This window comes from Adelges cooleyi, unplaced genomic scaffold (assembly GCF_023614345.1).
Source record: "Adelges cooleyi isolate 19-005CV unplaced genomic scaffold, UGA_ACOO_1.1 ACOO_flye_CR_arks_rails_tigmint_CR_PRNA_9, whole genome shotgun sequence".
Classification (NCBI taxonomy): domain Eukaryota; kingdom Metazoa; phylum Arthropoda; class Insecta; order Hemiptera; family Adelgidae; genus Adelges; species Adelges cooleyi.
The window spans coordinates 6993290-7281647 of record NW_026096579.1 but is presented as its reverse complement, the minus strand read 5'-3'; the positions used below and the strand labels follow the sequence as shown (position 1 = coordinate 7281647).

The 288358-nt window shown below is 29.8% G+C and overlaps 20 protein-coding genes, 1 long non-coding RNA gene and 1 other non-coding gene across 56 annotated transcripts in view; 14 read left to right on the top strand and 8 right to left on the bottom strand.

Annotated features, from left to right (window-relative positions):
• Positions 1-2617, top strand: part of LOC126846200 (uncharacterized) — a 4988-nt gene extending 2371 nt beyond the window's left edge. Inside the window, exon 5 of the mRNA XM_050585444.1 lies at positions 2385-2617. Coding sequence (XP_050441401.1) covers positions 2385-2617 — 233 coding nt within the window. The remainder of the gene's footprint in view (positions 1-2384) is intronic.
• A 6580-nt stretch (positions 2618-9197) lies between these two features.
• On the top strand, positions 9198-73599 carry LOC126846747 (uncharacterized). The gene is made up of 7 exons (XM_050586533.1): positions 9198-9372; positions 29100-29417; positions 37836-38196; positions 41394-41593; positions 44454-44704; positions 57171-57324; positions 73455-73599. The coding sequence occupies exons 2-7, from the start codon at positions 29127-29129 to the stop codon at positions 73596-73598; spliced, it is 1401 nt and encodes a 466-aa protein (XP_050442490.1). The 5' UTR covers positions 9198-9372; positions 29100-29126; the 3' UTR covers position 73599.
• Trnaf-gaa (transfer RNA phenylalanine (anticodon GAA)) lies at positions 15768-15840 on the bottom strand. Its single transcript has one exon. It is a non-coding gene; the product is annotated as a tRNA-Phe (tRNA).
• Positions 73600-104588: 30989 nt separating the features above from the next.
• LOC126846469 (rho guanine nucleotide exchange factor 18) lies at positions 104589-117683 on the bottom strand. Its single transcript, XM_050585884.1, has 28 exons — positions 117542-117683; positions 115193-115421; positions 115001-115080; positions 114760-114934; positions 114540-114684; positions 114290-114470; positions 114053-114210; positions 113131-113289; positions 112811-112989; positions 112666-112739; positions 112025-112113; positions 110893-110943; positions 109733-109779; positions 109493-109584; positions 109319-109423; positions 108923-109240; positions 108655-108813; positions 108257-108411; positions 107894-108050; positions 107517-107802; positions 107214-107398; positions 106885-107047; positions 106699-106808; positions 106398-106594; positions 106038-106284; positions 105621-105926; positions 105270-105557; positions 104589-105064 (listed from the first exon to the last, which is right to left on the bottom strand). The coding sequence occupies exons 2-28, from the start codon at positions 115392-115394 to the stop codon at positions 104882-104884; spliced, it is 4491 nt and encodes a 1496-aa protein (XP_050441841.1). The 5' UTR covers positions 115395-115421; positions 117542-117683; the 3' UTR covers positions 104589-104881.
• Positions 117684-117802: 119 nt separating this feature from the next.
• On the top strand, positions 117803-118984 carry LOC126846470 (bolA-like protein 3). The gene is made up of 4 exons (XM_050585886.1): positions 117803-118034; positions 118104-118233; positions 118604-118692; positions 118748-118984. Exons 1-4 carry the CDS (start codon positions 117987-117989, stop codon positions 118811-118813), a joined length of 333 nt encoding a protein of 110 aa, XP_050441843.1. The 5' UTR covers positions 117803-117986; the 3' UTR covers positions 118814-118984.
• Positions 118985-123308: 4324 nt separating this feature from the next.
• Positions 123309-140937, top strand: LOC126846917 (uncharacterized). Of its 2 annotated transcripts, XM_050586784.1 has the most exons (10): positions 123312-123593; positions 123693-123895; positions 124114-124308; positions 124403-124620; positions 124706-124902; positions 124967-125050; positions 126142-126234; positions 126997-127216; positions 127317-127536; positions 140617-140937. In XM_050586784.1, the coding sequence occupies exons 1-10, from the start codon at positions 123527-123529 to the stop codon at positions 140626-140628; spliced, it is 1509 nt and encodes a 502-aa protein (XP_050442741.1). In that variant the 5' UTR covers positions 123312-123526; the 3' UTR covers positions 140629-140937. The 2 variants fall into 2 exon arrangements, with proteins under 2 accessions (XP_050442740.1, XP_050442741.1); XM_050586783.1 differs by lacking the exon at positions 140617-140937 and having other exon boundaries at positions 123309-123593; positions 127317-127551.
• LOC126846916 (uncharacterized) lies at positions 129549-162354 on the bottom strand. Its single transcript, XM_050586782.1, has 9 exons — positions 162184-162354; positions 140625-140815; positions 137690-137899; positions 133877-133987; positions 133444-133577; positions 132700-132853; positions 132253-132623; positions 131866-132102; positions 129549-131791 (listed from the first exon to the last, which is right to left on the bottom strand). The coding sequence occupies exons 2-9, from the start codon at positions 140728-140730 to the stop codon at positions 130322-130324; spliced, it is 2793 nt and encodes a 930-aa protein (XP_050442739.1). The 5' UTR covers positions 140731-140815; positions 162184-162354; the 3' UTR covers positions 129549-130321.
• A 5888-nt stretch (positions 162355-168242) lies between these two features.
• On the top strand, positions 168243-168885 carry LOC126846923 (uncharacterized). Its single transcript, XR_007686945.1, has 2 exons — positions 168243-168382; positions 168467-168885. It is a non-coding gene; the product is annotated as an uncharacterized LOC126846923 (long non-coding RNA).
• Positions 168886-178303: 9418 nt separating this feature from the next.
• LOC126846918 (uncharacterized) lies at positions 178304-184957 on the top strand. The gene is made up of 12 exons (XM_050586785.1): positions 178304-178416; positions 179563-179629; positions 179694-179723; positions 179801-179824; positions 180145-180195; positions 180544-180573; positions 180662-180691; positions 180855-181007; positions 181196-181222; positions 181730-181774; positions 181948-182043; positions 184584-184957. Exons 2-12 carry the CDS (start codon positions 179569-179571, stop codon positions 184757-184759), a joined length of 723 nt encoding a protein of 240 aa, XP_050442742.1. The 5' UTR covers positions 178304-178416; positions 179563-179568; the 3' UTR covers positions 184760-184957.
• A 1564-nt stretch (positions 184958-186521) lies between these two features.
• On the top strand, positions 186522-200118 carry LOC126846919 (uncharacterized). Of its 8 annotated transcripts, none has more exons than XM_050586790.1 (12): positions 186522-186688; positions 187218-187235; positions 196104-196170; positions 196235-196264; positions 196347-196370; positions 196689-196739; positions 197092-197121; positions 197206-197235; positions 197390-197449; positions 198171-198209; positions 198382-198477; positions 199707-200118. In XM_050586790.1, the coding sequence occupies exons 3-12, from the start codon at positions 196110-196112 to the stop codon at positions 199892-199894; spliced, it is 609 nt and encodes a 202-aa protein (XP_050442747.1). In that variant the 5' UTR covers positions 186522-186688; positions 187218-187235; positions 196104-196109; the 3' UTR covers positions 199895-200118. The 8 variants fall into 8 exon arrangements, with proteins under 8 accessions (XP_050442747.1, XP_050442749.1, XP_050442746.1 ...); XM_050586787.1 differs by lacking the exons at positions 196104-196170; positions 196235-196264; positions 196347-196370; ... (4 more) ...; positions 198171-198209; positions 198382-198477 and adding exons at positions 187961-188027; positions 188092-188121; positions 188204-188227; ... (4 more) ...; positions 190032-190070; positions 190236-190331 and having other exon boundaries at positions 186540-186688; positions 199707-200117; XM_050586792.1 differs by lacking the exon at positions 187218-187235 and having other exon boundaries at positions 196104-196161.
• Positions 187242-231722, top strand: LOC126846921 (uncharacterized). 22 transcript variants are annotated; one of them, XM_050586805.1, is made up of 11 exons: positions 187242-187820; positions 208020-208086; positions 220295-220324; positions 227937-227960; positions 228277-228327; positions 229157-229186; positions 229271-229300; positions 229455-229514; positions 230100-230138; positions 230303-230398; positions 231357-231722. In XM_050586805.1, exons 2-11 carry the CDS (start codon positions 208026-208028, stop codon positions 231542-231544), a joined length of 609 nt encoding a protein of 202 aa, XP_050442762.1. In that variant the 5' UTR covers positions 187242-187820; positions 208020-208025; the 3' UTR covers positions 231545-231722. The 22 variants fall into 22 exon arrangements, with proteins under 22 accessions (XP_050442762.1, XP_050442769.1, XP_050442753.1 ...); XM_050586812.1 differs by lacking the exons at positions 187242-187820; positions 208020-208086; positions 220295-220324 and adding exons at positions 202722-202830; positions 227694-227751; positions 227825-227854; XM_050586796.1 differs by lacking the exons at positions 187242-187820; positions 208020-208086; positions 220295-220324 and adding exons at positions 202722-202830; positions 227694-227760; positions 227825-227854.
• Positions 231723-233857: 2135 nt separating this feature from the next.
• On the top strand, positions 233858-236672 carry LOC126846113 (ubiquitin carboxyl-terminal hydrolase 14). Its single transcript, XM_050585279.1, has 11 exons — positions 233858-234074; positions 234149-234435; positions 234508-234625; positions 234693-234865; positions 234931-235028; positions 235102-235258; positions 235322-235387; positions 235462-235644; positions 235766-235871; positions 235940-236128; positions 236252-236672. The coding sequence occupies exons 1-11, from the start codon at positions 234059-234061 to the stop codon at positions 236323-236325; spliced, it is 1467 nt and encodes a 488-aa protein (XP_050441236.1). The 5' UTR covers positions 233858-234058; the 3' UTR covers positions 236326-236672.
• On the bottom strand, positions 236636-240432 carry LOC126846114 (bifunctional arginine demethylase and lysyl-hydroxylase PSR). Its single transcript, XM_050585280.1, has 7 exons — positions 239963-240432; positions 238701-238906; positions 238469-238621; positions 237920-238116; positions 237702-237849; positions 237243-237607; positions 236636-236776 (listed from the first exon to the last, which is right to left on the bottom strand). The coding sequence occupies exons 1-7, from the start codon at positions 240036-240038 to the stop codon at positions 236752-236754; spliced, it is 1170 nt and encodes a 389-aa protein (XP_050441237.1). The 5' UTR covers positions 240039-240432; the 3' UTR covers positions 236636-236751.
• A 115-nt stretch (positions 240433-240547) lies between these two features.
• On the top strand, positions 240548-242924 carry LOC126846116 (ankyrin repeat domain-containing protein 49-like). Of its 2 annotated transcripts, XM_050585283.1 has the most exons (5): positions 240548-240803; positions 241928-242088; positions 242181-242325; positions 242404-242602; positions 242675-242924. In XM_050585283.1, the coding sequence occupies exons 1-4, from the start codon at positions 240671-240673 to the stop codon at positions 242598-242600; spliced, it is 636 nt and encodes a 211-aa protein (XP_050441240.1). In that variant the 5' UTR covers positions 240548-240670; the 3' UTR covers positions 242601-242602; positions 242675-242924. The 2 variants fall into 2 exon arrangements, with proteins under 2 accessions (XP_050441240.1, XP_050441239.1); XM_050585282.1 differs by having other exon boundaries at positions 242404-242924.
• On the bottom strand, positions 241592-245103 carry LOC126846115 (WD repeat domain-containing protein 83-like). Its single transcript, XM_050585281.1, has 6 exons — positions 244943-245103; positions 244417-244552; positions 244145-244346; positions 243919-244051; positions 242930-243038; positions 241592-242862 (listed from the first exon to the last, which is right to left on the bottom strand). The coding sequence occupies exons 1-6, from the start codon at positions 245007-245009 to the stop codon at positions 242616-242618; spliced, it is 894 nt and encodes a 297-aa protein (XP_050441238.1). The 5' UTR covers positions 245010-245103; the 3' UTR covers positions 241592-242615.
• A 6108-nt stretch (positions 245104-251211) lies between these two features.
• Positions 251212-253643, top strand: LOC126846781 (cilia- and flagella-associated protein 300-like). The gene is made up of 6 exons (XM_050586574.1): positions 251212-251747; positions 252117-252198; positions 252286-252346; positions 252812-253002; positions 253088-253260; positions 253328-253643. The coding sequence occupies exons 1-6, from the start codon at positions 251659-251661 to the stop codon at positions 253530-253532; spliced, it is 801 nt and encodes a 266-aa protein (XP_050442531.1). The 5' UTR covers positions 251212-251658; the 3' UTR covers positions 253533-253643.
• A 1563-nt stretch (positions 253644-255206) lies between these two features.
• Positions 255207-258877, top strand: LOC126847156 (uncharacterized). Its single transcript, XM_050587251.1, has 4 exons — positions 255207-255439; positions 256450-256616; positions 256724-257039; positions 258060-258877. Exons 1-4 carry the CDS (start codon positions 255353-255355, stop codon positions 258576-258578), a joined length of 1089 nt encoding a protein of 362 aa, XP_050443208.1. The 5' UTR covers positions 255207-255352; the 3' UTR covers positions 258579-258877.
• Positions 258661-261373, bottom strand: LOC126847157 (polyglutamine-binding protein 1). The gene is made up of 6 exons (XM_050587252.1): positions 261136-261373; positions 260441-260577; positions 260207-260382; positions 259906-260059; positions 259652-259842; positions 258661-258907 (listed from the first exon to the last, which is right to left on the bottom strand). The coding sequence occupies exons 1-6, from the start codon at positions 261197-261199 to the stop codon at positions 258766-258768; spliced, it is 864 nt and encodes a 287-aa protein (XP_050443209.1). The 5' UTR covers positions 261200-261373; the 3' UTR covers positions 258661-258765.
• Positions 261374-261751: 378 nt separating this feature from the next.
• On the top strand, positions 261752-264660 carry LOC126847155 (heat shock 70 kDa protein 4). Its single transcript, XM_050587250.1, has one exon. It carries the CDS (start codon positions 262009-262011, stop codon positions 264379-264381), a length of 2373 nt encoding a protein of 790 aa, XP_050443207.1. The 5' UTR covers positions 261752-262008; the 3' UTR covers positions 264382-264660.
• Positions 264661-265281: 621 nt separating this feature from the next.
• Positions 265282-268563, bottom strand: LOC126847158 (eukaryotic translation initiation factor 5A). Its single transcript, XM_050587254.1, has 5 exons — positions 268418-268563; positions 268106-268228; positions 266919-267086; positions 266652-266786; positions 265282-266584 (listed from the first exon to the last, which is right to left on the bottom strand). The coding sequence occupies exons 2-5, from the start codon at positions 268211-268213 to the stop codon at positions 266513-266515; spliced, it is 483 nt and encodes a 160-aa protein (XP_050443211.1). The 5' UTR covers positions 268214-268228; positions 268418-268563; the 3' UTR covers positions 265282-266512.
• A 1356-nt stretch (positions 268564-269919) lies between these two features.
• Positions 269920-275953, bottom strand: LOC126846406 (protein angel-like). 5 transcript variants are annotated; one of them, XM_050585771.1, is made up of 10 exons: positions 275761-275953; positions 275542-275663; positions 275414-275473; positions 274085-274248; positions 273579-273645; positions 272406-272712; positions 271667-271958; positions 271173-271231; positions 270993-271103; positions 269920-270301 (listed from the first exon to the last, which is right to left on the bottom strand). In XM_050585771.1, the coding sequence occupies exons 2-10, from the start codon at positions 275654-275656 to the stop codon at positions 270169-270171; spliced, it is 1308 nt and encodes a 435-aa protein (XP_050441728.1). In that variant the 5' UTR covers positions 275657-275663; positions 275761-275953; the 3' UTR covers positions 269920-270168. The 5 variants fall into 5 exon arrangements, with proteins under 5 accessions (XP_050441728.1, XP_050441727.1, XP_050441730.1 ...); XM_050585770.1 differs by having other exon boundaries at positions 275765-275953; XM_050585769.1 differs by having other exon boundaries at positions 269921-270301; positions 275542-275953.
• Positions 275954-277853: 1900 nt separating this feature from the next.
• On the top strand, positions 277854-286032 carry LOC126846405 (segment polarity protein dishevelled homolog DVL-3). Its single transcript, XM_050585768.1, has 12 exons — positions 277854-278460; positions 279072-279141; positions 281051-281142; positions 281258-281568; positions 281635-281884; positions 281996-282124; positions 282272-282399; positions 282468-282554; positions 282618-282773; positions 282839-283009; positions 283078-283251; positions 283764-286032. The coding sequence occupies exons 1-12, from the start codon at positions 278300-278302 to the stop codon at positions 284009-284011; spliced, it is 1977 nt and encodes a 658-aa protein (XP_050441725.1). The 5' UTR covers positions 277854-278299; the 3' UTR covers positions 284012-286032.
• Positions 286033-288358: the final 2326 nt, after the last annotated feature.

Sequence of the window (288358 nt, the reverse complement as noted above, 5' to 3'; positions counted from 1 at the left end):
TTTGTATGGGGTAATAATTTTCATTGCACGTTATGGAATTGTTTCCGCGCAATTGTTTGATATTCATTATGCACACAAGATTTTTGTTTTAATTTCAGGATTCACGAGACATTCCGAATTAGACAGTAACAACATTTGTATATTTAATATTTACTATGCTAAACGCATATTCATTCTTTAAAATAATTGGAGAATAATCATATTACGTACTTATAGACAAATACAAATACGACATATTGGTTTCAACCTTACAAAATATGTGGGTAGATTATAATATATATATATTTATTTTTATTTTTAGGATGCACTTTTTGCCAAGCTAATATGCAAAAAGAAATAGAAAATATTTTAGGTAAATACAAAATTAAAAAAACTGATAATTTGTAGTTTTATAGAAGATATAAAAAAAAAATCGATTAATAGCATTAAAAAAAAAATGTATGTTTATGCTTAAACTTTTGATAATCATTCGAAGTATAATGAAAAAAGTTTATTCAAATGTTCCAATTAGAAATAATTTACAATTTATACAATAATATTTTGCATTAATTAATTGGTCTAATTTATTTTGGTATTAGACTGACTGTTATGTATAAAATATAAAATGTTTAAACCGGGTTTTATTAACTGCTTATTCATTTATGTTTGATATAATTGTTACAGAAACTAATATTCCTGTATCTGAAGGACACCCCGGTAATTTAGAATTTTTCGGTAGTCTTGATTAGCCTTTAAACCTTGTTGTAGAGTGGAAATTTGAAGTTTACTACATTGTTAATGTATAATAAGTTCTTTGGGATTTCATGTGTAGAAATTATACAACCGTTGGGTTTTAACACTAATGACTAGTCGTACAAAAATTAGTTATATCATATTTCTTTGAAATTGTATGCAATATTTATGTATCAAGAGCAACTAAGATATGTTTTATTTTTATTATTTCTCGGCAAAGCACAGTCATTTAATCATTTTCACAGATTTTGGGAGCTTAGATTTGACAAATCTTGCAGATGAAAGAAGAAGTCTTGTTAAAACAGCTTTAGAAAATATATTGAAACGTAAAATAGGTAAATATTATTATGAAGTTGTATGGGTTTTGAACCATTAATATATTTGTATAGGTAATTCATAGTGAGTAATTCACCACAATTTAAGAAGGAAACAAATAATTTTAACTTTTAACCAAATAATCAGAAAATTAAATTAGAGTAACTTGTGGTTTTACTAAATATATATATAGGAAGAACCCTAACCACAATAAAATATACTTATAAACGTATCTTCAGCGTTACTTGTAGACTATAGTTTAGCTATACATTACGGACAACATGCATATTCTATTATTTTTTCATGACTAAAAAAAGTAGTAACTAGTAGGCTCTTATTGACTAATACTAATATGACATCGGTTACATCCATAAGTATATGTAGCTACATTAAATCAAATTTGTTTTATATTTTAGGATCAATGTATTGCAAGTTATTGATGAAACTAGAAAGAAAAGATATTTTAGGTAGATATAAAAATTAAAAAAATATAGTTCAAAAGAAAAAAGAAAAAAAAAATGTATTAGAAGCCTATAATGATACAGCTGTATATTATTAGTAGGTACACACTCTGACCTTTCAGCAAAGCCTCCTGGTGGCAGAGAAGTGAAATAATTTTGGCTTCAACTGATAATTGTTATCACTAAACTTAATATAACTTAATCTAACTGATAAGAGATAAGAGATAACATTATTGCCAACATAACATAACATACATAATTGTTCTAAGAGATATTAGTGTTGCTGAGCGGACCTTATTGTGTCGATTCAATAATAATAATTATATTCTTATTTTGATTGTTTTTTTTATTATGTATCTTCTTATTATTTCAATAAATACTATATATTGCATATATAATGAAATAATTACAGAGTCGAACTTACCTGCCCGTGTTGTATCGTGCCGTTGGCGTATCGTGTGTTGTGTGTGGGTGGTTATCACGAGCAGTTAAAATATTTTTTATGATTTCTTTTCAACACAGTCATTTAATAAATATTTTAGGTTTCAATTTGGCATCCCTTATAGAAGAGAGAAGAGTTACTGGAAGATCTCCAAAAAATATAATCGAACGACGTGTATTCGGTAAATATTAGATTTATGGAGTTGTATGGTTTTTAGAGTGACTGTTATATTATATAAAAATATATAAACCGGGTTTTTTAACTGCATAATGATTTGATGTATTTGTTAGTAGTTGATACGACCTCATAAAATACGAATTTTTCGATATATTTAATGCTTGTTTTAAAGTCGAAATTTGCTTCATTTTAAGTTACAGAGTAGTAACTAATAAGCTAATTTTAGTAAATAAAAAAAAAAATGTTAAATTTTTTAGATGGACCTGTATATAGTGTCTCTTTATTCGAAATGTGTCGTTTGATTGGAATATACATGAGTACAAAATTTCCAACATCATACATACAAACGATGGAAATTGACCTTGATGATAAGAATTGTATTATGAATGATGGAACTACTGAAATAAGATTCAAAGAAATTAATGGCGAATGGTGGCAAATAAGCCCAGATAACGATACAGTACGCCAACTAGAGGCGCACTTAAGATAATTTAGACCAGGCGTCCTCATTTTAATTCTGGTTTACAATTATATAATACTTTTTATATTTTATAGTAACAAGTTTTTCATATTGCACTATTATCCTATTTGATTTTGCACTACTATATGTCATTTAATTTTATGTATTTAATAATAAACAGTTTTACTCACGATTAATATTATATTTGTCGTTTTCAACATAACCCATTATTTTTTTTTTTTATGTCAATACAATGTTTAAATTAATTAATTTTTTAGTAGAATAGCACGTAATGTGATTTTTTTGTTCTTAAGTATAGTGGGAGAGGAATTCACAAGTTTTTGCTATACTCTAAAATGTTCATACATGGACTACTACCCTTCTTCTCCTGTGCCCTTCATGTATGTTTTGAAATATTTGTATACATTTTACACATGGTAGGTATTACAAATTCATTTTAAAAAGGATTTCACGTCTATTGGGCTGAAAACATATAGTGTTGTTTGTTTGTCTATTATAATTTGTTACATATAATGAAAGCATTTTCAAATTCAGTTTGTTGATTCGTTCACACATAACAACTTAGAATTTGATTAATTTTTTTTGTTTTGCCTTTTCGAGAAAATTGTATACATTGTAACCCAACGCTATATTCTAGTCTAATTTTTGAAAATATAAATATTTTGATTTTTTTTTTTGACGTTTAGCCCAGATTTTACTTTATTTTTCAATACTTTGAACATTGAATAATATATCATATAATTATTCGTTAATGGCCTTTGCTAAAACAGTTGTATAATACATATTTTCAGAAAACTAGCTACAATTTATAGTAAACTTGCTGAGACTAATTCAAATTCTAATTTTATACGTTTATTGAATGTAACCAATCCGATAAGCCGTCAGATCAACCAATTCCTGATTGTTTAATAATTCTAAGGTCTGGCCATTGTTTTAGATTAAATATAGTAAGCATTAGCCATACTTTGTAATCCATTACTGTATTTTCTGAAAATGATTACAATAGTCACTTTTAATTGATTATTATAACTCTATATCATATTGTAATGTACGTTATTCAAATTTTAGTATTTCGATACCGTTAATGTTGTTTCAAATTATATTATAACCGTATACGAAACATAGTCTAAATTCCGCGTCGAAATAATGTATAACGTATGAGGTATGTACATCTTAAACCATAATTAAAAAAAAAAAAAAATGGGACAACTGTGCAAATAAATGAACACAGCGGCAATGCAAAAACCTATTAAAATCCTGATTTTTCAAGCGAAATATATTTAGCCCCTCTATAATTTACAAGAAGAATATTTAGGTTCAAAAGCTCATCAACACGTTTATTTTCTAAGAAATTTGATCAGTTCAACAATATTAGTAAGTATTTTTTACCAAACTACTAAAATTATACTGACGGTAAACTTAAAAACGCATGATAATAATTAACCAAAAGTTACAGTGTTAAAAAAAAACCGTGACAAGTATTTTATATTGTTTGTTATTTTGTTATCGGGTTTTAACAGCGTCCATTGACAAACGTTTTTGAGGTGAGCAAATATTGCATTTTACAAAATCCACATTTTGGAGAGAATTCTATACTTATGATCTAGATTTTTCATCATAACTCAAAAAGTTTCAATACAACAAATAAACACAAAAAATACAACTTTTTAGGGTATTAAATATTGCATAATGTACGTGTACAACTTTATGTTTAGCATTTTTTATTCGTAATTGCAAAATTAAATTTTAAATATTAAAAACAAGTTTTATGATACATTTTTTTTTTCAAATTTGATTATGATGTAAAATGTAATAATCTACAGTAAAGAAAAAGTAATTTTTCTATGCTATAGATTTTAAAAAGAAATTGAGATAAGAGTTAAAAGTTAAGAGATGGTCCAGCTGGTTACAGGAGTTGAGGTAAGAGATTAGAGATAAGATATTAGATAAAAAACATTCGATATTAGAAAGTACAAAAAAGTACCAGGGTCTTATTGTACTTGTATAATAAGACATATCCATGTTTCTATGTACTTGCGTGCCCACTTTTTTTATCTTGGGGCGGAGAATGTGTATATATATAATGTATATATATATTTATCATATACAAATAGTGTCGTAAAACCAAAACCTTCTCATCTCGGTACCGGAGACAACTGTTACTAACTGAAATTGTTTATTATTATTTACAGATAAAAATGAAACTTTACTGTTTTTTATTAACATTTGTTCTTGTAAATGGTACGGAAAGAGATGAAGGTAATTCAATTACCTTCAAGTTAATTTCAATTATTTTAGTTTCCCAATTATCAACTTAAGTTATAAATTTAAAAAAAAAATTCAATATTTCACTTTTTATACAGCGAGCTATAAGGAGGCAGTTTTCTTTACAAGTAAGTAATATTTTAGTTTTATAAAAAATAGGTTTTTAAGTTTTTTAAATTGTTTTTATACGAATTTTTTAAATTATGTATTACAGATGCAGCCATCAAGCTTGCTTATAATAAGAATGATTTAACTGTCAAAGATAGATCTGGAGCAAGTAAGTCATATTTAAAATTAATATGCCAATATACAAGTGTTTTTTTAAAATGTACCGAATTGTCAAGTTGTTTGTAAATTAAAATGTACAGTTTCTATAAATAGTTTTAAAAAAGAGCACCATTTATGTAGAATCATATAATGTACAGAACGTTAAATTTAAAGTAGCTATTTCTAATAACTTAGTCAATGGAGTGGCGGTTAGTTAAATGGCTACTGCTAAGCATGGTTTATTATTATTATTAAGATTTATATGGTACCTACCTAGTTTTATTTTATTGCAATTTTATAGTATAGCCAAAATCGTTATCTGTTTATTTTAGATGGATTGGAGCATGTAATTGAAAAAATTGTAAATGATGAAGATTACAATTGTTTTGGTAGTCATAATTATAATAATAAAAAAGTAGAAAACTATATAAAAATTGCAACACAAATTTATCTTTAAGTAATTGATAAGTGATACAATTATTATATTTTTTTCCATGAAATCTAAATGGAATCTTTATGAAAAAAATACTGATGCTAGCTCTGTCTTTCAATCTGTTTCCATGCAGCCATGTTATTTTTATAAAAATTTCCTAGTCTATTTAATATAGTTTTTTACTACTTTGACCTTCGTCTTCCAATCTATAATTATATAATAAAACAATAATATATAATAGCTAATCAAATCTAATACCATTACTTTATATAATGTCAATTTCAGCCAAAATTAATATTATGATCGCTGTGCCAGGTAATAAAGTTTTCGTTATATTTTATGAGCCTTGTCTTCCTGTAATAATATTGGAAAATTAAATGCAATATAATTGCTGTATGTCATGTTAATTTCAGACCAAACGGATATCGTCAGCATTATACCAGGTAATAATTTTCATTGTACATTATGGAAATATTGTTTGATATTTTTTATGCACACAGAATTTTGTTTAAATTTCAGGATTAGAATACTTTCACCCAGCGAAAAGTAACTACATTTGTATATTACATATTTAATATACTTAACGCATATTCATTATTTATAAATACTTTGAGAACAATCATATGTACCTATTGACAAATACTAATAGGACATATTGGTTTCAGCCATAAAAAATATGTAGGCAGATTAAAAACATCTTTTGTTATTAATTTTAGAACGCAGGCAATACCAGATTTTTATGCAAACCGAAATAGCAAATACATTAAGTAAATATAAAATTTAAAAAATTGATAATTATATATACTTGTAGTTTTATAGAAAAAATATAAAAAATCTATTGATAGCATTCAAAAAATAATGTATGTTTTATGCTTACGCTTTTGATGATCATTCAAATTATAGTGAAAAAAGTTTATTCAAAGGTTCCAATTGGAAATAAATTACAATTTATACAATAATACTTAATTGGTCAAATTTATATCGGTATTAGACTGACTGTTGTGTATAAAATATAAAATGTATAAACCGGGTTTTATTAACTGCTTAATGATTGGATGTATTTGTTACAGAAATTGATATTCCTAAAGCTGAAGAACACCAAGGTAATTTCGAATTTTTCGGTAGTCGTGATTAGCCTTTAAAATTTAAACCTTGTTGTAGAAATAAAATTTTAAGTTTACTACATTGTTAATGTGTAATAAGTTCTTTGGAATTTCATGTGTAGAAATTATACAACCGTTGGGTTTTAACACTAATGACTAGTTGTACAAAAATTTAATGCAGTATTTATGTATCAAGAGCAACTAAGATATGTTTTATTTTTATTATTTCTCGGCAAAGCACAGTCATTTAATCATTTTCACAGATTTTGGAAGATTAGATTTGACAGACCTTGCAGATGAAAGAAGAATTCTTGTTAAAAAAGCTTTAAAAAATATATTCAAACGTATAATAGGTAAATATTATTATGAAGTTGTATGGGTTTTGAACCATTAATATATTTGTATAGGTACTTCATAGCGAGTAATTCACCACAATATAAGAAGAATACAAATAATTTTGATTTAAACAATTATCCAAATAATTTCCAGCCATATTGGTTGCATCGATAAAAAATATGTAGCTACATTAAAATATAATTTGTTTTAAATTTTAGGAACAATATATTACCAGTTATTGATGAAACTAGAAAGAAGAGTTACATTAGGTAAATACAAAATTTTAAAAATATATAAGATTAAATATTTATAGTTGTAAAGAAAAACTATTAAAAATCTATGTAAATCCCTAAATCATAGCTATATAGGTATTATTAGTAGTTTCACACCATGACCTTTCATAAAAGCCTCTTAATGGCAGAAAAAGCAACTAATTTTGGCTTCAAATGATAACTGTTACCACTAAACCTAATCTCACTTAATCTATATGATAAGAGATTAGAGATACAGTACTGCTGAGCTTATCGTGTCTTTTCAATAATATAATAGTTATATTCTTATGTTGATTGGTTATTTATTATGTATCTTATTATTATTTCAATAAATACTGTGTATAACGCGAATAATAAAATAAGTACAAAGCCGACCGCACCTAAACGGGTGAAATTATTTATTAAGAGCAACTAAAATATTTTTTATGATTTCTTCTCAACACAGTCATTTAATAATTGTTTTAGGTTTCAATTTGACATCCCTAGTAGAAGCGAGAAGAGTTACTGGAACATCTCCAAGAAATATAATCGAATGGCGCGTATTCGGTAAATACTAGATCTATGGAGTTGTATGGTTTTTAGAGTGGCTGTTATATTATACAAAAATATATAAACCGGGTTTTTTAATTGCATTATAATTTGATGTATTTGTTAGTAGTTTATACGACCTCATAAAATACGAATTTCTCGATAGTCATAAATGGTATTTAATGCTTGTTTTCAAGTTGAAATTTGCTTTATTTTATGTTACAGAATAGTTAAATAATAGGCTAATTTTAGCAAATTAAAAAAAAAAATGTTTTTTTATTTTTTTAGATGGACCTGTAAGAGATGTCTCTTTATTCCAAATGTGTCGTTTGATGGGATTATACATGAGTACACAATTTCCAACATCATACATAAAAGAGATTTGGATTGACCCCATAATTAATACTTGTACCCTGGATGATGGAATTACACAAAAAATATTCAAAAAAATTAATGGCGAATGGTGGCAAATAAGCCCAGATGACGATACAGTACGACTACTAGAGGAGCACTTAAGATAATTTAGACCAGGAATCAATTGTATGAATCTGGTCTAAAATTGTATAATACTTTTGCTATTTAATTGTAACAGTATTTTCATATTTCACTAATATCCTATTTCATATTGCACTTATAGGTGTCAATTCATATAATGTATTAAATAATAAACAGTTTTACTCACGATTAATATTACACGTGTAGTTTCAAACGTATATTTAATACTCTTTACCGTAATATACAGAATACAATTCGAAATATTTTTAAGTATAAATATTTGATTTTATTGTTATTCCAAAATTCGATGCCGGGTGTTGAAATGTAAATTTAACAAATATTTCAATTAATATCGACGTCATAAATGAAATCGAAATCATTTAAAAGCAAAAACACTGATTATTATAAAAAAAAAAATAACGATACCTTTTCGGTTCCACGGTAAAGATACAAAAAATGGCGGTAAGGAAAAAACCAAAAATGACACAAGATTAAGACGGTGGATGATAGTGTGTGAGCGCCGCACACCGCAAGTAGGTCGAATCGGCCGCCGTCTCGTTACGCTGTTGCACGAACCACTTGTTTGCTGTGTGCTGCGGTGCGGCAACGGTAGCGGCGGCACACGGTGATGGCGGTGTCCGTCATCGGCGGCGGGTGATCGCGCCCGCGCGATGGTCCGACGGCCGCCGCCGCTCGCCCTGCCCGCCGGCGCGACGGCCACGTTAACACGGCAGAGCAGCGATACCGTTGAACTTTATACGACGGTGCGCCGCGCCGAGCCGCCTCCGAAGCCACTACCACCGCGTCCGACGCCGCCGCCGCCGGCCGTGTGCCATTCTCATCGGACGCGTTGTGTAACGTTCGCGCCGCACTTGGCCGCCGACATTCGAGTGGACAACCGCTTTGCCGCAGCCGCAACCGCCACCTCGACCCACCGAGTTGGTTTAACCCGTCGCCGGCGTGTGTGTGTTTTTTTTTCGAAACGGTCGACAGTGACCCTTTTTTCCGGTTTTTTTATTTTTTTTTTTTTTTTACCACAAAACTATTTCCGGAACCAGACAGTCGGTATGTATTTTTTATGTATATATATATTTTTTTTTAACACTTAATAAACAAATTCTTACTATCATTGTAAAATTAATATCTATTCATCGGCCACGCGTGGAAGGTAATAAAAAAAAAATTGGAAAAATATTCAAACTCGATAAACAATTATTGCATTGTTGTTTTCAACTAAATGTAAAACGGACAAACGAGCGTTAAAAGTTTTCCGTTTTGAATCATAACAAACACATTATAGCACACATATTATTTTGCACGTGTATAACAAAACAAAAATGAAGTAATCAAAAAAATGTTGTTCACATATTTTCTAAAATATTAACCCTTCAATACCCGTTTTTTTAAAACATTTTATAATATACAATTTTTTTATTTATATACATTACATTTTCAGGAATTCTGGTAGATAAATTAATTTCTTCTGACAAAATAAAATTCGCCGCGCTGAAGGGTTAAAATAGTAAAACCTGTAGGTAATAACGGTCGTTTGCCTCGGCGATTATTTTGTATTACACGTTTCCGAAAAAAGGTTTGATTTACAATGCGCTTTGCAAAATCTAATCAAAGAAAGTGCAAACACTCGTTTTATTTGCAAACCTAATTTGTCTTTTTTCGAATGCCGTCAAAGATAAAAAAAAATATTAAGATTAGACTGTATGTTTTACCGTAGTAACAGAGGGGGGCTAGGGGGCTATACATTGCATTGGCAAACATTTCATATTGACCCGAATAGCATTCGTTTACAATGTTTGCCTTTTTTTTTTAACAATTTAGAATGCTCGAAATTAGATATCAGAATATTGTCTCTCTTACCTATTTAAATTCTACAGATTACATTGTTCATTAGGTTTCTAACATTTTAGACATTCCGAAATTCACCAACTTGTTGATACCTCGACAACGAGTATCCTTTGTTTACTTTACAAATATACTTCTACTATTATTTTTCGTTTTTTTATCAAAATATTTCATTTTCTCGGGCATTTAAATTTGTATGATATATGAAAAAATTTCAAGAGGAGTTTGGTATATTTTTTATAGCTCTGTTGCGTAATCCGAGAGCATTCATAATGGTATACAGTTGATAATTGAATGTTAAGTAATTACATTAAACAAACAATAGTTATGTAACAACAACTCTTATTGTTCATGCTTTATAAAATATAGTTATATATTTTTTTGAAAAACAATCAAATGAAAATTATAAAAGACAGGGTTGTTATTATTATTGTAATAATTAAATGTTAAAATTCATTTAAATACAATTATTCGATGGGTTTCCAGTAGAAAATATATACATCAACATCAAACTAGTGTTTTATTAACGTTTATGTGGAATTGAATAACTGGTAAAGTTCATCTAAACCGTGTACTATACAATATTCCATAACAGTTCAGAAATGCGTACAGGAAATAGTCGACTCGAAAGCAATTCATATTATAATTTTAATTATCCTTTTAATTACTCATTTTGTCAATAAAAAATTATCATAGTACTTGAATAAATGTACAAACTATTATTGGATTTTCTCAATTCCAAAACCTGTTACTTATAATAAAATGTATTGCATAATATATATATTTGTTTAATGGATGAGTCAGGGGTACTTTCTGTTTAAATTTGTCAACTCTGACTTCTAGACAATGGCAACAAAAATTAAGATAGTTTAGTTTGTTTATTGCATGTCTCAGGAATAGTATGTGTTTAATGTCAAGTTTAGGCGGTTGTACAGTGTAGGTGTTTTATTACTAAAATACACGTCGTTTAATTTAAAAACTTTGTTCGAGTTGAAACTTTTTTTACAACGTTCTAAGTAGTATGTTTTATTACGTATATCTAGGTATATTGCCACAGTTTAATGTAGTTTTATCGCTTAAACACACATTATCTACTATATGGAACAGAGCAATGTATTGCTCTTTGTTTTGCCTACAAACAAATAAACCAAAATTATGTATTTCTTTTCGCCCGCGTAGCTCAGGAATAGTGTGCACAAATGATTTTGATAAAGATGTTGGATGTTCATTTTGTGTACGGACATTAGTAGACGTCTCTGGGCTAAGATAAATTACAACCATTAGCCACCGTTTCAACGCCGTTGTTTTTTTGAATAATTTCACCTGGTCGTCCAAGAGCACTCGTGTTAATTGGGTTATTTTATTTAAAACGGCCGGCAATGTAATTATTATTAAGAATATCGACGCAGTTCGAGACGCGCAATTAACATTGTAATATAATGTTCAGACGTAATTAAGCTTCCACTCAAAACTTAGACTAAAAAAAAAAAACATCTCTGGGGACCTTTTTTCGACATTGTAAGTAAAACTTATTTTTTTTTTTAGGGGGTAATAGGGGCGTATTGTCTATAGAATGTCAAAAACAGTTTTGGACAGATTCCAAATTGTTTGAGTTGAATACAAAAATCGAATGCATTTTTTCAAAGGTTTTCTCAGATTCCCACCAAGAATTTTTAAGTATAGTCTGAAATGAATGATTGATATTTAATCGATAAACAGGACCGGTAAAAATATTGTATACTATAAATGACATATAAATAACTTGACTTCGGTATTTTTGGATTTACACTAATTGAAAAAAAAAAAAGATTAATTAAGAAAGATCCGTAGAACAGTTTAACAAAGAAAATACAAGTCAATATTCGAGGAACTACTTGTACAATATATTTTATGAAACTATTAATATGTGTGTTTGATTTTACAGAAATTGTAGCCGTTTACACATAGTAAATAACAAAGCCTTGTTGAAATACGGTTGTATGTATTAATATAACATCTTAAAATTTAATTTCTATGTATTTGGATCTGATAAATGGGTTTTCAACCCCACTTAATATATTTTTTTATTTAATGACCATATATACTCTGAAGAATTATTGACATAAATCTCTTACTTGAGTTATGTGTTGTAAGTTTGTACTTATTCTATTTGTTCTAGTAGTTACCGGTTTGTTATGTATGTAATGTAAACTGTGTTCCTAATTTTATCTGTAAACGTTTGTACAATGCTAATAATTTATTATGGCATTATTTACCGAATTAACATGTTCCTAAAATAATTCAGAATCATTTTCCCACACCTACACTTTCTTTTTTAATAGGGAACGACTAAAAATAAAAACCAGTGGGCTGTCATGGTTCATCTATGTAAGCGTTTATCTATGAAAAAAAATATATAATTCAGCGCCGATTTGGTTCCATTGTTGTCGAGTAACGTCATTGGCAGACTTACAATGCATTGTGTTTTGCTATAATAGAAAATCGATTATGGAAAATGCAGGGGAAAAAACTCGTTGTTATTGAAAAAAAAAATGTCGATCATAATCTCAAATAGATTTAGATAAGAATAAGCAAGCGAAAAAAAATAGTAATGCTCACTTGGTGGAAAAATGTGTATGCGCCAATGCACAAAGATAGTGGCTGTGAAGAGGCAAAACCTTACACCATAAGATTTTTCACTTGGTATCAATTGTTCGCGTAAAAGTAAAAAAATGAAACAAAAAATAGCATATTTAGAATTAAAATTGAATATGATACTCGAAATTATTATCAACCCAACCTTATAAGAAAAAACAAAACATTAATTTAACCTTTAAGATTGGTAACTATATTAAAAAAATGTAACTAAATACAATTAATTATCAGAGGTTTTTTGAAAAAATAATATTGAATTTTATTAAGCTGTAATATTTATTGTCAACATAATGGTTAATTAATAAAATGTAGATGAGTACTTTTTCTTTTTTACAAAGAAATAATTGTCATCTATTCTTAAGTTTGGTTAGACACCAAATAAATATATAATAATATATTTTGTATACACATATTTGATAACTACCTACTAAATAGGTTGTTCAAATGTGTACACAGCGAATACACGATAAACATATTATTATCTATAACAAATAATTCCATTTTTTGAAAAAGAAAAAAAGTACAATATTTTTATCGCGTGACAGTTGTGTACCACATTTGCCTATCTGTGGCGCCGTTTTATTTATAGGTAATAATTGCTATTTACAAAATATGTGAAAATAAAGCCAATATTTTTTTTTATAGTATTTTCATGGTATAAGGTACAAAAACAATAGCCAAGGAAATATTTGACATTGTAATAATGTACTTATTTATGTATGTAAATGGTTTGTAAGTACAACTAGGTATATGTGAATGAACCGACAAGATTTTTTTTATAAGCTTTGGTTAAATTATAAACACATTAACTGTGTTTACGTACATACACGTTATGTTTCTGTCGTTATTTCTAACTATGTTCAATTTTAATATTTCAGGTAAAACTTGTGTCGTTTTAGTTAAGATAATCCACGCGGCTTATATATATATATATATATATATATATATGAAACATTCAAGTTTTATGCGACAAAACTTATGGTAACGATATTAGTCTGATAGAAATTAAATTGATATTCTCGGAGTAAAGAAATAATGTTAATCCCAATATTGAAAAACTTTACGTGACCTCCTAAAAAGGAGTTGGCCCCTGCGTGGTAAAAAGTATAACTTGGTAAATCCAAACTTATGAATAGAAATACCCTATAGAGTTTCTCGGTATCTCAAACGAACCCCGTGGCTATTGAAAATCGCAGAAGGTTGGCTTTTCTAAAGTATAACCTTACACAGAGTTATTCATATTTCACGTAACAAATAAAATACAATTGTAATGTTAACATATAGAATTCGAATAGCCCTGTAAATACATGTTATACTGCTTGGTTTTGTGTTAACTTTTTTAAATCAAAGAAAAAGAAATGGTAGAAACATCGAGTAGGTATATTACATAATTATTTTTATTCATTATACATACATATTATCATAAGTTTTTCCACTTTTTGTAACCCAGAAATAAACTAAAGAATCGAATTTCAACAAAAGAAAATATAGTTTCGGAGTAATTTCGTTTACAGCTTATACATTTATTTTCGTAGGCCTTGGGACTGTGTTATGTCATATTGTTTACAAGTCTCGAGCACAGGGTCAACATCCGTATTGTGTTTCATTTGCAATTGCTTTTGAAATCGAAAATAAAAACTTTATCCCCGACGATATAGGATTACGTAGTTTCTTTAAAACGGACCCAAAATTATTCGTTTGGAAAATACTTTTTTTAGGGACATCTGAATTGAGTATATAATATACATACTGTGCGTCATATGCTATGTGCATGACTTATTTTGCATATCCCGTACCTGCGTTTAATATGTATTTTGCTTTTTTGTTCGACTGACTTGATATTACATTGGCATATTAACATTGAAACTATCGAGTAGAAGTAAATTTTGTTTTGCAAAATAATTGTCCTGATAGTCAATAGTAAATTATGATTTAAATAAGTTAAAACAGTTTTTGAATGATTTTTTTTTTTGCAAATTAAAAATCAGTCGTGCAATACCATCTTATTCTTCTTCCCCGCTTATTCCGTTTAAATGTCTCTATTGTAAATAAAGACCTAAGAATGGTTTTACGAACATCCACTGATTTGCTTGTGTGTTTTGTGTATGGGCCAAGTATAAAAGTCATACTGAACTGCTAGGAATTTGCTAGATTTGCTAGGCTATTTTCATATTTGCTAGGGCCCTATATAAAGTTAAACCAGGAACAAACATGCCGGTGTTAACTTGACCACGCACCGGCAAATCGTCCACAAAGCGAATTTCTTATCCCAAAATATTTATGGAGAGGTGCTTTAATTTGTTAGGCTTTTTTGTAGCTCAAAATTTTAAAAAAATCATCAGCACCGGCAATTAAAAATAGAATAGTGATTTATACGCTATATTTTTCTTTTGAATTTGCTAGACAAGTTTAAAAGAAGAAAATTAAACCACAAACTCAAAAAAAAAAAAAAATTTTTAATATTAAGGTGAATATGGTTAGGGTTGGTCGTCTGTCTATAAAAATTTATTGTCTTAGTTACCCTTATTAAATCGTAATTAACCATATAATGAAAATATTAGTGAAAACTAAAAAAAAAAAATGACAATTATTAATCGTACATATCTATATCTTTATCGTATTCTTCATCTCGAGTTCTATCTCCATCTCACACTCTAACTCAAGCATCACCTGTATCTTTGTATTCGTCTTTATCTTTATCTTCATCTCAAGATCCAGCATTATCTGTATCTGTATCTTTATTTTCATCTCAAACTCTACTTCCATCTGCAACTTTAGCTCCAACATCACCTATATCTGTATCTTCATCTTTTTCTGTAGTTTTATCTTTATCTTCATCTTCATCTCCAACATTCTAACTCCAGCATGATCTGTACCTGTATCTTCATCTTCATAATTACAATTTGTATAAAAAAAATAATAAAATATTACAACTAAAAATGTTGAAAAAAAAAGTAAAAAACTTATGCCGAAACCAGGGATCGAACCAGGGACCTTTAGATCTTCAGTCTAACGCTCTCCCAACTGAGCTATTTCGGCTAGATGAAGGTCGCTTGAATTTTTACCATATTTAGTCAAAAATGAGTTTCCAACAAGGCCAAAGCGGTTTAAAAATGCATAAACGTAGGGCGGGGGATTAACAACCCCCCCCCCCTTTCACAACATTTTCTTAGATTACATACAGCTACCAACAACGAATGTATACTAATTCTAAGTATATAATACTATTGTACGTCATTTGTGTTTTATAAACTAAAAATAAATTTAAGTTAGGGCGCATACACTTCCCGGAAGTCTATCTAAAGCACGTGAACATGGTGCAGTGCGGTTTACTGGCCGGGAAATCAGAGTGGAAATTCCCAAAAGCCGAACGTGTAAAAAGTCTCTCCCATCCAGGAATGTATAACCGCCATTAGGTTAGAAACTTTTGCCAATATCCCGATCATCCGTCCAACCAACGGCAATAGTGATTAATGAAGTCGGTGGTGTAGGTAAGTACGGTGTAAACTTGGAATATTCCTAAACTATACAGTGTGGTCGTCGCTCGTTTTGTTTTATGTACCGTCCATATATTTTTAGTTTTCACGTTTCTCACTGTGACCGGCTCACATAAATAATATTATATACTTCACTATGTAAAACGAACACAAATTATATACTATTTCCGGTAATTTCCGCAGTGCATCTGCTGATTCCCAAGCCACTTTTACTTTTCCCTCCCATTAATAACACCCTCCTGGGTACTACAACGGCCTACATTTTTTTATTCAGATGCATTCTGTTTTTTTTTTTTTTTTTAACAGGATTTCCACTGATACCATCGCTTTGGGCACATAATATTATTGTGACATATCCCGTAACTCTTCTCCGGTGCACGACAAAATAAATGATTTCCCTTACTTTCCACTTTGCCGAACGGCTCATCCCGCCCTATAAACTCCACCACCGTCTTCGTATTAGCGGCATCGCTTCCGTTTCCGGTTCGAGCCCGGGTCTCGTAGTCGCCTTCTTCCTGTTGGTTTTTTTTTTAAATTTATCTCGCTCTCAAATTAGCAATACTTTGTGACCTCTGCACGACATAATTAGGTACTACACTAGACTCCACTAGTTTATTTTGCTCGACCAATAATCCGATTCTATCAACGTGCCATTCCCGTAAATGCCATGCAAAGTCGTTTGTCTGTTGATTTTCCTTGTTTATATTGTTTTTACAATATAGAATTTCGACGAAAACAATGTACTATCATTTTTGTCCGGCTGAGTCCAAGTGGTTTTAAATGTTAATCGAGCAGAGGACTCTCAAGGGTACAAAAACACTGAACAGATAACACTTAATAGTGCACATTATCGTAAAAAATGAATGCTTACGCCATGCCATTATAGTTTTTGAACAAAAAAGTGATATATATATATTTTTTTTTTAAGGCACTCCACCCAAATGCTGTCATATTTCCAAAAATAACAGATTTGAACCTTTAACAAGATACATTTTTCGTTTTTATTCCGCAATAGAAACGCATCTAAGATTATGTTATATAGTGTTCTCTAAAAGTATGACAAAATGTGAAATATGAAAAAAAAATACATATTAATGCGACAGTGTCGTTAACTGTATTATTATTATTTAACATGCTAATATTGGATTTGCGTTAAATGCAAATTCAGCGAAAGCTTTTTGAATAACATATAACATTATATTATTATGTTGGCGAAGCTATCGGATTATATTTTATTCATAATTAAATACTAATAATAACATGTTTATAACAATTTTTTTTTTTTTTTTAAACCGCTATTTATCAACATTAAAAAAATATCACGCTGACATTTTACGCCTTTATAATATTATTAAGTTAGTTGCTGTTTAATTTGTGCGGAATTAACGATTATAAACAACTCGAGTTTATTTTATTTTTCTACTAACCAGAGCGCAATATTATAGTATTGTTTTTTTTTGTTTGTTATGTATCGTTAAAAACTACACGTGCGAATAATTCACCAAAGGTCTTGTAAGTATTAGTATAAATATTTATATATATTTGATTACAACATTTCACAAAGGCACAACAACTGTAATTGTTAAAACAACTTCTTTTGAAATCTAATTTCGTCGATGGCGATTAAAATGATATACTTGGTCGTTGAAGTGGTCGTTATAGAAGTATAAAGGCACAAACGTATCATTATGATTTTGAAAGTAAAAAAAAAAAAAATTTCTATACCATAGTGAAAAGAAAAAAGTGAGGATTAATTATGGGCGTGCAGTTTTAAAGGAATTTGGATACATTTTTAATATTTAAAGATAAGTTAAGTCTTTTGGGTAATTTGTCAAATTTCTTCATAACTACAACTATTATAAAATTTAAAAAAGTCTTTCTTTCTTGTGACTCTCGTCTGCCCAAATCAAACAAATTGCTTTCATCTCTTCTACGATAGGCGTCACGCCTAAACTTTTTCAGATATATTATTCAACCTAGAACCTAGCTAACTAGTATAGTTACCTATTCTTCGCAGAAACTGGCGATCAATGTTATGAACGGTATTGAAGAAAATCCTTTAAAGGAGCCGCCGGTCCTACTTGTTAAATATGTAATGGCTTTTCAGAGTACTCTATCTCTTAACTTCCATATGATTCTTTTATCGCCAAAAATCCACGTACCAAATAAAAACCGAAAGCCAAAAGTAATAAATTATTATCGAGATCAAATACTCGATTGAACACCCTAAAAGTCAATTATCAAGGAATATACAAGTGCAAAGTCGGCAATTAGATATTATACGAACGATATATTTTGTGTGAAAACGTTTCAATACAATGTTAAGCAACAGCAATTGAAATTAATCGGTTGTATTGCAAGTGTCCACATCAGACATTATACATAGTATATTGGTGTGCACTTTAATCCATTATCCGTCGGCGGTTTCCACGGTTTGCAACTGCCAGTGTTTATTTCTTGACGCGAATCTCGCCCACAAGACAAAGTGGTGTGCACCGTGAATTTATAATCATCTGTTGCCAAAACTCTAATCCGGGTCCACACGATGATAGTTTTGTCGTTTGTTGCTATTGTGAAGGAGCTGCGATCACGAAAGTGTTTATACTGTCGACTTAGTTCATCATGACACAAAGACGGCCGTTGACGACGGCATGACAGTGGTATATATTAAACATTGCACACTTGAACGTGGTGGTATACTTAACAAAAGTAACAGCTCTGGTGACAATAATTGTTATACGACGCTCAGCGGTGGCAGTCGAACGAATATGCATACTTGAATTGTGCAAAAAATATAGGATGTATAAGGACAAAAAAAAAAAAAATAGTTGATAATTCTAAATTAATTCTAAATTTTTTAAAAACGGTCATTGTATTCTAACGTCAGTTTTGAAGCTCTCGAATGCAATGGTACCGACCAAAAGGGTGATGGCCATTAGTTTTATCAGGTATATGGTCGTAATGTATGACCAATTTAAAAACAAACCCGAATAGATGAATTTTGATTGAGATAATATTTTATAGGACTAAAAACTTGTATTTGACCACCCATTTCGATAGCGAATAAGATGTTTGGGCAGATAGCTGTATAGAAAGACTGCATCTTCTTCCTCATCATCCTCCTCTTAGGCGACTAAACTATATAAAAAAAAACAGGCCTTAAAACCTACTCCCAGACAACATTAGCCGTATGCAAAAATAATAACTTGAACATTCACCTAAACGCCAAATGTCTTGCATTACTTTTATTCAATGTAATTTAATTGCCGAGTGTACGATAGACTATTGAAGGCAACTTAGACCGTGTGGAAATAGATGGATAGTGTCAAAGAGCGAGTAATAGAAATAAATCAGACTCGAGAGGTACATCGGAGCGCATGTTTTATAATAGAGAAAAATGGAGGGACTTAGTTTTGGCAACTAAAAGCCTAAACGATTTGTAAAGTTTTTAAGGAAAATTGACTTGTTTCAGTCGATATGCGAAAAAAAAAAGTATTGCCGTTTATAGTCCTGCACAGAATTTACCCAAAAGACGTTTGCTCAAAAACGTTGACGCATTCTGTTTTACAGACAAATATTTTTGGCAACGGCAAAATGTGTACTCGTGCGTTGGGAATTATTTATTATCCCTAACCACTAAGACGTTTTTGGGTGGATATAATATTATGTATAAGCATTGTGTGTTTACGGTATAGACGACTTGGCTCGAGACCTTTTCGCCCCATACAACAACAATATTCATATTACAATATATCCTCTTCCCCCAATGAATATTGTATGTGTACCATAGCCTAGGTATATGTGTAATATAACAAAACAAATCATTGGAAAAATATACTATTATGGATGAAAACATAAATACAGTGTGGGGATGACAACTTTAACTTCAGAGCAATTTTTTTCGAACATTTGACTATTAAAAAAAAAAAATAATAATAACATATTTTTTACCGTGAAAAATTAGTTAAATATATTAACAAGAATATAAAAATTACATATTTAGTTGAACAGTTTTGTAGATTTCCGTTGTTTGCCTTTGATGTAAATAGAACGGCTTGGTTAAATAAAATACAGTCAAAGTTTTGACAACACACTTGAACGATTTCTTATATGGTATATACTTATCTAGGTGCTAGGAACTGTCAATATATCCATTATGTTAATTGGGCGCAAAGGAATAAACAATCATATATTGAAATTTAAAACTACATTGCGTTATACATACATTATTTATCGCGCTTTTCCAATATAGTGTGATAGTAGTAATGTGTATGTTTGTAGTGTAGCCTGTCAAGTTTTTTTTTTATTACACTTACCAAGAAAAACACCTTTTACCGTTTGCCACCAACAATTAATTTAATGTTTCCATAGTAAATAACTTCAAAATATAATGTAACCCGGACACGCACAGTAGATAACAAAATTATGACACTGGAAAAATACTTGCCTGCCATTAGTCAGTTGTTTACTCGAGTGTAAGGTGTATTACTATTCGATTTGTATAAATAAGGTGATATATAGATTGCAACTTTACAAGAAGGTGTCATTTTATACAGTTTGACCTGAGAGAAGCCAATGTATACATGTACATGATTTTCATAGGCACTTATACTGTGGCATAGGTTCTTTCATTGTGAGGATTTCAATTGTTGATAAAATAAGAAATAATTATTTGTATTTTTGCTTATTGCCTATGATAAACAACATTAATGTGCACACGTACATAAACCTATATATTAGTATTAATAATTAACTAAACTTTGATGGACAAAATAATATATGCATTGCAGAGATTAGGTGTACAATAAAAATATATTAAAAACTATTCTAAAAATAACTTACTAAGTAACTTTCTGTAAAATAAATCTTTAAACAACAAACTTCTCAAGAAAGTTTCCAAATCGAAAAATAAACACAAACAAATTATAAAATTTAAAAAAAATTACTCAAACAATTTTCTAGTTAATTAAAATTCCACGTATTCGTAAAACTTAATTAAATATTATTAATTACAAACTTTGAGTATTATGTATAAGCAAATAGGTAATTAAAAAATGAATTAAATACAGTAATAGTTTTTAGTTTAACATTTTTGTATTCAGTTTATTTGTATCTCTAGGAATATCCGAAATAGCAACAGCTTTGATTATTATCATTTATTACTGAATGTGAAAGTTTACAAACTCAGTGGGTTCGTGAAGCAACTAGTGTATAGGAGTGGTAATATTTACAAATGACTTTATGGGAAACGCTTCGTTGTAAAACGTTATGGGCAGCTGGTTTAACTTCACACTGATTTAGAGAGCCTTAAAGAAAGCAATAAATTAAACATTTTCCAAAAATCCGTCAACATTTGTTGGAACTTGGAAATAAGTATGTTGAAAACCACAATTAAGTATACAACCGAACAGGCAAAAATCCTGTTTTAAAGAGCAAACGAGTAAATATTAGTTAAGCAAATATAATGTTTGTTTTTTTGGTTTTTTTCTACACATTAAAAAATGTATACGAACCAATAAAATTAAGTGTATCTTATTTTATTAATATTTATTTAGGTTATTTAAACTTCAAAACTAGTATTAATTGGAAATCATTAATGCTTATGTGCTATGTACAAAGGAAATAACTTTTATAGTTAATTGTTATAAAAGTGCACTAGCCAGGAAATGTGTTTTTTCCAATTACATTGACAGGAAGTTAAAAGTTTTGGTTGAAAAAGTACAAGAGCAATAAATGGGCAATACTACAAATGAGAGTTCATTACAACTTAAGGTTAACACTTAACCTCGACGCTTTGAAACCTTTGTGTTTGGATAAAAGTGAAATTGGAGTTCCCAGGCATGACCTATAAGTGATTGTACAAAAGTATTATTATTTTTACAGTTTTTGATAAAGCTAGTTTTAACTTTAAACCCATTTGTTGTTCTCTGTTTAAACATTACTATATCAATATAAAACGGTATAAAATCATATGAAATAATGCATTAGCAGCGGTACGCTGATAAAAAAATCTGTGCAGAAAAAATAAGGGTCTTAGGATAAATGGTGACTTGAAGTAGTGGAAAAAAAAAAGAGTCAAGTAGTTGTTGTATTATAAATGACTAGCTAATTATAGTCAAACGGAAAGGATAAAAAAACCTAAAATAAGAGGAATGTTGCAAATTGTAATGTTAGAGTATGTTATAATTGTTTCAAACAGTAGATGAGATTTTCAGTAGGTTTTTTTACATATTTTTTTTTTTTGCCATTAAAACGATGGTCGAGAAAGCATTGCGAACGGTTAAGAGAATAATATCAACAAAACAAAACTTAAGTACATGCGGTATATTTTTTAGAACCAGTATTTTTTTTTTTTTTTTATATAAATATAAAGTGTTGTTATTCGATTGTTATACTTTGTTATAATTAATTACATTTTGCCCGACTCTTACTCTTCAAGTATACTTGAAATTCTATATAAACATATTGTAAAGTATAAATCTCATATTCAGTTTGTCTTAATTTTTAATATGGCTGTATAATATGATTTCATATGCACATAAGATTGTTGGAGGGTTTATAACCTGACATGTTTGCATTTTGTTTGTCTTGGGGTTTTCCCCAATATTGATACTTCCAGATGGGATTTATAAAATTGTATTAGCTCATTGGTTAGTGTTTGCCAATTTTGTTATTATATAAACGATGAGTTAAGTCTATCACTAGTGTTTGCTCTTTTTAACTAAAAAAATAAAATCTGAAAACGACCCCAAGACAGATACTTGTGGAGTTGTTTCATGACATTATATGTACGTTGTGATTCAGTTGCTTTATGAAAACATATTTTCCTCCTATGATGAAAATTGTTCTTTTTTCGGTCAATTCAATTTCGAACATCGAAACTAAAAGATGAAATACAATGGCGAAAATGCGGTTCATTCTTTTCTTTTGCCCGTTGTGAATTTCGTACAAAGGACCGTATTACCGCATTTCCTGGAAGCCCACCTCATAGTGTATTATATTATATTATTATAGTGTATTGTTATCGTTTATTATCCATTAAGGCCAGGTTTTTTTTTATGAATCGGTGACCTTTGCGTAGGCATCAGGTGCTGTAAAAAAAAAAAAAAAAAGTAACATCGACTTTCGCCTGTTGAACGCAAACGAAGAAAGGTAATGTTATTTTATTTTTTTTTTTTTAATCGTGGCCGTTAAACCGGAAACAATAAAAGGATCGTCGCAACCATTTATCGAAACAATCGTTTTCATTTGGGAGCTTTATCGCCAATAAAACAATCCGACACTTTGCACTGTCAGCAATAATTCAAACGACAAATGTATTTATGTAACGTCAACTGATGTCAAAATCCGCACACGCTTGTGTTGTGTCAACAGCTATCCGCAAGGCGTACGCCATGTCGTTTTGTCCTGCCCTTAATTATTACTATCGACGGCCCTACTATGCACCAGTCTCGCGTTTGAGTATATTATCACTATATATATTGTTTTAACTGTTAAAATTTCCCCCAAAAATAGAGTGAAACAACAAAAATCCTTCAGCGGTTCAAATGCCAAAAAGTCATAGTCGGGCATAAAAAACATAGAAAACACTTTCTCGTAATTCGTGTAGCTGAAAACAATTAAAAATTAAATAAATTGTATACTAATGCCGAACGTTGCACGAACGTCCCATAAATCAATAAACATTTAGCGAATTATTAAACATCGTTCACATGTCTCAGATTGGTCCAATACATTTTTATCAACTGTGCGCTATCATTGGTAAAAATACACTTCAAGGTAAACATATTGATTATTATTTTAAAAGATATAATTTAAACGTTAAATAACAATTAGTTACATATTTGTTTTACCTGATAACTAAAACTACTGCGTTATATTCGTTATTTACTTAAATTAAATATTTATCGACGCAAGTATGTGCCTAGAATGCATTGCATTCAATCTCAATTACGTTACGGTGAAGCTTATAAGTTTAGCTATCTTTTTGAAATTGAATTGTTTTCACAGCATATTGGTCTTTGACGCACGTGGAATTTTTCTATTAGAGTACACTTATATCGTTTTGTTTTTATATTTTTTACATGTATATATCACCGCAAAGATCAATATAAATCTACCGATTCCAATTGATTTCCTATTTTAATACGCTTGCCAAATGTCGCACTGTGCAATCCGTTATTGCAGTTTACATTATAGTAATATGTCCAAATCAAATGCTGTAAGCGTCTCAAAACAATATGATGTATTATTGTTTTATTTTATTTTTTGAAAGTCACAGATAATTTATCTCTGTCAAGTTTCAACCCTTGTCATAATTTGTTTGAATTCATATTGCGTCTTTCGGTTGCAACCAAAAAAAAAAAAATTTAATTACTTTTTTTTTTTATATCGTCACAAAAGTATGTGGATTATAATATATACATTTTGTATAAACTGTCGTTTGTGTATATTGTTTTGAAAATAAGAATTAAAAAAAAAACGGTGTCTTAACTAATCATGAAACATCAACGGCGTACAAATATAATAAATTATAAAAAAATATTTAATATGTATTAAAAATGACCATCCATCAACTCTAAAAGTTTATGTTATTCTGTCGGTTTTATTAGTATTACAAAAAAACTCTGAATGTGGAACGCGTTTTATTTTGCCTTATTGTTTCTTTGATGACAGTTTTTCAATTTATATGTAACACAACTTACAACGATATTTATTTAATATAAAAGAAAAACGTTTATTATTACGAAGAAAATAAAATAATAAAAGCCTGTCTAGAGAAAATGTTTTTTTTACATACTTATGTGTGATACCTTTCTTTCTTCTTCTGATGGTGTATGTGTTATTTCTATTGTACGACTAAAGGTTAAGCTATATTGCGATTATATATAATATTATATTGTATTTATTACAAAGAGAATTAGTTTTTTTTCCCACTTTCTGTACACAAAGTGTACACTACCTATATGGATCCGTGCGTTTTCCGACTCAGTTTTCTCTCTCATTCTTTTTACTGTTGATTTTATTTCTTCAATACTTACATCATATTGTTAGAACGGGCCTTAGGAAACAGCGACTGAGCGTTTATATAGGCTTTTCCCTAGTCTATGTGTTTTATTTCAAAAACAATGTATCACGAGAACGTTATAGAAACCCTTTGATTATTTAGAAAGTAGATACAAACCCCCGTGTTGTTGTTAACTTTAGTATAAAAAGGATAGGCTTGGACAATCATGTATAGTATTCTTATTTGTGAACAATGTTTCGTTTAGCATAATACTGTGTAATTCATCTAAGATAAATAATATTTTCAAATACCCGTTGACTGTAATTATAGGTTAAAAAATATGTACATTTGCTTAGTGTTTCTCAACTTTATTGGGAGAGTGGTGCACTTTAAATTTTTGCCCTAATAAAGTATCTTTTAAGTACGGTCTCTGATCTATATGTTCAGGCTGATCCATGTTCAGCGCCTTAGAAGATATCGTGGGTCCAGACCAACGCAAACAAAAACCAACTTTTTCTGTATACTTATGAACAACCGTACAATTAAACTAAATGCGTTTACTTTACATTTTTTCCATACAAAATATGCTGACTTCAGCTGTAATGTAGATTTTTCTAGAACACTCCTAATTTGTAAAATTTGATTCCAGACATTCAGTAAATACTTGTTGTTTACTTGGCATTTTATAAAATAAACACTGTGTCTACTCAAATGTAACTTGCAAGTTAACGAAACGTATCCTATTGCAACACGGTTCAAGACAGCTCGACGAATTTATATACAATTGTTTTCTTCTACTTATTCAATTCCTCCCAAACAGGTACTCGAATTTCTCTACTTTATTTACCGCATTGTCTTAAAACCGGAACAGGTGCTCTAGCTTCTTCTAAAACTACCTCATTACTACACTTGAACCCAAAGTATTTTGCCTAAAACCCGCTTTACTCTCAAACCGTCTGTCTCCCCAATACCTTGTTCCGTTGTTTTAATTTTATGTTTGTTCAACAGAATACGTTAATTTACACTTGGGACATATTGTGTGATTCTTATACTTACATTTTTACATTTGTTACATAAACCCATGGACTCCATTCCCCTGGCTACGTGTCTGATTTTAAAGCCTAAGTGAAGAGCCGTTTGTTTTTTTTCCCAAACAACCACTTTAAGTTATTTAGTGTTCACCGCACGACACTTTAGGGTTACAACTGGCCTTTATCCGTTATCTTGAGCCATATTACTTATTTTTTATAGTCAGTCGCACACACAAAAACGTTTTTTTATTATTATTAATTTCTTTTTGAAAAACAGTATCACAAGCTGCTGCTGTGACAAAGACGCATTTGGAAAAATTCAACAACTGAAATCGCTAATCCAGCTACTCCTTTGCATTGTAACTTTTATTAAGGTTTTAGAACATTGTATTTGGACTTGATAAATGATGACTTTTATTTTTTAAACTCCGTTACACGGTTAATTGTCAAAAAAGTATAAAACTAAACGTTTTTCATCAATCATTATAATGTGCATGAATTAAAAAACAATAGTTTTCACAATGAGAACAGAATTAAGTATGGAATCATTTTATTTATATACATTTACAGCTAATAATCCCGACAAAATATAAAAACACATTTATAATATCATTTATACTTAAAAATTATTATGAGAGACTCAACTGCTAAAAATTCTTATTTTTTTTCTTCGATTATTGCTGAGGAGAAATGGAAGATATTAAAAAAATGTAAACCTCTTTTAGTTTGATTTAATGGTAGTAAAGGCGTGAACAGCCCCGAAAAAAACACTGTAATCTTCTTAGACTTTTGAGTGTTACAAAAGATATTTTGCACATGGTAGTGTTATTAGCTTACCAAGGTTTTAGCCAGATGTTCGAAATTCCAGGTTTTCTAATAAAAGGGGGGGGGGATTTAAATTTAGCGTTTCCCTGTATTATGATTTGATGTACACACATGGGTGAAATATTTTTGCATCTTTTGTAAAAATACTATATATATTATTTTAGCGTTTTTAAGTCCTCTTACAGCCAACTTAAGAGATTTAACAAGTTTTATATCGCATGTTGTTGGTTCCTAGGAACCAAATAAATAAATCAACAAAAGTAATGCTCAGTTTATTCAAACAAAATAACAGAGGATGGGACTGTGCGGCTAACGGTAGCGGTGTTGTGACCTATCAATTATGTAATGAACAACCCACTCCAATCTACTCTCATTCAATTCCATGGATTTGGAAACTGAAAGTTAAATCGTTTGCACTTGAGAAATATTATATTTTTCGGTAAATTTATTTGTGTAGACTCTATAACTACAAAAACCACATACACTCTCATATTTAGTAGTGACAATTTAAGTCTACACAACCTCAAAAACATTTAAAAAAAATTCTTTAAAACATGAATAAATATTAACGCCAAAAGGGCATTTATTTTTCTGCAATAACATTTGCATAACGAACGAGGAAAAGGGCGCGTTTGCACGGGACAAAAGGGTTGTGATGGGGTTAGGACCTTCCCTCCTTATTGTCTGTTCTGATGGGTTTCTTCTCCTAACAACGCAATTACATATCGCATAACCGTCAGTCGTTATAAAAGTCTATACCTTTTTCATATTTAAATACAATAATATATACCCTTTAAAACACTGTCAACATCAACTGTTACAGTTTTGGCTTACAATATGTGACGATACCAGCGATTGCCTTTAGCTACTGCCGTTGATCTATATAAATAATAATGATTTGTACATTTTACTTAGGTACAGTTTTGAGACGTCTAGTTTCAAAACCAGCAACATTTTTTAAATTTAGATTTAACTGGACTAAATATTTATCTGTTAATTTTTTTTTAAACCCCTATATAAGGTAATTACTTACATGTGTAGGTGTTTTATTTTATTGAAAATTCCCGAAAACCATTACAGGGGTGTAGTACAAGAAATGTCTATTAAATGTCAGTTTAACTAAAGCTTCAGACACGGACCTTATTTCTCGTAGAGTTTTCATAATAAATAAACTCTGCATCGTACCGCATTCGGTCTACCGGTCAATTCATGTAATATCGTTATTTATTATGGTCATTTAAACTTGTGTCCTTCGGGTTCGTTTGGGTATTAAAGTCTGCTAGTTATTTATCAGTTCGTGTGCTCTATATAGTATGCACTATATAATATATGTATTGTACTTATTTATCTCTAATTGAGCTTTTCTTTTTGACAGGGATTAAAACGTTTCTGAACCGAAATTTACATTTGTTACCACTACAATATAATATATCTTAAAGGATTATAACCATAATATTTTAGTAGTCATTGATGTTGATATTAAAAAAAGTAAATTTAAACATTTTTAGCGAGGATAGTCGAGCAGGTTGGCTAATTACTAAAACACTACTGCTGTGATTCATTTACACACACACAACTAATAATAATAATGTTTCAATAACAAAAAAAAACATATCAAATATTTTGACATGGTTATTATGAAACAACTTGATACTTTATATTGATGTTATTAAACGTTCGGTAATAGATTTACATATTTTATTTCCATCGTAAAAAACAGAAATACAATACAACACACAACTGCAATCGAGTGAACGAATAAATAAATTGAGTTAATATATTACTAATATTAGTATAGTCACAATAATAACTAGGTTACATTTCCGTAGTAGACTTTGTGATGTGAAAATGTCCAAGCAAACCTCAGATCGGCCACCGGGATACACGTGTCAATAAACCCAAAAATAACTAATTTTCATTTTATTAATTTTTTTGCAGGTTGAGTAATGCGATCATCGGTCGACCATGGCGTTGTTGTACAGATTAGTTAAGCTACCGGACCGCGTACAGACCCACGTTTTCACGTTTGTGGTCACCAAATCAGTGACGAGGGACCCGGATCGGGACGTTACATCCAAGGAGTTTGCCTGCGGTCACCAGAAATGGTCAATTACGTTCTCCCGGACCGAGAAAATGTTGGGGGCGTACCTCGTGTGGAAAACCGCGTCAGAATCGGTTCGCGTTTACGTGGACTTTACGTTTACCATACTCAATCGCGAACACTTCAGCGTCAACGAGTCGTTCGCCGGCAAACAAGTAAGTCGTTTTCCACGGTACCTGTTGATACTAATATGTTAATGTAGTTGAGGTGTTCAGAATGCTTCTCTACAAGAGACTGGTGTCTGAGCTCGTGTCGACCGCTTTATATAGTCTCGCGCCAATGCAGGCACGCCGTTGATTGGCGGGGGCGTGGCCACGTCGAATACTCCCATTGGTCGGGCGACGATGACGCCGCCCTCCCTCATTGGTCAGAACTAATGCGTTGTGATATTTTCGTTTAACCCGGTTTTTTTCGTTCTATTTCTTACATTTATCATTTTATATTTACACGATTAATATATTAATAAAGTCAAATTTAAAAGCGTAAACCGTACCATCGGTCTTAGAATAATATACTGATTAGCGGTGCTATACACAAAAACGGCGACCGGTTCTATGTGGGATTTCCGCTGGCAACAGAGGACTAACGGACAGCCGTCGATAGTACCGCGTTGATAACCCTTGACAAGACTTAACCGCTAGGTGCGTTACAGTCAGGGGCCAGTTTTCGCGAAAGCAACTATAGCAACATTAAATTAATCGTGAAAATTGATCAATTTTCCGGTAAGACAATTAAATCTAAAATTCTAACTTTTTGGAACGTTCTAATCAAACACCTAAGACTTTAGGTCTTAGGTCGATTATGTCTAGATCTGACTAAAAAAGTCTACCTCGCAAGCGATTTTGTAAAAAAATACTTATACATTTTTATTTAAATACAAATACTTTCGTACAAAAAGTGTTTAAGAAATCGAGGAATTTATTAAAAGAATGTAATTTAATTGGTTTTCAAATACATTAAAAAGTAACATAATAAGCAACGAACACAAATACTTGACATGTAGTTTTTTTGTAATGTCCATTTTAAAATTCCCTACAGTTTTAGCATACTCCAAGTACCAGGAACAATATTTTTGTAGTCGATATTTTACACATTCTATTTATAAACGCAACACTCGATCGCTTAATACTGATAAGATTTATTTTAATGAATTCACACTACGACTAGTTATTTTCATAATTAATGACGAAAAATATTTGAAATACTAACCAACACATAAGACAAGATATAAGACACTGTTTTACCGCTATCACTGCTGTTATGGACATATTAAATTTTGACTTGAATAAATATCAGGTCAAATTTATAGTCATCAAATGAAAAAACATAATAAAAAATCGATAAAAACTATAACGGCAACACTTAACATAATAATCGCATTCAATTGGCTCATGGTGATTTTTGTTTGTTACATTTTGACTTAATTGTTAAATGTCCAATCTTATAACTTCAGGTATATTTCGAAATTAATTTTCAGGACTATAATCTGAAAACTATCAAAAAATTCCACACTTACCTACCTACTACTATAAATACCCTTTGTTATTCGATTGAAGTTTATCTAAAAACCAATTTAAACTTTTTCATATTGAACATTGGCCGTAAAATTATAGCGAGTCAAAGTTGAAACTTGGTAAGTCTAAAAATGTGGAAGTTTTTTTTTTTGAATTTTGACGGAAACGATTAACTTTTTCAACTTTCGAGTTTAACATAACCTGTTTATGTCATTTAATATTGGGTGAAAAATCTTATATTTATTAAAAAAAAAAACCCGTCAAACAAATCAAAAACTAACCTAGTTTTAAGACTAAAAAAACTTCGAACAATAAGAACATTTCACTCTTTAACGCGCATAGCTTTATCTCGAAATAACGAGTTTTTCTGTTTATATTTGTTGGTTGGTTTACTTAGATGTTACATAAACTTCATAACAAATCAGTTTAATATACAATTAACGTACCAAAATTATAAAGCTTTTCGGAAAGTTTTGAAGAAATCAAACAAATCGTAAGTGGCTTTTGGCGTTTTGCGAAATTGTACTTTAAATTCAGATGGTTACGAAATGTAAGTATCAGCGCTGTAATATTATATGGTAAAACTTTTGGCGTGTGCGCCCCTGACATTGCCCTGTTGGCCATACATTACATAACACACTAAAGTACACAAAGGAAAATCAAATATTAAGTCCACAATGTCATCATAAAAACATTACGCACCGCCGAAAACTTTATGAATTATTTTGTATATTCTTTGAAACTTTCATTTGATTTTTTTTATAATACAATTATACGACGGTGTATCTAATATTTTATTGCGGTATAAAGTTCAGCATAGAAAAGTCTTATACTAATTTATCATAAACTTGAATTTTGCCAATTGTTTCAGCGTTGTACAATAATTAGCTGTATTTAGTACATTTGAAAAAGAACACACTGTGTCGAGCCTGTTTAACCTTTTACATTTGTACTTCTATTAATTAATAAACTTCAAACGGCCGTACAAACTTGAATAGTTGTAAGCTTATACTCAGACTGTATATAATTACTGTTTCGTTGGCGCATTGAAAATCCTATACCGATGTTGGTGGCCGTCATTCGGTTAATGCAAAGACAGATCGAAGAATAAAATAATATTAATCAGCTTTTATGCGAGTGTGAACTTGCCCCATTTGTAATGCACAGAAGGTAAATGTACAAGGCGTTGTTTAATGTGTAATTGGAATCCTACCTGAATGAAACGGCCATTAATTAAACTATTGCAATCAAGATTGACGGCGTTGAGTGATTGGGTGTTATTTTTTAATACTCGGAGGATATTTGTTTTTTTTTTTAATTTATTTCCGTACTGTCCAAACTATATTCCAGAGTTTAATTAAAGTCAATATGTATATTGTAATACACTCGACGCGTAACGCAATTAAAGTAACGCGCGTTCATGTTATTACCTGTGCGAGATTTTCTCATTGTGTAATAAAAATAAAATAATGTAATCCAATTCTGTAACCAACAGCGTTTTGTACGAGCAAGTATATAGTAGGATTACGATAAAAACGAGAAAATGCCTTTATGCTTAAGTCTCGCGTGCAACGTTATTACAACACGAGTTTTAAATTAACCATTTGCGGTTGAATTTTTGTTTGGGGTATTATAAAAAAAAAAAAAAAAAGGTGAACTCGGCGATTGCTTAACAGATGATTTTCGTGAAGGGATGACTTAAAATACAGTTATTAAAATATCTCAAAGTGCTACTGTCAAACATTTCGGCTGATTTTTCAATGGGTTTTCCACTGGCTTAGAGGCGACGGAGTTGAATTTTTAGCACGGATTTGTTATCGAGTTGGATGCAAGAAATTTCATGTCGCCATTTTAAAATATTTAAAGTATTTTAAAAAGTTAATAGATTAGAGATAAGCGAAAATTGATAAGAGATTAGAGATAAGATATGAGTGATAATATATAAGTGATAACATATCCATGATTCAATGTTTTTCAGTGGAGCGGAGAAAATAACTAGGTTTTATTTTCAACTACTGATCGGTTAAGATGCTACTCTGGTAAATCGGTTAACTGGATACAAGTTATCTTGTTCTCGGACAAACCACATCGTTATAAAAAAAAAAACAATCCGTATCGAAGCTAAGAAAATTGAACAATTCATTAACTTAAATAACTCTGGGCGGCGATAGAGGGTTACGATATTGACGTTACAAGGCGTTTTAATGACGAATAATTTATGTATATTTTTTATTTAAACCAGTCGACAAATTTAGTCATAAACAGGCGGCCGCGCTTAACATAAAACTCGGGTTCCAGCTTAATATTCAGTGTCTACCCTCCTACCGATTAACCTTTATACAAGCCTATAATAATAAATTATAATATGTGCAACTTTCGGCATAGGTACCATCTGCTACCCCTGACCCCATTATTGTGTGCGCCATTGGTCATATTATTATATCCTGATCGTAGTTGATTTTATGGCATGGTCCTCTTAAATTATCAACACCGAGTATTAATACTTATACCCAAAGTGACTCTTGGGGTTGAATTAGAAAATATGAAAGTAATAAAAAGCAAGAGTATAGTAAATCCAAATTTAGCGCCTTTGACAAGATAACCTATCTATAATATTATAATGTAGGCGACTGTATGTTAAATCACCACGACAGTTTTCTCAGTGACAGTTGCTTTATAATTATTTTTTATAGGTCACTATAGCTCAACGGCAAAAAGCTTTTTAATATTGCTTTTTGATTATATGCAGAAAAAACGAATTTCTAATCATTTAACGTTTATCGAAAATTCAATACACGTGTATACTAATGAACTGTTAGATAATATTATAATTTATGTACATCGACATATATCATTGAGTGAACATACTCTAGTGCCAAAACCGATAGATTCGTTGTGGCTATCATTATATAAACCACTGTTCGACAATCGGTCTTGAAGTGTTGGTGTTTATTACAATGAAAACATTAAACGAATGAACAGAGGGCGATCCTTTTAACGCACGATTCTCATTTGCTAGGGAAATAATAACAATTTTATACATGTTTTTTTTTTTTTTAATTATTAACTCCATCCTTTCAATTTCAATCTCGCGTTAAACGGATCACTCCGAATAAAGAAAGGATAGGATAGGATGGCATACTTTATCTACTAAATATATATACATTTATATATATATATATATATATCCAGTGTTTGCCCTACTTGAATAATTCTGTCGGTAAAGCACATTAAATGTATTATTTAAACCGGAAGTAAGCCTCGATTTGCGGTCCACCACCATCACCATTGCAAGGTTCCATCCGCTATACGCCAATCGACCCAAAAACGAATTTCCCCAACGCCTCGTGTTTTCCGGTGGCAACAACATCAGTCCCGGGGGAATATCCCGGTAGGAATTATTCGATGCATGTAGTTATCCGGTCGACAGGTCACTTTGACCATTAACCACAAAACCGTGTGCATCCATCATTAGAATAATATAGGACATGCCAAAGGGGGTCGTAAACAAACAAATAATAATAATATAATGTTATCTAGAGAAATACAGTAGATGAGCACGTTTTACCTTATATATATATATATATATACAGTACAAACCTTTTTCACTCCCCGGCTGTGCAATCAACCTTGGCATCGGATCCAGGATCAAGGGATCAAAGGATAAGGTCTGACAAGAGGTCACAGTACGTTCGGTTTACATTGTGATAATAGGATACAACTATATACAAGTCATCGAGTATTCGGCGAGTAGGAATAAAACTAGAAAATATTATATCAGACAAATGATAAAAGTCGATTTCTTTTGAGCAGAAAAATATATTAATCACAAATTATCAGCAGTTTAACCGAACATAATTTACAAGCCAGTTATAGACATCATTGTAAATGATTAAATAGAAAATATAATATGATTGTGAAGAGTGGTTACTGACGGCAAAACTATTATTATACCAGTATACTAATATGTTTTCAGGATAAAATGGGTGTGTGAAATTACTTAGTTTTTACTCGAAATTGGAAAACTACTAGACCGAAAAAACTGAACGAACAAAGTCGAATGGTGTGGCAAAAAGCTGTCGGCCGTGTAAAGTAACCTATAACGCCTCGCACGTGCCATAACGAGAACAGTAGCAAACTTTTTATGCCAACAATATTGTTAAATCGAGTTCAACCGACAAGTTCTGGCTTCATACATATTTTTAGTATAAGTAAAAAAATAATAAACACTGATACAAATCGTGAAACGAGAGGCAAGTGGTGCGTTAAAATAGTGTCAATAGAGCTTACTTTATAACTTGTGTAATAACAACACTGCACAACATCATTTGACCTATTCTTTAAGTAAAATACATCTAGTTTCAGTAACAGTATATCAATCAAATCTTTTTCTTTTTTTTTCGGTAACATATTATACTCTTTGTATCTTGTAAGTGATTTTTTTTGTAAAGCAATGATTGAATGATTGGCCATTAAAATGAAAAACAATTTCAATCTAAAAAAGGCCAGAAGTTATGTGAATTTGTGAATTTCATCACTCAATTATTGAAATTTAATTATACACTTAACTGTCAGTGCGGCTAAAATTAAAACTCTGAATTAAATTTAATTTGCAAAAAATTAATTAACGTTACAAATCGACTTGTGTGTTTGTATTTTTGCATCGAAATTCAAAATTTCAAGTTAACATATTTTGGCAAAATGGCGTGGTTTATCGAATGATTTGATTTTTTTTTTTAACAGCTTACCCACCGCGATGTTAAATAATTGTATTTACATATTATTAAATTATTTATGTAAGGACCATTTTTTTTTGCTGAATTGTTGATATTTTACGTGACATACAAAATATATTGCTCACAGTGTACATATTTTACACGTGCCTGTTTAGTGTTTTTTCATTCGACGAAAATAACAAAATTCAAATTTTTGTCAGCAATAAAAATAAAAATAATTAAAATCTTCCCACTCGTTTGCTGCGACAGTTTTCCATTAAAACTCAAATGGGATCAAACGAATTAATTAGAAAAAATGTTTTTGTGGTATTTATTTTGAAAAAAAATTGTAATTTGTTTCACATAGAACTCGGTTAGTGGGGCCAATATTATGTGGAGCACACGCTTTGGGCTTAACCCCGGGAGTCCGGATCACACGGGCTTGTATTTTTGACAACAAGTCACTGTCATATTTAATTAACTTCTTATACGTCTCCCGTGTCTCGGTAGGTCGTTTTAAAGTGATATAGAATATTATGCACTCGAACATAATAATAATTGTGTTGTACGCCAATATTTTGACGACACTCTTCTCGTTGACAGCTTTTAATAAACAAATTCCAACGTAAGCATAAAATTTTAAAAAGTCAATTATAGAACATATTTAAGTTTATTATTAGTAGTATACTATTATTTAAGTAGATAAGTACACTATTTTTATCGACCCTACGCGTAACACGGTTTATTTGTCAACTTTATATCATTTATTCATATAATAATTGTAGGTGTATTCTATTTATAAACTATGAATGTAAATTTGTTTTATTCCATAGTGAGGTTGTGTTAACGCAAGGCGTTAAAATTAGATATTTCAGAAGGACGCCAGAAATATTATATTCATTTTGATATCATTATAAAGCACTTACAAATGGGATACTAAGCTTTTTATTCTACTATACCGGGTGTCCCATTTTCAAATACTTATAGATTTTCCTGGAAAAACATTAATCCAATCAAAAGTTGTTCATTAGTGACTTTTAGTAGAGTTCAAAGATTTATTACATATTTTTCATAACATTTTTTTCACTCCCCCTTTGAACTCTAAACGTCTCGGATGAATACATTTCTGATGACATTAACACACACTGTTAGTTGACACGTTGGACTTGCGTTATACTATGTTAAACATTAAATTTTACAAATAAATTGTATTCCAACTAAACGATAAAATATATTCAAAGAAAAGATTGCATTCAATTTGAAAGCTTGTGAAAAGTAAACAATTATTTATGGAACGGATAATCTTGGAGGACTAAAGGTTTCGGGATAGAAGATAACGGAAATGTTTACAAGAGGTGCAGGGCAATGAACCCGGATATTGATAAAATGTCATTTTGAGATACCGGAAAATGATAAAAGATTCACGTAGATTAAAAAACCTGTAAATGAAAATATGAGGATCCGATAAGTTGACAACTGGAGTGGATGAAAGTCAGATTAACGGATTTTTACTGAAAAGAAAACAAAGAGTAGACCTAACGGCCAAGTATTTCATAGGATTTCCGACGTGACCTGAACCGAAGAGAAACAAACTTTATACAGCGTTTGTGGATAGAGTAAAATAATTATGTGACATATTTTTAAAACGAATGGAGAACTTTTGAATAAAAACGGGAGAATTTAATAAGGATACCAGGAATACTCGAGAGACGCCATAACGACAGTGGCAGTGAATCGTTTTAAAATGATTGAAAAAAATATTACATTTAATGTATTTTTCATTTTAAATCTACAAAACGTACTAACCACCATAATTGATGGTCACATCATTTTTATGTAAAATAAAAATTTGTATTTAAAGAGTTTTTTATTGTATAGTGAGCTATAATTATCAGATAATATAAAAAATGTGTACTCATACATATTTAAAAGGGTTTTCTTGGTATTCGCAAGAGGTAAACTTTTTTTAATTTTTGACCTTATAAAGTATGTTTTGTTATGATTTCTAATCTAAAGACTTGCTCAATGAAAAAACTGTCCACTGGTAAAATATTCACCATAGACCCAGCCACAAAAATGGAGGGAAAATAAAAACACATCATTGGAAACTAATACATTCTAAGCCCGGCATTAAACCCCTATTTTTAAGTGCAAATGTAAAATGATAATGAGTTTTATTCGATTAATTTTCCACGTTTTACACTTTTCGATTCAGTTCATAATTTTTTTTTTGCACACCCCTAAGGTTTTCCAAAAGCTATGCCCCTAGATTGCTGTACCTGGGCTGTACCTATCTCAAACAAGTAAAGAGACTCAAGTGTGCTTCCGTTTTGCGTGTTCCCAGGTGAAGTTCACGACAGACTGCCCGGCGCAAGGCAACAGGAACTACATACCGGTCAGTGACCTGTACGGCAGGAACTTCACCGATGCGAACGGCGAGTTCCAGCTAGAGCTGTCCATAGGCAACGTGCGCACGCTGTACGACACGGAGTTCCGGGTGCCGGCCTCGCTGACTTCGCGGCTGCTGCACCACCACCATCAGATCCAGAACCACCACAACTCGGCGGCCAGTAACGCGCTCCAGCACCAGTACGGTACCGCGTCGCCAAGAGGGGCCAAATGCAAACTGGAGACTACTTACTTCACGTTTGGCGGGTTCGACTGGAACCTGGCGCTGTACCCGCACGGCGTCAAAGACGCTTCGTGTAAGTATAACGAACCGTGAAAAAACGGTCAAAATAGTTCTTATCTAAAAAAATATCATAGATAATAAAAACACATGGATAGGACGTGTTTCCATTTGAGGCCACTATATTTTTGCGGTCCTGAACTGATAAGAAACCGAGGCCGTTTTTTTACCTCAATTCTGTAACGTTTGATGATCGCTGATAACACGTGGTGTCCTAACCGTGTTTTTATTACCTATGAAAAATATTTTAAAAAAATAAGATACTGCTAGCGCTCCTCGTGGGCAAATCATGAAACTTGTTATTATTTCACCGATGTTCCTTGTTACATGTTCAGTCGCGTTTATGATAACAGCCGGGTTATCAGTGCTGATAATCAGACTGTTATCATAAACGCGAAGAAGGCTCTCACTTTCAGTGTAAACCATTGATAATATAAATATGGGTAGGACATTCCCAATTGAGGCCACTATATTTTTGCGGTCCTGAACTGATACGAATTAAGGCAGTTTGTTTACAATACTGCATATTATCTTATTTAAATTCAATCTTATTTAAAATTCACATTGTTAAGCGATTGGTACTCTGTATGATGAAAAACATTTTTACCCCTTATCTTAAAAAATTTTTGTTTTTTTCAAGATACTATTACCTACGATTAATGATACCGTTTTCACTCATTCGAATAATTGTTTTTCCCAAGTAATTTTATTCGTGAAAATTTTTTATTGTTATCAAATACATAGTGTTTTAGAAAATTCCATGACATAAACAAATTGATCTAACATTATTTTTTCAATCCTAATATTTATTAAATGATTATCCAATCTTGTCTATCCATAACTACTTGCTTTATTAGGTAGTTTATTTGTTGGAATTTCCCCTCATACTTGATATGGTCTGTTTTTTAGAATTTTCTTGGTCTTACATGCTTCCTCGTCCGCCTATTCAGTTATTTTTTTTATCATAGTAATTTTTATACTACCGTTACCAATATACAGTCCCTCTGCCTAACCTAATCTATGTATAAAAGATTGTCTACTATTCCTAGCTTGAAAATGTCTATGTTCATTTTGGCAATGAGTATTGAACTTTGAACGCAGTATATGATATATCAGTAAACGTTTATCATTTCATAGTAGTATCTTTTATTATTTTTAATTTATTTTCCTCAGTAAATTTACATTACAATAGTATTTTATAGTGGGCAATCAACTTCTTCGTCGCCAGTTTTTGCATTATAAATTAAATACTTTATTTAATTGCTAAAAATCCTTTTTTTTATTTTACAAGTTTAATAAGATTTTCAAGTAGAACCGATGAAGATGTTTATATTTTGCAGTATTTATTCAAAAGATAATATCCGTTTAAATCAAGTATTAAAAATATTAATATAGCAATTGAATGCCAAGTAGAAGATTTTACTGGTTATAGCTTATAGGATTATTAAAAAAATATTTTAAAAAGCAGGCTGAAAATTACTATTCATAAATGAAAATCAGTATTATAAAATATGTTTTAATACACTTTCTTGGAAATGAGTCTTTCGATAACACTCAAGTAACATTATAATATACTTTTTCTAAACGTTTTTATCTAATGGTTTAGCTTTTTTTCATTCTTTAGCAAACATCCATTACTTTACAACACTTAATTTACATTCAACATAGAATTTTAAAATATTATTTTTATTGTATTGTTAAGTAAGTTTAACGTTTTAGCCGTATAATGTGTCTTATGCAATATAAATATAATATGGGAGGAAAAAACGAGCATTTAGAGTTTTTTGGACCTAAAAAAAAAAATTCTGACTTTTATGAGAAAATAACGTGAAGAATATCCCAAAGAAAATTGGAGCCATTTCAGCTATTTTTAGAAAGTAATAGTGTTTAGAAATTGAAATTTGAATAACGTGTCAAACTTGAGAGTTTTTTTTTTAAACTTTAAAAGAAATAGAATGACATTTTTCAATTCTCGGCCTAAAAAATTCCTTTTGAGAACAATTTCCGATGTAATATATCAACGTAGGTCTTGAAAAAGAAATATAATTGTAAAACGATTCAGTTCAATCTCAAATAACATTTTATTGAAATAAAACATCACAAACAACTCTGCACTGTAAATCACACACATTATATTAAAATGACGACACTGAACACGAGCATACTCTTAAAGTTTATTATGTTCAAAGTACACATTTATTTATTGCAGAACTGTAATAATTTTCTGGCACGCTTGTTGCTACAATACTTGTGAACAGTGAAGGGTCTAATCCAATGGGACTATATCAAAAAGGGCGGAGAATTTTTCTGATTTCGAATACAATTATAAATATGTACATATAAATTTATATATGAATTTTGTTAATGGAAATAAGAAAAACCAAAAATTTTTGCGTTGTCGTTTTCCCGACAGTGATAAGAAAGAGCTGTTTACGGATGTTGATAGGCAGCCATTTTGTGTACCAATTTCATGGAAAGTAAATGTGCTACGTTACTTTTTCATGATACATATATTAAAATGTTAGGTTAGCTAATGATATAACACCTTGATATATTTGATAAACCACAGAAGGTTAGGTCATATATATATATTATTATAAACTATATAGCCAAGTAGGTATACATGCCGTCAATAGAGATAATTGAAGTTACCATTTTCCGCCATCTTTGTGAGAATAAGAGCCTTATCACGTGTTTATAACAGTTACAATTTAAGTTGATAGCACAGAATCACAGATGTATTATTTTATACACACATAAATCCCACAAAAATGGCCGACGTCGCCTTCGATTCTTATCAATAGTTAGCAACTTAGTTTTTATAATCCATATATAAATATATGTGTGTGTGTTTGTCGCTGATTTCTTATCAGGACCAATTATCATCTGTCTCTTATCACTAATCCTTTATCAGCATCTCTAATCAGCTGTTTTTTACCACTGTTTTGAGAATACAGTTTCAGGAAAACGGTGAAACATAAATACATAAATACACGTTAACAGATAATTTTATATTCGACAAATTTTCTAATTAGATTATTTGAATAAGCAATGTGTTTGTATAATATTATATACTTGTGTACTTTTTGTTTTTAAATGTTTTTTTGTCATGATGTAATTTTATCATATTCTGTCATATAAGTAATTATTATTATTTTTTTTAATATGCTTGTCTCACGCTGGTTTTTTTTTTTGTTCCCCTTATCCCCTTAGGTACTTCCACCGAAGGACGTGTGTCGGTTTACTTGAACAGGTGCACCGGGTTTGACCATCAGTGCCGTGTCCGGTACATGTTAGTACTTGGCGATGGAGCAAAACGACTTGACTCCGGTGTGCTGGACGACGTATCCGACTCGGACGGCAAGAGCTACGGTTGGCACCCGAGATACAAGTTTTCCGAACTTGTCGTCAAAGTAAGTAACAAACAAAACAAGTATCGAACACTACCAATGGTGTGACTATTAGTTCAAGCACGTGGCAATTTTTATTAATTTAAACGTTATGGAGAGATTTTCTGCCCCCACCACACACACATACTAGCGTTGTTGATAGGATTTCTTGAAAAAAAAAAAAAATAATCAGTTACAGCTAAATTCTAAAAGATAATAAAACAATGGATTACCTAGACCAAAACACTATATAAAAACGGGGTCAGCGGTCCGGAATGGCCATGGGTGAAACACAGTTATTTTTCCATGGAATTATGTCTCTGTCTCTTTCTGGCAAAGGTGAAGGGTCTGCAGCATGCTGTAAGCCCGGAGACCGGAAAATATTTTATGTTGGTTTTAGTAAAAAATCTTGAGCCTATCTATTATTTTACTACCTATGCTAAATTCAAATTTCTCGTGTGACAACATTTTTTCAAGGTTTTGAAAATAACCCTGTATCATTTTTAGACGTATAGTACTTAGGAAATGTTATTTAACTATTTATGTTGTCACGATATTTGATATAATGTCAAAATATGATTGAAATAACATTAGGAAATTATAGAAAAATATTTTACAATTCATTATACATATAATCGCTGTGTGGAAATAATGATAAAAAACTTTTTTTCCAAAGCTATAGACATAATTTTTTACTTAAGATAGGCTAGTGATGAAAAATTCGAAAGTGTAAAACGAATTCTTAAAATAAAATAAAAATTACCTGTTAAAATAATATACCTACTTATTCATAGCTTGGATCACTGTATTAATTTCCACTAAAAGAATCTGAAAAACGCTATTTCTATACAAACACATATGTTTGCTTTTACAATCTACGTTTCTCTTCAAATAGTTGTTAGTGTTTTATTATTATAAAGTAGGTCAAATTTTTAATTGGTTAGGTTAGGTTAAAAATTGTACGGGAAAAAATCAAAAGTCATTTAATAATAAAAGAAATAACTTTTTACAATGATAATTTTTTTATAATAGATATGGAGTAGATTTTTTAAAAATATTTTCCATAGATTTGCATTGAAGTGTTTATTATTTTTTTTAATTATAAAATCAAATCGACTTTTACAAGCTCAAAGCATTACTGTGTTTGCATTTTTTACATGTAATTTAATTTTTAAGAAGTTTTGACATATATATTTTTTTTGTACATTTCCAGTTTACCATTAACTGATGTTAATCAGTTAATGAGTAAAAAAATAAGATTCTTAATACGAAAGATAGTTTTTAATTAAATAAGTTATAAGACATAATATATTTTTCTTTCTTTTTTTTTTTTTGTAACAATTTATATTCACCCGCCCACCGAATAGAACGCACATCCCTAACTTTTGTTTTCGTTATTATTATTATTTCATTTGGAATTCATTATATTATATGAAAAATGTATGAAGTGTTTATATTAAGTCCCGGAATGAACATGGTGGACATAAAAAAATATGACTCTTTTTGATTTCTTTTGTGTGAATTGAATTGTGACACGAAATGATTACTATTTATAATTCAAAACAATTTTGTTTCCAACATGTATTTGTTAATAAAATGTATTTCCCTCCCAATACAATATTGTTGACATTTTCACATCACAAATTAAGGCTTTTATCTTTTCCATAAAACTAATCTCGTACGTTGCATTAAATATAATATATAACAATATGTGTTCTTCTTCGACAAAATAGTGTTATATTTTTTCTTTGCTTCTTGGTCTAGTTTCATCATAGTGGTGTAACTTTTTTTATTGATTTTACTACTTGTTGTCTAGTCGTTAGGGACCCCGCAGGGATAAAAATTTATACAACGGACTCCTTCATCCTAATATGTACAAAAAACCTTCATAACTTTAATGGGTCATAACCGAAAAGAACGTGGATATTGTTACGGTTGAAAATGTGTTGTATAAATAATTATTTTATTATATTCTATTTTAATATTAATTAACAAATACAAATTGTTTTTCGTTCGGTATAAAAGGTTTTTTTTTGTATTATTCTAATGAAATTGTTTAAATACTAAATCTTATTCTATTATTTAAACTTTAAAATGCAATTTTCGGGATAGAAGTATAATTTAATTACTAGTAATTTTTTTCGAGTTAAACTATTCGGTATTTATTTTAAAAAAAGTGTCTTCCCTTGACTCTCAAAAAAAAAAAAACCATTTATGAAAAGTAAATTTTAAAATTTTAATTGATCGAAAAAAATTATTTAATTTGAAGATTACAAAACTAAAAGTAACTGCTTTGAACTTAACTGGAAATAGATATGTCAATTAGCTAATTGCACTAAAGAGTTGTAAAACATTTGATTAACTAATTATAAGCAAATAAAATAACGTAATAATTGAAATAATTAGATAATGTTTTTGCTTGAATAAGTTACAAGTAACGTTATTTCAATGAGAAATTATTTGACTAATTAAAATACAAAAAAATTTGTATTTTAATAACAACAACGTAATGATTAAACTTTGAACGGTGTAATTTTTAAAGTAGCAATTATATTATTCGAATCAATTACACGCGAAATTATAATAAAATAAACTCAACACACAATTGTATGAATTAATTTGCTTACATGAAACATACTGTACTAAATACACAATTACAAAATACCACAATATACATAAGTGATGAAATAACAATATTACCTATTAGATGAGCAAAGTTATGCTAATCTAAACTTATGTTAAGTTCAGCTGGAGAATAGTCAATAGTCGCAGAATCAAACACCAGATGGTGTATCTTAACATTATCATTAATTAGTAACAATATTAGTGGCTTATTATTCGACACATACATTACTTGCTCAAATTGACTTGCCTTTTCGTTTAGGGCACAATCAGAGTGCACCTGGAAATGGTATTGGCCAACACGCTGAGTGAAGTAATATCGAGCATCGTCGTATCAGGTGGCCATGGGATGTCATCTTCGTCTACTGGCAGTGTAGTGGCTTCTCCTACAAAGACCCAATGTTATGACAGAGATAAGCATGCTTGGTCCATCAGAAGCGACTGTCAATCGGAAACAGTCCGTTTGCACATGGTGTACAAAGACATACAAAACGTGCCAAGGAACCATCTCAGGTAATGCTCTTGCACTTGATATTATTGAGTTTAACAGGGTGTGCCACGAAGATCCAACAGGTCATCGTGACACACCACCCCGTGTAACATAATTAAACTTTATGCCATTACACTTGTGTTACCCCATATTATATATTACATAACGTTAAGTCAAAACAGCAGGGAGTTAAGTCGAACACGACGACATTTTGAAGCAATTGATACTCGGTGATTTATTATTGACCGCCTTTATTTTAAAACACATCCAACGATAAACAATATTCATTTGCACGATTAAGAGGACGTTATACCCTTTAAAAATAATTGTAAAAAAGGGGTTTACGGTAGAGCGTGTAGGTGAAAGCGAATTCGTCATAGAATAAAAATATTGGTACCGTTAAAAAGAAAAAAACTTTAACTAGGTTCTCTCGACAGTTTTTATGAAAAACTTAAATTTTACCATAAATACGAGCACTTAAACACTTTTTAAAAATTTCAGAATTAAAATATAAATTGTGAATGTTGGGTAAATAATATCAAAAAAGCCGACGAGAGAACCTAGATAAAGTTCTTATTATTTTAAATACGTAAAAAAAAAATTGTCTAAGATTGTTATTTAGTAGATAAAAGAGAATATGCGTAGCCAGTTTAGATGAAATTTTTTTTTTAAAATCGCTGTCAAGGATGCTGTGACATTTCGCACAAATAAATAAACTACCAAAAAAGAGTCAAGATTACTTAACTAATAATAAAACATCACAGTTTAGCCTTAAAATTACGATTTTACAAAAAATTGCCTATACTTAACTCCTTAATAGATAGGGGGTATAACGGCATCCTAACACACCTAACAGCTGTAAAACTTGGGTTAGGTTTTGGGTACTTGTTGACCAAGTTGAGTACAAAACTGATAAAATCGCTTAAGTCAAGCATAAACTTTGTCCACATTTGAAAAAAAATTGATTATTTCATTTCTTTTAAAAATATGGTTCTTTTTAATGTTTAGCAAAATTTACAAAATATTTACAATACCAATAGACATCAAAATTTGTATTGTGCTCAGTTTTTGCATCATCGAAGGTGCACAATTTTTTTATTTTTTGGTACTACAGATTTTAAACTCGTTGGCTTTTTAACTCGTTTGCTCGAAACGCTTTTTTTGTCATTATATTATATATTAGACAATAAAATAGTATAGACATACAAAAAAAAAACGATTTGGAGTCTTGTTTTTTTTTTAATACAACAAAAATACAAGAAGTTTCGTCGTAAAAAAATTATTAATATTATATTGATGCGATAACTTCTTATCGTTACTGGTAAATTTACCACGAACAATGGTTTTAAAGTAGCTAAAGAATATACAGTTATTTCATATTTTTTAGCTTTAACAACAATAAACTATTTTTTGTTTGATTTATTATTTGATTTATATATATATATATATATATATTATATTTTTTTTTTGGATCTAGAAATAAAGTTTTAACGATTGAAACGATATGAAGCGATTGCAAGTACATTATAATTCATTTTTGAATAAAGTTATTCCAAGGGTAATACTGTAGGAAGTGTATGAGATTAGAGCTTGTATGCAATAGTGAAGTAAACGAAAGGACTAAAACCAGTATGACCACATAAGAGAAATGAAAAGTATTCATTATGTTGATCGGTTGGTAGTCCACATGGTAAAATAAGTTTTTATCCATAATCTTAAAGTATTACTGGTACAAGATACTGTTACCCTTGATATATTAAACGGTATTTTCTTTTCTTCCAACATGGTAGACTGTGACTTTAGTCCTTTTGTTTGCGTCACAAAGCCACCACCCGGTTGCAGGTATTCAATAACCTATTGTGCGGCGATGCGGGGGACATGATGAATATTTAAACGAGCTGTACCTACATCTTAACTTTGGGTTAAAAGAGGTAAACAAGAAAAAGGCATTTATGGAGGTTCGAAATTAATGAATCATACGGTGAAGTGTTGTGGTGAAACAGGTAGATACAGGTAGGTGTTGACACTGGCGTTGTGGAAAATCAATACGACTTTGTGTCAGAAAGGTCAATAACGAAACCATAGCGGGATTAGCTTTTGCAAAGAAGATGTATGGAGCTGAACAAAGCGTAAAAAGATGTGTAAGAAAAGTAAAATAGACCAGAGTTAAGAATAGAGCAAAAAATAAACGAGGGGATTTTATTTGGCCACGCTGAAAAGTGAATAGCGAAAAGAGGAAATAAGTACAAACAGGAAATTATTAATGGAGACGTGTAAATAATATTTTTGGTGTATATTTTTAGTAGCATTTATTTTACTAAAGAAACGTACCGGTACATCTTAAAATAGTGCCACGAGTATTCCAAGTCAAATGATTAATTGAGTGTTCTTAAAAGAAAAGAACATTTTAATCTTTATCTCGAAACAAAAAAAATTGTATTATAATAGTTAAAACCATCCGTTGGTGTAATGTATAACGAATATAATACTAAACAATTAACGATTTTGCGAGGAAAACCAACACAGTTGGGACAGAACACAGTGTTTTTAACTATTATAAGAACTGAAAAAGACATAAAACCTTTTAACAAACCGATTATATTTTATAAGTATATTAACTTATCGGTTATAAAGAATAAGATTCATGCATCAATGAACAGCATAATATTTAGTACTATTTTTAAATTTACAAACGATAAACCATAACGAAGGTAGTGAATAAAAAAGTATTTACCATGCATTTTGTAATCTTGTAAGTAAACATAAAACATGTTTGTGAATAAATCTTAAAGATATGATTAATGCAAAACACTCTGGGGATCGCCTAAACGGAGAAAATATATTCAACAGAGAAAACCCATAATATAATAATATTCTCCTTATTTATTTTTACTCGGTCGGAAAACCGAGTTCTAATACTAAAACATGGATACAATAATTTAATTCTGGTTTCTAAACGGTTTTACAACAGCGTTCTCTGAAATAAAATATATAATAAATGTAAAAAACAAATAGTTTTTACTCGAGCAAAGGATATTTGACAATTTTCACTGAAAATGAATTCTATATTTTTTATCAAACAAATAAATGTAATGAATATTATTTTTTTGAATTAGTTTTACTTATATTTTGTTGTCGAGTAGAAAATTATATTGGAAATAACCAAACGGTTTTGTAGACTTAAGTGCTGTTTTTAATCTCACTTAAATTATCGTACTTTGTCTGCAGTCTGTCAGTCGACTTGCCAAAACGTTTTGATAGTGCCATTCCGTGTTTTTATGGGTATTATATGCAAAAGTACTAGCGATAGCAAATCAGGAATTTGTTTACCGACTAGTTCCCACGGGATTTTGCCGGCAGCGAGCCACTGAATCTGTTTTGACATTTTCCACCAGTGCTACAATAGCACCTAGGGTGACAAAGGAAAACAAGTATAATTTTACTTGATTTATTAAACGAAGCGGTAATTTTGATTCCGGTTATAAGCAACGTAATAAGTTTAATATTATTGTCGGTTATCGATGTCCACTAACTATCCGTCCGGCCATTCGAGATATCCATAAAAAACAAACCTGTTCCAATAATATTATTTCAAAATAAAAAATACCTAATAACCATAGTCTTAACTTGTCTTATATTTCGTACGAAGGTCAAGTGAAATGGTCATAATAATCCAGAGATTTCCTTTTTTAATCGGTAAATAAAATTATGTTGCAAAAAAAGACTATTCGTTTTGTTAATAAATATGTATTTAAAATAACTTATTATTTGTTGTTTAATTGAAAATTATCCCGAGATGAACGGTGGTGACTACGATTTATAAAACTAAGTACATGTATCAGTGATATTTTTATTGATTTTGATATGTTAGTTAATTAAATGCAAAAATGTCTAAAAAAGACAAAATCTAATAAATTTTAAAAAAAAAAACAATACTGTCAAAATTTAAGAATTTCTATAATAATATTACCAGAATGCTGTTTGATAATTATTTTTAGGCGGTATTTATTTTAAACATTTCTGAGCGCAGAATTTTAAAAATATTAATAAAGTTGGGTTTTATAGGTAGATTTATAAATCACAAAATACATGCTTTTAAGAGATAAAAAATAATTTTGTGAGTTTTTAGCCGCGTTTCTGCCGCAACAAGCTGATTAAATATTGTTTACGCTTTAGCTTTGTTGTAAAATATATTTAGGTTGGTTTTTTATATACTGTGTTTTTCTAAAGTTTATTAATTACTCGGGGACCTATGAAAAAATAATCGTGCTCTGTGCATTAATGTTGTTACTTTAATAATTTAGAGCTTGAATTATTTTACAATATACCTTTCAGCTGTCAGCAAACTGAAATTGAATTAAATTTAATCACAGCGATATTATATGACTAATGAGTGTGATTTAGAACCGTTGTTAATATTATTATTGTCATGGTGGATCTATCTTTTATAGTTGTTATGTACAGTGGCTTTGATCCGTTGGTAATATTATTATAATGCAACGCTTGAAACCATAGAGAAAGCCACATGTTTTAAAGGTAGCATAATTTTGTCATTTCCACTATATTGGATAATGTGGATTTGCATATTATTATGCTAGATACAATATTGTCATTGTTATTATATAATGATAACCGTTGTCACCGTGATAATATATATATATATATATATATATATATACTATTAAGCATACACAAATGACGCGTCGATTATAATATTTAAATAACACAAAAACTTAATTAAATCTCATATAAACAGCGTAGATCATTATAACGATAGATTTAAAAGATTTAAAAAAATTATCTAGCTAAAATTTTTAATATCACTTGTGTACGAGTAATATGAATATTATTAAATCCGTGTACAAGCAATTGAAAAAAAAAGCACACTCTTAACCAATTAATTAGACTTATTTGTAATCTTTTAAAACTAAAAACAAACAAACTGAAAAATAATTGAACTGAACTTCATTGGAAATTGCAAGGAGTACATTATATAAAAGATATTTAAACAAAAACACAAATATATAGTAATAGTTTAAACAAATCAAAGAAATTAGTATTAGATGCATGTATATGAACTATTTTCGATTAACAAAATTTTCACATTTTGTATTTAATTATTAAATAAAAAACTATTGTTTTTCTGCTATACAAATTATTTTTATTAGGTAAATAAAGTGATTTATCTTAGATAACGTGATGGATAATTAATATATTATCTAGAGAAATGTATCTGTATCAGTCTCACATCTACAGCTCAAGAGTTAGGTATGTGCCATCATGCTGTAACTGTAAGCTGTTTTTAGTACGGATACAAATTATTAACAATAACTGAAATAGTCTATAATTTACTTTGCTTGTACGACCAGTTCATCAAAACGTTATTCGTGTTTAATTAGTGCGATCATTTACAATTCACAGCACAAAATAACTATTAAAAAATGTTTAAATATCGAATTCATTTGTATCACAAACAGTGCAACGTTTTTAATTAAAAATTATCAAAAATGTTCAATATCGAATCGGTTTCTTCAAATCTCAACACACAGCCTGACAAAAGAACAACAATATCAATTTTAACAACTTATATACCATTTTTGCCTACTCGATTATATTATTGATATATTAAGCGTTCATTTTTTCTGATCACATATTTATTAATTTTTTGTATTATCATTTCTATTCACCTAATCGTACCTAATTTTAAACTTTAACCAAAGTGTATAATTATAAATGATATTTAATAATATTATTATAAACGTATATTATTGTAATTTATTACTTGTTGCACAAAAGTGAAACCGAAAACGTCGAAATACTAAAATATTTATTAACGTCGAGTAAAACATAATGAAATATTTGAAAGTATATAATGATTTATTTTTTTTTTTCCAAACTATTTAGCTACTTTTATAGCTGATTTCCCGTGCGATTACGGTGGAAATGTGCGGGTGAGTAAAAAAAAAAATTACCCGCTCTTTGCAATAAAAAAGTTCAACGTGTGCCGTTGATTTAATGGTTAGTCATAAATATTTAAAGACTGTTGCAGCTTGCTAATAAACTAATAGCCTATAATGTGATCTAATTGCTAGTAGTATTAGTTTAAAATTACGTTGAAGACTATACTTGGGCTACAAGTGAAACTTTGAGATAAACTTTATAATATTTGCAACAACGTATTGTGTAATTATATATTAAAAACGAATGTAAGTTTTCAACGAAAACGCGATAAACAATATGGAAAGAAAAGTACACATTTGTGGAGATAAAATTTAAAGTGAAAATAAAATTATTGTACCTTGTTACGACGGCCGTAGTAAGTTCAGGAATGATGTATGGAACTGCCGAGTGTTGTGAATTGAACGTGTGAGAGATAGAAAGGAAAATGAAAGTAACCGAAATGAGAATGTTAAGATAAATGTGTTGGCTGTGAAATGATTAGATTGGATAAATTCAGCGACGAATGTGCAGAGTGTCCCTGGGGGATTTACTTAACGCAATATCTCGAGTGAAGTTTTTAAAATTTACTTGTTCAATACACAACGGGTTATAATTTAAGTGTATAACAGCTGTACTGTATGGTTCTTGAACACAATTTAAACTGTATTTTTTTATTGGTTAATATTTAAAATTTAAAAAAATAATCTCATCATTTTTTATGTTCATGATTTCCCTCGCCTAAATATTTACGGGCTTGTACTCAAGTCTCGAAAAGTATTGGTTCAAAACTTCCAGAAAATGTATATTCTTTAAAAATATGCTATTTCGAAGTATGTAAAATATAAATATTGTGTGCTTGTTTTAAATCACTCATAAAAACAATGAAAAATATTAAAAACTGTGACCACGTTGTGCGTGAAAAATGTTTAACATGAATGGAAACATTTAAACATTGTGTTTACCTAAAAAGTAAAAGATAATGCAATGAGTAAATTTTCGTGAGACATTATCTCGTAAAAAAGGTCGGGATTAAAAATAAATGCAACTTTTCTAATGTGTGTAAAGTTGTTTGTAAAGTTGGGTTTTTGAGATCAAAAATCTAAAAAATAATTATTATATTTTATGGCACTGAAAATAAGCGTTTGGGTTTTAAAAAATACTCTTTTGACTTATAACAATCTAAGCCTTCGCATGATTATTTGTTAAGACCACTAATTGATTTTCCATTATTTTCCGAAAACGGTTTTTTCTTTATTATGAACTCGAGAAATTTATAGTTTTATTATTTTTCTGAAAAGAACATCGATGCAATTATTATTACATGGCAACAAATCTGGAAATTAATTTTAATTAATCGAAATACAAGCTTAAACAATTGTTGTACAAAAACTAAAAAAATACATTTTTATATGAAAAAAGATACAAAAGTGCAAGAAAATATTTTAAAATTTAAAAGTTGTTCAATCTGGTAAAAAAAAATGTATTTGTGTACAATAATTGTTTTTCAAGCAGCTCATTATTTGCAAATGATTATTTTTGTCTGCCCAGGTTTGCTTGAGAATTTCACACTTACTTTACCTACAATGTAATACCATTTTTAAACATTGCATCAATTTCTGTTTTTTTTGGCGAATTCTCTGTTATTTTTAAATCATAACTCTGTCGCTTTTCTGAGGGAACATCTCGACGCTTGTGGACATATTTTATTTATATTTTTGAGTCTGTCAAAGATTCAGATCGTCGACTTTTCTCTGAAACTACCATATCAATACTTAAACAATGCCGTGAACGTTGAATTTTTTTTTATAATAATATTATTCGGTTTGAATTTATGCTGAAAATGTCAACAAAGCTGGTGTCTTGCTGCACTGCTCATTTCAATTCCACATTATAAATACTCAACTTAAATACAAAAAGCTAAATTCATTGCCTTAAACAACACCTGTTTGTGCATACACAATACGGTATTCTTTGGCTTTGTATTAAATATTATAAATATTATGTGTAACGCGAGAAATGAGAAATGACATCGCCGTCTTGGCAATGCTGTGAAATGTCTTTGTTTGTCTCAGCCAAACCGGGTTTTGTATAAACTTTTGACTTGGCCTGTTTGGATTATACCTAAATTAGCTCTATAGAAAGGTAATTTTTAATATTAGAATAATTAACATAATCTTATCCGCCAACTTATTCAAATGCGATTCAACCGTTTTCCGCGCTGGCTGGACAGACTTCTTCCAATATAAGGCCTCAATACATTTAAAATGAATATAATATTTTTATGTGGAATTCTTAAGCATGGAACTCAACGTGTACTAATAGTTGTTTCTGTAGACACCTGAAAAATGTACCATGGCCATAATAAATCTATTTTAGAGAACTGAATAAAAAAAAAACTGCCACTTGGTATAAACCTTGCGATTAACGCAGGCGTCCGGTATTTTACTTCTTACATATTTTCTTAAATAACTGATTAGAGGTGCTTTTTCAGGAGGAGGTAATCAAAATAATGTCCCTCGTTTCAAGCCTATATTCCGGGCATTTCGGTTCATCCTCAACACCGACCGGTTATGGTGAAAAATTAACATTAAACCTGACAGGGTAAACATACGGTAGAGCAGGTGGTATAGCGGTAGAGCATGAAAAATAACGACTTAAACAAAAATATATACTTATATAAATTATTTTTTTTTTTAATCCGAGCTGAAAAACGGAATTAATTTTCTCTAGTGTGTTTTGTTCTGTCGAGTGTGCTCGGAACCGTTTCTTTTAATCTACAGTGAAGCGATTTGGGCCCTCGTTAAAACTAAGCTCTTGGGCGCTTTGGCAAAATCCATTTCAAAACTGAAAATACACAAATGACAATAATAATTTACAAATGTAAATGTAAATCTTACAACGAGCCGTTTTCTTCGAGTTTAATGTCTGTCGTTTTGTTTTCCACGTGGGCTGCATCGTTAACGTTATCCAAACACATACCCAATTTGGGCGACGATTAGCAGTCGCCATTTGCAGTAAAATAAAAAACATGTACAATCTCAGTAATAGGCTTTTTTTTAAAAATATTATTATGCCCTCCTTTGCCAGCGTTGAGAATAATACCACAACGTTACTATCATTTTTTATCTAGATAATAAAGTATAAAATAATCTTTATCTTAATCAGATTATTAATTTGTTTTTATCAAAAACCTTCCTTCTTTAATACAACTTTTGAAAAAAATAATAAAGCCTGAAAACCGAATATAATTGAACTCGTGTACAACAATTAAAAAATTGTTAATGTTCATAAGACAAGCGTGCGCAGCTATAACTACTTAATTCTGGAGAGAGGCTCACGTTGAGTGGCTTGCAAATAGTATACAACGCTTATTTTGTACAATAGAACACGAAACGAGGAAAAATTAATTATTTACAATGTGTTGAATTCATTTCTATCTCGATAAAAAAGAAAATAATAAAATCACAAGTGTATTATAGTTTACTTGCTCAAATATTATGTAAATATAATATGATTTTCAACTATAAATAAATTATTATCGAATTGAATTATTCTTATCTTCTTATTATTCATATAAAATTACAATAGCCCTTTAATATCAAACTCATACTTATTCAAAAACCTATACAAGTGGGATCGGTGGTCATCCATACTTCAAGTTTCCAGAGTTTTCCAATCCATCACTATGTATACACCACAAGTCTCTGATGTTTTATTTGGAAACGCTGCTCATTTTATTATTTTGCCGTACCTAACCTAACCTTTAAATCTTAACGCTTTAAAATCTTAAAACCCAACACCCAGCTGGACCGTCTCTAATCCATTATATCTATTTTGATCTCTAATCTAGTATCTCTAATTTATTATCTCTATTTTTATCTCTAATATCTTATCACTAAATAATTATCTCTAATCTTATATACATACTTGGAAACGATTACCAGTCCAATAACATATCCATGTTAATATTGAGCTTTCTCTCAAGCCACAGATGACAAATCTATAAACCAAAAATGACTTGTATTCTCCAAAAGTATATTAAAGTATACTATGTGGGTTGTAACATGTTTCTGATAAATTAAACTTACTTACATTGCGAATAAAAAAAAACCACCAAGACTATCATAAAATCTTATTTGATATTTATGAATACTAAAATAGTTTACAAACTGCATAGAAGGGCTTTTCTTATTAGCCGCTACCGCCATAAAGAGTAACAACAAAAAAGTTTATCGACCCTCTTGGGCTGATGTTCAAGAACGGAAACACTTTTTATTTAAGATTTTCTTTTACTAAATTAAATCAAGGTACGTCTTGAACAAGCCTTTATAATTTACCGGATTTTACAAATACCCAAACAACATTTTATACTTTTACCACCAGAAATTGTCTTTTCAAAAAAAAAGTTAAATATCGTTTGTTAATTAATTTAAAAACTTCTGAAAAAGTCACACTACCTATTATTTAAGTATATATTTAGTAAATTGTTATTTTTACCTATTATGTTCGAAAAACCTAATCATACCATCTAATGATATATTTTATCATTATTTAAAATGTTTTGTTTGGTAAGATTTAAGTTTTCATAAAAAGTCAGAAACTTTACATCTGATATGTTTTAACATGTTTTATGTAAACATAATATTGTCACTAAATTTATTAGTAGTGAATATGACCTATGTTTTGCCAATTTGATATAATTTTTGTTCATTAACTATATTTATAAATTTAATTAAACAAATTCGCGAATTATTAAAAAATGTAGCAATACCATTCCATAAAACAAAATGATTTAAATATGTAGGTATGTGTTCATTAATAAATAATAAATTCACGTATCATTTATATTTTGTACAATAATGATTAACACAAATAGTTATTGCATTTTTTTTATTTTTTATGCTTTAAAAATGTCGTTTGAATATATTACAAAACCATATTATTATTTGAATTAATTACAATTGATTTTTAATTAATAAATTGTTTATTCGAATCATTTAATTTTTCCAATCATAAAGCGCTCAACTCTGTCCGGAACTCTTCTTGGGAAAGTGCATTTTCTTAGAAACCGAATCGATAATTTCTGCAAATTTGTACAATTATTTTAATCTAAATTAAATTCTTTTAATACAACACAAGTTATTCCGACTACAGCTGTTATTTATTGAATGGGACTTGAAGCATTGTGTGTAGACAGCAAGGTGTTGATAAAACATTACTGTTGGCGTATAATAGTGGAAAAGTTTTATATAAAGGAAACGCCGGAGTGTTAATGGTATATATTATTTATCTACCGACATTCTCGACGCCAATAAGTTAGCAGCACAAAACGCATCAGGTGGTATCAATTTTGCACTGTCAAGTGTTTTATTATTTACACAAAACATACGCGTATGGTACCGCGTTCAATTGTACAGCACGAGGAAAATGTTAGTTAATTTCATTCAACGCTAGTGTAATAAAATAAATAAACGGAATAAAGTATTGTACGATATAAACGTTTGAAGACCGTACGGTATGATTTATCGAATCAAAATGATTAAATCCATGAGAAATAGTAGTTTGCGTCAAGTCCGACTTGAACGTAAAATGTTAGGTACTATTCTTCGAAAAAAATATCCCAGCAAGTGTCTTACTTTACACAATAAATAAATAATTTGGAGTAAGTGAATAAAAACCAGAAAACACCAGGCAAAACCGACATGAAAATCACATGTTTTTAACCGTTATCTCTGTTTATAACAATTAAAAGTTAAGCTGATAGCACAGATATATATATCTATTTATAATTCTAAATAATTGTATATAATTTATTATATATATAATTTTATACACACATAAATCCCACAAAAATGGCCGACGTCGACTTCGATTCTTATCACTAGTTAGCAATCTAGTTTATATAATCTATACACATATATGTGTGTATGTCGCTGATTTCTTATCAGGACCAATTATCATCTGTCTCTTATCACTAATCCTTTATCAGCATCTCTAATCAGCTGTTTTTTACCACTGTTTTGAGAATACAGTTTCAAGGAAACGGTAAAACATAAATAGGTACACGTTAACAGATAATTTTATATTTGACAAATTTTCTAATTAGATTATTCGAATGAGCAATGTGTTTGTATAATATTAAATATTTGTGTACTTTTTGTTTTTAAATGTTTTTTTGTCATGATAAAATTACTTTTATTTCTGTTGCAGTTTTGTCGAATTATTATTCGACGTAGCGAGGATATGAATAAAAACGTTTTTTTATTATTTATTTGTATTGTTAATCAAATAACACTACAATATTATTATTATTTTTTTTTAAATAAAGTAATAAAAACATATTTTGTTTTCGAATTAATCACAAATAAAATCGAATAAACCAACAACGAAAAATCTGTGTATTTAAAAATGTACTAAAATAATATTGTTAAGCAATGCAACATTAAATATATTGCTATTTAATGGTTATTAAAATATTATATTATACATTCAACTGAACACCGAACTTTGTGTTATGTAGTTGACTGAAATTTGTATTTTATTCTTTAGATATGTCTGTTGGACTGCGTACCTGTTGCGCTATCACGGCAAAACAGGACACGTGGAACCGGTACCTTTGCCAGGAGCACCTTTTAGCCACTACTATGCGACAGACGCCACCGACGAGGGGATCATCATGGAGACCGACATAAACGTGAAAGAGGTGAGGCTAGAGTAAAAATTAAAAAACCCCAAGTATTACATTTTGAAAACGACCGTTAACACCGTGTAGGCGATTTATCATTTTCCGCTCATTACCGCCGTACAATACACACAATGACGGTGGTGCCGCATTAAGTCGGGGTCTTAAAACAAACGGGTTGGTCAACTATTATTATGTCCGACGGTTGACAGTGCACACGTTTTGGAAACGAGTTTAAGTGTTAGTTTTTAGGACGCACTGCTGAACTGCTCTTCTAGAAATAACGCGAGAGGAGAGAGGTTAATTTGACATAAGTTTTACTGCTTGCAAATGCTCGGATAAACATATTTTGTCAGTCGTTTACATTTGGAAAACAAACATTTTATCTTTATATTTTAATATTGAAATACTTTGTCGGTTTCGAAATAAAATAAGTTTGTAAATAGGTGTAGGTACTACTATTTTTTTTGTATTAATTACAAATAATAAAAATTCAATTGAATAATACAAATTCTAATATTCTGTAAAACGATTACAAGCATACATACGATTGTAAATATATATCTCTTTCAATAAATAGTTAACTATTTGTTTTTTTCTCTTGATGATATATTTATCAAAATTAATCGTGCAAACAACCGTTGTCACTTTATTATTCTATTATCGACGGTCATCGGTGACATTAATAGCTAAACTTGAATTATATATATAATTTACTTGCATCAGTCAATAACCATAACAATAATATATTGAAACAAATGTAGATTTTATTAGTTATTAAACATTCTTATCGTTTATTGTTTATTAAACGGACTAAAGTATAACAGCTGTGATTTGGTGTAAGGTATGCTTTGATGTAAGTTTTTTGTTTTCTGGTGTGTGTAATTTTGTATAAAAATATTTTTTAAACGTTCAACTATTGACTACCGTAAAGCCATTTAGGATTTTTTACATGTACAATAATATATAGTGACCATTCAGTGCTGTGAATGTACCTGTTGCGCTACCTCTTTTTTTATTGTCCTTTTCCTTATATATATTTATATATATATATTTTTTTTTTTTTACATTCTTTCCGCTTCTTTCTCGTCCCTTTTTTTCTACTATGTATAATTTGTACCTTACCTATACACGCTCTTTCTGCTATCCGTCTTTTGCTATTTTTTTTCCCAACTACCCTACTGACATGTTTTCCCGTGTCCATTTATCACAAGAAATTCGGTGAATATCGATTATGTATATATAACACGGTTGTATGATGGTGATTTATATGAAAACCGTTTAACTCTTAAACCGATCCCTTGAAATCATGATCTTTTTCGAAACAAATTTGTCTACTCAGTTTTTTTTTTAAATATAACGATTTAATATTAAAATGTACATCTCAAACTAAATAGTATGAAAATATAGATGAGACATACCAATTTGAATTATATTTGTTTGGCCGTAAACAGTTTAACTGAAAACATTGAACAGCTGAAAAAGTACTGCATTTAAAAAATATGATTTTTGGGGTTTGTGTTGTATAACATACAGAATGTGTACTTAAGACACATGTTATTGTTGTAGTAGGTAATGTTGTTTACCCAATAATACTAAATAAATTGAATAAAATAATGTAAATTAAAATTGGTTAAATTTTATTCATTTGTTTTCAAGAAAACAATAGAAAATAAAAACATTATCATTTCACATTAGAGTTCTAATAGTTTGCACAATTTTTTTTTGTTGTACACTACCAATTAGAGTTTAATGCAAAATAGTAAAAAAGAAACGGTTCAAAAACAATAATTGCATATTTACCATATTTTGGTGAACGATAATTCAAAAAATTGGTGCAAAAGACACAAGAAAGTGGTTAACGTTATTTTTATTTGTTTTTAATACAATAGAACTTATACACCAGTAAATGGACTTTTAGATCAGCCACGCTTTGTTTGTAAGGGTATTTATTGGCGTACGCGGTTTTGGGTTGGTATTTCGACTCTAAATTGCATTTATATTCTGATCAGTATTGTATACAATACACATTTCTATATTATTATAATAAATTAAAGGTGTCCAAATGCGTTAAATATGATAATAAAATAATCAATCCAACAAAATTTATTAAATTTGTACACATATAACATATTATTATACTACTATTATTGGGTACTGTAGAATTTGCATATTATGATAATGTAATATGTTAATTTTCCCATTGACAATTACTGGACTGTCGTGTTTGTTTTGTACCATAAAATCGAACCGTCGGTTAAATTAGTTGTTTTTTAGAGGGGGAGGGGTGTTTTGTAAAACTACTTTAGCCGATGTTAAAGGTTAATACATTTAATTGGCGGTGTAGAAAATCGATAACATCAACAATACGGTCCTAATGAATCAAACGAGTTCAAAACATGTGCGAATTTATAGGAAGTGTGTTCGAATCAAAAAAAAAAAAAACTATCACGCAACGTTATTAGCGATACCAAATGGAAACACATTGAATATAATTAACAAAAAAAAAAAAACAACATTTGAAGTTAAAATTAGGGCGTGGCACGATTCGTCGATTACGTTTAAGTACCTATATATTATATATATTTTCACAACAAGGTGGACTTGAATTAACACAATCACAACCATATTTAGATTATATTTTCGTTAGTAAAATTAACAACATACTTAAACGGAGCTAATCCACAGTGGTAAATGTAGTCACCGAAACCATGTCATTTAGATAAGTTTTGCAAATGACATCTATAATATTTTGTCTAGCTACAATGAAATTATGTAGTTTTATAACTATTCAAATCTGGACGAATAACGTTCATAACGTCAAGTGCTTAAACAATTACATTTGAACATTTTAAATTTAGATATAGACTTATTTATTGTACAGGTACACTTTTTTGTATATTATCAGTGCACAAAATTTACCATTCACATAACATTATTATAATTTGTAATCGGAGACATTGCTAAAAAGGAGAATTAGGAGAATATATCTTAATCCTTTGTTTTTTAATATCCTTAATGAATTATTCTATTTGTTGTCAACCAGTTGAATTAGTTGACCGAAAATTAAGTCCGTTTTTATGAGTGAATAATTGAAGCGGAAACTTTATAAATTATAAAAATACATTTGCTAGAAGTTGTTGTATCACATAATTTAAAAAAATAATGCCATACGATAGAAATACTTGTTGTACTTGCATATTGGAACAGATTGAATATAATTAATGGTAACAAAATATAAATTAACTAATGAAAAAGAAAAATAAGCAAAATGTGAATTTAATATTTTCAACCGATTGTGTGAATATATGTGTTATCTTCAAATAGTCTAAATTACTGAAATAGCATAATGAAAAAAAATTTGCAATAATTTATAGACTATTTATTGTACTTGTTAAACACATCCACTGTCTGGGTGTATACTTTATATATATATATATATTATACAGATGCCATAGAAACTGCATGTTAATCCGCGGTTCGGTGTCAGGGTGTATAATTTACAGTTCTGCGAGCGTCGTCAAGATGTAAATCTGTTGCACATTAAGTCCGGAGGATTTTCGGTTAGGCCACAACGACCGCATGTGCATGCGCAGTAACAAATCATGAATAAATTATAACCGAACCGAATGGATTTTTTCCCACATGTACGTCATACATAGGTACATACATATTTTAAGTTTTTCACTTAGACACCGCAAAAGGTGTCATTCGCAGCTGTCGCACCGCAACGATTGAAAATCTATAATAGTTTTAAACACATGCCCCTCCCCTCTTTTTCCTCGTTTAAAATAGTTTTTTTTTTTTTTTTACAGCAAACACATTTTCTTTTGTGCAAAACGTTTATCAATTCATCTAGATAATACAATAATTGTTCGAACAAAAGCTGTTACTGGAATAATTTAAAATTTAATTGTTTACGAATAAGAACTGTGGACAACAGTATGCCAACAGGTTTGGGGAAACAATAATATTTTTCAAATTATTCATATCTTCAGAGAAAACGAGTGTCCTACAACAGTTTGATCAATTAGCTTACCAATCAACTTGAGTGCATGTATAGTGTCCCAGACAGGACCGCCTGCGAAAAAACCTCACCTAGGTTTTTTTCTAACCCACTCCGGCCAACCGTAAAGCCACTGCTGCGCTATCGACCGACACCGGTGGCCCTTCGGTAAGTTTATCGTGCCTACAGTGTGGACACCGAAGCAGCAGGTAAGTCTGCGTCCTGTGGGAGCGCTCGTTCGGCCGTTGTGCACATCAAACCGCGTTAACCCGTCGTGTTTAATCATTTGCCGTTTTCTATATTTTAACGAGAATCACCGTCAAAACCCTGGGGACGGCCCCCCCCCCCGCATTTTCGTCTCACACAACAAATCGTGTACCATTTACACAACGAACCTAGGGTGTACTTACAATCTATATACATACGTACATACGCATAAATTCCAATCCGTAAAGCAACACCACCGCGATAACTTTTGCAGTCCGTTTGGTTGGCTTTCGAATAACCCATCTAGGTTGCGAGAGTGGGGAGGGGGGCGTTTATATCAACTTACAGCTGTCAACCGAAATTGAAATTCGATTCCTGTCCTACGCCATAGCAGTGTTATATATTACTGTATACAGTAATATTGGCGTTTCACTCTTAGGCGGATACCCGGCAAATCCCTTTGTTGCGTGTAGGATCTTTATTCGGTTCGATGTGCGCTCTAGAAGGTATTGTTTTTATTCATTTCTGTGCCTGCACCCTCATTGACAGTCTTACCGATTTCCTGTATAGGTTTAAGAGGAATAAACACCCCACAAAAATTGGCACAATTTTCACATTTTCGCGCTACATTTTTTCAAAAATAGTCCAATTATTAGTTCCAAACTGGCTTGGGATATTCTTAGACAACGACGACGACGATGATATAACTCTCAATAAAAATTGAAAGATATATCCTAAATTATTAGAATGGGGTCGAAACATTTTCTTCGTTAAGGTTTTTAGAAGTAGTTTTTATATGTGATTTTTATGTCTCATTAGACGGAATTTTGGTAATCTGACTTTGTATAACAATAAAATAGTTAAGACTACTCTAAAAGTATAATTTGTCAAAATAAAATAGTACTCTACAAAAATGAACCCTACCATTAATACAACATTTCTAAACAATAACCTGAGCTGAACTATTATTTAGTATTTACCAATAATAAAGTGCTACAGATGGGATTGTTTTGTTGCAGAATAAAAAAAGGGTTCTCCGTAGTATTCGAATGAATCACAACATCAGACTTTAATATAATAAAAGATAATTTTATTCCAAACATAGTGGTAAAACTTTTAGTCATCAAAATAACTAGTTTAGGAAATATATCTATGTTTTTTTTATATACATAATCATGTACAGATAACATTCTATTTGCTTATTTTCACTTAAGCTCTGAAACTTTCACCGTCAGACGCCTATTATTATTATTAATACTCGTATTTGTATAATAATATATAATTACACATTAAGCTTAATAATCGAGTGGTTCACGCTTGTCGGGCCCTCGTCGCCATTATAAATAATATATTATTATAACCACAAAAGCTTATTTGCCCTTTTCATAACTTACACATATATAATAACGGGTAACACCAAATAGAACCGCTTTATGAAATAATAAATTACCATGTCCGTTTGATAAGCGTGTGTCGTTTGCTGAAATTATTTGAAATATTCATGAATACTAAATTTATATACTTTTTTTAACGATACTCACACCTTTACCTGCTCAGAAGTATAATGTTATTTTTCTATTAATTTTTATTAGTAAAATTATTATGTAGGTACCATTGTAAAAGGCGCCACGCAGGACTTACAGTGTAATATTTTACGGTCAACACGAACGTGTAACTTATATATTTTTTTCGGCTATGCCGTTCGCAATGTAAAGTGCATTTTTTTTCTTTAAATAGTTCATTTATGTAAATTTAAATGTAATTTACTAAACAAATATATTATTATTGTGGTGCCATTTAGAGTCATACATAGTTAGCAAATATACCAGTACTTAGATTGTACACCGGTAGAGTTATAAAATTGCAGGAAAAAATTAATAGAACTCTTAAAAAACACTCGAATAGTTTTTATTGAATAACACGACTGGCTTGGTGAGCTGTACACTTTGAACTTTAATGTGAACGAAAAAATGTTTAAAATTCGAAAATTGAAGTTTTTTAAGTTTCGTCAACGTACACATTCTTTCGGTATTGTTTTAAAATATATTTTTGTTTTCAGAAATCGGTTTTTTTGATTTTTAACCTGACAATAGTATAAAATCATTTTTTTTTTTTTTGTACATCCGGATTTTAAAAGTCCCAGTCTACTTAAAATGCATGACAAGGGATCCAAGAGTTCCTTGTAAAAATTGTGACTTTCAACGGCCCCACTAAACGTTCATTGAAAATATTATGGTTGATAACATAACCTTGGTTATGGCGTGCTGATTATACGTTGTTTTCAAAAAAACAACTGATAACGACATCATATTTCTCAAAAATAGATTTTATGAAGATACGAATATGCCATTAAACGTTTTATATCCAAGTAATTCGTACCTTTCTAATTAAACTTTAACTGGACGCCAGTGCCCGGCGGTTTAAGAAACCGATAAATTAATTAAAGTCAATTTCATCAAATCGGTCGTTTCTTTTACATACCATAGGTGTAGTAACCGCTCGAGTAATAAAGATTGAGTACGGTCAAATCGAACAGGTAATATAGTATACAATTCGACGGTTTCCACCTGAATTGATAAACAAACAAAAATCGTTACAGCTTTATCAGGCTTTTTTTATTTCGGTTTAAATCACCGAATACAATTGAAATGTCTTCTTTCCCATTTTCTTTTTTCATCTCTTCCGTCCGTCATTTCCTAATCCTATTCCAACGCAAAAATGAACTTTATATCTAAATTGTTTTAATGAAAAGTCCGTATCTACGTTTCCTTCGCCCTTCTCCAGATCCATTATCGTTTATCATTAACGTTTGAAATTACCATTTGGAAAATGAGTTTAACCCTCCAACCGAACAATCCGAAACAAAGCGATTCGTCATTCCGTCCGCATGATAACCTGAGACGAAATGATTTTCCTATCTTTTTTTACAAAAACAATGTGTGTGTGTGTTTCTTTGTTTATAATAAAATAAGCTTTCAAAATTGGACGGTATCTCTCGTGGGCCTATTAATTTTTTTTATTTGTTTTGCACCCTTAACCTTTGGTTGAGTTAAAATTTGATTTTAAGGGCTTAAGTAAATTATGCATTTCGAGAATACGGTTTCCGTTATTTAGGTGTGTATAAATAAAGCCGTTTCGTTTTCTGGAAATATTACCTGTTGTGTGTATGTATATATTTACTTCTCTAAAAATAAATTATATTCCGTAGGTACAAGAATGAAAAATCAACCGGAAACCTTTTATTCTAGATTGAAAAATAAAAACAAATTTGTTTTCACCCGTGTAAATATTTAAACAGATTTATCAAACTCAATTTAGACTACATATTTAGATTGAAAAATAATTAACACCAACCCTGTTTTCAACCCTTAAATTTCCATATTATGATTTAAAAGTAAAATTACAATGTGTTCTTTGATAGGAAAATTATACACTCTGTATTGAGTTCATTATAGATTTTAATAAGTTTATTATTAGGTTAATTTTAATTTAGAGATAACTCCCCTCACAACACAGTGATTTCGGGGAATTTTATAGAGAACAACTGTTATTATCCCAATGGGAATACCTGGATAGGATTTTGTAAAGAATTCTTTAGTTAATCCCAGCCGAAATTCCTCAATCGAAGCAAACAATGACTTAGACATTGTTTTTATGTAGATGACATGAAATTAATTTTTTTAATCTTACATCTTAGAAGTTAAAATATTGTAGAATTCAATATATTTAATTTTGTACATTGTTATTAATTTTTAGCATTTATATATGTATCTGTGGACTAGTTTATATTACTGAATTAAATTATATACTCACATCGTATTACTTGATTGGTAATTACCAATTCTCAGGAATTACATAAGGCTTTCCCAAGTTAATCTTTTTGATTAGGAGTCTACTTAGAGAAGACATTCGGACACAATTAGCAGTTGAATGAAAACTCTTTAGAGGACATTTTAGGAGCATTTTAACTTAATTTAAACTTGTATCACCGTGTCAACGTCACGCCTTTGACTGACTGAATTGTCTCAATTACCTATACTACATAATAATATTATGGCTTGGTAAACAAATTGCTAGTTTAAAACGTAAACGATAGTACTCGAGAACGGCTAAGTGCGCTGGTAAAAAAACTTTAAAGAATATTGAAGTTACTTTATTTTCCTATGAGACGAATAATGAAGCCATAGGACGGACAAAAAAATATATAAACTTCTCTTGAATTATAAACAGTTCTACTATAATAGTATTCTCATAAAAATTTAAACTTTTTCGAGGACCTTTTCCATTTCACTTATTGAAGTACGAAAAACTTTTTTTGCTGAAACAAATTTACATTCCATCCAACATTTTCTGAAAATATTTGTGTAGGTAAAAACTTATTCAACCTCTTAGCTATAAAAGATTCTTTAAAAAATGCAATACTGTAATGTAAAAAAATGTTGGTCGAAATTATAATATTATTAAGCATAATCTAAAAAAGCGCAATAATGTTACTAACAATAATATGCTTCAAAACGTATCCTTAACATTATAAAACAATTTAAATATTTTAGAATTATCATTTAAAATATTGATTGTATTAATACATTTGCACGCCCCGCATTTGTGCAATATTAAAGTATTTTTAGTTACTTTAAACTGAAACAATTATTTAAGAACAGCTTTTTAAATGTTTTTAAAAAAACATTTTTACTAAAAGATTATAATATAAACCATTATATAAGGTATAGTTTTGACTTAATATCTATTATTTTACGCCGTTATTTTTTCTAAATCCGATCTTATGTTGCTCTGCTAGGTTTTCGGTAATCCTGGAATTACATACAATTATAATTATTATTTGTTGTGTAATATATTATCAGTTAGTGTAGTCGGTACATAAATACGTACTCTAATTAATTAAACAAATCGCCAATAGTATCAAGAAACGTTCGGTTTAATTGAACTTCCATTGACATTTTTTGCGATCCTATTCTCCACAAATTTCCACCAGATCACAAATCATATTATTTATCAATTAACATGATTGCAAATGCGGGGATAAGTAATTAATTCAGTACTCTTTGATTTGTTTGGTATGCATGAAAATAGGTTAACACTGACGCAGAAAGAATTTTGGGGGAAAAAAATAATAAATTAAAACCTTTACTCCTTGTTGAAACTCGAGACTAAAACGGATAAGCAGGTAGTCATAAAAAAAAAAATGCTATAATAAAAACACAACAACAGCATATTTAGTAAAATAACATACCAAAAGGATTATTTGTCCACTCACGCGATGAACTTTGTTGGTCTTTTCAGACCATTAAAAACACATAATGTTTACCGCTTTTGCGCTAAACATAAAAAACCTCTATTTTATTTCTTAATCATTTTATCGGTTGTTATATACAAAATTTTCTTTTTCTAATTAATGTACGACAAAATGTTGAATTTGGAACCGAAATTCATCCATTTTACATCCATCTAGTTATTTATGTGTAAATTCTGATTTACACGCCTTCGTTAAAATGCTAAAAACTAAAGAAATAATAATATTTTCAATTTTTTTAATTTTAAAATACAACATTTCATAACAGAAAAACGGAGTTCTTATTAAACAAAATTTGGTTGTTATTTACTTTTGACTTGTAAATATTTGTAGTCGAAAATATTCGCTTTATTGTCAGGTTATTTTTACTAGTAATTTGGAGATTTTCTTAGAAATTTTTAGAAGTCGGAAAAGGATCATTCGATGCTTTAAAAAAATAAAAAAAATTAAGAAAATTGGGCTTGGTTTATTTTTTACCAAAATACCTTTATTTATAAGATATGATGTATAATATAAGATAAGTCATATTTACGAGACGTATGTTGATGTTTTTTCCCAATTCTCTCATTTCAGTGTTCATAATATATATGTAACAAACGCAGGTAACTTAAAAAATAAATAAATAATATAATATAATTCAGCTATACATATAAACTGAGTTTCGTGACATCTCATATTTTTTAAATACTTGCTTAATTTATTTCTAAGAAAAAAAAGAAAACTCGTCGAAAAAATGTAAAACGTCAACGGATTTTCTTTGGAGTTTTAAGGAAATAATAATTGTATTTCGTTATTATGATCATATCATAAAATAAAAAATATTAATAAGTTTATCGTTGTGTAATAATATAAACATAATAATATTAGTATCTTTATATTATTATTATTATTATTATACATTTTTCTGAATTCTGAAGATAAAAATACGAATCGACGGTACGGTTTATCTGTTGTACTTAACGAGAGAATAAATAAAGCCCTTATTTTTTTGAACGGTAAAGGATTATAAAATGAAAAAAAAATACTGCCAATAGTTAATGTTGTTATATAATTTCCATTATTTAATTTTTTTTATTACATAAATTAACAAAAAAAAAGTAGCTTTTCATTTCCGAGTAGAAGTATAATTTAAATTATAATATCGTTGATACGATTAACGGTTAAACAATAATACCGGTACAAATAATAATATTATACATAATAATTTCTCATATAGTAACATCATGCAAATGAAAGTCATAAATAATTATGTTTCAACAGTGTAATTGAATTTACCTAAGTATTAATTTCTGTCCGACCCTTAACGGTTACAGCAAGTCGAATGCTCGTTATTACAAATTATATAAAATATTCATTATGATAGTTGTACACACTATAAGTTTACCCCAGTAATGGTTTCAATTTTCAAACTGAAGGCAAGTTTATACTACTATAGTTCAATTGTTCATAAGTGACTGCGCGTTCATGCAAAAGTTAATCAATATTTACTTACATACATACATATTATATTATTATATAATAGAGCTGTATATAATGATACCCAAGTGTTGTTTTGCAATAGCTGTTTGCCATGCCAATCTTGTTTCTAACATAATGAACCGAAAAACAACGTTATATTCAATAAAAAATTACACTAATTTAATAAATACATTGTACCTACATCAATAATAAATGTATCAAAACATTTTTGTTTGGTTATCAATTTATATTAAAGTAATAATTTCGTTTATCGTATTGACAGAATTTTTTTCATATCAATGAAAGTTTTTATTTAGTGTTGAAAATTAATAATGTTCGTTCAAATTGATTACTATTTTTCGTTGAGTGTACAACGAAACGATTACACACAAACAATACAAGAAAACCTAATAGCGACCGACTAATGACAATTAGTACCATAATTGTTACCCGAACAGCAAAAACATTCATAATGAATCCAGCAAACAAAACTATTGCAATTTAATCTAATAATAAGCTCTTATGTAAGGTTTTCTAACTAGCATAGGGCAAAAAACAATTCAAAAAAACCATACAAAAACACATCATAATTAAACCACAGACTATATGAAATATGACCACAGATTCGGGTATAAAATTTCGTGTAGGTAATGCGTTTCATTATAAATTATAATATAGCAGTTATCATTTAAATCGTATGGTTGATAAGAAGTTTGTACAATAATATTGTAAAATAACTGCACAATAATGTATATTAGTTCACGCGGCTATACTGATACCTTCGCGCAGTTCTTATCAGTATTTTTAAAAATTGCCTTTGTTCCAGATCGGAGTGAGCCCTCTGTTTTCATATCGTCTGTGATTAAACCAATACCACAGAATAAGCAGAAGGAGGGAATCTTATAGTTTATTAAAATACGGTCTGACATATTGAGATTTAACAAATGATGCTAAAACTCAGATATTTTTTTAAAATTTTGTTGTAATTCGTGGCTACACTGTTCGTTTATTTATCAAGTGAACAGTTTAGTCGGAATGAACGAAAAATCATAATTTCCCTACACATGCCAGCACTGTCCATTTCTTGATAATTTTCAAGATGTCCGACGTGATTTTATCTCATCCCATAAGAGCCCATTGTATAGTTTCTTTCCTGTTTATTCTGTGCCGCCAATACTTCCTCTGCTAAAACTACAATGTTTGGCAAATGTCGAAACAACAATTTAAAATATTTAAAAAATATTATACATACTATTTATGAAACTAACATTTGTTGCAAACTCGGACGTGTGACTCGGAAGAATTTTTCAATTTAATTTATATTTTACAATAGTATTTATTTAAATCGTTTACTGATTAAAAATGTCTACACCGTATTGAAATAGGAATAGAGTATTAGTAATAAATAATACAAATTTTAATGATCGCAAAAACGGGTTTCAACAAAATATGTTCTGCGAAGTTGTAAGCTATTCTGTTCAATAAATATCAGGACAATAAAATTCCCAGCACGTTGTATTGTGCAAAATACCAAAAGTAATATCATCGAAAATACAATGTAAAACTATAAAGCATAAATACAAGTCAAAAGTGGATGAAAACCAAATGGATAATATTGTAATGTTCGAGCAAATAACAGGCATTCCTCGTTATTATAAAACACTTAAAATATGGAAACGCCAACACCTGGGCATTATCATCAAAGCGAAAACACAAGATTATATTTTATTTTATGGGTTTGCCGTCGATTAAGTTTATATTGAATTTGCATTTTTGAATTCATTGGCTGTCGGAATTTCGTTTTACAAACTTTAGTAAAATTGGTTTAAGCTGTTGCCAGAAATCATATAGCGTTTTTAGTTTTATTACATGTAAAAATAGAGATAACTAATTAGAGTTTAGATATGGTCAGCTAGATACTGGTGGTGAGGAGGGGAAGATGAGAAATGGTCCAGCTAGATGTTGAGATGGTCGAGATGGATGCTGGAGGTGAGGTAAGACATTAGAGATAAAACATTTGATATTAGAAAGTACCAGGGTCCTATACTTGTATATTAAGACATGTCCATGTTCCTATGTACTTCCGTGCAGCTGAGGTCTTGCCCACTTTTTTTTTACCGAAAAACAGATGTCATTATGGCGACTTAGTAAACATATCATTAAATTGGTCAGTCTTTTAAAACTGATACAATTTAGTATAATGTCGAGAGACGGGGAGGAATTTAAATTATTTAAATTTTAGTCGTTTTAAGTAGAGAAGAGGATGTTCAAAAAATGTAAAAAAGGGTTGGCCGTCTGAAAGGCTTTGACCTTTGGATATTATTATACATATTAGCTGTAGCTGATGTGATGTGCGGAGCTTGATAGTTTTTTGTTTGAGATGGTAACCAACTTTGATGCTCTTCTGTTACAGAACCCTCGGTTAATTAAATTTCTCGACATTTTTGCGTTGTTAATAATTATTTATAACATTACGTTAATATATAGGTAAATAGATGTTTTACATTCAGTAAAAAATGTTCACGTTAAATGAATTCGAAATACAAGAATAATAAACCCAATGAACAGAAATTAAATGATAATTTGTCTTTTCGTTAAATAATATTTACAATCATAATAATAACGATTTTTATTGCACAGTTATTTTCACATGGTTGTTATTATGATTTGAACATCAGTCATTAAACGTTTTCCTATTTAAGCATAAACACTGTATTTTTATGTAAGATTGACTACATACAATTTTACTTGATGCAAATGAGTTAAAAGTAATTTTTTTTTTTTTCATGTGAAGAACTAAAATCAATATTTTATGACCTAAGTTATTTGTAGTTGAAATAGAATCCTTAGGACACAAATCTAACTTATTTTTTAACGCCGCGTCAAATTTTATTATTCCTTGGATTTTTGCTAAATAGTTGTTATTATTTTTATCTATAGCGACAAGCACTTAAAAAATGTCTTATATTTTACAAGACTGAGTTTATTTGAATAAAACAATTATCAGTTATAAGATTACAAGAATAATCCTACGTTAACTGTTTGATTTTTCTTAGTTTTACAGCCTAACGACAACTTAGTTACTTATTTAATGCCTGAATAACATTAATATTTCAATTTCGGTATAGCAAAATATTGTAATTTTAATTTGTCCATACTGTATTCTGTAAAATAAGAAAAACGTGTGTTTATGTTTCAAAACTAATTTTGTGTTGATTGTTAATGTGATTTAAAAAAAAATATATTTATATTTAAGATTTTGTTTTTATTGAATCCTAATTTGTCTCCGCCACATGTTTTCTTTTTTAAATCACCAAAATACACAACACGCTAAAAGTATAAAAAAACAAGTTGTTTACAACTTTGAAAGCAGTAAAAAAAAAAAATCCAAACGTGCTCGAGGAAAACGATTTTTAAATCTGAACTAAGCGCATTAAAATCTACTTAAATCCGGTTGAAAGTGAAAACAACAAAAAATATTCGCAGAACTGTGATGATGGGTAAGAAATAAGAATTTATTTTTTATTAGAAGTGTTTAAATAAAAGTAGAGATTTAAAATAGCTGGGAATAAATAATTTTAACACTATTTAAATGTTCAATTGAAAAAGTATTTTAAATACTAGATAAATATTGAAACACATTTTTGTGTACATTATATTATATCAGCGATAATTAGTTTGACCACTAAACGTTCAAATTAGAAAAACAATTAGTTTTTAAAAAGTTACAAAAAGTGTAACACGAGCAACAAAAGCATGTAAACAAAAACCATGACGTCACACGACTCGAAATGAAATCAGTGTGACCATTCAAGCATACAATTTCATAATAATATCACAGATAAGATAAAAAGAGATTATCTAATCTGTTATCGTTTAAATCGTACGACGACTGATGAGAAGTTTGTACGATAATATATTGTAAAATATCTGCACAATAATTTCTACAAACTCATGCGGCTACTCTGGTATCTTCTAATCAGTGTTTTTACAAATTTCCCTTGTTTTCGACCCAGTGAGCTATCCGTTTTCATATTATAGTCTGTGCTAGAATTATTATTATTATTTTGCGCCAGGGAAACAATATTGTTAATTGGTATGCGACTGTGCGGTCAGGAAGAATACACGGAAAATGATCAACCTCCGAATTGAAAAATACACGTTACGGTGCAAATGCGTTGGGATAATTCGAAAACGTGATGTGAGTGACAATAAAAGCCTTTTTCTGAAAAGGTATTTCCTAGTCAACCACCGACGAGATGACTTGGTGTCTGTGTTGGACGTGAGACCCTGTCGGTAGAAGTTAAAACGGTTGTCGATAATTCCACTGCATCCGGTGCACATGTCGATAAGGTCCGTCTTCGCCCGATGTGAATAAATGGCATTGCAATTTTTTTATTTTATTTTGAACGGGCCGGTTAAAATGTCATTTGAAATTTGTCACTGTTCAGAGACGGACATCGCTTGTTCGAATGCAAATTTAATTAAATAATATGTTTTTGAACAAGCGGTTATTGAATTTTAATTTTGACATAAACATGTCTTATGATCGGAGAAGATGGGATATGGAGAGGGGAGGTAGTAGGTAGAGGACGAGATAGTGATATTTCCTAAATAACACATTAGAGATACACGGCTGATAAAATAATCAGCTGATAAGATATGATTGATAAGACAATCGGAGGTTAAGGAATTAATAATAAGAGCAGAAAATCGTTATCAAATCCAAAAGACATTTTTATGGTCCCAATGTCTTTCCTCCAAAGAAAATATTGCATTTGAAGTTTTATTTTTGGGTGAAAATAAGTTACTCTATCATTAAAACAATCACACTATAGTATTTTATTAAAATGTTTACAATATTTTAGCTTCAATGCTATTTTGATACTGTAAAAATATTTTTAAATCTTATTTCGCCAGAAAATAAAATTCAAGTGACACAAGTATTCCATTAATAATTATTAATTGTTTAAATTGTGTAATTATGTTAATATGAAAATATATTTAAAACAATCCAACAGCTCATTGTTTCCCTGCAAATATAATTATTATGCTTGTTTTATTTTTAACCATTTTCTCTAGTAAGACTATGTTCTGTTTGTCTATAAATTATACAAATTGCGCGTTCTTATGGCTTATAAATAATATTTTGATTTAATTTTTGTTTAGCTTCGCGAATCTGGTTGCCCGTTTCTGACGGACAAAGGACAGCTACGGGTCCAAGTCGAATGGGAAGAAAGTTATTTACTTTTTCAAGCAACTTATCACAAATATGACGACGTCAGTCGAACACATAACTACCAAATGAGGTAATAAGTTTTCCTTTTTTTTTAAAGTTTAATTAACGTTTAATGAGTGTACTGAACCATTACAAATATATTAACAGCAAACAGTATTACAAAATAAATAAGTATATTCTGATACATAACAAAAAAACATTGTACTTATTAACAATAATGTGCTTGAAAATTTATTTTTAGTGTTAGGGTGGATAAGATTAGGATTGAAATAGTTTTTCGCGATTTAATATAACAATTTAAAAAAATATATATATTTTCCACACTAGATCAAAGTGGCAAGTAAAATTTAAAAACTATAAAGATTTGTATTATTTAAAAATGTTTATAGTATATTTTAAAAACGTTTTTTATTTTAAAACGTTTTACATAATATTATTATTATGGTTTTGATTAACGTTACAAAAATCATACAAAAATAAAATAAAATACTTCAATTACATATTAAAACATTTTTTTACATTTCTTAACACATTTTGCAGACAATCATGTTAAGATAATCATGAAAAAAAAACCTTTCACATAAAATCAAGACTGTAAAGATCGTAGCAACTCAAAGGTATAAGCCCCACATAAAGCAAGCAAAGCGTTGGAATAAAATAAAAATCTTAATTATGCTGCTCCTATATATATATGTATACATTTAGCCCACTAATTAAACTTCAACTTCAGTGTGTTTGTGTGTGTACTTACCTACAGTGTACACTGCCGGTCTCAGGACGTAAAAACTTTTATTATCATCGCAGTACGACCTGACTCACAGATTTCCTACAAAGTCAGTAACAAATATAATTATTGTCTCTTATTTATTTCGCTTAAACTAACCACAATCATTTGCAAAGGGGGACAAGTACACTTTACAGAGTATAACCTAAAATCAACAGTGCTTGTACCAAAAGGAAGTCGAGTCATGTATTATAAGTGTAATTATTTGAAACCGTACTAGTGGCAAGAACAAACTCAAAACCAGTAGAATACACACGAAATAATGTGTACACAACAGTATTGCCACAATAAAACAAAATACTTCCCAAAGGCTCTAAAGCGTCACTTACAAGGCAACTGTGAGAACTTCTTGTTAGAAACGTCGTCAAAGAAAAACTTTGATCATTATTTTATCTGTTTTTCCTCCTTTTTATAATAAATTGGTGGTGCGTTACGAAATTTCACTAAATCAGCGAAACCATTAATTGCGTTATTGTTGTTGTTCATAATTCCTCGGTCTCGTTGTTTAAGTATCTTTCTGGGTACTTAGATAGTGAGGATCAATACCTTTTTTCCCCCTTCAAAGCAATCGTGTAAATATAAACAAATTTCCAGTATCGAACAATACGTACAACTAAGTAAAGTATTTTGTCCGAGGCAATTAAAATCGTTCAGGTTCAACGACTTTAATAATTTATGGATTGTCTTTCTGTTGGTTACACTCTATACAGTAAAAAAAAAAGTTATATAAACAAATCTTATTAGATATATCTATATAAAATAATAAATTAAATATTTAAACTAAAGTGAATAATTGATTGGCATTATGGAAATTCTTATCACTCTTCCTATCTCTTATCACTTTCTTATCTTTTATCAGCGAATATCCAAAATCCTGAATTCTAATAGGATTAGGTATATTTATAAAGGCTATAAAAAAAAAATTACAAGGATTATATTATTAGTCTTTTACGGTTAAACCGACCGACAATAAAAAGTTTTGTGGAAACTAATTTATTTAATACCTAAACTTATCTACAAAAACGAAATGGCCTGTTGTACAATGTTACTGGTATTTTTGTTTTTAGAATAATAATAACATTGAACGTCTGTAACTATGGCATGACATATAATAATAAATACGGCGCGATGACCTTTTGGTCGCTGAAATTTGTGGAATTTATTATCCGAATGTGCTAATAATTAAAAAAAAATTTAATTAATGCAAAAAACATTCACTAAAAACTCTATTTTCAAATCTGCTAATTATAATCAAGTTAATTATGTGCATTTTCTAAACAAAATATTACCTAATTATTAGATATATATATATTACATGTGGAAATATTTTTAAGCTCATGTAATTATTCAAAAAATTAACTCTAGTTAAAAATCAGCATCGCATTCACTAAAAGAGAAGCTGAGAAGGTATTTTTGTTTTTTTATTCATTAATAGCTTATTCATTTTGAATATTTTTTAAAGTCATAAAAAATGGTTTTAAATTTTAAATTAACTAATTTAGATTCAGTTTTATTATTGAATTCAATAGCTTTTATATAGATTCCATACAAAGTGTAAAAAACATCCAACAACAATACAATAGGATTTGCATCAACATAGTTTTAGTGTTGACCCCTCAATATATAAATACTTATGGGTTATTTGAACACTATTATTTTAGTTTAACGTCTAAACATTAAATAATTATTAACAATTTTTGTAAGACTGTATGAGAATTTCTCAAACAAAATTGAGGTATTTTAACTTAATTTGTTTTGTATAGAATGATTCACAGTACAGCTTTGCCAATTTGTTCAAGTAAAAAAAAAAAGAGACTAATAATATACCTACCCAAACAATGGTAATATATAGAAAAAAAATAATAAAAGCTAATGTTTTAATTTTCGGTATTTTCGAAAAGTTTATACAATGGCAATGTTTTCCAACACAATAACGCAGGTAAAGGTGATTTATGAACGTCTTCTTTGTTGTTGATATTTTTTCTTTTACTTCATTTGGTACCAAACGTTTTTAATTATTAAAATGGAAACTTTTAAACGTTGACTTTCTGTTATTTTTTTGAAAGAACAACTCAAGTGATAATGATCGGATAATTAAAATATTTTTAAGTTATTAAAAAAAACCACATGTTCGACAAGTGGAACTCAGCGTGTACGATGTTACTTGTATACTTAAATAACACTTGAGAACTTCAACAGTGTCCATATTAGAATTTAATGAAAACAATACAAATATCAAATAAACAACATTTTTTATAAGAAAAATCAAGTTGTGAAATGTGAAAACAAATTTGTATTTATACTTCAAAAAAAAAAACCCCTGAGAGTCTGAAATCGTTTTTGATTAAAATAATTTAGCATAATACCCATTCAAAATGTATATTGTCTTCTCATAACCATTGACCGTTGTTATAATGCTCACCTTAATCTTTCTTTAATACTGCAAAATTTAATGACGGGAATAATTCATTACTAAAGTGCTAAGTCGAGCGACTTGAGTTCATTTTGAATGCGGCAGCCGCTAAAAAAACACAAAAGATCATTTATATTGTCAATTAGCATTTCAGGCAGTCGGCGAGATAATTAAATTTTACAACGGTAGTATTTACATTAATTATGAAATTATCATTTTAGACTGTGTGCAATTTATTACCAACGCAGTATAGCAGAAAATTAATGTTTTTAATATATTTTAAGTCCTTCGATTTTTGGGATAACCATGCAGAGAAACATCTTATTTAACTAATTGGTAAGCTGAATTTGAAGTTGTGACGCTATAAAGTCATAATGCTCTTTCCCAATCGGTTGAAAATTATTTGGAGAGTACTATCAGAGTCTTTGCAGTTAATTTAAAATTAAAATTCAAGGTTTCTAAAATAACTTTTAATCCAAAAATTCCGTTATTGGATTAAATATATTATAATAAAAATGCGTTTTTTTCATTTTATGCATTACATTTTATTGTACTATACGAGTCAGCCATTTATCTTGAGTACTGTTGGGCCAAAGTTTGCTGTTGAAAATCCATGTTTTCATCTTTGAACTTTGGAGCATTTCTTCTTTGTGTGTTTCAAAATGAAAGGAGAAAGATTAAATGCGAAAATCCAGCGATATTTTTTCGGTAGATCGTTTAATTTTTTAGGATTGAAAATAAAAAACAAATGGATGCTACTATATGTATAATTGATGAGAGTAACTCTTGAATTTCCATCTACTCAAACCCAAAACATCATATAAATTCTGTGTGTGGGGGAGGGGTTTTTTTTTTTTTTTACAAAAGGTTAATATCAGTTCATGAATAATGATACAACTTTTTTGTACTATAAAAAAAAAAACAAAGTTCGAACAGCTGTTAATCATTCGTCCGTCGGAGTGGTTTTTTTTTTTTTGAAAAAAATAAAATAAAAAAACCGTTTGAATGAAACGGCCTTTTTTTTAGTAGCGACGTCTTTATAAACGACATTGGCAACATTTTATCAAAACTTTTGCTTTAAAAGGGTTAAAAATTGTTACGCTATACCTCTACCTACCTAAGTTGATGGCTATGTTTTATTTTTTTTTTTTTTGCCATCATCGTCATCTACCTAGCTAGCTAAACTGCTGCCTATATCGCGAAACGACGACCCTTTTGCCTGTGTTTTTTTTTTTTTTTTAAACTAATTCATTTCAATCGAAACAACTCGACCGCGGTAATTTCGGTCGAGCGGATAACGCTGAAAGTAAAAATATAATGTGGAGAGCGGCTGCCAAAAAAAAAAAGGGTGACTAATCTCTGTTGCTTACCACCACCAGACACACGGATTCTTTGGGCCGCGTGTAATTAATCAAATTCGGTAACCCGGCGCGGGTTTTTGTTAAAAAACAAAAAAAAAAAAATGGGTATGCTAAAAAGTTTATTAACTCTCTTTGATCGACTACGGTTTTTGAGAATTGTATTTGCAGGAAAGTGAAAAGCAAAAAAAAAACCGTCTGTCCGGCCAGACGGAAGTTCTCGTATGGTTTCCCCCTACCCCCTCCCAACGTTCACCTCTTTAACCCGACCGACCCTTTTTGTAGTTTTCAAAAAAACCTTTGGACAGTGCGAAATTGACCAGAGTACAGCAGTTGGTTGTTGTTTTGGACCTCGTTGCTTCTAATTTGTTTTCAGTCACGCCAACGCCACTGCTCAATTAAAATATAAACGTTACACGCGAGCAGGTCGCATAAGTCATATGATGCCGAGAAAAACCTACCCACGACACAAGGTGGTGGTGGTTGTTTGACAAATATGATTAATTTAAAACCAACCCCCTCGGTTTCCATTTATTTATTTATACTTAGCAGGTATGTACGTCTGGTTCGTGTTTTTAAAACACACTTTTGGTAAATCCACCCTGCGAACCCTGTGATATCACTTAACGGTATCGATACAAAAATATAACTATTCAACCTGTACAAATGTATTTATTTTGTGTTTTTTTCCAACAACGTCATAATGGATGTTTGTATATAAAAAAAAAAAATAATAATAATAATTATACCTCTGAAAGCCGGTAAAACGATTCGCAGTAACAATGTGTAATAACAGGGTTTCCAGTTTAATTTCGTGGTGTCACATACTCACTTTCTGCTTGACCCGAAAATTGTTATAAATCAATATTTATTTAAATAAAAAATTAAAAAAAAAAAATAATTAAAAAATATACAAATGTGTTTTAATGAAAACTCAATTATTAAGTACAATTTTGTACTCAGTTGGGTTAAGATCCAGATAAGAACTTTAATTCCTTTATTATTGGAACTAATTTATAAATAGCTAACAAAAAATATAAGCAATCAATTGTTTTTTATAATACCATTTTTTTTTTTGGGGGGAGGGAAGCAACCATAACATATCCGGTGTAATAAAAAAATAAGTCTTTTGTTACAAATTATTTATATATCATATTTGTATAAATCAAAGCAAATATTTGAAACTATTAAATGCTACGGTAAACTAAAATTGTGTTTAAATAACAGAAACTATTTGAAGTAGTATATACAATATTTGGTTTAAAACAATCCAATGTTTACAAAGTAAGTATTGTTTTTAAATAAAAATTTACCGAATCAGCTTTTAGCCAACAACACACTAGGCACTAAAAATAAAAATAAATCACACTATTCCTACGGTCATGAAACTTTCTGAGGTTTACCCTGGCCGGTGGACTTAATATCGTTCGGGTTTCCTTTGACAGGCTTATAATCCTCTCTTGTATTCAAGTAGTTCCCAAAAAAAGAATTGGAAAAATACAGTGTAGTTATCAAGAGATTTTTTGAAATAAATTAAACTACAAACAAAAATGTAATCAAGATCAGGATAGGCAAAATATACAACTATGGCAATAAATAATATGCTCTCGAAAAGAATGGCGACAATCGTTCTTGAAGGTGTAAGGACAGTTAGGTGTAGAGAATATTATACTACATTGCTTAGGCTTTAATAATAAAAAATAAACTCCTGGTTACACGGCGTGTCATGTAGACAATATAGATACATAAACGCTATACGGTGTTGCGAGTCAAGTAAAAAAAAAAAATAAAAAACATTACTTAAATGTGTTGTGTGTCTCGTTTATTACCAGTCGCTCTTTACTAAAAAAAAATACAACACTTTTTATAAACCGCTTAACCGAGTAGGACTTGTTATCAGATTTATGTCAGACAAATCGCGGTGTTGATCTTTTTGTAGAAAACATGTCCACAATGTATACTGTTAAGTTGACTTTGAGATACACAAAGATTGAGTTTTAAACAACTCAGTTTTGTCGTTCTTGTAACGGGATTGCGTTGGCAGTCAAAAATTTTAAAAAACTAAGCTCAAAAATATGAAACTGACAAGGAAAAAAAAAGGTGTACTTTTGCGGTGGTAGTTTCAAAAATGATACTTTAGTCAAACTATCTCCAACAGAGTACGGTCGAGGTCGCTTCGACTTATAAAATGTGTATCTGCTCGATTTGTTCAGTAAAATTCCTTAAATTAAATTTGAAATTAATTCAACCGTTCTCGCCGTTAAAATTTATTATTAGAATGTCCATATGATTTATCGTTTTCTATCTAAAAAAAAAAAAATGTTTAGGTAATGATTTTTATTAAAATATGTAAAAAATATTGTACGTTTTTGTATTAAAATCAAAATATGCAACACTATAAAACTTGTTGTAAAAAAAAAAATGTAATTCTTCATTTTTTTGTGTTTGAAAACAATATAACCCTATTATAATATTTTAAAAGCATTATAACACAACCGATTCAACAGTATTATTATTAATATTATGGAATCTTGTTTCATAAATAATTTGGTATACCATACAATATACATAATAAGCTAATGAAATGTTATAAATCTATTTTAAGTTGTATTTAAATTTAGTTATGGTAAAAAACACATTAAAAAATGTGCTCTATGAAGTAATTATTAGTCAAACTATACTTGATAATAGTTATTTAAGATTAGATACCATATGTTTTAAAATAACTATAAAGCAGTTAATTAACTATAAACTTGCGGTTAATATCAATCAGAAACATTCAATTTTTAAACGACCTTTCTCATCTGCTTATAGTTGTAAATTAAATTATTGTTAAATGTTAAACCGAACAAATGAGCGAACGGTCATAAATAAAATAGCAATACAAAATCGTGTACACGGCCAAATGTATTTGTGTCTGTGCGAAAAGAAAAAGTAATTTAAAGAAATTCTGTAAAACTTACCTTAGAACGCAACAACTGTGTAAATTAACAAAATCAATATGTAAGTGTTTCGAGCGACTTTTTACATACTTAAAATAATCGACTTTGATTTTCAGAAAAAATTTGTCATTTTAAATCACCAAAAGAGCTTTACCGCCCCCCAATCTTTCTCGGATAATGGTCGGTGGTCAACTTTAAAATGTTTCAAATTCAAATCTAGCTGAATTATTGGATCGCTTGTTAATTTCAAAAGGGATTTTGTATACACACGTTTACGTTCTATATCTTATTCGCTGGACTGTGATGAGCTCAATTAACCAGCGGTTAAATGATCCAGAGCTCAATTATCCCTGGGGCGAATCGTTAGTAATCCAAAAGTAGAATAAAAAATGACTACCAATTTCGTACGATTAATGGCCGCATACCTAATTGTCTCAGTGTTGTGCTGGTGTGAAGCCATGACGAGAAAGCCACACTGTTGACGACGTGAAATCAGTCACCGGTTTTTTGCACACAGCAAACCAGACGGCTATTGTTGTGTGTGTGTAGTGTAAACAATTTTTTTTTCTTTTATTTTGTCACGGCCAAAACGGAAATTAGTTTTAGCATTTACCACAATAGGAAGATATCCGCCGAATCGGTTAAATCGAATAATCTGTTTTCTATACTTATTAACAGATACTAAAAAAATTCTAGTCCTGTGTTGTGTTCCATGAACTCAAATCTATATAATTCACACATTTCCCAATACTATTCCAGAAAAATGGGAATACGTTTTTTTTCAACACCACAACCTGTCATTATACAAAAGTTTATGTTCGGCTTACACGAATTTTGTTAATAGTATTTTTTTTTTTTTTTGTTATTTCCTTGACTTTCGCAAAAGAATACTCGAGACCCTTTTACCTTTTTTAATTATAATTCACAATATTATGACCGCCCTCGATCACGCCTTAATAACCAACGACGCAATGAGTACTATGATTAGTTTGAAAAAAAAAACGTATACATTGTTATAAAAAAAACAAAATAACGTCTTTTGTTCTTTTATGAAAGAATAAAAAATATCCGGTATTTTTCGCACGTCACAAATATTATTGTTGCTTCTATTAATATCACATAATAAACCACCTTATGAGTTTTATTTTCGGCCAATATAACAAAAAGAAACTTTTAAAAATATATACCAAGTAAAAATAGCTATTTAATAAATTTATCACTATTATTCTATTGATTTTAATTCAATCAATTTACATAAGCATATTAAAACAAAACATTTTCTCAATGTACTCATACAGATCACCATCAATTACACATTAGTTATGACTAATGTTAATCGTTTGCAGCCATAAATCGTGTTACGGACACTCTCCGGAGTGGTGTATTAATGTGGTTTCTGTAAATAAATTATATTTTGTTCCTCGGTCAGATATCTAATGAATCATCAAAGCGGTTTACATTGAGTGGTAAACATTTTCTTAGAATTTAATGTGTACATAGTCGAGGCCCTTAACCAATAAATAAGAAGTATTCCGGCTTTATGTATTGTTTTTGCCATCTTCAATACAATTAACAGCCATAACAATAAAATGTAACGTTATTGCATTTTGGCGAAATACATAAATTAATATCTACTACAACATGGCGTATACTAGCTACCCCAGTATAAGTATTACTTTTGTGTAATTCCATAAAATAGTTGTACAAAGTCTACATTAGATCTCGCTACCATTAATTCAACCTAATCCGTGCTACTCATTTAGGCAAAGAGTTTGAATGTAAAGACTTTCTTCTAGCCAGTTAACTTCCATTCGGAAGCCATAATATGATAAATAATAGGTCGTCGATGATATAAAAAGAGTTTTGCCATTATGTTATCTCTCAAACGGATCAGTGTTCTGGATCCTCTTGCCATTTTGCTTCACGTACAAATGGTAGTTCTCAGCTGTAAATATTGTCTGACTCACGATTTTTCAATGCGTGGTTCGCCTGTGAGGTCCGAATGAACAGCTTAAATATTGAACGAAACGACCTGCCCTGGGGTAATGTTGCTGCTGGGCAGTGTAATTGGAAGTTAATGTCAAGCATATCGTATGGTGTCTGCGTGTGTTGGGTAATTTATATTTATTTTCGTTCAGCTGGCGGGAGAAAAGTTACAAAAAACACTACTCGTACACACCTAAGTCTTGGCACGTTCGTTGAAACGAATTCCGTTCACGGATACAGTACATTCAATATTGCAGAGAATAAGAAATTTAAGTAATATCATCAAACAGCAGAAAACATTACGGCGATAAGGCGACATACTATTTCTTCGGCTCTATTGCAAAACCGCATGCTGTATCAAATGTCTTTTGGAAAAATATAATTCATCAATAGATTAAACGGCGTGCTGCTGCGGTCTATCCAAACCGACAAAGCATAATATTAGTTTACAATACACAGAGATGAACGATAAAGGGTGCGGTTCTGATTCGGAAAAACGATAGTGCTTTGTGTACGATGTTACATTGTCACAAAGGAAAAATATTTAGTTTTTCTTTGCAGTAGCGCATTTGTGTATTAGTACATACAACCTATATATTTATATACAACCAAAAAAATATCATATAAACCTTTTCCTCGAAAAGGGATAGACGTTTTTTCTTTATTTCAAGCAAAGTCTTAGGGATTTAGGTGTGAAAATTAGACCAAAATCTGTGGTCAAACTTTTTTTTTTTATCAAGGAGAACCCCTAAAAAAATCGAAATGTTACACTTTGACCGTAGTCAATTTCCAGGCTGCTATCTTTGAGTGAATCAACAGTCACAGGTAATGAAAATATTTTCATTATATTGTTAGCTATGGTAATACATTTTTATGGACAGACGATCAACCCTAATCTCTAAACTCTAACACTAAAAATTAATTTTTAAGCACGTATAATTGTCATTAAGTAAAATGCTTTTATCCATATTTTTATTGTTATCTGTGGACACTGGACCTCTCTTACTTACTTACTTACTTACTACTACTAACCACTTTTGTACAATACTTTCTTATTGTTCTGGTTTTATACTGTACTTGGTTTGAACTACTATCTACAGATTTTTTAACGTTAATTTCATTTGTACAGCCAAAATATAAAAATATACTAAGTGAACACACTAATATATATCAAACAAACAAAATACACGTTATGTATGCTAATTTAATTATTTTGTTTGTAATCAAAACCGAATTTTCTCAAGTGAAATACGACAGCGCATAATAATAATATAATAATGTTTATTATGATATTATCAAATAATTAAGTTATTACATCTCCGTGCATTGTGTGTAACCATAGCGACATATACATAACAAAACTCATTTCCTTGAGCATTCCTTTTCGCATGTATAATACTCAAAAAAATCATGCTTGGAGTAAATAATTGGCAATCCGTAACGAGTCGACCTTGATTTGCAAGAACCGTTTAAAAGTCATTCCACGAAACAGTTACATCCAATTATTGTATCGGCAATGACATTTGGAGATGGGCCAACCACAATCGAAAAACATGCACATGTCTTTATAACCAACTCCAAACTTAATTCCATTATTCCTTACCAGTGGCAACAATATACATAAATTATTACAACAAAAACTTTCAAATTACATTTATTGACATCCGTTATCGGGTATAGTTAATGGCTCAAGTGTGATTCTATTCGAGCCAAAGAACAGACTAAACGATACTGAATAATAAATACTGGTATCAACTCTACAAAAAGTTTTTGTTTTATTTATAATAAACATTTTTATGAGCACAAGTATAAATACATAAACACGATATTAAAGGGTATTTATTTTAACTCGTCCAGTTCATCTGGACACAGATGTCACAGACACACACACAGACTCAGTGCTACCAGTATTAGGGAAATATGAAACCACGCGGTCCACTGTTTAGCGATACGGACTAACATTAGTCATTGTGACGAGCTAATCAAATATCAAAAATACTTTCTTTTTTTTATATATAAAAACTGTATTACTCAATAGTTAATACAGCCTCTACGAGAAATATGTTGACAGCACCTCTTCATTTATACTACTTTGCTGACCACTACAACTTTTTGAACCAGCGTTACCAAAAAACCTAACGAAAATTTATCCTTATATCCCTATATATCCTTCTGTATCTTTATACATCCTTATATATATCCTTATATATAATTAAAAAACATAATGTCTCCCGTAGTTGCGGACTCGTGCGCAAGCAATTATCTCAAGCTCCATCTCCAACTCTATCTTAATCTCCAACTCCATCTCACCTCACCTCCGAAGCTCCAGCTTCAACTCTAGCTTCAGCTCAAACTCCAGCTCTTTCTTCGAATGGCGTACATTGTAACAAAACAGATTTCAAAACAAAGTTGGTATCTAAATAATGAGCAGTTAATGCTTTATCACTAATCCAGTATCTCTAATACCTTGCCTCTAATCCATTATCTCTATTTTTATCTTTAATCTAGTAACTCTATTTAACTTATCTTTATTCCATTACCTCTATTGCCGCTATTGTCTGCCGCCGCCGACGCCGCCCGACAAGTCACGAGGCCTACCGAAGGTCGTCACGCCGTCCCGCGGTCGTCCGATTTCAAACCCGTTTACGCGCCATTAGATGTTTCACATCGAAAAACGGACAGCCGTTTTTAGATGAAGGAGGGAGGGTGATACAAGCACGAGGGGTAGAATTGCAGCGATTCGTCCACATTCGATCGGCTACTGACTTGCGCATGCGCTGCGACCAATCAAAAGTGGACAACTACGACCCCCCGCAACACACCACCACCGCTCCGTCCCTACATTCCTGTGTCTATGCATTGGGCGTTTTTCACTTGAAATAATGAATTTTGTTTTAAAACCCATGTGTGGTGGTTGTCTGTCGACAGGCGCGAGATCACTGCACTGCAAGCGGAAAACTACAGTCTGGAACGACAGCTGTTTGCCTACCAGAAGAGCATGTCGTCGCAGAGCCGCGGGGCCTATTCGGACGAGCTGGACCCTCCGGAGCCGGGCGCCGTGGACGACCGGGCCGCGTTCTACGGCGACGACGACCCCGCGACGCCGGTCGGCCCTATGGTCGGCGGCCACGGACCCGACGAGTACGCTCACCGCCATCACCACCAGCACCATCCATGAGGCCGGCTGTCGCTCCACGAGACCTCGGGCCACCCTTCGCGCCACTACCGGTACTCGGACGGTGGCGGTGGCCCGGCCACGTGGACGTCGATGGCCAGCAACGCGGTAACCACCGTGTTCAAGAAAGCCCAAAGGCGGTTCAGCGTCATCCTCTACAACAGCAACAACAACGCCACGTTGTAATGTACAAGGAAACGCCATTATTTTTTTTTCTATTTTGCCAAAACTGCATTTCACCGTGACAACAAAAGACTTGTCGAAAAAACGAATCCGATAAAAATCCATTCGGTCCTAGCATATTTTATTGCCCAATAAGAAGTCTGCTTTGTGTCTGAAACTTTAACTCGTAATTAATAACCAGACTGCACGAAAATAAATACAAATCTTCAATATTATATCTAGCTATCAAATTCTTATAAATCTGATGTCGTTATGATAAATATCTTAACGGCGTAAGTTGTGCAAAAAAAGAAAAAAAGCCAAGCTTTATAGTTTATTACTTTTCGTTGTACATTGCATCTATTTCATACCGTCAATACGTTAAGCGCAAAGTGTTACAAAATCGATTCACCGTAATTCGCCCATACTAAGAGCCATTATAAAGTTTCTTTTGTAATACTTACTATAGTTGTACGCATGCGACAACGTGGTAGGCATATTATAATAATAATAATCGAGAAAAAAAGGTTATATTTTTTTTATAAATACTTCATTTTAACAGTAACATGTGCGGGCAATGCTCTATGCTTTTTATCCGGATTTTTAGGATATCGTATAGTACCGTTTACAATCTGTACATATTTAACCGCATACTATATTATATGTAATACTATGAATTAGCTTAACTTTGGATTTCTTTATATTACATGTGTATATATACAAGTAATTCAATACATTTTGCAACTATTAAGTATTTACTTTTAAGGTCGTGGGGTAGTTATATTTTTTCAACGGTTTTTTTAATCAGATATCACTTTATAATATTATGTCGTTGTACACAGACCATATTTTTATCTTAAGCCCAGAAGACAATCTATCGAATACATTTTTGCAATTCTAATATTTTTTCTACGTTTCTATTCCGAAACAAGACAAAGTTTTATGATACATTGTACTATTATATATTTTGTATATATATATATATATATATAGGTAAACTAATGCTAATAACTATTACTTAAACGGTCTTACGGTAATTGTGAATCAACCGATGCTTAGGCTTAAGAGCCGTTAAACGCGTAGATAAACATATTTCGTCAATAATTAAACAACCGTCTGTGCAATGGTTGAAAATCTCTAGGAATTGTCTTATAATATTCATCTCGGTACTTTTTTAACAAACTTGATTTTTAAACCGTTTGCATTTCGCCGGCATTCCATTGAAAGGCACATCTCTGCAGCAATAATTGGAAAGTTATTATTTTCCTTTTTGCATGTATAGTGTTATCGATCCGACTTAATATTTATTATCTCCTTACGTCAAACCCGTACGGCGGCGGCCAATAATATATTCTCATAAAACGCAGCCCCATGTACTATATCCGTTTGAGTTTGATTGCAAAGCAAAAAATAAACAAAACCGAAAATGTATATTTTATCATGCCTTAAACGTCTTGGCTTACCATGCCAAATGTTATATATTTCAGTGCAATAAAACAGCATGGTCCGACGGTTCAATATATGCTGATTCGATTTATCAAACGAGACCAAAAATAATTTATATTCATACATATATATTCATTTGCGGCCTTCCAACGAATATTTGTTTCGCCGGTCTTAATCGTGTCTCGGATATTTCTTAGGGTCTAAAAATTTGCGGATCGTGGTCATATTATGTATTATACCGGAATTGATCTCGAGCCGACGTGTATTACCTTTTCACAATTTTGGAATGTCTTCGCCTTACAATGCGATAATAATCATCGAATTCCCCAGCAAAATCTACAATAATAATAAGTAAAATCATTAAGGAAATATAATACCCACAACTGCGTTACAACAATAATATTCATATATAGTATTATTTTCGTTAAAAAAAAATTATACAGTTTATACTTGAAAAAATTCGAAAATTTCATAAATTAATTTTTAAAAATAAAAACTCTTACCGTAAAAAAAAAAAACTGGACATTTACCTTTTCTTGTTACTGAGCTAAGTGTGTGTTGGCTTAAGAATGTGTAATAACGTTGTTGTTAGGACTGAAATTCAACTACCTATGAAAAAACGTTCTTGAAGTGACTCTTATTCTGTACTTAGACGGACTTCACGTTGAGTTTTATACATTTTCAAGTTATAGCTGATATTCGTCGGTTGTTGGAGGAATTTTTTTTTTTTGGCCAAACTCTGCAACCAATACATATTATGTAACATTATAACGTTGAACAAAAGACATTTTCTCCGAAATATAAAGTAATCAATTAATTCATTAACTAATTAATTTCTTCGGACCAATTTCCAAGTATGACGTCGTTCCAACTCGAGTATTTTCATTGTAATATGTTGTTAATTCACAAATAACTTTCATAATCCAGATGAAGTCGTTCTCAGCTAACTTCTCCGAATACATTTGTCCATTATGTTGGACCTTAGCAAGGTCTCGAACATCTTAATATGGTATTATCTCTTTTCTATTGTGTATTACCTACTTTAACTTCAAAAACAATATTGTTTAACATCTCCTTTCATCTCCTAGATCGTTTGTTTAGCTTATGTACCTCGGTAGAAGTAAATCAATATAATATATTGTTGATGGGCATTTGAACTATCATAATATTATGACCCAATTACTTGTATATTGTGTTTAAGATATGCCAACATATTTGCCTTCACTCGACGTACAGATAAATCAAAGTTGGAAAAATGTAAACACTCTTTGCACAACACATTAGTTTATATTGTTGCAACTACTAAAACTATAACTAATTGATGTTTTCCTGTTCTCATTTGTCGCCAATAGGTGCTGTAAGCCCACTCTAATCAAAGGTAAGCGAAAATATTCTAAAATAAAAAGCCCTTTAACACACCGCCTAGGTTTACAAAGAATTGTGAGGGGGTGGGGGGGGGGGTAAATGTAAGGGTGGGAGGACATGATGAACCCTTGCGAACTCTGAACACGTTCAACAGCCACCCCAAAACGACGGTACTTATGTAGTTTAACGAGGTTTTTTTATTTTTTATTTTATCTTACTTATTTTTTTTTCCTACTAAGACATCGCTATTTTCATTAGTAGTGACGTAGCTAGTGTGAAATTGCCTTGTTCTTATTTTCTCTCTCTTTTTTTTTTTTTTTTTTTTGTCCATCTCTGCCTCTCAGCTTAACGACGTCGCCAAATCACCGTACACAAGTCGGTTAGGTAAAATATTATTAACCAGCTAATCTAACCCAGAACCTGTGTTCACCGGAAAAATAATAATATCTTTAAATAATGCCATCCGTTTAGATTGCTCTCGAAGTCTATGTAGCAAGGCCCATTGAGTGGAATAAATATATTTTATTTAACGCGACAAACGACATGGTAATTATAAGACTAACGGTTAAAAGGATGTCTTCTAAGAAGTTCTCTTTACACAGGACTTGGGACGTCGCCGCCGCCAAAGCTTCTTAATAATTATCACCGTCTGAATAGCTCTGAAAACTACTACACTAACGGCAGAAGACAATATTAGACGAGCGACGCCTCCCACTCGGCAAATCGCATTCACGCGGATGAATGAATAATAATAATAATATTACAAGTTTAATTTAAATGAACACCACACGGAATAACAGTCTGTTTTTTATCATTTTCAGTTGGGCGTTATTCGATTATTGAAATATCCCATTTATTTGAATATAAACTACAGCTAATAATATTATCCGAATAAATTCGGACGTTTAATAGATCTAATTGAAACGAACTAACAAATTTAGTGAAGATTACTTGTTGATTGCAACAACTTTATCATCTCAATGGCCAAACACAACCAACAAAGTTGTCCGTTGTCGGTCGGATATTCAAAAACTTCTTGTTAATACTTTTCGGCATTAATATATGTATTATATTATACATTTAAATATTAGACTCTGTTGCTTCTTACAATACTACCTTGGAGTTTCGGTCGGTTTACCCAAGAAAGTTTTCCCCGTTTCCGGTTCAGCGAGGTGATGCCGCACGCATATTGCACACCTTATTAAGTCTTGAGACCGAATTCTCTTTGCTTTAAAATATTCAACGATACCTTTTACAACATATTTTCTTACACCGCGTGAATTTATATATTAAACATATTTCTCATTATAGATACTTATTTTTTTATAATATTATAAAATACATAAATATTGTATTTACTCTACTGATTGTATTTTCTAACGCGTAGGCATAGTCATATTATCAATATAATAAGTGTACAAATACTAAATGTGTGCATATACAAGCTACACTCTAGACTTTATTTACATATTATTATAATCATCATCTATGACCACTATTTAACGATCGTCTGTCAATTAACATATTTTAACATATTATTATTAATATAACGAATGTTATGATTCTTACTTTAAGTACCTATTGTGATATATACCTATATAAAGATGTTTCCATTAAGTTATTATCGTAGAAATTAACGCGTGCACTTAGAATTATTATCGTTGTTACGATTATAATATTATACATCTTAGTTCTAAGAACAAAAAACACTACTTGGTGTCATCGTACTATGATCCTGTATTATCGTTTCGAATTGTAAAAAAGTATAACATAAATATATATATATATATATATACAATATTTATAGAAATTAATCTACTCGGAACGGTAAAGAGACTTTCCTAGAATAATAAAAAAAGGCTAACCCTTTCAATATACTATTTGACTCTTTAAGATCTTTTTACACAGCGTTACCGAAACGCATAACGTTACTACTTAAATAATAATAGGTATAATGTGTACGATTTTTTTTTTTTTTTGCTGTTTTACTTTAATTGATAATTATTATACTTTCACATTTTTTCATGGCTATTTGACTTACTTAATTAGACAATAATTTTTTTGGATTCGCCATATTGTTATTTTAACGCAAACACTATATTTATGTGTGTATATATATATAAATATCTCTGTTGGCTTAATTTAGAGCAATATTTCTTTAAAATATAAATATATATATGTAGCTTATCAGTATTATTGTATATATTTGACTTATTGTTTTGTAATAATTAATAATTACTCGATAAGTATATTGTCTCTTTTTTTTATTTATTTATTAAATCATAAATGTTTCTTTGATAAAATTATTATCAAAATCACAAATCTGTACAATTATGTGTTATTGTCTAAAATAAATCTTCAATAGTCTGGTGATGTGTTTTTGACATGTGTCATTCGTGTTTTTCCAAATCGTTTCCAATTGATTTAAATTCCAGCTATGATTTATAGCAGACAGTGGTGTTGGTAGAATAAGGAATGAGTAAAGATAAGATTAAGCTCAGGAGTAGAGCCAACAACAGTAGTAAATAAATACAAGATGCGACGTACAGTCAAAAGACAGTATGGAAAGAATAAAGAACAGCACAGAGCGCCGCTTACAATATTAACTTAAAGGAATACTTTACAATAAGTTTGCTACACATATTTTTTTTTCACAATGTCAGGTTAGATGGACTAGACGTGATGAGTTGAGCGTGTTAGTGGTAGTGAAACAGGACAATATGAGATAATATATAAGGGTGGACGACTCACTTAGCATACGTAGTAAGGGGAGAATAACGACACCATATAAACGTTAAGTGAGATGACAACAAACATTTCTAAGCCCTCAAAACCCTTACAAACAGACTATTTTCTGAGGTTAAATCTTTTGGCTATTGAACATTTCTGCGTGCCACAACTCTAAACAGTACTCAGACTTCAACTAATTGCGAATCAATTTTGTATGGACCTTATATTGTACACCGGACATTTTTAATTGGATGATAATAATCATTTTTGAAAGAAAAAAATTGACACCTCGACCTAAGGGTTAGCTTCGATGCAGAGATGAGAGATGCTATTGGTTTTACTATGATGTGGGCTTTTTTTTGTGAAAAAAATATATCAAATTGGGTGAACTAAATACCATAAAATTATAAAAATATAGTTTAAAAAAACTAAAAAACACGCTTAAATAGTAAAATAAACTAAAAAGTAGAAAATAATTTTCAATATAGAAATCAATTAATAAAAAATAAATAGTATTATTGTGAAAAAAGTGTGGGGCGCTTTTCAAGAACTGATATATGTAGCACCCCACGCTTTTTTCACAATAATACTATTTATTTTTTATTAATTGATTTCTACATTGAAAATTATTTTCTACTTTTTAGTTTATTTCACTATTTAAGCGTGTTTTTTAGTTTTTTTAAACTATATTTATTTTCCACTTTTTAGTTCGATGTGCTTTAAAATCGTGTTTTTTAATTCTAGTACATACGTGTCTCTATTACTTGAAAACTTCAGGTAAACAACAATAAATACACGCATGTACGTTCGGTTGCCTATCTCTTTTAGTTACATAGTTACATACAAACAAACAAACAAACATACATACAAGTGAAGCTAATATAAGCGTGTTAAAAATAAAGAGTAATAAGTCTTTTTCATTCTGTACAGCCGAAATCGCATTGTACTAGAAACTATACCGTTTTGTTTTTGTCAAACGCGTACGAATAACAACAGCTTTTCAAACAAGACATTGAACAAAGAAAGCCTTAGCTCGCGTTGCACACATCAGCTATAAGAATACCTTTATTACAGAAACGCGTGACATAGAGTTTGAAAAATTATATTATATGTATTTTCTTTTTGGCCGCCGGAATATGTGTTACTATTAGTTTTACACAATATCTTGCAATTCGGCAAAACGTTTTAATATTCTTTTCTGGCTAGAAATCTTATATCTAATGAATAAGTAATATTTCATTAAAAGATAATACAATAAAGAAAAAATTAAAGTCTTATAAAAAAAATATTAAATACCTACACAGATAGAGTGTTTAATTTGACCTGTTATAGTCAAATTAATTATATAGTTATTTTACTTGTCATTGGCTTACATGAAAATAATGTGAAAAGTGTGTAACTAAGACGCCCCCAAATCCCAATACCCTTTGATATATTAAGGCATACATAGATTCGGCTTTCTATCGATATTATAGATTGGGGAAAATTGAAAATTAAGCGTTTATAAGATGTATCAAACAGAATTTTTGAAAAAAAATCATCATCGCGTAGCTCGTACGGTGAAAAATACAAAAAAGAAATTGTTTTCTTTATTTTTGGAAGGACGGGCAAGGGTAAAGTACACGAAACGAACATCAAACATTGCGCCTAACGTTATTTGTTCAAGTTTTTCTAAAAAATCTAACCCACCCGCTACCGACATTATTACCGTTGGAAACAAATTTATTGCAACTGTAAAAAGTGTTTTGGATTGCCACGCAAGGTGTTATAACGACGATTCGCGCAGTCTATACTCGGTAGTGAGCAGTTGTAATTTTGTGAAAAACATTTATTCGAAAAATAACAAGTATAAGTTTTGAAAAATATGTTTTTGTTCGAAATCTGTGTTATTGCGCTGTGCAGTCTTCACCGTTGTCAAACGGCGATCACGCTTGAAACCGTTAGAAATTTGCAACAAACCGAGAAGGAATTTATGGAGTTGGAGTTTTCAAACGCTACGTGCTATACTCTTGAGCCTCGAATCAGATGTGTAAGTACCCCGACCGTTGGTATAGATTATCGAAAATACGGTGTGACACCACCTTTTACGGTCCACGAACGGCTGTGCCGAAATGTTTTCTTCGCTGGAAATTCGCTGGCGACCAGTTTACAAGGTACAGACAGTTTTATGGCCTTTATACGGAACAACTATAGCTGTACTCGTACCGCAAACCGAACATTGAACGAAGTGATAGAGGACTGTGTAACAAGTGCAGATTACGTCGAGGCGGTTATTCGGCTTATGAACGTGATCGAAAGCGAAGGAATTTCGATGTTGAATAGACTATGTAACGTGACAAATAAAATAATTGAGAAGATGTCGATGAAGATGATTGGCGTTCACTTGGCAATGTTGCAGTCTACAGTAGAGCTCATTTCCAACAAGTTTGAAACTTTGTTGATATCCACTGTGCCGGTGATTCAAATAGTAGACGCCATCAATGTATTGAGAGCAACCGAATCGAGTTCACTGACTGAACGAAGACAATTCTTCAACGATACGTGCACGGAGTTTAGTCAACGATATGCTAAAATGATGGGCTTGGTGTATACTGGCCTGTATGCAGACATCAGTGCTTCAACGACTCCTTAGAAGCCAAAAGTGCATACGAAACTATCGACAGACGTGTAAAAGTGTACTTCAAAAATCGAACGGGCGCTGGACCAAGTATCGGCGGTGTTGAAAAGCACATTGTACTGATGAACTAATCCAAAAAGAGTTTTCACGGAATACAGACAATAATTAGAAAATATTTTTCAGGGTAGCATCGGCTTAGGCCAAAATCAACCCACACATTTTTCAACTAATCACATGGAAAATTTATCGAAATTCAAGCTTGCTTTATATGTCTCAAAATGTTTGCCAAAAATTCGTTATGTGTTATCTAATAACAAAAATCTACGTTATAAAATATGTATGTGCAATTTAAAAAAATTAAATAATTTCCGTATAATATTTGTATAATTATTATTATTATTATTATTATTATTATATTATAATTATTCGCTCAAAATGGTTTTCATCAGTTAACAATTTTAAATAGTACGGTTGGTTTCGCTGTTTCCGCTGCTTGCAATATTACCCGGCCAGCCTCTTCAGTTAGGTGTCGGTAATAATTATTCGATAAAACTATCTAGGAACATTATAATTTACACGTTTCACTAATTATTATTTTTCATATTGTTATTATACAATGTGATCTCAATTTTTCACATATTTTATTTTTTTATTTTTACACCCTCCCAACTTTTTTGATAGCAACTTTTGAAACTTGCATTTTTTTGTTAAATCAAAAATAGGTATAACTCAACTTAACCAATCAGTAAACCATATAATATTATGACGTGACGATAATAAACGAACTAAAGTATAACAAACAAAATATTTAAACGATAAAAAACCAAAATTGTCGTTAGTAATTAATAATTATTATTATTACCGTATGACATCAACGACTGGAGAAGGGAAGATGGTTTAAAAAATGATATGACGTTATAATTATGGTAGCACACATGTAATAAAAAATTTAACGTTTCATGGTATACCGTTTAAACAATAATAATTTTTAATCAAGAAAACTAAATTAGGAAAGGGAAAAAATAAAAATAAAAATTGTGGAAAATTGAGATCATATTGTACAAAAACTATATAAAAAAAAAAATTAATTTCTTATTGAACCCTAAAAAACTGGATAGTTATTTTAAATCATCCATAAAACAGTTATTAAAATAAACACTAAAAGCTCGATTTTAAATAATGATTATTTATAACAAATGAAAAAAGTTAGAATTAATATTATACAATATATCCTAAATTTTTTTTTTTAGTACCTACTTTTGTGATTAATATTATTGAAAAAAAATAGATTTTGGAAAAAAATGCTACAAATTTGCGAAACTTCTAAACTTAATTGTAATGTTATTTAACCAAAATTAAGAAACGTTTGTCATGACGTTCTTTTTATGGTCGCCAGTCGCCAGCATTACAAAATTTCCATAAAATATTTATGTTAACATTTTGCGAAAAAAATCGTCATACAACAACGCTTTAAGTATGACACATTACAGCGGGTCGATCCCAACCTGTTTCTGATCGAATACCCTATTTTAACTCTAAAAAGCGGTCAATTTAGGGGAAGGTCCTGATAGCATCATTACACCCAAAACAAATAAGTAAACATTATATTATACTCACAAAAAAAAAAAAATGAACTGTCAGCTGTGGAAAAAGGTTGCACATGATGGCTAAACCGTTGTTAAAAAAAAAAATAATCACACTATAGGCAATTGAAAATATTAGCAATTTATTCAAAATTTAACTGCTGACATCCGTGGTTCATAGCAAAAAGCCTAGTCCTAGTTTTTAGCTCCTAATGAAATAATTTAGTAAGACATTATAACAAGATTCATTGATACACTTTTTTGAAAAACATGGTTTTGCCAAATTCTGAATTTTACAGGGTGCGTATAAATCCCGTCCATAAGCAAATGTGTAACTTAAGCACCTTCTTTAATGAGTAGATGACAGAAAAAAAAAACAGGAAAAACAATTACTTTACAGTAGAACGAGGGAAATGGATAACTCTTATTTTAACATATTTTATCACTTCAGATTTGTATAAATATATATTGTTTACTATTACTTTTTATTTGACAAAACAAAACAAATTATGATTTTCAAAAAAAAAACAATGTCTATAATAAACAGTGCTATAGTAAAAATGCACATGTTATCAAAAACATAATTAAACGATAAACAAAAACGTACCTCATTATGTTTGTCAGTTATCACAAACAAAAATATAACAATACCGTTTTTAATATCTATTTTTTTACAAGCAGCGCCTTGATAGCCAAAATCGTCATCTAAAAAAGATGGTCACTCCACAAGTGTGTACAATATGCACTCTCAATAACCGGAACTGAATTATAAAAATGTCTGTATGTTAATTAATCGAATCAAACTACTCTATCATACTATTTAAAGGCGAGTACGTGAACTGTAATTTCACCGTTTTTCCCCTTTTAATCCGTTGACGTTTATTGCGAAGAAAACACTTTTATTTTTATTTTATCGAATATTGTATAAACATATTTTGCAATATGAAATCTATAACTGTTTTTTAGCTAACTGTGTTCTGCACTGTTCTCGACGACGTATTAATTTTGTCTGTAAAAAAACACTGGAAAATGCTTAAATTTACAAAACTATTATTACTACCGACTTTCACTTGTCCTCTTCTATCGAAGCGATATTATAATTGCTTCATTATACAGTCAAATTTGGATATAATTGCATTGGATTCATTATCCCGAGGAGAATATATTAATCATCAGGAACATTGAATTAAGGTAGGTCCCTGTTAAGTATCGAGTACCCTTCACACAAATGCCTTCAGCCTTCTGGAGGTAAAAGCTAATAGCTTACTAGTTTATCGCAAGCACCAGGCCAACCTACGATTTCTGAACGATGAATTTATATTGTACCCTCAGTTTTCGACCCTTTATAAAGTTTAAATAAATAAATAACGCAATTAAAAAAAAACGAGAGAACCCGCATTGAATTTATTTGTCGATTACGGAAAAGCCAAAGTCTATAGTTGTTCATCGACCGTATAACATAGTAAACAAGATTAAATTACTGGGGTTTAGATATTTAAATTTTGTTTCATTACGAGTTACAGTTATTAGTGGTTTTTTCTCTAAAGGTATACGGCCATTAATTTGTTACTTCCTCGACTTCTAAAATTTTCTCCTGTGCGTTATTTTCAATTTCACTCCTTATCCGAGCTAGATATTAAATTCTTACCTGGTTTAAGTCGTATGAGTACTTCATACTTTTCCAATGCGACATTGCACAGTAACGGTGACAGTATGCCGGTCAGGTTGATTGATCGTTCCTACACAATTACCACGGTACAGACATAAAACAAATAACAATTGTACATTTTAATTATTTCCTTTTATTCATCATATTATTAACAATGTCATATGTTAATATTCTCCAATGCTAAATTTATCTAAAGGTGTCACTGGACCACATAATAAACGTGACGTGGGTACGTTAAGTCTGAAATTCAAAATATTTCCACCCCGAAAACATATCGACATATTTCAATGAAAGTTTGATTTTTTTTTTTTCTCGTGAATAATCTTTCACAAAAACGTAATTACCAAAATTCTACGGAAAACTCTTATATGTATTTATCCCGACGGCAATTCCCGGACAGAATTCTGTAAGGAACTCCTTTCTAAAATTAAATGAAAGTCCAGAACTTAATCTTATACATCCTTCTTTATCACAAGGCCCAGTAAATTGGAAAGAATTCTCTGAAATTATGCAAAACACTACTAATCTAAATATCTCCCTTAAATCAAAAATTGATATAGAAAACGCTGCCCAAGACCTCGTAACTTCTGTACAATCTGCCGTCCACAATGCGTCATATCCAACCAGTAAACATCAATCAAATAATCATACTTTGCCTTTATATATTAAAACGTTGATTTCCGATAAAAGACGTGCACGCTCCAGATGGCAGAAATATCGATATCCTTCCGACAAACAAATATTTAATCACTTAACGAACACTATTAAAAAATTAATAATAAAACACAAAACTGAGTACTTCGAAAAAAAATACCAGTCCTTAAACTCAAAAGATGGCTCACTTTGGAAAACTACCAAAAGCTTACTTAACATAAAACAACAACTTCCACCTATAACTGGCCCAAATGGATCCTTGGCCATCTCTGACAAAGAAAAAGCCAACCTTTTCGGAGAGCATTTTTCCAACATTTTCAAACCACATACTGACGTATTTCCCAACCACGAACACTTAGAAAAGGTTAATATTTTTGTCAATAGTCCTCTTCCAATGTCATTACCTGCAAAACATACCTCACCAAGTGAAATCAAATTTTTAATAAATAAATTAAAAGAAGGGAAATCACCAGGACATGACCTCATAACTAACAAAATCCTCAAAAATTTGCCAAAAAAAACAATTGTTCTAATAACTTATATTTTTAATTCCATGCTGCGAATTTCTTATTTTCCATTAATATGGAAAATATCCACAATAATTGTTATCCCCAAACCCAACAAATCAAAAAATGAGATTACTTCCTATAGACCTATCAGCTTACTCCCAACTCTCGCCAAATTGTTTGAGAAAATTATACTCATAAGGATAAGACCAATATTACATGCCCACAACATAATTCCTAATTCCCAATTTGGCTTTAGATCCAATCACTCGACTGTTCACCAAATTCACAGACTAACAGATCAAATTTGTTCTTCTTTTGAAAAAAAACAATATTGTCCAGGGGTATTTTTGGATGTGGCCCAGGCCTTTGACCGTGTATGGCATGAAGGCCTACTCTTCAAACTCAAATTGTTTCTACCTGCCCCATATTACTTAATAATTCGTTCTTATTTAGAAAATAGAAGTTATAGAGTCAGATATGGTAATTCCTTTTCACCATACCACCAAATTAAAGCAGGAGTGCCCTAGGGCAGTGACCTCTCCCCTGATCTATTTAATGTCTTTACGGCTGACATTCCAAAAACACCAAATACTATTATGGCTACTTATGCAGACGACACTGCAATACTCTCCCCAGGAAATGATCCAGAAGTTACTTCCAATTTCCTTCAAACTCACTTAAATCTAATTGATTCCTGGTCATCTAATTGGAGAATTAAAATTAATCCAGATAAATCTGTGTACGTTCCCTTCACACTAAAAAAATCTGTTCCACCCCCTCCCCAATTCCAAGGTATACTTATTCCAATATCCTCGGAAGTCAAATATCTTGGTGTCACACTCGACAAACGATTAACTTGGGGCTCCCACATTAAATCTAAAAGAAAAATTCTCAACAGCAGACTCCATTTACTACGTCCAATCCTCAAATCAAAATTACCTTTCCACACTAAAATTATTATATACAAATCCCTATTAAGGCCTATTTGGGCATATGCAATCCAAATTTGGGGATGTGCAAAACCATCCCAACTTCGTACCTTACAAGCTTTCCAATCTATCACTCTACGTATTATCTCTTCTGCCCCATGGTATGTATCAAACTGCACACTTCAAAATGACTTTAAAATAGAACCAATAAACCACTTAGCCATAAAACACTACAAAAAATTTCATTCCAAATTACACACTCATTCTAACCCTTTAATATCTCAACTTGCTTCTAATTCACTCCCCGGAAATCCACCTCGCCGACTCCGAAGACATTGGTGTCGAGATCTGTTAATACAATAATTCAAATCTAATTAAAAATAATTAGAACAAAAATCACGTTGGGTTCTATTACTGGATAGCCTCCCTCCTCATATCAAATCACCGTTTCTATTTGTTTATTTTTTTTCCCTCTCTCTGTATATATAACAATGTAACTATTTGCTTATTATGCCTTGCAGCATAGATTGTAAATACTCTTTAATAAATAAAAAAAAAAAAAAAAAGGAACTCCTCGTGTATTTAAATACCTTTCCCACTCATTGACAGCAAAACTGCATATTTCAAACATTTATTCGAATATTGAGATGTATTAATAAATTTGATAAAAATAAGCATTATAAAAAAATAAAAACTCTAATCAACAGCTAAAACGTAACATCTATTCTGTGGTAATACAATCAAAACAACAAGTTTTCATAATAGTAGTTAAAAAAAAAAATACAACTTCTGCAGAAAATGTCATCTTAAATTCAATATTAGATATTTTATCAATAGTAAAGTTCAAGTATAAAATAATCAAATTTTGTTTGTCGAACAATATTTTAGATATTATTATGTTTTTCCATTTCTTTGTCTTTATCTACTGTCACCTGTTTCATTTAACCAAAACATAAAAACCTCTTTTGCAATGTAACACTTAATACCATATCCCCCTCCATCATATTGTGTCTATGTTAGTCTTGCAAAATCATCCAGACTTTGTGAGTAGAGTTTTACAAGCCTCATAACCTTCAACAGTTTATACAAATACTGTTGTACTTGAAATTAGAACTGCTAATTATTAATAAATATATAGTTTTTTTTTTAATTTTATAGTATTGTAATTAAATAATTAATTGTCAAAATATAAACATAATAATAGTGTGTTGTGTTTTCTTTAGTATTTTTTAACATATTATATTCAATTTTAGTTGAACAACACAATTAAAAAAAAAATTAAATGAATTTCGACGGCGATATTTAATGAAATAGTGTTAATTAAATTAATGGACTGATATAATTTTGTATCCAAGTAGATTTATGTTTACATTTCATCAGAATAGTAATTATTCTTCTTTCCGTCTCTCGAGTGAAACACTATTTGGTCGTTGACAAAAAATCAAGGAATAAAACTTTATCCCTCTCTCATTTCTTCATCAACATTATCGGATATCATTTGTATCTCTCCACGGCTCTTTTTTTTTTTTATACATTTTCATTTCGCTTAATGACATTTTAAAACGACAATTTGCATTGTCATCGAAGCGTGTAACAAATTATTATGAAAAAAGATCATTTTTCCATTTATAAATACACACTATACTATACATGTAGCAGAGTAGAAAGTTCTGCTGATGTTATTGTAACGATTATAATTAAATTGCTGATGTCAAAGTTGAGCAATCGTCAATTCTATAATCATGCCAAACACTTTTATTTGGCCATTTAAAAGCTGATCCTTAAAAACCGCTCCCAGTTAAGTTTGTATACACTGTTGCTACCACCCTTTTTTGAGAGTAAACTGAAAAAAATAATTTATATCGTGCAAAAAGAAAACCTTACCTTTTCTCGCCATATTTCTTCAGTAGTAATAAAAAGTGGTCTCTCAGCATTCTCATCTATTTACTATATAAGATCACACAACAAGTGACGAGTGGATGTTTTTCCTAGAAAACAATTCAAAGACAACATATTCATTGTAGAGAAATGAATAAAAGTCACAATTTAAAACTTAAACATTTACAATTATTATCAGAGGTTAAGATTATGTGGATAAAATAGTAAAAATTATCTCGTTTTTAGAGCTTCGAATATAAAATTTTGTTCACAAATTATAGCTGTGCTATTTCGGGCAAAAGTCTTATGAATTCTCTTTGCCAAAGACCATCTAAACACGAGTCTAAATCCTTAAAGTATTTTACAAATTCATAATTTGGTAAAACTTTCTATACAACCAAGTTACATAACCATGACACGCGTGACTTTGATGATGACAGTTCTAAAACGCCCAACCTTGTACATTATAATAATATGTAAGTGCCAAGACCAAATATGTTTTTGGTAGCCAAGTTGATATCAGATATTAAACAGGTAATAACAATGCAATACTATGGTAAATCCGCGGAGGTTCCCAAAACCCATCCCCTAAAAATCCACTCTTTTTTACCCAGGTAACATTTTTTAACTTTACACTGTTCAAATTCATTGATATTTTTAAAAAGTCAAATTTTGTTGTATTTATAAATCAAACATAACACTGTGGTCTATAACACTAGATGATTGAAGAGTATCTTTAGTTAAAAGTTCAAACGTTTCAAGGTCACCGCGAAGAGCTTATTCGATTATGAAATATTTATGAGTTAACTATTAAGCCATAAAGCCACATGAAAGTTTTTGCTAAAAAAATTGTCTTTTTTTGGACACCAACAACTCCTAGAATTTTCGACAATTTCAAAAAAGCCATTAGAAATCTTGGCGGTTAAAACAATTGGTCGAGTGGCAACTGGCTCACAGAACCGAGTAACACTTTTTAACACTCTAAAATCATTGTTCAACATTTGTTAATTTATTTTTTCAAGATAATTTTTAGAATGAACTTTCAACTGTAAAAGGTAAGTAATTTTTTTTTTTTTTTAATAACTTAGCATTTATTTGACTGTCATAGTTTGTCCAATAAACGTTGTTTATTTTTTCAAAACCGGTTCTAGTAGGTATCGTTTTGATAGTTGACTGATAATTTATGAGGTTTTGGTTCACATTACACAAATTCAAAATCATTTAGTACTATGTTATATTTATTTATTGCCAGTGAATCTAATGCTCGTTGCCAAATTGTTGAAACAATGCGTTTGAGTGTAATATAAATGTTTTGCTTTACAAGAAAATTGGAAACTATCTATAATAATTATTTCAATGACAAATGACTGGAATTAAAACCATTTCAGAAGAATAGGTATTAGATTGAATGTGCAATAAATGTGGAAATCGCGAAGAATAGGAAACAGTGCAGTTGTAATGTTTTTAGTTAATTTAATTTTAAAAAAATACTTACAATTTGTGTCACTTTGATGTCTCTCTTTTTAGCCACTTTGCATTTACAATATTATGTTTCTTCCAATTCTTTCTAATATTTATTTAAATTAAACAGCTCAAAAAAAAAATATAGGTTTGAAAAATAATAACACTTAGACCACAGTAAAATATTAATATGTATATTTGTATCTTTGACATTATAAACATAGAAATAAAATATATTCTTTAATAAATATTATTATAAATATATAAAGCGAGCCCATTATACAAAAATACAATGTAATAACTTGTGGAAAATAATAATAACTATAAATATATCAATAAAACAAGTTGCTTATATGTTTAAATTTTACAAATTACAATAGAAATATAACAATATGAATGATTCGAAATCTAGTAGTAACAAATAAAAAAAAACATTTGGTCATATAATACTGTGAATAATAATAATTAAGATTAACAATTTATACACAGTTTGGAGAGAAAAAACATGTCAAGGCCTGTGAACATTGTTTTGGCTTTAAACATATTTTATCATATAAAACAAAAAAAATTATTAGACATACAAAAATTATTGTAGTCGAATTATTGTCGATGGCCTAACGTCAAATGTATAAATATTTATAGTGAAAATATTTTAAATAATTATCAATTAAATATAATAACATAACCGTGTACATTTCATTGTTAATTCGATAAGTATTGCATATAATAATAAGATAAATTGTAAGTACAAAAGGGTCATATTGTGTAAAAACACAAATTAATGATTATTGCTGTTCTAAGTGAAGATAATGTTTTCATCAGCAAAAAACGAAAACAAAAAAATTAATATAACCACAATATACATATACGTCGTAATAAAATATATAAAACGGTGCATCACAGCCCAAGTTATGTTAGGCAACATATAGGCGAAGTTTGAAAGTCTCAAAGTTTTCAATTATTGCTAAGGAATCGTCGGACAAAAAGCCGAGAGTTTTACCCGGAATAATAATAGTAGTATATAAATAAGAAATAAAAATACAAAAACAAAATGTATAAAAAAAAAAAAATAATAAATAACATACGTTAAAGCTCCAAGTTTACCACTAGCCTTTAATTTACATCAAGAATTCCAATAGAATAATACCGATGAATTCAAATAAATATAATTTTCAAGAAAATATATTGTGGTAAAAAGGTAAATAGGTAAATAATATTTTAGGATAAAACAAATGCAACAAGAAAGACTTATAACAACCATAAGATGACGACAAAAAAAAAAAATTATATTTATATATAAATGAATATTGTTTTTTTAAAATAATAATAATAATAATAATAAAAAAAAATCACTGGATAATAATTATTTTTCAAAAAAGTATTATCATCACATATCACGAGATTTTTAGAGAAAAATCGTTTTAGGCATAAGATGCATAAAAAAACCTAAAAGACAAGAGTTAATAATTGGAATGGAAAATTAAGGTCCAATTAAAGTTAATAGTAATAGTAGTAGTAGTAGTAGTAGTAGTAGTAATAGTAGTAATAATAATAATAATATTTATAAAATTATAATTATTATTAATTATTGTCTAAGTATGTCCATAGTAGTTTTTCCTATTTGATATAAACAAAGAGATCAACTAATCAGTAATGAAGATGGTTAAGTTTTTTTTTTAAGAAAAAGAATTATGGGTCAGAAGTAAATCACCTCCTCTTCTGCAGTGCCTGTGGTCGAAGTATTATTATTGCCGCTGCCATTGTTTGGAGCCGTCTTCGACTGCTTTGAATCTGGACTGCGGATTCGAAACTTGTCTGGCAGTTTCGGATACGTATTTGTCCGGCCAGCTTTCTGTCCCGATTGTTTTCCTTCTATTATCTAAGTAAAAATATAAAATTACTAATTTAACTTCTAATTAAAACGACCAAGTGGCTAAGGCGGCTGAGCGTTATCTTGGTGAGAAACGACGCTGCCACTCCCTTCTTTGGATTAACAACCCGACACCGAAAGCGAGTGCTTTAGGAACCTACTTAGCAACGGACCACCACTAAGGCTTAAATCAATTTTACATAACAAGCATTACTTGAGCATTTTGCATCATAGCCGGACTAGATCCTGTACGTGAATGACTAGGTCCTTGCGGCGCAGGCGGAGACAATTCGTGAGAATTCGCTTGAACAGGACTTGCAGGATTTTTGGCACTCTCTCGTAACTTTAATGGCAATAATTGTTGTTTGGAATTTGCCGCCTGGGTAGGTGAAGTAACACTCGGTGCACTGGACACTGCCGGTTCGGCCGATGTATGATTACTACTCAACTTGTTTGCCAGTTTAAACGGTAATTTTTGTTTTATCTGAACTTTTGATGCCACCTAAACAATAGTGTTTTGTTTAAAACTATTTCTTAAACAAATAACATTGAAATAATTAATTACCTTTTGTTGATTAGTGGCACTGATGAGGTTAAGAGGTAAAGTAGAAGACGAAGTGGACGAAGGAGGCGGATGCTGCTGTTTCCATTTGACAGAGTCGGACCGTTTACTACGCACGGATTCCGAATGAGCTAACGGATGACTAGCGCCGTCGGCGGTCGATTGGTTTTGTGTTTGCTGATTCGGCGACACTGGTGGCGGTTGCATGTTGGGCGATACAATTATTCCTTGATTCGTCAAAGTCTGTAGTTTGAGGTATAACTGTTCTCGTTGTTGAGTGACGTCGGCTTGTTCGAGCCGTACTTGTTCCTTGAAACATAGTCAATAATATTGTAAATAAATATGCACATTGGGTGACAGAATATTTCCACATTTATATCAGGTTTCAAAAAAATTCAATTCGATCGTTCAAAATCTTACCTGCAATCTTTGAAGCTGCTCTTTCTTTTCTTCGAGGTCTTTCATTTCAAGATCACGTTCTCGCATCCATGTTTCTTTCTCTTGAGTCAACTTATCCTGTAGATTACGAAGTTCTTCTAACTGTTGGTTGTGTCTGTATACGGGCTTCTTATCTTTTAACCAGCTACTCGAGCCAATGGTCGAACCGCTAAGCGTTGGATCTTCGATTAAATTTTGCGATTTATAAACGGCCAATTCCGCTTGAAGACTAAAACAACATTAAATCATACGATTGAATTTTTTCCTTTTTTATATAAAAACAGGTGTTGGGTATCTGTCTACGGCTAATTACAACGATTGCAAAATAACAATTGTATTCACCTGTCGACATTTGTCATTTGTTGCGAAATAATAGAAGACAGGGTGTAAATATAGTGCGATAGCTCCATCGCAGTCGCCTGTTGTTCTTTCCCCAAGGCTAGCAATATAGGAATTTCACCAGACGATTGTATTGTAGTGGCACTATGAGACGAACTAGTACTGCAATTTTCTTTCCACGAAAGATTACTACTATCTCTCTGTACAAAAACAACAAATAATAAGTAATGACGGTAAATATAAAAAAGTAAATGTGTTCAACGTTTTTGCATTGAAGCCAATTTTAAAAAGTTTTAATACTTACAGATTTATTATCTTTACGGGCAGAATTTGGAGTACCCACTGGACTAGAATTACCCGATTCCACGTTGTTTTCATTGCCGTCAACTACTTTTGGTAATTTTCTTAAAACGTCTAAACACACAAGTTTAATTTTATTTAAAACGATCGGTTAACAACAATAATAATAATATCGAATGATTGTGCGTACTTTTAGGAGAGGACACGGAATTATCAAAACCGCCAAATGTTTCAGCTCTTTTGGGTAATGTCGGTGAAACATATGTCACACTCTGGTGTTCCCCTACCGAGCTGGCGCTGCGTGATAAATTTGTGCCAGATGCATACAGGGAACATGCCAACTCATTCACTTTCTATAATTAACAAACCGTACATTTCATTTAGTTATGACGTGCTTAAAATAATGTATGTAAAGAATTTTAATAGTTATTTTTTGTGTATATGAAAAAAATTGTAATTTCTAAAGTCATTTAAATAGTTCTACCGATATTTACAACTGTTATCCGTAATATAAATTACCTGTAACGCATTCATAACTTCTTTACGTATCTTTTCTGAGTCTTGATGTTCCGTGACCAAATGACTGTAAGATGGCGTTTCAAGTGGTAGACTTTCCACTCCGGCAGATGCCAACAATTTTAATTTCAAGCCCATTATTTCTTCGAGTATCAAAGCTTGTTCTAGATCCTTTTGTCTTAAGATTTCTACAAATATATAATTTAAAATATAAATTATAAAACGGCATAACTGAGATTAAACATAAAAACTGTAATTTTCTATAACATAGTAATCGTGTACATAGTAAGTAAAATTGTCGCTTACCGACAATTTCTCTGATATTATTTTTTTTGGTTTCCAACTGTCTTTGACGTTCTTCGAAACTCAAAGTCACATAACCGTCGTCTTCTTCTTCAGGGCATTCTTGCACGGCTAATCGAATGGAATTTATCCAAACTTGTTTGTCTTTGGGCTTGTGTACTTTGAGCTCAAACATTTCCGGTTCGGCAGGATTTGATGATATCAAGTAAATACCTTTAGTATCGGTTCCAGCTTTTTCCCGGACGAGAAGTTTTTGCAGTGACACGACTCCGGCAACTGGCTTCAATACCTGTAACAAAATAATAGTATTAACATTATCGTTAAAAAATGTTATTCTTTTCAATTTAACCTGCTACACGTTTGAACATATCTCTACTTACTTTGGTCTCTTTTTCTTTATTGCTTTCGGGCATAAAAAATGTATACTTGTGATTATTTTCCAGTATAAAAAACAACACGTCAGTCATCACAATTACATTGACCATAACCATTTGCATTTTAGAATGGCGTTGCATAAGCCAAGCTGTGCCTTCAAATCTAAAAAATATACAAATATATTAACATAAATTGCCATAAAGAAGACGCACTATGATATTTTTAAATATAGTTTGACAATTTATCACTAATAGGGTACTATTATATGGGTATTATGTAACATCATATGTGTTATAATTTATAATACATTACAACAAACGATTCGTTGTAAGAACATGTTTAATAATACAATAAAATTCTGTGTTTACCTTAGTCTCCGATTCTCAGATAGTAAATCTGATTTTTTGAACTTGCGCCCTCTAAAGTTGGTGTACGATTTCGCCTCCAATCGGTTGTATATTTCGAGTTTTCTATCTTCTTTTTCTTTTTCGGCTACTTGAGAGTCGACTTCCACCAAGATATCCTAAAAAACCAAATCAATTGAATATCAATCAAATTACTACAACAAAGATGAATCAACAACAATTATTAGCAATCAGAAAAAGTAAACCACTTTGTATAGGATTATTTATTTGACCTTAAAAATATAAGTATAAAAATAAGGGGGAAAATACATTATTGTAAGACCAATAACTTCTCAGATCCGTATCAAAGCTAAAATTTATTTCCAATAATAGTCTAATACACTCAAATTGACAATCATTACCTTAACCAAAGCTAACGCTCGAGCCAGTTTTTCACATTCCACTTTGTTTTCTTTGGAAGTCTTTATGAGTGGCTCAATCAGCAAAGGATACTTGGTCAGTCTCTGGGTTACGAACAAAACACATTCGGGAATACCTTTCTTTTTCAAAAGTGGATTAGCCTGTAAATACAATCGGATGATTATTTGTACCATTTTTATTCAAACACTACTTTTCAAATTATGCAGTTTCTTTTAAAAAATGTGCCGTAAGAAAAACACAACAACTGACCTGACAATGTTTTATAAAATTGAAAAACCCTGGATCTTTTTCCAACGTTTTGTATACATCCAATGCGTCTCTGTGCCTCGAACAGAACTCTCCGTAAGAGCTTTTTAAACGCTGAGCGTTCACGCTCGAAAACTGATCCAATAACAAATCTGCGATGGAGTCTACTACGCCGCCGTTCTCTAGAGCGGCAACTCTTTGTTTTTCTTTAAGACTCTTCAAAAACCCAAGATGTATTTCGGTTAGTTCGGCGAGCCGCGGAAACATACGATAAACTTTTTCGCCGAGTTGGAAATGTTTTTGAAGGCCGTCAACAAACACCTAAGACGTGTTATCAACAATATAAAATAGTACAATTTCGGAAAAGTAACTTATTTTTTTCCCCCCTCAAAAACTCACTTTCTGCATCACTTTTAAAGTAAGGCAGTGGTGTTTTTCGGTCAGCACGAACTCGTAAATATGTTCTTGTCGTTTGATTTCTTTGTCTTTCAACTTTTTTACAACCTGTATAAATTCAGGAATACAAATTGTCGATTAGTAGGCAAGTATCATAGTAAACTAATGTGTCCATACTTCTTTGGCCACAGTAGGAGTCCAAGAATCGGGCTGTTCCTCGTGTAAGCCCAGCGAAGGATCGGCATCTAGATCGTGGGCGGTAATGTGATCTTAAAAAAAAATGAAAAAAATTACAATTACAATTAAATTTCTACACAAGTCGAACACCGCCTAAAATGTGATCAAAATAATCACTATTAATTTGTATATCCAGTGTAATTAATTGTAGTCTAAAAGTTTAACTTAAGTTGAACTTACTTTCATTCAAAAACTCAAATTGCACCAACGACACTTCGTCTGAAAACCTATAAAAACCATTATTGATCATTGTAGTAAATACATTAATTAATTAAAACAGCAACAGCAAGAGTATATTTCTGTTTGCAAAACAGCATTGAATACATATTAAATAAAAGAGTGTTGGCTCCATTTCATTTATCATCAGTGTATTAGTGGCTAAAAATAGACATTATATGAACACTAAATTATCTGTAATGGCCAACTCTGCTCTAAAAGCTTTTAGCATTTGTTATTTATGTTTTTTTTTTTTTATAAACAACCATTTGTTTAATTTTTGTACTAATAATCTTGAGCAAATCTTGAACTATACATAAATTATTTTGCACAAATAGACCTGGGCATCAGTTAAATACATTTAGTTATTAATATACATTTTTTTTTTATACTAATGGCAACAATTATAGAAATTAATGATGCGAATACAATTTTTTTATAATACATCAAATACATTTGTACTTCAAATATGTTATAAATTACTTTAAACAATTAATTATTTTAAAAAAAAAACCGTTTTAATGATATTTAATTTAATTGAAATGGCTAAAATTATTTGATGCAATAAAAAAATGTACTTAAAATATATTATTATTTGTGATTCAAATAAAATTAACCAAGTTCTGTGCACATACAATTACAATGTCATATACTTGTCAAATAGAAATTAGGCCAGCCATCTTATATCTATACATCACCATATTTATTTAAATAAATAATTAATTATTTAAAATACATTTTTAGTTTATGTTTCAAATAATCTGCTATTTGAAATAAAAATGTATTTTACCTAATTGCTTAAACTTTCATTTAAATAACTTTTTTATTTTAATTATTTATTCCATTTTTATTAAAATAAAACATTGTTTAGAATATTCGTTAATAAATAATAAGTGTTAGTATTATTTTTTTAATAATTGAATCATATCAAAAAAAATTAAAATGCTTTATTGTTGGTTTTTACAAGTTATTTTTCTCTATATTCATTTATTATCTAACCATAGGGCCCATACAATAAATGACTTAATCTGTCTGCCTCTGCTTGTTAATAATGTTTATGAACTTTAAATGAAAACGGATTTTCAATAATTTTATAAGCAATAAAAAATCAACTTGTTACTTACGATACACCGTCTTGTGGATGATAATGAGGATCGTCTTTGTCTTCGGTATGGCTGAAACAATAATAGTAAATAAATTATTCAATGTACTTCAAAAAATAATTTTTTCACGACTGATTACAATTCATCGATATTTATATATTGCCATTATCAACTTTTGTTTTTTCTTATAATAAAAAACAACAATTTATTTTTAAAATAAGGCTTTGGCTCAATATATAATAATATAAATAATTAATTAAAACTATTTGATTATACAATCAACATGACATTAAAGTGTTATTCTAAAATATTGTCAAACATGTTTTTTATTTTTTAAATACATTACAATGATGTAATACTACAAAATTATTATTTACAAAATGTTGTATAAACACTTAAAATATTTCCAATGCTTTTGTAAATAACACTTTTGAAATATTAAATTTGGTGCAAAAACATTTAATAGCATATTTAAAAAAATACTAAAAACACAGTATTTGAAAAAAATGTTTTTTAGTGTTTATCGCAGAACTAAATTAAGTCAATTTTTTATACAGCAATAAGGTCTTATAAAATAACATTTAACTGTCGTTTGTGTAGATGAATTATTTAAATAATATAACTAAACGAGAAACTTGATTAGTTTCACTAAATTACGTGATAAAAATTAGAATTTTTTCAGAAAGTTAACATTAAATTGTTCAAAGACAATTAAACTTATTTTTCATGAACATTTTGAAATAATTTGGAATTTAAAAAAAAATTTAAACTACAAACCATCAACATTGAATTCAAAACTAATTACAAGTTAACATAACCGTCGAAATAGAACACAAATTTATGACTTTTATTAGACCTCGTTAAATTGATGTCTTCTTTTATGGATTTAACTTTCTTTAATTTGATTCCTAGTTAATAATTTCTAAACATGTATTTAAATACAAATACCAATATGTAACTGCACCATATATTTTTAGAGAGCAAACAAGTGAAATTAAAAATGTTAACATTTTGACTAATTGTCTATTGAATAAATTGTTTAAAAAAATTGTATTTAAGTACTTTAAGCTATTAAAGCAGATAGTCGTATGTTTGCTATAGTTATATAGAACATAATGATAAAAAGTATATTAGAAATAACTAAATTTTTTACCTGTTTGGAGTAGACGACTGATTTGTACTATTTTGTCTTTTACCATAAAATCTTTGTTGGAACGACGATGACGAAAATCTTAAATTACTCTGCAAAACAAAAAACAAAAAATTATATTAATCAAAAACTGTAATAAAGTAGGCATTTGTTTTTTTATCAAATCGATAATATTATAGGGATATTTTTCAATTTTTCAATTTTAATTTAAAAACACAATAAACAATATCTTGATAAATACTAACACAATTGTCTCATAAAACAATTTAAATTTTGTGTTTTAAAGTATTGTATAAAATACAGGCTTTTTAGTATTCAAAGGAAGAAACTATTATTTATAGTAATATAAAAAAAAACTCACTAATTCTTACTAGTTGGGCATAAAAATTAAATCAAGAGAGTTGGGCATTATTTGAAACAAATTTTTATCTAGATAAAAGCGGTAAATAAACAATTTGTCTTCTATTTAATAATTGGATTATTCATGACAAAATTTGTTATTATTTGTTACAAATGATTGGTTTTTTATTGTTTGTTTAAATTAAATAATTTTAATTCTGTAAGTTAAACAGAACTATAATTATAGGCTATATTATTTACATATTTAAATGTCGATTTGAACTGGCAACAACCAGTGCACTAACCTTGCCGTATTTTTGTTTGACACATTCAGAAACTTGATCTTTACATGAGTTTTGGTGAACAGTAATTAGGCAACCTAAAATAGAATTTGAAATAAAAAACAATAAATAAATATGTTATAATTATGTTTTAAACAAGTCAACATACTTTCACACGACAAAGCCGGCTTGTTTTCCAAAGGTTTTGTACACCAACCACATGTTTGATCAAAATTACTATAAGGCGGTGACGCCCAGGAGTGAAGAACTTTCTTTGATTTATCTTTTTTCTTTCTAAAAAACAAACTCCCTCTCTTTCTCCTCTTTGCATTTTGGTCCTCCGAAGTACTGAAATTGTACACAACAATTTAGTAATCAAACATAGTTTATTTACAGCCTGCAATTTGTATTTTGTGATAGTCATATTTATAGTAGAAGAAGCATAATATTATAAAAATTTACGTGCAAAATAAAAAAAAAGTAACTCACTCGGAAAACAAATTGTAGAAAGGTATATTTGTGCTATTAGTCGAAGGGGTGATATAACAACGTTTCATAGAACTATCTACATCCAAAGTCTCTTCTTCGGTCTCACTGTCTTCTGTGCCACTAGGACGACCTCTATGATGAGTCGAAGGTTTGTATTTACTTTAATAGAAATATTAAAAATAAAATAATAAAATAAACAAAAAAAAAAATTAGGCAAGCAGTTAATCCATACAGAATAATTATAATTGGAGTTATTTAACATTATTTTTTTTTTTTATATATATATAATATAAATAACAATAAATTATTTATTTTCTACTCTATTTATCTAAAATCAGCCTTTGTTCTCTTTCGAAAAAAAAAAATATATTTATATAGGTATAACATGTAATGAAGCATAAATAATATTTCCCTGGAGGCAAGTTTTGATTAAAAATATTGATGCTTCTAACAATAAGAATTTTTATCTTATGTGAAGGGTGTGATAGAACCTTAAAAGGGAGAGGTTTTTAAATACAATTTTCTTGGATTACTTCTGCAATAAAAAGTTTTAAATTTGAAATTAATTAACTTTCAGTGGCTGAAAAAAAATTGAAATATTGTTGTATAGCTTAACAAAAACTGCCTAGTAGAATAGAAGTAGCTAAATTAAAAATATTAGCTCGAAATCTTTTTTTTAAACATTTTAATATTTTTATAAATAATATCGGATAGTTTATTATTTTGTTGAAAATAAGAAAAATGGAACAATGTGAACTATTAAGCCAATTAAATATTGCTACGTTCTGTATTCAATACGTTTCTAAGCGTGTTGTCGTATACGAGTATAATATGCCGCGTGCAATGAAAATTGTATACCCTACTAAGACTATACCACTTTGTATAAAGTTGTTAATTATAACTCAATGAGTTTATATCTTACGTTGTGATACTATTGTCGTTGCTTATAACATTTTGTTTGTTTATTACGTCATGGCTGCTCATTATAGATGGTGTCGAAACAGACTTTTGTAAAGGTAGTCTAGTTTGTAGCAAACACGTTTCGCCCGCTCGTTTCGCAATTATTTTGTTGAACGCATTCTGAAATAAACAAGAGTTAATACATTAAACAAGTTAGCCATTATATGAATTAATAGTTCCATATATTTTATCAATTTACCTGATAGTCGGATTCGTTCAGCGAATGAGAGGACGAATTTCCACTAAATCTACGCTTAATGAAACCGACACTTTTACTGGGTTTCGAATGACAAAACGTCAAGTTGTTAGTAGCTAACAAATTAGCAGTACTGTCTACAAATGGATCTTCAACTTCCGACTCCATACTACTCAAACTTGCACTAAAAATGATAGAAAAGAGTTTTACGTTAATATTGTGCTCAATGTTTTATTTTAGTCATATCGATTACCTTTTTTCTCGTTTGACTATTTGCGAGTTGTGTATGTGACTTTTGGTCAAATCGTCCAACGCGGCCCAACTTCTTCTTCTTATTATTTCGCTTTCTTTATTCTCGACACAGCTTAAAACCATATTATGCCAGTCTAAAGAATTTCCTTGAAACAAAGGAAAAATTATTAATTAATACAGGTACCCAATTAGATTTGTAAACAAGTTCTCAATTCACTTACTGTTTTTAACATATCCCGATTTGTATTTACAATACGAATCAAACACCGAGGATAGATCTGTTTGGGTAGGGGTAGAATTGAGACTGGATGTATCGTTATCAGAATGACACAGAGGTTTACTCAATGAAGGGCACGATGAACTGAGAGTGCCGTTCAAACCGCAAATGTTCATTATCTACAAGACGAAACAACGAAAAATTATATAATTGACAAAAACATAATAATAAAATGCAAATATTACCTGTGTTAATCCCAACGTAGCGGAATCACGCATTTGCTGAATCGCCTCATGTATTTCATGAAGCTGCTGTATATTTTCCTCTATAGAACAAAAACAACACTATTTTAAACATTCTATTAAATACAAATAAAATAATAATAATTACGATATTCTAAAATAACATTTTCAACAAAAAACACAAATGTTTATTACCAAGCACAGGATAATTTCTGCCAGCTGTCGAATGCGGAGTAACACTGATTGCGGGAACTAGGGTACTGCTTGGCATCGTTCTGTTTATGTAATCTGGTGTATCGATACTATTTATATCATTTGTTATGGAGTTTGTCTGGAAGAAATCTGTCACTACATCTTCTTCGCTATCATCCAATTCATCTCTGTTGAAATTTTCCATTACATGTCTTAAAAATGCTTTCTTTCACTAAAAAAAAAAAATTTTAACATAAGACAATAGTTATTACTTATTAGTTGATGAAGTCATCGAACATTTGAATGCCTATAAACTTTTAAAAGAGTATTTTAATGGCTAATACAATTTTCATTGTTACCCAACACTTGTCTGGCAGTATTTGTACTAATAAAATAAAATTCTAATATTATGCTATAAATATTTTTATTAAGTAAACCAAACAAGTACACTTAAGTAAATTTAGATTTATTTTTATTTTTCTGTTACAAATAAATGTTATGTTATAACAATATCTTCCTTTAGATGATCTTTGATTTAACAAAGGTTTTGTGTACAAAATAAAGATTTTACAGGCAATCATTTCAAAACTTTTCCATTACTTTTTTTACAATTTGTAACGGGAATTTAAAATATAATTTTTTAAAGGGTTTTTAAAATTGTTTAACATTGACATTTTAATTTGGATTTAATTGCTCAATATGATTGTTGGTCATGTAATAAAAACAAAAAACATTCAAACTTTTAATTTATTAAAATAATATATTATTTATTTATTTTTTGCCAACATTTCACTTCTATTTTCAATAAAACCATCAGCATCTTATGATTTTTTAAATATTTATATTTGCCTATAAGAGAGCAATACGCTTACTAATTTTGATATAACCAAACAGGTTACACAGATGTTTTTATTTTAATTTTGAATAGTTTTAGAGTTAAATACCTCACCTCTATTATAAACTACAAGATGGCAGAACGTTAAGATAATTAATAAAAAGTACTTTTATTTATGAATGTTGAAAGTATGTCCGTCCTTGTTCCTATGGAGAATGAAAGTAATAATTGTTTGAATCTTCAAAATTGTTTTATTGTCAACCCGAAAAACATCAAATAAATTTGTACGGCAATGAAATTGAATTATAAATAGTAATTAAATAGACAAAGTTTGTTTGTGAAAAAACACTGCACATACCTTACCCTATAAATCATTTTTAGTGCAATATATTTGGAAATTAATTGAATACGAGTTAATTAAAAAATGTCATTAAAAACACTTTTCAAAATCACAAATTTAGAATCGTCAAAAACTTTTAAATACTTAGAAAAGCTGGAAGGTTAAATTCGACCAGTAACGCAATTTTGAATTGGCCTAAATTTTCTAAAAAAATTTTTTACAAAAAGAATATATTAATTTTCAATAGTTTTTTTCAGTTACTATTAGTGACAAGTGTTCAAAATTAAAAACATTTCTCTATTATAAGTCAATAATAAAGTAAAATATAAAAAATTAATACAAATAGGTTAATATTTATTATTAAAAATGCTATCATAATAATTATTATATTTAACTCTGAAGTTGTACTTAAATTACATGAGAATCACTTCAAAGCAATAATATTACACTAGTTAAACATTGTAATAAAATACAGTAATAATAATAAGCACCAAAAAACAATCACAATTTTAAAATAATATCTCATAGTTGGTTAAAATCAATGTAGAAAATAGATTCAATCGCCATACAAAATTGAATAATTATATTGTATGTACATTGTAAAAAAAATATTAACGAGTTTATATCAGTTATAAACCAGTAGGTGCCTATTGACGAAAAAAAAGTGGTGAAATGTTTTCATTAAACACTGTACTGGCATACTTGAAATATATCCAATAATAATACATTCTAGTCGTACGTTTAATTATCATTGAAACATTAAATCTGCTGCTAGTTTCATGGGTAATAATAATTATGATTGGATAATATGTAAGCAATAATAATTGCGAGTGGCAAAAAAAAACACAGAATAATATTATTCTTCTATTATCAACTGTATAATGCTATTTTATGTTATTATGAATAATTTTTAAATGCGGCCAATCAATTTTACTAGTAGACAAAAATTGAATTGCAATTATTATGGTTTTGGACATGGTGTATTTTACTCGATCCGAGAAACAACAATTCCAATTTATTATTCTAGTTGGCAAAAAAGGAATTTAGTTCAAGACCTACATTTACATAATAGGTGTGTTGGTGGATTTTCGGATGGACATAGAATTTAATCGACTAGAAAACGGCATATTATTGGAAATTATGTCTACCCAGACTTGTATTGCAGCAAAATCATTACCTGTTTCCTCGTCGAAGATATTAATCCGCATAGATAGATCGATCCGAGATATAAGCACAACACAAAAATTACGTTTCCTACTTAGTGATCGTGATGACAGACTGCCATTTTGATACTTTATGTTCAATGTACTGAACATAGCGACGAACCGTATCGTCGACAATAATATGATGGCACTACCAGTGGAATGACGTTAGTAACGTATGTTTTTACCATTTAATATCAACGATAACAGTGACTGATAACAGGTATTCATAATATTATTAACAATTATTAATTTTTTAATTCAATATTTCAATAAGATTATAATATAAATTATTAATTTTTATTTTCCCATGTCGGTTATGCATCGATACTGATTTCCGAATAGTCATTTTTATAATTTTTTGTTTTTTGAAAGTTATTCTAGATATAAACGTAAAAAAGAAAAAAAAAATAGTCGAAAATGTTTCAATTTGTAAAATGTAGTGCATTACAACTAACCAGAAACATTGTGAGTGATTGTTTAATTTCGAATCCACTATGTTCTCTAATGTAAAATTATTTTATTACATTTTCATAGAGAATACAGAGTAGAAATTTTGCCGGTAGTGCCAATGTCGAAACGCTCAAAGACGGTGAAAATATTCTGCATCAATCTTTACAAAAAAAGTTCCCTCTTGCTAAAGAAATTAAAATTAAAGACATCTCAGGTAATATAATTTTTAGTAGAAGGTTTGGTTCGAATCTACTTCTTGGTTTTTTTTTGCAAAATATTATGCTATGAACTAATCTAACCGGTTTTTCTTAGAATCATAACACTTCCCAGAATGTTTTTTTAGCACATAATCATTATGCAATAAGTGTGGAAACCTATCAAACCTATTGATAAAAAATTGCTTTCAATATTATAAAAAATATTTAATTAATAATGTATTATTGTGTATTTTATTAAGTTTTTTTTTTAATTTTTTGTTATTTATACTGAAAGTATATTAATCTTTGATTTAATTATTAAAAATTAGTATACAATTCTATGTAGGTAATAATTATATTATTCTACATGTTTCATAATTTGTATAGGAGGGTGTGGTGCCATATTTGAAGTATTTATTTCATCGTCAGAATTTAAAGGAATGAATATTGTAAAGCAGCACCAACTTATAACTGAAGTATGTATTTTAGGTTATTATTATATTTTCTTAAATAAATTAAAATTGGTTTTAGGTTTTAAAAAACGAAATAAAGTCCATGCATGGAATAAGAATACATACAGAAATTCCTAACGAGTGAAAAAAACATTTAAAAATTATTGTACAAATAATTGTTAAATAAAATAAATATCTAGACAATTTTAATTTGAAGATTATATAATGTCTAAAAATGGTTTGTTTTTTACATTTTTCATTTATAGTGTAATATAGTTGTTTTTCGTTTTCCAAAATAAATTGAAGTGCTTATGTATATTTGATTCAAGTGAAGCCGATACAAATTTACATTCATTGAATATCTTTGTACTTTGTGTCACATAATATATTATTGTGTGTATGTTGTATTTGTTCTTATTTTGTCTATTACAACTCATGCTTCTCAAGAATGGTTTTTACTTTTTTCTGTCAATTACTTAAAACAATAAATACGAGTTCAGGAAATAATCCCATATTTATGGTGAAAAAAAATCAGCTCGAACCGTTAACTGATCGGTAAAAGTCTTCTCAATAGTAAAGTGTTGATACTTATTTATTTTAATTTTTATTAAAAATTGGTCTGAAAGTTAAACTAAATATAGGTGTAGGAATATACATATCTACGATACATAAGATCATACTTAACTTAAAATACATACAAACAATTTTAAAATGGAAACAAACTTGGTCATCATTAAAAAAATTACCAGATAATAAATATAATTTAAATCAATTTTAACTATAAGTAGATTTGCATTTAAATAAAAATGGAAATAATAGTCTGAATGAAAAAATGATTTAAATGAATTTAAAAATAAATCTATTTTGGTAGCTGCCTTTGGCTTTGTTTAGTATTTAATTTTTTAAATAGTATAATTGTTATCCTTATCAGTCGATAAGGATTTTCCCTATTAGTGTTTACTCTCACAGTGTAGATTTTAGCGTTTCTATTTATAATACCATTACATAATATTATCATAGGCCATACCTATCATTGTTTCTGTCGTCAAATAATGACGTAATAATACTATGGTATCGAGTAGTTTATAAGAATCCTTTATCCAATAATAATATGTTTTAAGCCTTTATGTCGTTCGTTTGTCTCAGTTAGGTACCAAATAATACTAGTACAGTATTATCACAATTGCATAATTTTCAAACGTATGTACCCAATTCTATGAATATTATTTAGAAATTTACTATTTTTGTGTTTACCTACATGCACTTTACATAATAATATCTATAACTAGTCATTAGTTAAAATGTAAATACAAATTTTTTTTTTTTTTTGGTTTGTGTACAGAACAACAACAAACGGATGCTTGAAACACACAATGCTGACGTTAATTGAATCATAATAATCAAATAAAAATAGTATGATATTTATTAGCATTAGCTGAATTATCAGATTCGTCATTGCCCCTCTTAACTTAACCTACTTGACCACTAAAGTAATTCATAATGACAATCTAAGGTACTACCTAATGTAATTAAATAGTGCGTCCGGTAAATTGGCAAAGAAAATCGAAATACAATATTAGCCAATTGAATTTTTAATGTCTCTCGAAATAAAAGGGAAAATCTGAAATTAAAAAAAACAAAATAATATGTAACTATAATAATAATATCACAGCTTAGTGTAGACATCCGGTTTCGTTCGGTCTATGTTCCAAATAAATTGGACCATACAAACGGCAATGGCGTCACTTGAATTTTTTTTTTTCCTAAATGGGACAAAAAATGTTGAGTGCTGACGAAAATACTAAGAAGCACTACTATATTATGACTATTTATAAAAAAGGGTTAAATATTACACGGCCAATACAATTTGACGTAAACCCGATTTTAATCGAGGCAATTAATTAGTTTAAAATAACATTGTTAAGCGAGCCGCCAATTCATAATAGTATCTTAGCAGAAGGTAAACCACATATTTTTATTAGAAGAAAATAATCAATTGTAATCAGATTTCATAAATGTCAACTGTTTTTCAGGTTAATCTTGATATTGGCTTTAAAATACAGTTTTCCCTGTATTGAATTTTAAATACGTAGCTGTTATGTAACACTTTTAAACTAAAAACAATCAATTAATTTACAAAATAAATAGATTTGTCTTACATAATTTCGACTACTATTAAAATGGCCGATTTCAACGTTAAAAATACCAGTCTGTTGACTTTTATTAACAAGTCATTATTTTTTTTTGGGGGGAAGATTAAAATTAAAATACTAATTCAAATATTTGCAGTCAAACAAAATTATTTAAACGATTTTGTTCAATATTAAAACGTACTTTTTCGGTTTCAATCGCAGCTTAATAACCATAATCGAATTAACATTTAAAACTGGTTATTTATTGACATATTAGTCTTAAAAATAATTAAATAGGAATTGATGAAGTATTACATACGTTAACATTTAAGTGTCAAAGGTCAATAGTGCTCTAAATAATACTAAATACATAAGTAGGTATTTAGAAAATGTTTTATGGAAACTTTTTCTTTATTCCGCTTTTTTAGGTGTAGTTCTTAACATTGTACAGTTTGTATACATAATTTTGTTAGACAACACAAACAAAAATGTTTTAAACGACTAAAACTGCGAATTTGCAATTATTTTCCGATATAACGAGTGAATCACTTTTTAGAGTTGACCACAGTGCCTGTATTTGCGCGTGTTTAAAGTAGGTACCTTAGTTATAAACTATGATTAATTATTAAAATATATATGTATGGCAAAAATAAATCTACAAGTAAAGAAAACCCCAAGTTTGAGTGTGACACTGTTCACTAGATCATTATTATTTTTTAAAGGGATCTAGTACTGAGATACTGTAATAATGAAGTACCGGATTTTCTAGTAGTAGTAGTACCCAATAAAAAAGCGTTTTCGACCAATTGTTTTAAAAATCGAATGTCTATGTACATTTTATTATACCTTAAAGTTCAAAGTTCAAATACTACTTTCAGTAGATTAATATATTACGTAATATATACTACATACAAATATCTTATACCCAAGTCCCACTTTATTTGCGTCTAAGAGTATATGGATTGTTTAAATTTAATGCGGTGTTAACAGAAATCCTTAGAATATATCCTGGACAAGAGGCACTTTTGTCCAATGGGCTGAATTAATATTTTTTAATCATTTCTATACCCGATCGAAAATGAATTATTAAATTATGATAGTGTAAGTTGTAAGGAAACATTGTATGAGAATGAATTTAGTGAACTACAATAACTGTATGCTTATGTGAAGCATACTAAAGGTACTAAAATCTAGCAGTATACTTGAAATACATATGGCTGTATATATTTATACTAATGCTATAGCGACACAATTTAAAACTACAATTATAATTAATAAAAACGATCACTAGATCTCATTACATAATATCTACCTCCACGTGTATGATCGATTACGCTAAAAAGGGAGTCCATAGATCAAGTTTGACGAGGGGAGGTCTGCCGATTAATTTTATTATGAAGAGAGCTTAAGAATCTCTCCTAAATGTCCAACTGTCTGACTACTTGGCATCTAGTTAATTAATGATTTTTGGCGGGACCATTAACGATATTCTAATGTCAGTTTGTTGAACTACATAATCGGTTGCAAATGACCTCTAGAATCGTCTGACCACCTAGTTTTGATAATTTTGTTTCTGAGATTCTTTATTTTTTAGGATTCGAATTTATGTAGATTATCAAAAGCTATTGGGGGAGGGGTGAGAGCGCTATATTCGACACCTCTTTCCATCTTGAATGATAAATAATAAGAATTACAAGTTATAATTGCAAAGTCAGGAATCGAACAACAGTATGAGCATCGATTATTGTAATTTCGAATACCTATTAAAAACAAACATACAATAATTTTTTTTTTTATTTTAAGAGGCTTCAACATCTGAGGTTATTAGCCTTGTGTACATGTTTTGTGTAAGTTACGTTAATAATTAAATATCAAAGGTTACAATATTTTTTTTAAATAAGAGTAATGAAATACAAAAGTGTTGGTTAGAGATTGTTTACAATGTTAATTTTTGTAAGGAAATTTAACATTTTTATGGTGTTGTCTTCATGTAGAGCTTCTTCTAAGTTTTTGGGTATTGATAGAATACTTCGGATGTTTTGTAAGTCTGGGCAGTCTAGGATGATGTGTTGGATGGTTAGGTCTTCTTGGCCTTTATTACATATGGGTGGTGGATCTTTGCTGATTAAGAAAGAATGTGTCAAAAAGGAATGTCCGATTCTCACTCGGGTTAGAGTGACTTCTTGTCGTCTGTTTAAATTGTGAAGATGATGCCACTTTTTAGTGCATCTTTTGATTTTTTTTAATTTGTTGGAAGGCGGAACGGAATCCCAGTAACTTTATACAATAATTATTAATTAGAATTTTTTGCAATCTGAATTTAGTGAAATGCAAATGTTGTTATCAGATAACCGTTATCTATGCTTGTGAATAACAACTGATAACAAATATCAGCAACAAGTGCCGAACGGTTTTTAAATATAAAATCGTACCACTGAGATGATTTATATTGTATTTAAAAAAAAATTAGTTTTGTTTCATTGATCGTTTTTTCGTTTAATCGCAGAGAAATTTAAATGTGTATTATTATAAAATTTTATTTGAACATCGAAGCAAAAATAAAATTATACATTTTTTTTTAAATTCAAACTATTGTTTCAAAAAATGAATTTAAAAAAATTACTTGTATTAGAATAACCTAAGCTGTGTGACAAAGCCATGAGTTTTTCGATGTTTGTTTAATTATTTAATTTAGACATTAGGATACGTTCATTTTTTTATTTACCATGGACTGTGAACTTGAAATACCAGAATCCTACAAGAAAATAAAAACTGTTGCAATAAGAAGCATAGGTATGTGGCTCGCTTTAAAAACAATTACAAATAAACAGTTAAAAAATTTGTTTACTCATAATTTATCACACCTACCTATGTATTAATTTTGTTTTTTAGGAACTAGCAGCGACACAGTGATTTGTACAAACGAGAAAACAATTTTAGCATTTTATAATGGTTGTTTAGTTAAAAGCTGTAATGTAAATATCGAAGCCAACTGTATGGAACCTTTTATTATATATGGTCCGAAAAATGAATATTATTATATTTTATACGGAGAAAACAAAGTTGTTGTTGTTAAAGAAGAATCAAATCTTAAGGTATCAATATGTTATTCAACCGTATTTTGAGTATAATATTTTATAGTCATCAATGCCGAGTTTATAAAATTATCACTAATGAACAACAACTAGTTGATGCAAGAAAATTAATTAAATTTTATGTTGGATGATGGGTTGTAAAAAAAAACTGATATGGTGTTTATAGTCTAAAAGGATGTAATTATTTTACTTTGGTGTGCTTAATATGTACTTTTTAGGTTGTTAAGACTTACGATAATATTTGCCAAATGGTTGTCTGTGATAATATGCAAACCGGCGTACCTCAATTATATTTAAAATCCAATATAGAATTTGAATGTGTAGACTTCAGGGAAAATGATTATGATCTCAACACAGATAATACAAATCAAGAAGTTTCAATCCTGTACACATTTTGTGTAAATAAATTACAGGTAATAAATTACAGGATTATAAATTGATAGAATCAGAGATATTATATGTCTTAAAGTATATGTAATATCTTGTTTACTATTTTCTGGTTTTCAGAAATTACAACTTTACTCCGATAACGAGAGAAAAAAATTAACTCAAAAAATCAATTCATTTAATAAAGTGTTAAGAGAAGTTTCAAACGAAAACAGTTCACTAGAAAATTTAAACGATAAAATCGATTTTTCCTCTACTGTCATTTCAAAGTATCCGTGGACAAAATTAAACAATGAACAATTGATGTGTGGATTTACCTTACAAAATAAATCAAAATTGTATATCAGTAATTTTGCTTGTTTTTAAAATTTGTAGTTTTTTAAAACTTTTTTTTTAACAGTTTTATGTTGTTTGTTTATTTAGGAATTTGCCGATTATTAATTTATTGTTATTAAAAGATAATGAAATAGTTTGGCCAAAATTTTGGTACAAATTTTGGGAAATTAAGTCTACAAAAACCAGTATAGATTTTCACAGCGAATATCAAAATAATTGTCCAATGAATAATATTGTCAAAAGTTGTTTGAATGTAGGCCCAGAACGTTCCGTCATTGTCACTTGTGAGTACGTAAATTATTTATCAATTTTGCAATAATAATTTAATTTTTGTTTTGTGTTTTCTAGGTTCTATCAATAATTGGAGTAACGAACAATTACCTTATCATATTCACGCAAGAGCGTACATTTATAATATTAATAACGAACTTGGTACGTATACATTTGAATGAGTTTGTATTTTATGAGTAAACATTTGGTTTCATTTTGGTTTAGTCCCAGTCATGAGTACAATCAAATAACTTTCAATTGTCAAAGAAAGATAATTTTTTTTTTCAATGTTTTCCAATTGTAATTTTGAATGTTAAGTTTTTTTTAGGCTGACAATAAATAATATTGAGTACCTATACTTCTTGAATTTTAATTGACCTGTAGATGTACTCATATGTAGGTACCGCTTCTAAAAAAATATATATTAGGATGATATTCACTCAAATCAAATTTTTTTACTCTTTAGTTTTAAGGGGTAGCTTTTGAATAATTATAATAGTAATTAACCCTTCAATGCGCCATGTTGCTTATTTGCAACAATCTTTTTTTCCTTTTTCTTTATTTAATTTGTTATTTTTCATCTTACTAGTGCTAACTAGCGGATAAATCGAGAAGTTTTTGATATTAAAAAAAATGTCAGATCAGCTGATAGTTCCGTTATCAGCCGCTGCTGTTATTTAAAAATGAGTAAGACCTAATTAATATTTTTCCCGGTTTCTCTTAATTTAAAAGTTTTATAAGTTTATTAATATTTGCATATTTAATAAAAAAAAAAATTGTTTTGGTTTGTAATAAATAAATTAGACTTGTAATATAAAAGAAACAATAAAGGTTGATTGTTTTATCGAATATAGTGACATTTTTATGCACAATTTGCAATAGGCAATAATCTGAAAATTGTTAATTTTCCAGGAAAATATTGGAGTAAAATTTTTTAAGTATTTTTTTCGTAATCTACGACGCAAAATACACAGGGAACATTTTTTTTTTTTTTAATTGAAAAATTCGCGCATTGAAGGGTTAATACCAACAACATATTGTGTTAATTGTTTATAAAAACGAAAAAAAAAAATTGGACCCAATGAAAATAATGACAATCAGTATACATTTAAATGTAGTAGCTTGGGAAATGTAGAATGTATTATTATGTTTGACTTTTGAATTATCTTGTCTTATTTTTTTTATAATATAATATATATTACATTATGTGACTACTGTTGAGATATAATTACAAGTAGCTATTTTTTTTTCAGAAACTCAGTATATAAATATTGAAAAATTTAATATTACTTCAAAATTATTTTTGAGTAAGGAATTTGATATATTCGTCAACAATAGTATTCTCGGTAAGTGTGTTTATTTTTTTAATACAACATAATTATTATAGACCTAATCAGTATAGTCGTTACCAATAATGTTTGACAATAATTATAATTCTATTCGTCGAGGGACAAAATATAGGGGATATTTGATAGTTAACAACACTGTTTTCGAACAAAACAAATACATTTTTTCTAGCTTGTCAGTTTGTGCAAGTTCAAAATTTTCCAAATAATTCCCTATACCATCTAAATTGTTCAAAACAAGCTAAAAATATCGATTTAAATAACTAGTCGTGCTAGAGAAAATCTGGTGCCAAATTCTATTAGAAAATCCAAGAAAATATATGTATTTTGGGTCTTGTTCCTTAAAATGGTAAAATTTCGTCATACAGTTTGCTATCTTCTAGGTGGAGGCTTAATTTAAAAAATTCATCATAAGCTTTAATACTTTTACTTATTCATTTATAGTTATTTCTAATAAATCTAACTAATTTTCTAACAGCTAAATCAAAAATCGGCGTTTTAGCCCCCATATAGATAAACTAGTGAGTTTTACATGAAAAAAATCGAATGAAATCCGTCCAATAGATACGCCAAAATAGAAAATTACCTCTACAAAAGTTATTTGAAGTTAACTCGATATTAGTCGGCGTATTGATAAGGTTTTGTCAAATATTGCCTATCTTTTGCCCCTTAATAAATAGCCCATTCCGGTGCCAGTATATTCGTCGAATGTCGGGTGTTTAAATTATGGTTGTAATATTTTTTTTTATTATCGTTTCACAGTGGAGGACATAATCTGCATGTATTGTACCAAATCGTCATGTTGCTACGAAATCGCGTGCCTATTGAATGCAAAAGATTTCGCCGGCATACTAATCGACGATTTCAAATTTGTCGAGAACAATAAATGGTTTTACCGAAGTGTTTTACCTTGTTTCAAGTCGTTAGTGTGCAATTTACATTGCGTTTCGCATTCGCAATACGAGTTGAAATTATTTTCCGAGTGAGTTGTTTTTTCTAGACGCGCGCGGTTGGCAACAATGGGAACGGTGTGGTAGAGAATTTTGTTGGTTTTTCCTTTTATTTTTGTTCTTCCACTTTAGATCTTCAGTAAACGCAAGTGTGTTCATTCAACTGTTGTCGCAGAAATTACCCGAACACACGGACATCAGCAAGTCGGACGACCAGGCTTGTTATAGTTTTGACGCTGACAATGTATTGGTAGACCTGAGACAACTGAGAAGCGTACTCAAAGACCATGTAAACGAGGACGGCACGATTATTATTCCTAGGGACAAGTGGAACTGCACGCGGTCCAAACTGGTAAGATTCACTTGAGATTTATTTTATACAAAATAATATTAAATAAAACTAATGTGTGTCTATTTTACCGCCTCGGTCGCCGTGGATGGACAGTACTTAAGAATGGTTTCACTTGTCGGGCACACCTTTGTTTGTTAGAATCGATTTTCTGACATGTTATTCTTACACATTTTTGGTGTGTTGCAATAAATTCAGATTTTCCTTTTGAAAAACATTCGCATTCGAATAATATAAAATAAACCAGTTAACTATAATACTGTTCTGTTAGGTTGTATTAAACGTCTTGTGCCATAAAAAAAGTATATTAAATGTAAAATTATATAAAACAAAAAACGCAGCATTATAATATATTTGTCGGTGTTAAACATAATAATAATATAGAAAAAATGTATAAATCGTATATAGAAATAATACATATAACATAATTAAATACTTAAAAATAAAACAAAAATATACTTAAAATTGGTCTTCTTTTTAAATGTTATTGCTTATTAAACAGTTCTATTGCAATTATCAGTAGGCAATACAAATTGTTTCATGCATTGCATAGGCAATTTAATTGAATTCAAATAGTTACATTAAACGAGTTTCTTAAAAGCCAAAAAAAATTCTACAATTTACATAATATTACTTATAATCAAATAACAACTAAACAAAATAAATTTAACTTTATTTGTGTCAAGGGTTTATTAACACATTTTTTTGGAATTATTAATTAAACAATTATTATAGGTAATAATAATTTTATATTCATATAATTTTAAACCTAGGTTATATTATAAATAGTACCTAATCAGTCATTTTTTTTTTAGTATTTATTTACAAAAATACACAAAATTCAAACAATAAACATTATTTGTTTTTAATCTGAACAAATTAATTAAATATTTTATTAAAACATAAAACTACATTACCTATTAGATCGTTTACACTTATTCGGTTACACTATTGACATAACATTTTAAATAAATCTACTAACCTTTTCAATTTAAAATATATTATCTTATACAGTTTTGTCGGTGATTAATTGAGCGTTAAAACGTATTGAATAACCTGTTTTATAACTATAAAAATTTAACATTTGTAAATTGTTTTACTACCAGTGACTCGTTTTTGTTCTAGACTTTGTACAAATTGCCATCGAATGGTACCTATTGGATAAATATAGAAAATTTACTATTTTAATAAATTCAATTGAGAATGTTTTCTTCACGTTTTGTAAAAAGTGAAACATTTTTTCTAAAACGGATTGTTACCAACTGTGTAAGAAATTAAAAAATTGTTCAAGGAAAATACAAAAAACAGGAGGGTGGCTAATCCCCAAGTGAAAAAAGTGTCCCGAATATAGATTAGTTACACAAAAATATATATTATAGTGAATAATATTATTTTATTCAGAGATTGAAAGCGTTACCAAATTTACATTTGTTACAATCGTTTTGATCCTGTTGATATTTAGTAAGTTTTTCAATCCCCGGTATTATTTATATTTGTACTAATAATCTATGCCCATCTATGTAAGCTAACGATCGTCTAACATTGCACTGAATCCAGCCTAAAATGAAAATCAATTTTCACCATATTTTATTATGTACATTTTAATAATTACATAAAATTTACAAGTTATATTTTTTTTCTAAACTGTCGAGTCTAAGAGAGCCGATACTATAACTTAAATATTTTTTTGACAACCGAACGTTAAAGTTTTAGTTTTTCACAAGAGTGCAACGATAGAGTTTGGTGGCTATTAGTGTAATATTAATAACAAAGAAATTAGTTTAGAAAAAGTGGCCAAAAACCGAGATCGGCTCTTTTAGACTCAAGTCGCGTTTTCATAGTATTGTATTTATTTACCAAAACACAAAGTAAAACTATTATGGTTGTCGTTGTGTGTTTGTTAAGTAGCAATCAGTTTGAAGGTTCTTATACCTTATAGCTGGTATCTAAATTGTCTAATAACATCTTCGAATAATGTAGGTAAACAAATTTTCATCGAAAGAAGTAAATAGAGCTAATGCCAACGATTTTCGTTTTATGTATAAATTATTATAAAACACACTTTGCAATGGTTATTATAATGCTAAACAGTTAAATAAGGCACATTACTTTCTAACGAATACAGAAATTGCTTACAAAATGTTCTGCGTTAAAAGTACTTAGTATTATTGGCTTTATTCAAACTCAAAATAACTGAACTGAATACTGATCATGTTTTTTTAAAATAATAATAATATTATTAATCTAATTTTTGGTATTCTTATTAACTAAACAAAATTCTTTGGGTACTCTGTCTTGATAAATAAGAGAGCGGTCAACTGATATGACAGCTACCATAATATTATAACTCATACAAAAAAATCGGATGTCTTAAGGGCTAAGTGGGTGGATTCGACGGTATATTATATTTTGCATTGCCTATATTGTCGATGATAAAAATACCGTAAAATAAATAACTGTAAAACGGGTTGCCTGTTTTATGTTATCGCAGCTATACAATTATACATAATACGTTAATTATTTTATGTTACTATTACAACTAAATATTAGTTTATACTAGTATATGAAATATTTTTTTAATTTTCTCTATTTGTCGTGTAAAATACCATGTGGAAATAACAAAATATTTCGATTTTCGTTGGCGGTCACACTGTCAAACGTCTACCTTTTGCGCACCAATCTCCAGGCGAAACGACCGCTCTGTGGTCTCAATCCATAGACAAACGCGAGGGGTACAAGTGCAGCGAGTTGGCCGCTTTTGATTGGTTACTGACTTGCGCATACAGTGTTACCAATCGCAGTAATTGCGATCCGAACGCGTTTTGAAGAATTTGAAATCGGTGTCTATGCTCTCGGCGCCAGACTCGTCGGTGTCCAGCCCGGGCGCGAGCACTTTGCCGCCGAACGACTCGCCCGACTCGGTGCTCAGGTAACCGGAATCCTCGTACTTGTGCAAGTCGGTCGGCAGCACACCCTTCGCCGGTCGTTTGTCAGAAGCACCAGCCGCGTGGCCGTCGGTTCGCCTGGTGTTGGGCGGGCGCGCGCAGCATTCCGGCCGCTCGCCGCTGGCCCCGCTGTGCTCGCTAGTGCTTCTGACGTACGCGTTTTTTGAAAGTTTTCGCACGGGCTCGGGCGACGGACACCGTTGCCGCCGGCGGTGTTTGAGGTCGGGCTTCAGGTAACTGGCGTCCGCCGGCTGCCGGACGACCATGTTCCACCTCCTCTGCACGTCGGCAATGGCGTTTTTCGCCTCGTAAATCTCCAGCAGACTGTTGAGTCCGTTTTTGGCAGCATGTTTCGTCGGCTCGCCCTCCAACGAGTCCGTCGAGTAAACGGCCGCCGCCGACGGTTTGGCGCGGTGCGGCTGCTGCTGTGTTTTGTTGCAGTGCCGGTCCAACGTGTCCGGTTCGAAACCGTCCGAATCGTCGACGGCCGGATGGTAGTCCGCGCAGTCCTCCACCTCGATCGTTATGCGGCCCGGGCTGTTCGTCTTGATGTTCTTGTCCAAAGTGTTGCACGGCGACAGGCTCGTGTGGAAACCGTCGTTGACGTACACTTCGCTCACCAGACTGTACCGCTCGGCGGACCTGTTGAGTATGTCCGGCAGAATTTCCTTTTTGGGTTTTTCCCGTACGCAGTCCGGCCCGGATATGTGATCGTAATAGCTTTCTTTTTTCGTCACCGTGTCGTAAGTGTACGTGGTCTTCACCGTGAGCTCCTCTTCCAGCGGCAACGCCGAGTTGCTCAGAACTGGACTCGATTCCCGCCCGGCCGTTCCGTATTCGGACGGCGTGCGGTATCCACAGTTTCGCCTATAACTCATCGACCTTTCCAGACTGTCACATTCGATGTTTGCGTTCGTCTCTTCTTCGACATCGTCGTCGTCTTCTTCGATTTTACCATTATGTTTGTCAATACCAGTAAGAATCAGATGGTTGTTGTCTAAGGTTTCGATGTGGTTGCAGCAATCTTTCGATACTACCGCCACGGGGGGAGCGCGGGGGGCTTTGGTTTTTTTCTGTTTGGTAACTTCTATTGGCGGCACGTCCATCAACCATTTGTGTATCGTCGCCGATTTGACCACAGACTGGTTCTTGCATTTATTGCAACAGCTCGGCGGTTCCGCCGGTTCTTCGTCCGTGTCTTCCGGTATGACGACTAGATTGGGCGCAAACCTTTTCATGCCTATCTTCCGTTTGGCTTCGCGGATCACTTCCCGGATTTTGTCCAAAAACTCCAACGCTGCCGGGGGCGGTGCCTGAAAATCGAACGGCATGTACGCTTTGTTAGCTGTTTGTTCCCCGACCCGGAATTTAAAAATGCTGTGCTTACCATTAACAACTCGAGCTCGAAGTAATCCGGATTGAAGTAGAGTTTTTTCCGCGGATTAGCGCAAACGATGGACCTGATGTTGTCCGGACGTTCCTCCTTGTTTTCCAACGTCTCCACAATGGACACGTCCTCTTCCGGGTGTTTTTCTATAGAATTCGAATCCGAGTAGTACATCGAATGACCCATACACGCCGCATGCGATTGAATAGGGTGTACGATAGCCGTGGTCAGGTTTCGCTGTAAGTAAAAATAACCATTATTTCGAGTACATCTAGTCGAAGAACTGTACAAAAAGTTGTGTTTTTACAGTTATTTAATAACTTATATATAAGTTTCCCCCTATCCGTATCGTCGGCGTTGTTAATATGTATGGTTTTCATGACTCACATTATTGTTACTCCGGTCGATCATATCCAAAGTACTGGATTCGTCTTGAGAACTCCTGTTGAAGTCGTCGTCCGACTCGAAAGCTTCGTTGTCGTTGTAACCGTTGTGTTGCAGTAGAGGGTTGTTTTTCACTATACCTTCTTCGGTCATGCCGTTGGTCATCAATGGATTTTTAAACGCCTCTATATCCCTGTGCCGTCCTTTGGGCCGTTTTTTTCGCATGTGCAAGTACAACATTATGGACGCCACGTACATGAGCCCCAACAGAATGGAACATATGGCCACAGCTATCATTTCGCTTATGGTCAGCCCCGGACTAGGAGTATTTTCTGTCGACCTGGTGTCAGTGGAAAACAACACTTCCTTGACGCCTGTCGATAATTTATAAGATAAAAAAAAAATAACAGATGAGAATAGGAGAAAGGTTTTCAAAAAGAAGGGTTTTACTTGGTGTCCCAGCTATGCGAAACGAAATGCAAGGCGTCACGGTTTGTTGAAAACTGTCATCGTAATCTTGTTGTTGAACCGTTTCTTTGCAAATCATTTCTATCAACACCAAACGGCCTTCGACGTTCGTTCTTAAATGTAAGTCGCCCGACCACTGTAAACAATAATTGTACACGTGCAAGTTTTTAAATCTCTACTTTAAAACATTACCTAGAAGCATAATGTTATATTTACTATTATTGTTGTACAAGATCGTCTCAAGAAGGAAGCTCAATAACTCTAAAAATGGTGTTAACATTGCCCATAGACTAGGGCATTATATTTAAGAAAATTGTATTTTTATTTGAACGAATTCAACTAACAAGTAGAAATGGTACCTGAATGAACCAACAGTTCCCCTCCTTGGTTCTGTTTTAAGTAAAAATTAGAAGCTACCATTAGTTCCAAACTTGTGGGAAGAGATATTCTTTATATGTCTATACACATTTGAATTTTGATTGAAATAAATAATTAATTGAACATTGCCCAAGCTTGTATTGGGTGATTGATTTTTTTTTTGTAAATGAACATTAGTTTTGTTTGTATGAAAAATTGATTTTTCATTTATTTCTTTAACTGTTTGAAAATGATTGTCTTTTCGTGTAAAAACTGTCAAGTGCCAAAATAGTGTGTACCAACAGACTACAATTCGCCTGAATGGCATTCACATGACCACAAGTTACAGCGCTAATTACTAGGTCTTACCACAAGCATTATGTGTCCGTTTTCACGGTGTATTTGAAAAGGAGTTTCAAAATCCGTTTGGTTTTTGAAATTAACCCAACCGCTTCTTGATAAAAATTTCGCTCTTGAAATAGCACAGACGGGATATTGCATACCTATAAATGTATTTAATATAGTCAAACAAAGTACAAGTTCATTTTAGTGTATCAATATGAGTGAATGTTATTTTTAAAAGAATGATAGGCAAATAATACACAATCGTCCATAATACATGAATTATTATGAATTATATTATAATGACAAGTAAGTTACTGTTTAAGAAGCGTTTTCACGTTAAAAAAAAAATAAACGTTTATTGTCAGCTCTAGTAAACAATCTTCTTTAAAATTTAATTTGAGTTTTGTGTTAAGAATTCGAACGGGTAAATGTATTTATTTAAGCAAAATTAACTTACCTGCGACTTTAATTTCTGCACTTGGATACACGATTTGCCCTTGTAGAGGTAAAAATACATATGGTATTTTTTGTACTGTTGTACCAGACACAAAAGACGCTATTGAACATTCTGGAAATAAATAATAAAAAAAAAAAAAAACTATTTTATAAATTTTATTTGATAATAAATAACACTATCATCAGGTCGTTAAAATGTCTCAATTAAATTAATTTAAAATAAATTCTGAGAATTGGATAAAAAAAAATACCTTCTCAGCTCGCATCAAAGCCGTTACGCCAAAATATTACATTAAAATATTTGCATAACTGGAATACATTAAAATAAGAGTATTAGCCTCCGAAAACCATCGATAAGCCCTAATCAGTTATTCGCAACGGCTCCTTTAAACGGGTTGTGTCCAATTTCACATTTCTTTATTTTTTAGGTCACACTTACTAAGACAATTTTCAAAAATTAACTTTTTTATAATTCTAGTTTAAAGTCGTTTTAGGGCTTTAGTTTAATTTTATTTAATTGACCTTTCAGACTGGCTAGACGAACGGCGGAGATAAATTGTCGGACGTTATATTCTAAAATATAAAGTACAAGTATTTAAATTTTCATAAGTCATACATTTTTAAGATATCAGATGAGTTAGCAAATCACCCTGTAATATGTATGTATGACGTGTGACTTATGTTTTAGTTAATTTATTATTTTGTACACTAAGTGGTCAAGAACGTTTTTTTCGCGAAATCTAATACTTTAATATATTAGGTCAAAAACTATTTTGCCCGCTGATTTTAAGTAGAACGTCCATGCGATAATTGAAAAATAATGTATACATTTTAGATCTAATACTTTTGTAATAAAGTTGTATAATCCTAAATGTTTTCATAATATAGTCAACATTTTCTAGACACATTTTTTAGTCTCAAAAATTTGCAAATGTTAGTAAAAATGAGACTTACAAAATCTGGATAAAAAAAAAAACCGATAACTTTTAATTCTAAATCTTTATCTCTTTTATTATATTTAGTTTCTTATTAGTTAGTATAATAATCCGAATTTGTGTGGTTCGAATTTTTAAAGAAAAGTTTTGGCTTTCTTGAGCTGTCTTGAAAAATGGGCGCTGTACTTCATAGGTCGAAAAAATACTTTTCGAAATTGTCAATGTTTTTAAATTTTGTGATCAAAATTATAATTTTAATTAGCATTATTATTAGACTGCATTAAAAAATAAGTACATGCGGTTGTACATTGAATAGGATTTTTTTTTTATAATATCATAGTTACAATAGTTCAATATTTACACCAAATAAACAACCAATGAGTTTTTATTTCGCTGTTAATAAAACAAATGTATTGTTAGATTTTTCGATTAAAAAATAAGTCAGAGCTGTCGGAGCATGTTTATGTGATTTTTAAATTATATGGATTTATTTCTATTACAAAAATCGTTTAATATTTTATCCAGTGATCAGTTTTTTTTTCGGTTAGTCCTCTATCAATAGTCTTTGCACCTGTTTTTTTTTTTAAGTATTTCCCCCCCCAAAAACTATCGGACCATGAAGTAGTTGGGTATAAATCCTCGCATCGTATAGTAAACAAGCTAATAAAATGAATATAAAAGATTTAAACGCATACGTTAATTGATTTTGTTCATAAACGTGAATACATTTTTTTTTTTTACTGTTAAAAAAAATATGTTTTCTTCTGTTGACCGTCTTTCTACAGACTGTCCTACGGTATGGATATAATAATATTATATATAAGTAAAAACACATAAAACGGCGGTATCTTAATATTATGCGCATACAATATTATTGAGATGTCAACCACGCGGTCGTTCGCTCCTGTCCGCCATTGGAGGGTTTTTCCATATACCGATTTATGAATAGGCTTAATAGATGATCTTTAAACGCAAAAACCGACCTTCCGTCATGGCCAAGCGGTGTTATTATTATCATTAATCTAAGCCGCGTGTGCCCGGCGAATACCGGATGAGCAATTACACCAAGTTTGCATTCCGTTCAAATCACACCTGTTGCGACTTGGAAATGATAACGTTTTAGCATAATAATGATGATTCTCTTTTTGAAAAATGCACTCGCGTAGTACAGTCTAACTGCTTATTAGGTCGACTGCAAACAAATAGTAAGCGCAGTCTTACACGCTGTTATATAATTACAATTTCTTTAGAACAATTTGCTAGGAATTCAGTACTTCGATTTGCATTCGAGACTTGAAATTGCCTACGTTAGTCATGAAACGGCATAATCGAAAAATTCTAGCCGCAAGACGTATTATTAAATCATTTGCAGCATGTAGCGTGTTTTATTTTTTAACTAGACTATTCTGTCTAAAGTATATTAAACTTACAAATGTGTTGTAAAATAAACAACGGATAACGGAAAAGTGATTTTAATTTCGATAAAGTCGCCCGCCAATGAAATCTAAAGTGCCGGTGTTGTTGGATTGTTTTTTCAATAAAGATATCCAATATTGTAATCATTGTAGAAGTATTTGAATTTTTGTTGTTTTTGCGGTACTAAGCGGTTAAGTATTACTTAATAATCCATCAGATTTACATGGTCATCACTCATCGTGACACACCTAACATGGCAAAAAAAAAAAGGTTAATTCGCAGTGGGTTTTGCGCAAATGAAGCCGACCATACTCCTGTACACGTTGCTGTTGTGCTTTTTTAATTATTATTTTTTTTTACAGTTTAAGTGTACTCTTCTTATGTCTAACTTTGGCATAAGTCGCCCACATTCACAGCATTCAAGTTTTGGAATGTCTGATTCATCGATACAGTTCCACACCACTGACGGATATTTCAAGTTCCAGAGTTGACCATTAAAGTGTCCTTGTAGGTTGTTCGATACGAATGACTAAGCGATGGTTCTGCTCCAAAGCTTTTTGTCAAGTACTACTTTCAGATATCTTATAGAATCGATGCTCTGGGCAATATCGTTGCCAGTATGAGTGTAATTGCTTAGGAAAATATATCCTATGAAAACGTTTTGTGGAATGCAACGTAATCGCGAAGACCGTGGCAACAATGTAATTGTCGATGATAAAAAATAATAAATTAATTCGTTGCTTAATTAGTCAGAGACAATAGGTAGGTGGTGGTAATTATTGTGCATACGGTTTTTAAAAATCCCCATGAGATGATACACTTTTATCGACGGTGGTTCAATTGGTGCCACTAGGTCACTACGGTTCGTTATTTAACGCCAAGCAGAATTTTAATTTCGCTTGTACACTTTATTGCTTTGTGTTTGGTTTCACCGCGGAATTGATTACATTTTTCACGGTTTGCTCGGATTGCCCGGCCGTTTATATATGTGTTTGTCAGTACAAATTCCATATACCTCTCAACCTACCTACCCAGTGCCCACCGACTATGAAGGAAGTATGTATAATAGTATGCGTAATGCGTTCCCATGTACAGACGCAATCGCAGCCGAAGTGATTGAATATGTATATAATGACAGCAGAAGGCTCGGATTATCGGAACAGTGACCGCGTGCAAAATTCAAGAGCGCTTCCACTGCTTGAACTCGGTCATTAGATGACTGGCCGGGACCAGCAAGACCGATTGTTTTTACAGTCGGGGCCCATTTTTCTGCTATTATATTATGTTTTATTCCAAAGATGAATGTGTGATGTGTGTGCACGGTAACGGGACTAGCAACAAACGGCCGCCATCGACGCACGCACGGCGGTCGCCGTTGGCTGGTAATTTGTTTAAAAATACAAAACCGTTCAGTTCATCTGTTGTAAAAAAAATAAATGCAAATCACAGCAGCAGTCACTCACCTTGTAGGTCGTCGACGCATATGCGCAAGTCGTCCCTGAACACCGGCATGGGCTGTATACACTGGCACCGACACCCTGTAGCCGATGAAGTCTGTCTGCCTCGGCCGGCCGAAACGGGATCGTCCATCACGCCACCGGGTCCGTCCAACTGAAGCAACGAAGCGGTACCGCTGCTCGCTCCCACGCACGTCTCCATCGAGCATTTCAAGTCTGCAACAAGATTTGGATTCGAGCATGCAGGCATAACGACAAACTCGCGAGTTTCGCCCAATGATCGTCGTACAGGTTTCCCGATCCTGAACTCTCCCTGTTTAGAAGAGCTGTTCTTATTCCCTAATAGCCCCGAAGTTCCCACAATCTCCCCGCAACAATTGGAAGCCAACACTACAAACCCACGTACGCCGAAAGTTCTTAGAGCTATGAAGTACCAAACTTCGTGGAGTAGTCTTATAAGCTTCCTATTCGATTCCTGAAGAATAGGTTTCCCAGACTCCCCAATGCTGTTAGGGATTTCGACGCTCCATACGAATGCCAACACATTTTATGTTGCCAGACTCTCAAGTCTGGCTTAACATAGGATTTAAGTTTTGTTTATAACGTGTAAAGCGTCGCTATATTGTAGGGTCAAAGACTCTCTATACTGCCCAATGATTAATCCGAGTACTACAAAATGGTTAAGGAAGGCTGTGAATGGCAATCGATGAACATATAAATAGGTTACCCATATTAGATTAGATGTTTGTGTCAACGGGGAGACCATTTAGGGGTGGAAATTGAAGCCGTCGTAGTATACAATGCTACACTTAAACAATTTATGAAAGCTATAAAGATCTAAAATAATTAACATGAAGAACCGCAGCAAACCGATTAAATGAAACACCTTTAACGATATAGGAGTAATAAAATTGTAATTTGTAGAAACTTTAACATGCGTCATCAAAGTATTATAGTTTCGATTGCTCAAATGATTTAAATACAATTACTCTCAATAATTATTGAGGTTTTCAATTAGTATTGTTCTTCTGAATATAACTATACCTAATTATCATTGGTAATCGTCATTTATTTGTTTAATAAATCATACAAAACGGGCTAAGATAATTAAGAGTTATTAAATAATTAGCAAACGTTGTTACAACGACCAATAGGCCAAAATTACCGAATTATATTATTTTGTATGAGCTTTGTCCTTTTTATAGTTGGCTGTTACGTTTTTATACTATTGCAGGTATTTAATAATTAATTACCCTCATATTATTTGCTTTTGAATTTATGTCGTTAATTGTTTTATTGAGTCGCTTCTTTACCACTCACTTCAGTTTGATTTTATTATTGCAAATAACGTTTCAGCCACAAATAAGATTTATGACGAACACGTTGCTTAATGTTTAATTTATAACTTATTATGATAAAACATTTAAATATTAATATATCAACAATAAAACTGGTAGTGTAGTAAATCTTAAATGTATAATGACACAACTGTAAGCGCTAATAGGATTATTAGTAACAGTAGCTTATTAATGGCGGGCAATGTTTATGTAAAATATTTGTTATTTTTTTTGTGCATAATATCATTATATCTTGTTGAATAAAGAACCATTGAAAAAAAAACAATTTATTTATAATAACATCTATGAAACACAATAACTCGTCACATATACTTTTAAATGATAAATGTATAAATACAAATACTAGTATGTTTAAGGTAGAAAGAAAAAAGTAAAAAAAGATACTTTTAAATTTAATTAAAATAATAATATTTTACAACAAATAGCTAACTGCGAATTACTTTTTACAATTTGTATTAAAAGTTTGTTTATTAAGTATTTCTACTAAACTTTTCCCATTTAAATGAGTTTGATCTAAGATGTTTGCATCGTGTATATGGCTAATAAACTGTTAAAACAAATTTAATTACCTATAGGCTATTTGTTATTAAAAATAAGTAAAGCGATTTGTCAGTATCTGCCCACAGATCATTTTTCGATTACTTGGTCCGGTGTAAGTCAATCATCCAGTTTACTTTTACTACCATAAACGGACGGGTTAATAAAATACCTTTGGAGTTGATTTTTATAAATACATTTTAAGTAGAGACTTTCGTAGGCGTGCTGTTAATATTTTGATTTATATTCAATGTCAGTGTGTACTAATAATTTGTTTAATGTAAAACAACACGTCTACTGGTCCAGGAAGTGTAGGCCCACTGTGGTTAGTCAATCCACAATACAGCTGCTGATTGTCTACTACTTTTACCCAACACTAATAAAGACATATTTTTAGCATTATTATAGCCTGCAGTTAATATGAACTTAATTAAAAAATGTTCTATGTACATTTTTGTCTTGATTTAAAAATAACAGTATGGATGTATAATCTGATTGAGGTATCAGAGAGTTGTGTATTTTGCAAGAACGTGGAAAATAGATTGATATTAAATTAGAAATTCTACATTAATAGACCTGAGACCAGTTCTAAATTTGGGTGAAAACAAAATCAGGTTAACAGTTAAGTTTAATTTTCGTAAAATATGTCATTTTAAAAAACAGTTTTATGCATCTTTTAAAATGAAAGTTCTTTAAAATAAGTGTTTTTTTTTTTTAATGATCTACCTATGTATATAGACAGTTTTTTTGTATGGTAATAAGTGCACTTCCGACAAAAAAAAATGTATAATTCAAGTTTTAACTGCGTTATATATTGTATTCATTGTCACTAAATATTAGCAAAAGGATATTAATTATAAATGACACTTTAAACTGTATAAAACAAATGGAAATTCTTTGAAAAATCTAATCAGGCCCATCTGAAATATCGTTATTTTGGTACTTATAGTTGTTATATTTCTTAATAATTAAGTCATCGATATGATATGTTAAGTTCTTTTACTTAATTGCTATTTATAATAGTTATTATTTTCACAGATGATTACCTGATAATTCGAACATGTCGCCGCGGTGATGACGGGTGATGGACACGGTGGCGCAGACAATGTGGACGGCGGCGAGTACAATCACCGGCAAGGACGCGCTTAGCATCGTCCCAAGTGCGTCAGACGCACCCGACGACTGACTAACCCTCACCACACCAACACTCGGCCATCATCCGAATGACCGTCGTAAGCTAAAAAAAAACAATCAATATAAATTATATTATAATTAAAATAAGAAATTAAAATACCGTTCAAAATATGATAAACGTTTGTACGCATTTTGAAATTCTTGTAGGCGACCATACAGAATTTTACTTAAAATTCTAATTTTATCAGGCGTGTGATACACTGTTATATAAAAAGGGGCTAAAGAGTAAGTTGTGTATTCTCTACTGATCCGTGTACAAAAGAATAAACACAATACAAGTATTTCGACACACCAAATACACAATACAAGTATTTTTGGGCACCAAATACAGAATACAATTGTTTTGAAGCACAAAAATACAGAACGCTCGTGTTGATTACAAGTGGTTTCAGGGTATTTATTTGTAAATTAAAAATATTGTTCAACTTCCAACACGAAGAAGGTATGTGAACTTTTCTTAAGTGCATACGATGACAATAAGACTTATAAACGATTTTATTATACCCTGTGAACATTTGAACCATAATACTGTGAGGTAAAATGAACGGGCAAAGTGTCTCGGTTTACTATTTATTTGAATTCGTCGACTTGATTTTTTTTTTCCAATTCCAGCACCGATGATTTTATCTCTAACAAATCATAAAATACACATTAATAATAAACAAACCCTAATTAGTCGTGGTAGGCAACCTAACCGAGAACGTGGAAACCGCTTTCGATTTGTCTTCCTCTGGTTCGGTTGACAAGTCAACGATTTACAAGTAAGACGTACCTCGGCCTACCCTCGACCGAAAGGGTTAAAAAAAACCTTGTACACGGAATGTCCGACGCCATAAGAGTTAATGGTCGAATAAAAAACCTATCCATTAAAACGGTTTGGATTCGAAACGATTAATGAAATGACCGGTGAAAATAATCTGTGCTGGCCGTGAACAACCAAAACAAATGGCCCGAAACCGAGTTTGTCTTAATTATTATTATAATAAAAAATATACCCTAGAATCTTTATGCGTGATTAACGGAACGCTTTAAAGTGCATACATATGAGTGTGCTCACACTATAAGTACTCTGTAAATGTATATTAATATTTTTATACAACGTGTGTGTACAGTGAGCGAGAGAACTGGTCCGAATAATATTGTTGTCCGGTCCGTGCGAGGTTAATGGATCAGAACGACTGACTGTAGATAATAATAATAATTTATACAGAGTATTTACCTTTATGTATTTATAATTCCAGTACTTACCCCGGCTACCTATAGCAATAATGATAATAATAATACTATAATTATCGTCATACAGTTGACTCTTCGGCGGACACGCGCTTGTGCTATATAATAATACGAATAGTATGTACATCCATTATTTTGTACTACTATTACACTATTTATTAAACCTACTCTGTTCGGTATGGAATACATATTATTTTTTTTGTTCTATAACAATTGATTTGGCGTGCGAAACGCTAATTTTTTAAAGTGTGCCCCGAAGAGTACTGGCTGAGTAATAATTATAATATGATGGTAATTTTATGCACGTTACGACCATAGAAATCATTGCACATCCGGAAAATCAAACGACCCAATAATATATTATTATTATTTTGTACCGGATGGTTTATTTGTTTTTTTCGCGGTCCTAATAAATGTTTTTTTTTTTACATAAAAACAAGCCCTCGTTACCAATACAACATTACCTATTAATGCAATATCAGTATTAGTATACAATATGTAATATATAAAACTCATCTGACTTCCTAACTTGACCGTGGAATTATACTTATCCGACTATGGAACTGGCTCATGAGACAAAATTATCTACTCACACCCCTATTTTATTGTAACTGTTGCACACAATCCCGTTTATGATTTAGTAGTTTTATTTATAAAAGGTTTTAAGTAACTCAATTGTTTATGAATAGGGTCAAATTCGTTCAATTAAAACTCTTGCTATTGGTTAAAAAATAATTTCGAAAAATTTGGTATTCACAAATTTAAATAATTGCATAAGTGCTATAAGAATTAAAAATGTTTTTTGTAATTTTTTTTCAAGTAAAATTGTATTTTCAATTGCTGTTTGGATAATTGTTTATGTTGTTACAACCGATCAGATTGATATGTATAATAATATTTGAGTTTTTACCGGTCAAACCTAACAACGTTAACCCAGTTCGGACCTTTACCCGCAACACAACAATATTGTATCCTGTTTTTGTATAATATACCTATTATTACCTACCTACCTATTATTATTATTATTATTATTATACACACGGGTGTTGCGGTAAATCCGTTCGAAAACCGCAATCGCGTGTCGTTAAACACGGTGAGCTCTATGATAATAATTATCACATTTAATGGGTTCACCGGGCGTGTTATTTATTATATTATTATTAAAAAAAAAAAAACCGTGGAAAGTCGGTGAAAATGTGTGAACACTTTTAACCTGACCCGACCTGTATGTAGGTATGCGCGTGCACGTGCTGTCCAATTGAAAGACACCCTGTACACAATATAATATGTACAGTGTGGGATCATCCGTCGTAACACAACGTTTTCGACATGACTTTTTAAATAATAATAAAAAAAAATTACCTACTCGAGAAGTGTTATTTCATTCTTCGACCGCTTATTAAGTAAGTAAAAAACTAAGATGTAATGGACGAGCAATTACAATAAAATATACAGTTACCTACGCGCTATGATTTATGACGGGTATAACACAATAGCTGTTGTTGTTATCCTATTATTTCAGTCAATGACTGATGTGTGTGTGTGTGTGTGTGTATTATAACTTATTATAGTGATGACTGACTAATATTAAGATAATGATATAATATTCAAGTATTTCAGTTGACTGGGCACACGTAGAACAGGTAAAATAATATCATGTCGTTGTTGTGAACGCCAAACAGTAGCACGTCTTTAAAATTAATATATTATGTTATTTCAATAAGAATGTTTTTTTTTTTTTGTTTTAAAACAATTTTTTTACCGCGCGTGTAATATTGAAATATAATCATGGCGTTAAAAATAATAATATTGAACGTTTATTGCAAAAGGGCGGTACCAGAATTTAATATATATTTTTTTTTACGAGCAGGTTTTATTTTTTATTGACCGTTTTAGTCTTTAGACCACGCGTTTATCCAAGCCACGCCTCCAAAGTGATTTTGTTAAAAACTAAAAAAAATTATACGATCCGCGATTATTTTTTGAAATTTTCTTAGAAAATAACATATCAAGCACATGATACTTTTGTTAAGATACGGTTAAAGTAGGTCTTCCGTTTCTCACTTAAAAATATTATTCCCACAACTCGGCTGAAATAATGGACATTTTTTAACAATAATTTGTGCTTAGTATTTTTGTAAGACATGAATTGCTTGGCTAAACATGATTTAGTATTACATGTGTAATATTTATATGTAAATTCATGGTAATCAGGAACTATTTTTTGAGACACTAATTGTGCCATTATATTTCCTGCCAAAGACATGCTGTAAAAATATTTTAACTATATTATCCGTAAGTGTTGTGACAGCTGTAATAAAATATTATAGTTTTTCGACGAAAAATGACTAATTTGCTTTGAGTTTCAAACCCAACCTAACAGTTTATGAAAACAATCATTTTTAGTGTAATAAAAATATGTATTATTAAAATATTTAGTTGGATATATTTTAATGTTAAGGCTTTTTATTGGAAATATTCACAAACCGTATATGTTGTAGTGTTATGTTTGCATTGTTTAAAAATAAACAAAATATAATATTATTATCGATCCAGTTAATTATAAAATATACAAGTACCTACCTACACATTTATTACATATGGATTTTTTAAAAGTAAAAATATATTTTACTATATTTTGTGAATTCATTTTGAGCCCAGTCCTTCTGACGCGTTTCCATATGGTTGCCGGTTGGTAGAATTTCAGGGATTTCCACACCAATGTTCTCATCTTCATAGTGCATGTGTAAGTAGAATTATATTTGTAAAGCATAAAAAATTGTCAAATTTTGAATTGCAAAATTAATATTAAAAAAATAAAAATGCACTAACTACTAATAGGTAACTAATAACGTAAATGTTTTCATTTTGCGGGAACAACATTAGATGATAAATATTATGTCTAATATTTAATGGTCTAAAAGAATTTTCCAATTGGTTGCCTCTTATCAGCTTATTCTCTTATCATTCATGTCTTAACAGCTGATTTGCTTGTCAATATTATATTATCAGTTATGTACACCATCCACACGCCTTGCCAGTTCTAAACTGGTCATCTTCCTTTTGAATTAAAAATTACTAATATTTTTTTCAAAAAGAAAATAAACTATTATCTAACATCAATATTTCTTTTATTATTTACATTATTGTTTGGAATCTTATTTTTTTATTTGACATTTTCAGATAATTCAAATTATTCTTTTATCTGCTAACATACTTTACATTTATAAATTAGGTTTTTAATGCTCTTATTAAGATGTTATTTAACGTTATTACAAAATAAAAATATAATTACATTTAATAGTTTTATTATATTTTAAATGTGGTAATGTTATGTCAACAAGTTTAATATTGATTCCAAAACTATAATGGTATGTTTAAGTAAAATAATAATTGCTTTATTTCATAAAAAGGACAGGTAGAACGGCTATGGGTAATAAATCATATTGAAAAAAACATATCAGATTGGCCTAAGGTGGGTTTCCTCACCATAACTTAAATTTAGACATCACTAAACTAGTAAGACGACTTATATAAGCTCATAATATTTAATGCGGCAAATTTACATTTCAATTGATAAGGTTTTTAGAACAGCATTTTTTTAACTTCATTTTCAAGCTATACGTTTGCAATAAGTAAAATATAAAAAATGAATACCCGATAGCGAGCATAACCTAACCGGTACATGTAATTTTTAAGTTTCTTTCGAATCATAAACAAAAATATCGCACAAGTAATAATTAAAATTGGAATACAAAATTAATATAAGAAAACTATATTTTGTTTTCTTATGTTTAGAACATTAACATAACTTTTTCGGCATTCAAAATAATTGTAAAAGTAGTATAATTTTCCATTAAAAACGAAATAATAATAATATAACCGGAAATTGTATGATGGTATATTTTAATAATTAGTTGTAATATACTTATAAAACTTTTATTTTTTGCTTGTTGTGAAAATATTGATCCTATAAACACTGTGTGATTTTCTAACTTCTGCGTTTATGTTTTCCAAACTTGTCAATCAAAACAAAACAAGAGTAAATAATTACTGATTAGGAACCCAAGTAATGGCTAATAACCAACTAATTAATGGTTACTGGTTTGAGAGTGTGCTATTGGAAAGCAACAACACGCTCGAAAGTGATAATATTTTCTATTATTTATTACTTTCTATAGATCGCAGAAATCGTTCTAAACAAAAAAAAAAGGCATAGCTACAAATGATTTGAAGGTATTTTAAAAAGAAATTTTAATGTGCATTATGAAATATTTTAATACATATAAGTATAATTCTGAATTTTTTAAACGTCAACCATTGTAGTACACCTCCCTTAAAATGATAACTTCAAAATAACATTAACTTGAGGTATATTTAATCTAAGTCTGTAAATAATCTTTAATTTAAAAAATACAATAATAACTATTTGTTATTGATTATTATTCTACGATAATTTTATTGATACAACTAATATTTAACTTGCTTTAAAATTTCACTGATATCAATTAATGAAAAAAAATGCTAATAGCTTTTTATATTAAATATTACCTCATTTTATTAGTTTTTAATGACTCTTGTATACGTTTTGTTTAGTTATTAAAACTGCAATTGTTTATTACAATGAAATATAATGTATACTTAATATCAAATTTAGTTCTTATACTGAAAATTTTAAATGTTTTTAGGTTTCGAGTAAATAAAATGATATTTTGCGTTAAGACAAGATACAAAAACCGTTACGATGGTAAAAAATGTAATAATAATATAGGATGATTTATAAGCTAAAAATAAAAATTTATAAAACTGGCGATTGATAAGAAGTAATCAGCTGATAACAGCTATGATAAGAAAGTTAAAAAATATTTCATGCATCATTCGCCCCAAATAGCTGCTATTATAGATGTTGTACAATATTTAACCTACGATATAACGTACTCGAAGTTTCGAGAAAAAAACGTGCTCTTATTCCAAGTCGAGACCGTTAATTTACAACATACCTCCTCCAACTTCGGGCCTGGGTAGTTCTCGTTTGAATAACAAATAATTGTTTGTCGTTCATTCATAATTATACAGCGTCTGTGAAGTGCAATTATTATTTTTATTCTATACCCATGCGTTGTGTTGTTATCGTTGTACGTAGTGACTAGTGTGTAATAATAATATGGTAAAACTGCAATAAATTGTAGTATTGCCGGGAAAAACTACAAGTATTTACTAATCGCGCAGGACGTTGACGTTTGAAAGCTAAGCGTGCACACATATCTAAACTACCGGACTGAGTGGAAAAAAAAACCGGTATACACACGCCATAGTATTTAATTGGTACAGTTTTTTTTTTTTTTTTGAAATGCAGTAGCAACTTTAACGACGGTTACTACGGTTTTTGGAATTTGAATCCCTGCCACACAATCCACGCCCATCACACAGGCACACGGAGAGCGGCGCGTGCCTTATGGTCATTACAGCTACATCAGCCGCAAGTATAGACATAAAATATATATATATATATATATATTTTTCATTTTATTTGATATATACCTGCAGTAAGTAGTCGATCGAGCAGCTGTGTAATAGAATAATAATTACTATTACCTAGGTACCGATTAACCGCCTGTTCGTCCTGGTCGCATACCCTCACGTGCCCTTCCCGCCATTCCACCCTTAGTGCTGAACAAGTATTTCTTCGGATCATTATTATTGTTATTATCTATGGTATATACCTACAGGTTACAGGTTCGATGCAAAGCCGAAGACGTAATGATTTTTTTTTTAATTGGTTTAAATATAGTCTAAAAGAAAAATCCGTTTGTGACGTAGCGGTTGTCTTGGCGGATGTCATTAAAACGACGACAACACAAATAATAATAATTATTGTGAGACTGCCAATTCCGACTTTTTATCCGAGTTTCTTCGGTAAGTGGAAATTATTCTCAATGTGACATATTTTGGAAATAGGCTATTGAACCTTTTCAACGAAAAAAAAAAAAAATCATCATTCCCTGTTATAAAATATATAATTTAGACGATCTATATCCAGGAAAACCTATCCTCGCAATTTTGATCCCCAAAAAAATAGGACCTCTAAAACAAAATATATCCCCAGTATAATAATAACCCCCGTTATAAAATTTGTACATTTTTGGGTTGTTTTTTCGGTTTTAAATTGGATGTGTTTTACGTTTAATTGATTGCCTTGAAATTATTATTTCTGATAATATATCATTAAAGGGGTCAATTTTTAAAGGTATCCTTTTTGTTTCCCACGATCCGCCAAAGTTAAGATATTAGCATTCCACATTTTCTTTCATGATTGCACCTCTTAATCCAATCAATTCTACACGCCTCATTTTTTTTTATTCTCATTGCACATATATTAAAAAAAAAAATGTAATTATTATTTTCTATATTTTATTGTTAAGATATTAAATACTTAATGCAACTGGTAAATTGCAAAACCGGCGTGTGAGGTAAACGGATGGATCTAATGCAATTGCTGCCGTCCAGTAAAACATTGGTTGTACTGAACGCCTCGAGGGCTTATTATTTGCATTTTTAATCACAACTGCTAATAATATATGATATACATTTACCATGTAAAGGTAAATGATTGCGGTTTTTAAATATAAACGTGTTTAAACGTCATACGTAATAATATATTCAGTTTTTTTTTAATTTATAGTAAATTATACTTGAATTTAAAAAGTATATATTTTTTTATGAACTCGGTACTTGAAATGAATTGTACAATACATTATTCGACAGTAGTAAATAATTGTACTTTAGTATATGAATTGTACCTGAATTCGAATTTTCAATAAATTTCATACGATTATTTTTTATTAGGTATTTATTAGTAATACAAAAATAATAGGTATGTTGTTCAATACCTGCTGCGCTTTCTACACGTTTTGCCCATAATAGTAATCCTTGTAAAAGATTGTCGACAACGAGATTCCGAGTAATGGTAAAATTCATTTCAACAACCATATAAGTCATTTATATATTAATTATTCATATACTCGGCACGTATACAAGTACTATAGGTAATTCTGATATAATTACAACGAGTGATTAGTGAACGCTGAACAGTGGATTTTCAATAAAACAGTCGGATGTAATGTACATGTTGTAGCTGTTGTACAAGTTCATAAAACATCATGTTATTATCAACTTAATACAATTTTTTTTTCAGTCTGAGCTTGTTCAAAGTTGACTCGTCACGGCAAGAAAATTTCGGAAAAATCCGTTGATAAAAGATATGATAAGAATGGAAAATGATAAGAATTTACTACCTATCTGATAACAAAATGTGTTGTAAGAAAAAAGTGATAAGAATAACGAGAGTATCCTGATAAGATAATAGGCATGGTTAGGTCTGAAAACAGATCACGCTTAAACGTTTAGGATTTAGTTTAAAATAAACAGGAATTTGTTCGTTAATCTTTAATGATTGTGATTGTGACTAGTAACTCACACCGGCGCGAAAACCTTAGGATTTTTTCCAAGGAATTCTAGGGTTTTCTTCAAGACTGAAAATGTCCAATGTATAATTGTTTCTGTACCTATAAATTTGTTCAGTACAATATTGAAGAAAGTGGGCAATAATGAGTTCCTCCTTGTCTCAAACCTTATTTCACTGATATTAAGGTATGAGTTATTTTTGTATTTCCGACTTTAATGTTAACAGATGTTTTAGTATTGCTTATCTCAATACATTTGATCAATTCGTGTAAGAAATATAACTATCAATCGCGGGCATCCACTAAAAGGTACAAATAGTCGATTTCTGCCATTACAAATATTATACTGTTTTATCGTGCCAACTTGAATAATTTAAGTGGAAAATGTATAGGTATATAGGTATTCATGATAAAGCTAAGTAAATCTGACATTAGCTGCGGTGTTAAGATCTAATCTGATTCCATAGGGTGTTTTTATTTTTGTAAAATAACACATCTGAAATAACTGCGCTAAAGTGGCGTTTATAACATAATAGTAATATGTTGTTCATTTAATTGATTAACGTGCGATAGGAGATGAGTGTTGTGAATATATTATTTTAAATGCGTCTGATGGTCTGTATATTTTATAGGTAGCCGATTTATTACAGCAACACCACCTGGACTGCACTAAGAAATGCATTTTTATCGAAACTTTTAGTTTAATGTATTCACAATATCGAGAAAAATATAATACACATAATTATGGCATGACAGTTAGGCCTGTGTGTTTTTTAACAGTTATCCCAAGTCAGCAATAACATTGATGTATATAATATTATACTCTTGATCCCCGAGGCGACAAAAAACACACGTGTCGGTTATTTTTTTATATGTAATACTTTCAAAGTTTCGCCGTCAATCGGTCGTTTCTAAAACCGAACTGGATTTTACAAAATAATTTCTACACAAGAAAATTATCATCACTGACAACGTTAACGGCGCACGATTTGATACTTAGTACGGGATTTTTTTTTTTTTAGAAAATATTGACCATACAATAATAATAACATTATATACTTAAGCGATTAATTGCCGAGTTTATGTGTAAGGTTAAAGCGATAATGATTTACAGTCGACTCGTGATAATATTATGATCTTCGAGTTGACGTCGAGACGTTAAATCACTTGTACACATCCGCCCACTTCTTCTTAGATCCAACACCTGATCGGTTCCACTTTAACAACTTTTACATGTTTTAATGGTGTATTTTACCAAACCATACAAATGCATTCACCCTATCGTTTAATATATCATTTAACAATACTAATTGCAAATTCTATCCAACCTTAAGTTCTAACTCCACACGGCCATCTCGACGTTCTTATTGCACTAACAATGTCAGTGTTCGCTGAAAGATAAATACGCAGTAGTTGAAGTCTTTATCTTGTTGAGTAAGGTCAAGCTGTAAACACTATTATAAGATGTAGTATTATGTTGTCGCGTGCTCTACCCGTGTTTACCTGTTGACAATAATAATCAAGTTTGCGGTTTGATATATTACATTATTATGATATCCACTGGTGTAATATGTCATAATATATATATATATAGGTATATAAATGTATTTTAATTGTTCTATTATTTTTTATCGTTATTATGGTATTTATCAGTATGGCATAATAAAACATCATAAAACGGTAGCTATATAATCGTTAAGAGGACGCCACACCGGCCATTTCTAAGGAGTAAAGTATAGGCAATTTTTCGAAAAATCTTAATTTAGAGTTTGAACTATAATGTATACTTATTAATACAGTATTGAGGATACTTTGTTGATTGCCATTTTTTTTGTCAGACTATCACAGTCATTTCTATAGGATAAAGTACAATTTTTTGCCATCAAAACTACTTTGCGCGGATTCATTTTTCTCAGGCTTCATATATAATTAAAGAAAGAAATTCATACATATTATTTATGACAAAATTATCTGTGTTCCATCATCCGTATTTTTTCGATATACCTAACACAACCAACGCTTTATCATTTTTAAAAAAGTCCTTTCTTAATTAATTAATTATTTATTAACTGATCGAAATATTAAAAAATACTGCGATGGTAGAATACAGACAATGTTGTTGTCTATATTATGTAAAAATTTGGTTTCTTAGTTTTGATTACAGCCTTTGTAAAATGAATCCGCGCAAGGCGGGTTTTTTGAAGAAAATAACAAGTATGTGACGTCCTCTTAACAAGGAATAAAGCCCGTTCGTAACTGGATCGACAATAATTAAATACCTACTAAACGGTACTTTTGTTTTTAGTAAATATGTTTTCCAAGATTCAACGACATTTTCGATAAAATCTTTTTACTGATAACAATTAGGGAACGTAACGAGCAACAGCAATAATTGAGAAAGTAGTAAGAAGAAAGAAGAAAGTAATAACATTGTTTAAATTGGTTTAAATACAAAAATATTTACATTTCAAAAACGTTTCATAGGTACAATATTATATATTATATAGTATTAAAAAATAATCCAATAGTTGGTGCTAAACTGTTTCAAGTTTGGATATCAAATGTTTCATAAGTTTAATACAAAATAATATTGTATGATACTTAATAATATCTTAAATTATAGTATTCATCATAATATTAGCTTTTACATTGAATATTATAAGATATATTGTAAAAACTAACAATAAAAAAAAAATTGTTTAAAAAGTTTTTGAGTGAAATTATTATTTTTTTAATATTTTTAACAACATTTTGTGAATATATACGTTCCTCTGAACAAAAATAGTATTACAAATATTTGACAATTGTTTCAAAAGTCTTTTGAAAACCTTTAAAATATTAAAATATTTTTTGCTTAACTATCTCATAGAGCAAGTCTATAATATATTTAATATATAATATAGTTTTGATCAATGTTTTTTTTTTTAAATTTATATTACCAAATAGTAATTTAAGTATAGTTAACTAAGTATAGTTAAGATTAATAGCGGGGCGATTTATAAGCTTCTTGTAGAGCATTACTCTTGGTTATCATTATCGCTCGAGGCCGTTTGTGTATTATTTATTTGCAAATATTTAGACAGTCATATAGTAGCCATTTGGTAGCAAGTGTAGATTTTGGCTTTGGGCTTTTCGATAAAATTATTTCGAATGATAATTAGAAAAATAACATAATAACCGTAGAAGTATATTATATTATATGGAATTACTTAAGTAGTTAAAAAGAAATATTTGTTTAACGTGGCACCACTAAATTCAGTAGGTAATTATTATTGTTGGAATAATATGGTGCGGGCATCAAGAGAAGACCGGCAGTAATATTATACTTAGCGATATTAATATCTTTTGAGATGATAAAATATATATATGGAGCAGAATATTAAACGGAGGTGCTTGGTAATTCGTTGCAGACACGAGACCATTTCACTCATAACAACGCAGAGCTATAATTATAGTTGATAATAATATCAGGTCAGATATTTCCGTCCAAAAGGAGAAAAAATGACCAAAAATACAAATATTCTACTTTAGGCGTTTCAAGTCAGACAATGTTAGTACACTCCAAATATTATTCAAATTTAAATGCGCCCACAGATTCCTCTCAGTTCTCGCACGATTGAATTTTGATCTATTTTTTTATTATACCATGTTATTACTTATAAATATATACATATATGCAATGCACCATCGATGCAAGTATTAAACGCTGTCGGCTATATTGCCTATCACTAATTATTATGCAGACTGTTATAACATGATAGGTCTTTCTTACAACTCTATATAGCTGATTTAAAAACGTACGACCTAGAAAGGTATTTTTTTAATTTTTTTAAATCGTTTTCAGCCTAACGCGTTCTTGGCAACAATTAAACGACAATAATAATTACCGACACCGATTTCTATAAATTTTACCAGCGGTAGAATGTATTGGCAACACTAAAAATGTTAATGGTTTACATAAAGTACATAATATTTAACCGTGACACGAATAGTGTGCGTGATACTAATACAGTAAGTATGTTTATGGACCAACAAACAAATATATCGATACAAAGACAGCAACGCAATGCAGAGTAAATTATAAAATAAGTACCAATATAATATAAATCGAAGAATAAGAAATAGAAAAGAAAGATACACAAAGAACACAAAATTATAATATTTTTGAAATGCTTTAAAAACGATTAATCCAACCTAACGTTGGATCTAAAAGGGGCAGTTTCACTTTTAGAAAATTTGCTTTTAAATTTTGGTTTTCCGCAAGGCTCTTTTGAAATTGTTATTGACATTTTAAATTTTGGCCGTAGGAGTAGAATTATCTCATAGAAATCTTTAGCGGCCTAACTCATATTTGCCAATAGTTGACCATTACCTCATTTAGACCAAAGATATATTTTATTGTCTAATAAAAAAAAAATATTATTAAAATATTGTCATATAGGTAAAATTATTCCAATAACATTTTGTAACATTGAAACTCTGATCAATAAATACTATTTCATATAATATAAAAACATTTTAGCTACTTTTTGAAAACATTGTTTTGTCGAATGGGATGTATTCCTCAAAGCATTTTTGTAAAATAATATTTTTACTAAAACGTTTAATATGGAATCCTAATTGTAATTAACGCTTTGCATTATTCTTTTTTCAGATTTCTACAACAAACATAAGCAACTTTGAAATCTCATCAGTCTATCGAGTAGTCAATGTAAAAACGATAAGGAACTGGAGTCAAGTTAAATATGGCATTAGAAGCGATTGAGTTTTTTGAAGTGATTTAACACAAGTAGCCAATTTCCGGGCTGTGGCCTCTCACCTTGAAAACTCACTTAGAACGATGAAGTGGAAATATCCGATCAAAAATACAGGACATAAGTCATGGAAATGGAAATAATTGCACCTATGGATTTTTGATTACTGTACTTTGGTCGCCTGGCTGAATTCCTGTGGACCTGAACCAATGTGATTTGTAGACAAGGTATACATTTCTGTGTCTTCTCCTTACCTTTATATGTCATATATAAAATATAATAATACAACATAGACCTACTGGTGGTAGCTATTACGTATCGACAACGTGGCCGCAGACGGGTCGTTTAGCTTATTTAATGCGTTTCTTTTAATGGCGTTTTGCATATATGTAGAACAATTTGAAAGCATTTCAACAAGTCGGGTCCGGCTTAACTTATAATAAGACGTTAAGATCTTATTTTATTTATGTCCGAAACATGTAAAATATTTTATAGGATGACGCATTTTGCTGGTGGAAGATGATAAAAAAATGTTAACTGTTCGCCCTACAGTTATAACTTATTCGGTTTTGAATTTATTTTGTAAACTAGTTGGAAAATTACGAATAAAATGAAAATAATGTATAGATATATATTATTGTATAAAGACATAAAGATAATTCGCCAATGTTTTTTATTTTATTATAACCAAAGAACTGGTTTGACGGTGCAATAAAAGAAAAATATAGTGTACTAAAGAACTAGTTTTTTGTCATTAATATAATAATATATAATGCAACGACATTCTAGGCTCATCTTCGTTGTTTTTTTTTTTTTTTTTAATAGCTTTGAACTCTGAATCAAACCTTCTTGGCGATACATAAAATCTAGAATCCTTAATGTATTATCATTCTGAGATAATAGTCTACCGAGGTGTCGTTACAGTAACCGTTAATCAAATACTACCAAATTGCAAATAAGCTAATCTGGGTCTTTGGGCCAAGGTGTTTTTTTTTTTTGACAGCCGGACTACCATGCCCCAGTGATGTACATTGTAAATTAGACAATAATATTATGATGTTTTTTAACAGTATTGACAACAGACAATCCGAACACTGTCAATGTAGACGGACACTATCGAGTATCAAAACAGTGTCTGCAAACATATTTTAAGCATGGTCAATTTACAATGTAATAGACAATAAAAAATGTTTTTTAATGTATTTGACATTCGTGTAAAAAGGAATAATAATACTCCAATCTTAATTTGATGTCAAGTATATTATGACGTACAATAGTTGTTTCATATTTTTTAGTAGTTAGAACATTTTATTTTTTTCAATATGCTTTCATTTTTACCTTTTTCCAAACCATTCGTTAACTACAACGGTAGCTTAAGTTAGGAGACGTTAGGTTAAGTTAGTAAAGTTAGGATAAACTTGTTTTGGTCTATTAAAATTTAATCAAATTCAAAATATTATTTCGTTTTTAAACATTTGGTTTTTGTTTTATATTTCATTTATTTACCACTTTTTTGCATCCTTCTGTTAAAATAAAATGTTAAAACTATTTTAAACTTTTTTTTTGTTTTCTTTATTAATTAGGTCGAATTAATAAAGTATACATACTGCATTGAAATTTACAGATTTTAATCGAAGATTTACTGATGTACCTAATGTTTGCAAACATATATTAGATGTGTCATGAGGAAGTTATTGTTTGTCCGACATTAACACTTTATAATTATGTTGTTTTAATATTTTTTTGTTGTAAATAATTTAAAAGAAATTATTGTTATGCAACATACTATTATTTATGCAGCTGTTGACGATTAACGAACGAATGCATACTTATATGTTGGTTTTCATCCAATTAGACAGATTATATTCTAGGGAAAGTGAATTAGCTCCAGGCTCTCGTGGTGACAAACCGTTTACATGGGAATTTCTATCAAAATCGATGGAAAGCCGGTAAAGATTTTTTTTTCTCTAAAAACGTGGCTTTCGTTCTGTATAATTTACCAGTCGTTTAGTATCTATGCTTGAAAAAATAAAATTAAGAAGAAATACAAGTGTGCTGTTTATTATGTTTTAATTCAACGGATATATGTTAATCAAATATTATATTATTATTGTGCGAAATTAAATATATTATCAATGTATGTGTAATCTTAATAACATATTATTATATAAATTCAATCTGTTGCAGACTTCTTTTTTTAGTTTATTTGTATGTACACATTATTGTATTTGTATGTGTGAGGAAGAGGTGTTGCACATATTAAAATGATGTCTAAAATTAACGTTTTATACTTTAGTTTTTTACGGTGGGAAGTATTTAAAGTGTTTTTTTAAATAAATTTAAATTATAAAGAAACCCGTAATTTTATGCCTTAACATAATGAAAAACCGTTTTCTAAAAAAAAATTTGGTAAATCTATGGTTCATTAAATTTATAACGGATCAAACATAAGCCACTTATTGATACTTAATGATTTAAAGGAACCACTAAATATTTAATGATTCGTTGAACATTAATCTTGCTGACAATGTAATTGATTACAACAAACAAATTTAATGTTTTTTTTGGTGATAATAATCTCCTGTTTTGTCATGTTGGCACAGCAGCAGCTAATCATCTACTAAGTTTTTATTTTTATTAAAATTAATAATTGTGTTTGGCAGTTCTGTTTTAATTAATTCCTGATGTTTACATTTGATGCTGGTCACTAATTCTCTATCACCCTTGGGTCCTTAGCGTTTTTAGTCTACTTAAAACAAATTTATTGTAAAAAATGTATAATCTGCAACCATAAAAAAAAACAAAATAAAGTAATAATTTAAGTACTTTCATAAGCTAATGGTTTTTTTTTTTACTTCCATTCAAATAAATTCAAAAACGTGGACTATAATATTAGGTATACTTTCGGAAATTATTTTGTTCACCTATTTTTTTTTTCACCTTAATAGTTTTACGGGCGGCGTTGACCAACTATAATGTATAATTAATTTATGTAAGTGAGATTAATGATCGTATACGGTTACCGTACTCTTAGATCATAAATTACAAGATTAATAGGAACCGGTTCAGCAGTTATGTGCTAGACATTGGGCTTGTATGTTTTAGCACGGTCTGCGGGCAAAGCAAATAATATGTTGTCGATTGTCGAACTGCTAACTACTGTGGTAAAAACGTAAGCACTTGAAGGAATGACGATTAAATTAAATTGTCATCGTGTCGGGTATTATAATCCGGACTGAAGTGAGGTATTTGTTATGTTGTTGTCTTACGGATGTAAATGTATGTATGTGATCGTTTCTTCGATGTCCGAGTAGTGTGTGCAGCTGACAGAGGATGAGACAGAGGGAGATAGAGTGCAGCAAAAAAAAAAAAAAAAAACGGGATGTGCGGTAATAAGCTATCCAGTAATGATGAAGTGATAAAAAAAATTATAAAAAAAAATAAATAAACCACACGAATAATAATATGTCTTCGACAAGTACCGATTGGTTGCACTTATTTTTTTTTTTCGCCCGCATTGTGTTCATTATATTATTATTATATTTTGTAGGTAAACGTACATATTTAAATTATCGACGGTGCGGTATTTTCAAATAAATTACAGAGACCGAAATGTTTTCACCGTTACGTATCAGACAATAGCCAACAACGATTACCTTCCGCTATTTTACCCATAGTGCACTTCTTATGGTCTCTCTCATAAGGTATCTTCTTCGGTCGCGTTGTCATTACACATGACAATAAAACAAAAAAAAAACCAGAAAAGAACTTGGGGTTTCCCAGCTTCTTATCTAACTTAAAGTTAAACTAAACGTATAGGTACTATTGTCTGTGGGTTGACGTTGAACTTCAGTCATGTCTCAAGTTAGCGTACAAACGTTTTGATTTCAATGGTAATCATTTTGGAAAAATATAGTTAATTATTATGTCGGTATTCCTGGCTTTGTCGTGCTCCCGCTAAATATCAAAAAGCCCGTCTTCTAAAATCTGAAGTTTACAGCGTTTAAAAGTGTACAAATTTCCAATAATTTTTAGGGATTTCTCAAGATTTCTAAAGATTTGTGCACTGATTTCCAAGAGTGATTTACCCTCTGCAAAAATGGTTTGTCCTAATACGATGCAAAGGCTTTGGCCTCATTACAGAAAATGTGTACAGCGAAACACTGACTCTTAGCCTCCCTCCCTATAAAATATTTGAGTGCTTAGTTCTTTTTTTCTAATATTGACGTACAAATCTTATGCGTCATTGGCTAACCCGTTTGCATGATTATAGTTTTAACAATATAATATTTTCTTATGTACAGTGATGTTTTCTAACAATAAATAAATTGTAATATATTCAAATTCGAAATGCATACTATAACGGAGTATAGAATTATTTTAACCTTTAATAAAATGTTAAGGTATAATAAATTATAATATGTATTAATGTTCAAAATAACTAAATTTTTAGCGGCATTTATAAAAAATGATCAATTTAACAACCTAGAATCTTATAATAAGATCCACATTTTTTTTCTTAATGAAATTCTATTATAAAAATCTTTAATGATATTTCATACACCTATAATAATAATACTGTGTTATTAATTTGTATTGTTAAGTTATTCATTTTATTTCTGTAAAAAATGTATTGTTGGTACTTCTGTAGACATTTTTGTACCAACGTTTTATTAAAATGTAAAGACAATTTTTAGAGTAACCAAATTCAACGCATACTCGAGTTGAAAACACATTAAAAAATCATTGATGGAAAAAAAATGAATTACTATACATTTATTACTACATAGCTTGTTTAAATCAATTTTGGTTTAAATCTATCGTTAAAAACAAATAAGCCTTTTATTCGGCGGTAGGTAATCTAACTTTGTGCTTTTAAAAACACTCAACTTAACTGTATTGTATTACTTAGTTGTATTATATAACTTCATTGTATTTATGCAACGAAAAACCATGTGTGCCAACTTTCCCGTTTGACATAATGTTAACATACTTTATCATAACGTCGTCAAATTCCCACGGCGTTTGTTTGTTTGTTTTTTAAAGTAGATTCGAATAAGATATCGGTTAAATTATATTTTAGTATAAAATAATTAGGACCTCGGATTGTATTATGGTTAAGTGTCGCCCAAAACTAGTATATTATAATAAGTATAAGAGCGGTAGTTTTTTTTCTCGGCAGAAGCGACTTAAACCTCGTACCTAGTACAAGTCAGTATATTATAGAAATAAAATATAAAAACGCGTTTCCTTATAGTTGTTGTTGTTTTTTTCTTCAGTTCTAGATGAAAAACGGTAACAAGATAAACGATCCGGGCAATTTGATCGGGATTTCAGACCGCTCTCCATATACCTACCCGTCACGTACAGTTGTGTAGTCAAGACAAACATATACCGGTATACATTGATAATAGTATGTACCTTACCCACAACGGTTTCCTTGGAATTAAGAAGCACTACTCTACCCGTATTGGTTCCATTAAGTGTTGTCACATAAATATTATTATTATAATAATGATAATAGTATAGTCTGAAGAGAAGTGAGTATCGTTGTTACAGGGTTAGGTACACGTTGAAACCTTAAAATGTTTTAATTAACATAAAAACTGTTTGATTTGATCACTGAGGAAGGATTGTCACAAGGAAGTATCCGTACAATGATGATACTATTAAGTGTGTGTGTGTGTGTGTGTGACTGTGTGTCCACATATTACCTAATGGAATTACATTTTTATCAAAAAAACTCGAGAGACGGTTTTCTTTATACAAAATACAACTCATCCCGATAACGCGGATGTACACATTTGTCATAGTCTCCGAACTCGTCAATGAAATGTAATATTAAAATATTATTACCCATTTGGGCCATGAGGGAATGAGGGTAAATCCTCATTAACAAAATATATCTTATAAGGATATTAGGTGCTTAGAATATCGTTTTACTTCTAATTAGTTAATTGAAAGAATAATTTCGAAAGTTATTGTTAGAAATTATTCGGATAAAATATTATCTTAAATAATTATTTAAACTTAAATGGGGTATTATACATACACTATTTACACAAGGATTTCAATTGTAATACTTTTTTTGATAATTTTCTTCTAGTTGTTATTCTTCATATGACGAACTAACAGCTATTATTTATACAAACATTTTTTATTCGAATCATGTTATTTGTAATTTTTAATTTTTACCGTTTTGAATTGGGTAATATTGACATTAATTTTCACTTTCAGGTTAGTAAGGTTTTCCTCTCGCCCCGCCTAGTTCCAGTTAATTCTAATTTATTATTTATTCGTGGTATTTCTGATTTGCTTACCAATGTACGTTTGCACCAAATGGTTAATTAAGTGCACTTTTCCCAAGTGTCCGAATACACACTAATAAATAAAAGAAAATTGCATAACTCCCATTGTTTGGGAAAATTAAAATATTAATTACTCGTATAGCGTTATAAGTCGCAGTATTTTTTTTTAAATTATAATTATTAGGTCTATGATGGGTAAAAAAAAATCTGACATACAACACCGTATAGTGTAGTAATTGCACCTCGACAATGTGATCTCGTTTACATTATTCACATGCGACCTACAGTGAAAGTGTGCGATAGTTTTAAATAATACTTATTATTATTATTATAATTATAATAACAATAAGTGATCCCTAAACATTTGAATTTGCACATAAATCAATTCTTGCTTCTAAACAACGGTCGATTTTCTTATTGATCACTAATTCAACAATAGCTGCATTTCATAACACTAACATTTCCCTCTTATGGGAACCGTTACACGATTTAGTGTATCGGTGAGAACGTTAAACGAAAATCTTATCTTTATCTGAATAAAAAAAAAAATACTAGAACATCATGTTTTCGTTTTGTCTATTTCAATTATAATCCAGGAAATATAGAAAATTAGGTAAAAACAAAAACAACTAAGTCATTATGCGAATTATTGTAGTGCTTACGGAATTCATCGAAATAAATCCCAAGGTTTATAATAATAATTACATAAATAATATGTTTAAAACATAATTGCACGTTTATTGTTCACTTTAAATGACTTTAAAAAATATTTTATTTAAAATTTTAAAATAAAATGTTATCTAAAAAAAAAAAATCATTATAATAATAATTTTATGTTTGTTTTAATTTCCTAAGTTAATAAGTATTTAAAATTAATATTTTAATTTTTCCCTTGGTGACATACCATAGGTCATTGGGATAAAAATATTTATTATATAGGTACTAGCTATTACATTAGTTGGTAAAATTTTGTACAAAACAATGTATTAGTTTATAAAAAGTAACCTATTATATTATATATATTGATAATATAGAATATTATAGAAAATTTCAATTGAATAAATTGTAATTTTATCGACTACTGTAGTACTACAATTTTATTTACATTTTCTTCGGCTTGTAAATAATGTAATTTTGTATTTTTAATTACTTCTGCGTTAAAATTTAACTCCTTGTCAAGTATACCGTTGTATTGTTATAGTATTAAGGCTTTTTATGTTATCTTATTTGTAAAATATGTGAATATTACCCGTTTAGGCGAAGTAGGTAAACATTTTAATGTATTTTACAATTAAAATAATTAAACAAAAAACTATTTTGGTTTTCACTTAGTTTAATTTCCTTATTATCATTAATTATACTATTAAAATATTATCCGGTCAAATGGGCCAAATGTGAGTGCATTTAAAAAAAAAAATAGTCAAAAAAACTAAAAAAAATTGTATTGACAACATTTGTTCATAAAGTAGTTAAAAAATTAAATAATAAAAAAACTGATATATTGTCTGTTATTTAAGGTCGAAAAAAGTACATTTACATTTGTCCCGTTTATTTACCTTTTCCGCACTTGAGCTTTTTCATTTAAGTTAACTATTTTTCCGTTCTTTCGAATTTAAATTTAAATAACTATATATATGTATATTTTCCACTCACTTGGCTATCCATACGCTGCAATATAGTCCTCATCGATGGTTGGGTGTGTTTTTTTTAACCAAAGAGTATGTGGTATTTTGAAAATTCCCTCTAAGCACGCATACGGAGAAGAACACTAGTCACACAGCACGTTTCGAACTGTCCGTTGGTTCTTCAGAGGAATCTTCGTTTTTGCGGTTGCCACTTCCCGAGGCCTAAGCAGTAGACTAGCGCCACTCTCCTCTGTCTGATCACGCCCCTCGTGTTGTCCAACGTTATATGTATATATACTGTTATTTTTATTTACACAATATATATAATATAATTAATTTAATTTTTTTAAATCTCCAAGATTTTACAAAAAATATCATACTTGAAATATATTTTCATATATACCTAAAAAAAATATAATAAATGTTAAATATATATCTCCAACAAAATAGAAAGGACTATAAAAATGATGAAACTTGAGTAAACTGTCATTCAATTTCAATATAGAGTATAAGCATTGGTGCGATTACAGGAGGTAGACACAGTGTGTTAGACACATTCAAACACATAAAATGTTTATGGTGAAAAGTCAAAAAGCCTTAACTTTTATATTAGATTTTTTTAGAGGGAGATTTATTGATTAGTTTATTACAAACTTGTAGAGTTTTGAGTGTAGCTAGACCCGGAGAGTGTAGCTAAAAAGTCCCTTTTTTCGAAATGGCAATTTTTTTTAAAAAAACTACATTTTAACAATTTTTTTTAAATTTTAAAACTTTTTTTGTGTAAAAATGATCAAATAAAAGTTTTGCAGACTGAGAAATTTTATACAAAAGGAGTTAAATATACATTCGAATATACGAATTTTGACTAAATATTTATTTTTTAAACTACACACTTATTTTGTTTTTAACATAGTTAATCGTATATACCCCCCTAAGCTTTAAATTTGGCAAAATTAAAAAAAATAATTGAACTTAAATGAGTTTAGGTGATAAATTTCCAAATTAAATTATAATAATTATTAAATTGGTACCTAACTGAAAATATTGTTAAAAGTAATTTGAGTTTTGACAAATGTGAACTTTTGTCCTCTGAAATATGTTCCCATAAGTTTTCCTAGCTAATAAGTTTGGTCCCAGAATAGTAGGCCGATACCTCCTTAGTCCAGGTCTGGAATTTTATTCAATTTGTTCACAATTTCCAAGGTACAAAATTAAGTAAACACCATTTACAATTCTGTGTCAACTTTTTAAAAACAATAAACTACACATATGACTAATGGATACAATATAACATTATCAAATAATACAAAAAAATAAACAGAATAGATAAAAACTAAATGCATATGTATCTATTTGAAAATATCCAATGTTCTACCCTTAAAGATATTTTAACCCGTTGAGTCGTAGTGGTGTATTATTAAAACTACCTTTTTAATATTTATTTGTTTGTTCCGTCGTGGTGGTGTTTTATTAAAACCACCATCAGCCGATACCATTGGCCACACCGTAACTGAAAAAAAAAACGTTATGATATTATGATATTTATTTTAATAAAAAAATATAAGTGTTCAAGATTTTTTTTAAAAGTTACTCAAAGGGAGATTAGATTTCTAAATTACTCAAAAATCATTAGCTGTCTAGAAAAGTCAGAATTAAATTATCTAAGTTCAAGAAAGTTCAGCACATCACACTTTTTTCGGAATTCCAAATAGATAAAATATAAGTTTTTGAAAAAGTCAGGTGTTTTTTTAGTAATTCTAAGAAAAAATAACCAAAAATATATATTATTAAATACATTATCACTGTATAATAAAATAAGTGAACGACTAACGAGCGAGGGAAAGTTAATCAATAAATCATCATTTATTTTTATGACTTAATTTTTTTTATTAGATGCGACATTCTTAAGCACATACAGAGTATATTAATTTTAGAAAATATAATAAAATCTGAAAAATGTAGTTTCAGTCGTAGAAAAAGTTAAGTAAAACAATGTTTGGTAATTATCATTAAATATAGCTAAAGAAGCCAATTTAGAAAATATTTCTTCTTTTTAATCGTTCCTCAAATTTGAAATTATAACGATAATTAAAAATTAATTATTACTAGGTAATTGTGGTTAATCCATAAAATATCAGTGTAGAATTTGTGAATTATGTATATGATGTTTCTTTAAGTGTGTAGGTACATGTACTTCTTCAAAGAAAGAGTATGCAAAGAGTGCAAATGACAACAGTGATCTAACCATATAAACAGAAAAAATGATAAATGTACTTTGGTCAACTTGGTCAAAATATGTGTAAAATAATAACATAAAGTAACAAAAATGCAATTTTAAAGATAACTCCCTCGACAAAACATTAATTGAGAATTAGCTAAGAAATTTCAAATAAAAAACTTAAAAATTATAAAAGTATTGCCTATACTATAGCCTAATCATACCGAGAGGTTAAAATTTTAAGTATGTAATGTGTCCTTTTGTTTTGTTGTTATTTACAACTAAACTTTAATAAATATATATTTTTTTTTAATTCAATTTTGAGGAAAATCAAAAGTTTTTTTTTATTTGTGTAAAAAATATTGAAATATTAAAAAGAATGGTAACAAAACCGTGTTGAATCGTAAGGTACGGATTACCTCCTGGCGTTTTATTCTCTGATGGTATTACATCAAGGTGAAATTACTATGCAAAAAATTGTATTCGTTGGTTTTTTTATTAAAAAAAAAAAAAATCATGTTCTTAGGTATTTTTATTTTTCACAACATTTAAGTAGGTTAGCCATTGCGATGACTGCTAGATATGAACCATTGTTTTACCTTGTACAGGAAATCCAAGAGGAATGAAAGTATAAACCACCGTAGGTATAGCCCACTCTGAACTGAGGAAAATTGTGTCTGTGCAATACAATTTTTTTTTCGAAGTCAAGACATATTAATAATAAGTATTATTATCATTACTAGTTACTACTAAGCTGTTTGATGTGCTTTAGTGATAATAAATCATAACGTTATAACTGATATCTAGTACCGATATGTGTTGTAGTTTATACACATTTTGTGTAATCAAATCTATTGGAAAATAGTATTATCATTTTGTTTTTTTTTTTTTTACTGCTTGTCTATTCATCATAATATTGTCCAATATCGCCCACGAATCATATTAATCCCAAATCTAGACAAGCTGTTAAATAATAATGATAATGACGTTATTTACCTATGTTTGTTTATCAAATTAGAGCGTGAAAAAAAATCACAGTTTTTAATTTTCCTGATGTACCTGGTCACTTTACAGATCTTATCTAGCTGTATATCTATAGATCAGATTGGATTTTAATAATAATAATGATAACAATAACAGTAAGAGTGAAGATTAGAATGGATAGGATAATTATTGTGGATTTTCTACGTGGTAAATTGAATTTCACGAGCATCTTGTTTTCGACTTTGGAATTAAGTAGTTAGAAGGTGCTGTGTTTATCAGGTTATGGGAATTTCATTGTTAGCGGTTACTGTTTAAGAAACACGGTTCTCACTTCTCAAACCCAGAATAAAAGACTGTGGCGTCCGGTAATAAGTGACCATAATAACAATAATAATATTATAGTATACTAACATATTGTTGACGGTTATATTATGAAAATATTTACCTTGAGTTATTATATTATTATAATATACAAATTCAATTCAATAATATTATAATAATTTTAGAGGTAATATAGGAATTTTGTTCGTTTTTTAAAACTTAAACAATTTGTTGCATTTTAAATAAAATACTTTACTTCATAACGTTGTAACGAATAATAATTTATTTATAGATTTTTACTGTAAATTATCATACTGTATTATGGTTTCACCTTAATATTATACCAAAAATATGTTTTTTGAAAAGTAATCAACAAATTTTCACATTTTTGGCTCTACAGTGTCCCATTCTTGATGGAGAAAATTAACAAAAATCATTAACTCAGGTGGTCTAATGTAGTGATGGGAATCCGAAAATCCGGATTTTTCAAAAAAACGCTTTTTAAGTCATTTGAAAATCATATAATTGTTAAATACTATTACAATATAAAGATGTGTACCTAAGTAAAATTTGTTGATAAAAATTTTTAAAAAAAACTCTTAACTTTGTCTATAAAATGCTTTTGGATTTCGGATTCCGGATTTTCGGATTTCAACAAATCCGATATTCAAAAGCAGTTTATCTCTTTGGTGTTTTGTTTTATTTTCACATATTTGTCAAAAAAATGTTACTTAGACATAGAGCTTTATATTGTAAAATTATTTAACAATTAAATGATTTTTAAGTAGCTTAAAAAGCGTTTTTTTGTGAAAATCCGGATTTTCCTATTCCCATCACTAGTCTAATGTGTTCTTCGCCCAACACAACCCCCAAAAATGTTTTTATTTTATTCTAGTCAAACTTTATCTTAAACATATTTCGAACAAAATCTATACAAAACTAAAATTCAAACTAAAACTTAATCCAAAAAATATATTATCGGTGTTGTAAGTTGAAATAAATGTATAAAAAAAAACTAGTTTTAATATCAAATTTAAAACTATACATACAAAATATGTAGAAAATACTATACCATATATGTATTAGATAAGATAGATAATGTATTTTCCTTAATATAAGTTATGGCCTGGTTGGGGTAAAAAAAAATTATTAAAAAAGAAAAGAAAATGACATACATATACTGTATTGGCATTTTAAATAAAATTAATTTATGCAATTATTAATCAATTTAATTAGATAGCCGTTTTTAAAAAAAAATATTATATAGTTTACCAATATTTACTGTACCTATAATATATATTAATTATTATGCTAATGCTTAGTGTTTCTTAATTCTTAACAAATTCGTATAAATAGTGTAAATAATAGATTAACTTGTTGTTGAACATATTATATTGCATAAAGTCTATGCAATATTTTTGTACTCTTGGTCCTGTCTATCTCGCAACGAAATCATTTTTTATTAGCCTTACTAATTGGTATTTATTTAGATGAAAACATGTTTACACACACTCTAAATATAATATTGATTAGGTACCTATTTAACAAATTATGTCAATTATTATGAAGTGATTTATGTAAATCATTGGAAAATTTAGGATACTTTAATTAGACTAATAATTAATAAAATACAGAATCTTAAAAGATATTGGACTATTAAAAAATTATTGAATATTCTTTATACATTTTACATCAGAAAAAAAGTATTTAATTAAATATCATAATTAGAAGCTTACTTAAAAATGTGCATTGAAAACTAAACATTTAAATTAAGATTAACACATATCAAAATCATTTTAAAACGAAAAACATTTTAAAATTATGTTATGTCTTTTGGAACGATACATACGTTTCGTTCCAAGAACTTTAAACTTTATTTTACATCTTCCCTAACGACATTACTTGACTTTAAAATGATTTTTATTAACTTTTTATTTTTAGTTAATAATCAGTTAGGTTTTCTGACTATTATACTGTCAACAATTTCAATCAATGTCTGTTGTAGTTATAACAAACAATGGAAATTTTGGCTTCAAAATTAAATTCCTGTAAATAACTAATTAGTTAGACTGAATGTGTGAGTGATTGTGTGAACAGACAATTGAACTTGATAATAAATATTTCATTATTTTTAAACTGATTTTCGAAAATTAGTGAACATTTCCACTTTCTTAGCCTGCACTACTAACTACTATCCTGCATCACTAATAATTATTAACAATAAATATAAATCTAAAAATAGTAAGTCGAAGGTATATTTTTTATAGATACTTAAACAATAATTTACGCGATATAAGCATTAAGCCCGAATTTAATTTGAATCAATTAATGTGAAAGTAAAACTATTAACAATATAATTAATTTATCGATAGCACTATCATAACAAAACAAATCATGCGAAAAGTTTAGTTTGTTATTCTTGATACGAGTAATTAGCACTGTATAATGTGCACGAGGTTAAGTTCTCAAGCAATTAAGTGAAAGGTTATCAAGTTCCTAGTTGAAGGTATTATAGCAACAATATCAGCAATGGGCGCGTTTGTCCATTTTAGTGATCACATACATTTTAGTACATCGTTTGGGTTTCCAAATACACCACATTATATTATAAGCCGTTCAACTTCAAGAAATCAATCGATTTTCAATTACTGTGTGCATTGAGTGTATTGTATAGCTTTTTTGGAAAATGCATATAACCTCTAAGGTATAATATTATAATAATTGTTTGTTTTTGTACATTTAAAACATTTTATTTTTCTTATTGATCGGTGTTGATTTTTTTTTTTAGATTTCTATCTTATGCATAATACTGGCCGTATGTCTTGCTGCACTGCCGACTAGTGCTAGTCCACCGGCTAATCAATCTAGCATAGTGGCTAGTGATTTGCCCGGCGTGACCACAACGTTCACAGACAAAAATGGTTACACTGTCACACATGTAAAGAAAGAATATGTTGATAACCGACCCGGACAAACGTTCAATGTATCCGTGATCGAAATAACCAAACGGTTGCCAGATGGTGGCCCGAAAAGTATAAGATAAGAACTTAGATTCGGCCTACATCCGTTCAAAAACCATTGGAAATCGGTCGTTATTTTTTTTTTTTAATAAACTGCATGTAATCCGTGTAACGATTTGATATTGTTTTTTTGTTAATTTGTTGATAATTTAATAAATACCAAATGTATACTCTCTGTATACTCATAGAGGGTGATCTTACTCCGCCAAAATGACCAACCTAACGACGTATAAGAGGTGAATTTATTGTATAAATCAAAAATGATTGTAGTTGTCACAATCAAATTCAATATTGTTGCCCGTTTATGTTATGTTAGCATTCGCGAATTTTGTTAATATTTCATGTTTTTTCCATGTACACAGGTGACATGCTCTACCGGTTGTATTTTGTTATTCATTTTTATCAAACAGAGCTAGTGCAAACAAACATTAGCCCAAAAACTAAACATTGAATCGAATCGACCTGAATTTACATTAAAGCAAAAAAAAAAAAATTGCCTATTTAAATTTCCACATACTTTTGAAAGGCATAACGAATATTATGTATCCACCAATGTATAATATGCTAACAACGGCTAAGGTAATACAATTTTTTTGGCTTTATGTTTGGACCTTATACACCTATTCAACATCAATTACAACTTTTTTAAAAGATAAACAAAAAACATACTAAGCAAGAAACAGATGTCATTTAATACTAATAAAAAACGCATCATTGTAAGCCCATTATATTTTGTTTTAAATCAAAATCTTTCTTTTGACAAAAATGAATTTGCGCTAATTTCATAAGCCTTTGAGTATGAGCTTAAATGCCTTGAGTATACTTTTTTTGACACTGTATGCGTTTAGTTGCCTTGTACATAATTTTCTGAGATTGTCATAGACTTTATGAAACATAAATTTGCACATGTTTTTCAGTTAAAAAAATATAACACCATCGTACGATATCGAAAACAACTTATGGTTCGATCTGTAAACACTGCTGAATTATTAAATCACAACAAACCGTGTCCTAAATAACGAAGAAAATATCGGTCAACCGAGTTTCGCACATATTTTAGCTATAGTTTTACGAAAAATTATAAATTGTGTTTATATATTGCCTTAATGAGCAAAATTATACGTAGAGTGGTTAGAATAGGATAATATGCAAAGCTTCTTTTGTTTAAATTAGAAATATATTTTAAAATATAGCTAGAAAAATGTTTTTCCACAACTTAAAATAAAATATTATTATAGATTTATGTTGTACAAAATCCGTGACCAGACCGAAAACGCCTGTAAAATGAATGTGCTTTGATTCTTGTTCTAACTACTTGAAGTACTGTGTAATTATTATTTTTCAGCCTCACCGTGACAATATAATATATATGGTTTTTTACTGTACCGCACAAATTAATCCCAGCTCTTTTAGTTCAAAAACAAAACTATAGAAACCGTTAAAAAAAACCAACCACGAACGTTTTTCAGTGATATTGCAAAAAATAATGAGCTATAAAAACAATTATTTTTACAATAATTAAATTATAAGAAAAACTTTTTTGCCGACATAATCCGCGTACTCGTCATCGAAGCTATATATAGGTATAATAATATAAATTGGAATGAAGCATATTAAAAGTCTTGTCTGGGTACTAGCTGTTGATCACTGCCGACACTGTACTGTATGTGTACAATATAATAGTAATAATAATATACAGGGTAATCCATCTGTTGTAAGACACTCATTTTCACGAAAAATATGAATATTTTGTAGGTTATTCTCCCCCCCCTTCTTGTAGGTACATTTTTTACTATATTTTTCAACACACGGAAAATTGTTAACATCATCCCATAATAATATGTGGGTAATATGACTAGCTACTTTTTTTTTATCAAATGCAATCACATATTTTCAAATCGACGCATGGGTAGTAAAAAAAACTAAATTTTGAAATTGTCGTTTGACTTATGACTTTCTAAAAATTTGATCAATATTTGTTCGGTTTTTTAAGACAGTAGTTCAGCGGGTTCGATTAAACAATAACATTGACACTGTCACCGATAACCAGACATAAATATCAATAGTTGGACATTTTTTTTATATATTATATGGATAAGCGATTTTACACCTTCCTGCTTTGAGATAATGATAGACGAGCGGTTCTTATCTACCTATTCAAACACAGTGACGGCTACTAGTCTAAGTAATAACAAAGAATAGATGAAACTTGAAAGGTCACTTTCAATGTACCGAAAAAAAAGTGACGGCGATTTTGTGACAGACTATTTAGTATTATAATAATATGTTTTATCTAAACACAGCAATTAATAATAATAATGTATGGATATAACATTGTAGTGGTGTTGTCTTAAGAATATGGCCGCCGCGTTATTGTGTGAATAATTGTTTAAAAATGTTTGTCTACATATTTGAGAAATATAAAACCATATGTTCCCATTTGAAAAAAACTAAGTCCATACTTCTTTTACGTGTAAGGTGATGAAGATAGCAATTTTCTAAGTATTGGAAAACGCGTGTCTACCTGCATAGGCGCAATTTCGATAACAAAAATTGACGGTGCTTAAGCTCTGCATTTGCCATGAATTTAAATTTGAATTTGAATGAATGAGGTTAATGTTTTTTTGAGCAAGGATGTAGTCTACAAATTGTTTACTCAAGGATGTTGTATAGTAATTTATCATTTAACACTTTAGTTTATTAGCATTTTAATTTTATAACAAAAACTAAAGAAAATATATGCAATATTACATTTTACAGGTATTTTATACAAGAGTTATATGCTTTGCTTTTTCTGCAGATATGTCAATAATTTTGTTTATGTTAATTAAATTTGTCATATACCTTTTTCCATTTATGGTATTGGGCAAATCTGTAAGTCTGTCTTGTCTCATTGAAACCCTAAGCCAAATCTTTATTTTTCTTGTGCTTATTTTTAAATTAGAGTGCTAATACCCCCTAAGCAATCCCACACCTTGCGGCTATGCCTACCTACAAGTATGGGGGAAAAGGTTCACATTTTTCCAGAAAACAAGTGTCTTACGACAGATCACCCTGTATACACACGAGGAATCTTCAGGTCGACCGTCTTTCATGCCGATTGACTCTCAGCCATAATCTATATATGGTTAATTAGCGTGTGTTGGCCTAACGAACATGCAACTATAGGTACCGCTAAGATCCGACTACAACACAGCCGTCATAATTGGTACAATCATTTTCGAACTGGACCGCGGTAGTGGTTAGCGGTTAGCACGCCACGGTCAAACATTTTGTTATTATTATTTCTGATACACATAATTACACTGTGGCAGTTTTTTTTTCTTCCATATAATAATAACTAATCAATAGAAAACCCCGTTATGTAATGCGTTTAATGCGTTAATCTCGACATTTTAACTGCACTGGTTTTATAATGATGTGTGTGTGTTTTTATTTGTTGTGTCTGAAGACGCGATAACGTTTTTGCTCGAGTCGCATACTTTTTATTAATACCCTTAAAAAGGTGAAAAAAGCAAAAAGTTCACCGCTAAAAATCCAGCAAGATACCCATTTTTAAAATTACATTAAAAACAAACGTCTAATCACTTGCAAGCTTTTATGGAATATTATTTGGATAACATTGTACTACCGATGTAAGTATAATTTTTTGTTCAATTTCAGAAAAACGATTCACCATTACTACTTTAAAACAATACAATTTCTAACTCATAATACCAAAACAAACACGACATAAGTGTCTTCAAGATTCAAGATGGATGTTGGCACCGACACATTATGCTTGGACTATAAAAGTCATACAGAACATTTGCTAGATTTTGCTAGAGGCAAAATAAAAGTTGTATTAGAAAAAAAAACATAATTAATATTAATGTCCACCAAAGCACACATGAGGTATTTAAAAAACAATATCGATGAGCCAATTTAAAACGACCCCTTCGAAGAATATAATAGTATGCTTTAAAAACACAATTAAATACATCAAGTACCTGCTATAATATCTACAAAATATGCGTTGTAATTTGTAAACAATGTAATAATTTATAAAAATAACATAACCGGGTGCATGCAATATAATATATTGAATATAGGTGATATATTTTGTGAATGTCAGGGCAGAACTGAAATAAAAATGCTAAAAAAGATAATCAAATTCTTCGCTTATATATATATTTTTATAATACGACTACTCACGCTAGAGAAAAAATGGAAGAACCCCACGTGGTCCTATTGGCGGTCATCGATAAACAGATTGCTGTCTTAAAGTTATTCACAGTTCACACGTGTTCGGTTATTTATTTGTTTATTATAATTTTGTGTCGAGCGGTAACTAAAAAACCGGTTTCCATTGAACTGTTTCGAATTTAAAGACTTCATTAATGTAAAAACGGCGATTTAATTTTATTGCATTATTATGGCGGTGAAAATCGAACGTCATACCAGTGTCGTTTGATATTTACCGTAATACATTTATATACATACATATTTTATGAACTCGTAGTCTGATGGTAAACTTCTCATTATCTGCCAAACTTCCCGGTTTGAAAATTCAAGATAAAAGCACATGATAACACTTTTAGTAGTTAAACAGTATGAACAGCAATAGGAACATATTTTAGCTCAAAACCAAAAAAAACTCTTACCGACAGACAAACCGGGCCCAGACAGTTTTTGTCAATTTAAAATCTAGATCTAGTAGTGCAACGGAAATCATGGAGATCATAAAGGGGTGGGGTGGTGGTGGAGAAGATATCAAACTGTCTTGGCGGTTGTTATTTATCGGTGTGTGTGTGTGTGTGTACATTCTCCGAATGGCGAAAACACAAGTACACGAGTGTGTACTCATCACATGTCTTCAAAGTCCTTTTACAGAGAGTTCAACAAACGCTTTGTCGCTAAAACCACCAATTATGGCGACCATTGCAAATCAAACAATAATATATCGGATCTCGACGACGATGAGACGGTGCGGGAAAAAAAATACATCCACCAGAAACACATATTATACCTATAGCAATAATATAAGAGTACAGGTAGGTATTGTGGTTATCCAACACGCGTTTCGTGTCACGACCCGTTTGCCCGAAGAGAAAAAAAAAATACATGTACTGTTTTTTTACCGTTTTCACCTAATTATAAAATGTCGAAAACCAGAGAAAGAAAAAATGAAGCAAAACACCATTATATGAAAGTCGAAATCTGCGCTTTTTTTCTTTTTTCTTAACGAAGACGACACCGCGCCGAGGTCGTGTCTAAGGATTTTATAAACACGGTAATGCTATGATAATTTAAACGGCGATTTGGCATAAACGATTGTGTGCATTCGAATAGCTGCTCATGACGTGTCTGCATAATAATAATTTTATAGAAAACGTTTACCTACATTCTACCCGTAGCGGCTATATTATTACATTTATTAAATACATTAATATTACTGTATACGAAAAAAAAGTCTTAAAGTTCATAATTAACATAAAACTAGTAGTTACTACAAATTGATTAGATTACATATGAATAATTTAATAAATCATTACATAATATTGTTGAGATGACCGTTTGCAGACTACTTGGTCGGGTGAATAATGTATACACACACATACTAAAAAACACCTTAAAATTTGTAGACCTTATTAAATATATCTAAATAAATATCTATTATTAAGTAAATATTGCCCGCGGGGGTAAAGGGGATTGTACAAATGTAAATAAACGATGGCTAATGAGGGGAAGTCATGTGACCAACAGTTCCCTCTCGTTGGTTCTTTATTTATAAAATTTAAAAAAAAAAGCGTTAAAAGAAAAACATGGTTAAACTTTTGAAGATAATATTATCTATATTATATTATATTATTACTATGGAAATTTCTTGTAGTGTCAATATCAGTCAATCACCCTTAAAATCGGGAAACCCCAAAAAATTTGATAATGATTGGATATATTTTATACATGGGGCATTCTAAGTCATCAGCCCGACCTCCTCAACATTTTTCGACTTTTTTTTTGAACTTATTTTAGTCTAATAAGACCTTTATTTTTTTGAAATTTGTATTACTCATATTTACCGCCAAAAATGTGGTTTTTTAAAGTTATTTTTCACGAAAAATCAATTTCGACTAGTTTTAAAATTCTGAAATTTTTACATAAAATTAGAGTCTAAAATCAAATGTTTTCGTCTAATAACGGACATGGGCCGAGATTTATTTATTTTTTAAGAATGTATTATTTTTACTATTAAACGCTTGTACTGTAAGTTTGTAATGTACTGCCATAATATGGCGGTGGAGATTGTCAGTTACGAATTACTTTACTTTGTTTTTCTATAAATTAACTTTTTAAGATATTCCTACAGTACTTATCTCGACCCTTACGAACATGTGACTGACACCGCTGTGGGTTTAACACACTCATGTAAGTTCAACCCAGAAAGTACACACCAAGCACAGTATGAACCAGCACAGTAAGCAAGTATTAAAGTGAGGTGCAGTGTCCCCAAATTCGCATCGAAACGTTTATTTGAAAGTGATTTTATTACTTTCAGTTCTTGAAACCCTGTGAATCACCGTCGTCCCCACTATGCCCCGGCCACACTGTACTGGTTTTTTTACATTCGAGGTGTGAGTCATTGAAACACATTATTTTTTTCATATTAGCTTATCGCTTTGTTTACAAGGTATATAGGCCATATTTGTTTAAAAAAAATTGTTTACGATTTCCGAACAACTTGTATTTGATTTTGTGTACCTATTCAAATGTTTGAACAGTTTTCTTGAATGGCCGTAGGATCTTGATGTCCCAATAATTATAGTTAATAACTTTATTCAGACTTAAGTCCTGTACTACTCGTAAAAAAGGGAAATAAAGAAATTGATTTTGTTGACTTTGTAATAACAATAATTAGTCTCGGTGGCTAACGAAGTTGGGGTGTGGGACCAAATGAGCTAAGCCCCTCTTATTGACTTTCTTTTTATACACAACTTGTTAAATACTACACTTGGGAATGTGAGTAGATTTAATTAAAGGTACAATTGGCATTCGAATTTCATACAAAATCTTCCTTACCGGCATCCCAAACCACTAAAAATATTTTCACAATAATAACAAATCAAAATTGTATTGTTTTTAACATTATGGCAAAACATTTTTCGATTTTGAACAAAATTAATCTTGGATAGTGGCAATGTTTTTAAACAAATATTTTTGAGATTTTGGTGTGAAATAGTAGTCCTGGCAAGCTGTACTTGTAACCTGACTTAAGTCAGTCTTAGACCAAGTATTGTACGGATGGTTTGCACTTGGCTACAATTATCAACTGATTAGTATCTCCCATCGTCGATTGTCAATACAATAAACAATTGCGAGTCTGTGTATTTTATCAACGCGGTATTATGTTATAATAGTGTCTACATTATCGAGCAAATCCGTTCCACTAAAAAATTACAAGTATAAAACGTATTGTACGAAGAATAAAGTATTAGTTAAAAGTATGAATTATTTGAATACCTGTTCGAAAAGCGAAATCGATCATGTAGAAAAATGCGGTCGAATATATTTTAACGTTTTTTAACATAATATTAAAAAATAGCTTGTTATAAATATCAAGATATTTTTTTACCTTTATTAATTTACACGGGATGAGCTAAATAAAACGAAAACGGCCGCGCGTTGTTATATTAGATATTAGTTATTATATTATATATTAATGGTGTTATATTATTATTATACAGTGCCAAACCAAGTGAGAAAATTGTCGATTGACACCACCTTATTTGTGTTACTTTCATGCGAACACAAAGGTGGAATTGATAGAACGAAATATGCATTTTTTGTTATATTTATATATATATATTATTATTTTGACTCGCAATAAAGATGACTACTGACAATTGATTCGGTTGATTAGACATTTATTACTATGTCTCTAGAAATTTTTCAATTAGTTGCCTATCCTAAGACCACCGCTGTCTCTTACAGAGAAGACATTTTCAGGTGACAAACATTTTTCGTCCTATAAACAAATTTAGCTGAATCGTTTGAGTGGTTTGTTTGTACACACACAAAAACGTCAACTTTATATTATATTTCTATTACAGTCCAATAAACTTGTTTTCAGTCGGTCTATTCAATGCAGCGACCGCAAGTTATAGTTAGGTTGGTGTAAATATTATTATAAAAACATTTCTTTCACTTTTTTTTTATTTATTTGTTATTACATTTAATTAAACGGTTAGAACGTACTTTATATGATTTTCCATTTCGACAACTCCTAATTATTATTTTTATATCCATTAATAAAATAATAATCCAACACAACTGCAAATGAAAGTATCGCGGTCAGTGTCGTTCCCGCCGTATAGGATTTGTACACAATACTTAAGTGTTAATATATATATATATATATATATATATATATTATACACCGTCAGAGGTATAGACTGTAACTAATAGCATCATTGCTAATAGCTATTATGTGTGTACCTAAATGATTTACTCTCTCATCTGTCCCTCATATATCCATTGTATGTGTACAAAAATAAACGTGTTCACGCTTGTAGATTTGATCAGACCTTAATACCTACCGTAACTACTTGAAGTGATCTATTTTGATGGAGATGGAAAACAATTATCCAGCGAGCGGATTAACTATTGTGATACGGCAATATACATTAAACGCGAATTACTAAACACATAATAACAATATGTCGTCCAATAATAATAGGACAACAAAAGATGCACGTTTCTTGAGCCAAAGTGTTTAGCAAAATCCCAAAGTATGCGTTTTTTTTTGTCCTTGTGAAATATCAAGGAGGCGAGCCAGAGGTTGTGTGCATTCTATGTGATCCTGAATGTATTAAAAACCCTGTGTCTGTGAGTTGTTGACTGTTGTCCCTTTTATTATGCACAAGTAGTTCTGGCAGTGCAACAAATAGTTTATTGAGACATTAAAGAATCTACAGCTACTTGAAAACATAAAATGTTTTATAATATTGTGTTAGAAATATACGGTTGCATATGTTTTGCTCCGTGTATATAGTCGGTCAGGCAACACAATAAACACCTACAGTATTTTTTTTAATTGGAGATCTGTTGTGATCATAATTCATATAATATGATAGTATAACTTCTTTCACGCTGCACACTTGTGTTCATAATAGTAGTACCATTTTCTTCGAACGCGGTTATTAAGAAATTACAACCTAAAATGATCTCTCATCATTACTATCTTAGGACATATCCAAAAACATATCCATAATTCAATTGTTTTCCTTGTAACGAAGAAAATTTACATTTTTCATTTTTATTATATCAGAATATGATAAAACCTTTGTGTTTACTAGTAACTACAATTTTAACTCTGAATTATCATTAAAGATATATTATTTGGAATATAAGAGGGAAAAAATCGAATTTTTTTAAAACATATAAAATAGGTTAGCTATTTTATCGTTTAAATGACATACATAATCCATTTATCAAAATGTTGTAATACAAACATTACTACTACGAACGATTGTAAACCCAATATTTGAAAAATACAATGGTTTAAACTATGTTTCACACTTATATAAACAAGTAAACGTCATACAATATATTTGCATTCTGCAAAACTTCGTTAGATTTTATTGTCTTGTTAGTTAACGAATCGCCAGAAAATCACTTTAAACCGGTTGCTGTGACATAGACGTTCATAAGAGTTTTACCATAACTTCAAAAATCGCTAGTGAGTATTAACAAAAACATTTTTATTAAGTTTTTCTAAAATTTAATTTATTTTTTATTTTGGTGCTTGGATTTGCAATACATTTTTACCCGCTGGCTGATTTCATTTAAGAATATATTATAGAAATTGTACACCGTTTTCGCGTAGCATGTCTATAGACCAGAAATCGAATCTAAATTTTGCCTCATTTGGCCCAATATCTAAAAAGTTCACATTCCAAATTAGGAAAAGCAGATATTTTTTATAAATTTAAAAGCCCTTTAAATGTATACATTTTAAATTTTCAATTTTATTACCGCTCTGTAAGTATCATTATTTAAAACAATCAAAAAAATTCCAGATTTCTATGAATTATTCTTTAGTTTGATACAGTGCGCGTTCAATTAAAAACCCTTTATAAACTTCATGTAAAATATCGTTAAGTAAAACCATAGCAGTTGTGATATCAATTATTTAGGGGCTAAGTAATGTCATGCATAATTGTATTTTAGCTTTGACGCGGAGCTGAGATATTGTTTTTCCAATGATGTGTTTTTTTATTTGTGTTTTTGAACATTTGAATTTGCTTGCTTGATAATACCATATTGTTACAAATAAGCATTACAGCGAATGCAAATTTTGTAAAAAAATAACACTTAAACAAATGTTTTTTTCACATACATATTGCGCGTTGTTTTTTACATATTGCTTAGTTAACACATTTTTTGTCATCGTGTTCAAAGTAAAACCATAGCAGTTGTGATATCAATTATTTAGGGGCTAAGTAATATCATGCATAATTGTATTTTAGCTTTGATGCGGAAGTGAGGTCTTGTTTTTACAATGATATTTTTTTTTATTTGTGTTTTTGAACGTTTGAATTCTGCTACCATATTGTTACAAATAGGTATTATAGCGAATACATTTTTGTTAAAAAACAAAAAATAACAAATTTAACTAAAACTAAAAGTATCCAAATGTCTTTTTTTATGTACTTATTGTACCTAATCTAAGTGCAGGCATATTATTATTTTATGTGTAACATTTTATAAAACATAAGACATGATGAATATAGTTGATACCTAGTTTACCGAGTGTATTTATAATTAATTGTCAACTAATAAAATGTCTAAAACAAAAAGCTTTTATGTTTATACTTTTTTGCAGATAAAAATGAATCATTTTTGTTTTTTGATACCACTCGTCTTTGTTAGTGTTTTAGCAGATAATCTAAGTAACTATTATTTCATTTATTTTCACACAAGATAATTAAAATTCAATGACTAACTTTTTTACAGTGACCTATAAGGAGCAGGTTTCCAAAACAAGTCAGTATTTTTTTTATCATACAAATTTAACTATGTTTTTATGTTTGTATATACTTATTTTAAATAATTTATTACAGACAAAATAATCGCGAGTGCAGAACGTAAGAAGTATTTTAAATTAATATACTAACACGTAATACTTATTGTTTTGTCAAGTTTTCCTGAATATCAGATGATTTATAAATTAATAATTATAGCTTCTAAATTCTGTTCAGATGAAGAGTGCACAAAATGTATAGTTTCGGTGTTTTAATCACTTTGTAAATACTTTATGTAGCATTTTCTGTAATTTACTTAAAGCACGCTTAGCTATAGAAATTGATAATATTTAGCTTATCTAGGGTGAAAAATGTTAAATGGTCCACACTTAAAACATGGTGTAACTTGTTTTATGTGTCAATCCATTTTTTATTTGTTTCAGCTGTGATGCATGAAGTACTTAGAAAAATTGCTCGTGAAAATGAATCGATGGGTAGTTATAACTATTATTATATAACTCAAAATTAATAAAGCTTAGAAAACAGTTTTTTGAAAGTGATATACAAACTTCAACATAGATTTACTAGTACGCAAATTTATCAGTGATGCATCGTCGCTTAAGCGGCAACAACGAATGTCTCATTTTTTTAGCCGAATTAAGTTGGTAGAACTGTTCGAAATTTCGTAGGGAATTAGTTTGCGGGCTCAGATAACCATGTAAAGTCAATACATGACGTACTATTCGAGTAATTTACAACATAGTTGTTATGTTATTGAATGATAGTTGAAATTGATTTTTTGCTCTCCTGTAACTAATCAATTTATTTTATGTAAATTTTAGAAAAACTAGTTATGATGTTTGCTGTACCGGGTAATAATAGTTAAAATAATTTTTATTAAAATGTATTTGCACATAGTTGTTTAATATGAAATACATCATGTATTCGTTTTAATTCCAGATAGGGCAGACATTGAAAACGATTTGAAAAGTAATTATTACTCTTATATAGTTACTCTTTTATATTTATAGTGCTTTACATAGCCATATGTGAATAAATTATACAAATCTAGTTTTATTATATACTAATATATTAATTTCTATCTTAAAAAAATATGAACATTAAAATAAATTATTTTTTTTTTTTAATTTAGAACATTTAGAATACGAAGCTGAACTACAAAAAGAAATTACCGCCGCCCTAACACCAACGTCCTATATACCTAGTATATCTATACCTGGTGTAAATTCCTATATACCTGATGTAACGTCATATATACCTAGTATACCTAAAACTAATTTTTTAGGCAAGTATAATAATTTGTAAATAAACATTTTCAAAAATAATAGTTATTTATTTTTAAACAAAAACGATGAAAATTCGATTCGAGTTCAAAGTCTTTAAGTTATATTATAATTTTTTTACTAAAAAATTACTTTTTTTACTTATTACTGTTTTTATTTACTGTTTAATTATTTCATATTTTTGTTACAGATACCATTCCTGTTAAAACAATGGGAGGTAATTAACCATTTATTTGTTGGTCGTAAATAGCCATAATTGTGTAACTTAATAATTATACATTTATAATGTTATGCCATTAAAATAATATTATAAATTTGAAATAATATTTGTGCTAATATTTATAGGTCCTTAATAACTTCTTACAAAAATAAAATAAAGATAAAAGTGCTAAAAATAGATGAATATTTCCCCATGTTTTATTTATTCAAATAATTTTATCAGTAATTTATTCGAATGTTGAATTTTGAAAATTTGTCTTATTTCTTGAAAAATGTGTACAAAGATTTTTGACTTGACGACCGTCTTAGCTTTTTGAGTTTTGACCGTCAATCAAGTCTTACATATATACGCATTATTTAGATAATTTCTTATCTGAATAATTTTTTTTATTCGGTTAATATTGGTATTCGAAGAAATCGTCTTAGATTTAATCGAATAAAAAGATTATTCAAATAAATTAGTTATTATTCATTTTATTTTCGAACTTATTATTTGTTTTTCTAGATACACTTAGTTCTGCATGGAGCCTCGTGGGTTATCCACTAGCAGGTAGTTGTTATATAATCATACAAAACATAAAAAGAAAGCTCATAAAACACAGTATTGAAAGCGATAGAAAAAATGCAGCGTGATATACCTCTATGCAAATTTACCAGCGATATACTGTCGCTTTGTATGTATAATATTTTGTCGCCAACACGGTTATTTATTATTTTTTGCAGATGTTCAACCTGACTCCGAGCTCTCAAAACTTGCAGAGGAGCGAAGATTACTAACTTCAAAAGTTCCGCAGTTTTTAATCGATACTATGTCATCGAGTAAATATTACCAACAAAAACCTAACAGTGAAAAAAGGCTAAGTTCCAGACCCCCTCCCAAAAATGTCAGCCTATCTAAGTAGTAATATCTACTTGTGGCCAAGTCTGCTATTTCTTTAGTTCATAACCTCACTTTACTCCTACTTTTATGAGCAACACAGCTTTGTTATTTGTATTGCTTAACACTTGTTAACAACAGTTTCTGAATGAGGCATAAAACAGCCTAGCCGCAATGTAGATAATAACTACGTAGATATGTATATATATATACAGGGTGTAATGTAAAGTTCTACCGAACTTCAAATGAGACATTCAGGATGCTCTATGGGTGCAATAAATGGTATTCATTTTTTTTTTTTTTTTTTAAATTATTTAAAATAGAACTCGTATATCATTATAAAAATGTCTTACTAAAAAAAAGATTTCAGATTTGAAACCGAGAGAAAAAATCTTGTTGAATTGATTTGTGACATGGTTTTTTGGTATCTGGCCACATTTGCGTCCGTCGAGTGGCCACTGAGTGGCCGGCATGTGACCGAAACCAACATATGGCAAGTGACACATTATTATCAGTTAGCATTTTATTCTCAATTCAGAGGCGTCCTTAGAATTATTTTATATTAAACTATGTGTCGCATGCCAAATGTTGATTTTAGTCACATGCCGGCCACCCTGTGGACGTATGTATGGCCAGATTTTTTCTCCCGATTTTAAATCTAAAATAATTTTTTTCGTAAGACAATTTTTTAATGAGATACGAGTTCTATTTCAAATAATTTTAAAATTAAAAAAAAAATTAACACCATTTATTGTACCCTAAGAGCATCCTGGATGTCTCATTTGAAGCTCGGTAGAACTTTACATTACACCCTGTATATATATACAGGGTGATCCAACTAACGTAAGACACTCATTTTCTCTAAAAATATAAATATTTTGAAAACAATTTTTTCCCTAAACTTTTAGGTACATATTTTACTACATTTTTCAATATTTTGAAAATTTTTATCACCAATCCTTATAAGCCAAAATGGGGGATTTTTGTTTTTTTTTTAATGGCAACATATGTTTTTAATTACATAAGTTTGTAGACAAAAAATTAAAAATTATGTTAGCGTTTGAGTTTTGAATTTTCATTTATTTTTCATTTTTGATGACTTTATAAAGATTTGATTTTTTGACTGTATTTCTTAATATTTTCAATCGTTACTACAAAGACGAGTAGTTTTATTACATTGCGTACAAATAATTTGGCATGTTACCGTACTCTGTACCATAATCAGATATAATAAATAACCTATAATCTAAGTAATCTGTAGATAAGAACCTTTGTCTATTTCAAAATCTTTTATAGTGAATTCCTAGTTGTTAGAATGTTATCGCCAATTGGACAATGCGAACATAAATATGAATTTGATGTGCTACCGGTTTTGGACAAACCGAAGAAATATGATTATTATTAAGAGGAAATGTAGTATCTTAACAAAGTCATAACTAATGAACAGTTTAATAAAAATAAAAAAATTTAATGCTAACACATTTTTAAATTTTTTGTCTACAAATTTATGTAATTAAAAACATATGTTGCCATTTAAAAAAACCAAAAATCCCCTTTTTTGGCTTATAAGGATTGGCGATAAAATGTTTTAAAATATTAAAAAATGTAGTAAAATATGTACCTAAGAGTTTAGGAAAAAAATTGTTTTCAAAATATTTATATTTTCAGGGAAAATGAGTGTCTTACGTTAGTTGGATCACCCTGTATATATATATATATATATATATTTCACTTTGTAGTGAAGCTATACATTTATACAAGTAGCCACTATGAATCTAGTTTAGTATTATAAACGAAACCTAAACGTTTAGGTGTACAATTACACTTTATAATAGACCACGTGACACGCGTAACAGGAACAAAGAATACTGCTACACTGCCATGCACGTGAACACGAATGACGTGGGCATCAACAGCGCCCTGTACCGGCTGTAGCGCGGCAAAGGTCATTAATCCCCACCTAGCGCATTAATTTTGAGAAAATTGCAATTTTCATATTTTTCCCTTTACTTACACTATGAGACCCACCTTTGTGCCAAATTTCACGTTTCTACCTACACGGGAAGTGTCTTATAATTTTGATGATGAGTGAGTCAGTGGGTCAGTAACAAAAATTAAAATTTTGAAATCCTCCCATTTTAAAACACCTAAACATTAAGGTCTCAATATTACACAGTGTCTTAAACTATCTAAGCGAATTTCAAAAGACTATCTTAAGAAGTAGCAGAGATATGAGAGTTAGAAATACCGGGTGAATTGGTTCGTGTAAAGATACACTGGCATTGCTGGAACTTGGCCGGCGCACTGCCGTGCGCTCAGTTATAAAATTGTTGACTGAGAGTAACATAGCTGTACAATACGGACAATCTGTATACTACACTTATGTATGTGCACTAGTTACGTTTTGCACATTAAATAAAATGTAGTAACTAGAAAGTTAATTTTGGAAAAAATTTTAAATGAACCTTTTTTATATTTTAAGATCGAGTGGATAAAGATATCAAGAATAAACCCATGATATGTCGTTTAGTAGCATTGGCTCATACTATGAATCTTTGGCCAGATCCATACATAATAAAATCTACATTGACTGGTAATGTTTGTCAGCTAACTTCTATAGAAGACAGTGTTGTGGCAGTTTCGGCAAATATACGTTAACAGAAAGTAAACATCATTAATAGTAAAAAGTATTCAAAGTTGCTTCTCAGTTATTATATTTTAGACAAGGAATCTCAGAGATAATACATTACAAATTATACAGCACTATTGTTATTCTATTAAAATAATTATTCCAAACCGCACTTTCCTCCTAAAATTTTTAAATGTAATGTGTTTTTTTTTTAATAAACAGTTTTGCTTATGGTTATAATCATATTAGTTGTTTTTTACCTATATTCCTACAGGTTGTATTCGAAGTGATAATGAAAATAGTATTTACAGGCATGATCTGTTTATACTGATTGTCAAAAAATAATATATAGGTATAATAGTATTAGGTTGTGAAAGAAAAAAACACTGGTTTAAAATATAAAGTATCCGGTACTTGTATGATTAAATCTTGTTCGGTAGTATTATTAAAGTTTATTTTAAAGTAATATCATCACTTTCAGTCTAAATAACTCATTTTGCCGTGTGACTTTGCAACACCACACTATACTACATAACAACAACAATACATCACTGTATTTTATATGACATTAAATAATAATTAAACGTCATAATGCACATGAAATAAAAATTATGTACCTATAAAGAAACTCTTTAAAAACTTGGGCGACTACAATATAAAGTATTCCATAATGCAGTACACTACATAATCAGTATGGGGACGCACGGTGGAAATTCCGAGAAATAAAAATTGGCAAAATTTGCTTTCGCGTCTAAAGTTTCAATAAAATATTGATAGAAAATATTATGTACTAATCAGTATTAATGTATTTATGTATTAACAGTTCATTAAATAATAACATTATGGATACATCTCTTGATATTATATTTTTATTGTTAACTCAAAGCACACTACTTTATTCAAAGGCAATGTAATTCGGTTTAATTGTTTAATTTAGTTCTTGTTCTTTAATTTTCTTGAACATAAGGCAAAACTCCGGTTTCCATTGAATATAAGAGGCTTTGTCTTTAATAAATTTAATTTCAATTTACGTTCAGGATATCGTAGGTCTAGATAAAAAAAAATAAAAACACATTGTGAGAACAATAACTCCTCAGCTCCGCATCAAAGCTAAATTAGAGAGAAATAAATTACAGAAACGGACGAACAAATTGGCTCGATTTTCTTAAAAAATCCGAGTAAAAGAATGACTAATTTAAAAAAATTCGACTTTTGCGCAAAAATGCGCTGAAAACCTGATACATAGTCTGATACAGAATTAAAATACCTATCTAATGGTGAAAGAATTGCTCTGGCCTATTGTGGCCATATGTTACTTTTTTGAAAAATTGCCCAAAATTGCTTTCGCGTCTAAAGTTTCAATATAATATTGATAGAAAATATTACGTACTAATCAGTATTAATGTATTTATGTATTAACAGTTCATTAAATAATAACATTATGGATACATCTCTTGCTATTATACTTTTAACTCTATGATTTGGCTTTGTCGAGAAGCCCAGAGGGTGAACACTTTCAAAATTTAACACTGTTGTTGTAAACATTTCTGTAAACCTGTGACCTTCCCGTCCCCACTATGCCCCGACCCCACTTTACTGATTTTTTAAACTTTTATTGTACCAGAAAATGATATAACCTTTGTGCTTACTACAATTTAAACTCTGAATTATCATTAAAGATATTTTATTTGGATTCTAAGAGGAAAAAAATTGAATTCTTTTAAAATATAACTTAGATAACGCTTCGATTGTAAAACCATTGCATTAAAAAGACAACAGTTTAAAATATGTTTCACACTTATATAAACAAGTAAACATCGTACAATATATTTGCATACTGCAAAACGTCGTTAGATTTTACAATTTTGTTAGTTAACAAATCGCAAGAAAATCACTTTTAAACGGTTGCTGTAACATAGGTGTTCACAAGAGTTTTACCATAACTTCAAAAGTTGCTAGTGAGTATTTAATACATTTTTTATTAAGTTTTGGTGCTTGGTTTTGCAATAAATTTTTAACCGCTTAGCTAATATTATTTAAGACTATATTACAGAAACTATTCACCATTCTATTCGTGTAGCATGTCTATAGATCAAAATCGAACCTAAAATGTGCCTCATTTGGCCCAATATCCATAAATATTACATACAAAATCAGGAAAAACAACCAAAAAAATATGCATGTTTTTCAACTTAAATTAACATAACGCAAAATGTTTGTAAAAAAGCAGATATTTATTTAAAAATTAAAAGCCCATCGAATGTATACATTTAAAATTTTCAATTTTATTACCGCTCTGTAAGTATCTTTATTTAAAATAATTAAAATAATTCCAGATTTCTATGAAATATTCTTTAATTAGATACAGTGCGCGTTCAATTAAAAACCCTTTATAAACTTCATGTAAAATATCGTTAAGTAAAACCATAGCAGTTGTGATTTCAATTATTTAGGGGATAAGTAATATCATGCATAATTTTATTTTAGCTTTGACGCAGTGCTGAGGTATTGTTTTTCCAATGATGTGTTTTTTTATTTGTGTTTTTGAACATTTGAATTTGCTTGTTTGATAATACCATATTGTTACAGATAGGCATTACGGCGAATACAAATTTTGTAAAAAAATAACACTAGAACAAATGTTTTTTTTACATATTGCTTAGCTTACACATTTTTTGTCATCGAGTTCAAAGTGTAATAATAAATGTATCGGTAGCTTTTGTGTAAACACAAGATTTAGGTAAACCTGAACGTATCCAAATGTATATTTAAAACATGAAAAGATGAATCATGGCGAATGTACACATTATATTGTGTACTTTTACATACAGTCTGTAGTTAACAGATGTATTACTACTGTCAAAATGAATAATAACTCATTGACAGTGATGATGTGAAACAGTTTATTTGTATAGTAAATGATTTAATTTGATTTTGTTTTATAGAAGAGGGCTAATCTTCGATTTACTAAAATTATAAAAAAAACAACATGTGACACTGTAATCAATTCATCTATATTGTTATGGATATAAGTGTCAAAATAGAATGTTTGTAACGGGTTGGTTCAAGAAAAACTTATCCGATTGACATGTTGAGTTTTCCAACCCATAGAACATATTATAATTTTATAACAAAATCCTTCTTAGTTCCGGATCAGAGCCTATATAATTAATTAACAACTAATATAAATGTCTAAAAAAGAAGTGTTTTTGTTTATAATTTTTTTGCAGATAAAAATGAAACGTGTTTGTGTTTTGCTACCACTGGTCTTTGTTAGTGTTTTAGCAGGTCGCCCAAGTAATTTTTATTCAACTTATTTTCACACGAGGTAATTAAAATTTAATGACTAACTTTCCTACAGTGTCCTATGAGCAAAAGGTCTATAGCACAAGTCAGTAATTTTTTTTTATCATACAAATTTTAACTAAATGTTTTAATATTTATATATACTTATTTTAAATAATTGATTACAGACATAATAATCGCGAGTGCAGAACGTAAGATGTATTTTAAATTAATATACTGCCACGTAATGTTTATTGTTTTGTCAAGTTTTCCTGAATATCAGATGATTTATAAATTAATAATTATAGCTTCTAAATTCTGTTCAGACGAAGAGTGCACAAAATGTATAGTTTCAGTGTTTTAATCACTTTGTAAATACTTAGTGTAGCATTTTCTGTAATTTACTTAAAGCACGCTTAGCTATAGAAATTGATAATATTTAGCTTATCTAGGGTAAAAAATGTTAAATGGTCAACAATTAAAACATGGTGTAACTTGTTTTATGTCTCAATCGATTTAATTTGTTACAGATGTGTTTCCCCAAGTAATTAGAAAAATTGTTCGTGAAAATCAATCGATAGGTATTATCGATAACTATTATTATATAACACAAAATTAATGAAGCTTAGAAAACAGTTTTTTGAAAGTGATATACAAACTTCAACATAGATTTACTTGTGCGCAAATTTATCAGTGATGCATCGTCGCTTAAGCGGCAACAACGAATATCTTTTTTTTACCGAATTAAGTTGGTATCACTGTTCAAAATTTCGTGGGGCATTAGCTTGTGGGCTCAGATTAACATGTAAAGACAATGAATAACGTACTATTCGAGTAATTTCCAACATAGTTGTTATGTTATTGAATGATAGTTGAAATTGATTATTTGCTATCCTGTAACTAATTCATTTATTTTATGTACATTTTAGAAGAACTAGTTATCATGTTTGTTGTACCGGGTAATAATAATATTTCTTAAAATGTAAGCTCGTATTTGCAAATAGTTGTTTAATATTAATTACAAAATGTATTCGTTTTAATTTCAGAAAAGGCAAATATTGAAAACGAACTGCTGAGTAATTATTACTCTTATATAGTTACTCTTCAACATTTATAGTACATTACATAGTCCATATGTGCATAATTTATATAAATATACTAATCAAATAATAATTTCTTTCTTAAAAAATATGTCCATTAAAATGAATGACTTTTTTTAATAAAATTTAGAATACTTAGATAACGAAACTGATCTGCAAAATGATATAACCGCCGCCCTAACACATGTAGGTAAGTATAATAATTTGTAAATAACCAATTTCAAAAATAATAGTTATTTATTTCTAAAAAACGATAAAAGTTTGATTTGAGCTCAATATCTTGAAGTTATATTATTTTTTTATTAAAAGTTTTGATAATTGTTTGAAAAATAATTATTCCAATGCTTAATTATTATTATTTTTAATAATAAGTCTACATAAACTCAGTTGTAGATAAATGTTATACAGTTATATAGTATATAACTTCATACAAAAATAAAATAAAGATAAAAGTACTAAAAATAAATGAATATTTTACTATGTGTTATTTATTCAAATAATATTGCCAGTAATTTATTCGAAAATATTTTGAAAGTTTTTCTTGTTTCTTGAAAAATGTTTGACTAAACAACCGTTCTAGCTTTATGAGTTTTTACCGTTAATCAGGTCTTACATACACCCTCATTATTTAGATTTTTTATCAAACTAATGTTTTTATTCGGATGACATTGTTATTAACCGTTGTTCGAATAAAAAATGCCCACTCTGCATACGTCGTCCAATAGCAGATAGTAAATTATATTAAAAATCGACATTATTTTCTTGCTGTTATCCGTTGGTGTTCTACTTTTTAAGAATGTGTCAACATTTATCATTAAATTATGGCGATCATTTTTTAATATTTATTATTTATGCCGATTTTATTATTCGGAGTTTTTTTTTTTATAGCTGAACTCATGCTATTTGTTTTTTATAGATAATTCTGCAACGAGCTCCGAGGGTAATCCACTAACAGGTAGTTATTATAATCATTAAAAAATATAAAAAGAAAGCTCAGAAAACACAGTATATAAAAAAATTGCAGCATTGATATAACTCTATGCAAATTTACCAGCGATACACCGTCGCTTTATAGGTATAATATTTTGTCGTCTAGACGGTTATTTGTTATTTTTTGCAGTTGATCCACCTAACTCCAATCTCATTACACTTGGACAAACGAGAAGATATCTGACTTCAGACATTCCACAACGTTTATTCGATACTATAGAATCAAGTAAATATTATATCGAATTGACAATTGTAATAGTTTAATCTATAGTAATATTATATATATATCAGTCATATTCTAGAAAAAATGGTTCGGATGAGTTTAAAAGTTCTCAGCACTTTAACTGACATAAAAAAAATAATATCTAAATTTTTTCGCAACGTTTTTACTGTTAACCCAAAGCACACTACTTTATTCACATGCAGGGCCCCAACAATGGGGGGGGGGGGTCAGTGAGTACTAGGGTCCCGGGGCCCGAGGAAAAAACAAAATATATACGTATTATTAATTTAAATTAGAAATATATAATGAGCGTGCCACCCCAGTCACTATATGTTTATATAATATTGGTATATAAATATTTTTATTTTTTACTATAATACATAATACTTTTTATAATACATAATTTTGTTTAACAATCTAATTGTAAATTATTTTTGTTTAATGAGATCGGCCACTTGACGTCGGTAGGACGGTAGGCGGGTAGGGCGTGCAGCGCAAGCATTTCTTGGAAAAAATAAAAGGGGAAAAAATCCGGGACGATAAAAGTAATAAGTCAGCCGCCTGCCTTAGTAGTGCTATATTTGGCGTTAGAAGATGATAATTCTTTTATCGACGACCTAAGTCAAAACAACCCGCGATCATAGCATACATTTTAGTTTTTACCCCAACCGTTAATCTCCCGAGTTGTGGCGGTAATATTGTGGTACTTTCTACAGGTGTATAAAAGCAATATAAGCTGTGTAACAAATATTTTAGGTACCTTATGAAAAATAAAAAATAAAATGTTAGAAATTATATTAAAATTATTATAAATACTAATGTATAATAAGGGCTCGGATTCATATACAGTACCGTACTTGAAAAATTCATGTGGGGGGCCTGTTCACATGCAATGTAATTCGGTTTAATTGTTTAATTTAGTTCTTGTTCTTTAATTTTCTTGAACATTAGGAAAAATTCTGGTTTCCATTGAAAATAAGAGGCTTTGTTTTTAATAAATTTAATTATGAAACAAACCATGGTTCGCTTTTTTTAAGTGTATTTTATACAATTTTGATGAATAGTATTATTGGGTGTACATCCATTTTGTCTGCATTTTAAAAACTTTTTGACTGAGAGTATGTGTGTACTAGTTATGTCTGTAGTTGTGTTTTGCACATTAAATAAATGTAATAATTAGAAACTTAAGTTTGGCAAATTTTTAAATAAACCTTTTTTATATTATTTTAAGATCCAGCGGATGAAGATTACAATAATAAACACATGATGTGTCGTTTAAAAGGATTGGTTAAAAGTCTAATTAGTCCAAATAGATATATAAAAGAATATGCATTGGGAGACACCTTGCCGTCATCGGATCAAGTATATTGTCATCTAACTACTATTCTTAACGATATTGAATGGGCGATAGTATGAAAGATAACTGCATAAGTAGTCGTTAATAGAAATTATAAATCATTAATAGTAAAAAGTATTCAAAATTGCTTCTCAGTTATTATAATTTAGACCAGGAATGTTAGAGATAATTCATTACTAATTATACAGCACTATTGTTATTCTATTAAAATAATTATTCCAAACCGCACTTTCCTCCTAAATTTTTAAATGTAATGTTTTTTTTTTTAATAAACAGTTTTGCTTATGGTTATAATCATATTAGTTGTTTTTTACCTATATATCTACAGGTTGTATTCGAAGTGATCATGAAAATAGCATTTACAGGCATGAGTCTGTTTACACTGATTGTCAAAAAATAATAGGTATAATGTATTAGGTTGTGAAAGAAAAAAAAAACTGGTTTAAAATATAAAGTATCCGGTACTTGTATGATTAAATCTTGTTCGGTAGTATTATTAAAGTTTATTTTTAAGTAATATCATCACTTTCAGTCTTAATTCACTCTAATTAATTTTGACCTATAACCTTGCAACACCCCACTGTACTGAATAACAACAACAATACATCATTGTCTTTTATATGACAATAATTAATTATTAAATGTCGAATTGCTCTTTAAGAACTTGGTCGATTACAATATAAAGTAGGTACTCTATATAATGCAGTACCTAATTATCCTCCTTATTATCTTCTCATTTATCAGTCAGATAATGTTATATCTATAAATTAACCGTGCTGGTTTGAATTGTGTTTGGTTTATACTGTGCTTGGTTTGGACCGTGTTGAGTTTAACTGTACCTTTTTTAATTGTTTTGTTTATTTTTATTTGGTATGTTTATTTGTTTTGTGATTATATAACAAGTCATACACTGAATTTCAAGATGTTAAACCTATATAAAAGTCTTCAAAATTTACGTGTTGACTAGAATGTTTTTTTTTTACACAACTTATAGAACTATGTTAAACCTATCTTCACTCTAATTTTCAGTTCTTAAAACTTACAATAGCACCTAAAAGTAGGTAGGTATAATAGTATTAGGTTGTGAAGTAAAAAAAAACACTGTTTTAAAATATAAAGTATCCGGTACTTGTATGATTAAATCTTGTTCGGTAGTACTATTAATGTTTATTTTAAAGTAATACCATCACTTTCAGTGTAAATAATTCATTTTGACCTGTGACCTTGCAACACCCTACTGTACTACATAACAATAATAATACATCACTGTATTTTTTATGACAATAAATAATAATTAAACGTCATAATGCACATCAAATAAAAATAGTATACTTATTAAGAAACTCTTAAAAAACTTGGGCTACTACAATATAATGTATTCCATAATGCTGTACACTAAATATACAGTGTGGGGGCGCACAGTGGGACAGATGGCCGATCTAGGTTGAACAAATTTGAAACTTATCCTATCTTATCAGAAATTTCACGCTGATCACGAAAATGGCATCGAGGTCGCACAGGACGTAAAATATCTTTTTTCTCAGTTTAGGCTTTAATAATCCAGTCGGAAACCAATATATCAGTACATACATATTGTACAATAATATTGTTTAAAGACATTGTATGTTTAAAGGAATTATTAGTTAGGTAAGGTTATTACATAAGTTATGTTAGACCGTTAATTACCCCATCAGTTTTCACTGGTATTGCCCCTATCAGACTATTTTTAATGTATTTAATTAAAAGCTGTAATATTTAGGTATATTATAAGAAAATAATTGCAATCCTTGCCAGTTTGTGATATATTAGGAACAGTCAATAACGTAAACAATTAGAAATGCCTAATTTGAGATGAGTTTTAATGTGGAAAAATATTACAACAAAAGTGATAAAAAAATTGATTATTATTTTTTGGTATGAAAAAAGTTGTTTATCATTTTGATACATCTGATATAAGGTTTTGGTAACAACAGTTTTTAAATTATGTGCTCATCTAAATTTTAGCTATCATATTTTAAGAGATATGCCATTGACCTGTATTACTACTGACTGATATTCCCCTATAAGTAATCTTAAATTTAAAAGAGTGTACATTTTTGGGTGGTTTTCTCGATTTTGAAGGGGAAGGGTTAAATTTTTAATTTTTCGGTCAAATAAAGTACCTTTCAGGTACGATCTCTGATCTATAGAGTTGCTACACGGAGAATCAGTTAAGAATATCGTGGGTCCAGATAAAAAAAAAATAAAAACACATTGTGAGAACAATTACTCCTCAGCTCCGCATCAAAGCTAAATTAGAGAGAAATCAATTACAGAAACGAACGAACAAATTGGCTCGATTTTCTTAAAAAATTCGAGTAAAAGAATGACTAATTTAAAAAATTCGACTTTTGCGCAAAAATGCGCTGAAAACCTGATAAATAGTCGGATAGATAATTAAAATACATATCTAAAGGTGAAAGAATTGCTCTGGCCTATTGTGGCATATGTTACTTTTTGGCAAAATTGCCCAAAATTACTTTCGCGTCTAAAGTTTCAATATAATATTGATAGAAAATATTATGTACTAATCAGTATTAATGTATTTATGTATTAACAGTTCATTAAATAATAACACTATGGATACATCTCTTGCTATTATACTTTTAACTCTATGATTTGGCTTTGTCGAGAAGCTCAGGGGTGAACACTTTCAAAATTCAACACTGTTGTTGTAAACATTTCTGTAAACCTGTGACCTTCCCGTCCCCACTATGCCCCGACCCCACTAAACTTGTTTTTTATAACGTTTTTATGAACCCACAATCTTGTTAAATTTTTTTTTTACCAGAAAATGATATAACCTTTGTGCTTACTACAATTTAAATTCTGAATTATCATTAAAGATATTTTATTGGATTCTAAGAAGAAAAAAATTGAATTCTTTTAAAATATAACTTAGATAACGCTTCGATTGTAAAACCAATGCATTAAAAAGACAACAGTTTAAAATATGGTTCACACTTATATAAACAAGTAAACATCGTACAATATATTTGCATACTGCAAAACTTCGTTAGATTTTACAATTTTGTTAGTTAACAAATCGCAAGAAAATCACTTTTAAACGGTTGCTGTAACATAGGTGTTCACAAGAGTTTTACCATAACTTCAAAAGTTGCTAGTGAGTATTTAATACATTTTTTATTAAGTTTTGGTGCTTGGTTTTGCAATAAATTTTTAACCGCTTAGCTAATATTATTTAAGACTATATTACAGAAACTATTCACCATTCTATTCGTGTAGCATGTCTATAGATCAAAATCGAACCTAAAATGTGCCTCATTTGGCCCAATATCCATAAATATTACATACAAAATCAGGAAAAACAACCAAAAAAATATGCATGTTTTTCAACTTAAATTAACATAACGCAAAATGTTTGTAAAAAAGCAGATATTTATTTAAAAATTAAAAGCCCATCGAATGTATACATTTAAAATTTTCAATTTTATTACCGCTCTGTAAGTATCTTTATTTAAAATAATTAAAATAATTCCAGATTTCTATGAAATATTCTTTAATTAGATACAGTGCGCGTTCAATTAAAAACCCTTTATAAACTTCATGTAAAATATCGTTAAGTAAAACCATAGCAGTTGTGATTTCAATTATTTAGGGGATAAGTAATATCATGCATAATTGTATTTTAGCTTTGACGCAGTGCTGCGGTATTGTTTTTCCAATGATGTGTTTTTTTATTTATGTTTTTGAACATTTGAATTTGCTTGTTTGATAATACCATATTGTTACAGATAGGCATTACGGCGAATACAAATTTTGTAAAAAAATAACACTAGAACAAATGTTTTTTTTACATATTGCTTAGCTTACACATTTTTTGTCATCGAGTTCAAAGTGTAATAATAAATGTATCGGTAGCTTTTGTGTAAACACAAGATTTAGGTAAACCTGAACGTATCCAAATGTATATTTAAAACATGAAAAGATGAATCATGGCGAATGTACGCATTATATTGTGTACTTTTACATACAGTCTGTAGATAACAGATCTATTACTAGGGCAAAAATAATTAATAACTCATTGACAGTGATGATGTGAAACAGTTTATTTGTATAGTAAATGATTTAATTTGATATTTAAGTCTTCGATTACCAAAATTTAAAAAAAATCAACATTTGACGATGTAATTAATTTATCTATATTGTTATGGATATAAGTGTCAAAATAGAATGTTTGTAACGGGTTGGTTCAAGAAAAACTTATCCGATTGACATGTTGAGTTTTCCAACCCATAGACCATGTTATAATTTTATAACAAAATCCTTCTTAGTTCCGCATCAGAGCCTATATAATTAATTGACAACTAATATAAATGTCTAAAAAAGAAGTGTTTTTGTTTAAAATTTTTTTGCAGATAAAAATGAAACGTGTTTGTGTTTTGCTACCACTGGTCTTTGTTAGTGTTTTAGCAGGTCGCCCAAGTAATTTTTATTGAACTTATTTTCACACGAGGTAATTAAAATTTAATGACTAACTTTCCTACAGTGTCCTATGAGCAAAAGGTCTATAGCACAAGTCAGTAATTTTTTTTTGTCTTACAAATTTTAACTAAATGTTTTAATATTTATATATACTTATTTTCAATAATTGATTACAGACATAATAATCGCGAATGCAGAACGTAAGATGTATTTTAAATTAATATACTGCCACGTAATGTTTATTGTTTTGTCAAGTTTTCCTGAATATCAGATTATTTATAAATTAATAATTATAGCTTCTAAATTCTGTTCAGATGAAGAGTGCACAAAATGTATAGTTTCAGTGTTTTAATCACTTTGTAAATACTTTATGTAGCATTTTCTGTAATTTACTTAAAGCACGCTTAGCTATAGAAATTGATAATATTTAGCTTATCTAGGGTGAAAAATGTTAAATGGTCAACAATTAAAACATGGTGTAACTTGTTTTATGTCTTAATCGATTTAATTTGTTACAGATGTGTTTCCCCAAGTACTTAGAAAAATTGTTCGTGAAAATCAATCGATGGGTATTATCGATAACTATTATTATGTAACACAAAATTAATAAAGCTTAGAAAACAGTTTTTTGAAAGTGATATATAAACTTCAACGAAGGTTTACTTGTACGCAAATTTATCAGTGATGCATCGTCGCTTAAGCGGCAACAACGAATATCTCATTTTCTTTAACCGAATTAAGTTGGTATCACTGTTCAAAATTTCGTGGGGCATTAGCTTGTGGGCTCAGATTAACATGTAAAGACAATAAATGACGTACTATTCGAGTAATTTACATCATAGTTGTTATGTTATTGAATGATAGTTGAAATTGATTTTTTGCTATCCTGTAACTAATTCATTTATTTTATGTACATTTTAGAAGAACTAGTTATCATGTTTGTTGTACCGGGTAATAATATTTCTTAAAATGTATGCACGTATTTGCACAGAGTTCTTTAATATTAAATACAAAATGTATTCGTTTTAATTTCAGAAAAGGCAAATATTGAAAACGAACTGCTGAGTAATTATTACTCTTATATAGTTACTCTTTAACATTTATAGTACTTTACATAGTCCATATGTGCATAATTTATATAAATTTACTGATCAAATAATAATTTCTTTCTTAAAAAATATGTACATTAAAATTAATGACTTTTTTTAATAAAATTTAGGATACTTAGATATCGAAACTGATTTGCAAAATGAAATAACCGCCGCCCTAACACATGTAGGTAAGTATAATAATTTGTAAACAACCAATTTCAAAAATAATAGTTATTTATTTCTAAAAAACGATAAAAGTTTGATTTGAGCTCAATATCTTGAAGTTATATTATTTTTTTATTAAAAGTTTTAATAATTGTTTGAAAAATAATTATTCCAATGCTTAATTATTATTATTTTTAATAATAAGTCTACATAAACTCAGTTGTAGATAAATGTTATATAGGTATATAGTATATAACTTCATACAAAAATAAAATAAAGATAAAAGTACTAAAAATAAATGAATATTTTACTATGTTTTATTTATTCAAATAATATTGCCAGTAATTTATTCGAAAATATTTTGAAAATTTTTCTTGTTTCTTAAAAAATGTTTGACTAAACAACCGTTCTAGCTTTATGAGTTTTTACCGTCAATCAGGTCTTACATACACCCTCATTATTTAGATTTCTTATCAAAATAATGTTTTTATTCGGATGACATTGTTATTAACCGTTATTCGAATAATAAATGCCCACTCTGCATACGTCGTCCAATAGCAGATAGTAAATTATATTAAAAATCGAAATTATTTTCTTTTTGTTATCCGTTGACGTTCTACTTTTTAAAAATGTGTCAACATTTGTCATTAAATTATGGCGATCATTTTTTAATTTTATTTATGCAAATTTTATTATTCGGATTTTTTTTTTTATAGCTGAACTCATGCTATTTGTTTTTTATAGATAATTCTGCAACGAGCTCCGAGGGTAGTACACTAGAAGGTAGTTATTATAACCATTAAAAAACATAAAAAGAAAGCTCAAAAAACACATTATATAAAAATATAAAAAATTGCAGCATTGATATAACTCTATGCAAATTTACCAGCGATACACCGTCGCTTTATAGGTATAATATTTTGTCGTCTAGACGGTTATTTGTTATTTTTTGCAGTTGATCCACCTAACTCTAACCTCATTACACTTGGACAAACGAGAAGAGATCTGACTTCAGACGTTCCACAACGTTTATTCCATACTATAGAATCAAGTAAATATTATATCGAATTGACAATTGTAATAGTTTAATCTATATTAATATTATATATATATATATCAGTCATATTCTAGAAAAAATGGTTCGGATGAGTTTAAAAGTTCTCAGCACTTTAACTGACATAAAAAAAATAATATCTAAATTTTTTCGCAACGTTTTTACTGTTAACTCAAAGCACACTACTTTATCCACATGCAGGGCCCCAACAAGGGAGGGGGGGTCAGTGAGACTAGGGTCCCGGGGCCCGGGGAAAAAACAAAATATATACGTATTATTAATTTAAATTAGAAATATATAATGAGCGTGCCACCCCAGTCACTATATGTTTATATAATATTGGTATATTAATATTTTTATTTTTTACTATAATACATAATACTTTTTATAATACATAATTTTGTTTAACAATCTAATTGTAAATTATTTTTGTTTAATGAGATCGGCCACTTGACGTCGGTAGGACGGTAGGCGGGTAGGGCGTGCAGCGCAAGCATTTCTTGGAAAAAATAAAAGGGGAAAAAATCCGGGACGATAAAAGTAATAAGTCAGCCGCCTGCCTTAGTAGTGCTATATTTGGCGTTAGAAGATGATAATTCTTTTATCGACGACCTAAGTCAAAACAACCCGCGATCATAGCATACATTTTAGTTTTTACCCCAACCGTTAATCTCCCGAGTTGTGGCGGTAATATTGTGGTACTTTCTACAGGTGTATAAAAGCAATATAAGCTGTGTAACAAATATTTTAGGTACCTTATGAAAAATAAAAAATAAAATGTTAGAAATTATATTAAAATTATTATAAATACTAATGTATAATAAGGGCTCGGATTCATATACAGTACCGTACTTGAAAAATTCATGTGGGGGGCCTGTTCACATGCAATGTAATTCGGTTTAATTGTTTAATTTAGTTCTTGTTTTTTAATTTTCTTGAACATTAGGAAAAATTCTGGTTTCCATTGAAAATAAGAGGCTTTGTTTTTAATAAATTTAATTATGAAACAAACCATGGTTCGCTTTTTTTAAGTGTATTTTATACAATTTTGATGAATAGTATTATTGGGTGTACATCCATTTTGTCTGCATTTTAAAAACTTTTTGACTGAGAGTATGTGTGTACTAGTTATGTCTGTAGTTGTGTTTTGCACATTAAATAAATGTAATAATTAGAAACTTAAGTTTGGCAAATTTTTAAATAAACCTTTTTTATATTATTTTAAGATCGAACGCATGATGAAGATTACAAAAATAAACACATGATGTGTCGTTTAAAAGGATTGGTTAAAAGTCTAATTAGTCCAAATAGATATATAAAAGAATATGCATTGGGAGACACCTTGCCGTCATCGGATCAAGTATATTGTCATCTAACTACTATTCTTAACGATATTGAATGGGCGATAGTATGAAAGATAACTGCATAAGTAGTCGTTAATAGAAATTATAAATCATTAATAGTAAAAAGTATTCAAAATTGCTTCTCAGTTATTATAATTTAGACCAGGAATGTTAGAGATAATTCATTACTAATTATACAGCACTATTGTTATTCTATTAAAATAATTATTCCAAACCGCACTTTCCTCCTAAATTTTTAAATGTAATGTTTTTTTTTTTTAATAAACAGTTTTGCTTATGGTTATAATCATATTAGTTGTTTTTTACCTATATATCTACAGGTTGTAATCGAAGTGTTCATGAAAATAGCATTTACAGGCATAGTCTGTTTACACTGATTGTCAAAAAATAATAGGTATTATGTATTAGGTTGTGAAAGAAAAAAAAAACTGTTTTAAAATATAAAGTATCCGGTACTTGTGTGATTAAATCTTGTTCGGTAGTATTATTAACGTTTATTTTTTAGTAATATCATCACTTTCAGTCTTAATTCACTCTAATTAATTTTGACCTATAACCTTGCAACGCCACACTGTACTGAATAACAACAACAATACATCATTGTCTTTTATATGACAATAATTAATTATTAAATGTCGAATTGCTCTTTAAGAACTTGGTCGATTACAATATAAAGTAGGTACTCTATATAATGCAGTACATATTTCCTCCTTATTATCTTCTCATTTATCAGTCAGATAATGTTATATCTATAAATTAACTGTGCTGGTTTGAATTGTGTTTGGTTTATACTGTGCTTGGTTTGGACCGTGTTGAGTTTAACTGTACCTTTTTTAATTGTTTTGTTTATTTTTATTTGGTATGTTTATTTGTTTTGTGATTATATAACAAGTCATACACTGAATTTCAAGATGTTAACCTATATAATAGTCTTCAAAATTTACGTGTTGACTAGAATGTTTTTTTTTTACAAAACTTATAGACATATGTTTAACCTATCTTCACTCTAATTTTCAGTTCTTAAAACTTACAATAGCACCTAAAAGTAGGTAGGTATAATAGTATTAGGTTGTGAAATAAAAAAAAACACTGTTTTAAAATATAAAGTATCCGGTACTTGTATGATTAAATCTTGTTCGGTAGTACTATTAATGTTTATTTTAAAGTAATACCATCACTTTCAGTCTAAATAATTCATTTTGACCTGTGACCTTGCAACACCCTACTGTACTACATAACAATAATAATACATCACTGTATTTTTTATGACAATAAATAATAATTAAACGTCATAATGCACATCAAATAAAAATAGTATACTTATTAAGAAACTCTTAAAAAACTTGGGCTACTACAATATAATGTATTCCATAATGCTGTACACTAAATATACAGTGTGGGGACGCACAGTGGGACAGATGGCCGATCTAGGTTGAACAAATTTGAAACTTATCCTATCTTATCAGAAATTTCACGCTGATCACGAAAATGGCATCGAGGTCGCACAGGACGTAAAATATCTTTTTTCTCAGTTTAGGCTTTAATAATCCAGTCGGAAACCAATATATCAGTACATACATATTGTACAATAATATTGTTTAAAGACATTGTATGTTTAAAGGAATTATTAGTTAGGTAAGGTTATTACATAAGTTATGTTAGACCGTTAATTACCCCATCAGTTTTCACTGGTATTGCCCCTATCAGACTATTTTTTCATAAATGTATTTAATTAAAAGCTGTAATATTTAGGTATATTATAAGAAAATAATTGCAATCCTTGCCAGTTTGTGATATATTAGGAACAGTCAATAACGTAAACAATTAGAAAAGCTTAATTTGAGATGAGTTTTAATGTGGAAAAATATTACAACAAAAGTGATATAAAAATTGATTATTATTTTTTGGTATGAAAAAAGTTGTTTATCATTTTGATACATCTGATATAAGGTTTTGGTAACAACAGTTTTTAAATTATGTGCTCATCTAAATTTTAGCTATCATATTTTAAGAGATATGCCATTGACCTGTATTACCACTGACTGATATTCCCCATAAGTAATTTTAAATTTAAAAGAGTGTACATTTTTGGGTGGTTTTCTCGATTTTGAAGGGGAAGGGTTAAATTTTTAATTTTTCGGTCAAATAAAGTACCTTTCAGGTACGATCACTGATCTATAGAGTTGCTACACGGAGAAATCGGTTGAGAATATCGTGGGTCCAGATAAAAAAAAAAAAACACATTGTGAGAACAATAACTCTTCAGCTCCGCATCAAAGCTAAATTAGAGAGAAATAAATTACAGTAAACGGACGAACAAATTGGCTCGATTTTCTTAAAAAATTCGAGTAAAAGAATGACTAATTAAAAAAATTCTACTTTTGCGCAAAAATGCGCTGAAAACCTGATACATAGTCTGATAGAGAATTAAAATACCTATCTAATGGTGGAAGAATTGCTCTGGCCTATTGTGGCCATATGTTACTTTTTTGAAAAATTGCCCAAAATTGCTTTCGCGTCTAAAGTTTCAATATAATATTGATAGAAAATATTATGTACTAATCAGTATTAATGTATTTATGTATTAACAGTTCATTAAATAATAACATTATGGATACATCTCTTGCTATTATACTTTTATTGTTAACTCAAAGCACACTACTTTATTCACAGGCAATGTAATTCGGTTTAATTGTTTAATTTAGTTCTTGTTCTTTAATTTTCTTGAACATAAGGCAAAACTCCGGTTACCATTGAAAATAAGAGGCTTTGTTTTTAATAAATTTAATTTTAATTTACGTTCAGGATATAAAATATGTTTCACACTTATATAAACAAGTAAACATCGTACAATATATTTGCATACTGCAAAACTTCGTTAGATTTTACAATTTTGTTAGTTAACAAATCGCAAGAAAATCACTTTTAAACGGTTGCTGTAACATAGGTGTTCACAAGAGTTTTACCATAACTTCAAAAGTTACTAGTAAGTATTTAATACATTTTTTACTAAGTTTTGGTGCTTGGTTTTGCAATAAATTTTTAACCGCTTAGCTAATATTATTTAAGACTATATTACAGAAACTATTTACCATTCTATTCGTGTAGCATGTCTATAGATCAAAATCGAACCTAAAATGTGCCTCATTTGGCCCAATATCCATAAATATAACATACAAAATCAGGAAAAACAACCAAAAAAATATGCATATTTTTCAACTTAAATTAACATAACGCAATATGTTAGTAAAAAAGCAGATATTTATTTTAAAACTAAAAGCCCATCAAATGTATACATTTTAAATTTTCAAGTTTATTACCGCTCTGTAAGTATCATTATTTAAAATAATTAAAATAATTCCAGATTTCTATGAAATCTTCTTTGATTAGATACAGTGCGCATTCAATTAAAAACCCTTTATAAACTTCATGTAAAATATCGTTAAGTAAAACCATAGCAGTTGTGATTTCAATTATTTAGGGGCTAAGTAATATCATGCATAATTGTATTTTAGCTTTGACGCAGTGCTGCGGTATTGTTTTTCCAATGATGTGTTTTTTTATTTGTGTTTTTGAACATTTGAATTTGCTTGTTTGATAATACCATATTGTTACAGATATATGTACACATTATATTGTGTACTTTTACATACAGTCTGTAGATAACAGATGTATTACTACTGTCAAAATGAATAAGAACTCATTGACAGTGATGATGTGAAACAGTTTATTTGTATAGTAAATGATTTAATTTGATTTTGTTTTATAGAAGAGGCCTAATCTTCGATTTACTAAAATTATAAAAAAAACAACATGTGACACTGTAATCAATTTATCTATATTGTTATGGATATAAGTGTCAAAATTGTTAACTATTTATGTTAAGTAACGCACAACGAAAAGATTTGAATACTTTTATTTGAACAAAATAATAATTACACGAACATAGAACAGGTCAACCCCAACTGTCTCCGTTGCAGGCCACCAACCGACTAACTAACTCTAACCTATTATACACAATCATTAGATATACATAATATGAGATAACACTCGGCCTTCCTGCTATTTTGTTATGTCCCCATAACAATTACAAAAAAAAACAGATAACTTTTAAGTCTTACAAATTAATAACTAATCCAGAACAATTAATAACAATTACATTTTATACAAGCAAAATTTAAAAAACAATTTTTTTCTCTTTTTTTTTTCTCTTGTGAGTTTTCTTTAGAAAGACACATAATCGGAAAACTTCGCTGGTTTCCTCTTCGTCCTCACTGGCCTCTGTGAACTGATTCCCTTGGGTGTCAAGTCTTCTTCCGTGACCGTTTTAATTTCGTCTGGCATCTCCTGTTCTTCAGCTGGTCTTTGAAAATCGACTTTCTTAGGTGTTGAATCTCCTACCGTGGTTATGTCATTTCCGTCCGACATTTCTTGGTCTTCAGCTATCACCTTCCAAGATTTTAGTTGAGACACATGTGCAGTTGTTATATAGTGCCTGTTCTTTTCTTGGGATAATTGTTCTACACGATAAACATCTCCCGGCAAAACTTCCACAACTACTAATGGGCCTCGGTAACGGTCTTGTAATTTGGTCGATTCTCCTGTAGCAGTAGGGACCCTGGTCATCACAACTATCTCTCCTACCTTGTAGTGTATGTGATTGTGAAGATGAGCATTAAACGCCTTCTTGGTTTTTTCCTGAGACTTTTCAACTGCGGTCTTAGCTTCCTCTCACAATTCAGCAGGACAAGTCCACTCTTCAGACGAAGTCGACAGCTCACGTAGCGGTCCCAAAAAAAATCTAGGACGATAGCCATGAAGCAGTTAGAACGGAGTACGACAACTGACTTTACTCTCACTGTTATTTATCTGTCGTTGTACTTCTCCTAAAAGTTGGGCCCAATCCGCATGCTCCTCTATCTGTGTAATCAACATAGACAACACAACGCTGTTAATCCGCTCTACCTGTCCGTTTGCTTGAGGTCTTCGAGTAGAATTTAACACATGATAAATGCCCATCTTCTCACAATTTCATGAAAAGCATGTGATGTAAAGCAGGTTCCTCTGTCAGTGATGAGCCTTCTCGACAGCCCATACTTCTGTACGAAATCACTCATGTGAATCAACACATCTTCCGTACTAGTGTCCCTGGCAGCATAAAGACAGACATATTTGGTCAGATTATCTACCATTACTAATATGTATCTTTCTCCTCTGGCTGTCCTCACAAATGGCCCGACATGATCCATGTTTACCACTTCAAACGGTCTATGCGCAACTGGAATCGGATGTAATAGCCCTGGGCGTCGCCCCCTTGGCTTTTTGGACATTAGGCACTCCATACACATGTAGATGTGCTGTTTTACATACCTCCGCAACCCCACGAACCAATAGTCTTGCAGTATATTGCTCACTGTTTTGTCCACTGACAGATGTCCATTAAGGTCATGCGAAGCAACTACAACACTCTTCCGCATGCTTCTCGGCATAACAAACAGCAACTTCCCTTGATGATTTCGATAAAGCAGCTGTCCTTGTAGCATAAAGTGTCTTACTTCACCTCTCTCTGCTTTCGAACGTTCATCTTCCGGTTTCTTTAATATGTCAATCAGTTTTTGTATCTCTTCATCTGTCACTTGAACCATAAGTATTCGTTCCTGTTGTTCTAACGATACACAAACATCCAGACGTCCAGATAACACCTCATCCAACGTTTCTTCCTCATGTCCATCAACTGGAGCTCTAGATAAGGCGTCGACATGTGTCATCTTAGTTCCGGCACGATGTTTGATATCAAAGTCATACTCCAGCAACAGATCATGCCAACGTTGAATTTGTGGATGTGTATCTCGGTGGGTCTTCAAGTAAACTAATGCTTGGCAGTCAGTAATAATCATAAACTTCTTACCTATCAAGAAATGTCTCCACTTATTCACTGCCCAGACAAGACACATCAAGTCCAACTTACTGGAATGATACTTGGACTCTGGTTCTGTAAGTCTCTTACTGATGCATTAGACAAGTTGTAGAGGACGGACTCCATCTCCACTCTGTAATAACATAGCCCCTAAACCTAAAGAACTGGCATCCCTTCACCGACTACAAAACCAAGAAATTCAATTTGCTTCGCCCCAAACGAACACTTGGACGGCTCTAATGTTAAATTAGCTTCTCTTAACTTTTCCAGGACTAATTTAAGTTTTCCCAACATATTGGTCCAATCTTCGGCGTCTATGACCCAATCGTCCAGGTAGTGCTTCACTATTTTGTTCCGTAGTTTTCCCAACACCTTGTGCATGAGTCTCGTAAACTCACCCGGCGCACCAGCCAGACCAAACGCAACTCTAGCGAATTGTCCAGTGTCATCCGGAGTGATAAAAGCGGTTTTCTCTTGAGCTGACTCGCTTAATGGAATTTGCAAGTACCCAGTGGCCAAGTCTAATTGCGCAAACATGTTCTCTGACGCCAGTGCCTCTACCTGTTTCATCAAGTCAGGCAACGGAAAATTATTCCTCTTTACTTGTTTATTTAATCGGCGATAGTCTACGCATAGTCTATTTTTGTCTTTTTGTTTGACTAGAACAACTGGACTTGCGTAAGGAGAATCCGTGTCTACTACCAGTCCATGTCGTTTCCATTCACTTATTATCTCGGCGATTGCCTCTCGATCCGCGGTTGTAGTTTTATAAGGCCGGCAAGTTACGGGCTCACTCCCCTCCGTCTCTTGAATGTTCATGGATACCAGCCCCGGACTTTTATCTTCGCTTGATAAATTATCCGACTGATAACCAACCGACGGAGCAGCATGTTCCTTACGGTTTCTTACTAGTTTCGCATTACTAGAACGGAGAGCGTTCATCCTCGCCCACTCCAATAAGTCCGCCAACAGACTATCTTCGTTGTTATGGACTTTACTTAAAGCATACATGGCTAACTCTTTTGTATAAATGCCCTGTAACACATAATCACGTGTCTCTTCGAACTTCAGTCCCAGTTCCCGACACAAACGCACTTTGTCTTGAAAGTATACCATGATGTGTTCATCGCGACCTTGATGTCTGTTTGTCAAAGCATCCCATCTGTCGGACATTCGAACTTCTCTGATAAAGGTGGTTTTGAACTGCGAAACGAAATCGATCCAGTCTTTAAAATCTCTGGCTGTGAACCAACTCTTTGCGGCTCCAGTCACATGTGCGCGTACAAACTGAAATCGGAACTTGAATGGCCACTCATTTAGCTCAGCGGTACCTTCAACTGTCTGTAGCCAGTCCATCGCATCATATGTCGATTCGCATCCATCGAATAACCTTACTGTTTTATCTATACGATATTCGTTTACCGTTTTCGATTCACCATCACTCGACCGCGATACATTTTCGAGTGCGCGTACCTTTTCTTCGGAACTTTAAATAGTTTTCGGATCGTCTGATCGGTTATCGCGTTGTAGAAAAGAACAGAAAGCTGATAACGACGTCGGTCGCTTACCGTACTAATCGTTGTTGATAACCACGGTTACTGAGTGGTCACCAAACGTCGCGCCAAATCGTACTAACTACTAACGCTTTGTTTCAAATCCACGTGACAATGTCCTCGATTCTCGGCAAAACGGTCGTTTAACTTCGGATTTCGTTTTTCAACGGCCGCGACCCGAACTCCAAATACTACAAATCAACAACTAAAGCTGTTGCGATCGTATAAAACAAAAAAAATCTGCAAACTACGCGTCGTACACGCCACGTCGGCTTACCGTACACGCTACGAAGTCGTCAGTCGTTTTCGACGCACAGATTACTTTATCCCACTTCTGAATTTATGTTAAGTAACGCACAACGAAAAGATTTGAATACTTTTATTTGGACAAAATAATAATTACACGAACATAGAACAGGTCAACCCCAACTGTCTCCGTTGCAGGCCACCAACCGACTAACTAACTCTAACCTATTATACACAATCATTAGATATACATGATATGAGATAACAAAATAGAATCTTTGTAACGGGTTGATTCAAGAAAAACTTATCCGATTGACATGTTGAGTTTTCCAATCCACAGAACATGTTATAATTTTGTAACAAAATCCTTCTTAGTTCCGCATCAGAGCCTATATAATTAATTAACAACTAATATAAATGTCTAAAAAAGAAGTGTTTTTGTTTATAATTTTTTTGCAGATAAAAATGAAACGTGTTTGTGTTTTGCTACCACTGGTCTTTGCTAGTGTTTTAGCAGGTCGCCCAAGTAAGTTTTATTCAACTTATTTTCACACGAGGTAATTAAAATTTAATGACTAACTTTCCTACAGTGTCCTATGAGCAAAAGGTCTATAGCACAAGTCAGTAATTTTTTTTTATCATACAAATTTTAACTAAATGTTTTAATATTTATATATACTTATTTTAAATAATTTATTACAGACATAATAATCGCGAGTGCAGGAGGTAAGATGTATTTTAAATTAATATACTGCCACGTAATGTTTATTGTTTTGTCAAGTTTTCCTGAAAATCAGATGATTTATAAATTAATAATTATAGCTTCTAAATTCTGTTCAGACGAAGAGTGCACAAAATGTATAGTCTCAGTGTTTTAATCACTTTGTAAATACTTTATGTGGCATTTTCTGTAATTTACTTAGAGCACGCTTAGCTATAGAAATTGATAATATTTAGCTTATCTAGAGTGAAAAATGTTAAATGGTCAACAATTAAAACATGGTGTACTTTGTTTTATGTCTCAATCAATTTAATTTGTTACAGATGTGTTTCCCCAAGTACTTAGAAAAATTGTTCGTGAAAATCAATCGATGGGTATTGTCGATAACTATTATTATATAACACAAAATTAATGAAGCTTAGAAAACAGTTTTTTGAAAGTGATATACAAACTTCAACATAGATTACTGTTGCATTGTTTTACCATTTTGATAATTTTCATAGGGATGTCAAATGCCCTGAGCGCCTCCCATAGCCTTTCCCTGTCTACGCTATCATAAGCCTGTTTATAGTCCACGAACACCATATGCAGGTCCTTTGCGTATTCAAAGTGCTTTTCCATTAGTTGTCTCACTACAAATATATGGTCTGTGGTTGATCTTCCATTCCTGAATCCACTTTGGTATTCTCCTACGGCCTCTTCAGCATATCTCTCTAATCTTTTTAATATTATTAATGATAGGACCTTGTACCCTGTATTTAATAGAGTTATCCCCCTGTAGTTTTTTACTTTTCCTCGGTCTCCATTTTTGAATATTGGGCAGATAAGTGTTTCATTCCAAATCTCTGGAAGCGTTTCTTCTTCCCATATTTGTAGAATTACAAAATTAATAAAGCTTAGAAAACAGTTTATTAAAAGTGATATACAAACTTCAACATAGATTTACTTGTGCGCAAATTTATCAGTGATGCATCGTCGCTTAAGCGGCAACAACGAATATCTAATTTTTTTTAACCGAATTAAGTTGGTATCACTGTTCATAATTTCGTGGGGCATTAGCTTGTGGGCTCAGATTAACATGTAAAGACAATGAATAACGTACTATTCGAGTAATTTACATCATAGTTGTTATGTTATTGAATGATAGTTGAAATTGATTTTTTGCTATCCTGTAACTAATTCATTTATTTTATGTACATTTTAGAAGAACTAGTTATCATGTTTGTTGTACCGGGTAATAATAATATTTCTTAAAATGTATGCACGTATTTGCACAGAGTTCTTTAATATTAAATACAAAATGTATTCGTTTTAATTTCAGAAAAGGCAAATATTGAAAACGAACTGCTGAGTAATTATTACTCTTATATAGTTACTCTTTAACATTTATAGTACTTTACATAGTCCATATGTGCATAATTTATATAAATTTACTGATCAAATAATAATTTCTTTCTTAAAAAATATGTACATTAAAATTAATGACTTTTTTAATAAAATTTAGGATACTTAGATATCGAAACTGATTTGCAAAATGAAATAACCGCCGCCCTAACACATGTAGGTAAGTATAATAATTTGTAAACAACCAATTTCAAAAATAATAGTTATTTATTTCTAAAAAACGATAAAAGTTTGATTTGAGCTCAATATCTTAAAGTTATATTATTTTTTTATTAAAAGTTTTAATAATTGTTTGAAAAATAATTATTCCAATGCTTAATTATTATTATTTTTAATAATAAGTCTACATAAACTCAGTTGTAGATAAATGTTATATAGGTATATAGTATATAACTTCATACAAAAATAAAATAAAGATAAAAGTACTAAAAATAAATGAATATTTTACTATGTGTTATTTATTCAAATAATATTGCCAGTAATTTATTCGAAAATATTTTGAAAGTTTTTCTTGTTTCTTGAAAAATGTTTGACTAAACAACTGTTCTAGCTTTATGAGTTTTTACCGTCAATCAGGTCTTACATACACCCTCATTATTTAGATTTCTTATCAAAATAGTATTTTTATTAACCGTTATTCGAATAAAAAATGCCCACTCTGCGTATGCCGTCTAATATCAGATAGTAAATTATATTAAAAATCGACATTATTTTCTTGCTGTTATCCGTTGGTGTTCTACTTTTTAAGAATGTGTCAACATTTATCATTAAATTATGGCGATCATTTTTTAATATTATTTATGCTGATTTTATTATTCGGAGTTTTTTTTTTTATAGCTGAACTCATGCTATTTGTATTTTATAGATAATTCTGCAACGAGCTCCGAGAGTAATCCACTAACAGGTAGTTATTATAATCATTAAAAAATATAAAAAGAAAGCTCAGAAAACACAGTATATAAAAAAATTGCAGCATTGATATAACTCTATGCAAATTTACCAGCGATACACCGTCGCTTTATAGGTATAATATTTTGTCGTCTAGACGGTTATTTGTTATTTTTTGCAGTTGTTCCACCTAACTCTAACCTCATTACACTTGGACAAACGAGAAGAGATCTGACTTCAGACGTTCTAGACATTTTATTCGATACTATAGAATCAAGTAAATATTATATCGAATTGACAATTGTAATAGTTTAATCTAATATATATATATCTTATTATATATATATATACATACTTTAACTGACATAAAAAAATAATATCTTAATTTTTTCGCAACATTTTTACTGTTAACTCAAAGCACACTACTTTAAACCGAATTACATTCGGTTTATTTGTTTAATTTAGTTCTTGTTCTTTAATTTTCTTGAACATTATGTTCAAGAAAATCTCAGGTTTCCGTTGAAAATAAGAGGCTTTGTTTTTAATAAATTTAACTATGAAACAAACCAGGGTTCACTTTTTTTAAGTTTATTTTATACAATTTTGATGAATAATATTATTGGGTGTATTTCCATTTTATCTGCATTTTAAAAACTTTTTGACTGAGAGTATGTGTGTACTAATTATGTCTGTAGTTGTGTTTTGCACATTAAATAAATGTAACAACTAGAAAGTTAAGTTTGGCAAATTTTTAAATAAATCTTTTTTATATTATTTTAGATCGAACGCATGAAGATTACAAAAATAAACACATGATGTGTCGTTTAAAAGGATTGAATAAAAGTATAATTTGGCCAGATAGATATGTAATAAAATATGCATTGAGGGAAACCATTGAATCAACGGGTCGTGTAGTTTGTGAGCTAACTACTATACGTAACGATGTTGAGTGGAGTTTAGTATGATAGATGTCTGCATAAGTAGTCGTTAATAAAAAGTTTAAATCATTAATAGAAAAAAATATTCAAAATTGCTTCTCAGTTATTATAGTTTAGACCAGGAATTTTAGAATTAATTCATTACAAATTATACAGCACTATTGTTATTCTATTAAAATAATTATTCCAAACCGCACTTTCCTCCTAAATTTTTAAATGTAATGTGTTTTTTTTTTAATAAACAGTTTTGCTTATGGTTATAATCATATTAGTTGTTTTTTACCTATATATCTACAGGTTGTAATCGAAGTGTTCATGAAAATAGCATTTACAGGCATAGTCTGTTTACACTGATTGTCAAAAAATAATAGGTATTATGTATTAGGTTGTGAAAGAAAAAAAAAACTGTTTTAAAATATAAAGTATCCGGTACTTGTATGATTAAATCTTGTTCGGTAGTATTATTAACGTTTATTTTTTAGTAATATCATCACTTTCAGTCTTAATTCACTCTAATTAATTTTTACCTATAACCTTGCAACACCCCACTGTACTGAATAAATTTACTAATCAAATAATAATTTCTTTCTTAAAAAATATGTCCATTAAAATGAATGACTTTTTTTAATAAAATTTAGAATACTTAGATAACGAAACTGATTTGCAAAATGAAATAACCGCCGCCCTATATCATGTAGGTAAGTATAATAATTTGTAAATAACCAATTTCAAAAATAATAGTTATTTATTTCTAAAAAACTATAAAAGTTTGATTTGAGCTCAAAGTCTTGAAGTTATATTTTTTTTTTATTAAAAGTTTGATAATTGTTTGAAAAATAATTATTCCAATGCTTAATTATTATTATTTTTAATAATAAGTCTACATAAACTCAGTTATAGATAAATGTTATTTAAGTATATAGTATATAACTTCATACAAAAATAAAATAAAGATAAAAGTACTAAAAATAAATGAATATTTTACTATGTTTTATTTATTCAAATAATATTGCCAGTAATTTATTCGAAAATATTTTGAAAATTTTTCTTGTTTCTTGAAAAATGTTTGACTAAACAACCGTTCTAGCTTTATGAGTTTTTACCGTTAATCAGGTCTTACATACACCCTCATTATTTAGATTTTTTATCAAACTAATGTTTTTATTCGGATGACATTGTTATTAACCGTTATTCGAATAAAAAATGCCCACTCTGCATATGCCGTCTAATATGAGATAGTAAATTATACTAAAAATCGACATTATTTTCTTGCTGTTATCCGTTGCTGTTCTACTTTTTAAGAATGTGTCAACATTTATCATTAAATTATGGCGATCATTTTTTAATATTATTTAAGCCGATTTTGTTATTCGGAGTTTTTTTTTTATAGCTGAACTCATGCTATTTGTTTTTTATAGATAATTCTGCAACGAGCTCCGAGGGTAGTCCACTAGAAGGTAGTTATTATAACCATTAAAAAACATAAAAAGAAAGCTCATAAAACACATTATATAAAAATATAAAAAATTGCAGCATTGATATAACTCTATGCAAATTCACCAGCGATACACCGTCGCTTTATAGGTATAATATTTTGTCGTCTAGACGGTTATTTGTTATTTTTTGCAGTTGATCCACCTATCTCTAACCTCATTACACTTGGACAAACGAGAAGATATCTGACTGGAGACGATCTAGAGATTTTATTCGATACTATAAAATCAAGTAAATATTATATCGAATTGACAATTGTAATAGTTTAATCTATATATATATATTAATATATCTTATTATATTATATATATAATACATACTTTAACTGACATAAAAAAATGATATCTTAATTTTTTCGCAACATTTTTACTGTTAACTCAAAGCACACTACTTTATTCACTACTTTACACCGAATTACATTCGGTTTATTTGTTTAATTTAGTTCTTGTTCTTTAATTTTCTTGAACATTATGTTCAAGAAAATCTCAGGTTTCCGTTAAAAATAAGAGGCTTTGTTTTTAATAAATTTAATTATGAAACAAACCAGGGTTCAGTTTTTTTAAGTGTATTTTATACAATTTTGATGAATAATATTATTGGGTGTATTCCCATTTTATCTGCATTTTAAAAACTTTTTGACTGAGAGTATGTGTGTACTAATTATGTCTGTAGTTGTGTTTTGCACATTAAATAAATGTAACAACTAGAAAGTTAAGTTTGGCAAATTTTTAAATAAATCTTTTTTATATTATTTTAGATCAAGCGCATAAAGATTACCAAAATAAACACATGATGTGTCGTTTAAAAGGATTGGTTAAAAGTATAATTTGGCCAGAAGGATATGTAATAAAATATGCATTGGGGGAAACCATGGAATCAACGGGTCGAGTAATTTGTGAGCTAACTACTATACGTAACGATGTTGAGCGGAGTTTAGTATGATAGATGTCTGCATAAGTAGTCGTTAATAAAGAGTTTAAATCATTAATAGAAAAAAATATTCAAAATTGCTTCTCAGTTATTATAGTTTAGACCAGGAATTTTAGAATTAATTCATTACAAATTATACAGCACTATTGTTATTCTATTAAAATAATTATTCCAAACAGCACTTTCCTCCTAAATTTTTAAATGTAATGTGTTTTTTTTTATTAAACAGTTTTGCTTATGGTTATAATCATATTAGTTGTTTTTTACCTATAAATCTACAGGTTGTACTCGAAGTGTTCATGAAAATAGCATTTACAGGCATAGTCTGTTTACACTGATTGTCAACAAATAATAGGTATTATGTATTAGGTTGTGAAAGAAAAAAAACACTGTTTTAAAATATAAAGTATCCGGTACTTGTATGATTAAATCTTGTTCGGTAGTATTATTAACGTTTATTTTTTAGTAATATCATCACTTTCAGTCTTAATTCACTCTAATTAATTTTTACCTATAACCTTGCAACACCCCACTGTACTGAATAACAACAACAATACATCATTGTCTTTTATATGACAATAATTAATTATTAAATGTCGAATTGCTCTTTAAGAACTTGGTCGACTACAATATAAAGTAGGTACTCTGTATAATGCAGTACCTACTTATCCTCCTTATTATCTTCTCATAATCATATTAGTTGTTTTTTACCTATATACCTACAGGTTGTATTCGAAGTGTTCATGAAAATAGCATTTACGGGCATAGTCTGCTTACACTGATTGTCAAAAAATAATAGGTATTATGTATTAGGTTGTGAAAGAAAAAAAAAACTGTTTTCAAATATAAAGTATCCAGTACTTGTATAATTGAATCTTGTTCGGCAGTATTAACTTTAAAGTAATATCATTACTTCTGTCTTAACAATTCGTTTTGACCTGTGACTTGCAACACCCCACTGTACTGCATAACAACAACAATACAGGGTGATCCAACTAACGTAAGACACTCATTTTCTCGGAAAATATGAATATTTTGAAAAAACATTTTTTCCTATCCTTTTAGGTATATGTTTTACTACATTTTTCAATGCATCGAACATTTTTATTTTCATCCCTTATACGATAAAAAGGGTCTAAGTTCACGTTTTCAAATGGCAACATATGTTTTTAATTCCATAAATTTGTAGGCAAAAAATTTAAAAATATGTTATCGTTTGAATTATTAATTTTTATCCATCTAGTCGTTAGCTATGACTTTGTAAAGATATTACATTTTCTCTTAAATATTGTTATATTTCTTTGGTTTTCCAAAGACCGGGAGCCAATAAAATACTTATTTATGATCGCATTGTCCGATAGATGAGTACACAGATAACCAAACACAATAAAATGTTTTGTGATATTTTGTTTGACCAGCGTTTCATATTTATAGATTACCGACTTTTCTAACACACCGTCATGACAGGTAGGTTGACAGACCTATATTGACAGCAGCTAACGAATGGCTATTTAACCACAACAATCAAAAACCGTGGTACAAGTAGGTTGATAACTGCTGCTATGATGATAATACAAAATATTATTATCATTAGTTATCATATTTTTCTACTATCTATGTTCTACATTCAGCAAGTAACAGCACAGTACATTGAATACGTTGTATTAAATTATCTATTAAACTTTAATACACTTACCTATTAAATTAATGGTGTGTCCAAGAATGTAACGTCAAAATAAAGTCGAGAGCAAATATTATCAATTGATATATTTAAAAAATTATAAAATAACGAGTTATGACATAACTACAATAAGCATGCTATCATATTTACTATAAAGTAAAATGTAAATTTACTAACATTTTTTAATTACGTTTGCAATTTCTCATTTCACTAATGGAAAACGTGTGAACTTCGAAGTCGAAATTTGTTAGCGATGAGGTTATGTACAAATAATAAATATAATGCGATTTTGTACAAATAATAAAATATATTATGGGTACTGGTCACTCGATTATTCCGTGGTAACTGATGCATAGTTTAGATACTAGATTGTTATCCGAGATAACCAGCTAATGACTAGCTCCAGCTAGATTAGGTTAAAGTGTAAAGTCCGTTATCCGTAACAGTCTACCTTTCGTCTAATAATGTATGGTTATTTATTATATGTGATTATGATACGGAATGCGTTAACATCAAATTATTATTATATTTGATGTGATGACCGTCGTAATAAAACTACTTGTCTTTGTCGAATCGAATGAAATTATTAAGAAATATAGACAAAATTCAAATCTTTACAAAGTCATAAACAGCGAACAAATGGATGAAAATTAAAAATTCAAACGCTAACATTTTTTTAGATTTTTTGTCTTTATATTTATGGAATTTAAAACATATGTTCCCATTTGAAAAAACGAGGTTCGTACTTATTTAACGTATAAGGGTTGAAGGTAAAATTTTTCTAAATATTGAAAAATGTAGCTAAATATGTACCTAAAATTTTAGGAAAAAAAAATTCGCAAAATATTCATACTTTCAGAGAAAATGAGTGTCTTACGTTAGTTGGATCACCCTGTACATCATTGTCTTTTATATGACAATAATTAATTATTAAATGTCGAATTGCTCTTTAAGAACTTGGTCGATTACAATATAAAGTAGGTACTCTATATAATGCAGTACCTAATTATCCTCCTTATTATCTTCTCATTTATCAGTCAGATAATGTTATATCTATAAATTACCCGTGCTGGTTTGAATTGTGTTTGGTTTAAACTGAGCTTGGTTTGGACCATGTTGAGTTAAACTATACCCTTTTTAATTGTTTTGTTTATTTTTATTTGGTATGTTTATTTGTTTTGTGATTATATAACAAGTCATACACTGAATTTCAAGATGTTAACCTATATAATAGTCTTCAAAATTTACGTGTTGACTAGAATGTTTTTTTTTTACAAAACTTATAGACATATGTTTAACCTATCTTCACTCTAATTTTCAGTTCTTAAAACTTACAATAGCACCTAAAAGTAGGTAGGTATAATAGTATTAGGTTGTGAAGTAAAAAAAACACTGTTTTAAAATATAAAGTATCCGTTAGTTGTATGATTAAATCTTGTTCGGTAGTACTATTAATGTTTATTTTAAAGTAATACCATCACTTTCAGTCTAAATAATTCATTTTGACCTGTGACCTTGCAACACCCTACTGTACTACATAACAATAATAATACATCACTGTATTTTTTATGACAATAAATAATAAATAAACGTCATAATGCACATCAAATAAAAATAGTATACTTATTAAGAAACTCTTAAAAAACTTGGGCTACTACAATATAAAGTATTCCATAATGCTGTACACTAAATAATCAGTATGGGGACGCACAGTGGGACGGATGGCCGATCTAGGTAGAAAAAATGTGATACTTATCCTATCTTATCAGAAATTTCACGCTGATCACGAAAATGGCATCGAGGTCGCACAGGACGTAAAATATCTTTTTTCTCAGTTTAGGCTTTAATAATCCAGTCGGAAACCAATATATCAGTACATACATATTGTACAATAATATTGTTTAAAGACATTGTATGTTTAAAGGAATTATTAGTTAGATAAGGTTATTACATAAGTTATGTTAGACCGTTAATTACCCCATCAGTTTTCACTGGTATTGCCCCTATCAGACTATTTTTAATGTATTTAATTAAAAGCTGTAATATTTAGGTATATTATAAGAAAATAATTGCAATCCTTGCCAGTTTGTGATATATTAGGAACAGTCAATAACGTAAACAATTAGAAATGCTTAATTTGAGATGAGTTTTAATGTGGAAAAATATTACAACAAAAGTGATAAAAAAATTGATTATTATTTTTTGGTATGAAAAAAGTTGTTTATCATTTTGATACATCTGATATAAGGTTTTGGTAACAACAGTTTTTAAATTATGTGCTCATCTAAATTTTAGCTATCATATTTTAAGAGACATGCCATTGACCTGTATTACTACTGACTGATATTCCCCTATAAGTAATCTTAAATTTAAAAGAGTGTACATTTTTGGGTGGTTTTCTCGATTTTGAAGGGGAAGGGTTAAATTTTTAATTTTTCGGTCAAATAAAGTACCTTTCAGGTACGATCTCTGATCTATTGAGTTGCTACACGGAGAATCGGTTAAGAATATCGTGGGTCCAGATAAAAAAAAAATAAAAACACATTGTGAGAACAATTACTCCTCAGCTCCGCATCAGAGCTAAATTAGAGAGAAATAAATTACAGAAACGAACGAACAAATTGGCTCGATTTTCTTAAAAAATTCGAGTAAAAGAATGACTAATTTAAAAAATTCGACTTTTGCGCAAAAATGCGCTGAAAACCTGATAAATAGTCGGATAGATAATTAAAATACATATCTAAAGGTGAAAGAATTGCTCTGACCTATTGTGGCATATGTTACTTTTTGGCAAAATTGCCCAAAATTACTTTCGCGTCTAAAGTTTCAATATAATATTGATAGAAAATATTATGTACCAATCAGTATTAATGTATTTATGTATTAACAGTTCATTAAATAATAACATTATGGATACATCTCTTGCTATTATACTTTTAACTCTATGATTTGGCTTTGTCGAGAAGCTCAGGGGGTGAACACTTTCAAAATTCAACACTGTTGTTGTAAACATTTCTGTAAACCTGTGACCTTCCCGTCCCCACTATGCCCCGACCCCACTAAACTTGTTTTTTATAACGTTTTTATGAACTCACAATCTTGTTAAATTTTTTTTTTACCAGAAAATGATATAACCTTTGTGCTTACTACAATTTAAATTCTGAATTATCATTAAAGATATTTTATTGGATTCTAAGAAGAAAAAAATTGAATTTTTTTAAAATATAACTTAGATAACGCTTCGATTGTAAAACCAATGCATTAAAAAGACAACAGTTTAAAATATGGTTCACACTTATATAAACAAGTAAACATCGTACAATATATTTGCATACTGCAAAACTTCGTTAGATTTTACAATTTTGTTAGTTAACAAATCGCAAGAAAATCACTTTTAAACGGTTGCTGTAACATAGGTGTTCACAAGAGTTTTACCATAACTTCAAAAGTTACTAGTAAGTATTTAATACATTTTTTACTAAGTTTTGGTGCTTGGTTTTGCAATAAATTTTTAACCGCTTAGCTAATATTATTTAAGACTATATTACAGAAACTATTCACCATTCTATTCGTGTAGCATGTCTATAGATCAAAATCGAACCTAAAATGTGCCTCATTTGGCCCAATATCCATAAATATAACATACAAAATCAGGAAAAACAACCAAAAAAATATGCATGTTTTTCAACTTAAATTAACATAACGCAATATGTTAGTAAAAAAGCAGATATTTATTTTAAAACTAAAAGCCCATCAAATGTATACATTTTAAATTTTCAAGTTTATTACCGCTCTGTAAGTATCTTTATTTAAAATAATTAAAATAATTCCAGATTTCTATGAAATATTCTTTAATTAGATACAGTGCGCGTTCAATTAAAAACCCTTTATAAACTTCATGTAAAATATCGTTAGGTATTGTTTTTCCAATGATGTGTTTTTTTATTTGTGTTTTTGAACATTTGAATTTGCTTGTTTGATAATACCATATTGTTACAGATAGGCATTACGGCGAATACAAATTTTGTAAAAAAATAACACTTAAACAAATGTTTTTTTTACATACATATTGTGCGTTGTGTTTTACATATTGCTTAGTTAACACATTTTTTGTCATCGAGTTCAAAGTGTAATAATAATTGTATCGGTAGCTTTTGTGTAAACACAAGATTTAGGTAAACCTGAACGTATCCAAATGTATATTTAAAACATGAAAAGATGAATCATGGCGAATGTACACATTATATTGTGTACTTTTACATACAGTCTGTAGATAACAGATCTATTACTACGGCAAAAATAATTAATAACTTATTGTAATCAATTTATCTATATTGTTATGGATATAAGTGTCAAAATAGAATCTTTGTTACGTGTTGATTCAAGAAAAACTTATCCGATTGACATGTTGAGTTTTCCAACCCATAGACCATGTTATAATTTTATAACAAAATCCTTCTTAGTTCCGCATCAGAGCCTATATAATTAATTGACAACTAATATAAATGTCTAAAAAAGAAGTGTTTTTGTTTATAATTTTTTTGCAGATAAAAATGAAACGTGTTTGTGTTTTGCTACCACTGGTCTTTGTTAGTGTTTTAGCAGGTCGCCAAAGTAATTTTTATTCAACTTATTTTCACACGAGGTAATTAATATTTAATGACTAACTTTCCTACAGTGTCCTATGAGCAAAAGGTCTATACCACAAGTCAGTAATTTTTTTTTATCATACAAATTTTAACTAAATGTTTTAATATTTATATATACTTATTTTAAATAATTTATTACAGACATAATAATCGCGAGAACAGAACGTAAGATGTATTTTAAATTAATATACTAACACGTAATGTTTATTGTTTTGTCAAGTTTTCCTGAATATCAGACGATTTATAAATTAATAATTATAGCTTCTAAATTCTGTTCAGATGAAGAGTGCACAAAATGTATAGTTTCAGTGTTTTGATCACTTTGTAAATACTTTATGTAGCATTTTCTGTAATTTACTTAAAGCACGCTTAGCTATAGAAATTGATAATATTTAGCTTATCTAGGGTGAAAAATGTTAAATGGTCAACAATTAAAACATGGTGTTACTTGTTTTATGTCTTAATCGATTTAATTTGTTACAGATGTGTTTCCCCAAGTACTTAGAAAAATTGTTCGTGAAAATCAATCGATGGGTATTATCGATAACTATTATTATGTAACACAAAATTAATAAAGCTTAGAAAACAGTTTTTTGAAAGTGATATATAAACTTCAACGAAGGTTTACTTGTACGCAAATTTATCAGTGATGCATCGTCGCTTAAGCGGCAACAACGAATATCTCATTTTCTTTAACCGAATTAAGTTGGTATCACTGTTCAAAATTTCGTGGGGCATTAGCTTGTGGGCTCAGATTAACATGTAAAGACAATAAATGACGTACTATTCCAGTAATTAACAACATAGTTGTTATGTTATTGAATGATAGTTGAAATTGATTTTTTGCTATCCTGTAACTAATCCATTTTTTTATGTACATTTTAGAAGAACTAGTTATCATGTTTGTTGTACCGGGTAATAATATTTCTTAAAATGTATGCACGTATTTGCATATAGTTGTTTAATATTAACTACAAAATGTATTCGTTTTAATTTCAGAAAAGGCAAATATTGAAAACGATTTGAAAAGTAATTATTACTCTTATATAGTTACTCTTTTATATTTATAGTGCTTTACATAGTCCATATGTGCATAATTTATATAAATATACTAATCAAATAATAATTTCTTTCTTAAAAAATATGTCCATTAAAATGAATGACTTTTTTAAATAAAATTTAGAATACTTAGATAACGAAACTGATCTGCAAAATGAAATAACCGCCGCCCTATATCATGTAGGTAAGTATAATAATTTGTAAATAACCAATTTCAAAAATAATAGTTATTTATTTCTAAAAAACGATAAAAGTTTGATTTGAGCTCAAAGTCTTGAAGTTATATTTTTTTTTTATTAATAGTTTTGATAATTGTTTGAAAAATAATTATTCCAATGCTTTATTATTATTATTTTTAATAATAAGTCTACATAAACTCAGTTATAGATAAATGTTATATAGGTATATAGTATATAACTTCATACAAAAATAAAATAAAGATAAAAGTACTAAAAATAAATGAATATTTTACTATGTTTTATTTATTCAAATAATATTGCCAGTAATTTATTCGAAAATATTTTGAAAATTTTTCTTGTTTCTTGAAAAATGTTTGACTAAACAACCGTTCTAGCTTTATGAGTTTTTACCGTTAATCAGGTCTTACATACACCCTCATTATTTAGATTTTTTATCAAACTAATGTTTTTATTCGGATGACATTGTTATTAACCGTTATTCGAATAAAAAATGCCCACTCTGCATATGCCGTCTAATATGAGATAGTAAATTATACTAAAAATCGACATTATTTTCTTGCTGTTATCCGTTGCTGTTCTACTTTTTAAGAATGTGTCAACATTTATCATTAAATTATGGCGATCATTTTTTAATATTTATTATTTATGCCGATTTTATTATTCGGAGTTTTTTTTTTTATAGCTGAACTCATGCTATTTGTTTTTTATAGATAATTCTGCAACGAGCTCCGAGGGTAATCCACTACCAGGTAGTTATTATAATCATTAAAAAATATAAAAAGAAAGCTCAGAAAACACAGTATATAAAAAAATTGCAGCATTGATATAACTCTATGCAAATTCACCAGCGATACACCGTCGCTTTATAGGTATAATATTTTGTCGTCTAGACGGTTATTTGTTATTTTTTGCAGTTGATCCACCTATCTCTAACCTCATTACACTTGGACAAACGAGAAGATATCTGACTGGAGACGATCTAGAGATTTTATTCGATACTATAAAATCAAGTAAATATTATATCGAATTGACAATTGTAATAGTTTAATCTATATATATATAAATCTTATTATATATATATATATACACATACTTTAACTGACATAAAAAAATGATATCTTAATTTTTTCGCAACATTTTTACTGTTAACTCAAAGCACACTACTTTATTCACTACTTTACACCGAATTACATTCGGTTTATTTGTTTAATTTAGTTCTTGTTCTTTAATTTTCTTGAACATTATGTTCAAGAAAATCTCAGGTTTCCGTTGAAAATAAGAGGCTTTGTTTTTAATAAATTTAATTATGAAACAAACCAGGGTTCAGTTTTTTTAAGTGTATTTTATACAATTTTGATGAATAATATTATTGGGTGTATTCCCATTTTATCTGCATTTTAAAAACTTTTTGACTGAGAGTATGTGTGTACTAATTATGTCTGTAGTTGTGTTTTGCACATTAAATAAATGTAACAACTAGAAAGTTAAGTTTGGCAAATTTTTAAATAAATCTTTTTTATATTATTTTAGATCAAGCGCATAAAGATTACCAAAATAAACACATGATGTGTCGTTTAAAAGGATTGGTTAAAAGTATAATTTGGCCAGAAGGATATGTAATAAAATATGCATTGGGGGAAACCATGGAATCAACGGGTCGAGTAATTTGTGAGCTAACTACTATACGTAACGATGTTGAGCGGAGTTTAGTATGATAGATGTCTGCATAAGTAGTCGTTAATAAAAAGTTTAAATCATTAATAGAAAAAAATATTCAAAATTGCTTCTCAGTTATTATAGTTTAGACCAGGAATTTTAGAATTAATTCATTACAAATTATACAGCACTATTGTTATTCTATTAAAATAATTATTCCAAACCACACTTTCCTCCTAAATTTTTAAATGTAATGTGTTTTTTTTTTAATAAACAGTTTTGCTTATGGTTATAATCATATTAGTTGTTTTTTACATATATATCTACAGGTTGTAATCGAAGTGTTCATGAAAATAGCATTTACAGGCATAGTCTGTTTACACTGATTGTCAAAAAATAATAGGTATTATGTATTAGGTTGTGAAAGAAAAAAAAAACTGTTTTAAAATATAAAGTATCCGGTACTTGTGTGATTAAATCTTGTTCGGTAGTATTATTAAAGTTTATTTTTTAGTAATATCATCACTTTCAGTCTTAATTCACTCTAATTAATTTTTACCTATAACCTTGCAACACCCCACTGTACTGAATAACAACAACAATACATCATTGTCTTTTATATGACAATAATTAATTATTAAATGTCGAATTGCTCTTTAAGAACTTGGTCGATTACAATATAAAGTAGGTACTCTGTATAATGCAGTACCTACTTATCCTCCTTATTATCTTCTCATAATCATATTAGTTGTTTTTTACCTATATACCTACAGGTTGTATTCGAAGTGTTCATGAAAATAGCATTTACGGGCATAGTCTGCTTACACTGATTGTCAAAAAATAATAGGTATTATGTATTAGGTTGTGAAAGAAAAAAAAAACTGTTTTAAAATATAAAGTATCCAGTACTTGTATAATTGAATCTTGTTCGGCAGTATTAACATTAAAGTAATATCAATACTTCTGTCTTAACAATTCGTTTTGACATGTGACTTGCAACACCCCACTGTACTGAATAACAACAACAATACATCATTGTCTTTTATATGACAATAATTAATTATTAAATGTCGAATTGCTCTTTAAGAACTTGGTCGATTACAATATAAAGTAGGTACTCTATATAATGCAGTACCTAATTATCCTCCTTATTATCTTCTCATTTATCAGTCAGATAATGTTATATCTATAAATTACCCGTGCTGGTTTGAATTGTGTTTGGTTTAAACTGAGCTTGGTTTGGACCATGTTGAGTTAAACTATACCCTTTTTAATTGTTTTGTTTATTTTTATTTGGTATGTTTATTTGTTTTGTGATTATATAACAAGTCATACACTGAATTTCAAGATGTTAACCTATATAATAGTCTTCAAAATTTACGTGTTGACTAGAATGTTTTTTTTTTACAAAACTTATAGACATATGTTTAACCTATCTTCACTCTAATTTTCAGTTCTTAAAACTTACAATAGCACCTAAAAGTAGGTAGGTATAATAGTATTAGGTTGTGAAGTAAAAAAAAACACTGTTTTAAAATATAAAGTATCCGGTACTTGTATGATTAAATCTTGTTCGGTAGTACTATTAATGTTTATTTTAAAGTAATACCATCACTTTCAGTCTAAATAATTCATTTTGACCTGTGACCTTGCAACACCCTACTGTACTACATAACAATAATAATACATCACTGTATTTTTTATGACAATAAATAATAAATAAACGTCATAATGCACATCAAATAAAAATAGTATACTTATTAAGAAACTCTTAAAAAACTTGGGCTACTACAATATAAAGTATTCCATAATGCTGTACACTAAATAATCAGTATGGGGACGCACAGTGGGACGGATGGCCGATCTAGGTAGAAAAAATGTGATACTTATCCTATCTTATCAGAAATTTCACGCTGATCACGAAAATGGCATCGAGGTCGCACAGGACGTAAAATATCTTTTTTCTCAGTTTAGGCTTTAATAATCCAGTCGGAAACCAATATATCAGTACATACATATTGTACAATAATATTGTTTAAAGACATTGTATGTTTAAAGGAATTATTAGTTAGATAAGGTTATTACATAAGTTATGTTAGACCGTTAATTACCCCATCAGTTTTCACTGGTATTGCCCCTATCAGACTATTTTTAATGTATTTAATTAAAAGCTGTAATATTTAGGTATATTATAAGAAAATAATTGCAATCCTTGCCAGTTTGTGATATATTAGGAACAGTCAATAACGTAAACAATTAGAAAAGCTTAATTTGAGATGAGTTTTAATGTGGAAAAATATTACAACAAAAGTGATATAAAAATTGATTATTATTTTTTGGTATGAAAAAAGTTGTTTATCATTTTGATACATCTGATATAAGGTTTTGGTAACAACAGTTTTTAAATTATGTGCTCATCTAAATTTTAGCTATCATATTTTAAGAGATATGCCATTGACCTGTATTACCACTGACTGATATTCCCCCATAAGTAATTTTAAATTTAAAAGAGTGTACATTTTTGGGTGGTTTTCTCGATTTTGAAGGGGAAGGGTTAAATTTTTAATTTTTCGGTCAAATAAAGTACCTTAAAGGTACGATCACTGATCTATAGAGTTGCTACACAGAGAAATCGGTTGAGAATATCGTGGGTCCAGATAAAAAAAAAAGAAAACACATTGTGAGAACAATAACTCTTCAGCTCCGCATCAAAGCTAAATTAGAGAGAAATAAATTACAGTAAAGGACGAACAAATTGGCTCGATTTTCTTAAAAAATTCGAGTAAAAGAATGACTAATTTAAAAAAATTCTACTTTTGCGCAAAAATGCGCTGAAAACCTGATACATAGTCTGATAGAGAATTAAAATACCTATCTAATGGTGGAAGAATTGCTCTGGCCTATTGTGGCCATATGTTACTTTTTGGAAAAATTGCCCAAAATTGCTTTCGCGTCTAAAGTTTCAATATAATATTGATAGAAAATATTATGTACTAATCAGTATTAATGTATTTATGTATTAACAGTTCATTAAATAATAACATTATGGATACATCTCTTGCTATTATACTTTTATTGTTAACTCAAAGCACACTACTTTATTCACAGGCAATGTAATTCGGTTTAATTGTTTAATTTAGTTCTTGTTCTTTAATTTTCTTGAACATAAGGCAAAACTCCGGTTACCATTGAAAATAAGAGGTTTTTTTTTAAATAAATTTAATTTTAATTTACGTTCAGGATATAAAATATGTTTCACACTTATATAAACAAGTAAACATCGTACAATATATTTGCATACTGCAAAACTTCGTTAGATTTTACACTTTTGTTAGTTAACAGATCGCAAGAAAATCACTTTTAAACGGTTGCTGTAACATAGGTGTTCACAAGAGTTTTACCATAACTTCAAAAGTTACTAGTAAGTATTTAATACATTTTTTACTAAGTTTTGGTGCTTGGTTTTGCAATAAATTTTTAACCGCTTAGCTAATATTATTTAAGACTATATTACAGAAACTATTCACCATTCTATTCGTGTAGCATGTCTATAGATCAAAATCGAACCTAAAATGTGCCTCATTTGGCCCAATATCCATAAATATAACATACAAAATCAGGAAAAACAACCAAAAAAATATGCATGTTTTTCAACTTAAATTAACATAACGCAATATGTTAGTAAAAAAGCAGATATTTATTTTAAAACTAAAAGCCCATCAAATGTATACATTTTAAATTTTCAAGTTTATTACCGCTCTGTAAGTATCATTATTTAAAATAATTAAAATAATTCCAGATTTCTATGAAATATTCTTTAATTAGATACAGTGCGCGTTCAATTAAAAACCCTTTATAAACTTCATGTAAAATATCGTTAGGTATTGTTTTTCCAATGATGTGTTTTTTTATTTATGTTTTTGAACATTTGAATTTGCTTGTTTGATAATACCATATTGTTACAGATAGGCATTACGGCGAATACAAATTTTGTAAAAAATTAACACTTAAACAAATGTTTTTTTTACATACATATTGTGCGTTGTTTTTTACATATTGCTTAGTTAACACATTTTTTGTCATCGAGTTCAAAGTGTAATAATAAATGTATCGGTAGCTTTTGTGTAAACACAAGATTTAGGTAAACCTGAACGTATCCAAATGTATATTTAAAACATGAAAAGATGAATCATGGCGAATGTACACATTATATTGTGTACTTTTACATACAGTCTGTAGATAACAGATCTATTACTACGGCAAAAATAATTAATAACTCATTGTAATCAATTTATCTATATTGTTATGGATATAAGTGTCAAAATAGAATCTTTGTTACGTGTTGATTCAAGAAAAACTTATCCGATTGACATGTTGAGTTTTCCAACCCATAGACCATGTTATAATTTTATAACAAAATCCTTCTTAGTTCCGCATCAGAGCCTATATAATTAATTGACAACTAATATAAATGTCTAAAAAAGAAGTGTTTTTGTTTATAATTTTTTTGCAGATAAAAATGAAACGTGTTTGTGTTTTGCTACCACTGGTCTTTGTTAGTGTTTTAGCAGGTCGCCCAAGTAATTTTTATTCAACTTATTTTCACACGAGGTAATTAATATTTAATGACTAACTTTCCTACAGTGTCCTATGGGCAAAAGGTCTATACCACAAGTCAGTAATTTTTTTTTATCATACAAATTTTAACTAAATGTTTTAATATTTATATATACTTATTTTAAATAATTTATTACAGACATAATAATCGAGAGTGCAGAACGTAAGATGTATTTTAAATTAATATACTAACACGTAATGTTTATTGTTTTGTCAAGTTTTCCTGAATATCAGACGATTTATAAATTAATAATTATAGCTTCTAAATTCTGTTCAGATGAAGAGTGCACAAAATGTATAGTTTCAGTGTTTTGATCACTTTGTAAATACTTTATGTAGCATTTTCTGTAATTTACTTAAAGCACGCTTAGCTATAGAAATTGATAATATTTAGCTTATCTAGGGTGAAAAATGTTAAATTGTCAACAATTAAAACATGTTGTAACTTATTTTGTCTCAATCAATTTAATTTGTTACAGATGTGTTTCCCCAAGTACTTAGAAAAATTGTTCGTGAAAATCAATCGATGGGTATTATCGATAACTATTATTATATAACACAAAGTTAATGAAGCTTAGAAAACAGTTTTTTGAAAGTGATACACAAACTTCAACATAGATTACTGTTGCATAGTTTTACCATTTTGATAATTTTCATAGGGATGTCAAATGCCCTGAGCGCCTCCCATAGCCTTTCCCTGTCTACGCTATCATAAGTCTGTTTATAGTCTACGAACACCATATGCAGGTCCTTTGCGTACTCAAAGTGCTTTTCCATTAGTTGTCTCACTACAAATATATGGTCTGTGGTTGATCTTCCTTTCCTGAATCCACTTTGGTATTCTCCTACGGCCTCTTCAGCATATCTCTCTAATCTTTTTGATATTATTAATGATAGGACCTCTTATCCTGTATTTAATAGAGTTATCCCCCTGTAGTTTTTTACTTTTCCTCGGTCTCCTTTTTTGAATATTGGGCAGATAAGTGTTTTATTCCAAATCTCTGGAAGCCTTTCTTCTTCCCAAATTTGTAGAATTACAAAATTAATAAAGCTTAGAAAACAGTTTTTTGAAAGTGATATATAAACTTCAACGAAGGTTTACTTGTACGCAAATTTATCAGTGATGCATCGTCGCTTAAGCGGCAACAACGAGTATCTCATTTTTTTTAGTCGAATTAAGTTGGTATCACTGTTCAAAATTTTGTGGGACATTTGCTTGTGGGCTCAGATTAACATGTAAAGACAATAAATGACGTACTATTCCAGTAATTAACAACATAGTTGTTATGTTATTGAATAATAGTTGAAATTGATTTTTTGCTATCCTGTAACTAATCCATTTTTTTATGTACATTTTAGAAGAACTAGTTATCATGTTTGTTGTACCGGGTAATAATATTTCTTAAAATGTATGCACGTATTTGCATATAGTTGTTTAATATTAACTACAAAATGTAATCGTTTTAATTTCAGAAAAGGCAAATATTGAAAACGAGTTGAAAAGTAATTATTACTCTTATATAGTTACTCTTTTATATTTATAGTGCTTTACATAGTCCATATGTGCATAATTTATATAAATTTACTAATCAAATAATAATTTCTTTCTTAAAAAATATGTCCATTAAAATGAATGACTTTTTTTAATAAAATTTAGAATACTTAGATAACGAAACTAATCTGCAAAATGAAATAACCGCCGCCCTATATCATGTAGGTAAGTATAATAATTTGTAAATAACCAATTTCAAAAATAATAGTTATTTATTTCTAAAAAACGATAAAAGTTTGATTTGAGCTCAATATCATGAAGTTATATTATTTTTTTATTAAAAGTTTTGATAATTGTTTGAAAAATAATTATTCCAATGCTTAATTATTATTATTTTTAATAATAAGTCTACATAAACTCAGTTGAAATATTTTGAAAATTTTTCTTGTTTCTTGAAAAATGTTTGACTAAACAACCGTTCTAGCTTTATGAGTTTTTACCGTCAATCGGGTCTTACATACACCCTCATTTTTTAGATTTTTTATCAAAATAATGTTTTTATTCGGATGACATTGTTATTCGAATAAAAAATGCCCACTCTGCATATGCCGTCTAGTATCAGATAGTAAATTATATTAAAAATCGACATTATTTTCTTGTTGTTATCCGTTGATGTTCTACTTTTTAAAAATGTGTCAACATTTGTCATTAAATTATGGCGATCATTTTTTAATATTTATTATTTATGCCGATTTTATTATTCGGAGTTTTTTTTTTTATAGCTGAACTCATGCTATTTGTTTTTTATAGATAATTCTGCAACGAGCTCCGAGGGTAATCCACTATTAGGTAGTTATTATAATCATTAAAAAATATAAAAAGAAAGCTCAGAAAACACAGTATATAAAAAAATTGCAGCATTGATATAACTCTATGCAAATTTACCAGCGATACACCGTCGCTTTATAGGTATAATATTTTGTCGTCTAGACGGTTATTTGTTATTTTTGCAGTTGATCCACCTATCTCTAACCTCATTACACTTGGACAAACGAGAAGAGATCTGACTTTAAACGTTCCAGAGTTTTTAATCGATACTATAGGATTAAGTAAATATTATATCGAATTGACAATTGTAATAGTTTAATCTATATTAATATTATATATATCAGTCATATTCTAGAAAAAATGGTTCGGATGAATTTAAAAGTTTTCAGCACTTTAACTGACATAAAAATAATTTTTTTTTTATTGTCTAAAGGCTTCGCCTTGTCGCTTCAACCAATCTTCTCTTTTATCAGCTATTCTTTTCATTTCGTCAAAACTTGCTAGAGCTAATAGCTTCTTCATATTCCCCAGATTTGTTTCTCTGGGTTCATGATTAGTACTTTTTATATTACTAGAAGAGCGTGTCACGGTTGTGTGTTGGGAATAGTAATGCAGTGGTTTCCCCTTGCCTTCTGCATTGCAGTAGCACCTCTTATTTCTATGAGGTGCTATTCAAATATAGATAAATCTATACTTGATACAAACAACGCTGCTGCCCATTGTTTGGTCAATTTTAATCGCCTTTTACGACTGATATGGACTACTGCAGGTGTATTCTAACCCCCCCCCCCCCGCAGGGGAATAAAATTAATAATATCTTAATTTTTTCGCAACATTTTTACTGTTAACTCAAAGAACACTACTTTATTCACATGCAATGTAATTCGGTTTAATTGTTTAATTTAGTTCTTGTTCTTTAATTTTCTTGAACATAAGGTAAAACTCCGGTTTCCATTGAAAATAAGAGGCTTTGTTTTTAATAAAATGAATTATGAAACAAACCATGGTTCGCTTTTTTTAAGTGTATTTTATACAATTTTGATGAATAATATTATTATGATATGAGAGATATGATACAAAGAGTGTATTTCCATTTTATCTGCATTTTAAAAAGTTATTGACTGAGGTATGTGTGTACTAGTTATGTCTGTAGTTGTGTTTTGCACATAAAATAAATGTAATAACTAGAAAGTTAAGTTTGGCAAATTTTTAAATAAACCTTTTTTATATTATTTTAAGATCGAACGCATGATGAAGATTACAAAAATAAACACATGATGTGTCGTTTAAAAGGATTGGTTAAAAGTATGGCTGAGCCATTTAATTATATAATAGAATATGCATTAGGGGAAACCTTGAAATCAACGGGTCGTGTAATTTGTAATCTAACTACTATACATAACGATGTTGTGTGGGATTTAGTATGATAGATAACTGCATAAGTAGTCGTTAATAGAAAGTATAAAATAAAATTCATTAATAGTAAAAAGTATTCAAAATTGCTTCTCAGTTATTATAATTTAGACCAGGAATTTAAGAGATAATTCATTACAAAAAATACAGCACTATTGTTATTCTATTAAAATAATTATTCCAAACCGCACTTTCCTCCTAAATTTTTAAATGTAATGTGTTTTTTTTTTTTAATAAACAGTTTTGCTTATGGTTATAATCATATTAGTTGTTTTTTACCTATATATCTACAGGTTGTATTCGAAGTGTTCATGAAAATAGCATTTACAGGCATAGTCTGTTTACACTGATTGTCAAAAAATAATAGGTATTATGTATTAGGTTGTGAAAGAAAAAAAACACTGTTTTAAAATATAAAGTATCCGGTACTTGTATGATTAAATCTTGTTCGGTAGTATTATTAACGTTTATTTTTTAGTAATATCATCACTTTCAGTCTTAATTCACTCTAATTAATTTTGACCTATAACCTTGCAACGCCACACTGTACTGAATAACAACAACAATACTGAATACATCATTGTCTTTTATATGACAATAATTAATTATTAAATGTCGAATTGCTCTTTAAGAACTTGGTCGACTACAATATAAAGTAGGTACTCTATATAATGCAGTACCTACTTATCCTCCTTATTATCTTCTCATTTATCAGTCAGAATAATGTTATATCTATAAATTAACTGTGCTGGTTTGAGAATGATTTTTTTTTACACAACTTATAGGCATATGTTAGACCTATCTTTACTCTAATTTTCAGTTCTTAAAACTTACAATTGCGCCTTAAAGTAGGTAGGTATAATAGTATTAGGTTGTGAAATAAAAAAATTCTGGTTTAAAATATAAAGTATCCGGTACTTGTATGATTAAATCTTGTTCGGTAGTACTATTAACGTTTATTTTAAAGTAATACCATCACTTTCAGTCTAAATAATTCATTTTGACCTGTGACTTGCAACACCCCACTGTACTACATAACAATAACAATACATCACTGTATTTTTTATGACAATAATTAATAATTAAACGTCATAATGCACATCAAATAAAAATAGTGTACTTATTAAGAAACTCTTAAAAAACTTGGGCTACTACAATATAAAGTATTCCATAATGCTGTACACTAAATAATCAGTATGGGGACGCACAGTGGGACAGATGGCCGATCTAGGTAGAAAAAATGTGAAACTTATCCCATCTTATCAGAAATTTCACGCTGATTTATCATTTTGATACATCTGACATAAGGTTTTGGTAACAACAGTTATCAAATTATGCGCTCATCTAAATTTTATCTATCATATTTTAAGAGATATGCCATTGACCTGTATTACCACTGACTGATATTCCCCCATTCGTAATTTTAAATTTAAAAGAGTGTACATTTTTGGGTGGTTTTCTCAATTTTGAAGGGGGAGGGTTAAATTTTTAATTTTTCGGTCCAATAAAGTACCAACTTATAGGCATATGTTAGACCTATCTTGTTGTTAAACCTGTGTAATAGTCTTCAAAATCTACGTATTGACTAGAATGTTTTTGTTTTACTCAACTTATAGGCATATGTTATATCTTCACTCTAATTTTCAGTTCTTAAAACTTACAATTGTGCCTAAAAAAAACCTCATTTTATAACCAATATAGCTTCTAGCTGCCGCATCGCAGCTAATATCGAACCTACCCGAAAGGAGTTGGTCCTTTTCCGGAATAACTGTAATAAACAACAACGTCAGCAGATGTCAAAATGAACAAATAAAAAAAAAATCAGTCATGTTCTGTACATACAATTTTCGAAAATAATACCTATTGTTGAAAATTACCAAAAAAAAAAAACCTCCAACGTACCCTAATTTCGCAACCATGTTTTTTTATATCAAAATGTTTTTAGCGTAGCGCTATTACATATTTTTCGAAAAAATAATACTCATTTATTCGAAAGAAAAAAAAATACACCTAAGTAATTATTAGTCGATTTTTTCTGTTAAAACAAAATTTTTGTAGACAATGGATCTATCCTGCATAATATTATAACACCCTGATACTAGTTTTGTTGTCACATTTATTATTATTATTATGGCTCGAACTTTGTGTAATATAATGTAAATAATTATAATTAGCTATATTTTATTTGCAAGTAGGTATAAAAATAATATTACAGTTGAAAAGGTTTATTATTATTGTAACAAATTGGGAACCTAATGGTCGCGGGGACTTATGACCGGTGACCCGTGTTATCGCCGGTCTTATCTACTAAATAACGTTTAGTTTTGACGGGTGACGAGCACATTTTGCATTGTATTCCTTGTTATAGTTGTTAAGCTCACAGAAGTTGTTTTGTGTTTGAAATATATCCTTTTTCGAAATCACCGTCTTGTGTTTCATAATAATTCATGACTTTCTATTACTGCGTCGCTCGCGATTGACACTTAGAAACCACTTGGAGTTAAATACAATTTTTTACAGATAAAAACATGTCCACGTTCAAAGGTAAGTCGTTCTCAAGAATAAATAACAATTTTAAAGTACTAGTTTCATCACCTATGTCGTCTTGTCGTTTTCAGTGAAAGTAAAATGGGGAAAGGAAGTTTACACCGACGTGGAAGTAAATACGGAAGAACCGCCGCTCGTGTTCAAGGCGCAGTTGTTTGCGTTGACGGGTGTGAATCCGGTACGTCAAAAAGTAATGATGAAAGGTGGAGTTTTGAAAGACGATTCGTGGGGAAACATACAAATAGTAGAAGGTCAGACAATATTGATGATGGGCAGTAAGGACGAGGACGTTCCAGTCGAGCCCACTGTCAAACCAATGTTTGTCGAAGACATGACTGAAACACAATTGGCAACTGTTGTAAGTTCCCTGATTTCCGTTAACGTTATTAAATAATTGAAATGTATTAAAACGATTATTAAACCGATTTAGACTAACATGCCTGCTGGTCTGGCAAACCTGGGCAATACTTGCTATTTAAATGCTACTGTCCAATGTCTAAAGACTGTTCCCGAATTAAGACTTGCCTTGAAAGAATTCAATACGACTCGTGAGTAATTTTTATGGCCACGATTTTATTGTTATTTTTTGAATAATTGTTATTGTACCTCTTACAGCGAATACGTCTATATCAAACTTTGCATTTCCGGAAAAAATTACATTGGCGTTAAGCGACTTGTATCGAGCCATGGAGACAAATCAAACAATTCCTCCCCTTGTCTTGTTACAAATGTTACATCAAGCGTTCCCGAGGTTTGCCGACAAGGTGGAAGGGCACTACATGCAACAGGTAAAATTGTATTATAATAATAATTAAAAATTCATGTTTTAACGTCAAAAACTTTATGTAATAAGGACGCCAACGAATGTTGGGTAGAACTCGTACGTATGCTACAGCAAAAATTGCCAGCTCTGAAGAACAAGAATAATGACAAACAAACTACTAGTTACAAGTGAGCGTAATAATTGCAGTCTTGAAATGTACATAAACTTACGGCTTGTTATAATTGTTCATCTTTTATTTAGATCTATGATTGATCAATTTTTCGGAGGCACGTTCAGTGTCGAATGGAAATGTACAGAAAGCGATACAGAAGACATAAGCAAAACAAGCGAGTCATTTCTACAACTAAGTTGCTTCATATCTCAAGATGTTAAATATATGCATTCGGGTTTAAAAAATGTATTCATATTTGACTGATGACTTTTCTTGAGTAGATTTAAATCAATTTTTATAATTTTCTAGAGAATGCAAGAGCATATAACAAAACATTCACCAGTCCTCGGTAAAGACGCTGTGTACACAAAAACGGTGAGAACATAAGTTTATTTGGTTTTTCTTTATAAAATTGTTAGATAGAAAATTTTACATTTGTTTTCTCGTAGTCAAAAGTCAACAGACTACCAGCGTATCTTACTATTCAGTTTGTGCGATTCTTTTACAAAGAAAAGGACCGTATCAATGCCAAGATATTGAAAGATATTAAATTTCCTATTGATTTTGATGCGTTTGAGTTATGTACACCTGAATTGCAAGAAAAATTGGTACCCGTCCGAAGTAAATTCAAGGTAAATCAATTTTACAACAGCTTCATTAGATGTATTTTTAAAATGACCAGCTGTTAAGGGCAGCTTCTTTCCCCTTTTCAATTAAGCTAATTAAGTTATTTAATGTCTGGTTTTGATGCAGGAACTCGAAGACAAAATGGCCGTCGACGGAGTGAAACCGAACCCGAGAAAAATGGGCGATTCGAAAGAAGTAGAAATACCCACAGCTCCTTATTGGTTTGAAGACGGTAAATAATTTTTTGTTAATTGTAGTTTTGTTGTTTATTTTTACGCAGTTAAATTTTTTCTTTGATAGATTACGGTTCAAACAATTCCGGTTATTACACTCTTCAGGCGGTGTTGACTCACAAAGGCAGATCTAGCTCTAGCGGCCATTACGTTGGTTGGGTTAGACAGTCACCCATGTCTGAAAAATGGATTAAATGTGATGATGACACCGTCACCCCAATCACTACAGATGAAATACTAAAATTGTCTGGAGGAGGTAAACATTTTAGTATTAATTCATGATAATTGATCGCGGTAGTTTAGTTGTAAGGACATTCTACGACTACCTATCTGAATATGATCGTTTATTGTCTATTACTAATAACAATTTATTTGGCAGGTGATTGGCATTGTGCTTACGTTCTTCTTTATGGACCAAAACTTCTACCGTTAGAAACCAAATCAGAGTCTTAGTTAAAACGACTGTTGGAACCAAAAAAACACCATGGCAAATAAAAAAAAAATTATCATTTTGTTTTATTAGTTTTCTTGTGTAAAAAAAAATGATAATAAAAAAGTTTTTCAGCTATTGAAATTATTACAAATCAATTGATAACATTTAAAATACTACTATTGTTGAATCATAGGATATGTTTAAATTGATAAATTTTACTATAATATTTGTGTTGTAAATTATCATCGTAAACTCTGTTAATTATTGATAAAGATATTCTCTGCAATTAAGTTGTTAGTAAGCATAAAAAAAAAACATGTATGAATTAAATTAATAAAATAAAGTATTTTCCACTTTTATTTACAAACGAAGACCCAATTATTGAATCATAAATTCTTTATTGTACTTCCTTAAAATTGAATTTCTAATAAGTTACCCATAGGATTTCAATTCGGAGAAGATATCTTGCATCTGAAAAAAGAAATGAAACATTTTAGGAAAATAAATTAAAAAAACACAAGTCAGATCAATCAAATAACAAATTCGTCATTTAAAATAATTGTAACATTAGAATTGAATTTTTCGTAAAAAAAATAAAATAATATTATTATTATTATTATTTATAATCAATGCTAACTGATCTCAAATGTATTAGAAAATAAAAGGAAGTATGCACATAATAAAAGCCAAACTTTAGCATTATTTAAAATATTAATGCAATTTTACTTTCATTTGAACAAAACTACAAAAAATAATAAAGTATATTTAAAAAATAACAGGTTATTTTAAACAGTAAAATAAACAAGTACTTTAAATAAGAAAAAATTTACTTAATACAGTAAATAAAAAAATAAGCTGCCCAGGATTGAGTAAAACTATATGGCTGGTAGAATAATAATTAGTTATCTTTAGAAAAATTGTATTTGCTAGCGGGTACCTTTTTTTATGTGCATGTAGAGATTCTTGTCCACTGTCTTCCTCGCTGGAATTACCCTCGCTAGAACTGCTAGAACTACTCGAGCTACTTGAACAGCTAGAGCTATCCGAAGCGAGGCCAGTGTGGTTTTTTAAATCAACAGCATCGGCCACAGCTGCAAGCTCGGGTTCTTTGTTTTTTAATACCCTGTACCATTTGCGGGACAATTTAGGCCTTCCTCGTACTGTTTTATGCCAAACTACTGGAAAATTAGTACGACTACAAAAATTTTGGGTTACCGCAATGGTGGTGTCTAAGTTAAGTACCACATGCCACCATCCTCCAGGTACATAAACTGTTTCCCCGGGACATTGTAGTATTTCTATCTATTAATCGACATACGATTTGAATTAGATCAAAGTATAAATGACATTTAACTTTAACATGTACACCGAGTACAAATTGATCATATAAACTTACTGGTGCACAGTCTTTTGGCCAAGTCGGGAGTTGCGTGCGAGGATATATAATTTTAAACCAAGTGATAGCTTCATCACGTTGTTTACCGCCTTCTGCGGAAGTAACTTTAAGTAATTCTTTTGGCGTATGAGTAGGAAATAAACACCACCTAAAAGAAAAAAAATTAAATAAATATTACATAATGTCTTAAGATAATTTTTTTATTATTATTATTAAACCTTTTATGTCCACTAATTAGTGAATTCCATGCACTCGTCCCCAAAGGATCTATATGAACACCCGTTCCAGATCGAGACGGGCCCATAACAAACCAACGATAAGGAGGTCTCTTCTTTTCGCCAGCATACTTGAATAGGTCATCTTGAAAGTAAATAGGTACATCGTAATCTTCTAATAATTTTTTTCTTCGGTGGTGCTGTAAATAAAAAGAAGACAAATTAGTCTTGTTTATAAAAATAAATAATACATAAAAGCAATTAATATGTAATAAATTATAAAATATTATACTGGATGATGCACAACTAAGGACCAGTCATATTTCATAAAATTCAGTTATATATTAAAAATAAAGCTATGTAATAGTACTAGTAGTGCATCTATGAATAATATTAAATATTTTTTTTTTCAAACCCTTATAACTAATTTTGATTTTCAGGCGGTAACATACAAGTTTTATGTTATAATAAGACTCATAGCTAGTGAGTCAACCTGTATACAATAATTTTAGAATAGTTAATACTTAAACAACTTATAAAATGTCAACTTACATCACCAAAGCTACTATCAAATATATACAATGGACTATCGTCCTTGTTATTGTTCATATAATGAACGAAATACTTCATTTTCATTTTGACGCTGTACCCTTGATTATCCTCTCCGCATTTAAACCTTTGGTTACGGTATTTTTTGCCTAGTCTCTGAAATAAAAAACAATGACAAGTGTTTAAATAAAACTAGCATATTATTAACAAATAAACAAAGCTAATGTCGAAGTACCTCTAATGTCCATTTATGAGTTGCTCTCCAACTGTTTTGAAGTCCTCTAACTACGACTGGTTTGTACGGTCGTTCATATTTCTCAACAAACACGTCGGGGCTAACATTTTCCACGTTTATACGTTCAACATTATCGTTCACTATGGTAAACGGTTTAAAATTGTCTGCATACTTGAAAGTGTGCCATGCGTCTTTATCGCTCAATTCTATATCCAGGATATGAAACAATGTCAAGCAATAGTACATAATAAATTTTACTATGATAGACGGGCAACTATCCGGTTGGACAGATATTAAAACAATGTTTCTAGATAAACTTAAGGAAAAAATAGAGATTTTACGTAACTAGTGAGATCTATTTGTTTCAAATATGTTTCAAAGAGAATAACTCGGTTAAAAAAAAATGTGTTTTAAACATATAAAATGACTGTCCAATTGAGGAATACTTATTTATTTAAAGAAATTTTTGTTTTTTTAGTTAAGAATAAAATGTAAATTTTTCCTGAACCTTTAATAAACACAAATATGAATATAATATAATATGATAAATATTGAGATATAACATTATTAATACATTTAAAATTATTCATTAATCTTTTAATTAGCATACCAATTATTTTAATTACCTACTTATAATTAAATATAATTATTTATAACTAATAAAACATAATTTAAAAAATTAAATAACCAGGCACTATCTGAACATTACCAGTATATGGAGAGTGGGATCTAGATACCAGCAAAATCTGGATTTTACCTCGCCCTAAACATATTCTTTTGAATCTCTATTGTATTAAGTTTTATGTAATAAATAATTTTAACAAATTATATTACTAATAAAGCAAAATGACCCCTCAAAATGGTAAAATAATATATTTTTGTATGAATTCACTAGAAAATCACAGGGGATGAAGACAATAAACATTTATTATCACTTTTGATTGATTGTTTTTTCTGCATAACGACATTAAATTTATGTTTTATAATAACCCATCTAATATTGTTTTTAAGTATGATTAATTAGCATCATTTGACATTTTTTAATTTCTGGTAAAAGATTGCATTTTTTTTTTTGACATTGAATAAATTTATTACTATGTATTAAAAATGAATTACCAATATTTATTAAAAGATACGACCTTTGAAAACTGTCAATATCGAGTTCTGTTTAACATACATAAAATTTACACACAGGTAGATGAAGTGCACATTTTTAGAATAATATTACATAGAGAACTGTGTGTAATTATCAGACATCTTACCGGGTCTCGCTTTATTTTTAGCTTCTTGTATCCTTCGCTTAGTCCTGGACTCTGAACTATTCGACGAATCGCTCATTGTGGATTTTCGTTACTTACAACTCAAAACGATTTAACGTCAACTTCCTTAAAACTAACGACGTTATATATATCATAGAATAACGTAGGTATTAATACTGTTTGTCACGTTTAACTACCAGAGTTTTCAAGAGTACCGTGCAGATCATAATTGATAATAATTTAAGTAGGCTTTACATCCGTACATAATAAATTTCCAGGTTTTAAAAATATCGATGTTCAATTCTCAAACGAGTACCTCACAAGTCACAACGCGTTAATAAAAAAACACCGCAGTACTATTGTCTATATTTACATATTTAGTAACTAGTAGGCCCTGCCGTTTTGCTCTTGATGTTGATAGTTAATACTATTAACTTAACAGTAATATTATTATACCTTTTGAAGATACTTTGAGTAAAGTCCTAACCTAAAAAACTTTGTTAACGTAACCGAGGGGGTTTAACCGTCTTTCGGTGTTCAACAGCAGCTGTCCGAAACATGCTGATAACAAAATTTGATAACAGTTAGTCGAGATAAGTGATAAATATTATTTTGGTCAGCAACAACAACAACAACGTTTGAATTTTGAAATTAAAAATTCGGTGTTGGCGCGTTCATCAAATTGTGTTTGCCAATCAAAAATATCTGGTTATGTCTGATGAGGAAGAGGAACGTTTCGAATTAGAACAACGTTTGTTGAATAGCGATTTCAATCAAATTCCACATACGCCAAGTGCTTGGGAACAAGATATTTACGACGTCGACGAGGATCCGGATCCACGCGGTAACACATTCAGCAGAATAGGTCTCAACAATTTGCTCGACCATCCGAGATGGTTCATCTCCAATTAATTTTACGCCGATTGTTTACTTTTTTGATTTATTAATAATAAACACCAAGACCTAAAAAACTTTATCTAAAAATTTAATCATACAATCATTTTAAGTATAAGTAGGTACAACAAATTAACTTAAGATCGTCCTTAATTCATAGTTGCCAACCAGGATGGGACGAACTGGTGTAAAATAACGGCCTAGTCGTTTATAAGATTTGGCCCGCTAAATTATTAATATATGAAACCATTAGTGATTTGACACTTGTGTCAAACCGCCATTGCCTGGTTGGTAATTGTAAAAGCACATCCATGCTAAAATAATTGGCTGGTGGCCCTCAAAAGTTTTTAAAATAAAATATTTTTATGCTGATCACTTATGGTTACAATTTTTTATTTGTCTAATTAGAAATTAGACTTATATTATAGAAAATAATCAATGCTCTGATTTCAAGTCATATTGGTTTGTTTAGATTGGTTTGAGTTTTAGCATTAAGGTAACAAATGCTTTGTTACTTAAACTAGCAATCTGTCAAAAAATCAAATTATAAAATTCTGAAAATTATTTATGTTTTATAATATATTACATTCTACATACAGTTTACAAAATAAAAATTACAAAATATCAATTTTTTTAACTCAATTTTAATAGAAACAAACTTTAAAAACCTACATTTTTCAATCTAGAGTAAGAACACAATTTAAACTTATAGGAAAATTTTAAACAAAAGTACACATTAAAAAAACAATTTTGACATGCTTGTTTATTTTTGAGTAATAAGTTTTACGCCATTGAAAAAATATTAGCCATATTTGCAAAAATTTATATCTCAATTACAACGAGTTGATTAGTAAGTGTAAAAAAAAATGATAAGTAAAATCAAATGAGGTACGATTTGGTGCAAGACAACCCATATGTATGTGTTACATTTTTAATTATTTATACAGTTTATACTTAACTAAGCTCTTCTTTCAGTTTGAAAGAAGAGCCATCAATGACCACTTTATTTATGAGCTGACAATAAATCAAACATTTTATTAATAATAAAAATAAAATTGTTTTTACCACCAACAGGTACTCCAGAAAAGGAAATTTTGTGGGCAGCCGAACAAGGCGATTTAATTTTAGTCAAGTCGTTGATATCTAAACAAAAAAACTTGATAAATGTCCAGGATACTGACGGGTACACTCCATTACATCGAGCAAGTTACAGTAATCATTTGCCTATAGTCGAGGTAATTATTTTTGGGACGATTCATTAGTGGACATTGTTTCGTACATTGTGTTTGTCATATGTTATCGATTGTACAAAACATTATTTATTTAGTTACTGTTGAGAAATGGAGCAAATCCCAATGCACGTACAACAGATCAATGGACACCGTTGCATTCGGCTTGTAAATGGAACAATGTAAAATGTGTATCTAAATTGATTGAAGCCGGATCAGATATTAATGCAGTTACAAGTGGTGGTAATTTCATAATATAAATAGTGTAATAATAATATAATAATACAAAGATATTCAGTCACTTTTTGCATTTTCTTTAAGGTATATCACCATTACATCTTGTCGCAGAATTGGCAGATTCACATGCACTTCTGGAACTGTTATTGAGTCAACCTAATATTCAGTCAGATTTAAATGTGCACAACAGTACAGCAGACAAACCGAGTGACATTACAAGCCGAAAAAGTGCAAACGCAAGACTTTTCGAATACTGTGAACCGTGTTTTAACTGTTTATAAATGTATTGCTATTGTTTATTCCGACCAAAGGCTAATGGAATGTCCACATGATGTAATTAAAACTTTTTTACTAGGATGTGTGTTTATCGAGTTCACAGATTGCTTGTGGGAAATATCGGTCGGTTGCAATTTTTCTAAGACGCGTGCGCTTACGAAATCCCAGCTCCATAAATGTCCACACGTTGAACCGCTTAATATTATACTGTCGTTATGAAATACACAATTTTCTATGAAATAATCGCCAACTGTATGTCCGGTATACCTGAAAAAATATTGATATAAATTATTATTTATAATATTATCCTAAAAAAGTATGTAATTGTTTATACTCGTTTAATAATTCTCCTTTTTGTCTATCCATCAGTTTCAAAGTATTGTCAGTGCAACTGACCAACGTACACATATTGTCTTGCGTTGAACTAATACACGAGATCGGCTCTGGAAAATATATAAAATGTAAAAATTTCCATTCAAGTACATTTTAAGTCCATAAAAAAAAAACCAACAGAAGTCTAAATCTTTTTTTAGTCCTACGGCTAAATGACTATGCTTATTAAACAACAATCTTGATTGAGAAATTTATATTTTGTAAAAAATATTTTCAAAAAACAAAACTGCAAAAATACTATTTTTTTGAAAATTTAAGTTTCGTACATTAAATTTATCATTCTATACATGTTTAGTAAATACAAATATTATAAAATAGCACAATTAAATATCAACAAGTAACAATATACATTTTTTATACGAATCATTGTATTTGTAATAATTTTTTTAGTTCTAAGTAAAAAAAAAAATTTTGAAAGATATGTACAAAGTTTAGAGCCTTACTATTGACCTTTAGTCTAATTTTTAGACCTTAAGTTGAGTTAACACATACTACTTTATTTATGCCAACAAATACACACTTAAACATATTTTAATGTAAATTATTTTTGAAAGCATATTGATTACAAGGAATTGGAGGGCTTAGAGCCACAATCAAACTCACAATTTTAATGATGTTCAGGACAATCGAATGAAAATTCTTTATTCCATTTATTATAATGGGTATAATATATTTTAGCTTTGTTGCATAGCAGATTTAAGATTTAACGTGTATTTTGTATGTTATTGTACCAATTATTTATTCAATTTAAAGTTGAATAATCCGATAAAATTATTATATTTATTTTTTCAGAGTTTCTTGTGAGTGATAGTATTACTTGTTATCATAATTATTCTCACTGACTAGTGACCACCCGTACAACACAATTTAACATCTCAACTTAGTTGCTGCACAGTTAAGTTAAAACATTTGAACGAAAATAGTACTTACTTCCGATATAATCGGCATCTATATTTCCCATCCTTATATCATAAGTTCGTATAAAGCAATCTAAAGAACCCGTCAGAATTTGATGGCCAATTACTAAAACTTTAGTGATACTGTCTTTAGCTTCTTTTAAAACCTTAAAATATATTTCATTAAAATTTAAACGTACAATAATTAAACAAGCATTAAGCAATAAAATATTAATACATTTAAAAAAATATCTAAATACCTGAATAGGACTATTGCTACGACTTCTTGTGTCCCAACAGCACACGGTATTATCGTTAGATCCAGATACTATCACCGAAGAATCTTCATTGTACTTAACGCAGTTGACCGTAGCAGCATGTTGCCTCAATCTTCTTTTAACTCGTCCGTCTGACACATCCCACAATACAACCGATTTATCTGCTCCACATGATGCTAATTCGCTAAGTTAATACATTTGCTGTTATAGTCATGGCGCGTCTTGTCATTTTTAGTCGATAATTAATGTATTACCTGCTGTCGCACGAACCACAAACATCCATTACACAATCTCCATGGCCAGCATACGACTTTAAACATAATTCTTTATAAGGATTCCATAGCTTGATTTTTTTGTCGCTGCCACATGTTAAACAATACTCGCCGTCCACTAAATCAAAATTAACATAAAAAATAAACAATGCGTAATGTGTACAATTCAAATTATAGTTGTGAAGTTGTAATATCCATATGTCAAAACCAAAAATTATAAAACCTTATTGAAATAATTTCGCTATACTTTGAATAGCTTCTTCTTACACGTTATTCCCCATTAAAATTGGGATGAAGGAGGAGGAGTCGCTTATGTATAACTATTATACTAGTTTATTAAGATTAAATGTAATTGTTGGCCGTAAAAATGTTCTAGACCTTCGCATTTGACATGCTCAAAACAATTTCCTATGTCTTATCCACCATGTCACATTTTTCCTGTTATGGTAAACTCATACAATATGTTAATTTACCTAGCACAAGTTACATGAAATATTACATTACTTACCGTTAAATCTAACGGCGCGAATAGCTCCTTGATCACACTTGATAGTTTTTACACATTTGAGATCCATTACTTTTGAAATGAGAATTAATAAGTAATAACTGCAATTTCAAATCGAGGGAAATGTATGTTCGTTGCATTTGATATTCGTAGCTATTGTATGATAAGGCAATTTCGTAGTAATATTATATCGTTGTAAAAAACATTCGAAGCAATTGTAGCAACCCCTCTTATGAGTGTACAAACGCCGACAGCTGCTGTTGTGGAGGTAAATTACCGTTTCATCCATGAACGAATGCGCACGAAATTGGCGGAAATATTTTCAAATGTTTCTTAAAACGGATTGAAATATTATGTGGATAACGATTTAGATGTGATGAGAATTTTGCATAGTACTTTAACTTTAAATCAATAGCTATTTAACGGCTAAATACCGAACTACTTCAGTCTTAATAAAGCCAAGTCTAGTATAATACTATCATTATTGCACTCCGTCAAGTTTTGCTCTCTTAATACAATATTATATTTTTCAATATTTTGAATTCTTACTCATTTCATTTCTTCTTACTTAAATATGTATATATATATATATATATTTACAATGGAGAAAACGACAATTGCTATAATGATAAAGTTAGCGGTTTAAGCAGAACATTCCGATTTCTCAATACTTATGTCATCATACCAGAGAACGATAAAGCACAGATCGTTAAAGAAAAAGATATATTTAAAACTTTTTTTAATACAGAGAAGCGATATTCTACGGTTGAAGTCAAATTTCAAGTCGCACAATTGAAATTAAAGCTCCAAAATGAATCGCATGTAAAAAAAAAACTTGTTTAAAAACATCTAAAACAAAAAAGTAAAAAAGTGAACAAAGATAAAAAAAAAAATTTACTACAAGAATAATTTACCAATCTACTTGTTTACTTCTATAGCTGATTGATATCCAAATGTTAACCACCCCAAACTTGATAGGAACTATATCTTCAGTGAGTTTATTGTCTTCAATGGTTTAAATTTTATTAAGATGATAAATATTTACTCGACTAATATTGTTATACAGAAAAATTATTAATATACTAAAATGTTTTGTCATCAAATTACAAGACAAGTATGAACTGAAGCGAGAAACATTTGAATTTCCTAGCTACTATATTAGAGTTACTTTATTTCTTACTAAAATAACCTATATTGCTTTTAATAAATAACTACCTACATAAAAGTAAAATACTTTTTAGTATTAACTGTATAACCTATAGAACTATACAACCTAAATGTGTAATCATTCAAAGTTGACTTACTTATAATTTATAAATTGCTAAAATTGAATCATTATCTTGTCATTGGATTTTGTTTTCAAAATCTAAAGAAAAAAATAGTCATGTTATTTTGGTAGAAAAAATCTACATTTCACCATTCGTCAATCGACATATCTTTTAAGTGCAAAATAGATTTTTTTGTAAAATGCTTAAAAATATTTCAGTACTAATTGATAAAGAACCTTTTACAACAAAGTAAAAAATACATTTTAACAGTGCATATTTCTTACTATGTTCAATTTTTTACTTATTTTAATGTATAGCTTTGTGTTCCGTACAAGTAATAAAACAATATCATTTTAATAATAATATTGAATTATTAAGCTTACTATAAATAATTGTAGAGTTCTGCAGTTCGACATTTATAAAGCTCAACAAGTCTGTGTTAAAAAAAATATTAATTAAAGAATGCAATATTTTAAAAAACAACTATTTCAAGTGTAACTAAGACAATAAATATAAGTTTTATAACTTCCAAAATTGATTTTTTTTTTAATTTGGGATATTTCCTGCAGAATGCATTAAACATAACATATTAATTTATCAAAATTAAATTTCTGAACACTACAATAAAGATGAATTAAACAATTAAACAAATCAGTTCTTACAATAATGTCGCTTTTGATAGTGTAGTCTTAATCGTCCTGTAAAAAGTCTTAATTTTTCAAAACAATAAGGTGTTCGAAATCAAACCAATCTATAAACCACGAGGCACAATTTTCTGATATTTTTAAGTAATTTTAACCACCTAAATGACTAGAATACATAGAAAAAAATGTGTATGTTAATTATTCACTAAACAATTTACTTCAAAATAAGTTGATGCCTAAAAGTTATTGATGTGATAATTAATAATTTTTAACATGGAACTAAATTTTTAATAATTATCCAATATCTATGATTATTAGTGAGACAGGCCAATGGCCACACTATGATATTATCCTAACAATTGTGTAGAAAAATTACCTGTTAAAATTTTCGAGACATGCATCCCTATAATAAATATATACAGGGTGTAAAGTAACACATCATGTGACACATAATTTTGGGTTAGAATTTTATTCTCAATTCAGTGGTGTCCTTAGAATTATTTTAAATTAAACGATATGTGGCATGCCACATGTTGGTTTTAGTCACATGTGTCGACCACACAGTGGCCACCCTGTGGACGTATAATATGTGGCCAGATATCAAAAAATCAGGTTACATATCAATTCAACAAGATTTTTTCTCCCGATTTCAAATATGAAATTGTTTTTTTTTTCGTTAGACAATTTTTTAATGAGACGAGTTTTGTTTTAAATAATTTTAAAATTAAAATGAATACCATTTATCGTACCCATAAAGCATTGTGAATGTCCCATTTGAAGCTCGGTAGAATTTCACATTACATCCTGTATATTGAATCCCTATAGCTTAATGTAATGTATTTAATGTTATAATCATGATAATATAACGTACATATAGGTACATATAGGTCTATGAGAATTCGAGTCCGGCGCCATCATCTAAAAGGTCGACAGGGTTACAGACGGTAGAGGTGGAGAAGGCCGCAACAAAGTGGACTGAAAAATATGACGCGTCGTCTCAAGCTGAAGATGGGGTGCACCGCATGGGGGATAGGCAGGCTCGCTTCTTCCAGAGTATTAGCCTGACCTATACCCCGGCTCTCTATAACTACATAATAGAGAGGATGACGAGTGCCGATCGGTCGCCCCCATTGGAAGCTTGTACACCGGCGGCAGCGAACACAATAATAGCGGAAACTTCTACAATGGCGGCTGCTACAAAGAAGAAATTGATCCCGCCGACGAATAGAATGAAAGCTACACCGACGACGGCGGAAATATCGATATTGGCGCCACGAGCTGTTAATCAGCCGAAAAAAGTTTCTTTTGTTGAGTCGATAAACACCATCGTGAAATAACAATTCTGAAGAGACCGCCGCGCCGTGCACGAAACCGAATTATAGGCGATTGCATGCAGTCGTAGATGTTGCCCGAAACGGCAGCCACGTACACGAACAGGCTCCGTTGAGCTGGTCGACAATCTGAGCGAACATGGACAGGCCCGACGTATCGATGTAGTGCATGCCGGCCAAATCGAATATGACACACTGAGTTTCACACACTCCGCTACCGATTCCCGGGCTGAACACGAAGAACAGCGACACGACTACGCCGGCCAGCAGGCCCACGTCAATTTCTACCAATATGACCGTCAGGTACGTGACAATCCAGATGATGGCATCCATTTTCGACGTTTTCCATATGCGGCAAATGTCGAACACTTGCAGCAAGATGTCCTTGAGCGTCACCACGGTAATGCCGGCCAACACACACCTGGGAAGTGACTGGAACAGATAGCCAATCCACAGAACGACGGCCAACAGCAAACCGGCCGATATGATGCTGGCCATTTGGGTTTTGCCAATGATGCGGCGAACGGAAGACAAGAGGAAAACGAATCGAACACGTTGCCTACGCCCTGGGCCAACAACTCCTGGTTGGTGTCTATTGAATATTTTAGTTTTGCCGAAAACAGCAACGCCGCGGCGCCGTTGTTTACTATCATAACCAGGACAACAGTTGATGTTTGCCACATATGTATCCATTCTTCGACAACCTAACCGTCAATCGCTTTCAAAAGCGCATTAGTCTCAATCCTTCGTTTCGGTCGACCGCCAATTTTTATTTTTTTATTTATTCATATTTTTTAAATGTTATGTCGTTAAACTGACGGGTTAAACCGATTGGACCGACAGTAGTGTTAAACTGTAGACACATTTTGAAATTCAGGTCAACGCTTCTCGTGGTCTTAGCGCGGGTTCTCAGGTACGGAATGAAGCTTGACTATTACATACGCTTATCCCTGACCTACACAATATAGTGTTGCTCCCTTTACGATTGCTCACGAAATTCTCTTATCAGTCGGATGTATATACGGTTTTTTTTGGCTCCTCTATCCATCTCCGGGTAAATTTCACAAACTAACCGGTTAACAGATACCTTTTGAATAACGTCCACTACCGTCGGTACATAGCTATTGGAAATAATTTCAGCGAGGCAAAGACGAACACATCATCTTGACCTTCAATATCAATTACTGTAGGCCGTTTCAATTGCAGGTCAGATATTATTATTATTGCGTATGGCGTATTGACCGGGAGTGGCTATGGCTAACTTTATGCCAGTTCGGTCGCCGGGTGCATGGCATTTCAGCCATGCATTCGGGGTTGATAGTATGGGTCGCCGCTAAAAATCCCGGGTGGTCACCCATCCGGGATCAAGCAGCAACGGACACAGCTTAACCTCTAGTGCCACGCGGCATCTGAGGTGTCCACTGCGCCACACCTCGCGATATAGGTCAGATATAGGAGGTATCGTCGGACGTGGTTAATCGGTATAAGTGTTATTGTAACGAAGGTTCCTTTTTTTAGTTCCAATTATCAACGAGCCGCAAGGGACGTCAAGTTGCTGTGGCCGGATCGAAAACGCCGACTGAAATCATTATGTTACTAACGCGATTTGAAGTTGATTCGAAATTGAAAATAAATATCTATTGAAATTAACGTTGAAGTCGTATGAGGGAAAGGGAAGTATGGTTGATGTTGATGTCTCTTTGAAAATATTTCTCGCTAAATCGACATAATAGACATACTGCACGAAAGGGACGCTTTTCCTGGGAAACGTTTGGTTCTCTCTTGGCTATGCCGCGTTCCTTAAGCACATACTCATCTTATAGTAGTTTATAATATCTCCGTTCCTTAACCGTGACAGGCGACAGTGTGAGGGTGTGTATTCACCGCGAATATTGCTTTGACCGACCGAACCGTGTAAACACAATTCAAACGCAGATTAATAATTATTGGTTTTTGCGAAAGCCCCCTGACTTGCGTTTGACACCACCCAACCCTACGCGAATACCTATTATTATTAATTAAATATATACTAACAGTATGTCGACTGCGGGCTGTGTTGTTTAATTTTTTTACGGGTTTGTGGTAAAATATTTGTATATAGATTTGTTTTTTTTTTCCTAATAAAATAGTAATCTTTATATTTGATTGTCATTCCATTGTGATGTTATTTGATAAAATAATTATTATCTTTATTTGTATTTATTACATAAATTATTTCGATGTTCTTGTTATACTATTGCTACACTATTGTTAAGACGCGTTGTACTTAAATTTAAGTGTTTGTTCATTGTTAAAAATAATATTTCCCTCGACGCTTAACGCTCGATAGTCTCCGCAAGGGTAGAATGATCGAACCTTGTTGGCGAACATTAACAGTGGACTAGTCCATGAGCTGTATGAGGGTCGGCATATACTTTATTTAAACATCAGGTCGAACTCGCGGGGGGGGGGGGGCAATTGCGAGTATGTCGGCCAAGTCGTGAGAGCGAGCGACTGCGAAGAGCGGGTAAGCTCGGGTCTGCAGCGGAAGTTGTCTTGACTGTTCGCTTGACGGTCAGGTCGACAAGACGATTGCGCCTAATATCGACTAGAAGACCAAAGTAATGAAGGAAGTCCGCCCCGATGATGGCGCGAGTAACGTCAGCCATTTCGAATGTCCAGACGAGAGATTGCGATAGACCTAAGTCGAGGTTGAGGGTCTTCGAGCCTCTAGAAAAATGCGTCGGCAAATATCGATACAGCATATTAAATATTTAAACCATAAAAAAAAAATTAACAAATATTTAAAAAAATATAGCAATCTTATTGTTTACACCATTAAATTGTTTGAAATAATAATTTTGTTCGATTGTATAAAATTATTTTGTTCTTAAAAGTATTGATAAACTTGTTATTTCCCCCTAAAATATACATTTTTATTTTATTAAATATTTAACAATTATTTCTTTACGGCAGTTTGAACTTTCTTAATCATCTAAAATGTCCAAAATACATAATTATATTTATCAAGAACAGAATATCATGTATGTTTGGAATTCAATATGTGTAATTAAGTTACATAGCTTAACTTTTTGTTTTCAAGTCGGGGAGACGGTTATACAAATATATACTTAAAATATAAATAAAAACATTTGCTTTTTTAACTAAATAAAAGTAGGTAGACGTTATCTAATTGTCTCATGTGACGCTGCCACTGGTCAACTAAATCCAAAATATTATTGTAGATAAAATGTAGTTAAATTACAGTAATAACTTTCCGGGATGTCCGTTCTTTTTACAACAACCAACAACTACCTATATTAAATCACTAATATAAAAGCAGTTCAAACTAAGGTTAGACATAGTGTTACCATAGTAACCGAACACCCAAATGTTTTGTTCTTAAATTTCATCAATATACTTTGGTCTTTGTGTACAATAGACAAAAGACTTTTTCTCTATAATTATTGTAGGTACAAAACATACATTTTTCAACTATGACTAGTAAATACAGTTTTTATCATCTTCCGAACAAAGAAGCGACGGGATTGAACAGCAAGGAAATTCAGGAATACATTCTCAAGTGGTAAAGAAATATGAAGGGCACAGAGGAAAAACGGTAGTAGTCACATTATGAAATTTTTTTTTTTCAAATAGTTTTTTTCAAATTATGCCAATAATTTTTTTTTTATTTATGTCATTGGATTTTTTAAGTAAATAAATGTTTTATTAGAATAGCATTTAACGTGTTTTTTTTGTTATTATGTAAAAGGAAGAAGAATTCACGAACTTTGTTTTTGCTGTACTCTAAAATTTTCATAATGTGACTACTACCGTTTTTCCCCTGTGCCCTTCATATACATACTTGGCTTATGATATTATGATGTTGAATGTTAACATAATATAAGTAACTTATATGTATAGTAATATGCTTAACATTTATTTTTCGTAACAGGTCAATGAAAAAATGTTTGAGTATTGCTTATTATGCATTCAATCAAGAATTCTGTGAGGAAAATATTGACTTATTCATATTGGTAAGCCACAATAATACCTGATTTAGTTTTAAATTAAATCGTTTGTCTATTATTATTAAAATCACACATTTTTTTTTTGTGTTTTAGGATTTTTTTCAAGATTCTAACGTTGCAAAAACATTGCAGATAGATCCCGATACTTTTCTGGGCAAGTTTTTTCATTCATTGTATTATGTTTACTTATTAGTTAAGGCTTAGACAATAACATGATGAGTACTTTAGCTAGATTTAATTTTAACAAATGTTTGACGCTTGTGTTCCATACGACATACCTTATAGTATTTATATTCAATATTTTATAAAAGCTTTTGCAATTAGAGGGAGACCGATTTGTCATGTCATATTATCTAGTTATATATAAATAAAACAAATACACAGTACAAGAAATGTTATTATGGCATTGAAAATGCTTTACTTTTACTAGTAGTGAGTACTATATTATTAAGTCATTGGCACACAATATATTCAATCTAAATGTATCTACATCATTTCAATTATGTTGAGTACTAATTTGTCTGTATAAAATTATATAATAGATATATAGTAATATAATATGTTGACCTATATATACATCGTATAATATAGTATGAAAAATAATAATTTTCCATTGTAGAAGACAAAGTGGCAAAGGTGAAAATAGAAGAAGTCCCGTGTACAGTTACGTCGATGGCTTTTTTCGACAGGCTATTGGATTCGCAAAACAATGTGGTCTGCAACGGTCAGGACAAAGAAGACAATCATTTAATACGGCTATGTATGGAAGATTACAAACATGGAATATATATAACCAATAATTTGAAAATGGTATCTATAAATGTCGCTGATGACGCTGGATTCGACCTTAACGATAATATGTAAAACCTGACTGGGTTCATTGTTTTTCTTGTAGATGTTGTTGGACGACGAATGCGAAGAGTACGCATTGTACGACCGTGAAGAACGGGCAGAGTTCATCTTTAGGTTATTTAAACATTTAGTTGTCGGAGGCATCTGGTGTCAAGACGATACGATCATCGAACCGTATTTGGACGCGACCAAATCTATTTACAAAGACTTACTAGCGTAATGCATTACTGTTATACTTAAAAAAAAAAAACATACCACGTTATAATTACAAAATTTCTTATAGGGTTGAAAAAATGTCAGATTCTAAACAACCGTCAGTTGCGTCGAGAGTTTACAGAGTCGTTGCCCTTAATTCAAACAACACAGTAATATTTCCCAAGGCGCACACAGAGTCTGCAGATTATAGTTTTGCATACTTAACGGTATATCCCAAAACCCGGACGGTAGCGTTACTTGTTCACAATGTTGGAAGTACAATTTATGTTTAGAACAGACATTTGTTTGATTGGATACACGAAGAAAAATTATTAAAATATCAATTAACTATTATATTGACGCATTGTTCAAAGTAGACGGTATTACAGTTAAATGAAAAATTAATTATCGATCTTTGTTGTGTTAAATATATGAGTTTACAAATGTTGGCTTATTGTTATGTTTTATTGAAAATTTGCGACTAAAAAACGGACAAATTATTTTATTATTATTTGCACATAATTACTTCAACTATTTTGATTATCTCAGCTTTTTAATAGAAAAAATCTGAAAACATACATTGTACGGCTATTAAATTATTCAACTAAGATTTTCCCTTAAAATTTTTGTAAACCTATCATACGACCATCTCCAGATAATATCGTCAAATAGACATTTAAAAAATTTAACATCTTTCGCCCGGTCATGGGCCTAAGTGATGTAGTGCACCGGTCGGATGACCGCGTACAAAACACCGTAAACGACCAACGTTTGTAACGGAAAACTAGGAGTTGGTTTTGTTGAATGAAGTTGAACACTTAATGTAATGTATATAATAATTATAAGAAAAGTATGATAGAGTATTACAATAAGTAATCCAATAAGTTAGTAATATAATTAGTATTAGTATTTAATAAATGTGTAGTTAATGTAATAATAAAAACTGAGTAGTATAATCGATTGGTAATCTACTACTGACAGAACGACGTCGTCACTCTACCCGAATATAATAAAATAATGCAATTAAACAATGAAAGTATAATTAAACTATACTGAAGGGGACACCCATCGGTCACGTCTTAGTAACATGCATAGACGCAAGGAGGACATGCCCTTAAAGGAGGGACACATATGCATTACGTGGGTTTACTACAGTGATTTGGTTGGAGGCCTCGCAAAGAATATTGTGAGTTTCCTCCAGATTTAGGACTCTCCCGTTTTTCTGGTGGCGGCCTATACAAAACCTACATAGCTCACATTTCGTTTACTATCAAATAAAACATGTCGTCATGAAATACATCATACGCCCCAGTATTTGAAATCATATTTTTTATGCCCAAATGGTCCAGTATTTTCTTATGGGTTATCCCATTCCAAGTGACTAGGTATCATAGTTGTAAGTTGTACCCAAATTAAAATTAATATACGAATTTATAAATTCCGAGTTCAGGGTATCTTTCCCCGACATAAGACTATCATATCTATAATTCATTAAAAATAGTCTGATGCTTATTCGGTTTATCCTTAAGAATTTTAAAGTTTGTCCCAAATGGTTGTCCTCCGTCAGGCTTGGACATTTTTGACCTATACAAATACAATATTCGACATGACATGTTTTCTTTGTTTTGCAAGTTGGACTTTTTTGAGTTCAAAAAGTTCGTGATTACGGTTCATAGAATAACCAGAAGGGAAACTTAGGTCGAGACTGATAAGTGTCCGACATTTTGTTTTGCGGATTGCGTACAATTATCATGCTTTTTTCTGGAATTATCAGCTATAATCCATGTAATTTTTTTAAAGTTTCCCTTCCGGTTATTCTGTGAAATATGATATGCGTTCCATATTCGTTAAAAGTTATACAGTTACAAATTACAATATTTTGTAATATTGTAATTTTTTATCAAACTATCCACTGGAAATTGTCTATAACCACTAATTAATAATTATTAACAATAGTTGTTGTATGTTTATGAATTTTAATTATTCAAGTTGCTTAATTTAATTTATTTTTCAGTTTAATCATATTGTAAATCGCGATTAATCAACCATCTTATTATTTATTGTTGTGGCCATTTATTGTTTGCCGTTTGTTACTTATCTGTGTAAGAAATATATGAAAATATCAACTATAATAGTGTTATATCAGATCTACCAAACGATTCCATATCATAAACATCAAAATAATATATTTTGTTGCAAGGTACGTTTCTTCTTATAATAACTGGTAATCATCTAAATAAGTAATGATTTTCTTTTTTTAACCTTCTCAATTACTGAACTATTTATGCAGACATCAGACATGCACACTAGGCTAATTTCGTGCTAAACGTTTATTTTAAAGTCTTTTTTTAAATATTTTTTTATAAAAGATATAATTTTTTAAAATGGAAGTTTTCCTTCAAACCAAGAGGACCGAAATAATCCAAATTTAATTCATGTAGAGATTACATTTAAAGCCACATCCCAATGTGTATAGTATATACAAAACCAATTCCAAATTTGTTATTAAGTTCAATGTAAACTCATCTATGTGAACTAAAAGACTGATTTTTTATGTTGATGGTTTTACTTTTTCATGTTTTTTGCCATAAATTTAAATTTCTAAATACTTAATAGAAATCGGCCTTTTAGTTAGTCCATAGAGAAAGTTGTGAGCTCTCTATTGCAAAACAAAACTTTGATGTCTGTTCAATAGTAACTTCTACAACCTTTTTTTTTAATCAAATACTATGATTTTAACTGAGAAAAATAACTTGTAAAATTTAAGTACCTAACTAAAATAGCTTGATAGTTATTTCTTTACTCTTAAATAAGCTGCCATATTTAAAATAGCTCTTTTTTAAATTTTGATAAATAACTCACTAAGTTAATGTTATTATTTAGTGTACCTACCGAATGATGAACATATATCAGGCTAAGAAATTAAAACCTTATAATGGAAATGTAGTATTTATCTTTTAATTTAGTTCCTTTCAGTCAGGTCAGGAAAACAATAAATTATAGTTCAAAGAAATAAAATTATAGGTTTTTAGTTCTAAAGGCCAAATAAAAATATGCTCTTAAAAAAAAGACCTTCTCCGCTTTGCATCAAAGCTAAATGATAAACAATGATAATTTATCAATTATAAAAAAAACCAATATATATATATAGAAATATAAATGTATAATTATGTATAAAGTAATTTTTTACTAGTATCGACTGTGTTGCAGAAAACCATTATAATATTTATATTCATGGAACCGTTTTCGACTACTAGCAAAGAAAATATTATTGAAGAAGTCGATGTGTATTTATTTAAAATGCCAGTTGAATATTCCCTTGGTCACTGTGTTTCAAAAGATATGCATATGAGTGCTGGTATAGCTTCATATTTCAAGTAAACAAATTTAATTTGAATAACATTAGAAAGTATTGATCATTATGATTGTTATAATATTATGTTACATCTCTCCCTACAATTATTTTACTTTTTTTAAATTTTAGATCAGTATTTGGTAGAGTTGGTGAATTAATGGATCAAAGACCAGGTGTTGGTGATGTAGCTTATTTAAAAGTAAACGATAGATTCGTCTTTTATTTAGTTACAAAAGAATTAAAATACCTAAAACCTACATATAAAACATTAACTTCAGCAGTCATAAAATTACGGGATCTAATTGTTAAACATAATGTGAAAAAACTTGCACTTCCACGTATAGGATGCGGTCTTGACAAATTAGATTGGAAAGTCGTAAAACAAATTCTTTATGATAAATTTCAAGATGCTGGATGTATGATCAAAATTTGTCACTTTACTCATGTAAGTTATTAACGTAATATTATTCTTTTATATTTCAGAAATTTCTACTTAATTATTAAATTTCTATATATAATATAATATCTCATTAAGATTTAGTCAATGGTTATTTGAAAAAAATGTTTTACCTTTTGTTAATACTATATTAGGTAATTATTAAAATTATTAGCTTAGCTCAGTTCAGAATAAAACTATTAATACTCTACCCTAAAGTTTGACTTTTTTTGATATTTTTGAAATTGATTCATAACAAGTTCTGAATTTAGCAAACCAAAAAGATTAAACAATTCCTAATAAAACTCACAAATCACGTTGAAAATGGTACAAAGCAGTGTTTTATTTTTACATTGGAGACAATTTTTAATTGTGAAGTTCAACCACACATAAGATTATATTTTATGTAATTGTGGTCCAACTGTAATGACTGCACACCCAATAGTCACCCACATCATCTAATAATGCCAAGAAGTAAATACCAAGTATTTGGGTTTCTGCTTTAAAGACAGAAGATTGTATTAAACTCTTAATAACTAGACATTTGTTTAACTGAATTTGAATACTTGTTATTGAAGAGCTCAAAAATAAAAGTAAATATTTTAACTGAAAAAAAAATTAAATGATAATTGTTATTACCTACGTGTTTATGAGGTAAATTAAACAAACGGAGTTTTAATCAGAAATGTTAGAGAAAACAAATAAACATTTAAATAATATTTTTTAGGAATTTAATTATATTTTAAATATTTGCAAAGAGTTGGAAATATTTGAACGTTTTTGAAACATTAACCAAATCGTTATTGTTAAAAAAAAAAAAATTGAAAAGTTTTAACTGCCAAAGTACAACTAATGTAGAAAAGAAATGTAAAAATTAAGGTCACAATTAACATTGAATAATAATAAACAATTTAAATAATTTAACTATATAATTTTTTAAACTGAAGTATGTTTAATTAGGGAAAATGTATTTGTGTATTAAAAATTCATCATGTTCTGTATTGACATTAACATTTAAATTTTTTTCAGGATAAAGATGTAGAACGTAAATCGTTTCGTATATTACATCCACGTATTCTAAAGACTACTAAAGAAATAAAAAACATTGGAAAAAGAGAATTTGAAAAATTAAATTTTATATTATACGCCTATAGCACAACCACGCCAGTTTATTGGGATTACCGATTTAATCGGGTTAACGACAAGTATAATTTTAAGTCGCAATACTTTAAAGATTTCAATAATAATCTAATGGTAGGTGAATGTCTGTACTACAGTACTAACGAGGCCCATGTGTTTGTGATTTTTGTCAAAGAACGTTTATCAGATAGCTTTTCGTACCAAAACTTAGAAAGCGGATTGTTAAAAATAAAAAACATTATTTACACTAATCAATGGCATCCAACATTCATTGTCCAAGAATTAGAAGAACCAGCATTTGAAAGAACGGCCAATCAAAAAATTACGTCATTAATTAGTACAATATTCATACCGTTAACTCCGTGTGTAATTTTTGAAAAACGAGAAGACTTCTTATTTACAAACTAAGTTAGATTAATACAATGTTAGTCTATAATTTGTTTTATTATTTATTTACAAATGTATTTGTATTGGTAATAGAAAAACGCTATTATGAATGTATATATTAATTGTTTAATGATTATTTAAATTCTCATAATTTTTTTAAATGAGATACTTGTATAATAAAAATGCCTTTTTATAAAAATTAGAAAGGTTATTTACGCTTGGCTTGTTGACCTGACGCTCGTAAAACAGCACCTGGACTAGGATACGGTCGCATTTGAAATAATGGTCCTGAAGCGGTAGTGTCCACTCCTGACTTTGTGTCTACTGCTAATCCATCATTCCATGAACCTCTATAATATTAAAAATATACATTTTATTTCTGTGTTCTAATATAAAAAATTTCCGCTAACAAAGTCTATAAGTAGAACTTATTCAGATGATAAGTTGTACATAGCTTTTTATAGGTAAATTTTATAGATCATTAAATTTTATCTCAATATTAATTATAGCATTACATAATACATATTTGTTAAGTATTTTAATTAAACAGTAGTGGGTAAACATCATCTAAATGTCTTATATTGATACTATTAAAATAAATAGTTAATTTATTCGTTTATTTTTAGTACTAAAAATAAATATAATTGATAAGAGATAATACTCTAACAGATAAACTACACTTTTTAACTGAATTGTTTATACATGATTCGTAAAAGTACAATCTTAAATCAAGTATAATTAAACAAAATTGTTAACTCCACAAGTAAATGTTTGAGAGACTAGTAGTTTCAGTTATTTTTTTTTTAGTAGATGATTCTCAAATTTATAAGTTTGGCATTGAAATTTTAAAAATGTATTAATTTTTCAAAATAATAGATTATTTACTGCTTAATCGGGTTGGAATACAGACAGGATGGCGGATAACAATACGACAGTATTTGTTTTCATGTACATACCCGACAACATTTATTTATATTTTATACAGTTATTGCATACTTGTTTTGCCCTATTATTATGTTGCTATTTTTACAATTGATATTTTGGCCAGTTCTCAAATAATTTATAATGGAAATATTATAAATTTAATTATTTACCTGGCAATATCTGAATAAGATGCCGGGTCCATAGGATCAAGATCATTTGATTTAATTACTTTCCTTGGGGGTTCTTTGCGTTTTGGTTCCCTATCGTATCTGACCTCTTTTGCCCGGATCTCTTGAACTGGCGGTAGAGGAGGATTTTTTTTTCTCTTTAGTTGTTCATCTTCACTGTCTTCACTGTTACTCTTCATAACAAATCATATTATAAAATATAATAATTCATAAACTCAATTGCAATCAATAACTACCTCAGAATCGGAACTTTTCTCATCCATGTTTTGCATTATTGCATGTCGTTCGAATCGAAATTGTGCCACAGAATCGGTGACTATTGAACGAGGGTGACTTGGAGGTAGCCAGCTGACCGAATCGTTTACAAAATCCCAATAGTAAAAACGACCACTACAAAATAATAAAACAAGATTGTCTATAATTATAATTTTTTTTTTTAAATATACTTTAATACTTTTCTTTAACTAGTAAAAAACAGAATCTTTTAAACCACTACTCTTTGACAATATTATAATACAATCTATATTTTATACTTACGTTCCAGGATCATATACTTCATGCCAATTGTTCGGCAAAGGATATTTTTCTAATAATGCATTTCTAGCTTTTAAATATCCATTTTTTGGTCTTTTATTTCCATTTTTCCATCGCTGTTCACAAAATGTTGTACACTCATGGTATACATTTGACTTATTAGGACAACCATGATGGCCCTAAACATATTAGATGAACATTAAGTCAAGCATTTTATTACGTTACAGCTTAACTTACTTTAAATTTATCTAATATTTTAGGGTCAGGTTTATCATTTTCTTCATCACTGTCTTGAGAATCAGAACTTGAATTTTGAATATCGTCATAGCATTCTGCAATTACTTCTTCTTCTACTTCTTTAACATTAGTTTGGGCTGAAATTATTGAAAAAAAAAATCCAATTTTTAGCCTAGGCTTTTGTATTGATTTATACTAAAACCAATCTAATGCCGTAGCAACAGGCGCTGGTTCCTTCAATTTTTTTATTTGTAATAATTTACGTGAATAGCACTAGTAACTGTCAATTGTTGTAAAATATATTATACTATTATATATCCTTAAGGCCTCATTAACTAACACCCCATCATCCAAAAATACATTTCTGGCTACAGAATAAAATATACAAATACAACAATTTTTTTGAGACAAAGTGAAATATTATAATTTCTCAAACAAAATAGTCGAGTGTCAACATGTTAATATAATTTGTTTACTTGTACGATAATAATTATCACTTTTATTTTAATATTCATATACGTCTTACAACAATAGCACTTAAATCATATCAAAAGCTTAGTTATAACAAATAACTAGTTTTCAAAATTTCACGCTTAACCTATAACCGTATTCTAAATTTAGACATGGCCTACCATACATTTTGTTTTTAAGCTAGATTTTTAAATACCGAAAAAAAAGTTCATAACTATAGTTACCATCGTTTTGGGAAAGTATTCCACGAGTAGCTAGTCTTTTAGCTAAAGCTGGCGGTAGAGGCATCTTTTAATAATTGAAAATACTGCAATTATTACGAATGAGAAAAAACTTATTTATTTTTTTAATTTACTGAAGAACTTATGGTTTATATTCTATTTAATTTTCAAAATATTTAAAAGCCTATTTGAATGTTATTACCAAAGAGCAAATCTATAAAGACGGATGTTTACGTTGGTGTTATTATGTCATATCTATTATCACGTACAGAATCATTTATAATCAGTCTAATTTCGGGAAACAACACAGATAATAGGTGGGAAACAATGAATTGTCTAAACATGATACGCGTTATCAATGTACAGACAACTGATAACATACCGCATGACAGTATAAGAAAACAGACAACAGTATTTATAATAAAAAATTTACCCATACAAATTATAAAAAGCAATTTTTGCAATTATAAAATTATTTATGTGCAAAATTTCAACTTGCCGATAAAAATATTTCCAGCTATTTTATAATAATATTATATTTTATTATAATTTTCGCCCACAACAGTGTTTGCACCCCTGTAGGCGGCTCTCCCTTCCACCGGTACGAAACTGTTTGTCATTCGCTGCTCGAACATTCTAGAAAATTCCCATTTCCCTCGATCGATCCCTCATTTGTGATTTCCAAGTTACATCTTTTTACCGGTACCAACTACCATTTCACATTTATGATTCGCCGTTTACCTCGAGTGTGTTAAATTGTTAGTTATTTACCGACTCTCGTTTACCGGCTCTAATTTCATTCCGCGTTGAAGTAGGAATATCTCTAAACGTATTATATCCACGTGTTTTTGTGTGTGTGTTTGTGTTTCAATTAAAATGGCTTCAATGTCTGTAATCGGTATAGATTTTGGTAGTGAATCGTGTTATGTGGCTGTGGCTCGGGCTGGAGGTATTGAAACCATCGCCAATGATTACAGCTTACGAGCAACGCCTTCGTGTGTAGCGTTCAGCCCCAGGAATCGCATCATCGGAGTGGCTGCTAAAAATCAAATGGTAACCAACATGAAAAACACCATACACGGGTTCAAACGATTACTGGGACGGTCAATCGACGATCCGTTCGTCCAACAAGAAATCAAGTCTTTACCATTTAATGTTGTGAAATGCGACAACAACAAAATTGGCATTAACGTGAATTATCTCAACGAACAACACACTTTTAGTGTCGAACAAATCACTGGCATGCTGTTGACGAAACTTAAAGAAATATCAGAAATATCTCTCAAAACTAAGGTAAATGATTGTGTGATATCTGTACCGTCGTTCTTCACCAATGCTGAACGTAAAGCATTACTCGATTCGGCGGCAATTGCCGGCCTTAACGTATTGCGTCTGTTCAACGAAACTACAGCAACAGCTCTATCTTATGGTATTTACAAACAAGACTTGCCCAACTCCGAAGAGAAACCACGTAATGTAGTGTTTGTCGATTGCGGCTACACTTCACTTCAAGTTTTTATCTGTGCTTTCAACAAAGGCAAACTTAAAATGTTGGCTAGTACGTTTGATGCCCGATTAGGTGGTAGAGAGTTTGATCAACTTCTAGCTGAACATTTTAGTAAAGATTTCAAATCTAGATATAATATAGATCCAAGGACCAATGCTCGAGCATACGTAAGATTATTATCTGAAGTTGAAAAAATAAAAAAACAAATGTCAGCAAACTCGACTAAATTGCCAATGAACATAGAGTGTTTTATGGAAGACAAAGATGTGCACGGTGATATTAAAAGAAGCGAGTTTGAGGAGTTGGCTATGCATTTATTCGATAGAGTTGAAAAAACATTAGAACAGTGTCTTAAAGATTCAAAACTTAGCAAAGACGACATATATTCAGTAGAAATTGTTGGAGGTTCGAGTCGTATTCCATACATCAAGGGATTAATAGAAAATATTTTTGGAAAATCTCCGAGTACAACTTTGAATCAAGATGAAGCCGTCGCTCGAGGTTGCGCCTTACAATGTGCTATGCTGTCACCAGCCGTCAGAGTTCGAGACTTCAGTGTTACTGATATTCAAAACTTCCCAATTGAGCTTGTATGGGAACCAGCCGATGACTCTGACGATGGTCATGCCGAAGTTTTTCCCAGGAATCATCCTGTTCCTTTTTCAAAAATGCTGTCATTCTACCGCCTCTCTCCATTTACTGTTAAAGCCCATTATACAGGATCTATTCCGTATGCTGACACTTATATTGGTCAGTTTACAGTGCGCGATGTCAAACCAACATCGGACGGTGCCAGTCAAAAGGTTAAAGTAAAAGCCAGGGTTAACATTAATGGTGTATTCAGTATTAGTAGTGCAACTCTTCTAGAGAAATCTGAACAAAAAGAGGAATCCATAGTCCCACCATCTGAACCAATGGAAACTTCCGAAAAAGATCAGCAACCAGCCGAAAATGAAGAAAACAAGACCGAGGAGAAAAAAGAAGAGAAGAAAAAATCGGTGACCAAAACAATCGACCTACGTATTGATGCACTTACCCACGGGTACTCCGTCATGGATTTAAATAATTATATTGAACAAGAAGGTAAAATGGTAGCTACTGACCGGCAAGAAAAAGAAAGAGTCGACGTACGAAATTGTCTTGAAGAATATATCTATGACATGAGAGGGCGTATTTCTAGTGAAGAAGATCTGGCATCTTATATTTTAGATAGTGATAGGGAAAAAATTTCCAAACAATTGGAAGAACTAGAAACGTGGTTATATGAAGACGGTGAAGAATGTTCCAAAGCCATTTACACTGAAAAATTGGATTTATTGAAATCTGTTGGTGAACCTATAAAGAGACGCAAAGTTGAATACACCACTTTCCCATCTGTAAAAGATCAAGCCTTTCAACTGATCGCACACGCTCAAAATGATGTCGATGCTTTCCGCAAAGGAAGTGAACAGTTTAATCATTTAGAAGCCGCCGATGTAGACAAATTAGCCGCAACCCTCAGTGAAGCTAAAAGGCGGTTAGAAGAGAAGGCCAATCAAGTTGCTAGTACTCCATTATACAAAGACATTCCATGCAAGGTAGATGAGTTGCTAAAAGAAAAGCATAGTATAGAAGACCAAGTGTTTAAAGTACTATACAAACCAAAACCAGCACCCAAAGTTGAACCTCCCAAAGAAGAAGCTAAAAAAGAACCTGAACCCATGGAAACCGAACAGCCAGTACCGAATGGAAATGATGCATAGAAAACGAATGCACTTATTTTTTATTTTTATTGTTTAATATATTATTTTGTTTTGATATATCTGTCACTTTATATTTACATTGTGTGAATTCACAGATAAAAATATTTTCTAATGCAACAATATTGTATTACAAATTAATAAATTAAATATAAAACACATATTTACTTACTAGTTCAATAGTAGACATTCATAACTCTTCATGGATTTCTTGTTCTTTTTGTTAACTATTTAAAAAACTAACTTGAAAATAAACCAAATTATTATCTTTATTAATATTTACTTAAGTTGTTTTTATTGTTGAGTATAATTCCAGTCTCTAAACTGATGTCATAAATTTATATTTCAAGCAAATTTTCATAGTTTTGGAACAAATGACTTGGAAACGTATTGAATAAAAGTGGAAAGTAGTATGACGTTAAGCTAATAACTAAAATGTTTAGAAATGGGTGAACAAAATAGTTATGTGGTTATCTGTTAAAAACAAAAAATATGTCTTGTGTACCTACTTATAAGTCTTTATTTTAAATTTATATAAAAATGTGAATAGTTTATTTACTCCTTTACTATTTTCTAGAAATATTAGACTTCACAAAAAAGAAACTATGAAATGACTAGTCTCGGTTATTTTATTGAGGCAAACCCAATACTAGCAGTTATATAAACATATATATATTATACATATTGCTTTCATTGTGGTTTTCTTTCATGACTCGTTTCCAAAATTAATTATATAAGTCATTTGATTTACAAATATTGGGTTAAATACACATAAGGCTTGATTTATTTATACATAAATTCTAGTTGCATTTAAATATTTAAGGCCGAAGCGAAAAAACAGTGTATACCTAGGCTATTAAGGAATTATGTCGTTTGTATTCAATACAAAAAAAAAAAAAAAAATTGAATTAAAATAGTTTATTAAATACTTGTAAATGAAGTATTTAAAAAAATATTTGAAACTGACCAAATTATTTAAATACCAGTGCTACAACAAACACTGATAGAGATGATCAATATCCAAGCTAAGTTAATGGACACAAAATTTAATAATATTAAGTCCATCAGCAATATGTTTAACAAATTTTCACAAGCTATTGCACGAGAAAAAAAATTAAAACCCTAAGTATAAAATTTACGAATAGTTATTATGATTATCCTTTTTAGTCCGAATACACATTAAGACATTTTCAAACAGTTAAATCTTTAAAATATGTTTTAATTAGCAGATGGAAATATTTCTTAATTTAAGTATTAAGCTAATTTAATAATTTATCCGATTACTTCTTACAAATCAAAATTATCAAATGCCATTGACATTAATCTACAATAGAAAAAAAAACTGAAATTAAAAACATTTCAGATAGAAGTCCTCCACAATTAACTATAATTAATATACATTTTAAACCAAACTCAATTTATAATTACAGAGTAGTTTTCACAATTTTATAAATTATACTTGTATACAATTTTAATTTTTAATTTTAAAATGAAAACTACATCTGTACGAGAGAATAAAATTAGAAAATTTAGAAAGTATCAAAACAAGGTGACGTAAGTGGTACACTATCAAAACTTATATTAATAGGTAATATACATTTAACAATTTTATCTTAACATACATAAGAGTTAATATCGGCAAAAATGTTATATATTATGGTATGAGCAGTAGGTTATTATAAAATAAATCTTAAATTATACATATGATGAAAAATATTTTATATGGTGTCATACTATTTTTTTTATTTGTATTACTGTAGATCTGGAAAAGGTATAAAAAAAGTCCAAAAGAAACTCCACTTTTTTTTATAATATTTGTGACTGGCTGCATATATTTCAAAATCTGGTTAAACCCATAGCTTTTATTTATAACTTATAAAAATTAAAAACAATGATTTATTTTTTAATATAGCTACCATCATAATATTTAAATAGAAATTTAAATATATTGAAGGTCGGTAGATTATTATACAGTGTAATTAATAACAGTTTACAAGTAATTTATCATATTCTAAGTTTTATTAATAATAATAATAATTAAAAAGAAGATTTTGAAAATGTTTTAGCCACTTAGTATAAAAAAAAAAAAAAGAAATGTTTTAACTCGTTCAACTTATTAAGTCGTTTGTTATTATTATTTGTCTAAAGCTGTGTTTGTTTTAATGGCAATCACAACCTCTTCACCGCAAGACTTCAATACAGTACACTGAAAATTTAACGTCAATGTTTTAATTTTGCAATTTTATTACTTAATTTAAAAAACGTGTACCCACCAAAAGCTCTTTTCCAAGATCGAAGTCGGTTTTTAATTGTAGGCCAAGCTCACTGTCTGGGACCTTCAAATCTTCACGCAACTCACCGTTGTCAGACATCAAACTCAAGAAACCATCATCTGATATGTCAGTTAACTAAAAAATTCAATTTTTTATTTACATACATAGCATAGATACATACTACACAAACATTTCACATTTTTACTATTTCAACTTGTTTAGTAAATCATTAAGTAAACAGATTTTTCTATTTTTTTAATAAATTACCTGATAATCTTCACGCTTGACATGGGGAACGTCCATATTGTGAGTTGAAGGACAAATATCTTCATACTTCTTGCCAGAAAATATGTCTAAGCCAACTAAATGAACCTTAGCGTGGCCGTGCTTACCAGTCTTAGAAGTAGACATATCCACAATTTTACAAGGGCGGGCCTAAAAAATAATACTCATGATATAACAACAAAGTTAAAGACAGTACATTTTTACAACAAAATAACTTATTATAAATAAGACAGATTACTTAATTTATTATAATATGGTGGAACGTTATTCTTGTAATTTATAATATAAGGCCGATACTTCAAAAATCAACTTTTGAGTCCAACATAAACCAAAAACTTATCTAATGTGTAACAAAATTATAAAAGCACTGGCGATGAATTTTAACAAGAAATTTTTAACTTTTCAACGAAAAATGTGTCGACCTGCCATACAAGTAAATAAAAGTAAAAATTTATTGACCTCAAGAAATTGATATTATGATATGCTACATAAATTAACCTAACTCTAGTCCATTTTAGCTTTATAACCGGAATCAATTATTATACTTGTTTCATAGGGTATCAGGTTATGCAAGCTACGGAACTAAAATTAGGAAATATTTTGTATAATATTAAAAAAAGAGGGATTCAATGGTTGACTAACTGTCGAGTGTGATTAGTTTAGCAATTAATTTACCATCTACCAAACGAACATAAGCAAATTGTTATCGGTTTTCAAGAGAGTTAAAAAAACTACTACCACAAAATGTGAGGGCAAAACTGTCGTTAAGGTAGCCATAACTTTAGAATATGTCAAGGATTTTAATTGCAGATTCTAATCAGTGTAATGAACACAAAATTTAGATTTTGGTAATGATAACAATCAACATCTAATCGGCAATGAATTAGTGCATTTTATAACAAAAAAAAGAGCTCAGATAGGATTTACCCATTGTTAAAACATTAGATCAAACAAAAAATACGTTTATACAAATATCAAGTTATACTCATGTAAGAATTACTCAGCTAATTAAATGCCTATTGTTACGAGTTGATATGAACAGTGTACAAAAACATGTCACGAATCCATAGCATTGTTCAAAATTGATTTCCATAATTCAACTATGTAGCAGGTATACTTGATTGCGACTAATTTGTTTTACTAAATACTTAAATTAATTTTATTATTACTTTCAACATGACGAAACCGTTCTTTCGCAGAGCCGAACATTGCATGGGGTACGTTGTAGACGCGCCAGAGTCTCCAGTATCAAAGTGAGTATCTTCGATGTCAGCCATTTTTTCAAAACAAAACTATAATAATAAAATAAACGTAAAAACTAAAAAGTTAACAATTTGTTCAAAATAATTATTCAACAGTAAGTTGTGTCGCTGACATCGTGTTAACAGAAAATAACCTAGAAAACCTCGTGAGGTATTCGAGACAATTTAACAGTTTGTTTCGACGCGTCGACGTGTTAGAAAAAACGCTGAACTACTTACTTCGTCAACAGAATGATAACAAAACGAACTATACTACTTCTATAATAATATGTTAAATATAAGTTTGAAATAACTTAAACAATAATTAAGGCAGTACAGTTCTAACGAATTTCAAAAAAAAAAAAATTCCAGCCTTTAGGGCGACACAACAGCACAATAAAAAAGAGATGGACGATAAGTCGGCGCTTTTTTGATGTGATTACCACCACCTGGTGGTCAACAATGAGACATCATGGAAGAAAAAACCCTAAACGCCAAAAAACTATTTTTTTTATTAAAAAAATTGAAATGAAAAAAAAAATTGAAATGCAAACATTTCCTAACTATCATTATTATCAATTTCCATGTCTTTGTGGGCCGATACTGTAATTTTTGTCAACTTAATCAGACTTCAGAGATTTCTACATATTTGAATGACCTCAGCTGTACGATAATGTACTTTGAATTATTAGATAGCCGGAAAAATGACAAATAGTAATATTTTAATCATTGTAATTCACTCAATATTAAATTTAAAAAAACAATTTTTTTTTTATAAATGACGACGAGATGATCAATAACTTAACTGAGGGGTAGAATCATATGTTTTTAAAATATATAATTGGGCAATTTTTTATGTAATATAATTAATTGTATTGCAATAATTTTATATAACATATATTTATTGTAAACACAACATTTAATCTCTACAGATGAATGATCAAAGTCCAAATATTTGTTTTGTCAGTTATTACTAAATTAAAAGTATGTTGTCAAAATCGAGTAGGAAAAAAGTATGTTTCTTAAAAAATTAACGTACATTATTATTTGTAAGTATGTGGTTGTTAATCTTAGGACAGGTTTGAAACAAAACCTGTTAAATTTGTTGAAAAAAAAATATATTAATAACTACCTACTCAACAATTAATTAGCATTTTTTACCAGGTAGTAATTATCTTAAATAGACATATTTACATAAGACTTAAAAAATGTAGGTAATAAAAGATCATAATTTTTTGGCCTATAAATACAAAAACATCCATTTTTTTTCTTGTTATTTTTTAAAAGTATTATATAATTATAGGTTATTTAATGAGACTATCCTGCTCGTTGAGCTAGATTTATCATATTTTGCTTTTTAATAAAGAAAAATGTATACATTTATACATTTTGTACCTGATGTAGAGATTAATAACTACACAAAAAATTATTAATGTTCCAATAACTATAATTTGAAAAAAAAAATAGTTATTCTTATGAAAATGTCTTGTATAGTGCGACCAAATATTATATAATATATAAATGAATGGACTATGAAGACAAGATATTTTTAAAATTTCAATACAACACTACGTAGAGTCACCATGTTTTAAGTCCTTTTTTAAGCAATCAAAATACAGTACAACTTCAATTTGTTTAGTTTTTGACACTAATGTTTCAATAATTGAACTTTCATAGATTCATATATAAAAAAACAATATAAAGTATACATGAAAATAATTACAGGATGGGACTTATTAATTTATTAAATTTAGCAGAAGATAACACTTTAAACACTCATTCTGAAAATTACAATCTTATGAAATATTTAATTTCCATTAGGGTTACAATTTAAAACATTTTAACAACAATATTATCACAAAAATAATTAGAATATATTAGATGTTTTTTTTTTTAATCAAACATTTAATAGTGTAATATACTATGTAAAAATAGGTTCCTTCTGTAAATTAAATTAAAATAATACATTTTTAGTTCATAACATGTTGAAATTATTTAAAAGTAAACACAGCATATAATGGTAAATGGTCAGACGGACAAAGTTTATTTGGCATTGGTGGTAATCCTTTACATTCGTCTACATTTGGAAGCTTCTGGTAAGTTTTTAATTTTAAACTTGTGTGTCTGAAATCATAAATTATAAGTTTCAATCAAATAATAATATACAACAATAGTTATATTTACATGTGAAAATGGTAAATTTTGATCATAGAAAAACTAACGCCTCAGAGTGAATAACAGTGTAAAAGATAAATCAAAATTGTATAAATCTTAACCTCATAACTTTTTAAAAAGCAAAATAATAATTTATAATCTTACTTGTTACAAAACTTAATTTTCTAAAGTTCTTAACTAAATACTACTTATATAATAAGGATGATATTATATGATGTTTTGCCTATTTACAATTATTTCAATAAGAAATTTACTTTTTAGACCAAACAACAAATAAAACAATTATTTATAATTAAATCTTAAGCAAAAAAATGTAATAGATTTTTACCATAATTATTTTGAGTTCTATATCAGATTATTCTAATAATATTTGAAATATAGGTACACAACTTAATTTGATCATCATTACTAGTCCTATACATTCCTTTGTATATTTGTTTAAAAAATAAAAATGTAATGACCAAAAAGTCTACAGGGCTACTATAAAGTTTATGACTTATAATAATTAAATATTACAATATTTAGTAAACTCTTTGAGGGTCTATTTTCTACTCATAAATCATTTTAATAATTTGGAAAAAAATATGCATATGTTAGTTTAAATATTATGTTATATGTATATATAAGTATAAATTATTACGTGTAAAATATATAGTCTACAATGACCCATTGATCGTGAAAAGTAGAACAACTTGAATCATTATATACAGATGCAAACTTTAAGTTGTGATACAAATTACCGGTACATTGCCTGAAAATCAATTTAAATTAGACAAAATATGAATATCTAAAAAAAGGAGTTATTCTAAAATATACCTACCCATATTTTGAATAAGAATCAGCCAAGGATTTATCATTTTTTCTTTCACTGTGATATAACTAAAAAAAAATTACAATATTAAACATAATTTCAAAAAATTAGTATTCTCTAAAATCCTTATAAAAACTTCAATCACAAATTAAACATTTGCAAAAAAAATATATTGTAAAAATAAAGTTAAAAAAAAGCATGTAATTATCATTTGTATAAAATAAAATTAGTCAAAAATACTATAAATATAATGAACTACAAAAATATAATAAATTATGATATTCGTTATAATATTACTACATAAATTATACTTATTGAGTTAAAAACAAAAATTAAGATTAAAATAATTTATTAGTAAAATTTGATTTATGATAACTTATAATGAAACCAATACAAAGAACAAGTATTATGAAATCTTAAAGATTTTTGTACAAAATTCAATACATGGCTCAACGTTAAAGAAATTATATTTGAAAATTATTTAAGGTACAGTAATAAATTACCTTTGAATATAAACTATCATTCGTCTGTCGCTTATGATTATTCGATGATCTTAATTCTAAAATATTTGTATGCTGACTATGTTCAGTTATGCCCAAACATTGTGGGATGAGTTCATTTCCCATTTCTTGCCTTCCACTCACATTGGTTTGAGGCCATAATGTTGGTTTTTGTAATTCACTATAGTTTAGAGCACCATTAATTAAGAAATCATAAACAGCAGTGTTAGGTTCTAAATTGAAATCGCCAGTCAACACAATCGGATGGTATAAAGGAATAACACGGTCATCGTCCCTATATAAAAAAAAAAAAATAATAATAATTATAAAATAAGTAAAAAAAACCTTAATGAATTGAAAACGGTTATATTGAAAAGCTATATTTTTTTAAATTTAAATATAACATTGAAAAACTGATAACTAGTATTGTTAATGAACAAACACCATATCGTCGCTTCCAAAAGAACAACGACCCATTTTTTTTTTTTTGGAAATTGGTTTTTCACGGTTTTGAAATTAGTAACAATAAATTTGTAAAGTCCATACGTAAAATTGTGGATAAGTAATTAGTTAATTTGTCAGAATTTTCCAGTGTTTTTTTTTTTTTGTACATATAAAATTGTTAAGAAAGGTATTTTTTCAGTTTACTCTCTTGTATAATTTGACTAGTTGCAGTTACGTCATTGTTTTCCGGAAGCCGCAATATTAGTTTTAACATCAACTGATAAAGTAGTGAAATTACTTATCATGTCCTTTGTAAGCTACTCTTTCAATTTCAGCCAGAAGCAAGTGCACCTGTGCTAACTTGACATCGTGTCGTTTTTTGTTATAAAGTATATGTGTTGTTGATACAATTACATTTTCATGTTCATTTTGACGTGGTGATAACCTCAGGACAATACCCACATTATCACGATCTAATACACTAATACCAGGTTGATTGTACTCAACAGTTACTTTTTCTTTAAGTACAAACTTATCATTTTTGTAATAAATAGCACAACCATCTTGGTGGCCATGAGTGCGTTTTTTATACACACCATTGTAACCTAGAAGTATATAAATTTAATTAATAATTAGAATTAAAAATGTTAAAATAAAGTTTAATGTCTGAAGCATAAATCTTTGCTTCACCTTACAATTTTATTTAATTATTTTTGTAAACTGTGAATATGACATGGCAAACCACATTCTCCTACATATTTATTCCCTTTTTATCTATAATTTTCAATATGATCATTTAATATAAGAGAAATAAAGACAATTTTTTTTAATATATGTTATTTTTATAAAATATCTATCGCCACCAGTCAAGTATATTAGGCAGCAAAGTAACACAAGACATTCCATTGTTATATATATATACATATAAAATGTATTAAAACTGTATTGGAATAATTGTAAAAACCATACTTGACTGAGGCAGCTAACATTACAAACCAGAAATAAAACAAAAAAGTAGACCTGTCTAGAAATTAAAAATAAGAAAAATAGAATTACATTTTTTTAATATAAAACTGAGTGTAAAAAATAGAAGTTGGAGACAACTTACACTGAGGTAAAATAAAAATTTTTAAATAACAATAGGACAAACAAATAGTATCTTTGCAGAGGAAGAACTAAACAAAGCAATTTAAGTAAGTAATATGTAACATGTATAATTAAGTTCAAACAGGAGTTTCCCCCTACAATTTTGTAGTTTTAATCACCTAATTAAAATCTGGCTTTTACAAAAACTATTATATTTCATTTGCTTACAAAAAGTAACAAGTTTTGTTTTTTTGCCTTAAAAATTAATACAGTTGCATCTGTAATGACAAAACTGATAAGTTAAATTTTTTCCATGTGGAAACAAACTTATTACTTTACGTAATAATTTGTAACTATTTATGAAATATGCTAGTAAATAATTTACCTATATCAGATAAGTTTCTGAAAAACCAATTTAAATGTGTTTCTTGAACTTCTTGAAAACATATTATCTAAAAACAAATATCTCAAATTAAAATTAAAGTAAATTAAAGTAAAAAAAAATTAAATCATTAACCCATCAACGACAAAAAACCATTGTAATCAAATATACTTTCGTTGATTGGTTAATAAAAATGTTAAGAAAGTCAACACGAATCAATTGTTTAATACTTTAATGGCCATCTAAAAGCATCCAATCATTTTTTTTTTTAGTTCTATGAATTAGAATAGTTTTTTTTTGTTCAATTTTACATTTAAATTTTAGATAATATTCCCTTTAACATCCTATCAATATCTACTCTCTTCCGAAATTGTCCCAATAATAGCACGTATCATTTTATTGTTGTAGAGCTGATTGGTTATTTAATATCATGTTTTTAATAGTATAAACTTTAAGAATAATTTTAACCACAAAGTAAAATTAAAAAAAAACTTTAGTTTTGTACTTACATCAGCATTATACTTTCTAATTTCATCCAACAAAAGTTTCCTTCTGTACTCCCAGTTCAATACACGTAAATCTGACCAATCATATAAAAAGGAATTCTTTTCTAGTAAGTTTTGAGCCAAAATGTTATATGATAGCAAACTAAAATCATATGAATTACTTCTTGCTAAAAATATTTAACTCTAAATTAATATTCAATTATACTAATACAAAGCCAAAGGCGGATAGGTCCACTGGAAAGTCCTCGGAGTTACTCTGTTCATATTCATCTACATTCTACAAGATGGTTAGTCTAGCCTCTGAGAGGAGTTCTTTTTTCAATGATTTTCCATCCTGTAAATATCGAAAGCCGCCCAAGACCGAGTTCCTAATTAGCGTTAGTGTACTCTTATCACAGAATAGCCTGTTTAATCTATTCTGTGATCTAAATACTAATGGCTTACCCACTGGGGCACATGTCCTCCTCTTTTGAAAGATTTACATAAGAAATATAGATACCCAAGCCGTCCTATTTCATGAATGACATTCACATTATAAAACTACAAGTTAGGCATCTCTGTTGAGAACACTAATCGGAGACCATCAACAATATCTAAAGAATGTGTATTTACAACAATAAAATAAAATTATACAAATACTAGTCAATTAATATACACATTTATTAGAATAAAATAGTATTTTAAAAATTTTTAATTATAATTGAGTATTGGTTCTAACAATTGTTATGGGTTTCTATCAATAAAAAGTAAATTATGATAGGATCTTTTTTTTTCATTGTAATCTTATTAAAAATTAGAACCCTCTTACAATTTAATTTTTAGACTGTAAAAAGAAAAAATTGATATTGTTATGAAGGAAAGGAAATAAAGCTAAAATATTAAATAAAATAATGAATTATTTAATTTTTATAAATATTATGATAAAGTTATGTCATAACTTTACTATTAACGGTTGAAATTTCAATTAAAAAATAAATAAAGAGACAAACAGATAGAGTTGTAAATATTAAATGATTATAGGTGCTGTTGTTAAGTTCATGTGTATTTAATCTTTTTTCTTCTGTCTTTTGCCTAATCATCGCAGATTCTTTTAAGTAGTAATTTATGTGGGCTGTTTATAGACCGATTGTATTTAATTTTGTTAAAAAAATTATAAATAATAATGGTATTTAACGTTAAACAATGCTTTCCTTATTTACTTTTGAATTGAAATGGATATTGTGGGAAGGGAACAGTAAGTTTTTGAGATTTTTAAAACAAGTTACTGGGAACATACTACAATAGCCCTATCCGCCCTATCCGAGTACTAAATTTGAAATATATACAACTCACGTTTGTTATCACAATGTACTAGAGGTCTAATGCGGTTGAGATAATTTTTCAAGTTGAAGCCTGAAAATGAAGCATTCCTGAATTTTGAGAAATTGTAGATTTCTGTTAAAAACATGTATAACACTTACTGCATGATTGACTTGGACTGGCCAAATGTAATATTAGCGATTGGACGTGTATGAGCAAGTAGACATATCTTATTAAATGTTCTGGCGAGATACATAAAAATAACAATATAAACATAGAAGAACTAAAAAAAAAATTGTCGATACGTTTATTTTTTTTTAACACAATTTTATTTGTAAGTACAATTAGGATATTTTTTTTACTAATAAAGTATAAATTACGTACTATCGTCGATTATTTAAAATGTTAATTTATTCAAAAATCCTTGATTTCGTGCAAGTACGCTGTGTGTTGTTGATAAAACCCGACTCACATGATAACTGATAACATATGAAACTGATTAAAACAATAATATAAAGGATATAATGGACCGAAAAAAAGGAGGTCACGTGGCTTTTAAGCTGTGTGCATCTTTTTTTTTTATCCTGGATTCTGATGTCATTATTAGATACTAATTGTTAATTATTATTATTATTTGTGAATTGTGATACGGTTAATGATAATGACTATAGATATTTATAGATCTATGTTTATGACCGATCTATTAGGTCAAAATTATTCAAGGTTTACCGTTTATAGATTATAAACCTTGAAAATTATTATCATTTTATTATATCTTTACCGATACACATATACTCTATATATCAATCGACTATTTGGTTCCAAAGAATTCAATTGCGAATCGATTGTTTATAAGTTATTAGGAATACAATTAATAATTAGATTTGACTGCTATGCAATTGATTGCGATACAAATAGTCGTATTAGTTCAACGTTTGTTTGGGAAATCATTTATACAGTCAAAACTCAAAACCAAAAAACATAATAATATAATTTATCCTTTTTCTGTAAAAAGGGCGGAATAATTTTTTTTCTACTCGAATTTAAGTTACAACCCTAGACTGAAATCTAGTAGAATTCGAAGTATGAATTCTATAAGAAATAATCTAACAACAATTTACATGTTATAACAAAATATAAATAAAATTGTTTTTTTCAAAAATTAATGTCTTCATTTCAAATACTATAAGGTTAATAAATATTTTAAGGAAATCGACACTCTACATTGTACTCTTTTCCTCTTATTTATTATTTTTTAAAGTTTATTTTCTTTTTCTTCTCTTTGAGCTTCTATAATGTAATACGGCTCCCTTATATCACTTATCAAATTGCGTTTGTTAAAAAGCGGGTCCACTATTTCGGGTAATAAGCATTTGATATAAAATAGATACGTACGTCGTACAATTTTATACACAACACAACATTTTATGATTTATATCACATTTTTAATTCTTACAATTTGAGTTTGTCAAACATTTCCGTGTTCATAAATAAATGATCGTAAAAAATCTGTTCGATATTTGTCTACTGAATACTTTATATGTACAACGAAAAAACACAATTTTTTCCCTGTAACCCTTAGTTGACCGATTATTTGATAATAATACGAGTGTTTTTTTTTTTAGGAAAATAACCCCGCTTTTCATCGACAAATATGGCAGCTAAAAATAACCGTCATATTTTTGTATGAGTATACAATATTATGATTTTATAAAGTAAGTAGTCGAAGCACTAAACAAACCATTTTTCGGTTAATCGTTTCAACAGCGCTCCTTGTATTTCTTTCTTTGTACGGGCATTTAATTTTTTTATTTTAATAATGGCTTTTGTAATTACACATTATAGCACAGCATTTAATTTCTATAATACAGTATTATAAAAGCAATTTTTTTTCAGATTTAACAAAATTTATTTACAGGCCACGAGCATTAATATGTATTAAAAAGCAAATTGTTTTACTCCAGTTTAGTCTTAGGAGGACGTTATATCTTATGCCCCTTATTTATTACGGAGTACTGTATAGGCAATTTATTTTGTTAAGTTTTTATCAGCTCCATATCCAAGAAATCATTTTTTATAGCATATTTTTTTTATTTTAAAACTCAGCATATTTTATACTATTATTATTATCTCGACAGTTATGTACAAAATTAACACGTGTTCATTCATTTTGTACATTTAAAACATAAAATGCCGACGTGCAACCACTGTAAACATTCATTATTTTCGTTTTGATTTTTCATTCGTACTTCTTTTAAAAAAGTTAATTAAATATACATTTATATTGAAATGTTATTTTTTTAGATGTTAAACTTATGCGTATGTATAAATTGTATAATGTATAATATGTACTCCTATGTAATATAATTTATTACGAAGAAGCACAAGTAGGCATTGTATATTATTGTATATTCGAGTTTTTACCTTTTAAAAAATTAGTTTTATGACGTATAATTTGATAAGCCATATCAGTAAAGTGTTAACCGCGAACGATGAACTATTGTACTTGGTCTAAACCCAATATGGCGTCCATTCACCGATTATTCCGGGCTAATCAATTCATCCTATCGGTGACTCGCGAACCTGTACCATGAACACGGAGGTCGGAGACTACCAAATACAGAGTAGTGGTGACGGCAAGCGGGGAGAGTTTACTTACTGTATGCTCCAAAGATTATTTATGTGTTCAGACTTCAGTGCGGTTCTTGTGTTAATGTGATTTCGTTCGTGTAAATTATTGTCGAATATCGGTATCGAGGGAACGTACGTGCTAACCGAAACATGGGAAAGTGCTGTGAATCTAAACGTTCGACATAAATGTGTCCGTGAAATGATCATCAAAACGATTGTTTTGCGTCTTGCCGTCGTCGTGTATTGCAGAGATAACGAGTGTCTTGTTTAAAGAACATCCGTAGTACAATGGAGGAGACCAAAGTGATATATCACATCGATGACGAGGATACACCGTATTTGGTGAAATTGCCAATCGCTGCCGACAAAGTTACATTGGCTGATTTCAAGAATGTACTCAATCGACCAAACTACAAGTTTTTCTTCAAGTCCATGGACGACGACTTTGGGTTAGTGATAAGAATATTATGTCAACATAGCAATATTTTGACTATAATACTTCATTATTTGTTTTTGAACTCGAATCATAGATGTTCACCCAATTTAGTAACGAAAAACTAGCAGTTGTTTGTTAGACGTTACTAAAATGTTAACTCATAAGATTATGTAACACGTCGTATGAATATTGCCATAACAGACGAGACAGAATAGGTTAATCAAACTGTTGTGTAAAAGAAAAATTAAATTTTATATAATGTATACAGTATCAATTGGAAATATATTATTAACAATCGAGGGTAGCGATAAGACAAAATAACTAGTCTGCGATAAAATGCCTATCAGTCTCTAATACAATCTTATAGTGTTTAAAAAATTATGTTGTTTGTAGTTTGTAGCCATTCTGTTAAGTCTGACATCAAATTTATTATATCAAAATTGTTTGATTTACGCAAATTGCTTTATCTAGTTGGTTGCATACAATTTTACCTAACAACATTCTTGTTATAATATGTATAGTTAATATTATTTGTTAAGAGAAAAAACAATATTTTAATGATGTTTATAAGAATATTTATGTATTATTAAATAGTATTAAAATTCTATTATTTTAATATTTCAGAGTTGTTAAAGAGGAAATTGTAGAAGACGATTCTCCATTACCATGTTTCAATGGCCGTGTCGTTTCATGGGTGAGTAGATTTTAAGCAAAAATTCAATATCTTTTGGTAGTTTTTTTAATTGTCTGCTTAAACTATAATTTTTATTTTAACACTAACGCAAATTAAGAAGCAGTATTTTTTGCTTAAGTTTTATACCTAATCAAATTATGATAAAAAAATGTTTAAAAATGAATATTCAGTAAAAAAAAAATAGTAATTAAAAGGTAGATATGAGCTAAAATGCAGCACCCAAGTGGCCCAAATTTGCCGACCATGCTGCATTAGTGAACATATTACGCCCCATTAAAGCAAAATCGTATATTTTAAAGTTAAAAATCTCTGTAAAAATAAAACCAATTGGATAAAAGTCTCATCATTTTATTTAATCTAAAGATTAAATTCTATAAGTTTTTTGACAGATGTTCTTCACTTGCCCCTGACTTTGAACCGTGACCGTGGCCTTAAGGGTCTTATACTTTCAGTTTTTTGCTCATTAACGTCGCTTGGAAAAAATTAAATTTTGTTTTTTGGTCCAAATTAAAATTTATTTTTTTCTTAAAATGTGTAAACATTTCAATACTTGTACATGGTTGAATAATAGTGCTGGTAATTATCATAGTCATATGCAAATATTCTAAGAAGTAGTTGTAGAATATTTTTCAGTCATATATGCATGCATTAAGTTCATTGTTTGCTACATACTCACTTTTATAGTATTTGAAATGTTAAAAAAATATTGTGGTTTTGAAAAGTCGAAAAATGTATAGATTTTTAATTTTAATTGGCCTAATAATGAACTTATAGTTATACTTTCTTTATTCTTTAATGAATTCACTTGAAAGAAATGTACCTATGAATGTATATTTTATTTTTTTGTTATAAAGTGAAAATTTTCCAGTTTGATTACATATGGTAAGGTTAACTACCCAACAACCAGTCTAATAATTGGACAACTATTTGTGTTTTATATGGAAATGTATGTAACTTGTTTTTACTTTTCCATATAGTTTAAACAGTTAATATGTATTTTGAAATTGTATAAACAAATTTGTAGTCATAAATGTTTTATTATTTAATGTAATTTCATTTAGATATAGAATTAGTGTAATCAAGCAGCCCTTAATATATGAAGGGCACAGAGGAAAAACAGTAGTAGTCAAATTTTGAAAATTTTAGAGTATTGCAAAAACAAAGTTGGTGGTGAATTCCTCTCCCTTTACATAAGAACAAAAAAAAACATAAAATGCTATTCTAATAAAAAATGTATTTATTTAAACAATCTATTGACATAAATAAAAAGAATTAATGGCTTAAATTGAAAAAAATATTTGAAAAAAATTTTTTCATAATGTGACTACTTCCGTTTTTCCCCTGTGCCCATCATATTCCAACTCTTGGTTCGCTCTTTAAAAAAATAATTCATATCCTCGTTCGTATTTGAAATTAACTCATTCCTTACCATATTTCTAAAAAAAATTAATAATTTACATAGTTTATTAACGTTTTGGAACAAGTCTATTTTATGGCCCAAACAATTTAATTACATTTTTTTTATACTTGAGTTTTGTCCAGATTTTTTTGCTCACACTTAGATTTTAAGTAGTTGAATCATATATTTAAAATTAAATGTACTTAGTATTCTTTAATTAAACCTTTTCAAAGTATGGGAATACTAGTATAGTTTGAAAATGGATCAATGTAATTTTCAAACTTTAGACACTGATGAAAATATTAACCTTCAATCGGTTGCGTGGGGTGAATAAACTCTCAGCTCTAATATAGACGTCATTACACAAAAAAGTGCGTGACAGATTGAAGGTTAAATATATTTTCAATAGTTTTTACATCGTAACAACATAGAATAACAAATTTTACTTTTTATGAAATGTTGAAAGTTTTTAGTAAATGTTATATTAATATTTTTGAATTTTTTTTACAGTTAGTCGCAGCTGAGGGAAGTAACATCTCAGATGGTACATCTCAAGGCACAGACTCTGGTCACCACACTCATCGAACTGGAGGGGACAATCAGTGAGTTATTCTAAATTTATAAAACTAAAAAAAATGTATCATTACTGATCATCACTGTTAAAAGTAAACACATTTTATCATGAATATTTTAAATAATAATGAAAATTTTTATTAGAGCTGCCAAAGCATCGTTACGAGTACATCAAGAAGAGATAGGAACTTGTACGGATACAGAATCGTCAATATCAAGTTCGGTACGACCAGGGCATCATATGGGTCGAGATGGTCACCATCGTTTAGCAAATCCAAAATTTCTGAAGTATAATGGTTTGGGAATGAATGGTCACCCCAAACAACATAGACCCTATGGTTCATCGTCAATGTTAAGTTCAGAATTAGAAACTACGAGTTTTTTAGAGAGTGACGAGGACGATGCTTCAAGTCGAATAACTACGACAACTGGTCGCGCCACCAATGTTTCTAGCGGTGAGTTAAATTAACTAATTATATGAAATAAAAAATTGATTAATGTATAAAAATATTTGGTTTTAGAATGGCAACGTTTAGCTGGTAGCGGCCGCCGTCGAACACAACAACGACGTAAAAGACATCAGAGACCAGCTGGCCCAGGAGGAATGTGCCGTACGTCTTCATTTTCATCAGTCACCGACTCTAGTATGTCTTTGAACATAATTACAGTTACATTGAACATGGATTCTGTCAATTTCTTGGGCATATCAATCGTCGGACAAAGTAATAATGGCGGGGACGGAGGCATTTATGTTGGTTCTATAATGAAAGGGTAAAACAGTATTACATAACTATTACCTTATATAATAGTACTTAATTTTATAATTAATCCTACAACTATAAATGGTTTGTATTTGTAAACTTTATTTTATGCATTTTTTAGAGGTGCAGTTGCTTTGGACGGGCGAATTGAACCTGGTGATATGATACTTCAAGTTAACGATATCAACTTTGAAAACATGTCAAACGATCAAGCTGTACGTGTTTTAAGAGATGTTGTTCAGACACCTGGGTAATAAATTTTAAACTAAATTTTGTTTTTTGTATTGTCAGTAAAATATATATTCAGAACATTCTAATTACATAAAACATCTATTAGCCTTGACGTGGAGTTAAAGAATTATCATTAGGTAAAATACTTTTTATTATTAATTTTCAGACCAATAAAACTAGTAGTGGCAAAATGTTGGGATCCAAATCCAAAATCATATTTCACAATTCCTCGAACGGAACCCGTTCGACCTATCGATCCTGGTGCATGGGTCGCACATACTGCAGCAATGAGAGGTACAATTAATATTTTCATTTCTCAAGTATTAGTAAGTTATTTATTTGATAAGTCAATTTTGTTGTAGGTGAAACTTATCCTTTACGTCCACCGTCAGTATCAACGGTTACATCCACAAGTTCTTCTCTTGTGTCTACTATGGCCGAAACTGAAAGTGAGTCTTGTTTAAAGAAATATTTTGGATAATTTGTGTAATTGTTTTTATTCTCTGTTTTAGTAAATGCCGCTTCAGCTAGTACTTTTAAAGATCTCCAGTTAGATGTGCGTACTACTGATATGCTGAGCATTGTTAGAGCTATGGCAAGGCTCGACTCCGGTTTAGAGATTAGGGATAGAATGTGGCTTAAAATTGTTATACCAAATTCATTTATAGGTTTGTTTTATTATTAATATTTTTTTAACATTAATTTTAAATCAATTAATTTTTATTTTTTGTAGGTGTCGATGTAGTAGAATGGCTCGAGACCCACGTTGAAGGTTTCCAAGATCGTCGAGATGCACGAAAATATGCATCGCACATGCTCAAAGCTGGTTACATCAAACATACAGTTAACAAAACGACCTTTTCCGAACAATGTTATTACGTCTTTGGAGATCTTTTGTCTGCAGGTGTGTTAATATTTGTTATCACTTGATTGTAAGGTTGTGTTTCAATGGCAATATGTCACCTTATCTAGGTATGGAACAAATAAAAATCGATAGCGAGTCAACTGAAAATGCGGGGGTTGGTAACCACGGCGCGTGGGATATGCCGTATTCAGGGACGTTCCATCCAAATTCTTCTCCAATGCCATTTAACTATTCTGGGGAACCACCTCGTTATTTGTTCGATAAGGATGAGAGCGGCTCAGGTAAGCAATTAAATTAAATTTAGTTTCTAATTAAATTAAAGTTTGTCAATATGCATCAGCGTGTCGATGCTCTTTACGAACACTAACACGTTTGCATAACTTTCGACCAAGACTAACACTTTTGGTTGTTTTAGTTTAGGAAATAGTGCCTGCTTGCATTTGCTTTGGGCTTATTTTAATAACATCTAGATGTAATTGGCAAAACATTATTTTTAATATAGACTTTGGACTGTGAAAGTTATTTAATATCCTCGTTGTCTTAGCGAGAACTTTCAAAACAGCTTATAACTAAACTATAATTTTTGATCTGTATTAAGTATAATATATTGCCAACGACGTAGGGATGCTAAGCTCTGTGTAAACCTGAGGAGACCAAGTTTCATTAACTGAGAATACCAAACTTGTTAGCTTTCCTATAGGGTTTTATAAAGTTGTTAAAAACTTTTCAATGTTGTTTTGTTCAGCTCACTTTAGTAAACTTATTGTTTTATTTTTTATTTTGTCTATTAAAGGTGGTAGCCGGTCTGGATCTGATATCATGAAACAAAATATGATAGGCTTAGCCATAAGCGAACACAGTGGCGGCACTGCTCAACAAATTCCCATTGGTGCTCCATCAACTGTCGAGAAATCTAGCGGTTCGGAAAAATCTCAAGTGTTAGCCCCTCCCAACACTGTACCTGCCGACTTATCTGCAAGCCAACAGTCATTCCGCATGGCAATGGGTAACCCCTGTGAGTTTTTTGTAGATGTAATGTAAACATTTTTTGTAATAATTAGCGTAAATTAAAAAAATAAAATAATTATAATACTAAAACTTTTGTATAATAGGATTAAATTTCAATGGTTTCCCTAACCCTCTTTTTACCTTCTTGTTTCAATCAATCTTAAATTATTTTTCAGTGCAGAAATATGTTGGAAGCTTTTCTATTTTGTAATCATTAAATAATTGTTTCAGAGATACCATACAACAATGTATTATTTTAACTTGCCCAAGTTAATAAACGTCATTTATTTATGCACTAAATAATAGGTATAGTAGTAATAATAATATTGATATAATATAACAGTATTAATAAAATAATTGTTTACTAGGCTAATATTATAATACGATCTACACGTGTTCATTTTTAACTAAAAAAATACTTAACTACCTAACTGGATAAAGAATAACAACTTATTTCATTAGAAAAGTAAAATAAATAATATATTATACTTTTTATTTATAGTGAATTTATGTAGTTGAATAGGGTGAGTAGTTATATAAATAAATACTAACTATTATTTAGAGCAAAAATAATGATCCTGTATTGTATCAATATCTCACTTTTAAGTATTTTATTATTGACTTAATTGTTAATAATTACATGATAATGTATTTACAATTAATTGCTTGTATTCAAGTAAACATTTTAAAAAGGTAAATCATTTGTTTACGATTATTATCTTTGAATTTTATTATAAAACAAAAAAACAAGTATTTTCTAGTATGATTAATAATTTTATTATTTTATTTGTGAAGATTAAATGTATATCGTTGAACTTAATAATTTATAACAAACAATAGATTTTATGTACAAGCAATAATTCTAATTATTTCTGCACTGGGAATTTTAATTTTTATTGATCTTGTTATGTTAAGCGTAAAATGTTAATGGCAATAACAAATCTGAACTAAAATTTAATAATGCCATTTATTTGAGTATTATATTTGTTTTTTGTAAAGCTTTCGAAATAAATCTTTTTTAAGTCGGTTTAAATTTATTATTTGATTACTGATAATTTTTTGATTTTTTTTTTCATTAATTTTACATTGCGTTATTTTTAATCCATCCGTAGCAGATTGCTATTGTTTTCCAAATATTTAAATACATTTTGTTCTTCTTTTAACTGTCATATATTTTATTCGAACAAGTTCTTCTTAGTTTTATTTAATTCTAACATTAGCTTACATAAATGTATATTTCAATCATGTTGCCATGCTCTCTTATGTGTAAATAAATTATTTTGTTAATTTACTTTGATATTATAACAGCTTTATAGACAATATTATAACTTACATTTATTAAAACAAAACAGAAAACAAAGAAAAAAGTGATTACAGAATTGGTGTGCCAATTATAGTCAGTCGATTATAATTAAACTAATTAATTTTATTAAGAACAGAAATAAATGTTTTTTTTTTTTAATATTTGTATGTAACATTTATAATAAAAATATTCATCATCTTCAAAATGAAAATGATGCTAATTCAAATTTTATATTATAATATTGAATAATTATAATAATAATATTTAATTACTAATTTTTTTTTTAACATCAATATTAATGATATTTTAATTTTTAATTTTGTTAGAATTTAAGTTTTTGACGCATATTTTTTTTTACTGTTAACGACATAAGACTGTGATAACATAATCCAAACGCGGTTTTTAAATTTGGTTATTTACTTTATTATTTTGTTTATATATGAGTTTTTTTTTCATTTTTAATACATTTTATGTTCTATTTGATACAGGGTAAGAATTATTAATGTATACGTCGTGTGTTTAATGGTAGTATGCTTTAAATGTATAATTTTTTTTTGTACTAATGACTATTAACGATGCCCAATTGAAAATAATGAGTCGCATGCCAAATTATTGTTTATATCGTCTGCGTGATTTCTATGTAATTACTATTATATAATTCATAATTGTAATTAGTTATCTTACCTAGCTAAAATCAAGACTATTGTAAACAATTTTTAGTTTAGTGTAATATATATTATAAATATATGTATGTAGCCCTTGGTTTTTCTTTCATAATAACTGTTACTTCGTCCAATGGCAATTTTTTTTTATGTCCACAATAAATAAAAGTAGGAATGCTATTCTACAACTTCTTTTGTTTACCTTCATCTAGGGTTGGTAGATCCAAAATCCTCCAATATAAGTAATTTTTATTAAAGTAATAAATCTGTACATAAAGGCCAGTCTCACTAATTGTAACTTTTGCAAATTAAGATTTTATTTTCCATTAAGCTCTGAGTTCATAAGTTATTTAATTATTTTTTTTTTGCTTCGAGAGAGTGTATCAAGTGTTTTTAAATTTGTATGTATAGGGGATTCACTAGTTTATGCCAACAATTGATATTGGTCCTTTTAGACCCAAGGTACAGAAATACAGAAATATATATATTTATATTATAAATACAGAGTGATCAATCTGATTTAAGACACTCGTTATAATAATTGTCAGTTGTCACATATGTTTCGTTTTCCAAAAACCGGTTTGAAAAACAACTGCTTGTATATCCTTATCTGAAAACAATTTATTGTGTCTGGTTATCGGCGTTATCGCTTATTAGACAGTGCGAACATAAGTATGAATTCTACAGGTTTTTGGAAAACCGAAGACATAATATGAAAATTAAAAGTGCAAATGAAATATCTTTGCAAAATCATAGCCAAAGTTGTGCAAATTCTTATTCGAATAACTATTTCACCATTTATTCGAATAATTTGTTTACAATTTATTTGAACAAAAAGTTATTTGAGTAAAAAAATTGTCTTCCTATATATAATATATAACTACTGGTTTTCTATATTTTCTAAATGTAGTATGTATTCGATTTATACAAAATAATGTTATTAAATATAATTACTTGAAAAAATGCACTTACAAACTATTTAAATGATATTTTTAGAAATTACTCGAATAAATTGTGAAATAATTATTTGATTATCGTTTTATTCGAATAACGTGTTATCTAGATGATTATTTATATAACTTATTCGAATGATGCTGGCTGCACAACTTTGGTCATCCGTCATAGCAAACGAACAGATTGATGAAATTTTAAAATTCAAACGCTAACATTTTTAAACAATTTTTTGTCTACATATGCATGGTATTAAAACACGTACCCGTGAGTATGAGAAAAAATAATTTTCAAAATATTGATATTTTCTATGAAAAAAAAACGAGTATCGGATTGTAAACTGACTTTTCGTCATCGGTATACTTGCGATGGCCATTTTCCTGCAGCTCTTGGTCTTGCCAAAAGCAACGAAACGACTTTGACAACAAAATGTTTGCTTACAAATATCAAAATCATAATTATTTCGTACAAAAAAAATTCTCAACCCCATTTCTTAAGCTCTGTAAACCGGATTTCCCCCTAAGTCTATTGACTTTTATGGAGAGCCGTGTTTAAGATTTTCAACCGTACTATTTGGTAACCTATCTTAGTCGTTTTTTGAGAAATAATTGATTGAGGGCTTTTGTATTTTAGGCTATCGTTTATTAGGGGCACCACATTTACCGTTTATGCATTTCATATGTCCGATTCAAAATGTTTTGCTTGCTTTTTATTGTATTATAATAGGATAATATTTTACTGTATTTTTAAGATTACATATCATACCTACATTACACTTGACAAAAGTGATAAAATACTCTGATCACAGTATTCAGCTGGCAGTAAGTACACGGTGTACTCAAGTGTGATTAATAGCTGTTTGTTATGGTAATTGTTTTAGCTCAAAAACAGTTAATCGTAAGATGGTTAGGCTGAAAAACAACATGTTCCAGTCAAAAAGAAATAAAAGTCCATTTTAATTTTAGTGCAAGAAAATCCAAAATTTTTTTTCTCGAACGACCAACCGGGACGCTTAAACAGTTAATTGGGATTGACCCCATTCCTCGCCTTAATTAGTTTTGCTCTTGTCTAGATATGCAAATGGGTGGTTGTGTTAATCGCTTAAATTAGGGTTTTCGTGTTTTCAACGAGCCATTCATTTAGTTTGACAGTGTTCTAATGAGTAACGACTTAATTAAGGGGTATGAGATATGCAAAATAAGCACTCGCGTGCATTGTGACTGTACAAAACGAATTTCAATTTCAGCGTACCTACCTACCACACTTTAAAGCATGGACCAATCCGGATTAATCACTTGGACACTATTTGGTTTTGGTCGCCTGATTAAAATAATAATTATTGCATTTCTTCATTTACGAATTTTTCCGAATATAGTAGATTAGATTAATAAAACAGTTTTTCGAAAAATATGGAAACTACTAAACGAGACCACTAAGTAAGAAGGTATACGATAATTGGCCACA

Coding starts and splice junctions, on each gene's coding strand:
- LOC126846470 (XM_050585886.1), top strand. CDS start 117,987: ATGTTTCAATTTGTAAAATGTAGTGCATTACAACTAACCAGAAACATT. Junction 118,234..118,603: donor TAAAATTAAAGACATCTCAG/GTAATATAATTT, acceptor TAATTTGTATAG/GAGGGTGTGGTGCCATATTT. Junction 118,693..118,747: donor AGCACCAACTTATAACTGAA/GTATGTATTTTA, acceptor AATTGGTTTTAG/GTTTTAAAAAACGAAATAAA.
- LOC126846116 (XM_050585283.1), top strand. CDS start 240,671: ATGTCTGATGAGGAAGAGGAACGTTTCGAATTAGAACAACGTTTGTTG. Junction 240,804..241,927: donor CGAGGATCCGGATCCACGCG/GTAACACATTCA, acceptor TACCACCAACAG/GTACTCCAGAAAAGGAAATT. Junction 242,326..242,403: donor TAATGCAGTTACAAGTGGTG/GTAATTTCATAA, acceptor ATTTTCTTTAAG/GTATATCACCATTACATCTT.
- LOC126846918 (XM_050586785.1), top strand. CDS start 179,569: ATGAATCATTTTTGTTTTTTGATACCACTCGTCTTTGTTAGTGTTTTA. Junction 180,692..180,854: donor CATTGAAAACGATTTGAAAA/GTAATTATTACT, acceptor TTTTTAATTTAG/AACATTTAGAATACGAAGCT. Junction 181,223..181,729: donor TCCTGTTAAAACAATGGGAG/GTAATTAACCAT, acceptor TTGTTTTTCTAG/ATACACTTAGTTCTGCATGG.
- LOC126846921 (XM_050586805.1), top strand. CDS start 208,026: ATGAAACGTGTTTGTGTTTTGCTACCACTGGTCTTTGCTAGTGTTTTA. Junction 220,325..227,936: donor GCAAAAGGTCTATACCACAA/GTCAGTAATTTT, acceptor AATTTATTACAG/ACATAATAATCGAGAGTGCA. Junction 229,187..229,270: donor TATCATGTTTGTTGTACCGG/GTAATAATATTT, acceptor TTTTAATTTCAG/AAAAGGCAAATATTGAAAAC.
- LOC126846781 (XM_050586574.1), top strand. CDS start 251,659: ATGACTAGTAAATACAGTTTTTATCATCTTCCGAACAAAGAAGCGACG. Junction 252,347..252,811: donor AGATCCCGATACTTTTCTGG/GCAAGTTTTTTC, acceptor TTTCCATTGTAG/AAGACAAAGTGGCAAAGGTG. Junction 253,261..253,327: donor ATTTACAAAGACTTACTAGC/GTAATGCATTAC, acceptor AATTTCTTATAG/GGTTGAAAAAATGTCAGATT.
- LOC126847156 (XM_050587251.1), top strand. CDS start 255,353: ATGAAAATATCAACTATAATAGTGTTATATCAGATCTACCAAACGATT. Junction 255,440..256,449: donor ATAATATATTTTGTTGCAAG/GTACGTTTCTTC, acceptor ACTGTGTTGCAG/AAAACCATTATAATATTTAT. Junction 257,040..258,059: donor AAATTTGTCACTTTACTCAT/GTAAGTTATTAA, acceptor AATTTTTTTCAG/GATAAAGATGTAGAACGTAA.
- LOC126846114 (XM_050585280.1), bottom strand. CDS start 240,038: ATGAGCGATTCGTCGAATAGTTCAGAGTCCAGGACTAAGCGAAGGATA. Junction 237,850..237,919: donor CTAATTAGTGGACATAAAAG/GTTTAATAATAA, acceptor TTTTTCTTTTAG/GTGGTGTTTATTTCCTACTC. Junction 236,777..237,242: donor CTACATGCACATAAAAAAAG/GTACCCGCTAGC, acceptor TTCTTTTTTCAG/ATGCAAGATATCTTCTCCGA.
- LOC126846113 (XM_050585279.1), top strand. Junction 235,029..235,101: donor AAACAAACTACTAGTTACAA/GTGAGCGTAATA, acceptor TCTTTTATTTAG/ATCTATGATTGATCAATTTT. Junction 235,645..235,765: donor CCGTCCGAAGTAAATTCAAG/GTAAATCAATTT, acceptor GTTTTGATGCAG/GAACTCGAAGACAAAATGGC.
- LOC126846747 (XM_050586533.1), top strand. CDS start 29,127: ATGGCGTTGTTGTACAGATTAGTTAAGCTACCGGACCGCGTACAGACC. Junction 29,418..37,835: donor AGTCGTTCGCCGGCAAACAA/GTAAGTCGTTTT, acceptor GCGTGTTCCCAG/GTGAAGTTCACGACAGACTG. Junction 57,325..73,454: donor CCGACATAAACGTGAAAGAG/GTGAGGCTAGAG, acceptor ATTTTTGTTTAG/CTTCGCGAATCTGGTTGCCC.
- LOC126847158 (XM_050587254.1), bottom strand. CDS start 268,213: ATGGCTGACATCGAAGATACTCACTTTGATACTGGAGACTCTGGCGCG. Junction 267,087..268,105: donor ACGGTTTCGTCATGTTGAAA/GTAATAATAAAA, acceptor ATTATTTTTTAG/GCCCGCCCTTGTAAAATTGT. Junction 266,585..266,651: donor ATCTTGGAAAAGAGCTTTTG/GTGGGTACACGT, acceptor TTAAATTTTCAG/TGTACTGTATTGAAGTCTTG.
- LOC126846405 (XM_050585768.1), top strand. CDS start 278,300: ATGGAGGAGACCAAAGTGATATATCACATCGATGACGAGGATACACCG. Junction 282,400..282,467: donor ACATACTGCAGCAATGAGAG/GTACAATTAATA, acceptor ATTTTGTTGTAG/GTGAAACTTATCCTTTACGT. Junction 282,774..282,838: donor TATACCAAATTCATTTATAG/GTTTGTTTTATT, acceptor TATTTTTTGTAG/GTGTCGATGTAGTAGAATGG.
- LOC126846469 (XM_050585884.1), bottom strand. CDS start 115,394: ATGGAAAATTTCAACAGAGATGAATTGGATGATAGCGAAGAAGATGTA. Junction 114,211..114,289: donor TGAACGAATCCGACTATCAG/GTAAATTGATAA, acceptor TGTTTATTTCAG/AATGCGTTCAACAAAATAAT. Junction 108,051..108,256: donor TCTGAGAATCGGAGACTAAG/GTAAACACAGAA, acceptor TATATTTTTTAG/ATTTGAAGGCACAGCTTGGC.
- LOC126846919 (XM_050586789.1), top strand. CDS start 196,110: ATGAAACGTGTTTGTGTTTTGCTACCACTGGTCTTTGTTAGTGTTTTA. Junction 197,122..197,205: donor TATCATGTTTGTTGTACCGG/GTAATAATATTT, acceptor TTTTAATTTCAG/AAAAGGCAAATATTGAAAAC. Junction 197,236..197,389: donor TATTGAAAACGAACTGCTGA/GTAATTATTACT, acceptor AATAAAATTTAG/GATACTTAGATATCGAAACT.
- LOC126847157 (XM_050587252.1), bottom strand. CDS start 261,199: ATGCCTCTACCGCCAGCTTTAGCTAAAAGACTAGCTACTCGTGGAATA. Junction 259,843..259,905: donor AGAAAAGTTCCGATTCTGAG/GTAGTTATTGAT, acceptor TTTGTTATGAAG/AGTAACAGTGAAGACAGTGA. Junction 258,908..259,651: donor TCTTATTCAGATATTGCCAG/GTAAATAATTAA, acceptor TTAATATTATAG/AGGTTCATGGAATGATGGAT.
- LOC126846916 (XM_050586782.1), bottom strand. CDS start 140,730: ATGCTAAGCGCGTCCTTGCCGGTGATTGTACTCGCCGCCGTCCACATT. Junction 137,900..140,624: donor CGACATGTTCGAATTATCAG/GTAATCATCTGT, acceptor ATCTTGTTGCAG/ACTTGAAATGCTCGATGGAG. Junction 132,854..133,443: donor ACGGACACATAATGCTTGTG/GTAAGACCTAGT, acceptor TATTGTTTACAG/TGGTCGGGCGACTTACATTT.
- LOC126846115 (XM_050585281.1), bottom strand. CDS start 245,009: ATGGATCTCAAATGTGTAAAAACTATCAAGTGTGATCAAGGAGCTATT. Junction 243,039..243,918: donor AGATGCCGATTATATCGGAA/GTAAGTACTATT, acceptor TATATTTTCCAG/AGCCGATCTCGTGTATTAGT. Junction 242,863..242,929: donor AAAGGAGAATTATTAAACGA/GTATAAACAATT, acceptor ATATTTTTTCAG/GTATACCGGACATACAGTTG.
- LOC126847155 (XM_050587250.1), top strand. CDS start 262,009: ATGGCTTCAATGTCTGTAATCGGTATAGATTTTGGTAGTGAATCGTGT.
- LOC126846917 (XM_050586783.1), top strand. CDS start 123,527: ATGGACTGTGAACTTGAAATACCAGAATCCTACAAGAAAATAAAAACT. Junction 123,594..123,692: donor TGTTGCAATAAGAAGCATAG/GTATGTGGCTCG, acceptor TTTGTTTTTTAG/GAACTAGCAGCGACACAGTG. Junction 124,903..124,966: donor ACGTTCCGTCATTGTCACTT/GTGAGTACGTAA, acceptor TGTGTTTTCTAG/GTTCTATCAATAATTGGAGT.
- LOC126846406 (XM_050585771.1), bottom strand. CDS start 275,656: ATGTTTATATTGTTATTTTTATGTATCTCGCCAGAACATTTAATAAGA. Junction 273,646..274,084: donor TTAGAAAGTATAATGCTGAT/GTAAGTACAAAA, acceptor ATTTGTTTTTAG/ATAATATGTTTTCAAGAAGT. Junction 271,232..271,666: donor ATGATAGTTTATATTCAAAG/GTAATTTATTAC, acceptor ATTTTTTTTTAG/TTATATCACAGTGAAAGAAA.